Below are 288,358 nucleotides of genomic sequence, written 5' to 3'. Positions count from 1 at the left end.
TGTCAAATTTCTGCCCTGTTAGACCTGCCCTGGTCAACTGTAAGTGCTGTTATTGTGAAGTGGAATTGTCTAGGAGAAACAACGACTCCGCGAAGTAGTAGGCCACACAAGCTCACAGATCGGGACAACCGAGTGCTGAAGCGCGTAGCGCATAAAAATTGTCTGTCCTCGGTTGCAACATTAACTATCGAGTTCTAAACTGCTTCTGGAAGCAACGTCAGCATAAGAACTGTTCGTCGGGAGCTTCATGAAATGGGTTTCCATGTCCGAGCAGCCGCACAGAAGCCTAAGATCACCATGCGCAATACCAAGCGTCTGCTGGAGTGGTGTAAAGCTCGCCGCCATTGGACTCAGGAGCAGTGGAAACGCACTGCCTTGAGTGATGAATCAGACTTTACCATCTGTCAGTCCGACGAACTAATCTAGGTTTGGAGGATGCCAGGAGAATGCTACCTGTTAGCACAAAGCCCTGACCTCAACCCCATCAAACACCTTTGGGATGAATTGGAATGCAGACTGCGAGCCAGCCCTCATCGCTCAACATCTGTGCCCGACCTCGCTAATGCTCGTGGCTGAATGTATGCAAGTCCCCACAGCAATGTTACAACATCTAGCGGAAAGCCTTCCCAGAAGAGTGGAGGCTGTTATAGGGGGACCAACTCCATATTAATGCTCATGATTTTGTAATAAGATGTTTGATGAGCATCGTTCGTTAAATGACTGCTTACTAACAGGTTCAAATCTAAACCCTGACCTGTTGAGTATCCTAATTAACTTCAGGCAGAACAGAGTAGTGCTAATGGCAGACACCACGAAAGCATTTCTGTAAATCTCACAAAACGAAATGGACAGATACGTATTGAGATTCTTATGGACAAGTGAAATCCCCATGTTAAATGAAGAAATCAAGATGTACACTCTTGACGAGAGTTCCATTTAGAGCACCTGCAAGCCCATTGCTTTTAGCAGCCACAATCTGAACAAGTATGAGGGGGTCTATACAGACATGGTAACTTTACTGATGGAATGTGTGCATGTTGACGACCTCATCTGCAGAACAGAGGACAAAGAAACAGCCTCTGATATAACCACGAAGGCTAAAGAGAGCATGGACAGCACAAGCTTGAAACTATGCAAATGCAAAACAAATTCACACAAGATGCAAACTGAACAGACAAAAGGAGAAAGTAATGGGAAAAAATGTAAGCGAAAATTCAAACTCCTTCGAAAGTACTAGGATTAACATGGAGAACAGGCACTGACAAATTAGTGTTTGAAATGAAAGATTTGATTGAATTCCTGAAAGACAAGAAAAAAGCAAAACGAGGAGTACTTCTGCTGAACAAATATTTGATCCTATCAGATTTGCATTGGGATCAAGTGTCTATTCCAAGAAATGTGGCAACAGGGCCTGTCATGGGACGAAGAGCTTCCACAAAAATTGCTTACATGCATGTAAAGAATGTGCGGCGCTCAGATTAAGGAAAGAAGAGGAGGGAGTATCAACCTACGTGAGTCGAGGTGTAACCCAAAAATGTAATCAGCATTGCAAAGGAAAAGGCGCAACGGTTCGCTCACCATTGAAAAATCTTTGTTTTATTCAAGCAAGGTTAAAAGATCAATGTTTTGGCCTACAGTGGCCTTCATCAGAATAACACTCAGATGAATACAGTCATGACACAAAGATGTTTGTTGTCGGCTTATTCACAGAAAGTACAGCTTCTGAGCAGAAGACTAATTGAATCCTACAGACGAAGAACCATAAATGTGACATTTAAAAAAAAAAGAGATATACATGAAAAATCATTATTGGACACCCTTTTTCTATTGTGAACCGGTTTCACAAGCTTTCCACGCGCTAATTAACAATCATTTTAAATTTAAAGATAGAATAACCGTTTATGTGCACCACTCAGAATGGACGGACAAGTTTCGGACAACTTTTCTGTTGCTGATGAAAATCGCCGAAATGTGGGAAAGAAACGTAAAACAAAACTAAAAGAATGGAAAGACAGGCAAAGGAAGATCTTACAGGATGCGGGAAAACACTATATAAATCATAAGGGTCAAGAAAAAACCAAAAGAGGTATGTGGAAGAACCGTTTATCAAACAATCAAGCTAGCTAGCTATAGAGTACAGTAACTAACATGTATGTTCTGAGTTGTCTAATTTGTAACTATAGAGAAAACATATTAGCTAAAGTTCGTTGGCTACTAACTTATACTTTATCGTTACAAATGTTATTGCTAGATTATAGAAGAAGCATAGCTAGCTACTTTTTCTCCATCCACCGGATGATTCGACGTGGCTACAGTAGCTAGCTAGTTAGCTAGCTAGTTATATGTAACGTTACACTGTATCCTGCAGGGAAGAGCGTGATTCTCTCCGGCTTAGAACAGGTTAGAACAGGTTAGAAATAAGACAAAACGGCTATTATTATAATAGCTATATTGAACACTTGCATAGTTTAACTTTGACAGTAATGATACGTACATTAACGTTAACTCTAAAAGTGCAGTGTTACACAATGGTGCAATACAAACTCATTCTGTGTATAGGTTGGGAGTGTGTGAAATATGGGGGTCCTGATCTAGCAATACCCTGAATGCACTACAGTATATTCAATTCTGAATTTATCATTGTCAATTTTTATTGCAGCATGAGGTGAAACTGAGACGTAAACCTGAGGATACAAAGGAGAACAAACGACGGAAACAAACCTTCAAATACCATGTACAGCAAGCAGGCCAGAGATTGAATGTGTGCAAGGTCACAAGTTACTTATTTACTGCTGCCACCTCAGTACAGAAGGACATTTCTTGCCTTTAGCATGGGTTTAACGCAATTCAAAACTGAATTGCTGATCATAGTGTCAAACGCAAAGAGAATGGTTTTCTGAACGTTTTGTAATATTGACCTTCGGGACCTGCATAATGGACATGCATATTGGCACATCACATTGATCCATATTTGATATGTACAAGTTGTGCTTGTTTTGATTGAATTCATTGAATTGTATTCTATTTTTGTAGTTATTCTATGGTATGTTCACACTGAGGGCTTCATTTTAAAATGAGACTAAGATTTCAATACTCAACTTTTAAGAAAAGTCATCAGTGCTAAAGTTGATAGACCACCTTTAAATGAATCTCCATACAAATGAATTAACTACATATTGCATTTAAGTTATTTACATGAAGGGCATCGGTACTTGAAAGTACTTAAAACATCATATCAGGTGTTAAAAAAGGACATCTTACAAGAGTCATGCAAAATGTCACATATACTGTTCTTCCACAAACTGAAATCATCACTGGAGATATACTGTTCTTCCACATTTTAAAAATTAAAACGGCAATAAAAAAAAGTATTTTTTGAAATAACAAAAAAATCTAAATTGTTGTTGGAAGATATGGGTATGGTGAATTATTTGTCAACCATAAAACACCTAATGTGGTACAGACAATTAATAATGTAAAAATAACTGACTATCTTAAAATTGAAAAATTGTCACATATGGTTCTTCGTCTGTAGGATTCAATGATGGAAACAGGGACAACAACCTATTACATATCTTATTAAAAAGTTATGCAAATGTTTACACTGTCAAATGGCCAAAATATGGTGAGTGAATGCTATATTATGGCTAAGTCTAAACGTCATGAAAAAACTGAATTCAAGTAAGGATAGTTATATTGTCATACCGTCCTTCTCTCATCCCGGGATTTGTGGTATTATGGTATTACTGGCATAGGACACAAGGGGGTGACAAAAAAACATTGGCAAATGATAACAAAAGTAGCACAAGTAATAGTGGATTTCCATGGAGGCTGCTAGCTAAATATGCTCACGAGCGCAAACAAAAATAAACTAATTGCAAAGACAGGCTATCCAGCTCATACACATATAGTATCGGTCAAAAGTTTGGACACATCTACTCATTCAAGGGTTTATCTTTATTTGTACTATTTTATGCATTGTAGAATAATAGTGAAGACATCAACACTATGAAATAACACATGTGGAATCATGTAGTAACCAAAAAAGTACAGTACAGATGCTGCAGCCTACATACAGACTTGAAATCATTGGCCACTTTAATAAATGGAACAAGAGACACTTTAAAATGTCACTTTAATAATGTTTACATAACTTGCATTACTCATCTCATATGTATATACTGAAACTATACTATCTACTGTCTCATAGTCTATGCCGTTCTGACTTTGCTCGTCCATATATTTATATTTTCTTAATTCCATTCCTTTACTTAAATTTGTGTATATTAGGTATTTACTGTGAAATTGTTAGATATTACTTGTTAGATATTGCTGCATTGTCGGAACTAGAAGCACAAGCATTTCGCTACACCCGTAAATAACATCTGCTAAACAAATAAAACTAGATTTGATTAGCAGGCAGTGTTAATTGTCCAATCACATTTTGGAACAATGAGTGCATTCTGACATCACGTGCAGAAAGCAACTCACGCTGGGGCGACCGTTAGATATTTTTGGAACTCATGTGTGAAAAAGCTAACCTCGCATTTTATCTGAGAAAAGTAGGCTGGCTATACCGAGGAAAGGACAAAACACAGACCTAAAATGCTTCTTACTGTAATTTTTGCTCAGCATCAAACAAATGTTGTGCTTCAGGTTCCCTTCTCCAGAAAAATGCAAGATTAACTTTAAGCAAAACATTAGGAAATGTAGCTGGTTACATTCTCTCTATGATAAACATTAGAGATATGATGGTGATGCATCGTTTTTGCAAAAAAACAGAATGTTTCACTAATGTATTTTCTGTGAAGGGAAACTATAGTTGCATGTCCCTCATTACTCTATTGAAGCAAAATAAAAAAACACTTTCAGTATAAAATGCAACCCCTGGCTGGACACTGCTGGACTCACCTGCTCTCACTTTCTCCCGTTGTGCTATTTACAAACAAACACGTTACTGGCTACACTGTTCTGGGGAACTACGATTAGCTTCATAATGTAAAATAATGTGACAGGCGAAAATGAAGATCTCTCCTCCACTTTCAGCCAGGAGAGTTTGACATGCATATTATTAATATTAGCTCTTTGTGTACATCCAAGGGCCAGCCGTGCTGCCCTGTTCTGAGCAAATTACAATTTTCCTAAGTCCTTATTTGTGGCACCTGACCACATGACTGAACAGTAGTCAAGGTGAGACAAAACTAGGGCCTGTAGGACCTGCCTTGTTGATAGTGTTGTTAAGAAGGCAGAGCATCGCTTTATTATAGACAGACTTCTCCCCATCTTAGCTACTACTGTATCAATATGTTTTGACCATGACAGTTTACAATCTAGGGTTACTCAAAGCAGTTTAGTCATCTCAAGTTGCTCAATTTCCACATGATTTATTTAAAGATTTAGTTGAGGTTTAGGGTTTAGTGAGCGTTTTGTTCCAAATACAATACTTTTAGAAATATTTAGGGCTAACTTATTCCTTGCCACCCACTCTGAAACTAACTGCAGCTCTTTGTTGAGTGTTGCAGTCAATTCAGTCGCTGTAGTAGCTGACGTGTATAGTGTTGAGTCATCCGCATACATAGACACTGGCTTTACTCAAAGTTAGTGGCATGTCGTTAGTAAAAAATTTAAAAAGCTGTAAAAATCTGTGAAGAGACTGAAAGTAGTGATATGCTGCTGGCAAGTAAATTAAGCAGCACTGCAGTTAGCCTACAGCTAGAGCAGTGTTGCATAACAGAGGGCCCCTGATCCCCTTATGCATCTAGTTTGTTTCAGGAAAAAGTGCACAGTCATTATCTGCAGAAAGAAGGAAAAATGGAAAGAAGGAAAGCATGAATGCAAGGTAAGGTAGAAGCAGCATCTGTCTGAGAACCAATCAGACAGACAAAACCTTGACTAGGCAGGTATAGCCTAGGCCCAGTGCATTTTAAAGTGTTGCGTAACCCTGACTATTGGAGATTAAGTGCAGTCAATTCATTAGCTGCATTAGCTGAAAGAAGGAAGGAAAGCATGAATGGAGGGTAAAGAAGCAGCTAAGAACGTAAGATGAAGAAGTATGACCCAGTCAAGACAGTTTACGAAAGTGAACCTCTTCAATTAGTGGCATTATCAAGTGGTATAACGGCTGGTAGAGCTTTAACTTTTTAAAATGTTGAGCTGTATGGCACAATGCCCTGTAAGGAAGAAGTATGAAAAGGTTCAACAGCTTGTGAATGTGAAACTTTTAATCAGTGGGGGATTATCAAGTGGCATAACCGCAGTGTGAGTTACAGCCATAACCTTTCACAATGTTCAGTCGTATTGCACCCTGATTAAAAGTTGTCAGATTGGCACGAACATAACTACATATTAAAACGTCTACATATCTGAATGCATCCCAGTGCAAAGCATTAAGTACATTGGTGTTACAATGTATTCATAATCTTTGACTGATTCCACATTTTGTTGTGTTACAGCCTGAATTAAAATGGATTAAAAAACAATGTTTTATTACCCATCTTCACACAATACCATAACGACAAAGTGAAAAGCAGAAATACCTTATTTACATAAGTATTCAGACCCTTTTGCTATGATACTGGAAATTGAGCTCAGGTGCATGCTGTATCCATTGTTCATCAAGGCAAAGGGTGGCTATTTGAAGAATCTCAAACATAAAATATATTTTGATTGGTTTAACACTTGTTTGGTTACTACATAATTCAATGTGTGTTTTTTCATAGTTTTGATGTCTTCATTATTATTCTATAATGTAGAAAATAGTAAAAAAAATAAAGAAAAACCCTTGAATGAGTAGGTGCTCTAAAACTTTTGACCGGTAGTGTATATTGCGAAGGAGAGGTGAGGCATTGAGTGCAGCAATCAAGGAACGTGTACTTGACACTTTAACAACCGGCTCAAGATGACATCCACCTCATGTTCAAACATGATAAACAGCTTGGAAATAACCAGTCAGCTAAACAGTCAGTCAACAGACAAACTGGCTAATCCTCAAAGGCTTGTGGTTATTTGGCCGGCAGGCATGATATCCCCCAGGATAAAGAGAAACAGCATGCTCTCTCTTTGACAGTTGAGTGATTTTTTTGGTTTTCACTGAGTGTTCACACATAACCATGGGACACACCGTGCTCCAGGCTCGAGGGAACGGGCATTCCAATGTGTGTGTGTCACTGTACTAGTACACTCGGTGTGTGTGTGTGTGTCATTAGGCCTACGCGAAGACCAATCTGTTTTTAATTTGTACAGTGGACTAGTATTAGGGACAATTTTCAACAGTGACACAACTATTTCCTTAAAGGGCCACTTTGTGATATTTCCATCCTTGTAAAGTGTCTAACCCCATCATAAGCCAAAACATAAGATTGTTTTATACTCTAATTTGAAATAAGGGGTAAACTATCAATAAATGATCAAGTACTCCAGTCATTTAGATGATGTGCACACGTCCATGTTATTCAATAGTACACTGGGGTTTCGATAATGCTTGTACAGCTGCAACATTGTAATAACATGGAATAGCTAACTGTATCCCACTGTGAGCCATATTTAACATTTTTATCTGAGTGATAACAGGTCTATCCAGCTGTTAATCGGAACAGCAACAACAGTAAGAGAACAGAACAGAGAATAGAGAACAGAACATTGCTTTGGACACTAGGAAGTCATATTGGACCAAAACCAAGTGAGTGGTTGTCGTAGTGAGCTGCTAACCCTTTATATGCTATTGTGTTCTTTCAACTTTTAAAAACGGTAAACATTTATTTTTTGAAAGACCAATTAAATACAATTGTGTTATTTGAAATGCTCAAATAATAATCCAAATTTATGTTAGGCAATACTGAACGGCATGAGTGTGTTATTAAAATCTGTTGAAAATATTAACACGGTTATAAAGAATAGACTCCTCCAATCCCCCCTCAACATTTATATGAAACACAAACTATAGTGCACACAGTGTAGCATACAATCGCGTAACGTTACTTAAAACGCAACTAAACCCTATTCAGGGCAATAGTCGCATAGCCCATAACCCAGTGAATGATCAGATATGAGCGAGAAGTAGGACAACAGATGTTCACATACGGAGGCATTCGATCCGTTATGATGACGATTCAGTACAATGCCTCCAATGTTTGAGAAGCCTAGCCCATAAACTATGCTGAGTAGAAGAAAGGGAAAACAAAAAAGTCGTCAAGTTACCATATCGTTCCGGCTGTTGAGGTATTTTTCGACTTGTGATAAACGTCTCACTGCTGCGCTGGGCATAATCACCGTGTTCGTCTCGCGGTCCGTTTTAGGAACTATGATCGGTCTAGTGTTCCGTTCTCAATGTTTCATCATCTGTACTCTCCCACCATGTCGACCAACCCTTCACACGTTGATCTGACCACTCTCGTTTCTCCTTTCCAAGACCTAAAATACAAGAAAACAACGTGCACTCCGACACCGCCCACTTTAAGGTCTGCGGAACACGAGGGTGATGAGTTCAACTCTAGTCCACCTAGTCCTAGCCTCTGCAGAGTGGTCTCAACTAGTTACCACCCTTTTTTTTCAATTTCTGCCTAAAATGACATACCCAAATCTAACTGCCTGTAGCTCAGTACCTGATGCAAGGATATGCATATTCTTGATACCATTTGAAAGGAAACACTTCGAAGTTTGTGGAAACTTGAAATGGATGTAGGAGAATATAACACATTAGATCAAAAACATGCATTTTCAAAAATGCAGCATCTTTGAAATGCAAGAGAAAAGGCCATAGTTATAGTTTTAGGTGTCTTTTGGCTGTTGGCCACCAGATGGCAGCAGTGTGTGTGCAAAGTTTCAGACTGATCCAGTGAAGCATGACTAAATAACTATATAGAACATACAAAAATGCTATAGTGATAAAAAAAATGGAAGTCCACACACTCCCGGGAATGTCATACATGATGGATAATTAACCTCCCTACAGAAAATACACTAACCTTTGCACATCTAGATGGCCGGGAGGGGTGGGTGTTTAGGGCCTGAGACAGCAGGTGTTCAAACTGTAGAACCCAGTTACTACATTTGAATCTAAAAGGGGATTTTATAAAACAAAACTATGCTACCGACCTTTTATCTCTGGGACCCTCAGGATCACAAATCAGAGCAAGATTACTGAATGCAAGTACATTATTTACCTTCAGAGGTGAATGTATCAAACCAGTTGCAGTGATAAGTGTTTTGTTGTTGTGCACTCTCCTCAAACAATAGCATGTTATTTTTTCACAGTAGTGACTACTGTAAATTGGATAGTGCAGTTAGATTAACAATAATTTAAGCTTTCTGCTCATATAAGACATGTCTATGTCCTGGAAAGTTGGCTGTTACTTACGACATTCTAGTCACATTAGCGCACATTAGCAACAACCGTCCTGGTTTAGGGACACCAATCCCGTAGGATGTCATATTATTTAGTAGATTCAATGGTTGTAAAGATGGGGAGAAGTTTGTTTGTAATAAAGATACGCTTAGTTATTTTGACCCCACACTCCACGAAGCAAGTCCTGCAGGCTCTAGTTTGACCTTATCTCGATCATTGTCATATGGTCAAGCGTTGCAAAGACTTGGATTAGCTGCAGTTGGCCTGGAACTGAGCGGCACATCTTGCTCTTCATTGTAATCAGAGGGCTAATACTAATGCTATGCATCCCAGTCTCTCTTGGCTAAGAGTTGAGGAGAGACTGACGGCGTCACTTCTCGTTTTTGTAAAAAAAAACGTGTTGTTTGAAAAGTCAATTTACACTCAGCACAGACACACACACTTACCCGATCAGACATGCCACCAGGGGTGTTTTCACAGTCCCCAGGTCCAGAATAAATTCAAAGAAACGTACAGTATAATACAAAACCATGAGTGCATGGAACTCCATTCCATCTCATAAAGTGCAAGTGATCAGCAAAGCTGGTTGAATTTTTTTGGTTGAATTTTTTTATTTTTAAAGCACCACCTTTCAGCACAACGCCTCTCCCCCATGTGATCTACTTGTGTGTATGTACTGAGATGTATGTGTAACTGATAGATGCACACACACGCACACTACACGTTCATGTTTTTCAATGTATGTCAATTGTAAAGTCTTTTTTGCCTGTAATGTATTTTCTGTTACCTGTCGGACCACGGTAAGAATAGCTATGGCCATTGGTGTCGGCTAATGAGGATATTACTAAATCAAATCAAACGCGAAGGACATAGAATATGCTGGGACGGATCCTGCAACACAGTCAGCTTGCCTCAGCCGTGGGGAACCTGAATAATATATTTTCAGGTGTGTTTTAACTCCACCAGTTACATGCCACTTGATTGGAAACTATTATGGTTGTCTTGCATTGCATTTGATGTGATACTGTACAGCTACAATGTATTTGTGTATTAATACTTCTCATCCCTTCCTGTGCAGTGCCTGAGTTAGCGGCAGAGCTAATGTAGGGCCACCGCAAGCTCATGAACCCAGAGGGCTCATGGAATGACCTCATGTACGATCAGCACTGCATGGGCATCAAGAACACGCACAACATGAACCTCATTCGAAACTTTAGCAAAGTGCAGGGCCTGTCGGACGACCTGGCCAAGCAATTGTGTATAGTGCTGCAGCGCACCATGGGCAAGGCTGGAGGCCACAGTGAGCAGGGAAGTTGGTGCATTGCTTCCCAACAGGTTCTTGACAGGTTCTTCACGCTCTACCACAACACTGTGTCCATCAGGGTGCAGGAACTGGCTGCAGAGGACCTGGCAGCCAACACGATCGTGTCACTCCTCACCTGGTCCTCAATTAATACTTACAAAAGTAAGTCTGTACTGCCCTCTGTGACTCATGTAGCATCAGAGATATCTACACACCAGTCCAATCATTCCTTGCTATGCTAATGTTGCTGACAGTGGCTTGTACTAACTGCGTAATAACACAAATTGGACTGATGCCCAGATATCGCCTGCAGGAACTCTTTTGGAGGACTCTGATGATGAGAACTTCCCTGGTTTTGAGTAGCATGAACCTCGCCTGCCAAAGCCTGCATTGTCTCGGTTTCTACAGGCTTGGTTTTTTAATGCGGGGGAGGAGTGTGGCGAAATCCTGCACAGAGCCTTCACCGTGCGTTGCCACTAAGTGTGCACCCGCTGTCAGGAAGGCAGAAGTAATACAGCTATCCTACCTGTGTGTGAGCTCTCTGAAAACTGCTGCGCTGACAATGTCTATGCAACTCAGTATTGGCGTATTTAGATTATAAAAGGTAGTTCGCCTGTGTTATCGCTCTACTCTCGACGTGTTTGGAACCTGTTGCGGTCGTTCAATCATTTCATCTCATGGAATACGAGCAGCATTAATGTGAAGCCTAGAGAGAAAAAGCGAGAGCGCAAGAACAGTTCTGAATATTGTCAGACTGCATCTGTGAGACTCTTGAGCAGTTTACAAACATTAACAAGTGTCTGACAAATGGCTCAGCCTATCACTACTCCAACCGTAACAAATGTGCAACAACAGAAAGGGATGACACCAAATTTATGAACATCTGAAAGGACAAAAGCAAACTGACACTCAATCTCTATCTCTCGCTCGCTCGCATACACAAAAACACATACATACACACACACGTACACATTTCACACTCACTTATCCACTCATTATCTAAACCTCCACACCCATAGCCTATTCCCCCCGAAGCCAGTCTCAACCAAACACCAAACAGAGCCCTCAAAGCAATTAAGGATTAAGGATTTATCAGGACATTGGCTTGAGTGTTAACTCTTTGCTCAGAGACCCACCCTACCAGGACCAGAGTCCATGGGATTGGGAAAAGGCCAGCCATTCCAGACTAGTTTATCTTGCATCATAAATTGCTTAACTTTGTTCCTTTTCTTTACAAACAATTGTTACTGTTCTTAGAATTGAAGGTGTTTGAAGGCTTACTACCTGAATAGGATACCTTATCTGGAGTTCAAACAGACATGCTGTTGTTACGACGTCTCCTGTTCTGTTGGCGAGGCTTGGGTTGTGTCTGAAATGCAAAACTTCTTATGAGTGAGTGGTCACCAGTATGGACACAGAAAGAGAACAGGGCCCGTACTGACAAAGAGTCGGAGTGCTGATATAGGATCAGTTAAGTATGCAACAGGTCAAACACGTATGACAAGTGTGAGACACAGTAAGCAGAAATAGACACATTCAAATTCCACTACAATCATAATGAATATGATTGATTATATGGACAGAGAGGACGTGATCTTACTCGGAGATGCTTCGTGCCCAGTGCAGTAAAATAATAGTTCCAATGCCAAAAGGGGCAAAAGGGAAGTTGATTGATAATAGGGATATCCTTGTCACACCAATGTGCCGGTAGGGATATCCTTGTCTCATCACGCACCAGCGACTCCTGTGGCGGGCCGGGCGCGGTGCGCGCTAACCAAGGTTGCCAGGTGCACGGTGTTTCCTCCGACACATTGGTGTGGCTGGCTTCCGGGTTGGATGCGCGCTGTGTTAAGAAGCAGTTTCGGCTTGGTTGGGTTGTGTATCGGAGGACGCATGACTTTCAACCTTCGTCTCTCCCGAGCCCGTACGGGAGGTGTAGCGAAGAGACAAGATAGTAGCTACTAACAATTGGATACCACGAAATTGGGGAGAAAAAGGGGGTAAAATGTATTTTAAAAATTTAATTAAATAAATAAATAAAATATTATATGATCGGGCCGTGCAGAAGCGGTAGGATCAGATATGAGGATATTAGATCCCTGGTTACGTGACAATGGAATCTAAAAACAGAAGCCAGCAATGTATTCACTAGGTCATCAAGTTTTAATGAGAGTTCCATTTTTAGGAGACATTCACCAGGTGACAACAGCAAAACAGGGCTGACATATGTCTGTGCTTGTGTCACTACTACCCCATTTGCATCAGCCTGATAAAATATTGATCAACCAATAGGACTAACTTCCACTTTAAGACATTTGACTCGGATAACACAAAGCTGTTAGGACCTCAATATACAGATTTAGCAAAATTGACATGTAAAGACATGTAAATCATCTAGGCCTATGTGAATAACATTTACTGCTGCTCATTATGGTACCAACATAATAATGCTGAGTTTAGACAGGCAGACCAACTCTTTTTTTTCTCAAATAATAATTGGTATTTTGTCCAATCACAATAGATCTTTCACATCAGATCCTTTTCAGAGCTGATCTGATTGGTCAACAGATTTCATTCGTGAAAGAAAATGACGGTCTGCCTGTGTGAACACAGACCAAGAGCTGTAACGTAATCTGGATCTGGGGAGACTTGCCTATTTTTATCAAATTGGTCACCATTTATCACCTCTTTGCAAAAACAATAATAGATATTCATACCTCTGGCATAGTCCGCTGCAAGAACAACGTCACAACAGGATAAGCCGCATAGTCATAAGAAGGTCAAGATTATCTACACACAGTATAATAAGCAATTATACTATAGATTCTTATTGTTTTGAATGGTAAGCAATGCAATCTGAACAGAAAACCCCCCAGAAAAGTCAGTCAATATTATTGGGAAATATGGTAATCCAGGTCAGAAATAGCCTCTTGGACCCTGGGAAGGTGACTGCATTGTGGGTAGATAACTGCCCCTTTTCTGATACTCACAGAGAAACCTTTATGATGCAGATTGTTGACCTTCTCAATTTATTGAAACAGTGGGTACGCAACATCAGTCCAGCAGCATGATCCATAGAAATGGCAATTTCTCATTCTGCATTCTGTGTCTCACCTACTCAAACCGTATTGAATGACAAATTATTTTTGTGATATTCAGCAATATCAATTCTCTCAAATTCTGCAGCAAATCACATGCGTATAGCTTTTTAGCTATACTCTTATAGCCTATATACGCCTAAAGCTGCTTATATACATTCTTAGCTAAAGCCTCTCATAATAGAGCATGTGGTTAACTCCAATTCACCTCATGTAGAGATCAATATCAGCAACAATTAAAGTACACTTGACTCCAGGGACTCCATTAAGACATTACATACTATACCCTTTTGAATATGAATAAAAGCTTGGGGTCACCATCAATAAATCCTACATGCAGGTTCTCTCAACACAGACTTAAGCATAGTCCTGGATTTTTAGTCCAGGCTTAATCTGGACTAGATTTCATCTGTGTTTGGGAAACCAGCTCCATATGTAAAGCAATTTAACTCTGGAATCTCCCCATTCCTCTGCCTCATTTTCTACAGATTTACATTGAATTGACCTGGAATTACTGCAATTCATTCATTTAAATTAGCCTGTACAGACCAGGGGCCAATTTTTCAAAAATGATCTGCTAGGATTTCTCCAATCGGATAGGATTAAATGTTAGAATTGGGTTTTCAAAACTGAAAAATGTGATTCTGATCATCTGGATAGGGATAAGGATTGGGTCATCCAATCTCACCTTTAAATCAGGATTAAATGTTGTTTTTACATTTTTCAAAGCTCTAAGGTAGTGATTAGGATAAAATGCATATTGAGAAAGACACCAGTGATAATGCCTATGAAAGGGCAGAAAAGCAGACTTGTTGGCTGAAGATCAAGTTGTCATGCTCCAACAAAGAGACAAATCTGTGCATTCGCTTACTCCAAGCACACTTGAAAGATGCCCAAGTTGTGTTTTCAGATGATAATATGTATTTAGAATGAGGTGGTGATTTTTCAAAGCAGTGAAAATCCAGATTGTAGGATGTTGATAGTGACATCTGGATCAGAATGATCCACAAGAGGTTGGTGGCACCTTAATTGGGGAGGATGGGCTCCTGGTAATGGCTGGAGCAGAATCAGTGAAATGGTATCAAACATGGTTTCAAGGGGTGCTGCAGCATCCTCTGCACCCTTACTTCCCTCAGCTACAGTGGGGCAAAAAAGTATTTAGTCAGCCACCAATTGTGCAAGTTCTCCCGCTTAAAAAGATGAGAGAGCCCTGTCATTTTCATCATAGGTACACTTCAACTATGACAGACAAAATGAGAAAAAAAATCCAGAAAATCACATTGTAGGATTTTGAATGAATTTATTTGCAAATTATGGTGGAAAATAAGTATCTGGTCACCTACAAACAAGCAAGATTTCTGGCTCTCACAGACCTGTAACTTCTTCTTTAAGAGGCTCCTCTGTCCACCACTCGTTACCTGTATTAATGGCACCTGTTTGAACTTGTTATCAGTATAAAAGACACCTGTCCACAACCTCAAACAGTCACACTCAAATGTCTACTATGGCCAAGATCAAAGAGCTGTCAAAGGACACCAGAAACAAAATTGTAGACCTGCACCAGGCTGGGAAGACTGAATCTGCAAATCTGTTTGAAGAAATCAACTGTGGGAGCAATTATTAGGAAATGGAAGACATACAAGACCACTGATAATCTCCCTCGATCTGGGGCTCCACGCAAGATCTCACCCCGTGGGGTCAAAATGATCACAAGAACAGTGAGCAAAAATCCCAGACCACACGGGGGGACCTAGTGGATGACCTGCAGAGAGCTGGGACCAAAGTAACAAAGCCTACCATCAGTAACACACTACGCCGCCAGGGACTCAAATCCTGCAGTGCCAGTACATGTCCAGGCCCGTCTGAAGTTTGCTAGAGAGCATTTGGATGATCCAGAAGAAGATTGGGAGAATGTCATATGGTCAGATGAAAACAAAATATAACTTTTTGGTAAAAACTCAACTCGTCGTGTTTGGAGGACAAAGAATGCGGAGTTGCATCCAAAGAACACCATACCTACTGTAAAGCATGGGGGTGGAAACATCATGCTTTGTATGATGCCGTGTAAAGGAAAGAATAAATGGGGCCATGTATCGTGAGATTTTGAGTGAAAACCTCCTTCCATGAAGGATGAAACGTGGCTGGGTCTTTCAGCATGACAATGATCCCAAACACACCGCCCAGTGGCCTAGCCAGTCTCCAGATCTCAACCCCATAGACAATATTTGCAGGGAGTTGAAAGTCTGTGTTGCCCAGCAACAGCCCCAAAACATCAATGCTCTAGAGGAGATCTGCATGGAGCAATGGGCCAAAATACCAGCAACAGTGTGTGAAAACCTTGTGAAGACTTACAGAAAACGTTTGACCTCTGTCATTGCCAACAAAGGGTATATAACAAAGTATTGAGATAAAATGTTGTTATTGACCAAATACTTATTTTCCACCATAATTTGCAAATAAATTCATTAAAAATCCTACAATGTGATTTTCTGGATTGTTTTTCTCATTTTGTCTGTCATAGTTGAAGTGTACCTATGATGAAAATTACAGGCCCCTCTCATCTTTCTAAGTGGGAGAACTTGCACAATTGGTGGCTGACTAAATACTTTTTTGCCCCACTGTATGTGTGTCATAGGATGCTGCTGAGGGTAGGATGGCTCATAATAAATGGCTAAAATGGAATGGAAACCATGTGTTTGATGAGTATGCTACCATTCCATTTATTCTGTTCCAGACATTACTATGAGCCCGTTCTCCCCAATTAAGGTGCCACCGGCCTCCTGTGATGAGTGCGCAACTTCTGCAAGCGCTTATGCTCTACTGCTCTGTGCCACTACGCAAAAGTAATGATAATGCATGCAATGCTTTATTATTCAGTATGGAGACAAAGTGGAGTCGCAATTCAATGACTCAGACACGAGATGTATGTAGCAGGGATTCCAGACAATCATGGATTATAAAGCAAAAACAAGCCACGCCGTGGACACTGACATCATGTTCCCGGACAAGCTAAACACCTTCTTCACCTGCTTCAAGGGAAACATAGTGCCACCACCGCCGACGTAAGACATTTAAGCGTGTTAATCCTCGCAAGGCTGCCGGCCCTGATGGCATCCCTAGCCGCGTCCTAGACCAGCTGGCTGGAGTGTTTACGGACATATTCAATCTTTCCCTATCCCAGTCTGTTGTCCCCACTTGCTTCAAGATGTCCACCATTGTCCCTGTAACCAAGAAAGCGAGAGGTAACTGAACTAAATGACTATCGCCCGTAGGACTCACTTCTGCCATCATGAAGTGCTTTGAGAGACTAGTCAAGGATCATGTCACCTCCACCTTACCCAACATCCTAAACCCACTGCAATTTACATACCGCCCAAATAGATCCACGGATGACGCAATTCGCCATTGCACTGCACACTGCCATCTGGACCTACACTACCATTCAAAAGTTTGGGGTCACTTAGAAATGTCCTTGTTTTTGAAAGAAAAGCAATTTTTTTTGCAGATAAAAATGACATCAAATTGATCAGAAATACAGTGTAAACATTGTTAACGTTGTAAATGACTATTGTAGCTGGAAACAGCAGATTTTTATGGAATATCTACATAGGCCCATTATCCGTAGCCATCACTCCTGTGTTCTAATGGCACGTAGTGTTAGCTAATCCAAGTTTATAATTTTAAAAGGCTAATTGATCATTAGTAAACCCCTTTGCAATTATGTTAGCACAGCTGAAAACTGTTGTCCTGATTAAAGAAGAAATAAAACTGGCCTTCTTTAGACTAGTTGAGTATCTGGAGCATCAGCATTTGTGGGTTCGATTACAGGCTCAAAATGTCCAGAAACAAATAACTTTGTTCTGAAACTCGTCAGTCCATTCTTGTTCTGAGAAATTAAGGCTATTCCATGCGAGAAATTGCCAAGAAACTGAAGATACAACGCTGTGTACTACTCCCTTCACAGAATAGCGCAAACTGGCCCAAAACAGAATAGAAAGAGGAGTGGGAGGCCCCGGTGCACAACTGAGCAAGAGGACAAGTGAATTAGTGTCTAGTTTGAGAAAGACGCCTCACACGTCCTCAACTGGCACATTCATTAAATAGTACCCACAAGACACCAGTCTCAATGTCAACAGTTAAGAGGAGACTCTGGGATGCTGGCATTCTAGGCAGAGTTCCTCTGTCCAGTGTCTGTGTTCTTTTGCCCATCTTAAGCTTTTATTTTTATTGGCCAGTCTAAGATACGGCTTTTTCATTGCAACTGTGCCTAGAAGGCCAGCATCCCGGAGTCGCCTCTTCATTGTTGACGTTGAGACTGGTGTTTTGCGAGTACTATTTAATGAAGCTGCCATTGGAGCGCTTGTGAGGCGTCTGGTGGAGTGCTCAAGAGATGGTTGCTCTTCTGGAAGGTTCTTTCATCTCCACAGAGGAACTCTGGAGCTCTGTCCGAGTGACCATCAGGTTCTTGGTCATTTCCATGACCAAGGCCCTTCACCCCAGATTGCTCAGTTTGGCTGGATGGCCAACTCTAGGAAAAGTCTTGGTTGTTCCGAACTTCATCCATTTAAGAATGATGGAGGCCACTGTGTTCTTGGGGACCTTCAACGCTGAATACATTTTTTGGTACCCTTCCCCAGGTCTGTCCCTCAACATAATCCTGTCTCGGAGATCTACGGACAATTCCTTCGACCTCATGGCTTGGTTTTTGTTCTGACATGCACTGTCAACTGTGGGGCCTTTTTATATGGACAGATGTGTGCCTTTCCAAATCATTTCCAATCAATTGAATTGACCACAGGTGGACTCCAATCAAGTTGTAGAAACATCAATGATAAGCAATGGAAACAGGATGCACCTGAGCTCTGAAAAACTTATGTAAATAAGATATTTCCATTTTTTATACATTTGCAAAAATTACAAATAAACTGATTTCACTTAGTCAATATGGGGTATTGTGTGAAGATGAGGAAAATGATTTAATCAATTTTAAAATAAGCTGTAACGTAACAAAATGTGAAAAAAAGAAGTGGTCTGATTACATTCCGAATGCTCTGTACAGTCGTGGCGAAAGGTTTTCAGAATGACACATATTCATTTTTAAAGTCTGCTGCCTCAGTTTGTATGATGGCAATTTGCATATACTCCAGAATGTTATGGAGAGTGATCAGATGAATTGCAATTAATTGCAAAGTCCCTCTTTTCCATGCAAATGAACTGAATCCCCCCAAAAACATTCCCGCTGTATTTCAGCCCTGCCACAAAAGGACCAGCTGACAACATGTCAGTGATTCTCTCGTTAACACAGGTGTGAGTGTTGATGAGGACAAGGCTGGAGATCTCTCTGTCATGCTGATTGAGTTCGAATAACTAGCTTCAAAAGGAAGGTGGTGCTTGGAATCATTGTTCTTCCTCTGTCAACCATGATTACCTGCAAGGAAACATGCGCCGTCATCATTGCTTTGCACAAAAAGGGCTTCACAGGCAAGGATATTGCTGCCAGTAAGAATGCACCTAAATCAACCATTTATCGGATCATCAAAAACTTCAAGGAGAGCGGTTCAATTGTTGTGAAGAAGGCTTCAGGGCGCCCAAGAAAGTCCAGCAAGCGCCAGGACCGTCTCCTAAAGTTGATTCAGCTGCGGGATTGGGGCACCACCATTACAGAGCTTGCTCAGGAATGGCAGCAGGCAGATGTGAGTGCATCTGCACGCACAGTGTGGCAAAGACTTTTGGGGGATGGCCTGGTGTCAAGAAGGGCAGCAAAGCCGCCACTTCTCTCCAGGAAAAAACATCAGGGACAGACTGATATTCTGCAAAAGGTACAGGGATTGGACTGCTGAGGACTGAGGTAAAGTCATTTTCTCTGATGAATCCCCTTTCTGATTGTTTGGAGGATCCAGAAAAAAAGCTTGTCCGGAGAAGACAAGGTGAGCGCTACCATCAGTCCTGTGTCATGCCAACAGTAAAGCATCCGGAGACCATTCATGTGCAGGGTTGCTTCTCAGCCAAGGGAGTGGGCTCACTCACAATTTTGCCTAAGAACACAGCCACGAATGAAGAATGGTACCATCACATCCTCCGAGAGCAACTTCTCCCAACCATCCAGGAACAGTTTGGTGACGAACAATGCCTTTTCCAGCATGATGGAGCACCTTGCCATAAGGCAAAAGTGATAACTAAGTGGCTCGGGGAAAAAAACATAGATATTTTGGGTCCACGGCCAGGAACTCCCCAGACCTTAATCCCATTGAGAACTTGTGGTCAATCCTCAAGAAGCGTGTGGACAAACAAAAACCCACAAATTCTGACAAAATCCAAGCATTGATTATGCAAGAATGGGCTGCCATCAGTCAGAATGTGGCTGAGGTCCTTGATGATCTTCTTGGCCTTGCTGTGACACCGGGTGCTATAGATGTCCCGGAGGGCAGGCAGTGTACCCCAGGTGATGCTTTGGGCAGGCCGCACCACCCTCTGGAGAGCCCTGCGGTTGCAGATGGTGCAGTTGCCGTACCAAGCGGTGATACAGCCGAACAGGACTCTCTCAATGGAGCATCTGTAAAAGTTTGTGAGGGTCTTACGGGCCAAGCTGAATTTCTTCAGTCTCCTGAAGTCGCTGTTGCGCCTTCTTCACCACACTGTCTATATGGGTGGACCATTTTAGATTGTCAAATTGTGTACGCCAAGGAACTTTAAGCTTTTCACCTTCTCCGCTGATGTGTGATGCTCCCCATCAGGCCTTTATGGTATGATGGAAGGCCAGATGGAAGGCACATGACAGCCCACTTGGAGTTTGCCAAAAGGCACCTAAAGGACTCTCAGATCATGAGAAACAAGATTCTCTGGTCTGATGAAACCAAGATTGAACTCTTTGGCCTGAATGCCAAGCGTCACATCTGGAAAAAACCTAGCACCATCCCTACGGTGAAGCATGGTGGTGGCAGCATCATGCTGTGGGGATGTTTTTCAGCGACAGGGAGACTAGTCAGAATCGAGGCAAAGATGAACGGCGCAAAGTACAGAGAGATCCTTTATGAAATCCTGCTCCAGAGCACTCTGGGCCTCAGACTGGGGCGAAGGTTCACCTTCCAACAGGAAGACCACCCTAAGCACACAGCCAAGACAATGCAGGAGTGGCTTCAGGAGTCCTTGAGTTGCCCAACCAGAGCACAATCAAACATCTCTGGAGAGACCTGAAAATAGCTGTGCAGCGAAGTTACCCATCAAACCTGACAGAGCTTGAGAGGATCTGCAGAGAAGAATGGGAGAAACTCACCAAATACAGGTGTGCCAAGCTTGTAGCGTCATACTCAAAAAGACTAGGAGGCTGTAATCACTGCCAAAAGTGCTTCAAGTACTGAGTAAAGGGTCTGAATACTTATGTAAATGTGAATAGTTTATTTTTAATAGAGTAGCAACAATTTTTGTTTAACCTGTTTTTGCTTTGTCATTATGGGGTATTGTGTAGATTGATGAATGATTTTAAAAAAAATCAATTTTAGAATAAGGTTGTATCGTAACAAAATGTGGAAAAAAATTGCCACACTTTGCCTTGATGACAACTTTGCATACTCTTGGCATTCTCTCAACCAGCTTCACTTGGAATGCTTTTCCAATAGTCTTGAAGGAGTTCCCACATATGCTGAGCACTTGTTGGCTGCTTTCCTTCACTCTGCGGTCCAACTCATCCCAAACCATCTCAATTGGGTTGAGGTTGGGTGATTGTGGAGGCCAGGTCATCTGATGCAGCAATCCATCACTCTCCTTGGTCAAATAGCCCTTACACAGCCTAGAGGTGTGTTGGGTCATTGTCCTGTTAAAAAACAAATTATAGTCCCACTAAGCGCAAACCAGATGGGGTGGTGTATCTCTGCAGAATGCTGTGGTAGCCATGCTGGTTAAGTGTGCCTTGAGTTCTGAATAAATCACTGACAGTGTCACCAGCAAAGCACTCCCACACAATTACACCTCCTCCATGCTTCATGGTGGGAACCACAATGCGGAGATCATCCGTTGAACTACTCTGCATCTCACAAAGACACAGCGGTTGGAACCAAAAATCTCAAATCTGGACTCATCAGACCAAAAATGACAGATTTCTACCGGTCTAATGTCCATCGCTCGTGTTTCTTGGCCCAAGCAAGTCTCTTCTTCTTATTGGTGTCCTTTAGTAGTGGTTTCTTTGCAGCAATTCGACCATGAAGGCCCGATTCACGCAGCCCGATTCACACAGTTGATCTTAAGATATGTCTGTTACTTGAACTCTGTGAAGCATTTATTTGGGCTGCAATTTCTGAGGCTGGTAACTCTAATGAACTTATCCTCTGCAGCAGGATAAGTGGAATGTGGTAACTCTGGGTCTTCCTTCTTGTGGCGGTCCTCATGAGATCCAGTTTCATTACAGTGCTTGATGGTTGTTGCTACTGCACTTGAAGAAACTTTCAAAGTTCTTGAAATTTTCCGCATTGACTGACCTTCGTGTCTTAAAGTAATGGACTGTTGTTTCTCTTTGCTTAGTTGAGCTGTTAAGACATAATATGGACTTGGTCTTTTACCAAATAGGGCCATCTTCTGTATACCACCCCTATCTTGTCACAACACAACTGATTGGCTCAAACGCATTAAGAAATTCCACAAATTAACTTTTAAAAAGGCACACCTGTTAATTGAAATGCATTCCAGGTGACTACCTCATGAAGCTGGTTGAGTGAATGCCTAGAGTGTGCGAAGCTGTCAAAGGCAAAGAGTGGCTACTTCGAAGAATCTCTAATTCACATTTTTTATTTGTTTAACACTTTGGTTTCTACATGATTCCATAGGTGTTATTTAATAGTTTTGATGTCTTCACTATTATTCTACATGTAGAAAATAGTACAAATAAAAACCCTTGAAAGAGAAGGTGTCCAAACTTTTGACTATATAATTAATTTATACTCCAGACATTGCTCTACCTAATATTTATTCATTCCATTATTCTACTTTTTATATGTGTATTGTTAAGTATTACTGCACTGTTGGAACTAGGAACACAAGCATTATGCTACACTCGCAATAACGTCTGTGCCGAATACATTTGTATATTTTTTCATGCATTCACAGCCCCCCCCCCCCCCCCCCCCTATCACGCTCACTTTTTGTTCTGGCACCTCACGATTTACAAATGAAGTACTGCCCTGGGCACATGTAGGGTACATTCAACACCAAGGCACATACGCTGACTTCTCACAAATGCACACATTCAGGTTACAGACTAGGTCTAAGATCGCTAGACAAAGCAAGTGCAACAATATTAGCAGGCTAGTTATTGGTTTCGTAACAATAGCTTAAATGGATCTGGAACCAGGCTACAACTGAAGTGGTCATCAAAAAAGTTCACCTCATCATTGAAAAGTATGAATAATTCTATAATACATTTGATTGACCATTGAAAATGTCATTTTATTTTTGAAATGACTTGACAATTGTTTTAGCAACTACATTTACATGTCAAAAAGCTGAAAATTCTTGTAATAAGCATCTTTTGTCCATGATAGCTTTTTCTCCACATTTTTCTATATACATATTTACACATACATACATGATGCTTTGAGTTCCAAGTTAGACAAGAGTTGACTCATGATACAAGCCTTTTCCTTCGGATTAGCAAACAAATACCATAAAGGTTATAACCTTAACTGATCACATCATAGCAAACCAACATTGACAAAAAAAGTTTCTCCAATTTTGGGGGGGAAAATAATACAAGTGCATGTTGAAACCAGATGAGGCGGGCACTCTGAAAAAGTAAAACAGCTCCTCTGTCCGTTCATCAAAATACAAACGAGATCAGAAGCACAAAATGAAGGGATATAAAGAACACAGATGAAGGATCTTAATTTGAGCCAGTTTGCAACAGCAGGAAAATAATCCGGCTGAAACAGGAAATGTGAATAATGTGGACAAAATAAATCTGTAGGGGTTGATTAAAAAAACAATGCTGTCAAGGCAAATCAAGTCGGACATTTTAAAGCGGAAAGTACAAACTTCAGAAGCCTTTTTAAACCCTGAATACACAAGTTTGCATTTCCTGTTGTGCAGGAAAATTCTCAGCAACAACATTTATCCTACATATGTAAATGTACTGTACATTACTAAAGAGCACAATTTACGAAGCTTGATTGACTCACTCAAAGTTCATTTGTTGAAACTGAGGATAACATTAGGCGTGGCGGCTGTATGTGTGTGTGTGTGTGTGTGTGTGTGTGTGTGTGACTACATAGTCTTCCTTCTTGAGCTATAATCAGGTTGTCAAAGAAAATGATTGTTTCAGCATTGAAGGTCATCTGATTCCATTGAGAAAACCTTCAGATTCTGTTTAGGGAGGTGGACACACAGCAATGCAGCCAACCTGGGTTGTGTTCAGTAGGTACGAAACGGAAAGAAAAAATGTCCAAAATGGAGCGGAAAAAAAAAGAAAACATGGAGGCACGATCTGAACTTCCCACAGATGTTTTTTTTTTGCTAATGGTGTGCCCTAATGAACACGACCCTGCATTTTTACCTTGGAAGCTCGCCTACAGCCCTACAGTTGGCCTGCAGGTGAAGTTGCCATGGTGACCAGGAGACGCTTCTAGGCTGCTGTGGCGACCAGGTCGGAGTGGGTCAGGTCAAAAGGTCAGACTCCAGTGGCCACCTGGCTGTTGTAGTCGGTGGACTCCATCTTGAGGATGTACGGGATGATGCTGTCTATCTGCACGTTGCCGATGAGGCCAGCGAAGAACAGCTCCTCTGTCACCGCTGCACTCATCAGCCGCAGGGCCGGGAGACGCAGCAGCAGCTTGGATAACCTGACAGGTAGAGACATTTTATAATGTTATGGATCTTTGCTTTGGCAATAATATTCATGTGAATGTCATGCCAATAAATCATTTATAATTGAAGGCAGGAAAGCATTCAAATTTGACAATTTAATTGAGGGAGGCAAAAACAGTGGTCGAGAAACAGAATTGGAAGATGAATGATCGAGGAAATTATGTTACAGTTGTATTTAGTGAGTTAGCGAGTTACTGACCGATAGGAGTCTTCTGGGTAGGTCCTGGTAACATAGTCCTGTAGCTCCATGTAAGCCTTCTCCTGGAACCGCTCGATCTGTAAGGTGTTGTCAATGCCTGGGTGGTCTATAGCATGTGCACACACACAGAGAACAAGTTAATTAAACAAAAGGAACGGTACCGCATCAGACAATCACCATGGTACCAAACAACCTTCACTGACTATCTACATGTTTCTATTTCACTGCTGTCTTTTATACACTGAACAAAAATATAAAAAAACGCATGTAAAGTGTTGGTCCTATGTTTCTTGAACTCAAATAAATTATCCCAGAAATTCTTTATACGCACAAAAAAAATATTTCTCTCAAATGGTGTGCACAAATTTGTTTACCTCCCCCCTTTGCCAAGACAACCCATCCACCTGACAGCTGTGGTATATCGGGAAGCTGATTAAACAGCACGATCATTACACAGGTGCACCTTGTGCTGGGGGAAAATAAACGGCCAATCTAAAAAATGTGCATTTGTCACAACACAATTCTACAGATGTCTCAAGCTTTGAGGGAGCATGCAATTGGCATGCTGACTGCAAGAATGTCCACCAGAGCTGTTGCCATATAATTGAATGTTCATTTCTCTACCATAAGCCGCCTCCAACGTCGTTTTAGAGAATTTGGCAGTACGTCCAACCGGCCTCAACTGCAGACCACGTGTATTGCGTCATGTGGGTGAGCGTTTTGCTGATGTCAACATAGTGGCATTGGGGTTGTGGTATAAGCAGGCATAAACTACAGACAATGAACACAATTGCATTTTAAAATCGATGGCAATTTGAATGCACAGAAATACCGTGATGAGATCCTAAAGCCCAATGTAAGGCACATTTATTTTAAGGTATAGGTAACGGGATGCAAATCTTTATTCCCAGTCATGTGAAATCCATAGATAAGGGCCTAATTCATTATTTAAATTGACTGATTTCCACATATGAACTCTGTAAAATCATTGAAATGGTTGCGTTTATATTTTTGTTCAGTATAGTTCTTGGCAAAGACGCAGAACAAGTAGATTAAGCAAAAGGAAAGGGTGCAACTCCGCATTTATAATAACTCTCCCTTTCATGTACACAGCAAATCCATGGGGAGTCATGGTCCAGTGTACTTTCTTTTGTTTAAATAGTTTGCTGAGGATCTGGGAACTGTTGTCTGAAGGGCAGCACCTAACTACACTAAGGGGCGAGGGACAATTCGCCGTGTTACTGCATGGGACAGACTCACCATTGAACAAGCTTAATAGTAAAAAATAATATATGTATAAAAATATTCTGTTTAAATTCAAAATAAATATATAGGCATAATCTGTGTCCAGGAGGTTGGCCCAATGAACGTAATCGTGTGACAACATTTTTCACGGAAGTGAGTTGAGTCATGCAACAGTTTCTCATTTACGCTACATTGCCAAAAGTATGTAGACTCCTGCTCGTCGAACATCTCATTCCAAAATTCTGGGCATTAATTTGGAGTTGGTTCCCCTTTTTGCTGCTATAACAGCCTCCATCCACTCTTCTGGGAAGGCTATCCAATAGATGTTGGAACATTGCTGAGGGGACTTGCTTCCATTCAGCGACAAGAGCATTAGTGAGGTTGGGCGATTAGGCCTGGCTTGCAGTCGGCATTCCAATTCATCCCAAAGGTGTTAGATGGAGGTTGAGGTCAGGGCTCTGTGCAGGCCAGTCAAGTTTTTCTTGACGCTTTGAGCACAGGGGCATTGTCATGTCGATATAGGAAGCACAGAATCGTCTAGAATGTCATTGTATAATGTAGCGTTAAGATCTCTCTTCACTGGAACAAAGGGGCCTAGCTCGAACTATAAAACAGCCCAGGCCATTATTCCTCCTCCACCAAACCTTAGTTGGCACTATGCAGTCGGGCAGGTAGGATTCTCCTGGCATCTGCCAGACTCAGATTTGTTCGTCGGACTGCCAAATAGTGAAGCAAGATTCATCACTCCAGAGAATGCGTCTCCACTGCTCTAGAGTCCAATGGCAGCAAGCTTTACGTCACTCCAGCAGACGCTTGGTATTGCGCATGGTGATCTTGGGCTTGGGCGGCTGCTTGGCCATGTAAACCCATTTCATGAAGCTCCTGACTAACAGTTCTTGTGCTGACGCTGCATCCAGAGGCAGTATGGAACTCGGCAGTGAGTGATTTTTACGTGCTATGCGCTTCAGCACTCAGTGTTCCCATTCTGTGAGCTTGTGTGGCCTATCACTTCTCGGCTGAGCCGTGGTTGCTCCTAGACATTTCCACTTCACAATAACAGGACATACATTTGACCGGGTGAGCTGTAGCAGGCCAGAAATTTAACGAACTGACTTGTTGGAAAGGTTGCATCCTATAACGATACATCTGTCAGCAATGGGTGTGGCGGAAATGGCCAAATCCACTCATTTGAAAGGGGTATCGATATACTTTTGGCCATATAGTGTATCAGAACTAATTTCAAAACTAACACATAAAACGCTAAAGCTCCTATCTTTTCCCACTCTCTCCATGGATGCTTTGCACTGTCTGGAATGTGACCAATTACTCTTTGCAACACCGAGTTACATTATGCATCAGCCCCTCTTTATCACTCTCTCCAGCCACCACTCACCAGGGCTAAAGAGGACGATGGCTTTGAGGTAGGCGTATTCATACGAGTCAGGGGACAGTTTGGCCATGCTGTTACAGAACTCCTGCATCCTCCAGATGTGTTCCATCACCAGCTTCACTCGCTCTGGGGACAGCTTCTCTATAGGGGGGGAAACAGGGGAGCGTAAATCATTTAAAATACTATAAAACGCCCCCATGTTCTCCCACAACAAAAAGCCTACTGTGGCTCTGACTCAGCAGATGCTTCTCTGCAGGGGAGGGGGGGGGGGGGGGGGGGAACAAGAGGAAGACTGGAGAAGGACACTGGGGCTCTTTGTCCTAAATCCTTCCTCTCCTTCATATCCACCGATCTTTCAAAAAAAAAAATGACCAGGTGAAAGCTAGCCTAATGATGAGCTTATCTTCCACCATATTGTTTTTCCCAGTCAAGTCTTTTCGAATCAGTCCAGATTATGATAAAGAGGAGACAACGAGGAGGACAGATTTGTATCAATTGAGATAGAGCCTGGAAATATGTTTGCTGCATAAATCACACTCTCCATACTGGAAGGCGCTTTGGATAAAAATCTGCTGGCAATTATTGTAAACACTGATAAATATGTATTAATTTGTACAATCCACCTCCTGTACCTTCTTGTAGGCTGGTTTGCAGGTGGTTGATGATGGCAGCCAGGATGGTGGCGACATTCATAACGTTGGCGCACTGAGCCAGGCCCAGAGCAAACAGCTCGTTCCAACAAGCCTTCATCAGGTTAATGTCATTATCGAGACCACTATGGAGAAAAGACAACATTCGAAATGTTGGCGCATCGAGCCAGGCACAGGGCAAACGGTTTGTTCCAACAGGACTTCACCAGGTTAGTGTCAATATCACTGGGAAATACAGGATGCATTTAATTTATTAAAATGCATGCATGGAGAATATATTAATATACACTGCATTTAAAATCATAGAGGATGACACACAAATACTTCCATTTTGGTGCTCTGGCCAGTAAGCAGAAAAAGGCTGACTGATACACACGGCAGTTTGCATATACAGTGCCGTCGGAAAGTATTCAGACCCCTTGACTTTTTCCACATTTTGTTACGTCACAGCCTTATTCTAAAATTGATTAACTTGCCTGTTGACGCAGTGATTACAGCCTCGAGTCTTCTTGGGTATGACGCTACGAGCTTGGCACACCTGTATTTGGGGAGTTTCTCCCATTCTTCTCTGCAAATCCTCTCAAGCTCTGTCAGGTTGGATGGGGAGCATTGTTGCACAGCTATTTTCAGGTCTCTCCAGAGATGTTTGATTGGGTTCAAGTCCAGGATCTGGCTGGGGAACTCCAGGACATTAAGAGACTCGTCTCAAAGCCACTTCTGCGTTGACTTGGCTATGTGGTTAGGGTCATTGTCCTGTTGAGGCCCTGAGCAGGTTTTCATCAAGGATTTCTCTGTACTTTGCTCTGTTCATCTTTGCCTCGATCCTGACTAGTCTCCCAGTCCTTCCTGCTGAAAAAAATCCTCACAGCATGATGCTGCCACCACCATGCTTCACCGTAGGGATGGTGCCAGGCTTCCTCCAGACGTGACACTTGGCATTCAGGCCAAAGAGTTCAATCTTGGTTTCATCAGACCAGAGAATCTTGTTTCTCATGGTCTGAGAGTCCTTTAGATGCCTTTTGGCAAACTCCAAATGGGCTGTCATGTGGCTTCCATCTGGCCCCTCTACCATAAAGACCTGATTGGCGGAGTGCTGCAGAGATGGTTGTCTTTCTGGAAGGTGCTCCCATCTCCACTGAGGAACTCCAGAGCGTGACCATCATGAACACCTGACCATCAGGTTCTTGGTTAACTCCCTGACCAAGGCCCTTCTCCCCCAATTGCTCAGTTCGGCCAGGCGGATAGCTCTAGGAAGAGTCTTGGTGGTTCCAAACATCTTCCATTTAAGAATTAGAATTATGGAGGCCACTGTGTTATTGGTGACCTTCAATGCTACAGAAATGTTTTGGTACCCTTATCCAAATCTGTGCCTCGACACAATCCTGTCTCGGAGATCTACGGACAACTCCTTCGACCTCACGGCTTGCTTTTTGCTCTGGCATGCACTGTCAACTGTGGGACCTTATATAGACAGGTGTGGGGCTTTCCAAATCATGTCCAATCAATTGAATTTACATCAGATGGACTCCAATCAAATTGTAGAAACATTAAGGATGATCAATGGAAACAGGATGCACCCTGAGCTCAATTTCAAGTTTCATATCAAATGGTCTGAATACTTATGTAAATAAGGTATTTAGTTTTGTTTTGCAAAGACTTCTAAAAACCTGTTTACGCTTCGTCATTATGGGGTATTGTGTGCAGATTGTTGAGGTAAAACATTTATTTAATCCATTTTAGAATAAGGCTGTAATGTAACAAAATGTGAAAAGGGTAAAGGGGTCTGAATACTTACATCTTCCATTTACTTACATCTTCCAGTTCAGTGGAAGAGAATTAGAGAGACAGAATGAGAGCAGTAGGTAGGTAGGGACTCACCCCAAGGCTTGAAAGGCAGGTATGGAGCGCGCCCAGTGCATGGACAGGAAGAGGAGCCTTGAGGCCGACTCACAGATGTAGTTCACGTTTAGGTACTCAGGCATGGGCAAAGGCATCATCAACTAAAGAGCGTGAGCAAGAGAGACATCATGATTGAGAAAGAATGGGCCTAGACATTAGACTTTTAATGTTTTAAAAAAGTTATTGATGAATTATATTTATTAATCCCTGCAGGGAAATGAAGTTGCCATAGCAAGTGAGTTCAGGGCCTCTTGATTCTTTAAGCACTCTATGACGTACTGAGAATACATTTCCATTTTAAGATAACACCTGATTTAAAAATAGATTAAAGTTATGGTCAGCCCCTGGGCCTTTGAGTGGGGTAGCATCCCAAGTGGCACCCTTTTCCCTTTATAGTGGACTACTTTTGAGCATGGCCCCTGGGCCTCACCTTGAAGGGGACGTGGCTGTCTGAGAGAAGGGGCCCCTCCAGCTCCACCACAGGGCCGGACTGGTCCCCTGACATCAACTGCAACGTGGCCTCCAGAGTGTCTCCCGCTGAGCCATCACCAGGATTCAAGGCCTTGGCCAGGGTGTCAAACGCTCTGGGGAGGTGGGAGAGCGAGACAACAAAACAAGTCAATCAACAAATTAGTGCTCGATTCACACTATAGTGCCGACTTAAACCCGAACTCTTCTGGCTCTGATGTTTTATTTTCTCATTGTCCTTTCCAGCACGGTTCCATCAATTATGGTGGATGCGTAATCAGGCCAGCTCAGTACATCTGTTTTGGCTCTGTAGTGTAGAAGCCCTTTACCCACACACACAAACACAAGTCAGTTCAAACTAGTACACTTAGTTCCTTCAGAAATTACTCAAACCGCATGACTTATTCCACATTTTGTTGTGTTACAGCCGGAATTCAAAATTGATTAAAATAGATGTTCTATATCAAGCTCTCTACACACAATACCTCAACGACAAAGTGTAAACATGTTTAAACATATTTACACATTTAGTAAAAATTCAATACATAAATCTAATTTACATAAAGTATTTCAGCGTAAATCAGAGCTTTCAACACCTGGATTATGCAACATTTGCCCATTATTCTTCCAAAAAATGATTTAAGCTCTGTCGAATTGGTTGTTGATCATTACTAGACAACCATTTTCAGGTCTTGCCATAGTTTTGACCTAAATCTACCTCGGCTACTCAGGAACATTCACTGTCTTCTTGGTAAGCAACTCCAGTGCAGATTTGGCCTTGTGTTTTAGGTTATTGTCCTGCTGAAAGGTGAATTAATCATCCAGTGTCTGGGTAAGCAGACAACCAGATTTTCCACTAGGATTATGCCTGTGCTTAGCTCCATTTCGTTTATTTTTTATCCTGAAAAACTCCCCAGTCCTTAGTGATTACAAGCATAGCCATAACATGATGCAGACACCACTATGCTTGAAACTATGGAGAGTGGTACTCAGTAATGTGTTGTATTTGCCCCAAACATTACACTGTATTCAGGACAAAAAGTTAATTGCTTTGCCACATTTTTTGCAGTATTACTTTAGTAATACTTTATTTATATTTACTTTATTGCAATCAGAATGCATGTTTTGGAAACAAAATTATTCTGTACAGGCTTCCTTATTTTCACTCTGTCAATTAAGTTTGTAGTTACTATGTTGATTAATCCTCAGTTGTTTTTTTCTACCACAGTCATTAAATCCTAATTGTTTTACCATTGGCCTCATGGTGGAATACCTGAGCAGTTTCCTTCCTCTCTGGCAACTGAGTTAGAAAGGACACCTGTATCTTTGTGGTGACTGGGTTTATTGAGACACCATCCAAAGTGTAATTTACCCATCTACCAATAGATGCCCTTCTTTGCAAGGCATTGGAAAATGTCCTTGGTCTTTGTGGTTGAATCTATTTGAAATTAACTGTTTGACTGAGGCATCCTACAGATATTGTATGTGTGGGGTATAGAGATGAGGTAGTCCTTCAAAAATCATGTTAAACACTATTATTGCACACAAAATGAGTCCATGCATCTTACTATGCGACTTGTTAAAGCACAGTTTTACTCCTGAATTTATTTAAGCTTGCCATAAGAAAGGGCCTGAATACGTATTTATTGTCTCATGACATTTCAGCTTTTCATTTTTTATTCATTTGTTTAAAAAAATTCAAACATAATTCCACTTTGACATTATGGGGTATTGTGTGTAGGCAAGTGACCAATAAATCTCAATGTAATCCATTTTAAAATTGAGGCTTTAACAACATAATGTAGAAAAAAATCAAGGGGTGTGAATACTTTCTGAAGGCACTGTATTCATCTCTAAAAGTACTTATATTGTCTTTACTTAGAAGTAAAAATGTCTATTAGTGTTGAGGTTCAGAAAGTGAAACAGAAATAGACTGCAGAAAGGAAAACAAGCTTCAAGCTTGACAGATCTTGGGATAGGAAATATCTAACCAGCACGAAACCTAATTAACCGAGGCAGGAACACAGGAACCACATGGCCCTTGACTGGAAAAAATTCAATTTGAGCCCCATGATATACAGAAAACACAACCCCTAAGTTCCTTCTGATACACTCAGAACATTTATCAGCTCTAAAATCAGCACTGCTGATAGTCAATCCAAGCAGATTACATTTTACCTATTAAAATTCTTTAAAGATGTTGGGAGAGGGGGGATGCTAAGCTGACATATGGAATTGTTTTAAGATGGTCATAATACGGATCATTTAGCTATTTGATTTGGAATTTTAGGTAGATTTTGGCCTTTACTACTGAAGCCCATAGAAACACATTGAATAACACATTCATAAATGGCAAAAGGACAGTCAAAATAAATAAGAAACAAGGTTTAAATGTTCGTCTTAAATGAAGGAGATGTAAAAACAAAATAAAATTTAAAAAACAGGAAATATTTGGTATAATTTTTTTAATATTATACATATTGAACCCCTTTTTTGAGTAAGAACAAAACTACCTTCATACTTCCATTCGTTTTTTTTTTAAACGGTACCTTCAGACGAGTCCAGTAACACTTGTGGTGGTCCTTGAGCAAAACAGAGCACCATTGTGTTTGTGAGAATCTCCCCTTTCCACAGTGGGGTCCCATTAGTTTATAGCCCAAACGGTTCAGACAGTACCAAACAGAAGTCGGCACATTAACGGTACCGACTTCGGACGGGTCTCCTCGTAGAGAAAAACAGAGAACACCATCGTGAGTCTCCCCCGTAGGTCAAACCATACGGACACTGTAGACATTTACATAAGAAGGCCGATTTTAGGGATGTATCGTGGTCTGACAAACACCACTCGAGCTCTGCCACCTCTCACCGCAGATGCGGAAGTGCGACACTGGCGGATGCGATAGATTTGAGATGCAGCCAATTTAAAAAAAACATTAATTTAAACTGACAGATTTTTATGTTTTTTGTTGTTGTTATGTAACTTCGATTTAAGCGACTCCAGGGGGTTAAAAATATATACAATCTGGGATCTGAGAATAAAACAAAATTCCAGAAAGTAGCTTTAAAATCCTGTATAAGAAATCTCCTCACCGCGTAATGTCACTGGCGGTCTGTTCGTCTCCTTGGAGATCCGTCATTGAGCTGTCTCCGTTGCTAAGGGTGTCGTCCACACCCATTAGGTCATTGCCGTCTGTAATGTCGCTCATCTCCCGGGCCTTGTTCAGGTGAGCCAGTGATGTCACCACGTTGGCCAGGGTGCTCAGGTCACCCTGACATGGGTCATTCTATGGAGAGGCACAAGGGAGAATCAGCACCACTATTAATAATGGAGTCCCAATCGTTTCCCATTTTAAATATTTGTGAATTATTTCCTTCCTTAGATAAAAACCATTGCCTGAAACTTTAACAGGATGCTCAAATCGGTTCAATCAGACCTCATCACAGACTAACATCCCAGTTGCTTTAACCGTTAGAATATCTATTGTCAAAATTAATCTATTGCCACAACTGAATTTCCATTCTGGCTATCGGGAACAAATCCATAGTGCGGTTTCAATAAAACTGCAGTTTCCCCTGATAAAATTAACAATTACATAGAGGGAAAGATATAGGAAGACTACCCATACCGAACTTTAAAATAGTATTTCTATGCACCCGCAATTTGTCCAATCGTAAATTGGTTTGGACATGATTCTTCCGGCCCGCGGCTGAGTATAAATATAAATACGGTGTCTCCTATTGCCCTGGAAGAGATGGTCTTCACTTATAGTGTGCCCCCAGAAAGTATTCATACCCCTTGACTTATTCCACATTTTTGTTGTGTTACAGCCTCTACTCAAAATGCATTATATATATTTTTTTTTCTACACACAATACCCCATAATAACAAAGTGAAAACATGTTTTTAAACAGCTTTGCAAATTTATTGAAAATGAAATACAGAAATATCTGAAATCTATTTTATCCATTTAGAATGTAAGCTGTAACCCAACAAAATGTGGAATAAGTCAAGGGGTATGAATCATTTCTGAAGTCAATGGGAGGGTGTTTATTTATTTTTTTATTTTTTTTACATACTACATTTAACTTTTTGGCTCTGTGGTATGTATGATTTGTATGTGTACTTAAAAAGTACACATTTTAAAACTCAAAAAGATGAGTTTAAGTCTACGGGTGGATGCGAGCTAACTATGAAATTAAATTAATTTGTATATTGTGCATGTATACATGTGCTGCAGTTACTAACCGATTCAGGGGATGTCGGGAGCAGGATGGTGTTCTCCAGCTTGGGGAATGGCTGCTGGATGTTGAGGAGCATGCTCGACTCCAGCAAACTGGTTGATCTGCAAACACAAACACTTCAATTCTACCATCTAATCCCACAGAGATCTCGAAGGATGCGTTTACACAGGCAGCCTAATTCTGATATTTTGCCCAATTAATAGCAAAAGAGCTGATCGGTCAAAAGACCAGTTAGTGGAAAAATATCAGAATTGGGCTGCCTGTATAAATGCAGCCAAATGGCTATACAGTCATTCCGTTTACCCTAACCATCCTCTTCATTTACACTAATCTGGAAAAAAGGTTGAAAGCTAGCCTATTTTGGATGCGTTTAGACAGGCACCCCAAGTCTTTTGACCAATCACATCAGATCTGTTCACATCAGATCTTTTTCAGAGCTGATCTGATTAGTCAAAATACCAATTAGTGAAAAAATATCAGAACTGGGCTGCCTGTCTAAACTCAGCCAATGTTGAGCTTCCACCCTATTGTTTTCACCTGTGAAGTACTTTCCAATCGGTGCAGATGAATTGGAGGTCCAATTAGGAACGATTGAGACTGTGAAACAGTGGTTAGTCTTCTCAGATACTCAAGTGGCCACTCTAACAACAAAAATAAATGTATTTTAAAAAAAAAATGGAGGGTAGTCGGAGGGCAGATACACGTGAACAGGAACAACTTCGATATAAAGTGTGTTTTTTTGTCGAAGTTGCCGGGTTGTCCGTTTCCTACTTATATCCGTGCAATCTAAGCATTACGGAACTTCTATTTGATCAAATAAGCCACACGTAGCAAATAAGCAATTATATTTTTTTGTTAACCAAATTCAACCCTCTTACTAACCTTCATACAAAAACTCCTTGCTCGGTGAGTGGAAAAAAATATTTTTAAAAGCCACCTGCTGGAGAAGACAGATTTTGGGACCAGTTATCCCTCTTGACTTCACCTCTTTCTCTCTGAGTGGACTCTATGGACTGATTTCTACATGGGAACACAGGTGTGTCCACTCCAGCTAATCAGTAACATCAACTAATTAATTAGGGCTCACACACACTGGTAACGCATCCCACACAGAGCTTACGGTGGAGTATGTACCCTGTGCCTTTTGAGGCTGTGTTTGGTGTGACCTCATATTCCACCACTCCAAACCAACTTCCCGAATGAAATACATAAGAGTTGGTTTTATAATTGTATGCTGCGTTGCTCAATGTGATGGGGCCCTTAAGCCAGCTGCAGTACCTGGCTGTCTCCTTGTAGTACCTGGCGGTTTCCTTGTCGGTGACGAAGGTGGGCGTGGCAGCCAGAGGACTACACAGGTTCTTCCTGATGTAGATCTTCTCCGTAGATGCAGCACAATTGATAGACTTCTCTCTGGATACCTCCACCGGCTTCCTCTCACACTGAACGGCTGAGAGAGAGGAAGAGAACAGTTAACTTTAATCCGCCATGCTTATGTGCATTTTGTGATCGACTACACAGAACCAGTGATTTACAAGTCACCTTCCATCCCAAATAACTACTAATTATGGCTGTGTTTACACGGGCAGCTAAATTCAGATCTTCCGCCAATTCATTTGCATATTTGATATTTTCTTAATCAAGCAAACAATTAATTAAGCAAACAAACAAAAAAACACATGGAATCTGAGTAATCTGTGTAAAAATAGTCTAAAGCTTTGTTCACACTGCAGGCCATAATGCTCAAATAAGTTTTGTTTTACAAATCCATTTTTGAATACTGACTATCCAAACAGCAAGTTATAAGGTGTGGGTGTGTTCAGACAGCAGTCATTTGCTGACACGTCTACGCTAGTTGTCATAGCAACAATGGATGTGTGCGCAGTGGTGTAGGCTGATTGGTGGTGGTGCTCGTGCTTCCTATCACTCAGAAGTTATCAAGCTAAGGTGACAACAATGCCAGCCATGGACATTTCCCAGTTGCTTTGAATGTTAATCGTAAGAACGCTTTTAAAGTTTCAAAGGATAAGATGATCCAACTTTTTGGCTAGCCACAGCAGTCAACTAGATAGCTAGGTAGGCCTAGCTGTTTAGCACAATCACTCATTTGTTTGTAAACAATTAACTAGGATGTTAACTACCACCCGTTTTTGTCAAAACTGTCAACAGCATAGCTAGGAAGCAACAAGATATGCCAAATAACAGTCAAATAAATCAGAGTTGACTGTTCAGACAAGTCGCGTGGCCAGGAATCTGATTTGTATCCGATTTAAACCACCTACAAATGTGGCTTGAAATATCTAATTCCATGTGCTTTTTGGCTGTTCAGACCGCAGAAAAAAGAACAGATTTTAAATCAGATATGGAAAATAAATGTTTTGAGTCACGTCAAACTGCCAATGTGAACAAGGCTTTAGTAGATCTAAATCCTGATACAAAACCATTCCTCCATATGCGACCTTTGCCTTGAACGCTCAGATCGAAAAATAATTGCTCGGAAGTGTCTTTTTTGCACATGACATGCCTTTATCATGAAAACCATCCCAAAATGTAAAAGTGGCAGGAATTTAGCATTGCAACTGTGTGCTACTATGTGGACAGTCAGAAAGAAATATTGGAATATATAAATGAAATCAGATGATTTGGGTTCTTAGAGTGGGTGTGTAAAACAGCCTTTATGTGATCAATACCTCCACTTTGCTCAAACTGATCCCCTCAAACATACGGACTAGTAACAACACAGGGTATTGTGGAACATCGCAGATGTTGACAAACTGACACCATTTCTTAAATGACATGTTAGAGAAGCATGTTTGTTTAACATTATATACCTATGTGAACGTCAGTAAGTGATTGGGGCAGGTACTCACAGTCCTGTTTCATGCCCAGGACCATGCAGCGCTGAAGTCTGCAGTACTGGCAGCGGTTCCTGTGGTGCTTGTTGATGACACACTCTCCGGACCCCCTGCATGTATAAACCAGGTTCTTCCTGATGCTGCGCTTGAAGAAACCCTTACAGCCCTCACAGCTCACTGCCCCATAGTGACGACCTGGGCAAGGAGAAGGGAGGGGGGAGGGCGACAGGATCAGTCACACAACGAGAAGAGAGGGTTCAAGAAGGGTCAGACCAGTTCAAGTGCATTTCATTCCTACCTGAGGCCTTGTCTCCACACACCACACAGTACTCCACCACAGGCTTGGAAAGGGCCTGGTCTGACCCTTCCGTGACAAACTGGAAATACAACGCACACAAAAAGCAAAAGAGGCATTCATATCAGATGTCAAAGATACTTCTAGGGGCCTGTTTCCCTCACAGATTAAGCATTGTACTGGACTAAATGGACTGTCAATCCTTGCATATAGAGTGCTGTCTAATATGAATTTGAGAGGGGTTACATTTCCCTAACCCCATCCCTCAGCTGTATACCAAAACAAATGGCGGGCGGTTGTTTGACTGAAAAACTCATCAGAGATCGTAGCTTTAATCTATGCTAGGGGAACCAGAATTTTGTGGATAGCAATATTCTGAATAGAAGGTAGTAAGAGACTAGAATATTGGTGGTGCAGGCCGAGGCCTCTACCTGGATCTGCTGGCCAGCCAGGTCAGGGGAGGCAAACAGCAGCTGATTTACCCCTGAACCGTCTGGGGCCGCCAGGATCACCTTGCCCGGGGACGAGGCCTCTTGTTTGGCTAGGATTACCTTGCCTGCCGTGGAGTAGTCTGCGTTAGCCAGGATGAACTGCTGCTTCCCACCAGAACCCTGCTCCAATGCAGTGACGATCTGGATCTTCTGGCCCGTGGACTGGTCTGTCACAATCTGGAAGGAAAGGAGAATATTCAATATATATGAGAATAACAGAAATACTTCAGCCAAATTATGTTGGGTTAGTATACTGTCTGGAATCTAACCCTGATGCTGTACGTTCTGCTATTGTTTAACCTTGAAGTCATATGAAGGTACTAGTCATGCGGATGTTGACTAATAATAGCCTTGACCAATAGTTTAGGGGTAAGGGATAACCTGAGACGTGGAGGTCACAGCCATGTCTCAGGGCAGGAAATGACCTGTCCGTTACACTACCTGGATACGGTGTCCCATCATGCCACCATCAGCTGACACCAGCTGAATCCTCTGAGTCTGTCTGTCCATGACGCTGATTCTGTTTCCTTCTGCTGCTGCTCACATCAAAGCCCCAGGAGGCACATCAAACTGTGTAGGAAGGAAGGAATGTTTCAGTTACTGGGTATGCATTGAAAATCGATGATAAACATATTTGCATCAGAACAAGTTCTCAGAGAGTGAGATGTGTAGCAAATGGGCTTATTAATATCATAGCAAAACACAAAATAGACACAATATAGTTAGTACTAGGCCATACGGATGGGCCAGTAACAGGTCTATACAATGAGAGGACAAACATAGGCCTACATTCTTACATACCATAATTATGGACGTCAAATGTTCAGGCTGCTGCACAGACACTATGGCTCTAGTGTAGAGCGCCCGGTAAAACGTTGTTTGAGAGCATTTTTAAACTCTCTAAATGGTTAAATTAGTGAGAAAACCACGTCATTGTTGCAATGGTTTGTGATTGGGCAACATATACTATCATCTTAATTGACATGTTGAATTATTTTGCCATATAAACGTATTTTGGATTGCGCTAATTTCCCTAATGTGGACCGTTTGTGTTAATACCTTACACAAACTTGGATTTTCACCCCATAAAATGTTGTGGAATGACATCCTATTTTGCTTCAGATTGGTGATGTTAGAATAAAAGTTTAGTCATCACGATAACATAAGATCGATTACTTAAAAAAAATATATCAATATCTTTGGTGTTGTACCGTTGATTTTGTCACATGCTTGGGGTGCGCAGGACTTGCATGCTGACCGAACCGGCCACGTAGCGTACACGAATGTTGCAGAATAAATGTTATTCAATCATTTCATCCAAACTGCTCGCGCGCGTAGGACTATGACGGTCATGAAATTGTCAGCCTGTGATTGTCAAGCTAATAGTAACTGCTGGTCTCACAGTAAATTTACCTTTAATTAACAAACATGTTTAGCAGCTCTTGGCTTCCACACAAAAGCTACAAGCCGCTGATGCAGACCTTTGGAACATCTACATTTTAAAAAGTCTAATAAATACATGTAATATAGCCTACACCATTACAATAAATGTATTATTTATTTTAGACAGGTCTGAAGAAACACGCTATGAAGAAAATGCAGTCTATTTCAGAAGAACAGAATAGCATACTGTGAGTTGCGCTTATGTTAGGCCCTGATCTGGCTATAACATGTGGCTGTGGGCTACAGTAGATACAAATCCCCTTGTTGCCGTAATGCCCCCTAAAAAAAAAAACATTTTTAATGCCTTTTGCAGCGAAAGTGGCTGTTGTGCCCTTGGGCTGAATATAATAATTATAAACCCCTTCTCCCGGCTGCCAATCACCGTGCTCCGATGCACCGCTCAGATATCTCAATTTTGATTAGCCAATACCCGTCACGTGATCGGTTCCTTCTCACAGGCATATCAACTCCGAAGTAGGCTACAAGTGAAGACAGACACATTAGGGACGCAACTGCGTGCGTCCTTCTTATCGAATTCCGAGGTGCATATTGAAGATGTTAGAACTGTCCACATTTACTTTGTCAGCTAACAAGATGTGTAGGCCTAACGAACAGCAAAAACACTAGCCTATGGGGTGGCAGGTAGCCTTGTGGTTAGAGCGTTGGACTTGTAACCAAAAGGTTGCGAGATCGAATCCCCGAGCTGACAAAGGTAAATATCTGTCATTCTGCCTTTGAACAAGGCACTGTTCCTAGGCCATCATTGAAAATAAGAAGTTGTTCTATACTGACTTGCCTAGTTAAAAAAAAATAAAAAAAAATCTGCTGTCCCCCATAGTACAAAAGTTGACCTATTCTATTGGTCAACTTGTGCAAGAAATAAATACTCCAAACATACTCTGGGACAGTTGTGGGATGTGATAGATTCCAAATGAAGGCAATGAGGCTAATAAACAGATCAGAACATTTAGCTTAATGTTGATAAACTACTGGGCCATTTCTTCACATTATAAGAGCAGCAATGTGCACACAAGCGTGAACGTTCCAAGAAGCAATTAGCAGGAAAACACTTTTCTTAAAAGTGACCGCAAATGCGATTATGCATCTAATGCTTTATTATAAAGGTGAACGTGGTAAAAATTATCTTCCCTAAATTGCATACCAGTTAGGCTCTACACCGGCTATAAAGCAAATTAAATGTGCTTAAGTTATTTGACCACTTTAGTTGTGATACAAACCGTATCAGCATATAGGTCTATGGGCTAGGCTACATGAGCGACTATGATTTGGAAAAGTTGTAAAAAATAAAAAAGGCATACACTGTTTCTTGCCTTACTGCACACGCTGGGAATCATTCACAACTGATAGGCTAATAGTCACCCATCAGACTATTCTTAACTTCAAAACAAACTTTATTTGTATTGAAAATGAATACAACAACTGTAGACTTTACTGTGAAAAGTGCTTACTTTACAAGCCCTTAACCAACAGTGCAGTTCAAAAAGAGTATTCATTTAATATTCAAGAAAAACATTTACCAAGCAGACTACAATAAAAAAATGTATAACAATAACGAGGCTATATACAGGGGGCACCGGTACCGAGTCAGTGTGCTGGGATACTCAATGTAAATTGTCCGGTGGTGATTTTATTTATTGTTCAGCAGTCTTGTGGCTCGGGGGTAGAAGCTGTTGAGGAGCCTTTTGGTCATAGACGTGGCGCTCCGGTACCACTTGCTGTGTGGTAGCAGAGAAAACAGTCTATAACTTGGGTGACTGGACTCTGACAATTTTATGGGCTTTCTTTTGACACCTTGTATAGGTCCTAGATGGCAGGGAGGTTGGCCCCAGTTATGTGCTGGGCCGTTCTCACTACTCTCTGTAGCGCCTTATGGTCAGATGCCGCGCAGTTGCCATACCAGGCGATGATGCAACTGGTCAGGATGCTCTCGATGGTGCAGCTGTAGAACCTTTTGAGGATCTGAGGACCCATGCCAAATATTTTCAGTCTCCTGAGGGGGAAAAGGTTTTGTCGTGTCCTCCTCACGGCTGTTTTGTGATGTTTGGACCATAATAGTTTGGAACTTTAAACTCTTTAAACTCTGGATTTTTGGGGGCCTGTTCGGCTCGCCTTTTCCTGTAGTCTACGATCAGCTCCTTTGTCTAGATCACACTGAGGAAGAGGTTGTTGTCCTGGCACCACACTGCCAGTTCTCTGACCTCCTCCCTACAAGTCGTCTCATCGTTGTCGGTGATCAGGCCTACCACTTTTGTGTCATCAGCAAACTTAATGATGGTGTTGGAGTCGTGTTTGGGCACACAGTCGTGGGTGAACAGGGAATACAGGAGGGGACTAAGTACATACCCCTGTGGGGCCCCAGTGTTAAGGATCAGTGTGGCAGATGTGTTGTTACCGACTCTTAGGAAGTCCAAGTTGCAGAGGGAGGTGTTTTGTCCCAGAGTTCTTAGCTTAGTGATGAGCTTCGTGGGCACTATGGTGTTGAACGCTGAGCTGTAGTCAATGAACAGCATTCTCACATAGGTGTTCCTTTTGTCCAGATGAGACAGGGCAGTGTGGAGTGCGATTGAGATTGCGTCATCTGTGGATCTGCTGGGGCGGTATGCGAATTGGAGTGGGTCTAGGGTGTCCAGGAGGGTGGTGTTGATGTGAGCCATGACCAGCCTTTCAAAGCACTTCATGGCTACCAACGTGAGTGCCACGGGGCAGTAATCATTTAGACAGGTTACCTTCGCTTCCTTGGGCACAGCGACTATGGTGGTCTGAAACATGTCGGTATTACAGACTTGGTCAGGGAGAGGTTGAAAATGTCAGCGAAAACACTTGCCAGTTGGTCCACGCATGCTTTGAGTACATGTCAAGGTAATCTGTATGGACAGCAGGTGCTCTCGTGCATGCTTCAGTGTTGCTTGCCTCGAAGCGAGCATAAAAGGCATTTAGCTCATCTGGTAGGCTCACGTCACTGGGCAGCTTGCGTCTGGGTTTCCCTTTGTAGTCCGTAATAGTTTCAAGCTCTGCCAGATCCAGCGAGCGTCAGAGCTTGCCTTTACATATTTGTGAAATTAGTTTCAATTTAGAATGGACCATTTTGTCTCGGAACAGCAGAAAGAGAAGGGGATAACTAGTCAGTTGTACCTGTTGTAAAGCAAAGGAATGTGCTTAATATTAGGAAAGTTGAGAAATAAATAAAGTAGGTCTAGCCTATAGAAAGTTGATGGGATCCTCTTTTTAATAGAGGCCATCAAAACTTTGTTCTCATTCTATTGCATAGCCTATAGAATGTTGCACAACATGAGCTCATGGGCTCTCATGAAGTGTTTGATTTGATTTTAGAAAACATTTGCATTGCAGTGAGAGTGATTAGCGGGACAATAGAGTGCTGAGTACCAGACAGTTAGCAAGTTTGGTAGGCTGCTAATGAGCATCAAAGCTTGAGCATGTGGAATTTGACTGCAGTCATGACTCTTGACCGTTGGTGTGGCGGTAATAGGGTCACTGTAACAGCCCTACACATGCGTCAACAGTCACTTGAGAACTTGGTTCTATTTTAGACGCTTGGTGTGCTGCAAGTCCTGCCTCTCCCATCGACTCATTGGTTTTACAAGCATCACGTTGGTGATTAAACAGCACTATCATTACACAGGTGCACCTTGTGCTGGGGACAATAAAAGGCCACTCTAAAATGTGTTGTTTTGTCACAACACAATGCCACAGATGTCTCAAGTTGAGGGAGCGTGTAAGTGGCATGCTGACTACAGGAATGTCCATCAAGAGCTGTTGCCAGAGAATTTAATATGCATTCCTTTACCATAAGCTGCCTCCAACTTCGTTTTAGAGAATTTGGCAGTATGTCCAACCGGCCTCACAACCGCAGAACATGTGTATGGCATTGTGTGGGAGAGCAGTTTACTGATGCCAACATTGTGAACAGAATGCCCCTTGGTGGGGGTATGGGCAGGCATAAGCTACAGACAACAAACACAATTGCATTTTATGGATGACAATTTGAATGAACAGAGATCCTGTGACGAGATCCTGAGGCCCATTTTTGTGCAATTCATCCGCCTCCATCACCTCATGCTTCAGTATGATAATGTCGCAAGGATCTGTACACAATTCCTAGAAGCTGAAAATGTCCCAGTTCTTCCATGGCCTGCATACCATTGAGCCTGTTTGGGATGCTCTGGATAGACGTGTACACCAGTGTGTTCCAGTTCCCACCAATATCCAGCAACTTCGTACAGCCATTGAAGAGGAGTGGGACAACATTCCACAGGCCACAATCAACAGTCTGATCAACTCTAAGGGAAGAAGACGGGTCGTGCTGCATGAGGCAAATGGTGGTCAGACAGATATTGACTGGTTTTCTGATCCACACCCCTACCTATTTTTTAAAGGTATCTCTGACCAACAGATGCATATCTGTATTCCCAGTCATGTGAAATCCATAGATGAGGGCCTAACGAATTTATTTCAATTGACTGATTTCCTTATATGAACTATAACTCAGTAAAATCTTTGAAATTGTTGCAGTAAAATTTTTGTTCAGTATAGATAAGCCCCCTAAAGGTCTCCTCTAAACAACCAAGTAGATGTTATTCCAAGTTTCATTGTGGCCTTTGAATAGTGTTAGTTTAAAAAGTGCTACACCCCAAAAGTTTGCCTCCTGTCCTATTGATTTCAACCTCACATCGATGGATTAACAAGTGTTGCGTTACACTTAGCCTACCGCGTTGGAGACCCACTTGAATTTAAAAAACGAAATTACATGATGACTGTGTTCTGAAGGTTGTCCTCTAACCAGTTGATGTATAAAAAAAAAACATCTCCTGTTTCCGTATGTTTTTTTGAGCACATTTCTGAGTGATTTATTGCCACTTGTCAAAACTGGGTTTTCGGTGTGTGTGCAGTTTATAAGGTCTTCATTTTTAAACAAAAAAAATACAAGTAATATTGTTATTATTGTGGCACATGTGTAGATTGATATTCTGAAACCTAAACATGAAATCTGTTTCTGCATATTGGTCATAGATTTGGACACAAACTGCGGTTTGACATTAGGATATTTATCAAAATATCTTGTAAACTTACATTTTAGATATAGACATTGAACATTCATTTCCAATGGCATTCTACTTAATCCGGTAAAACGAGTCCAAAAACGAGCTGTGATTTATTTGGATCATAACAGACATCACCAAATCGGGTTTGCCCTGCCAACAACAATAACGAACGTTACATGTTAGTGAATATGGGTCCGTTTTACTAGCTAGCAAGCAACATGTTTTTGAAATGCCTGCCCATATCCTATGCAGGAAGCTAGCTAGGTCGTTCGTTGCTACTAATGTGAGAAAACAGGAGGGTTAGTCAATCTAGTACAGACTATTTTTGTTTTGACTTAACTTCGTGAGAGTAACGACGTTAGGGGTTGATCAACTCGGAATGTGCATGCTAGCCGACTAGCTAACTATGGGACACACCGTTGCACGGCCTAGCATGCTTGGTATCTGCATTTGTGGCCGTCTTCACCAAGCTGAGAAATATCACACAACATGTAGTTCGTTAACTAGCCTTACATTAATATCGATGGTTGTAAGTACAACAAACACGCTCTGGTCTAGTAGCTAACTATTTAAAATCGATACGGAAGATAAAGGTATTTCTTTTCCTGTAGGTGAAAGGTCAACATTGAAGGGTTAAAGCACGCTAGGGTTCAAGGCCCATACCAAAACGCAGCCAGCGAGTGGCGGGACTTCGCGGTTAACAACAAGGAATAAGAACGCACAAATGTAACGGTAGCTAGGAATTGAAAATCATTTTGGAACCGTTTCAAATTGTTGTTGGTCCAATACAAACGAACATTTAGCTAGGTGTTCATATTTGAACATCAGCTTCGGAAATCGAACCAATTTCTTCGCGCTAGGTAATTTTAGTTAGCATTCTCGTACAGGATTCACAGCTAGCCCGCTTGCTAGCATACACGTTTTAGCTAATAACTGGCACGCGAATATCGATTTGTTTGAGTTAGCTAACTACACTGTCGTTTAGTGCCAAATAACACCGAGTATCCGTATGGTTTTGATATCTCATTACTTGCCGGTTTTGGTGCACTCTTGGTCCGGAATCAATAGCAAAGTCTACGAACTAGCTACGTTAGCTAATGGCAGCTTCCCCTCGGGCTGCTGGCTTGGCAAATGTATTCTTCATTATGTGATGCATGACGTGTTTTTTCATGGCAGCTTTCGCGCACAATTCAGTTGTCTTACCTGCGCTGCTTGTTGTACGCTGTTTGTATAGGTAATACATTAATGTTATTTTTCTGTCTTTTGCTCCTGCTTCAGGCAGGGTCAGAGTTCGTGACCTTTTTCCTCAAAACACGTTGTGATGCTTCTGCGCATTAGCTCAAACACCCGGGCATCGCGAGTCGGAAGGCTTGCAAAATGTAGCGTATTCTGTTGAATATCACAACTGAAGGCTTTTAAACCAAAGTTGTGGCCTTTCCGTGATCCGCAGGACTTTTTGTTTTGAGTCCTGGTGTATCCTCAGTTCAACCATGTCATTCGAGTTTTGCAATTAATGCCGTAGTGTGTCACCTGCTGTTACACAATTTCTTATATTATTTCATCCCCTGCTGTTGGTCAACTGTGTTTACAGTAACTGTCCAGTGTTTCCAGATGTATGGCCTATAATTAACTACAATATGACTTAAATAGTTTTCCTGGAATTAAGTATGTTTAATAAAAAATAAAGCTTTTCTATGTTGGAATGGTGTGGGAGTATACCCGTCTTTAAAACGTTCATGCAAGTAGACCGCAGATTGGCCAGCTCCTCCTCTGGAGGAAATGCAAGTGATTTGTTTGAGGTGGGGTTTTGTAAAAAAAAAAAAAAAAAAAAACGTTTCTCTAATTTATTCTTTGGCCACCAATACGAGTATAGGATGAGTCAACACCATTATTTGGATATGAATATGAACTTTTAAACTTCATTTACATTTTTAATTGAACCTTTAACCAGGCAAGTCAGTTAAGAACAACTCTCCCGAGCCCGTACGGGAGTACGGGAGTTGTAGCGATGAGACAAGATAGTAGCTACTACAACAATTGGATACCACGAAATTGGGGAGAAAAAGGGGTAAAAATTCAAAAAAATAATTATAATATTTTTGCCAAAATAATCTGAGATACCAGAAATATTTCCCGTCCACACTTGCTTGGAATAGCTCAAATAGAGTTATTACTGTGGGTTTGAATTAGACCAATTGCCTTTGTGACACTTTCACTCTCCATCTATCTTTCCCACTACAGTATCTCTCGTCTCTCCAATGAAACACACCAATTTGTTTAATCCTTTAAATATATATATATATTTTTTTAAGTGTATGGGTCCCTTTACCTAGAAGAAGAAAAAAATGACAAAAAGAGCAAGAAAAACCTCTCACTATGTCACCTTAGAGCTTTTTATGTCTCAATTTTGGTTTGGTCAGGGTGTGATTTGGGTGGACATTCTATGTTCCTTTTGTGTATGGTCCTCAATCAGGGACAGCTGTCTATCGTTGTCTCTGATTGGGAACCATACTTTCCCCACATGGTTTTTGTGGGTAGTTAATTTCTGTTTAGTGTTTTGCACCTTTCAGGACTGTTTCGGTTATTCTCTTTGTTATTTTGTTATCGTGTTCAGTTTTAATAAAGAAAGCATGAACACTTACCACGCTGTGCTTTGGTCCGATGATTCCTCTTCTTCAGAAGACGAATACCGTTACACACTATGCTTCCGCTGTTGATGTTCAGTGTGTTTCTCCAGGGGATGGTACGGCTCCCGTTCCTCGTATATATTATCATAATACAGGTGTTTGTGCCAGTCCGACTGGTCCGGAGGTGTACCCACCGGCCCCCCACTCCCAGGTCCCAGAGGTAGGATGACATACTCTGGCATCTCCTCGTAATACCACACATTCTCATGCTCCATCTCCGGAGCCTGTGCCGCTCCGAGGTAACGTAACTTATCCACGCTCTGCTCCACCCCCACCTCAATCACCCCAAGCTGGGGACAGGAGAACTTGCGTGAGCCCGACATCCCCAAGTGATCTTGAAAATGTATATCTTGGCCGCTACCATTGACATACTGCTCAGCCTCTGCGTCAGCTGCAGTGCAGTCTAAAGACTGGCCTGCCTTGGCTAGCAGCTTGGGCAGCGTCTTGACAGAGAGCTTCAGCTCCAGGGGCCTCCGGAAGAAATTAAGTTTCTGTCCATCGGAGCAAAAGTTGGCAGAGGAGAAGGACTTGGTTCTCCCTTTCCCCAGGGTGGAGCGAGGTGGCTTGGACAGCATCAGTGTTTCACCAATGCTGTTCTTACTGGAGATAGGTGATACCAGCATCTGCAGGATGCTCCTTCCTGGTCACTCCCCTGGGGTTGCAGCTAGCGCTCTCATAGCTTTCATATTTAGAGCCCTGCCATCTTGACTGCCCTTAGCGAGTACACGTCCATCATCATCACTGTCTGAGGTCTTTCCTTTCTCCCCTTTTCCCTCTTCTGACAGTTCCTTCTTCAGTACCAATGCTGACAGGGAGCTGTGTCCCTGTGGTTTCTTGGGGACAACGGCCATCTTGCTGGTTGCCACGGTGTTTTTTGCCACGGTTTCTTTCTTGAAGGGGCTGCAGGTGGAGGGCAGGGTGTACTGGAAGATGGAAGACCCTCCCAGCTTTCACTGGTCCTGGCAGGAATGTTGTGTGCGTGACAAGCAGGTGTGCGTTGGCAGACAGAGACGGGGTGTTCTTCCTCTCCAGTGACACCTTCACCTTTCTGACCATTGTTTCCCTCCACTCCCTCCCCTCCGTCTGACCCCTCCCCTCCTCTGGGTCTTCCTGTCTAACCAGGGCAGACTTCCTGGGTTTCCGTGGTACAGAGAGGGGGAGAGGCTTCCTAGGTACAGCTGGGTTTTGATTGGGCTTGCCAGTGTCTCTACCAGTAGAACAAGAGGAGGGGATGGTGTCACCACCACCATTGGCGCCTTTGCTCTGGGTGCTCTCCTGAGGAAGAGGGCACTATGTCAGGGTGTGCTGACGTCACAATGTCTGATTTGACGTTCTGATTTGTGTTTAAGAGGTGGTTATTAGTGGACAGCAACACAGCTTGTACACAAACATCTGGTAAAGTGTTGTTTACTGCTTGGCTCTTGTTGTTGTCGTCTCCTTTGTTCTCTCGAGATCGAGATTTGGGAACAAGCTCTATTCTGGATTCCTCCATTTTGCTATTGTTATGCAACGTTTTCAAGTCTTTTTCAATCTCTACATCCGGTGTGTTACCGTTCCCCACACACAGACAGTTCTTCTGGCTACACTGACAAATTGGAATAATATAATCACAATCTGGTTTCTTGTTCTCTTGATGCTGTATTCCATTTCTGCAGTTCAGAAGACCTATACTTCTGGACATTTCCGATGGTCTCTGACCATCGTTCACTGTGGTCTGATTGTGACTTACAGTCTTTGATGAGAGTGGTTTGGACTCCAATGCTGTGGTGAGGCATGGTTTGGGGAAGCATGGTGGTTTGGGGGCTACAGCCGAGGATGGAGAGGGCCCTGGCTTCTGGGGCTGAGTGATCTTTGGTTTGGGGGCCACCGGTGGCTTCTGCATGCCTAGAGAGAGAGAGAGAGAGAGAACAGGCATTAAAATCATAGGAAAAGTGACACCATCACCCTCATACATGTCAAACAGTCCTAACTGAAAGTAAAAGTTAGAATTCTAAAGATGACATTTTTATTGATCATTCTAGTATAAGAAAATCCTGGAACTCTAGAATACAAATGACAGTTAAATGCTCTGTAAAAGCTAACAGATGCTGGGCTAACAAGGAGAAAGGTGTGTGTGTGTGTGCGTGTGTGTGTGTGCCTCCACTCAGAGGGTTGACATATGGGTAAATCCATTTGAATTCAATCACTTTTTGAGAGGATCCCTTTTAATTTTAAAACAAAACTCTTTATACATTTGGCCGTGAAAGAAGTGTTCAAAAAGTGACTTATTAGACCTGAATGCCAAAACACTCAGGAGATTAAGGTGCTCAAAGTGAACTCATTTTGCATACCCCACCATACCATGAGACATCCATGTCTTCAACACTGGAAAATAGAAACGGTCGACTTTGCTTACAAACGTTGTTTGTAAAATTGTCATTTTTCATCCTTTAAACATCAATTATCTAACAGCACACATACTCCATGTTTTTACATGTTGCAGCCTTAGACCCTGTTTTACATCTTCTGAGTTGTTTGTGTTGTCTGTGTTGCCATCGGTTCAGACACAACATGCTCTTGACTACAGGGTGGGTCTCATTTCAATCATAGAAATATAATTCATAGAATGAACCCATCCCTTCAGACCACTGCAATTTACCTGGTACACCATTGACATATAAATTGAAAATGTTTACGTATAATTACTACCACAAAGATGACCGCTGGTCCACCCACCGTCGAATGTCAACTTCAAAGGTCATGTGTATTCTATTATCTATATTTCAATAGGTTTCTATGGAGGGTTTCTGTGGGGGTACTGAGAAGCTGGCTCCCAAGTGGGTGGGCCTATGTCCTCTAAGGCCCAGTCATGTGAAATCCATAGATTAGGGCCTCATTAATTCCTTATATGAACTGTAGCTCAGTAAAAACGTTTACATTATTGCATTTATATTTTTGTTCAGTATAGATCTGAACTGCTGACAGGAATAGAGATAGGCATACAAAGGGAGAGAGGCAGTGGTTTGGCTTGTCCTTCAGCAAAATCAGCACTGTCTGAAAACCAAACTGCTATTGTGCATTATTTATTCCCACTCAGTTTGGCCTGATCGGTGTGCCACTTTTCTGAACAAAACAATGCAATGTAATACAGTCAACTGAAAGCAAAGAGAACAGTTTCCTTTTCTTTTAATGCAACGCCAAAAACAAAGAGTATGCTGTGATGAATGGACATTATATTAAGAATCTCTTGGTTAATTCATTTTTACTCATCACAGACATTTGGGAGTTAACCCCTAAACTACCTGCTCTGTAGTTGTTTGAATTTAACTTCGTCGTTGTGCCTGCAGTATTGGGACAATCAAAACTAGCCTACACTGTAGTGTAGGCCTATGCACTAGGGCCACCAAATCGCTCCAACAATGTGGTGATTCATATGTTTTACTTAATTAATTAAAAAAAAAACTTTGTAAGTAATCTTGCTATCCACCGGTTAGATTTGGTAACGTTTCTTCTTTTGATCCTGAACAGGCATTGGTTGCGCTGCACTGATCCGCTCCGATGTTATCAACTCTGCCTGTGAAGTCTACGCTGTGAGCACCGATGTATAAAGGAGTTTATTCACAACATATCCACTAGGGGGCTCACAACTCCACAAATCAAATATTCATCTGTAGGGTAGATTGAGTGCAATGATTTGGGGCAAGCTCAAGAACCTCACATACAAACATTGAATTAACATTTTACAAAACGTTACAAGCTACTATTTCAATGAAGAACTATCTATACAGGAACTTCACAGGGACTTTAAGGATGTGCTCTCTCAGGTCGTGGACATTCATTACTGATATGGTCAGAGAGTTGCAGTGGATGCCTTGCATATGTTTTTACATGTATTTTTTAAATGTATTTTAGTTTTATTTGTATGCAATCGCTGTCAGTGTTTAGATTTCCAATAGGATGTCTGTAAAGCCTATTGTGTTTATCAATCCCAGTGTTTATTCATATGTTTAATAAAAAAATGCTTCACAAAAAAATTGCCTGTGCTCAACAATGGTAGTAATAGGCCTACATATTTGTTTGCTGAATATTGTATGTACCATCCCATATTGTGTGCTGAAGTTGAATATAATTCTCCGTCATCAGTGCTAATAACAGCAACTAAGCAATGGAGTTGTGTGGAAAAATGTATACGCTGGAGTACAGTATGCAAGTTAAGAGATTTGTGTCAGGAAGTACGTAAGGAACTAAAGTCTTCATTCATATCTTCAGTATCTTTATCACCGTGAACATTCCACAGAATAGGCTATTCTAAAACCATTATTGCTCTACACACTGACACTACATTGTCACGATATCAGTTAGTGAATCACTCAGTGAGGAAGTAACTCTCTCCATCCCTCTCTCTCTATTCAATTTCAATTTAAGGGCTTTATTGGCATGGGTAACATATGTTTATATTGCCAAAACAAGTGAAATAGATAATAAAGAAAAGTGAAACAAACAAAATGAACAGTGAACATTACATTCACAAACGTTCCAAAAGAATAAAGACATTTCAAATGTCATATATGTCTATATATATACAGTGTCTATATACAGTGTTGTAATGATGTGCAAATAGTTAAAGTACAAAAGGGAAAATAAACATAAAATATAGGATGTATTCACAGAATTGTTTGTTCTTCACTGGTTGCCCTTTTCTTGTGGCAACAGGTCACACTGTGGTATTTTCACCCAATAGATAAGGGAGTTTATCAAAATTGGATTTGTTTTTTCAAATTCTTTGTGGGTCTGTGTAACCTGAGGGAAATATGTGTCTCTAATATGGTCATATATTTGGCAGGAGGTTAGGAAGTGCAGCTCAGTTTCCACCTCATTTTGTGGGCAGTGTGCACATAGCCTGTCTTCTCTTGAGAGCCAGGTCTGCCTTTGGCGGCCTTTCTCAATAGCAAGGCTAAGCTCACTGAGTCTGTACATAGTCGAAGATTTCCTTAATTTTAGGTCAGTCACAGTGGTCAGGAATTCTGCCACTGCATACTTTCTGTTTACAGCCAAATAGCATTCTAGTTTGCTCTGTTTTTTTGTAAATTCTTTCCAATGTGTCAAGTAATTCTCTTTTTGTTTTCCCAAGATTTGGTTGGGTCTAATTTTGTTGCTGTCCTGGCTCTGTGGGGTCGGTTTGTGTTCTTGAACAAAGCCCCAGGACCACCTTGCTTAGGGGGCTCTTCTCCAGGTTCATTTCTCTGTAGGTGGTGGCTTTGTTATGGAAGGTTTGGGAATTGCTTCCTTTTAGGTGGTTGTAGAATTTAACAGCTCTTTTCTGGATTTTTATCATTAGCGGGTATCGGCCTAATTCTACTCTGCGTGCATTATTTGATGTTTTACATTGTACACAGAGGATATTTTTGCAGTCTCAATTAGGTGTTTGTCCCATTTTGTGAATTATTGGTTGGTAAGCGGACGCCAGACCTCACAACCATAAAGGGCAATGGGTTCTATAACTTTCAAGTATTTTTAGCCAGATCCTAATTGGTATGTCGAAATTTATGCTCCTTTTGGTGGCATAGAAGGCCCTTCTTGCAAAGTCTCTCAGGTCATTCACAGCTTTGTGGAAGTTACCTGTGGAGCTGATGTTTAGGCCAAGGTATGTATAGTTTTTTGTGTGCTCTAGGGCAACAGTGTCTATATGGAATTTGTATTCGTGGTCCTGGCAACTGGACATTTTTTGGAACACCATTATTTTAGTCTTACTGAGTTTTACTGTCAGGGCCCAGGTCTGACAGAATCTGTGCAGAAGATCTAGGTGCTGCTGTAGACCCTCCTTGGTTGGAGACAGAAGCACCATATCATCAGCAAACAGTAAACATTTGACTTCAGATTCTAGTAGGGGGAGGCCAGGTGCTGCAGACTGTTCTTGTTCCCTCGCCAATTCGTTGTTATATATGTTGAATAGGGTGAGGCTTAAGCTCCACTTTTAAGTCTCCACTTTTGTGGACTGGGGTGATCAGTCTTGGTTCTAAATATTGGGGAATATGCCAGAGCTGAAGATTATGTTAACGAGTTTAAGTATAGCCAATTTAAATTTGTGGTCTGTATATTTTATAATTTCATTTAGCTATCCCACAAGCCTTTTTGGGTTGGAGGGTTTGTATTTTGTCCTGTAGTTCAGTCAATGTAATTGGAGAATCCAGTGGGTTCTGATAGTCTTTAATAGCTGATACTAAGATTTATATTTAATCATGTATATGTTTTTGCTGTTTGTCCTTTGTTAAAGAGCAAAAAAGATAACTCTTCGTGTTGTTGTTTGTTTGGAGTTTTCCAGTTTTCACAGAAGTGGTTAGATTCTATGGATTCTTCAATTACATTGAGCTGATTTCTGACGTGCTGTTCCGTCTTTTTCTGTAGTGTATTTCTGTATTGTTTTAGCGATTCACCATAGTGAAGGTGCAGGCTCAGGTTTTCTGGGTCTCTATGTTTTTGGTTGGATAGGTTTCTCAAATTATTTCTTTTTTTTTTTAAATTCTTCATCAAACCATTTGTCATTGTTGTTAATTTTCTTAGGTTGTCTGCTTTACATTTTTTAGATTTGATAGGGATGCTGAGAGGTCAAATATACTGTTTAGGTTTCCTCTGCTAAGTTTAAGACTTCACTATTACAGTCAGACATTTTGTCCAGGAAATTGTCTAAAAGGGACTGAATTTGCTGTTGCCTAATTGTTTTTTAGTAAATTTCCACACTACTTTCCTTCCATCTATTGCATTTCTTAATATTAATCAGTTCCTTTGGCTTTGATGCCTCATGAATGGTATAGCACTGTTCAAGTAGATTGTGATTTTGCTGTGATCTGATAGGGGTGTCAGTGGACTGACTGTGAACACTCTAAGAGACTCTGGGTTGAGGTCAGTGATAAAGTAGTCTACAGTACTACTGCCAAGAGATGAGCTACCGTAGGAGTCCCCTCCCAGCCTACCATTGACTATGTACATACCCAGCGTCCAACATAGCTGTATTTTTTATTGGTTATTTTTATTGGTTATGTTGTCGTGGTTGTGCCTAAGGGGGCATATGGGGGAGGAAATGCTGTCACCTCCAGGTAGGTGTTTGTACCCCTGTGTGCTGAGGGTGTCAGGTTATTGTCCAGTTCTGGCATTTAGATTGCCACAGACTGGGCCTGGAAATTGTTGATCTCCCCTATAGTATAGAGAAGCTGTCATCGTTAAAGTATGGGGATTCTATTGGGAGGATATAGGTAGCACACATAAGGACATTTTTCTTTGTTTAGATAATTTCCTTATTAATTTCTAGCCAGATGTCAAATGTTCATGTTTTGACTAATTTAACAGAGTGGGTTAGGTCTGCTCTATTTCAAATGAGCATACACCCTGAGTCTCTTCCCTGTTTCACACCTGGTAGGTTGGTGGATGAGACTACCAGCTCTCTGTAACCTAGAGGGCAACCAGTGGATCCGTCTCCTTTATACCATGTTTCTTGTAGGATGACAATGTCTGTATTTCTAATTTATTTGATGAAGCCTGGGTTCCTGCTCTTTAGGCCAAAGGCAGATGACCTTGTATATTCCAGGAAGAGATAGTAAAAGCTTTGTGTTCCATAGTGTCTAGATTTGTTATGGTGTGGTTTAGGCACGGACCATCACAGTAGGTGTGAGCAGAGCATGTTGAGCATCTGATACATACCTCTTGTCGAAGGATGAGGCTTTGGCGGGTGTAATAGTGGGGGTTGGGCCTGTTGCTCTGCTCACGACCTGGCATATGTCCTGCTGTCATGTTGAGGTCCTTTCCGCACGGGCGGGGGTCATGGGGTGGGCAAAAAGGGCATAGGTCTGATATGGGGGGACCTATATAGGTTGTGGCTGGTGATGCCGTGGTCTGGGCGTAGGTCCTTTTGACGTGGGTTCTCTCTGTGCAGGTCCTTTAGGAGGTGGTCTTGCAGGTCTGGGAGGGTGTCTTGCTGGTCTGGGAGGGGTGTCCATTGCTCTGTTGCTCCTATGTGAGATGCTGGGGCTACAGTTGAGGGTGATGTTCTTCAGGGTCCTGGCAAAAATTGGGATTGCTGCTTTGTAGAGGTGGACCAGGTTGACATTAGGTTTTGAGACACAGTCTCGCGAAATGCTTGCCTACACCCACTGTATGGTGGCAGAGTGAAAGTATTTTCATGGTAGCAGGGTAGAGATAACCACTTGTGCGTTGGGAAAAGTGGAAGAAGCTTTTTCAATCACTCCCTTGACTGCTGTGGCCACCCTTTCCTGCTGGGCCCTCAGGTAATTTGTGCCCATGTGAATTATGATGTGGCTGGGAGACCCTAGTCTGTCCTCTGACAACAGCTCCAGGGCATTCCTAGTGTTTGTGCATCAGAGTTTAGCCACTTTGTGTTTGGGAAAAAGTTTATCCTCTTGAATGTATTTGCCATTTGAGTCAATGAGGAGCACAATCTCTGGCTTTTGTGTGTTCTCAGTGGATGTGGGGGGGTCGTCAGGAGGGGCTATCGGGGGAGCTGACACGGGGGCTGTTAGGAGGGGTGGGGTCTGTTGGGTTGGTGGGTCCTGTGTTGTCTGTCACATTGTGGTGTTGAGGTTGTGGTCTGGGTCTGAGGTGGGCTGTTCTGCTGGTTTGTCTGGGGGAGTGCTCTGCTCTTTGTCACACCTCAGCTTTATAACCTCCTCCTTCAGTGACACGTGTGCCTCTTTAAGTTCTCTCACCTCAGTCCGTAGAGCAGCAATCAGGAAGTGTCTCTCTCAGCTGATGTTTACCTACCATATTTGGTAGTGAGTGGAAACACCAAGCGGATGCTTCACATTAATCCCTCCAGTTAAATATCTGTCTCATTGTTCTATCTGTGATACTATTATCTTTGGAATACACGGATACAGTAAAATAACAAGGAGATTACAGACAGATGATCCCTCTTGGTTCTTTCCCTTTTGAACATTGACGCCGTCTTTATTTGCTAACAGAAATATAGTAACATCCACTGAGTTATGTACATGATGAAGTGCAAAAGTTCAGTAAGAATACATCATTGTGATAAAATAAAAAAAATCACCAGTGGTGACACAACAGTGGTTGGCTTGATCACAGACAACAACGAGACAGCCTATAGGGAGGAGGTCACAGACCTGGCCGTGTGGTGCTAGGACAACAACCTCTCCCTCAACATGATCAAGACAAAGGAGATAATTGTGGACTACAGGAAAAAGAGGACTGAGCATGCCCCCATTCTCATCGACGGGGCTGCATTTGAGCAGGGAGAGAGCTTCAAGTTCCTTGGTGTTCACATCACCCACAAAATTAGCATGGTCCAAGTACACCAAGACAGTCGTGAAGAGGGCACGACAAAACCTATTCCCCCATCAGGACACTGAAAAGATTTGGCATGGGTCCTCAGATCCTCAAAAGGTTCTACAGCTGCACCATCGAGAGCATCCTGACTTGTTGCATCACTGCCTGGTATGGCAACTGTCCAGCCTCCGACCGCAAGGCACTACAGAGGGTAGTGCGTATGGCCCAGTACATCACTGGGGCCAAGCTTCCTGCCATCCAGCATCTCTATACCAGGCGGTGTCAGAGGAAGGACCTATAAATTGTCAAAGACTCCAGCCACCCTAGTCATAGACGACAAGTGGTACCGGAGCGCCAAGTCTAGGTCCAAGAGGCTTCTCAACAGTTTCTACCCCCACGCCATAAGACTCCTGAACAGCTAATCAAATTGCTACCCAGACTACTTGCATTGCCCCATCCCTCACTCCCTATTGTACGCTACTGCTATTCTCTGTTTATTATTTATTCATAGTCACTTTAACTCTACCTACATGTACATATTACCTCAATTACCTCAATTAACCGGTGCCCCCACACATTGACTCTGTACTGGTACCCCCTGTATGTAGCCTCACCATTGTTATTTTACTACTGCTCTATAATTATTATTATTTGTTACTTTTGTTTCTTGTTTTTTTACTCATCTATTTTTTACTTAACACGTATTTTTCTTAAAACTGCATTGTTGGTTAAAGGCTTGAAAGTAAGCATTTCCCTGTAAGGTCTGCATCTGTTGTATTCGGTGCATGTGACAAATAACATTTGATTTGATTTGGTCCTTCTGGTTCATCTTTGGTATTTGAGGCATTCCATTCCACCATGAACGCCAGGCCATCCCTCCTCCTCCTTCTGCTCCTCCTCCTCCCCCTCCTTCTCCTCCTCCTTACTTGTGGCTTGACGTCTCCTTAGGGGCGGAGGATGGGTGGTTTGTTTAGGCCATTCTCTACTTGCTTGGTTGTCTGCAATTTTCTGTATTAAATGAAGTCATAGTTTATGAGAAAGAGCCCCACCTAAACTCAGAGTGAAGTGAGAGGTCACACACATATTGATAAATTGACACACTCAAGTAATTGAAACAGCAACTATGGGAAATATGGATATCTTGTGTTGCAGGCAAAGGTATAGAAATAGATCAAATAGAGTAGAATTGAATATAATAGAATACGAGCCAGTCTGGAATACAATACCTCCTCGCTCCTCTGGTACTGTAGAAGCAAACTCCCCCAACTCGCTCAACAACTGAGGGGCCACATGCTTGTATGCATCCATTGGGATCATGTCATCCAGCCAGTCCAGACTCCTCCCACCACCCATGTTCATTAGTCCGTTAACAGTGGGGAGATATGAGGTTTATCACTTATGAAGGTTTTATTTTGCACTTTGTGTGCATTATCGTTGTTTTTAAAAAACTTTTGATAACTCATCCTTGTCCTCAACACACTCACTGTGCGTGCAAAGGCTATCAATAAATGAAAATAATAGAAAATATAGAAATGCAAAAAAATAACAACAATATTATTAACCACTAAGCAACAACAACAAAAAACACAGACTTAATGCTCTAAATGCGTTACCAATAAAGACCTACTTTGGATAAAGGACATACCTTTGTTTGTTGCCAAAAGTGCACCAGCATTTGCAGTGGTGGAAAAAGTAGGCTTACCCAATTTTCATACTTGGTTAAAAGTAAATAGAAAATGACTCAAGTAAAATTTAAAGTAATCCATTAACTTAATACTACTTGAGTAAAATTCTAAAAGTATTTGGTTTTAAATATAATTAAGTATCAACAGTAAATGTAATTGCTCAAATATTCTTAAGTATCAAAAGTAAAAGAAAAAGTATAAATAATTTCAAATTCCTTATTTTAAGCAAACGAGGCAGCAGGATTTTCTGTTTTTATTTTATTTACAGATAGCCAGGGGCACACTCAAAAACTCAGACATAACTTACAAACAAAGCATTTTCGTTTAGTGAGATGACCAGGGAGTGCATGAATTGGACCTGTCCTGCTCTGCATTCCCCTTACAAAAAAAGATTCCAGTCAGTTAGAGTGCAGTATAGCTGTAGTATGCTGCAAATACTGTGTTCAAAATAACACGTTTTTTTCAACTGCAGTACACTGTAGTTATTCTGTAATTACTGCATCCAAAATATCAAAGTCGACTGCAGGTACTGCACTTTATCTGCAATTTCAAAACTGCAATATTTTTTTGTAAGGGGCAAAATGCAACAAGTACTTTTAGGTGTCAGGGAAAATGTTATGGAGTAGAAAGTACATTATTTTCATTAGGAATGTAGTGGAGTAAAAGTAAAAGTTGTCCTGAATAGAAATACTAAATAAAGTAAAGTACAAAATAAATAACATGTAGCCCTTTTCTACAGTCAAATTACCTCATGGGTGGAATGTTATTCTTATTTTTATTATTTCATAATTAATAAACATTATTTCAAAAACCTGCCAAAAATCCAGTGTTTCTATGCCAAACGGTTTTGCTATATTTCAGTCTTCTATGATGTATATAAAGTGTAATATTGGAACGCAAACTCAAAATTGAATGCATTTCAACTCTTTATCTGACATGGTAAAGGTGACTTATTTTCTTTAAACCCATAACCATGTGTGTGAGGTGTATACTTTTGTTTCACACTAGATTTGTTTAAGACTACCAAGGAACACCCTGATTTACCCCTCTGCAGTAAATGGTTATTAAGTAGTACTTTAAACTAATTTTACTGAACTACTTTACACCACTGTTCATTTGCCAAATCAAAGGAATGGTCCATTCAAGTACATTCTCAAGGCCTCCTGCATCCGTGTCCTGTTCGCAAGAGATGTGTAAAGTTATGATACGCCTAATTATCCCATGTTTCCTCTATATTGCAGAATTATAGAACAATAATAATGTCCATTGGTTACCTCACCTGGTCAAAGAAATACAGTGGTCGGGGTCTTAAATCTGTCATTATTAATGATTCCACTCTATTACAAACTCAACATATTGTCTAGATCTGGTGCCAAATACATACATTTGAACCCAAGTAGAAGAAGAGAAGCGAGTGCAGGTGTCCGTCAGAATAACATTGGACAAACCTCCCTTTTCATCTAGCTATTAGTGTAAATGTAACCTTCATCCTTTTAGTTTGATTTTGCGGAAACGTGTTGCCTGGATACACTGCACAGGGCGGTCTATAAATGTGTTCACGCACCAGAAATTATAAAAATCCTGTAAACAATCTGAAAAAACAACATCGACAATTACAAACCACCGGATCACTCCTCTTCTACAAGTAGAATGTGGCTCGAGCACGTGATAACTTGCAAACACAAGTTATGCGAAACAAAGTGGTCCCTGTCCCCCAGTGCACAGAGAGAGCCCAGCAACTTGAGATGGACGCGCTAGCACATATTTGGATGATAGTTTAGATCAAGGGCTCTCTTTATTATTTATTTGTTATTCATTTAAACGACTAGTGTCATAGTGATAATGTGTATGTACATTTGATCATCTATTTGACTTTGATAATACATCATATTCCATTTCATACTATATCTTGAAATGGGTCAACAAAGTTAATACAGAATCGCAAACTCAGACTCTCCAAACAGCATTTATGCACTAGCCTACACTCCTTTCTTGTCATTAAGATCGGACGTGTTTAGTTTTCTCTTTTGAGGTCAAGAAGTTGCACAAAGTGCCTACTTCTTGACCTCAAAAGAGAAAACTAAACACGTCCTATCTTAGTGACAAGGAAAGAGTGTAGGCTAGTATATAAATGCGGTTTGGGAAGTCTGAATCATTAATGGCTCAGCTGCCTCTACCGGGGCAGGCAGGCAGGCAGGCTATCCCTTGAGCACAGCCAGCCACAGGCTGCAGCTGATGACTGTTTCAGAATATGTCCACTGGAGGCTCCCAGCAGTTCATGCGTCACTTCATTCCTGCCGCTGATCATGGCGGAGCTCGAGACAATGCAGTCTGAACTGGAGGCGCCCGAAGTTCTCAATGGGGACGCCGGCGAGAACGATGAGAAAGAGTACGAGGAGCCCTCGGAATCAGGGAAGAAAAAGAGAAGAAAAAAGAAAAAGAATAAGACTGCTGCTCCAGGTAAGACGCATGACATTGTGGATAAATGCCGTTTTGAAAATAGCCAATTATTGAGGGCTCCCATTTGTGCCATAGCGTAAAAAAGCAGTAAAGTCACAGTTGTCCCGTACCTGTGAGGGAAAACCTGGTCCCTGTCCCGTTATGAGGGCAAACTGGCAGATGCACATCTGGAAACTGGGCAATGCCTCTCTCGAGGCTTGACATGTCTCTTCTTCTATTGGTTTGATGGAGTGTTGTCCAATTCGAATATTGAAGGATGTTGCTTTCAACAGTAATAGGCAGATACCAGATCAATTGTCTGTGCATGACCGTGATATTCCAGGACTTTTCAGCACTTGCCTTGAGCTCCACTAGGGCTAAAAAAAATAAAGCATGCTCTAGCATTACATTAATTGCTGACAAAACTATGTGACAAGCAAAGGCTATCTTATCTTGTCAAAACACATGTGGACTTGATCTTATTTTCTGGAGCACGTTGAACTATTTCTCTATAGACTAGAAGAAGTCCCGTTTCAGAAGGGCTAAATGGCATGGCATAATCCTGCAAGGTACCTACATATGCCCTTGGGATATTGATTCCTAAGGTATAGATTGAAATTATGCATGGCTCCTGCCAAGTTCTGATCACAGTCTATGCACTTTCTCAAAATGACTCAGAACCATGAACAATTTACTCACTGAGTGTGTGTGTGCGCGCACATGTGTGTATGTGTGTATGACTTTGCAGCAGGGACAAATGAGGCTGAGGGGGATGGAGATACCGGAGGAGGTGTTGGTGATGTGACGAAACAGTTGGAGCAGCAAGCTCTGCTGGAGGACAAAGAGAAGGAGGACGATGGAGTGGATGGTAACGACTCTTTGACTTCAACTTCATCATCATCATTCACTATCATCATTCTCATACTCAAACTCAACATGTGACACGGGCTTGGTGTCATTTAGTGTGGTGCATTAACAAACTACATCAACTGCAAGAACTGCACTGGGTATTGTGACTGAACCACTTCTCAAGTCCTCTTTAACGTCATTATCACCATCATCATTGTCGTTATTATTCTCATACGGATCTTGAAGGCCCGATTTGCTCCTTTAATCCTACAAACTCAGAATTTGACGTGACATGAGTTTGCTTCTGCTGTGGTGGTGCATTAATGTAACTTCTTAAGTGTTAACTGCAGGCACTGTGAATTGTGACTGAACACGTCATGTTTGCTAAGAGAATAAGTCATGTGTTTTCAACAGATGGAGAAGATGTTGAGAACTCAGCAGGGAAAAAGAAGAAGAAGAAGAAGAAGAAGAAAGGAGGTGAGTTTGTTCTTGCCATTGACGTTGGCATTTTTTACTCCGCTGCATGGTTTGAGTTCCTTCTGTTACATCAGTGGATACACAGACAACCTTTGATGGCTCACAGATGGCATAAAAAAAACATATTGGCATTTGTTTGACCCGAGGAGGTTTGTTTCTTGAGAAGAGATTGCCTCTAGAACACTGTTTGTACACCTGTAATGTTATACACATGACATTATACGTTAGGTAGCTAGCTACCTTGTAAGCATATACTGTCATACTGCTTGTATAACAGGGATCCCTAATTACATTCAGCCATAGGATGATTTTTCCTTCAGCTGATGGCCAGGGGGCCGGAACATAGTTCTAAATAATTTGTACATTGCAAATTGGCCTCAAGAATCCCAAACAGACATAATATTTGACATAAACAGAATCATTTCAATTCTGCATTACATTGGGATACGATCAGATACAGTTGAAGTCGGAAGTTTACATACACTTAGGTTGGAGTCATTAAAACTTGTTTTTCAACCACTCCACAATTTTTTTGTTAACAAACTACAGTTTTGGCAAGTCGGGTAGGACATCTACTTTGTGCATGACACAAGTAATTTTTCCAACAATTGTTTACAGACAGATTATTTCACTTATAATTCACTGTATCACAATTCCAGTGGGTCAGAAGTTTACATACACTAAGTTGACTGTGCCTCTAAACAGCTTGGAAAATTCCAGAAAATGATGTCATGGCTTTAGAAGCTTTTGATAGGCTAATTGACATCATTTGAGTCAATTGGAGGAGTACCTGTGGATGTATTTCAAGGCCTATCTTCAAACTCAGTGCCTCTTTGCTTGACATCATGGGAAAATCAAAAGAAATCAGCCAAGACCTCAGAAAAAAATTGTAGACCTCCACAAGTCTGGTTCATCCTTGGGAGCAATATCCAAACGCCTGAAGGTACCATGTTCATCAGTACAAACAATAGTACGCAAGTATAAACACCATGGGACCACGCAGCCGTCATACCGCTCAGGAAGGAGATGCATTCTGTCTCCTAGAGATGAACGTACTTTGGTGTGAAAAGTGTAAATCAATCCCAGAACAACAGCAAAGGACCTTGGGAAGATGCTGGAGGAAACAGGTACAAAAGTATCTATAGCCACAGTAAAATGAGTCCTATATCGACATAACCTGAAAGGCTGCTCAGCAAGGAAGAAGCCACTGCTCCAAAACTGCCATAAAAAAGCCAGACTATGGTTTGCAACTGCACATGGGGACAAAGATTGTACTTTTTGGTGAAATGTCTTCTGGTCTGATGAAACAAAAATATAACTGTTTGGCCATAATGACCATCGTTATGTTTGGAGGAAAAAGGGGGAGGCTTGCAAGCTGAAGAACACCATCCCAACCGTGAAGTAAATAATAATTGAGTGTATGTAAACTTCTGACCCACTGGGAATGTGATAAAAGCTGAAATAAATAATTCTCTCTACTATTATTCTGACATTTCACATTCTTAAAATAAAGTGGTGATCCTAACTGACCTAAGACAGGGAATTCTTACTTTTATTAAATGTCAGGAATTGTGAAAAGCTGAGTTTAAATGTATTTGGCTAAGGTGTATGTAAACTTCCGACTTTAACTGTATGCCTCTCTATTTATGCGTTGACATATTGGGGAACAGATTCCCTGAAATTAAAATCACTTTGAGCTCATTTTCTGGTGAGCTCATTTTCTGGTGATTAAACATTATTATTTGTATTTATTCTTTTGCTCAGAAAACTTGGGGGGGGGGGGCAAAGAATCACCTGCGGGCCACTTATTGGGGAACCCTGCTGTAGCATGTGCTGTGACAATATGTTACCATGTGTTGCTAATAGCAACAATGGGTTGGACATCTGCAGAGGCTAACCTCTCTCTACTACTCTTCCCCTGTCCTCCTCTCTTCTCGTCCTCCCCTCCCTCCTTCCCTCTCCTATCTGGGCCACAGTGAAGGGACAGACTGACCCTCCCTCCATCCCTATTTGTGAGCTGTATCCCAGTGGAGACTTCCCAAAAGGAGAGGAGTGTGAATATCCCCCATCTAAAGACGGGTATGTCACCTCTACCAAGTGCATTAGCTTTATGCAGTGCGGTGGTCATAGATCCTATCGAGGCCTCTGTGGTTTACAGTCCATCATACTTCATACTCTGATACCTAATACAAATATTGGATGTGCCTCAATTCTGTCTTTATCCACTTTATTGGTTTGATCAAGGTTAAATATAATAACGAATTAGACACAAACTCATCTATAGCTGCATACACTGCATTAAAATGTACACACACTACCGGTATGTTCATCTATACCTGCATTATAAACTGCAGTGTATGCTGCAACATTTCCTGAACGTTTTGTTTGACATCATAATCCCATTAGAAAACATTTGCATAATGAGATGATAAAGAATGTGCTGTCTGTGGGGTGTGTGTACAGAAAGTGTGTGTGTGTGTGTGTGTGTGTGTGCATTTGTGACTGTACATACATGTCTGTGTGTGTGTATGTCTCCGTGTGACTCCATGTGACACCGGCGTGTGCTCACACACACACGCACACACACACACATACGAAAACACACATGGAGTGTGTGTTCCTCACCACCAGGCGCAGTGCAGCGTGGAGGACCACCCATGAGGAGAAGAGGGTCCTAGACAAGGCTAACGAGGAGATGTGGAATGACTTCCGTCAGGCTGCCGAGGCCCACAGACAGGTCCGAAACTACGTCAATACCTGGATCAAACCTGGGATGACCATGATTGACATCTGGTGAGGTTCATTCACAAATCATATAGGCCTTGGTACTTTACAAACTGTCATGTTATACTACTTGCCTGTTGTTCACTTCAGTCATATTGTTTATTGATGCATTTGAGATTCTTGAGTGATTCTCAGTCCTGCACCTGGAGAGTCGCCGTAACTGTAGGTTTTCTGTCCTAGATCAGCAGTGAAACACCTGATTTCGTTCATCAACGGATCTTTAACACCTTGATTAGCTAAATCAGGTGTTTCACTGCTGAGCTGGTTCTGGAGCGCAACAGGGGCAAAATTGAAGATCATTGAGTGAGACTTTATTAACCTGCATGGTTAACCTGTGTTGCTGTGAAAGTGAAAATATCCTGAATGTGACACCTGTCCATGTCTGCCGTGGTCCCTGTCTGTCAGTGAGCGGTTGGCGGACTGCTCTATAAGTGAGACTTTATTCAATTGTACGGTTAACCTAAAAAAATACAAAATAATGGAAACACTTGAGGAAATGAGGGATACAAATTACATTGAAAGCAGGTGATTCCACACAGGTGTGGTTCCTGAGCTAATTAAGCAATTAACGTTCTACCATGCTTAGGGTCATGTATAAAAATGTAGGGCAGGTCATTATTTTGCCTACCATGGCTATGCCCCCATAGGATAACAATTCTTCCATCCACAGGGCACTAGTGGTCACTTTATTGTTTGATGAGCATGAATACTATGTAAACCATATGCCATGGCCATCTCAGTCACCAGATCGTAACCCAATTGAACACTTATGAGAGATTATGGAGTGGTGCCTGAGACAATTTTCCACCACCATCACCAAAACACGAAATGATGGAATTGCTCGTGGAACAGTGGTGTCGACACTTGTAGAATATATGGCAAAGTGCTTTGAAGTTGTTCTGGCTCGTGGTGGCCTAACACTTTATGTTAGGTGTTTCCTTTGTTGTGGCAGTCACCTGTATGTTGCTGAAGTGAACATATCCTGAATGTTAAACCTGACCTCTTGTGTCAACAGTGAGCGGTTGGAGGGTTGTAGTAGGAGGCTAATCAAGGAGAATGGTCTGAAGGCTGGCCTGGCATTCCCCACTGGCTGCTCCATCAACCACGTTGCTGCCCACTACACACCCAACGCTGGAGACCCCACAGTACTGCAGTATGACGACGTCTGCAAGATAGACTTTGGCACGCACATCAACGGTCAGTTAACACGCTGACACTCAGTTTCTGTTCAGTCTGTAGTTTTGATTTGTGTTACTTCAATCAATCAATCACATTTATTTATATAAATAAACTTTGTCACACACATAAATGGCCAGCACTGAGTTCTGTCAATCTCTCAATAAAATGTTTTTAGAAAGCTTGTTTCAAATCAAATGTTATTTTTCACATGTGCCAAATACAACATTTAGGTGAAATGCTAAGAAAAAAAGAAAAAATAAGTGTAAAAAGTTGAAAATAGAAAATGAAAGTGACAAATAATTAAACTGCAGCAGTAAAACAACAAGCAAGGCTATATACAAGGGGTAACGATACAGAGTCCGTGTGCGGGGGCACCGGTGAGTTGAGGTAAAATTGCATCAGCAGTTGTCACAAAGTGCTTTACAGATACCCGGCCTAATGTATGTATCTGGTTGCACTTGCATTTTAAAGCAATAATAGTCCATCCGCAATACTGCAGGTTTTTGTTCCAGCAATTGAATCCCATCACATCTGATTCAACTAATCAACACCTTGATTAGCTGAATCGGGTGTTCGTTCCACTGCTGAGCTGGTACATAAACCTGGAGTACTGCAGTCTCTCCAAAAGCAGGATTGAGGATCCCTCTTTTACTGTCTACCTTGCCTTACCTGATACACTTGTTTAAGTATAAAATGGTCAAATGGTACTGTAGTTGCATGATAATGAGCTAGTAATTACACTCCTTGAATATCAGAATACCAGCTGAAACAAGCCGTCAGAAAAAGCATTACCTCCTCATGTCCTTTATGTTCATGTTGTTGGTGTTTTAGGTCGAATCATTGACTGTGCCTTTACCGTGACCTTCAACCCAAAGTATGACAGACTACTGGAGGCTGTGAGAGATGCTACCAACACAGGCATCAAGGTAACTCAGCCCATTCATCCATGACTTTGGTTCCAATGGCTCAGTGGGTTAGAGCATGATGCTGGCAACACTATGTGGGTTTGATTCCCACATGGGCCACAAATACTGAATATACTGTATTCTGTCACCGTTAATGTCGACATGTCTGTACGCCGCATGGATAAAAGCTTCTGCTAAATGACCATATCTTGGATACTAGCTAGCATAAGAGGATGTGCGATGTAACTCTCACTCATCACTCGTCTGATAATAAGCTCTGTGGAGATGGTTGATGAATGCTTGTGTACGTGTCAACTCTTGTCCATTTGTGATCCCTGTGGAGAGTGCTCGTTTAAGTTTAAAGCATTTTCCCAGTGTGCAGGGATAGATGTGCGTCTATGTGACGTGGGTGAAACCATCCAGGAGGTCATGGAGTCTTATGAGGTGGAGATAGATGGGAAAACATACCAAGGTATCAGGCTCCTTCTGTTTGTCTGTCTCTCTGTTTGTTGGTTTGTTTATATAGGAAACTCTTTGCCTCTTTTTGTTTGCTGGTTTGATTTGGGAAATTACAATGACAGATATATAAAGATATATTTATATATAAAGATATATACATATGACAACTATAGAAATACTGCAGGTATATTAATACATATATATGATTGCTTTAAAAAAATCTTTCTATATATATTTTTTGCCCTATGTAGTAAAGCCAATCAGGAACCTCAATGGCCACTCCATCGGACAGTACAGGATACACGCAGGCAAGACTGTTCCCATCGTCAAGGGAGGAGAAGCTACCAGGATGGAGGTAACCTTAATCCTCTTATGCTCATTTGTACTGAAGGTTTTTCAGATACTTCAGTACAATTTAATCAAACAGTCTTTTCAGAGGCGTGGGTTCAAATTCCACTACTGCCACCAAATGTAATAGGGACTGGATGTTAAATAGGGACTGGATGTTATTCATTTGAACAGAAGGTTTTTTGAGATGTTACTTCGGGTACAATTTAGTAAAACTTCTTGTTTTTTCCCTGCCATGTTTGCAACAACAAACTCAAGGTACACATCTCCTCTCTTGCAAGTTTGATCAGTTCAGAATGTCTATCTTTTAAAAACGTAGCATATAATTAAAACCCTTGATTAAGTGTTATTGAAAGAACATCTCTAGACTATGTAGAGTTACAACACAGTGGCGAGATGAGCTCGGATTCACATCTCTCTCTCTCTCACACACACACACATACACACACACTCCAACACCTCCTTAGGCACCCTCTTCAGGGCTTTAATTACACCTTTAATCACATTACCAGCCAGAAGCATCAAGTAATGAGTAGCGCCACTTGTTGAAACTCCTTATTGCATCTTGAAGCACATTGCGTTTTCACCACTCAAAGTCAATTAATGACCATTTACCTCACTAAAGGAGAAGATATCGCCTAGATACCTGCATAGATACCTGCCCCAGGAAAGGTACCTTGGTCCCAGACCTGTGTGTGCTGTCTAGTATTCCTGTGGTCATTGTTGGTTGAGGTTCACTAGCCTAAGGTCACAAACCTAGGCTAGTGGACCACCCCACCCCCCACCCCACCCACCCCCGCCAAGACAGCTGCAATGCTTAACTCAGTTTGGACAGAATTGAACCTTTTTAATTGGCAAGCTGCTGAGTGGTGCGTTTTGCTGATGTTTCCAACGGAAGCCAGGGAGAGAGGCAATGAGTTGCTGATGTGGCATGTTTGAGGGTTATATTTTTAGCCGGAGTGAGTGTTGGTGCGTTAGGGCCATTACCCTCTTTGTGTGAGGGTGTGTGTGTGTGTGTGTGGTGTGCTTGCTTACATGGTGGTGTGTGCTTGTCTCTCTATGTGGAGTGTATTGGTGTCAGCGGGGCGTGCCACGGGGCTGCTCTCATTTTGAGTGATTATCTGAGCAGACAGAGAGGGAGGGAGGGTGTCGCAATGTTATCAGCTAATACCACAGGGCCTTGAACAACCACAAAGACCTGATAGAGAGCTGATGAGCTCTGTGTGTTTGAGCGGGGAAGGAGGAGGCAGTGTGTGTGTGTGTGTGTGTGTGTGATAAAGACCTCTTCAATCGATCACACCCAGATTGTGTGTGTGAGAACACTTTAAGAGATGATGGAGTAACTGTAATGACATTGAGAAAAATGTTTGCTCATCTATGATGTTGATTCTTGTAAAAAAAAGGTTATCAATGGTATCTCTCCCTGTTTCCTTGTGGCTGTTCCCAATTGCCAGTAGTGGCTTTCAGTTTGAAGAACTTTGGTCTTATGTAAATTGCAGATGGATTACGGTCAATCAGTTGTTTCTAATCTGCTGAGTTTACTGTGTCCTCTTCTACCCTTATGCTCCACAGGAAGGTGAGGTGTACGCAATCGAGACATTTGGCAGCACAGGAAGGGGAGCGGTTCACGATGACATGGAGTGCTCACATTACATGAAGAACTTCAATGTTGGACACGTGCCAATAAGGTTGGTCGCTCGGTTCGGTCGGTGCTCGCTGAGTGAGAGCCTCACCTGATTTTAATGCTGATTGATGATACGGAACATCAATGCTAAGTGGAATGCTACACTGAGTGTACAAAACATTACGAACACAGGCATAGACTGACCAGGTGAAAGCTATCCCTTATTGATGTCACCTGTTAAATCCACTTCAATCAGTGTAGATGAGGGAGGAGACATGGATTGTGTAATCTTGCCATTCAGAGGGTGAATGGTCAAGACAAAACCTTTGAACGGGTTATGGTAGTAGGTGCCAGGCGCACCAGTTTGAGTATTAAGAACTGCAACGCTGCTGGGTTTTTCGCGCTCAACAGTTTCCCATGTGTATCAAGAATTTTTTAAATGTACCTTTATTTTACTAGGCAAGTCAGTTAAGAACAAATTCCTATTTTCAATGACAGCCTAGGAACAGTGGGTTAACTGCCTGTTCAGGGGCAGAACGACAGATTTGCACTTTGTCAGCTCGGGGGGTTTGAACTTGTAACCTTCCAGGTTACTAGTCCGGAGCTCTAACCACTAGGCTACCCTGCCGCACCGAATGGTCCACCACCCAAAGGACATCCAGCCAACTTGACACAAATGTAGAAAGCATTGGAGTCAACATGGGCCAGCATCCCTGTGGAACGCTTTCAACACATTGTAGAGTCCATGCCCCGATGAATTGAGGCTGTTCTGAGGGCAAAAGGGGGCGCAACTCAATATTAGGAAGGTGTTCCTAATGTTTTGTATACTCTGTAGATTTAATTTGGTCTTGACTCTGTTAAAGACATCAGAGACACTCATGGCACTCAAGGGCATTGACAATGTGCAGAATGACAGCTTTTACAAATGATCTCGCTTCCCAAATAACTACTCATTATTGCGATCAAGATTTGTGAATTATTCTTACACTATGACTACACCGGGCCCTGAGCGTGTGTTGATTTTGTTTATCCCCACCAGACATGATCTTGACACTCAGCTTAAAATACCAAAACCAACTGTGAACCAACTGTATTCACTTGGGGACAGGTCGAAACACACATGAAACATGCATGGACATTTAGGTGGATAGCTGTTGCTAGCAGTTTGTCCTGGCAGATGAACATTGGGTTGTTATTTTACCTGATCATGCACATGTTCCCCTTTTTATCAGGTTCTTTGTAGAATTTTGACCCGGATCATACAAAAATGGTGTGTTTCTCATCAATAAAAAAAGGAACCTAGTTAGTTGTTAGTTGTCTTTGATTAATATCTCCTCGTTCGTCTTTCAAGCAAACAAGTGAGGTTGTATCTTCGTGAAAACCAATAAGGAGATGGGAGAGGCAGGACTTGCAGCGTGTCAAGCGTCTCAAATTAACCTAACGTAGCAGGCAAAATAAGGAATGCCTGAACGGGGTACACATCCAGTTTTCAGGGATAAAGAAAGCTAGGTTGAAGATACTGTATCCCTAAAAGCCAGATGTTTCCGACTTGTATCATTCCCGCTGAGGGTGGTCTCAAATAGAACCAAGTTCTATTTTAGCATTTGTCATAGCATAAGCTCATTGACATGTGCGAGTAGTGTAGATGAAATGATTGACTAACATGTATGTGTACATTCATTTTTGCAACACTCACGCATACAATGTGGCCGATGTAGTCAGGGTGTTAGGACTGTATTGACCTGTTATTTAAAAAAACATACTTATCACTGAAGGGCATTGGTGCACGCCTCACATTTTCTACTGCTTGAGTACCGGAATATTAAATTAAAATGAGTACTATTAAACTAAATTAAAATGAGTACTGGCACCTTTTTCATTCTACTTCAAGCGCTGCTGAAGGGTTACTGTCACTACTTTCCTGTGTGTTCCCTCTCCTCTCTCCCTGTTCTGCGTCAAGACTTCCCAGGGCCAAGCATCTGCTAAACGTGATCAATGAGAACTTCGGGACATTGGCGTTCTGCCGCCGCTGGTTGGACCGGCAGGGAGAGAGCAAGTACTTGATGGCCCTGAAGAACCTGTGTGACCTGGGTATCATAGACCCGTACCCGCCGCTCTGCGACACAAAGGGCTCCTACACCGCTCAGTACGAACACACCATCCTGCTCAGGCCCACTTGTAAGGAAGTGGTGAGCCGCGGGGATGACTACTGAGCATTTTCCGTAGGCCGGCTGACCTCAAACCAGGGAGAACGGGAAGAGAAAGAATGAGATAAGATAAATCAGGGTCCTGTTCATTAGGGCACAGAACTTTTGTAAATGTTTTGCAACAGAAAATGATATTGAGTGTTTCTTATTGGACAAGTCCAGTTAGTCCCTCTGTGTTGTTTTTTCTTCTTCTTCCGTTTGGTGCCTAATGAACACAACCCAGTAAAACACAGACAGGAATCCTCACTAGACATTTATTCAACGTTGTTGTGACGTAATTTTAAGTTGCCTAAATCCAAACCTTCAGTAGCTTCAAGAGTTTTAGCAAGAGCATGAGACTGGTGTCAAGGAAGTAGCTTACTTATGACATGTATTATTTCAAAGGATCAAGCCAATAAATAAGGGCATATAAAAAGCAAGAAATATAATCTTGACATTTTCTTTATCATACTTACTTGATTGCTATATTGCTTATTTAGAATAAAATGAAATATGCAAAATTGCTCCCTCTGTTTTGGGTGGACACCTCAATATATTACTTAATAGTGCAAAGCTTCAATGCCTTGGAAAGAACCTGAGGAAAATATATATACCTGCTATGAAAGTATTTATATTTCTATATTTTGTTTATCTGCTGTATTTTTATTTTGAGGCCATTTTTTTTTTTTATAAATAAATTGTAATTGTTACAAATCTTATATCGGTCTTTGTTTCTATGGTCTTCACATTTGACTGCGTCATCAGACAGCCACTGTATTCAGTGGAAGAGAAGAGTTTCAAATGGTTCACATTGTGTCATAGAAATATTGTATCCTCATTTTGAACCAAAGGAGGGCGATATTCTTACATGTACTCTCCATTCGGGCTCACAGGCGAGAGAACTAACAGAATTTCCCGTTACACAATTGCGCTTCAATGAGACAAGACTTTTTACTCACTATGAAACTTAATGCATATACAGTAGTACGCCAGAAAGTATGTGGAGAAAACTCATGCTATGATAATGGCATTCATAACCATTGGATCCCATTGGGCTACCTGTGCACTGTTAACAGCATGCAAATTCCAGTCAGACCAGGTCAGCAGCTACAGACCTAGCTTACTCCTTCGAGGCAGCAACACAGGACTCCTTATGCCTGTTGTCTGTGTCAAATACTATGGCATTGTATCTATCTAGATCTAATACTATCTAGATCAGACGCACAGTCACGTCAATTCATCCCTTACTTTAAGTGGCTCATTGTTTATTTGGAGATCAATAAGGGGTTGTTGGGTTGTTTACTAATGAGAGAATCACATGGGGGTCAGTTTCTGTAAGTGAACTTAAGTCTCCCACAACAACCTGGTATGGAGTGGAATCGGTGTTGAGAGCTGGAGGGTAAAACTCAGGTAAACTCAGTGCACCGTTCAAATGCTGAGTACATGGTCATCTTCCAACAGTCCTTCTTCTGCAATGAACCATATGATTCGGCCACAATTGCACCCAATAAAATAGTATTATTGAAGTATTGAATTAGGGTTTACCCCTATTTTTAGGCACTGTGTTTACCCACCAGTTATCTACCACTACATCCCTGAAAGAAATAAAGTGGGCCTTATGGAGATAGACCACCATGAAAGTAAGTGTCCCTCGTTATGTCATATTTCGATATTGAACCTGACAAAGATCCATCAGATGCAATGGTTGATAGAGGACATGAGTGGAGTCAGTTCATTTCTAAACTGGGAGCGTGTTTGTAAGTTTGGCGCTCTAGAGTCCAGTCCAGAGGGCAGATTTAGCGCTGGATGTGTGTTCCCTCTGTCAGGCAGACAGGGGACTGGGGGAGCACACACACACAGGCAAGAGGGAGAGCTCAGGGAACTGAAGAGATTAGCCAATTTATCCCTTTAATGTTTTTTCTTATTCTCTCTTCTGTTCTCTCTCTTCTACCTGTTTGGGCCTACTAAGTTCCAGTCGGAACTCGGTTACCGAGATTTTACATTTAAACTCAGTTCCCTCTCTTAGGTCAGTTAGGATCACCACTATATTTTAAGAATGTGAAATGTCAGAATAATAGTAGAGAGAATTATTTATTTCAGCCTTTATTTCTTTCATCACATTCCCAGTGGGTCAGAAGTTTACATACACTCAATTAGTATTTGGTAGCATTGCATTTCAATTGTTTAACTTGGGTCAAACGTTTTGGGTGGCCTTCCACAAGCTTCCCACAATAAGTTGGGTGAACTTTGGCCCATTCCACCTGACAGAGCTGGTGTAACTGAGTCAGGTTTGTAGGCCTCCTTGCTCGCACATGCTTTTTCAGGTCTGCCCACAAATGTTCTATAGCATTGAGATCAGGGCTTTGTAATGGCCACTCCAGTACCTGACTTTGTTGTCCTTATGCCATTTTGCCACAACTTTGGAAGTATGCTTGGGGTCATTGTCCATTTGGAAGACCCATTTGCGACCAAGCTTTGACTTTCTTTACTGATGTCTTGAGATGTTGCTTCAATATATCCACATAATTTTCCTGCCTCATGTTGCCATCTATTTTGTGAAGTGCACCAGTCCCTCCTGCAGCAAAGCACCCCCACAACATGATGCTGCCATCCCCGTGCGTAATGGTTGGGATGGTGTTCCTTGGCTTGCAAGCATCCCCCAAGAATAAACCAGACTTGTGGAGGTCTACCATTTTTTTTAGCTGATTTCTTTTGATTTTCCCATGATGTCAAGCAAAGAGGCACTGAGTTTGCAGGTCGGCCTTGAAATACATCCACAGGTCCACCTCCAATTGACTCAAATTATGTCAATTAGTCTATCAGAAGCTTCTAAAGCCATGACATCATTTTCTAGAATTTTACTAGCTGTTTAAAGGCACAGTCAACTTAGTGTATGTAAACTTCTGGCCCACTGGAATTGTTTGTTAAGAAGAAATGTATGGAGTGGTTGAAAAATGAGTTTGAATGACTCCAACCTAAGTGTATGTAAACTTCCGACTTCAACTGTATACACAGTACCACTCAAAGGTTTGGACACACCTTTTCATTCAAGGGTTTTTCTTTATTTCTAGTATTTTCTACATTGTAGAATGATAGTGAAGACATCAAAACTATGAAATAACACATATGGAATAATGTAATAACCACAAAAGTGTTAGCCTAATCAAAATATATTTGAGATTCTTCAAAGAAGCCACCCTTGGCCTTTATGACAGCTTTGCACACTCTCTCAACCAGCTTCATGAGGTAGTCACCTGGAATACATTTCAATTAACAGGTGTTCCTTGTTAAAAGTTAATTTGTGGAATTTCTTTCCTTAATGCATTTGAGCCAATCAGTTGTGTAGTGACAAGGTAGGGGTAGTATACAGAAGATAGACCTATTTGGTAAAAGACCAAGTCCATATTATGGCAAGAACAGCGCAAATAAGCAAAGAGAAATGACTGTCCATCATTTATTCAAGACATGAAGGTCAGTCAATACGGAAAATTTCAAGAACTTTGAAAGTTTCTTCAATTGTAGTCGCAAAAACCATCAAGTGTTATGATGAAACTGGCTCTCATGAGGACCGCCACAGGAAAGGAAGACACTGAGTTACCTATGCTGCAGAGGATAAGTTCATGAGAGTTACGAGCCTCCGAAATGGTAGCCAAAATAAATGCTTCACAGAGTTCAAGTAAGACACATCTCAACATCAACTGTTGAGAGGAGACTGCGTGAATCAGGCCTTCATGGTCGAATTGCTGGAAAGAAACCACTACTAAAGGACAGCAATAAGAAGAAGAGATTTGTTTGGGCCAAGAAACACGAGCAATGGACATTAGATCGGTGGAAATCTGTCCTTTGGTCTGATGAGTCCAAATTTGAGATTTTTGTTTCCAACCGCCGTGTCTTTGTCAGACACAAAGTAGGTGAACGAATGATCTCCGCATGTGTGTTTCCCACCATGAAGCATGGAGGAGGAGGTGTGATGATATGGGGGTGCTTTGATTGTGACTGTTAGTCATTTATTTAGAATTTAAGGCACACTTAACCAGCATGGCTACCACAGCATTCTGCAGCGATACGCCCTGCTATCTGGTTTGCGCTTAGCGGGACTCATTTGTTTTTCAACAGGACAATGACCCAACACACCTCCAGGCTGTGTAAGGGCTATTTTACCAAGAATGAGAGTGATAGAGTGCTGCATCAGATGACCTGGCCTCCACAATCACCCGACCCAATCAACCCAATTGAGATGGTTTGGGATGAGTTGGACCGCAGAGCGAAGGAAAAGGAGCCAACAAAGCAGAGCAACAAAGCAACAAAGCAGCCAACAAGTGCAGAGCATATCCTTCAAAACTGTTGCATTCTAGTTGAAGCTTGTTGAGAGAATGGCAAGAGTGTGCAGAGCTGTCAAGGCAAAGGGGGGCTACTTCAAAGAATCTAAAATATGTTTTGATTTGTTTAACACTTTTCTGGTTACTACATGATTCCATATGTTATTTCATAGTTTTGACATCTTCAATATTATTCTACAATGTAGAAAATAGTAAAAATAAATAAAAACTCCTGAATGAGTAGGTGTGTCCATATATATAAAAGAAACGTCCCTTTTTCAGGACCCTGTCTCACAAAGATAATCCAAATAACTTCACAGATCTTCATTGTAAAGGGTTTAAACACTGTCTGTTCAATGAGCCATAAACAATTCATGAACATGCACCTGTGGAACGGTCATTAAGACACTAACAGCTTACAGACAGTTATGAAAACTTAGGACACTAAAGAGGTCTTCCTACTGACTCTGAAAATCACCAAAAGAAAGATGCCCAGGGTCCCTGCTCATCTGTGTGAATGTGCCTTAGGCATGCTGCAAGGAGGCATGAGGACTTCAGATGTGGCCAGGGCAATAAATTGCAATGTCCATACTGTGAGACGCCTAAGACAGCGCTACAGGGAGACAGGACGGACAGCTGATCGTCCTTGCAGTGGCAGATTATGTGTAACAACACCTGTACAGGATTGGTACATCTGAACATCACACCTGCGGGACAGGTACAGGATGGCAACCACAACTGCCCGAGTTACACCAGGAACGCACAATCCCTCCATCAGTGCTCAGACAGTCCGCAATAGGCTGAGAGAGGCTGGACTGAGGTCTTGTAGGCATATTGTAAGGCAGGTCCTCACCAGACATCACCTATGGGCACAAACCCACCGTTGCTAGACCAGACAGGCCTGGAAAAAGTGCTCTTCATTGACGAGTCACGGTTTTGTCTCACCAAGGGTGATGGTCGGATTCGCATTTATCGTCGAAGGAATGAGCGTCACACTGAGGCCTGTACTCTGGAGCGGGATCGATTTGGAGGTGGAGGGTCCGTCATGGTCTGGGGCGGTGTGTTACAGCATCATCGGACTGAGCTTGTTGTCATTGCAGGCAATCTCATCACTGTGCGTTACAGGGAAGACATCCTCCTCCCTCATGTGGTACCCTTCCTGCAGGCTCATTCTGACATGACCCTCCAGCATGACAATGCCACCAGCCATACTGCTCGTTCTGTGCGTGATTTCCTGCAAGACAGTGTTCTGCCATGGCCAGCGAAGAGCCCAGATCTCAATCCCATTGAGCACGTCTGGGACCTGCTGGATCGGAGGGTGAGGGCTAGGGACATTCCCCCCAGAAATGTCCGGGAACTTGCAGGTGCCTTGGTGGAAGAGTGAGGTAACATCTCACAGCAAGAACTGGCAATTTTGGTGCAGTGAAGAGGAGATGCACTGCAGTACTTAATGCAGCTGGTGGCCACACCAGATACTGACTGTTACTTTTGATTTTGACCCCCGTCCTCTCACATGTCTGTGGAACTTGTTCAGTTTATGTCTCAGTTGTTGAATCTTGTTATGTTCATACAAATATTTACACATGTTAATTGTGCTGAAAATAAATGCAGTTGACAGTGAGAGAACGTTTCTTTTTTTGCTGAGTTTATATATATATATATATACACACACACATACATACAGTACATACATATACAATACATACACATACACAGAGGCAGTTTCAAACTGCCTCTGGAAGCAACGTCAGCACAATAACTGTTCGTCGGGAGCTTCATGAAATGGGTTTCCATGGCCAAGCAGCCGCACACAATCCTAAGATCATCATGTTCAATGCCAAGCGCCGGCTGGAGTGGTGTAAAAATCACGTCATTTTACTCTGGAGCAATGGAAACACATTCTCTGGAGTGATGAATCACGCTTCACCATCTGGCAGTCCAACAGACGAATCTGGGTTTGGCGGATGCCAGGAGAACACTACCGGCTTGAATGCATGGTGCCAACTGTAAAGTTTGGTGGAGGAGACTGCGTGAATCAGGCCTTCAGTGTCGAATTGCTGCAAAGAAACCACTACTAAAGGATAGGCATAAGAAGAAGAGACTTGCTTGGGCCAAGAAGCACTAGCAATGGACATTAGACCGGTGGAAATATGTCCTTTGGTCAAATGAGATTTTTGGTTCCAACCACCGTGTCTTTGTGAGACGCAGCGTAGATGAACGGATTATGTGTGTTTCCCACCATGAAGCATGGAGGAGGAGGTGTGATGGTGTGGGGGTGCTTTACTGGTGACACTGTCAGTGATTTATTTAGAATTTAAGGCAGACTTGACCATCATGGCTGCCATAGCATTCCAGCATACGCCATCCCATCTGGTTTGCGCTTAGTGGGACTATAATTTGTTTTTCAACAGGACAACACTCCTCCAGGCTGTGTAAGGGCTATTTGACAAAGAAGGAGAGTGATGGAGCGATGCATCAGATGACCTGGCCTCCACAATCACTGAACCTCAACCCAATTGAGATGGTTTGGGAGGAGTTGGACCGCAGAGTGAAGGAAAAGAAGCCAACAAGTACTCAGAATATGTGGGAACTACTTCAAGACTGTTGGAAAAGCATTCCAGGTGAAGCTGGTTGAGAGAATGCCAAGAGTGTGCAAAGCTGTCATCAAGGGAAAGGGTGGCTACTTTGAAGAAACACAAAAATAAAATATATTTTTATTTGTTTAACTCTTTTTTGGTTACTACATGATTCCATATCTGTTATTTAATAGTTTTAATGTCTTCAGTACTATTCTACAATGTAGAAACAAGTCAAAATAAATAAAAACCTTTAGATGAGTAGGTGTGTACAAACTTTTGACTGATACTGTGTGTATATATATAAATTATAGAATGCTCTGGTGAACCAGATTAAGGTTGCGGTGAGTCATCTAATGTAAATAAGTCTAGCGTGCGAGGGCCAAACAAGGCAGGCATGCATCCGGAGTTAATAATGATTGGGTAGGAAGCAGTCAAGGTCCAGTTGCCTGACCAACTACCTGTGCAAAATGCAAGCGTTCACCTGGGTTGAGGGGGCAGATGCACCCATGGTTGGTCCAGGTCTCTGGGAAAAGGGTGATGTGACCTCTCTGGATCCTCGCCTGGCTGCTGTAGTATAGGACCTTCTTTACCTTGACCTCCACCTCAGCATGGGAGCCCTGATCATGGGCCGCCACAATCCTCACCATCAGCACCATGGAGAAGAGATCAACCGATCTCTGTTCAATACTGTTGGTATCAATCCCTTTTAAATTCTGCTGGCACCATCTACTACTGCCTCAAACATGCAGTGTACTAGCATTTCCTTTTCAATTCTGTTGGCATCATTCACTACAGACTGGTCCCAGATCTGTTTGTACTCTATAGCTAACTCCTAGGGTTGTTGTTATGCATACCACCAACCATAAAATAGTAGTTGGCTAACCTCAAACATGCAATGTATTAGATTTCAATTTTAATCTACAGTGTTATCTTTACATATGCATTGTCTGAGATTATTTTAATCTCTTTTTACAGTAAATTCTCAGAGAAAGAGGAGTACAATGCCAGGTGGAGCCACAGGAGACAATGTATGACATCATTCATGGCTAATGCTAAGATTATGTAGTTGTGAAGGCTTTTCCCAGGAACCTTTCCCACTTTTCCCACGCGCATCTTTCTTAATCCCACCTACCATAGTCATACTCCTTGGCACAGAAGAGTTTGGGTTTGCCAATAGTCATCTCCTTACACTCACATTTTTCTGGGAAGAAAGAGAGAATATGTTCATGTCTGTGTGTGTCTGTGTGTCTGCTTGCTTGCGTGTGTATGTAATGACCCATGGGTTAGATAAGATCATACAGTGCCTTGCGAAAGTATTCGGCCCCTTTGAACTTTTCGACCTTTTGCCACATTTCAGGCTTCAAACATAAAGATATAAAACTGTATTTTTTGTGAAGAATCAACAACAAGTGGGACACAATCATGAAGTGGAACGACATTTATTGGATATTTCAAACTTTTTTAACAAATCAAAAACTGAAAAATTGGGCGTGCAAAATTATTCAGCCCCCTTAAGTTAATACTTTGTAGCGCCACCTTTTGCTGCGATTACAGCTGTAAGTCGCTTGGGGTATGTCTCTATCAGTTTTGCACATCGAGAGACTGAAATTTTTTCCCATTCCTCCTTGCAAAACAGCACGAGCTCAGTGAGGTTGGATGGAGAGCATTTGTGAACAGCAGTTTTCAGTTCTTTCCACAGATTCTCGATTGGATTCAGGTCTGGACTTTGACTTGGTCATTCTAACACCTGAATATGTTTATTTTTGAACCATTCCATTGTAGATTTTGCTTTATGTTTTGGATCATTGTCTTGTTGGAAGACAAATCTCCGTCCCAGTCTCAGGTCTTTTGCAGACTCCATCAGGTTTTCTTCCAGAATGGTCCTGTATTTGGCTCCATCCATCTTCCCATCAATTTTAACCATCTTCCCTGTCCCTGCTGAAGAAAAGCAGGCCCAAACCATGATGCTGCCATCACCATGTTTGCCAGTGGGGATGGTGTGTTCAGCTGTGTTGCTTTTACGCCAAACATAACGTTTTGCATTGTTGCCAAAAAGTTCAATTTTGGTTTCATCTGACCAGAGCACCTTCTTCCACATGTTTGGTGTGTCTCCCAGGTGGCTTGTGGCAAACTTTAAACAACACTTTTTATGGATATCTTTAAGAAATGGCTTTCTTCTTGCCACTCTTCCATAAAGGCCAGATTTGTGCAATATACGACTGATTGTTGTCCTATGGACAGAGTCTCCCACCTCAGCTGTAGATCTCTGCAGTTCATCCAGAGTGATCATGGGCCTCTTGGCTGCATCTCTGATCAGTCTTCTCCTTGTATGAGCTGAAAGTTTAGAGGGACGGCCAGGTCTTGGTAGATTTGCAGTGGTCTGATACTCCTTCCATTTCAATATTATCGCTTGCACAGTGCTCCTTGGGATGTTTAAAGCTTGGGAAATCTTTTTGTATCCAAATCTGGCTTTAAACTTCTTCACAACAGTATCTCGGACCTGCCTGGTTTGTTCCTTGTTCTTCATGATGCTCTCTGCGCTTTTAACGGACCTCTGAGACTATCACAGTGCAGGTGCATTTATACGGAGACTTGATTACACACAGGTGGATTGTATTTATCATCATTAGTCATTTAGGTCAATATTGGATCATTCAGAGATCCTCACTGAACTTCTGGAGAGAGTTTGCTGCACTGAAAGTAAAGGGGCTGAATAATTTTGCACGCCCAATTTTTCATTTTTTGATTTGTTAAAAAAGTTAGAAATATCCAATAAATGTCGTTCCACTTCATGATTGTGTCCCACTTGTTGTTGATTCTTCACAAAAAAATACAGTTTTATATCTTTATGTTTGAAGCCTGAAATGTGGCAAAAGGTCGCAAAGTTCAAGGGGGCCGAATACTTTCGCAAGGCACTGTATATATCTTAACATAATGTCAGAGCTGACAATGGGCATAACTAACCTTCTACTACTGAATGTTTTTGTTACAGCTTAGTGACTTCATCACACCTGATTCAACTGATATTCAACACCTCGATGAGCTAAATCAAGTGTTTCATTGCTGAGCTGGAGAAAAAAACGTTCACACAAATAAAACCTACTCAAGACCACGATTGACAATCACTGCTGTTATGTTGACCATGGCAACCCATACCAGGCAATAGTAACAACATAGTAACAAGTCAGACATAAGAGGGAGGGAGACGTGGATACCACCACAACGGACACCATTGTCATCACCATGGAGATAGTTGCCCATGTCAGGCCAAAGGAATAACAAATAAAACAAATAATTCCCTTTCTCTCTTACTTGTGCAAGAGTCAGAGGCTGAGGGTTAGGGTTAAAAAACAAGTAACAAATCATAACAGGGACAGACAGAGGGATAAGTGTGTACTCTTACATGGACAGAGCTGGGTTACAGCATAGTAACAAAGAAAATATAACAGGGACAGAGAGGGATAAGTGTGTACTCTTACATGGACAGAGCTGGGTTACAACATAGTAACAAAGAAAATATAACAGGGACAGAGAGGGAAAAGTGTGTACTCTTACATGGACAGAGCTGGGTTACAGCATAGTAACAAAGAAGATATAACAGGGACAGAGAGGGAAAAGTGTGTACTCTTACATGGACAGAGCTGGGTTACAACATAGTAACAAAGAAGCTATAACAGGGACAGAGAGATGCAGGCAGAAGTACAGTGCTTTCGGAAAGTACTCAGACCCCTTCACTTTTTTCCACATTTTGTTACGTTACAGCCTTATTCTAAAATAGATTAAATAAATGTTTTTCCTCAATCTACACACAATACCCCATAATGACAAGGCGAAAATAGGCTTTTAGAAATGTTTGCACATTTATTAAAAATAAAAAACAGAAATACCTCATTTACATAAGTATTCAGTAAATCATTCTCCCTGTGCAGCGACACTCCCCATCCAACCTGACAGAGGTTGAGAGGATATGCAGAGAAGAATGGTAGAAACTCCCCAAATACAGGTGTGCCAAACTAGTGTCATACCCAAGAAGACTTGAGGCTATAATCGCTGCCAAAGATGCTTCAACAAAGTACTGGGTAAAGGGTCTGAATACTTATGTAACTGTGATATTTCAGTGTTTAATTTTTAATACATTTGCAATAAAAAAAAATCTATCTACACACAGTAACCCACATTATGGGGTATTGTGTGTAGATTGATGAGGGGGGAAAACAATTTAATCAATTTCAGAATAAGGCTGTAACGTAACAAAATGCGGAAAAAGTCAAGGGGTCTGAATACCTTCCAAATGCACTGTATGTTCTCTTGCATGTGCAGCAGTCGGGGGCAGAGCTGGGTCTGTTGGGGTGTCTGTAGAACCCTCTCTTACAGATCTGGCACTGCCTGCCCTCTGTATTGTGGCGGCAGGAGTCACACACATACACACTATGCCATCCTGATGCCAGCCACACACCCTGGTCAAAGTGACAGCTGTCTGCATGTCTGCACACTTACACTCTAAAAAGAAAGAGTAAACACATTTCTGTTTTCCTATAGACCTTATTACTGCGACAATGATCGACGTGAAAATATGTTGATCCGCACAGGAAAAATAACAAGATGTTTGACAGCGTTCTAATCCAGTGTGATTCGGGTTCAATCTGTTTTCTCAAAGGTACAGATAATAGGTTTCACTAATATTTGCATCGATAAATCAATGGCATCCTGACTAACAAAAATAAAATGTACTGTACATATTGAATCATACATTTACTAGTGAAGATGTCTGGCGGTGGCTGTCTATATTGTGCAATGTACGTGGTTTTGCCTGTTGACCTTCCTGGCCCTGTAAGACTCCCTCTTGCATTCATGCGGTGCTCCTATGATACCATTGGCAACTTGCCAAGGCTGTTCGTTGTAGAGGGGAGCACAGCGCTCACAGTGGTCGCCGGCTGTTTTGTGTCTGCACACACACCTCCCGTGGACCTGCCACAAGGGAGGGAGGGAGCAGTGTCTTACATATGTATTACTGGATTACTGTTACAGACAGATACACACAGCTACACGCACACCCCCTGTGGATCTGCCACAGGAGTAAAAGAGGGACTGTGCCCTCACAGTCCCTGGCAAAGTACCTGGGTTAAAAGAAAATAGGTGTATTTTGACCCCAGAGCATAACACATCAAAGCATGAATTAAAACACTTACTTCCAAAGTGGTCCTCGATGGTGCCTGAGGGTCTTCCAGGTCTGTCCGTGGCCCTGGGAACGTTCCAGCAGCATGGCAGAGAGGCGGGGGGAACGGAACACCAGGATCAGGTGGGTGAAGTAGAACTCTGTCTCCAGGTCTAGTTGGAGGGTCTCGGTCTCCACCCTCTCTGCAGACTGCCACCATGTATCTGGGTATTCAAAGGACGAGTCGGTCATGGCAGTGGCTAGGTGGGCCTGGTGGGGGAGGGCTGTGTTGCACTTGCTGCATTTGGGTACTGCTGGGCAGGAAGACTCCTTGTGGGGAGAACTAGAAGTATGTTGGTAGGAGCAGTAGGACTCTGTGGAGTTGGATCCACACACAGACTGGGTGAGTAGTCCTCGAACCCAAGGCTAGGTTCCCCATGCGAGGGTTACAGGCCCTGCCAGCACAGCTCTCCACTGCTGGCTCTCCACTGCTGGCTCTCCACTGCTGGCTCTCCACTGCTGGCTCTCCACTGCTGGCTGGCTCTCCACTGCTGGCTGGCTCTCCACTGCTGGCTCTCCACTGCTGGCTCTCCACTGCTGGCTGGCTCTCCATCCTCCCTCAGCCCTTTTATTAATATGATACAATCTCAAATGGCACCCTATTCCCTGGTGCACTACTTTGACCAGGGTTTGTAGGGCTCTGGTCGAAGTAGTGCATTGAAGGGAATAGGGTGCCATTTGGGACTCAACATGTATCTTGGTCATTCCCAACACTCTACACATGACTGAGTAGATTGTATCAGAAGTAGAAATTAGAGCAGAATATTATCTCATTATGAAAATTCTGAAATTAAAGTAATAAATTATTGATAAGATGTTTGTTTTATTAAATGTGTATAATAATAAGTGTATGACAATACAATAATTCTTTCCCTTGATAAAATACTCCTACAAGTCTTTGATATATTCCTACAAGAAAAAAAAAAAAAAATACAAGTTGTCTGTATGCTAACCTCCGCAAACCATCCACCCAGTAAGTCAGCTGGACTTTTGTTTGAAGGCCAGTGTGTCATTCTGGTGCATTCCTGCTGCATACCACCGCTTATTACCAACTGTCACTTATTATCACACCTACACTGAACAAAAATATGAACGCAATATGTTAATTGTTGGGCCCATGTTTCATGAGCTGAAATAAAGTTCTGAGAAATGTTCCATATGCACAAAAAGCTTATTTATCTAAAGTTTTGTGCACAACTTTGTTTACATCCCTGTTATTGAGCATTTCTCCTTTGCCAAGATGATCCATCCACCTGACAGATGTGGCATATCAAGAAGCTGATTAAACAGCATGACCATTACATAAGTGCACCCTGTGCTGGGGACAATAAAAGGCCCATCTAAAATGTGCAGTTTTGTCACACAACACAGTGTCACAGATGTTTCAAGTTGAGGGAGCGTGCAATTGGCATGCTGACTACAGGAATGTCCACCTGTTGCCAGTGAATTGAACGTTCATTTCTCTTCCATAATCTTCCTCCAACGCTGTTTTAGAGAATTTGTTGTGCCATTCATCTGCCACAATCACCTCATGTTTCAGCATGATAATGCACAGCTCCATGTCGCAAGGATCTGTACACAATTCCTGCAAGCTGAAAATGTCCCAGTTCTTCCATGGCCTGCATACTCACCAGACCAATGTCACCCATTGAGCATGTTTGGGATGATCTGGCTCGACCTGTACGGCAGCGTGTTCCAGTTTCCGCCAATATCCAGCAACTGCACAGCCATTGAAGAGGAGTGGGACAACAGGCCACAATCAACAGCCTGATTAACTATGCGAAGGAGATGTGTCGCGCTGCATGAGGCAAATGGTGGTCACACCAGATAATACACTGGTTTTCTAATCTATACCCCTACCTTTTTTAAGGTATCTGTTACTAACAGATGCATATCTGTATTCCCAGTCATGAACTGTAACTCAGTAAAATCTTAGAAATTGTTGCATGTTGCATTTATATTTTTGTTCAGTATACACACACACACTGAGACACATAAACATCACCTGACAGTTGTCATCCAGACTACCCTGGACCTGGGGTTATCTGACCCTTGACCACAATAATCAGCCATTTGTGAGCCAGTTGTCTAAGTCATGATAATATCACCAGAGTAAAGGGGGAAGAAAGAGAGAAAAAGAGAGCTTTCAACAAGAGGTGATACACTGTATGTGCGTGTTTGGATGTGTGCCGGTGTGTTTGCTTAAGTTCAACTGCATTGTCATGAATAGGTTACCACTTTGATATTTCACAACAGTGCCTTCAGAACATATTCATACCCCTTGACTTATTCCACATTTTGTTGTGTTACAGCCTGAATTCAAAATGGATTAAGTATATGTTTTTCTCACTCATCTACACACAATACCCAAAAATGACAACGTGAAAATATGTTTTTTGATTTTTTGGAAAATGAAATATCACATTTACATACGTATTCACCGCCCCTGAGTCAATACATGTTAGAATCACCTTTGGCAGCGATTACAGCTTTGAGTCTTTCTGGGTAAGTCTCTAAGAGCTTTGCACACCTGGATTGTACAATATTTTCACTTGATTCTTTTTTAAATTCTTCAAGCTCTGTTAAGTTGATTGTTGATCATTTTTATACATTTCTAGACATCTATACCAATTTCAAGTCTTGCCATAGATTTTCAAGCCGATTTAAGTCAAAACTGTAACTAGGCCACTCAGAAACATTCAATGCCGTCTTGGTAAGCAACAGACTGAACCAGGTTTGTCTCTAGGGTTTTTCCTGGGCTTAGCTTTATTCCGTTTCTTTTTATCCCCAAAAAACTCCCTCCTTGCCGATGACAAGCATAGCCACAACATGATGCAGCCACCACCATGCTTAAAAATATGAAGAGTGGTACTCAGTGATGTGTTGTGTTGAATTTGCCACAAACATAACGCTTTCTATTCAGGACAGAAAGATAATTTCTTTGCCACTCTGTCATTTAGGTGAGTATTGTGGAGTAACTACAATGTTGGTGACCAATCCTCACTTCTCCTATTACAGCCATTAAACGTTGTAACTGTTTTAAAGTCACCATTGGCCTCATTGTGACATCCCTGATCAGTTTGGAGAACCTCCCGGATCTTTGTGGTTGAATCTGTGTTTGAAATTCACTGCTCGACTGAGGTACCTTACAGATAATTGTATGTGTGGGATACAGAGATGAGGTAGTCAGAAAAAAATCATTAACCTATTATTGCACACAGAGTGAGTCCATGCAAGTTATTATGTGACTTGTTAAGCACATTTGTGACCGACCGGCTCAATTCTTATGTAGCAAATTTAGAAATTGTGTCTTTTACATTGGATAAAAGTAGAAACCCAGAGCTACAAAATGGCATATAATACACTGAGGAACAATGGGAAAGGAACAATGGGAATTTTTGAGGAACTGTGGGAAAGTAATTCTGCTTTGAAAGTTGATAAACTTGTAAACTCACTTTTGAGAAAATGGCCTTTAAATGTTTTGGTACTTGGTGAAGAGTTCTTCTTTGTCTACACCCATTTAGCACCATTCACACCCTCTTAAGCTTTAGCCCCACCATCTCCGTTCGCTCTTGGAGCGTTCAGAGCGCACACTTGATGCGCTGGCCGATGTTTTGTTTACCTCTGTATAACAGGAAAACAGCCTAACCAGCAACAATTTCATTTAGCTTTTTTGCCAACGTTTACTGACACCGGCCATATTCCACAGGTGCTGTGCGTTTGTAAATTCATCAGTTATTCTGCACTCTGGCATACTCAGACTGAATTTACGAATGCACCCAAAATGGTTTGTTAAGACATGTAGCTAGCTAGGTAAACAATGAACCTAGCTAAGTAAACAGTGTGTAAGACCATACAATGTGTAAGATCATACGTTAGCTAGTGAGCCAGCCAGCTAACTTTAGCTAGTTAAACAACAATGAACATAGTACCAAATCATGTCGTTACTACCCTGCATGAATCTGCTGGGAGTTAACCAACCAGGTTCAAAGAAAATGGCTCTGAGATATGAATAATAACATCATACATGTAACATTAGCTAGTGAGCCAGCCAGCTAGCTAACATAAGGCTCTAACTAGCTAAGCAAACAGCTCTGGGATATGAATAATAACATCATACACATAACGTTAGCTAGGGAGCCAGCCAGCTAGCTTGCTAACAGTACACTTTAGCTTGAAATGAAACCACTTTGTCAAAATTAGAAACATGTAATATCTGAAAATGTAGCTAGCTAGACGATCACGGATGCCATGCCATGGTTGCCCTTAGTTTGAAGATGAAATCCAGAGACAGGTGTTTTCTCCATCTCTTTAGTTATCATACTCTAATTCCACTGATTTCAAAACGCAAACCTACAGAAAGTGGAGATCAACACTTATGCAGTTCCACTACATGATAATTTTTAAAAAAAGTACCAACACAGACTGACCAGTTCAAATAGACAGAAGTCCTCTATATGGCAGAACAATCTGAACTCTTCTCTCGGCATGTCCAGCCCACTCATTATCTCAGCCAATCATGGCTAGTGGGAAGGTTGCTGACTTTGTCTGTGGCTTAACCAACTAGGCTCTAATTTAACAATTTTGTTCATATTTACACATGGCATACAAGTGTGTTATTAAAGCACATGAAAGTTCACATGTTCCAGAAGGCATTTCTGCCAAAAAACACATTTTGATAAATCAAAAAAGTTTATGTTCAAATGGCTCCTGTGAAGTAGTGACCCACTACATACGCCTAGATTCCTGAAACAAGTCACATTTTTACTCCTGAACTTATTTAGGCTTACCCTAACAAAGGAATACTTATTGACTCAAGACATTTCAGCTTTTAATTTAATTAAATGTGTAAAAATGACAAAAAAATGTAATTCCACTTTGACATTATGGGGTACTGTGTTTATGCCCGTGACAAAATCTCAATTTAATCCATTTTAAATTCAGGCTGTAACACAACAAAATGTGGGAAAAGTCAAGGGGTGGGAATACTTTCTGAAGGCACCGTAGATGATTGATGATGAGAGTGAGTCAGAGAGAGTGCGAAAGGACGAGGGACTGATGGGCTAAGATAAATAGGTGAGGGTGTCAGAGTTCAGGTCATGGCTGTAAATACATGAGGTCAGGAGTAATTGCTTCTCACTCTGAACACGACTCGCCACTGTCTCACTGAATCATCCGCACTCTCTACGTTTTCTCACTTTGGCCTGACTCTTTGTCGTGTGTACTTAGTACACAGGGGTCAAACTCATTCCATGGAGGCCCGAGTCTCTGTGTGTTTTCACTCCTCCCTTGTACTTTATTGATGAATTAAGGTCACCAATTAGTAAGGAACTCCCCACGTCTGGTTGTCTAGGGCTTAATTGAAAGGAGAGAAAAAAACCTGCAGACACTAGGGCCTCCATGGAATGAGTTTGACACCCCTGTGTGAGTTCATATAATGTTGGAGGGAGGAGTGTGTGTGTATGTGTGTGAGTGAGTGTATGTGTTCTTGTTCATCCCAATTGTTTGTATTCTGTTGTCCTTCTACTATGCTGAACTTGTGTATGTGTTAATACGACAAAGGAAAACCGAGGAAAAAGGTGAAGGCAGCTTAGTGACGAAACATCTGGTGAATAGACAGACAGACAGACGGAAGGACGGCGGGCAGACAGACACAGGCAGCCTGTTCCTCTACTACTGCCGTGCTCACCTAATGACCCATGCTTACTGAACTGGAGAGACCCTTGGAGGGAATTCGTCTACGTCCCTGTAAAAGTCAGACAATCAACCAGGCATGCTAGACAGCTAGGGTGAAATGTAAAGCCTTGTATAATGCTATATGTGGAATGCTATAGGGCACTTGAAATGACCCCTTCTATATTCTCCTCTGTTAGAATAGGTAAGGTTGAAGCATGTTTCTAATGTAACATGGCTTATGTGGCCCGGCCTATTATGGCACAGTTCATTAGATTCCTGCCTCCGCACCTCAAGACCCACAGTCCATGTCCAGGTTTCAGCCACCTTCTTCCTCCCTAGACAGTGTCTGTAGTGTTTCTCAATGAGGAGAGAAATCATTACTAACATCATAGAAGGAGTACTGCAGGTTAAAGGGCAGTATTGATTGTTAATAAGGGAACTTGATGACAGGGTGGATGACAAAGTGTCACTGTATTAAGAACCAATTACAAGGTGAAAGGGTCACATGATGAGAGACAAGATTGCAGACGGGCTGTGACTGAAAACATCACTAGCCATCAAATCCTTGCTTCCTCCATCCTTGATAATTCCATTCCAACCTCAGACCTCCTCCTCCTCCAAAGTTTAACAGCTAACATTTTCAGACATAGCCAGCGTGTAGAAAAAGCAAAGTGCATGGGCTTTGTTTTCCTTGTGCTTTCAGTAGCGGATATGTGCCCAGCACAACACTGGGTGGATGTTGTCCCTGTTTCTACGGGTCAAGGCCATGCACAGCATGAAGATGTGATGGATACCGCCAACCTTATGACCATGGTGTTAAAAGCATCACAAATTCACGTTACTGAAAGAACCTGATATTATTTATGTAGTGATTGAATATTATTTGCAGCTGTCAGGTAATGGGAAAACAGTAGAATACCAGCAACCAAAAAACAGGTGTTTACTTAGATATTACGTGGTAAAATTATAATTGCACAATAATAACCTATGAGTTTGTTTCTTTGGGGTGGTGGGTGGTATTGAATTGTTTTGTTGAAGTCTGTTGAAGTGACAGATGGATAACTCAAGCTGTTCTGAAGTAACTGTAGCCTGCTGTAGCTAGGTGAGGACATCTGTTTGTTTTATGGATGCTGTCCCCCCCCCCCCCTCTCCCTCCAGAGGGTAATCAGGACCTCTCCTGGACCCTGCAAGGAGCACTGAGGACCAAACAGGAGGATAATCTGGTAATGCCCATGTCTTTCTGTCTGTCTGTCTGTCTGTCTGTCTGTCTGTCTGTCTGTCTGTGGTCATGTGTAGCACTCAGACAAACAACATATTTTATTACATGTTTTGACTGCTAATTACATGCTGGCCTTCTGTCAAGCAGGTCAAAATAAGGTCAATGCTGTATATCTGCATCATTGACACAACCACAATATCTGGTTAGTCAACACCTTCAGTACTGTTATGGAACCAACTAGACAGCCTACTTTTAACACTGTACTTGCTAAGTGTAGGGGTTCTAGGCTTGTAAATCTTGCTCAATGTTCTGTGTGTACCAGGTTGCCTCAGGCAGTGTCATATTCAGATGCTACCAGACTGTGCCAGTAGAGTAGCGTTATCCTAACAGATTGGTCACTCTCCATCAATAACAGGTGCAGATCAGCAAGGGTTTTCATTATGTTGTTGGTTTTCATTATGTTGTTCTAATGGTTCCTTATTACATTTCTCTTTAATGATACAGATCGTTTCTCAGGTTGTCCTTTCCACTGGTAGATGATGAATGTACAATAGGATTACTGACCATGGTAGAAACATGTCCTAACAATAGGGATCAATGCTGCTGAGCGATATCCTGTGTCTGGGTGGGAATTAGACCTTTGAGTACAAAATCTGTGATTTATTAATCTTGCCTGTTGCAACGGGAACCATTAGAACAGTTCATAAAGTACAAACCCTGTCCACCTGTCACTCCAGGCAGGTAAAAAATGACAGGCAGGCTCAGGATCAAGACAGACAGAATGGTCAAAAACCGGGAAAGCTAGAAAACAGGAACTAGAGACGGACAGGAGCACGGGAAAGAACGTTGGTAGGCTTGACGAAACAAAACGAACTGGAAACAGACAAACAGAGAACACAGGTATAAGTACACTGGGGATAATGGGGAAGGTGGGCGACACCTGGAGGGGGGTGGAGACAAACCCAAAGACAGGTGAAACAATTCAGGGTGTGTTGACCAGGGTGCCGGCGTTGGAGTGAGTCAGTGATGAAGCCTGGGTCCAGGATGTCCCTGATGGGGACCCAGCACCACTCCTCCGGGCCATAACCCTCCCAGTCAACCAGGTACTGGAATCCCCTGCCCCTCGGTCGAACCTTCAGGAGGCGCCTCAATGTGTACACAGGTTGGCTGTCAATGAGACGGGGGAAGAGAGGTGGGCCTAGAAACAGGAGACAAAGGGCTGTGAGACATAGGTTTAATCCTAGACACATGAAAAGTGGGATGTATACGGAGGGTACGGGGCAACAGAAGACGAACAGCAGAGGGACTAATAATCTTGGAGATGGGGAAAGGTCCGATGAAGCGGGGGGAAAGTTTGCGGGACTCCACCCAAGGAAGGGCAGGTCTCAAGTGGATAGCCATACCCTCTGCCCGAGACAATACCGGGAGCTGGGGTCCGGTGGTCTGCTTGTCATCGATACTTGAAGGTGGTCTTGAGAAGAGCCGACCGGGCTCTCTTCCAGGTACGGCGACAGAGGCAGACAAACATCTGTGCCGAGGGTATGCCAACCTCTTCCTCTTGCCCCGGGAAGAGTGGGGGCTGATAACTCAGGGAACACTCAAAAAACAAGAGCCCAGTGGTGAGCAGGGCAGGGTGTTGTGGGTGTATTCAACCCACATGAATTGCTGGCTCCAGGTGGTGGGGTTGGCAGAGACAAGGCAGAGAAGAGTTGTCGCCAGGTCTTGATTGGCTCACTCCGACTGGTCGTTGAACTGAGGGTGGAACCTGGAGGACAGGCTGGCCGTTGACCCAATGAGCATGCAGGACGCCTTCCAGAACCAGGATGAGAACTGAGGACTCTGGTCGGAGACCATGTCCACCGGGAGTCGATGGATCCGGAAGATGTGCTGCACCATGAGCTGGGCAGTCTCTTTGGCAGAGGGTAGCTTGGGGAGAGGAATGAAGTGGGCGGCTTTTGAAAACCACTACTGTCAGGATGGCGGTGTTGCCTTCTGACGGGGGAAGATCTGTGACGAAGTCCAGGGATATGTGAGACCACGGACGGTGAGGGACAGGTTGAAGGGGACTAGCCAGAGCTTGCCGAAGAGTCTTGTTCTGCACACAGACCGTGTAGGCGGCGCACTCCAGGACCAAGGAGCAGACCACGTCAGGAACAAACATCAAGTTATCTTGCCCCCCGGGGTTCGGCTCGGAACGCTGCTCCTCACGAACCTATTCCCCAACTGAGTGCCATCGCCAGGCACAATGTGGGAAGGATGGTCTCAGGTTCCTGGGTTGTAGCCGGGGAGCTATAGCGGCGTGACAGCATATCTGGTTTGACATTTCTCACCGACTGGTCATGCCTTCCTCCTGGCTACTCCTACCACGGCCAACAGCTCCGCCCACCCCGCAGCTACTCGTCCAAGCCTCCCCAGCTTCTCCTTTACCCAAATCCAGATAGCAGATGTTCTGAAAGAGCTGCAAACCCTGGACCCGTACAAATCAGCTGATCTTGACAATCTGGACCCTCTATTTCTGAAACTATCCACCGCCATTGTCGCAACCCCTATTACCAGCCTGTTCAACCTCTCTTTCATATCGTCTGAGATCCCCAAGGATTGGAAAGCTGCCGCAGTCATCCCCCTCTTCAAAGGGGGAGACACCCTGGACTGCTACAGACCTATATCCATCCTGCCCTGCCTATCTAAGGTCTTCGAAAGCCTAGTCAACAAACAGATCACTGACCATCTCGAATCCCATCGTACCTTCTCCGCTGTGCAATCTGGTTTCCGAGCCGGTCACGGGTGCGCCTCAGCCACGCTCAAGGTACAAAACGATATCATAACTGCCATCGATAAAAGATAGTACTGTGCAGCCGTCTTCATCGACCTGGCCAAGGCTTTCGACTCTGTCAATCACCATATTCTTATCGGCAGACTCAGTAGCCTCGGTTTTTCTAATGACTGCCTTGCCTGGTTCACCAACTACTTTGCAGACAGAGTTCAGTGTGTCAAATCGGAGGGCATGTTGTCCGGTCCTCTGGCAGTCTCTATGGGGGTGCCACAGGGTTCAATTCTCGGGCCGACTCTTTTCTCTGTATATATCAATGATGTTGCTCTTGCTGCGGGCGATTCCCTGATCCACCTCTACGCAGACGACACCATTCTGTATACTTCTGGCATTCTGGAACTCACCAGCATTACCAGCATTACGAACCAGGAATACGATTTTCCGAAATGGATGCTTTGTTCCCAGGGCAATTGAACTGATTCCAGAGGCTGATCCAAAACACCACCGGCAGAGAAGAGGTACTCAGTGTGGACTCCTAGTCCGACTCAGGAGGCGCGCACACCACCCACCACTTCCGAGATTATAACTTGCTAGTGTTTAGTCTCTGGATAATAAAGTTGACGAGCTCAGGGCGAGGATTTCCTTCCAGAGAGACATCAGGGATTGTAACATACTCTGTTTCACAGAAACATGGGCCTCTCGGGTTATACTGTCTGAGTTCATACAGCCAGTTGGGTTCTCAGTTCATCGCGGGAATAAAGATCTCTCCGGGAAGAAGAAGAGTATGTTTCATGATGAACTACTTATGGTGTGATTGTGATAACATACAGAAACTCAAGTCCTTTGGTTCACCCGAACTAGAATACCTCACGATCAAATGTCATCCGTATTACCTACCAAGAGAATTCTCTTCGGGTTATAGTCACACCCGTGAATATTCCCCCTTAAGCCGATACCACGACGACCCTCAAAGAACGACACTGGAAACTCCATGCAAACTGGAAACGACATATTCTGAGGCCGCATTTATTGAAGACAGGAATTTTAACAAAGCTAATCTGAGGAAAACGCTGCCAAAGTTCTACCAACACATTGACTGTAGCACTCGCTCTGAGAAAACATTGGACCACTGTTACACAGCTTTTCGAAATGCCTACAAGACCATCCCCCGCCCTCCCTTTGGCAAATCTGATCATGACTCCATTTTGCTCCTCCCTTCCCATAGGTGGAAACTCAAACAGGAAGTACCTGTGCTACGAACTATTTAACGCTGGTCTGACCATTCGGAATCCATATTTCAAGATTGTTTTGAGCACGCGGACTGGGATAAGTTTTCCGGGTATTCTATGACAATAACATCGACGAATACATGGATACGGTGACTGAGTTTATCAGGAAATGTATAGGAGATGTTGTACCCACTGTGACTATTAAAACCTACCCAAACCGGGATAGATGGCAGCATTTGCGCAAAACTGAAAGCACGAACCACAGCATTTAATCATGGAAAGGTGACTGGGAATATGGCCAAATACAAACAGTGTAGTTATTCCCTCCGTAAGTCAATCAAACAGGCAAAACATCAGTACAGAGACAAAGTGGAGTTGCAATTCAATGGCTCAGAAACAAGACCTATGTGGCAGGGTCTACAGGCAATCAAAGACTACAAAGGGAAAACCAGCCACGTCGCTGACACCGACGTCTTGTTTCCGGATAAGCTAAACACCTTCTTCGCCCGTTTTGAGGATAACACAGTGCCCCCAACACGGCCAGCTACCAAGGACTGTGGGCTCTCCTTCTCTGTTGCTCACGTGAGTAAGACATTTAAGCGTGTTAACCCTCGCAAGGCTGCCGGAACAGACGGCATCCCTAGCTGCGTCTTCAGAGCATGCGTCTCCCTATCCTAGTCTGCTGTCCCCACATGCTTCAACATGTCCACCATTGTTCCTGTAGCTAAGAAAGCAAAGGTAACTGAACTAAATGACTAGCACTCACTTCTGAAGAAAGTGACTGAAGACACCTAAAACCCTCACACACTTTTAGAGATGCACAATTTAGAGCATCCTGTCGGGCTGTATCACTGCCTGGTACGGCAACTGCATTGCCCGCAATCGCAGGGCTCTCCAGACGGTGGTGTGGTATGCACAACGCATCTCCGGTGGCAAACTACCTGCTCTCCAGGACACCTACAACACCCGATGTCACAGGAAGGCCAAAAAGATAATTGAGGACAACCACCACCCGAGCCACTGCCTGTTCACCCCGCTATCTTCCAGAAGGCGAGGTCAGTACAGGTGCGTCAAAGCTGGGACCAAGAGACTGAAAAACAGCTTCTATCTCAAGGCCATCAGACTGTTAAATAGCCATCACTGGCACCTTAGAGGCTGCTGCCCTAAATACATAGACTTGAAATCACTGGCCACTAGTCACTTTAATAATGTTTACATATTTTGCACCAATCATCTCATATATATACTGTATTATATTCTATTCTACTGTATTTTATTCTATGCTGCTACGACATTGCTCGCCCAAATATTTCTACATTTGTATGTGACCAATACAATTTGATTTGATTTGAATAGTAGATATTTGCCAGAAAAGAGGGATTGGCCAATGAGTGATATATGTTTCAGTTAGGTTGGCTTCTTAGTGTTCATAGAAATGGTTATCAATTGTACCGCAGAGATGGAACGTAAGTCACAGAAAATAGATGTTGTGGTGGCAGCTGCAGAAAAGTACTTTGATGGTACGAGAAAAGTTACAGGGTGTATTGAGTGGTAGTGTCCCGTCCTCTCAGATCGTTGGCCTAGGGTTGGATCAGATGAAGAAGAAGAAGAATGTACACTCCAGTCCAGTTGGTGGCAGTAGTGCACCTTTTGGTTGCCAACCGCCATTTTTTTAAACATAAGAGTTCACCATTACTTCCTGCAACCAACAACAGCGTGTAGTTTTCGTTGGAGCTCATACAAAATCAAAATGGTAAATATAGACTATACTATGAGGTGTTGGATGAGTATTGATAATATGTAGTGAAGGGCCAGGCTATCATAAATTGAATTTGAGTAGCTATCATAAATTCGCATTGTGCCCTTTTGTTGGGATTATTCATATAGCTAGCAGCTAAGTTAGCTAACTTGTTAGCCGCTTTTGCTTTGCACTGTATGTGAAAGGCTAGTTTGACTAGCTATGAATATAAGTAGAAAGCTGTGAGATGGAGCTAATGTGATCAAATGTAAACTAATGCTAGCTAGTCTCAACAACACGTGTGAATGATATCATTTCAGAGTTTACCGCTGAATCCCAAACCGTTTCTGAATGGTCTTACTGGTAAGCCCGTGATGGTGAAGCTGAAGTGGGGTATGGAATACAAGGGATACCTGGTGTCCGTGGACAGCTACATGAACATGCAGGTACGTGGACCAGACGATGTCTAAAATGTGTGAACATTATCATCCTCAAATGGTAAAATGCACCATTGTACAGCAAGTTCTGGAATGATTACCCAATGCACACAATTACATCCAGAGCCATACAAATGTACATGTCTGGTTTTGTATTGCCATCTGTAACATATCTACAATAATAGTCAATATCTATAGTCTAGCTATAAAATCTATTGTCTCTGATTATAGTTGGCCAACACTGAAGAGTATGTAGATGGAGCGTTGGCTGGACACCTAGGAGAGGTGCTTGTCAGGTAAGCTCAGTGGAATGCTCATTGGTTTACTTGCACTTCACATAGCTTATGATTACACACACATTAGCCTGGTCCCAGATCTGTTTGTGCTGCCTTGTTAACTCCTATTATGGTCATCATAGTTTGGTGTGACAATGACCATAGGAGTTTCATGACAACACAAACAGACCTGGGTCCAGGCTACATCCATAACTCCTCTGATTGTAGAATTAGCCCTTCTCTCTGTCATAGAACCAGCCTGCACTGAGCTAACAGTTTCCATGTGTTTCCCCTCCACACAGATGCAACAATGTCTTGTTCATAAGAGGAGTAGAAGAGGAAGAAGAAGATGGGGAAATGAAAGATGCTTGAAAGCTGAATGCTTCAGCAGGCTTCTTCTACTTTCTTTAGTTTATATTTTTTTTCATCCGGTCGCTAATCTTGTTCACTGGATTAGTTCTCATTTTTTAATGAAAAACATCTTGTTGTGAAAACAGTTATGTATTTTTTTTTATATGATGATGAACCAAGCTGTTGTGCCCCTCATGGCACAAGGATAATAAAATTGTGCATATTGCACTTTTCAAGAACATCTTTATGATATTTTGTGGTGAGGCAAGAATATTAAACAATTGAGCTATTTTATAATCAAGGTATACAGGACATTTAATTATAGATCTAACTGAAATAACAGACAATGACACATTTATGAGTAGCGCATTTTTGTAAATCCTACTTTGGCTTAAGCTAGCTAAAATATAGACCTAACATAAAAGCTCATTTATAATCAGTAAATGTCTTCAGACGCCAACCTTATGGCAATTCGATCTGAACTGAAATTAAGAGCGGTCTGTCATGATCATTCAGAGTGTATGTCACTGTTTCTCATTTTTCACACAGGGTGGCTTTCCTTAGCCTGGTGGGCTGTTTGGGAAACGTTAGGTACAATTAAAACTATACTTCAGGCACCACTATACCACTGAATACTCTCCCAGGTATTCAAATACTAATGTCCGTTCAGATATTCAAATAACTGTGCCCATCCTTATGTCAGCCCTGTACTCTCCAAAGGAGAAGATCCTGAACTTATGCTCCAATTCAGAGGTCTTTTCCTCCTCCCTCTGAATGGTGTTTTTCACAATGTCTATCTGCTGCACCAGTATGCGGGTCTCACTCTTCCTGTATGTTACACAAGTAGATGGACAGTGTTAGCAGTTACGCTGAGTGCCAGTCTGCTTTCATATGCCTACTCCAAATGTAGTTAGTTGTATTATGTATTCAAAATAAACTATCACATTTACATAAGTATTCAGACCCTTTACTCAGTATTTTGTTGAAGCACCCTTGGCAATGATTACAGCCCCGAGTCTTCTTGGGTATGACGCTACAAGCTTTGCACACCTGTATTTGGTGGCTTCCATCTGTCCACTCTACCATAAAGGCCTGATTGGTGGAGTGCTGCAGGGATGGTTATCCTTCTGGAAGGTTCTCCCATCCTTAGAGGAACCCTGGAGCTGAGTGCCAGCTCTAGGAAGAGTTGGTGGTTCCTAACTTCTTCCATTTAAGAATGATGGAGGCCACTGTGTTCTTGGGCACCTTCAATGCTCCAGATCTTTACCCCGACAGAATCCTGACTCGGATCTCTACGGCCAATTCCTTCGACCTCATAGCTTGGTTTTTGCTCTGACATGCACTGTCAACTGTGGGACCTTATATAGACGGGTGTGTGCCTTTCCAAATCATGTTCAATCAATTTAATTTACCACAGGTGGACTCCAAACATCTCAAGGATGATCAATGAAAACAGGATGCACCTGATCTCAATTTCGAGTCTCATAGCAAATGGTCTGAATACTTATGTAAATAAGGTAATTCTGTTTATTTTTAATACATTTGCAGACATTTATAAAAACCTGTTTTCGCTTTCTCATTATGTGTATATTAATGATAGTTTAAAAAATAAATGTAATCCCTTTTAGAATAAGGCTTTAATGTAACACATTATGGAAAAAGTCAAAGGGTTTGAATACTTTCCCATGCACTGAACATCTTGGATCAGGCTAGTTAGCAGTCACATATGCAAAGGATAAGGCCTTGGTCGTGTTCATTAGGCATGAAACGGAAGAAAGGGACTGCTTGGATTTGTCCAATACGAATTGTATGCCCAACTGCCCTTCCTTACATTTTCTCCTGTGTCAGCTGGACGGTTTTGTGGATCTCGTCCGTGGCCGCCTTCTGGAAGTTCGGGATGTAGGACAGGTTCTGCTCATCCAGGTCAGTCAGTACGTTCAGCTTGTCCCTGGGGTTTACTTTGAGTAACACAACTCTGGCTGCATGGAGGAGAGGAGACCGCAGAGAAAACAAAATGGAAGAGGTTATGATAACACAAATATTAGTCTGGTCCCAGATCTGGGGCCTGTTGCACAAAACTAGGATAAGGGATTAAGCCAGGATATCTTGGTGATCCTGGCTCAATTGATCCGTAATCCGGTTGCACTAAAGATGGATAGGGGGCAGGAGGATATGTTATGGTATAAATTACCATGGAGATTTATTCTGTGGAGCTAGCCTGCTCCAGACCAGGCTAAATTCCAGGATCTATTTAATCTCATCCCTAATGTCAGTCAGCAGTCACCACAAATGGAAACCAATAGTTATTTCACTGCTCACTATACATTGTTATCACATATAACTAGACCCACTGTTATTTAAACGTTTGTGATCATTAATTTCAATGATTTTGGATAAAAAATGATTTTTAGATGATGTTGCTATCATTAGATAATTTACAGTTTCCCATAGACTATAAGGCTATATATAAAATGCTAGAATATTAGGGCCACAGAGGGGAAAAAAACACAAGTCATAATATTGTAACCAGTTGTTTTAAAGGAGGACAGTTGTTAAAATGACAGATGTGGGGCATTTCGTGAAATTGTACTTCAGTATGGTTTCATAAACAAAGACATGCTGATGTGCCAGAATATTAAGTATCACATTGTCATAAGTATCAAAACTGTAAAAACAATATGTAGCTTTTCTGCAGAAAGAACCAGCCTCATAAATTTATGACTTTATCCTTTTTCTTCAGTGTGGCCCTAGTACTCTGTCATATAAACAAATACACATTCCATATGAATATAAAAACACAATGTGTAACATTATGTTCCTTTATTGAATAAGGACAAAACAAAGCAGGTAAACCATCAGCTCCTTTCAAAACTGAAGTCACAGTGACTCTACAAGATGGAAAGCACAGAATCTAAGCATATTATACAAAATGATACATATACAGACCTTTGAATGTGTATAACACACCCTGCATGTCTGCACACTAAAATAAATGCAGGACAAATCCATACACATCAACTGAACAGACAAATGAATGGATGCAGTAGCCTCCCTGCAGCCTTGTATTACACACAGTATACCGCACAAACATCATAAGAGGCCAAATTCGTCAAAAAACGAACCCCAAAAAACCCAAATTCCTCTGCCACCGCAGGACATATTTAACCAAAATTGAAAGCACACATACAAACTAAAATAATTCAACACATATTGGTCCCTCAGCAGCCGACCACTGTCGTCATCAGGGAAGATTGCCGGATTGTCCCAGTCCATGGCTGGTGGCACTCTGGGGGCCCTCTCCTTCCTCAGGCAGGCCACATTGTGAAGGACAGCACAAGCCACAGTAATATCACATGCCCTAACAGGGCTGACCCTTAATTTGTGAAGGCAGTGAAAGCGTGCCTTCAGGAGGCCAAAGGTCATTTCAACTCTGGCCCTGGTCCTGGCATGGGCATGGTTGTAGGCCTGCTGTGCTTCCTGGGGGTCTGTGAAAGGTGTCAGGAGAAAAGGCTGGCAGCCATACCCCCTGTCTCCCAGCAACACACCAGAGAATTCACCTGTCAACACAAAATCTCATCATTACTACCTCATAAACACAGTGATATTCTTGACACAGCCATGATGGTTATAAATAGGGGTTGTGTGGCTTACCTTGTGATAGGCACTGATAGATTTCAGAGGCCCGAAAGATTCTGGAGTCATGGACTGAGCCAGGCCATTTTGCCACAACATTGCTGATCACACAGTCAGCATTGCAGACCATCTGAAATCATAAGATGAGGAATATTACACCAATCAATGCACATCACTGGCAATGCAGAGTGTTCGTCAATGGACAATATCAAAAAGTTATGTTCACCTGAACATTAATGCTGTGAAAGGATTTCCTATTCACAAAATCGGCCTCATGGGCACCTGAGGGGGCTTTTATCCTTATGTGTGTGCAGTCCACTGCACCAATGACATTGGGGAAACCTGTCAAACAAAGTAATGAGTATCCTACTATGTGTTAACAGTTGTCCTGTAATTTGTAGATCCTCTTACCTGCAATCCTATAGAACTCCTCTTTGATGTCACAGAGTCTTCTGTGGCCAGGGAAGGAGATGAAGACATCTGCTAATGCTTTGATAGCCAGACACACACTCCTTATTGTGCGGCAAATTGTGGCCTTGTTCAGCTGTTCTGCATCCCCCACTGAGTACAGGAAGGCTCCACTAGCAAAAAAGCGCAAGGCCACACAAACCATTTGCTCCACACTCAGTGCATGGCTCCGTGCAGTGCGGTGCTTAATCCTGGGACCCAGTAGTCTGCATAGATACCTGATGCCATCTGCAGAAAACCTGTATCTTTCATATAGATGGTCATCAGGGAAGGCCAGTGGGTCCAACCGGTCCCTGAAGACCCTTTCTCACCTGAAGGCTCTCCTCAGCACAAGTGCTTCTTCATCCACCACATCTCGCACGAATGGGCATGCCATTGTCAGAGCAGAAAGGAACACACAATTTTGGGCCTTCATATAGGCTAGTGGCCACACCTGGTGCTGGGGGGGGTGGGCAAAAGAGGGCGATGCCTTATAACGATGACTTGGTTGTACTGATTGCTGGGAAAATAAAAAAAACCTTAGAAAGATGCCACCGTCCTGTGTGCTCACAATAAGAGCTCATATGTCATGGCTCACTTGACTTTACGAGAATATACCTAATTTTTATTTTGAGCTGTGTCATCTTCTTGGAGCTGGGGGAGGAAAGAAAAATAATGATTAATACATTTGTGTTACAGTTAGCATACAGTGTACATTGAAGGCATATCTCACCTCCCTCTCAAGTTTTTTTATTTCAAGGTCCAGTTTCCTAATTGTCCTCTTTTTTATTTCGAACTCCAGTGCAAGATTTTCCATCTTTTTCTTCTTGTACTGAATGTCTATGTCTGCCAGTTCTATTTGGCACCGGAGGTGGTTGCCATACAACTTTCTGATAGCTTGTGAGCTCTGTGAACACAATACAATTAGCGCAGCTGGAATTTGGCAGGATGTGGTGTCCTTTTATTAATACGCACTATGTTGCCAGGCTGGTTTTCCCACTGTATAGCATCTGGGTCCTGTAAAAGAAATTAGATTTTTTGATTTTGATGAGGACTCCTCACCATTGTAGAGTAAATAGTACTTTCACAGTCTTAACATGATACCTCATGCCTTCTGGAATCCAGAGAGATGGTCTCCTCCTCATCATCGTCTCCATCATGTGCTGTTGCTGCTGCACTGGGGCCTTCACCCTATCACATTTAATCGGATTCATATTGAAGCTAGTGGACAAGACATGCCAGGCCTACAGTATGCCTTTGATGGAGTACTCACTGGATCAGCATCGTCTGGTGCTTGTGCTGGTGGCTCTAACAGGAACACAGTGCTGCCAGACACTGCAAGGCAATAGGTAAACCAAAGTCAGACAGTCCAAATTGATTCAATATGAATGTGGTTGTATCCCATGTAGAGATGGAAGGACATACCTTGAATGAAGCGGGTGGCATCTTGGGAGGAACCTATGCTCGTCTCTTTCCCCCCAGGGATCCCCTCTAAGACGGGCCTGCCTTTATTTAGCTCCAAGGCCATGTCCTCTGCTGGGGTAAGGTCAGCCTTTGGTGACCCACCACCCGTGCCTTGTCTGTGGGTATTCTTTTTCACTGCTAAAACAGTACAGACAATGTGTGAGCAGGCACCTTCTGGGTACAATATATGCTTGTGCTTTGTTAAATATTAGTCAGGGACCATACCATTCTGCAGAATGTTCTTGTATTTGATTTTGACCTGCTGCCATGTCCGTTTTGGCCAGTTCATGTTTAATCTACACACACACACACACACACACACACACACACACACACACACACACACACACACACTTAATGGAGTCACACTGCAAAAAATTACTTGGTATTTTTGTCTTGTTTTCAGTAAAAATATAAAAAAAATTATCATAGCTTTATACAGTGTGATGGAGTTACTTTACACAATTTCACTCATATCTGCAGTGCATTTCAATAAAAAAAATTAACCGTTTCATAATTACAGTACAACTGCATTTTTGGAGATGTGAATTAAATATTTGAATTGTAATTGTGATGTTTCAGCGGAGCGGTGAGTGTGTAATTGTGCACTACTTACGCATTCAGGCGGTCTGCAATACTTTGCCACGCTTTTTCTCTTTGCTTTATCACTGTGGCGGTGTTGCCTTTCTTCTTAATTATATCTTTTACCTCCTCGTATGCCTCCATGAGGATTTGTGCTTCCGACGGGGAAAAGTACGCGGCTCTAGTTGCCATGGTAAATCAGTTAATCTGTGATCTGTGGCGGGGTCTATTTGAGTGAGCCGTGAGCGCGCACCTATCCAGGATTGGTTTCACCTGGCTTAATGAATCCGTGTCTGCTCATCCTGGCTTGGTCTTTGTGCAACCAATTAAGCCTGGACGCACATGTTTTGGCTTCATTGAGCTCAGCTGAGTCATTTATCCCGGATGTCTTAATTCTACTTTTGTGCAACAGGCCCCTGTTTGTGCTGTCTTGTCAATTCCTATGGTCATGTAGTGGAAGGTAAACCCAGTTTCAGTCTTATTTTGAGAATAGGGCTATGAATTTATTATGGTAGATATGTTCATTATTACTTTTTTTTGCATTAAGGGGTTTACTCAAATTTACCTCAGGTTCATCCACCTTTTTTAACCACTACCCTGGTTACATATGTCAACAAACACCAATACAAAAAAAATGGTTTATCAATAAAAACAGGAAACTTACATCCAAACCTCGTCACTGAGGCCTCTGCTTTCTCTGGCACATCAGGGATGACGGACGCTTGTCTCCTGGTGGAGGATGATGCTTGCTTTTGCACTGAAGGAGTCCAATTAAATACACACAGTAGCACTGAACTATTTGCAATTTTACAACTAATATATTGATCTTATATATATAATCAAATTGACCTGTAAAAAAAACATGATCCCCATCCTCTTTCCTTCCAATCTGACGTCTCAGCTGTGAAATTTTTGTGACTCTTGAATTGCGTCGGGCATAGGATGGACATTTTTTGTTATCCACTTGCTCGATAACAGCAGCAATGTCTCAAGTTCCCCTAATAGCATAGCAGAAACCTCCACAAGGCGGGGGGCCCACGAGATCTGGAGGCCCATGATCTGTCATCATACCTATGTTAAAATGTTTGTTTTTTGTTATAAATACCTTTGAAAGCAATCACCCTTTTTAATTTCCACATGTAGCAACCGTAGTGTTTGTGTTGTCCAATCTACATGGATAGTAGGTGAGTCAGACAGACAATATAAACTCAGCAAAAAAAAAGAAACGTCCCTTTTTCAGGACCCTGTCTTTCAAAGATAATTCGTAAAAATTCAAATATCTTCATGGATCTTCATTGTAAAGGGTTTAAACACTGTTTCCCATGCTTGTTCAAGGAACCATAAACTATTTATGAACATGCACCTGTGGAACGGTCATTAAGACACTAACAGCTTACAGACGGTAGGCAATTAAGGTCACAGTTATGAAAACTTAGGACACTAAAGAGGCCTTTCTACTGACTTTGAAAAACACCAAAAGAAAGATGCCCAGTGTCCCTGCTCATCTGTGTGAACGTGCCTTAGGCATGCTGCAAGGAGGCATGAGGACTGCAGACGTGGCCAGGGCAATAAATTGGACGGACAGCTGATCATCCTCGCAGTGGCAGACCACGTGTAACAACACCTGCACAGGTTCGGTACATCCGAACATCACACCTGTGGGACAGGTACAGGATGGCAACAACAACTGCCCGAGTTACACCAGGAACGCACAATCCCTCCGTCAGTGCTCAGACTGTCCGCAATAGGCTGAGAGAGGCTGGACTGAGGGCTTTTAGGCCTGTTGTATAAGGCAGGTCCTCACCGGCAACAACATCGCCTATGGGCACAAACTCACCGTTGCTGGACCAGACAGGACTGGCAAAAAGTTGTCTTCACTGTAGCGGTTTTGTCTCAGCAGGGGTGATGATTGGATTTGCGTTTATCGTCGAAGGAATGAGGCCTGTACTCTGGAGTAGAATCGATTTGGAGGTGGAGGGTCCTTCATGACTGAGCTTGTTGTCATTGCAGGCAATCTCAGCGCTGTGCGTTACAGGGAAGACATCCTCCTCCCTCATGTTGGACCCTTCCTGCAGGCTCATCCTGACATAACCCTCCAGCATGACAATGCCACCAGCTACACTGCTCGTTCTGTGCGTAATTTCCTGCAAGAGGAATGTCAGTGTTCTGCCATGGCCAGCGAAGAGCCTGGATCTCAATCCCATTGAGCATGTCTGGGACCCGTTGGAGTCGGAGGGTGAGGGCTAGGGCCATCCCCCCCCAAAATGTCCGGGAACTTTGCAGGTTCCTTGGTGGAAGAGTGGGGTAACATCTCACAGCAAGAACTGGAAAATCTGGTGCAATCCATGAGGAGAAGATGCACTGCAGTACTTAATGCAGCTGGTGGCCACACAAGATACTGACTGTTACTTTTGATTTTGACCCCCCCCCCCCCCCCACCCCCCTTTGTTCAGGGACACATAATTCAATTTCTGTTAGTCACAAGTCTGTGAAACTTGTTCAGTTTATGTCTCAGTTGTTGAATCTTGTTATGTTCATACAAATATTTACACGTTATGTTTGCTGAAAATAAATGCAGTTGACAATGAGAGGACATTTCTTTTTTTTGCTGAGTTTACATTATATATACAAAAGTATGTGGACACCCCTTCAAATTTGCTGACAGGTGTATAAAATCGAGCACACAGCCATGTAATTTCCATAGACAAACATTGGCAGTAGAATGGCCTTTCCAACAAGTCAGTTCATCACATTTCTGCCCTGCTAGAGCTGCCCCGGTCGACTGTAAGTGCTGTTACTGTGAAGTGGAAACATCTAGGAGCAACAACGGCTAATCCGCGAAGTGGAAGCTCACAAGCTCACAGAAAGGGACCGCCGAGTGCTGACGCGCGTAGTCCGTAAAAATCATCTATCCTCAGTTGCAACACACTGAGTTCCAAACTGCCTCTGGAAGCAACATCAGCACAAGAACAATTCTTCGGGAGCTTCTTGAAATGGGTTTCCATGGCCAAGCAGCCACACAGCCTAAGATCACCATGCGCAATGCCAAGCGTTAGCTGGAGTGGTGTAAAGCTTGCCGCCATTGGACACTGGAGCAATGGAAACACGTTCCCTTCAACATCTGGCAGTCCGACGGACAAATCTGGGTTTGGCGGATGCCAGGTAACGCTATCGACCCGAATGCATAGTGCCAACTGTAAAGTTTGGTGGAGGAGGAATAATGGCTGTTTTTCATGTAGTTCCAGTGACGGGAAATCTTAAAACTACAGCATAGAATGACATTCTAGACGATTCTGTGCTTCGAACTTTGTGGCAACAGTTTGCCCCTTTCCTGTTTCAACATGACAATGCCCCTATGCACAAAGAGAGGTCCATACACAATGGTTTGTCGAGATCAGTGTGGAAGAACTGCATTGGCTTGCACAGAGCCCTGACCTCAACTTCATCGAACAACTTTGGGATGAATTGGAACGCCAACTTGAGCCAGGCCTAATCGTCCAACATCATTGCCCGACCTCACTAATGATCTTGTGGCTGAATGGAAGCAAGTCCCCTCAGCAATGTTCCAACATCGAGTGGAAAGCCTTCCCAGAAGAGTGGAGGCTGTTATAGCAGTAAAGGGGGACCAACTCCATATTAATGCCCATGATTTTGGAATGAGATGTTCGACGAGCAGGGTTCCACATACTTCTGGTCATGTAGCGTAGTTGCATCTAATTAGCCTGTCTCAGAGCTGTCGGCGGCAGCCCGCCTAGGCCTTCTCACCGATTTTGGCCATCGAGTTCAAACAAGTTAAGTGAATCAGGTGGAGAGTGGGTGTGTTGTTCAAGATGGATTAAGGCAAGACCAAGTGGTGCACATAAACACCACAAAAAAAGCTTTATCTGATTACCGAAGAACCACATCAGCAAAGCTACTATCTTGTCCTCGACTGACGAAACACCATTGCAGGTGGAATCTAGTAGGCCTACTTATGCAGCAGCTAGCACTAGCACCCCCCTAGTCCCGACAGAGACCTCACTGCCCGGGCCGGCCATTGACAGTGGCCTTTACTCCTCGTCTTCCGGACTATTCCCCTTGAGAATAGTGACAGTTACTCTAATGAGAGTGCCGGCCCAGAAAACCAAGTTAATGACTGCCAGCGACCGAGCTGCGACCCCTTCCTGTGAACACTGTAAAGCCTATGAGGGATGAGACGGATAGCCCCGACAGCATGGAGTCCAAGTTACAATGTGTATTATAAACCGATGGTTCGAGCCCTGAATGCTGATTGGCTGAAAGCCATGGTGTATCAGACCGTATATCATGGGAATAAATAAAGAAATACTATTTACTGGTCCAATTACGTTCGCAACCAGTTTATAATAGCAATAAGGCACCTTGAGGGTTTGTGGTCAATATACCACAAGTAAGGGCTCTATCCAGGCACCCTGCGTTGCGTCGTGCAAAAGAACAGCCCTTAGCCATGCTATATTGGCCATATGCCACACCTCCTCGGGCCTTATTGCTTAAATATACACTGAGTGTACAAAACATTAGGAACGACTGCTCTTTCCATGACATAGACTGACCAGTTAAATCCAGGTGAAAGCTATGATCCGTTATTGATGTCACTTGTTAAATCCACTTCAATCAGTGTAGATGAAGGGGGTGACAGGTTAAATAAGGATCGAGACATGGACTGTGTATGTGTGCCATTCAGAGGGTGAATAGGTATGTGCCAGGCGAAATGGTTTGAGTGTATGAAGAACTGCAATGCTGCTGGGCTTTTCATGCTCAACAGTTTTCCGTGTGTATCAAGAATGTTCCACCACCCAAAGGACATCCAGCCAACTTGACACAACTGTGGGAGGCAGCGGAGTCAACATGGGCCAGCATCCCTGTGGAACGCTTTCGTTCCAATGAACTGAGGCTGTTCTGAGGGCAAAAAAGGGGTGCAACTCAATATTAGGAAGGTGTTCTTAATGTTTTGTACACTGTGTAAATAGGCTACCAGCTAAATACTGTATATAGTTAGAGATAAGCTAGACTGCATTGTCTGCAAAGTACGAGAGTGCTGAACATAAATACATTGTGATTTAGTTTCGGTATCAGACTAACTTATGATTTTGTTTGAAGAGCATAAAGACAGGGTGGCGGTAAGCAGCCAATGTGCACACGGGATAATTGGATGAGGTGTACAGCAAATCCCTGTGTGTGGTTTCTTCCATAAGGCGCACATACCAAGAAGCAAGCGGCATCTACATAGGGTTTGAGTTTAAATAAAGCCTAATAATTGAGTAAATCTAGCCTGCTGTACTTATTTCAAGATATAGATCTAATGCCAGCGCCCTGTGTAAATTAAAAAAAATATTAGTTAGATTGTCCACTATAACAACAAGTTAAAGTGTAACCAGAGAAACTTGCTTGGAAGATACAACTACTTTAAACGTGCACTTTACCCGCTGGCCCTGTTGTTTGAGTAGTGACTTAAACTAAACTAGCATTGGCTGCCATCTATTGTCAAGGAATGGTAACTACACTGTTGTTGGTAGACTCAAAGAAGACTAATAACATTAGCAGATGCTTTTATCCAAAGCGAACTGGGTACATGGTAGTGGAAACAGATCAGAGAAAGAGGATTACAATGCCGAGTAAGTTACAGGGTTATTACATTGTTTTTACAAGTTCCAATGTAACAAGAAGAGGATTAACAGGAAAGGCTGTGAAAGGCTGTGGGTGCAATCTTTACCTTGTGCACAAGCTCAATAGACACTACAACAGTAGCTTACCTAAAAGGAGCAAAGAGCAATTGCTACATACATTTTTGTAGTTATAAATTAATTAAATGTACCCATTGACTCTTGAAGAATATGACTTATAAATGTCCCATGAGCTTAGTTCAACTGTAGTACCCCATCAGAATCCAAAATATAAGCTTGTTTTACTCCAACGTTTGTAAAAAATAAAATAAAAACATTTAAACAAACACAATATAGCCCCAAAACATGGTTAAAACTATAACTTTGATATCATGGGTGGCCAGTCCTTCCACTGATTGCTTTGTCTATGAATTTGAGAGTGGTTAAATTTCTCCAGCCCCATCCCTGAGCTTTTTACCGAATCAGGGGCATGGAGAACACTTTGTTATTGTTTCTACTGCTGATTGCCGCTTTAAGAAATGAAGTTGCAGATTAAATACACACCAAAATATGTTACAGATACTATAAAAATGCCACATCACTCAGACAGTTAATACACAGCATGCAACACAGCAAGCAATCAATAAATCAAATGTATTTTACAAAGCCCTTTTTACATCAAAATAATAACAATCACAATGGTTATAGAGGGTGCAACAGTTCAACACCTCAGGAGCAAATGTCAGCTGGCTTTTCATAGCCGAGCATTCAGAGGTCGAGACAGCAGGTCCGGGAGAGAGAGTCGAGACGGCAGGTCCGGGAGAGAGAGTCGAGACGGCAGGTCCGGGAGAGAGAGTCGAGACGGCAGGTCCGGGAGAGAGAGTCGAGACGGCAGGTCTGGGAGAGAGAGATGAGACGGCAGGTCTGGGAGAGAGAGTCGAGACGGCAGGTCCGGGAGAGAGAGTCGAGACGGCAGGTCCGGGAGAGAGAGTCGAGACGGCAGGTCTGGGAGAGAGAGATGAGACGGCAGGTCTGGGAGAGAGAGTCGAGACGGCAGGTCCGGGAGAGAGAGTCGAGACGGCAGGTCCGGGAGAGAGAGTCGAGACGGCAGGTCCGGGAGAGAGAGTCGAGACGGCAGGTCCGGGAGAGAGAGTCGAGACGGCAGGTCCGGGAGAGAGAGTCGAGACGGCAGGTCCGGGAGAGAGAGTCGAGACGGCAGGTCCGGGACAGAGAGTCGAAACAGCAGGTCCGAGAGAGAGAGTCGAAACAGCAGGTCCGGGACAGAGAGTCGAAACAGCAGGTTCGAGACAAGGAAGCACATCCGTTTAACAGGTCAAAGGAATCTGTGGAAAAGCCATTCCACTCCGATTCCCTCTATGGATGGGTGTATCTTTGAATTCGCTGTTGAATGGCCTGCTCCTTCTCCATTTTCGGAACACCAGTCCGCTTTCCCAAGTTGACCGCCACTCTCTCTCTTTGGGCACTCAGGGGAGTCCGCTGGGATGGTCCTAGATATAAGTTACACAAATCATTTTAGGTCATTTCCTCTCAGCCAGCAGAGGAACTACCATCCAGAACTGACTTAGCCATCTGTACTGTTGACCACAAGGCCATGTGCATAAACTTCTTTCACCCCATATTGTCAACTATTTTTATGTCTACATCTGACATGATATAGCACACTTACCATTGGCACAGCGGTCAACGATGCAGTCTAGAAGCTCAGACCTGAAACACCATGTCTTCTCCCCCTTGATGGGTTTCACCACAAACGCCCTGGCAGCCTTGGAGAACTCTAGCTTGAAACGGAGCACTCCCTCATGTGTTGTAGCCTGATGTCTGTCCACCGAATGATTGTGGTCTACGGCAGCCACTTGGAGTCTTGCTACATCACTGGAAGGCCGAACGTGTTCCTCCTGGGCACGTATTTAGTGAACAGGGCATACACTCTCTTGTTCACCTGTCTGAACACACTTCGTCACCTACCAAAGAAAATGAATGTAACTAGAGATTAATAAGTAGGCTACTACAATTATACTACAATGAATTGGTTGTAGTTATTCACATAGGAATGCACAAATAACTAAAACAAGGTTTTTATTAATTTACAAAAGATGTTGCAATATATGTCCAGAAGTAGTTTATAGTTTATTTACTTTCGAGATCCTTCAACAATCTTGGGTTAAAGATGTGTTCCTTCTACAGGTGTGAAGGGTGGGGGTGCTCACAGCAGTTGAGTGTATCTCCAGTGACCTACTGGTTCTCATTTGTAATGGGGCGAACTGTGGTGATCCACTTTTCTTTCAGCACCTGGACACTCCCACCAGCAGTGGCATCAAAGTGTTTTTCTCAAAGTTGCCTGGATGTTACGTGTCCTACTTACTTCAGTACACTCATAACAACTTAAGCATTACAAACTTATATTCGATCAAATAAACCTTGATCAAATAAACCATAAAGCAAATAAACTATCAATTTTTTATTGACCAAATTCGACAATCTTTCATTGACCATACAAAACTCCTTGCTGGTGGGCAAAACAACAAGAAAACACAACCTGCTGGAGGGAGGCAGATTTTCCACCGAGTTGGGCCTCTCTTCCTCTTCCTCACTTCCTCCTCAAGGATGACAGATTGTGTCTTCAAATGAACAATAGCCTTAGAAACAACATGGATTCGCATGTACCTCCTACACAGGATGAAAACATTTTCAGGGATTAAGATGTCATCTTAAAAACAAACAAACGTTTTGTTAAGACAACTGAAACCAAATATATTATTTGGTATTAACAAGCTACCTATCTTGTATTTAACTAGGCAAGTCAGTTATGAGCAAAATCTGACTTACATTGATGGCCTACCAAGGAACAGTGGGTTAACTGCCTTGTTCAGGAGCAGAACAACAGATTTTTTATCTTGTCATCTCTGGGATACGATCCAGCAATCGCTCAATTACTGGCACAATGCTCTAACCTCTAGGCTACCTGCTGCCCCATGCTATATCAGCACAATACAAGGGTATTTATTTTTTCAGCAAACATTAGCTATGTCAACTTCAGTCTAGCTATCTGAGGTGGAGATCACAAAGCAATGGCAAAAACAAATCTTTCAGCCAAATGTATTAATTGACTATCTGAGGTGGAAGCTAGCTAGCTAGCTATCTAATAACAGGGCTACACTTAGAAACTGTGTTGCCATTTTAGTTGCAGTTGAGATGCTTGCTAGTTGCTGGAGGTGACACACAAAGTGGCGCTGACCACAGCTCAATAAACCCTGTTGATGATCAAAATACTAAATATAGAGATGTTTTCATGTTAATAAATGCACATGTTTGAATACATCTCTTTGCTTAGCTTCACTTCCTAACGTGCTTCCATTCCCCATTTAAAGTTGCTCTGTGGATTGTAAATACTTTACTGTGTGAGAGAGAGAGGGTTCCTTATGAAAAAATATTGCAGTCAGAGTGCAGTATCGCTCCAGTTGAAATGCACTATAACTGCAATATGCTGCAAATGCTGTGTCCAAAATAACGTTTTTTTTACAACAGTAATTTTGCAGTTCAACTGCAGTACACTGCAGTTATTCTGCAATTACTGGGTTCAAAAAACCACAGTCGACTGCAGTTACTGCACTTTTAATGCAGTTTCAAAACTGCAATCTTTTTTTGTAATGAGTGTCTTTATTTAGTATGGCCAGGGCGTGAGTTGGGGTGGGCATTCTATGTTTGTGTTTCTATGTTTTTTCTAGTTCTGTGTTTGGCCTGATATGGTTCTCAATCAGAGGCAGCTGTTTATCGTTGTCCCTGATTGAGAACCATATTTAGGTAGCCTGGGTTTCACTGTTGGCGGGTGGGTGTTTGTTTCCGTGTCTGTCACCACACGGTAGTGTTTCGGTTTTCGTTCATGTTCACATGTATTGTTTTGTATTTCTTAGTATTCAGTTTATGTTTTATAATAAACGATATGGACACTTACCACGCTGCGTATTGGTCCGATCCCTGCTACACCTCCTCAGAAGAGGAGGAAGAATGCTGTTACACACCCGGACAACTGATGAAACTGTGGGTTTGCACAACCTAAGAATTTCTGCACAAACTGTTAGAAACCATCTTAGGGAAGCTCATCTGCGTGCTCTTCGTCCTCACCAGAGTCTTGACCTGACTACAGTTTGGCGTCGTAACCAACTTCAGTGGACAAATGCTCACCTTCGATGGCCACTGGCACGCTGGAGAAGTGTGCTCTTCACAAATTAATCCCGGTTTCAACTGTACGTGGCAGATAGCAGAAAGCATGTATGGAATCGTGTGGGCGAGCAGTTTGCTGATGTCAACGTTGTGAACAGAGTGCCCCATGGTAGCAGTAGGGTTATGGTATGGGCAGGCATAACCTACGGACAACGAACACAATTGCATTTTAGCGATGGCAATTTGAATGCACAAAGTATCCGTATCTGGTGTGAGAAGATCCTGAGGCTCATTGAAATCCGCCGGCACCTCATGTTTCAGCATGATAATGCACAGCCCCATGTCGCAAGGATCTGTACACAATTCCTGGAAGCTGAAAATGTCCCAGTTCTTCCATGGCCTCACCAGACCATGTCACCCATTGATCACGTTTGGGATGATCTGGAACGACGTACGACAGCGTGTTCCAGTTCCCGCCAATATCCAGCAACTTCGCACAGCCATTGAGGAGAGGGATGTCATTCCACAGGCCACAATCAACAGCCTGATTAACTCTAAGCCACATATGTCAGAGTCAAGGCCCGCGGGCCACATCCGGCCCGCAAGAAGGTTTTTTACGGCCCCTGGGATGATCTTGATTTATTATTAGAACCGGCCCGCAGCAAGCCGGCAGCCCGCAGATCTTTTACACGCACCAATACTACATTTCCCACAATGCAAAGGTGACGCACCGAGCAGTAGGCTGCTTCATTTCAATATTTATTGGCACAGCAGTCGTCAGCATCACAGTAAAATTAACTTTCAGATACCCATCAAAAATGGCAAAACGGAAGGTGGATACTGAGAACCGGGGGTTTCAAACAAGGTGGGAGTCGGAGTATATGTTCACGAAGGTAGCTGGAAAACCTGTGTGTCTTCTGTGTGGAGAAAGTGTGGCGGTACTGAAAGAGTATAATCTGAGACGACATTATGAAACGAAACACGCGGACAAAAACAAGAATATGGACATGGAACAAAGGCTACAAAAGGCAGAGGAATTAAAACGAGGCCTCAAATCTCGACAGGCTCTGTTCAAAAAAGCCAAATCACAAGGCCAGGCTGCTGTCAAGGCCAGTTTTATTTTGGCAGAAGAGATCGCTAAATCAGCCCGGCCATTTACGGAGGGGGATTTCATCAAAAACTGCATGATTAAAGTTTGTGACGAAGTTTGCCCAGAAAATTTTCATCCGCGGAGTGGACTCCAACCTAAGCGTGACAGAGGAGTTTTTGGCTTTACGTCCTATGCATGGCACAACTACGGGGCATGATTTGTATGAAGAGGTGTCAAGATGTGTAAATGAGATGGAGCTGCCTTGGGAAAAACTCGTGGGTTTGACAACCGACGGAGCACCTGCGATGTGTGGACACAGGAGCGGACTGGTGGCGAAGATACGGGAAAAGATGCAAGAGGAAAACGCGACAGGTGAGCTGACAGCTTATCATTGTATCATACACCAGGAAGCGTTGTGCGGTAAAGCCTTGAAAATGGAGCATGTAATGAGCATCATCACGCGCACAGTTAACTTTATCAGAGCCAAAGGTTTGAATCACCGCCAGTTCAAGGCATTTCTGACGGAGTTAGAAACGGAGCATGGTGATTTGCCTTATCACACAGAGGTGCGATGGCTAAGCCAGGGAAAGGTGCTTCAAAGATGTTTCGAGCTTCGTGAGGAGATTTGTCTGTTCTTGGACAGCAAAGGGAAAGACACAACACAACTCCGAGACGAAATGTTTCTGTGTGAAATGGCTTTTCTGTGTGACATTACGAGTCATCTGAATGCAATAAACTTGCAGCTGCAGGGTCGGGATCGTGTCATCTCTGATATGTACAGTACAGTGAAGGCATTTAAAACCAAACTGACTCTGTGGGAGACGCAGATGCGGAAAGAAAATTTGAGCCACTTTCCCAGCTGCCAGACCATGAAAGAGAAGCTCTCTACCAGTGCGTTCCCGAGCACACAGTTGGCTGATAAAATAGGTATGCTTGCCGCTGACTTTCGACGCCGATTTGCTGACTTTGAAGCACAAAAAAGCAGGTTGGAACTGCTCGGTAACCCATTTGCTGTTGACGTGGAAAGCTCACCACCAAACCTCCAAATGGAGTTGATTGACCTCCAATGCAATGATGCACTGAGGGCAAAATATGTGGCAGTGGGTGCTGCGGAGTTTGCCCGTTTCCTCCCCGGCACAATGCCCCAGCTGCGCATCCAGGCTGCTCAAACGTTGTCTATGTTTGGCAGCACATACCTGTGTGAACAACTGTTTTCTTTGATGAACCTGAACAAAACATCACACAGAAGTCGACTTACTGCTGAACACCTCCACTCAATTCTGAGGATTTCTTCAGCTCAGAGCCTTACCCCGAACATTGATGAACTTGTGGAAAAGATGGGACACCACCAAGTATCACCCTCAACCTCAAACAAGTGAACATTACTGTGCAATCACATATTTAGAGTTTTTACTCAGTTCAAGTTTAAAAGTTAAAATTTAATATTTGTTTTCACTGCATGTTACTTCTCCTTAAACAAAGTGTTGTTTTTGATTAATAGATTTTTGCACTTTATTTTTTTGTATTTCAATCCAATTATATTTTAAAAATATTTCAGTTGAGTGGATGATAGAAAATTGCTATTATTGTTTTTTCTTTGAAGTAAATTTAGCCCACTTTTGCTAAAATAGAAAATATAGTCTACTGATGGTGCCTTGAATACCGGTTTCTTTCATTTAATGTTCATGTTATGGGGATATTTATATAAAGGAAATTTGTCTTTTGTGTCTGTTGAAAATTAAAGATTACTGACAGAGCCATAAGAAAATATTGCTTTATTTATCTGATCATATTGTAATATATTTGTTAGGTTTTCAGTAGGTTCAATTAGGTTCACTAGACTATATGCGTCATTTAAAAATTTTTCAATGAACATTCGAACAGTCCGGCCCTCGTCTTGTAGCTGATTTTTTTATTTGGCCCTCCGTCCATTTGACTTTGACACCCCTGCTCTAAGCAAAGGAGATGTGTCGCGCTACATAAGACAAATGGTGGTCACACCAGATACTGATTTTTGTTCAGTATAGTTTCGGTGACGAATAAGATTACAAATCTACTGTCAAGCCTCAATCAATGCAGGAGTTATCCGACAACTCCTTATTCAAAACTAATATAGAATAAATTAGTATTGCAGTGGCTGGGGTTGCGGAAGGAAGAAAACATTTATCTGAAATGCAGAGAGACAATACATTTAGACAAAGATGATATTGATATGAATGATATTAACGATGATTTCACTCGAGTCAGACTCATTTCCATGGTGATGAGAAGGCAGTAGGAACTCCATCTTATACTTAAGCAATAAGGCCCGAGGGGGTGTGGTAAAGGGCCAATATACCACTGCTAATGGCTGTTCTTAAGCACAACACAACGCGGAGTGCTAGGATACAGCCCTTAGCCGTGGTATATTGTCCATATATCACAAACCCCTGAGATGCCTTATTGCTATTATAAACTGGTTACCAACATAATTAGAGCAGTAAAAATAAATGTATACCACGGCTTTCAGGCAATTAGCATTCAGGGCTCAAACCACTCAGTTTATACTGTAACTCTCAATGTATGGCTGTGCCACGTTCCACACCTAGAAAATTACATCAAATACACAAACCTAGTTAAAAGCGTTCTTCTAAATGACCGTCTTTATATTTATTGAATAAATATAGGCTCAGAGTGACATCTATAATGACCACACACTTGCCTTCTGGTCTAGAAGAAAATGATGGACAGCATCAATGTCTGGTGACATGAATCTATCCTTAATCCAGGGCCTGAGAAGAGGGGAGAGACAGAGAGGGTGAGGAGACGGTGTGGGAGACAGAGGGTGGAGTAGAAGAGATGGAGAAGAGGGAGGATAATTGATGGGAGGAGAAGAGGCAGAGGGTGTAGGAGAAGAGGGGGACGCAGAAAGGGGGAGTAGGAGGCAGAGAATGATGAGAAGAGGGGTCACAGGAAGAAGAGGGACATTGGATAAATATTAACCAATGTGCTCAATCATTTCAGGGGACTGAGATGTGTGTTACAGTGTGTACACACTGGCCCGATCTGTTGGACTTACTTTGGTTACACTGCGTACAAGGTCATAGACCTTCTCCAATGGTGTTGTGGTAAGCAGGGGGTGGAAGAACTCGATGCCCTGGCAGGAAGCTAGCAGCTCCATAGCAAGAACTGTAGGGTGAGGTAGAGGGACAGTTTAGGGACCATTCATCACAGAATAACACATCATTCACATTAAGACTTTTTTCCTGACTGGATGAGTATCATCCGGAAGGGTATTGAACCAGTTATTATACAGGATAAAATGTAATACAATTCCTATTTCATTTCGTATTAATGGTCAACGCACAGAAATATACCAAAATAGAGAACAAAAAAAAGTATTTTAACCCCGTGATTGTTTCTGTTTGTATGAACTCCGCTACTGCTGTTGTCAGAGTCACTGTAAAGTTACATACTGAGAATAGCCACTGTCAGTAGAAGTCAGCCTAGGACATTTTCAAAGTAACTGGATCAATGTTTCCCAATTCAGACTAAGCTGAGCAACCCTTCAACTACGTAAACATCAGTATGAGCCTCATTAGCTTCCAGTTGTTTGCTGCTCACTATAACGTTTTGGTTTTGAATGGGTGATCAATTTGTTACACACAGCTCGTGGCGGGAAAACTATTCAACAATTAATTGAAACCTTGTGCAGACATGCCCCAGCCCAGACTAGAACCAATTCAAATATGTCCTTATTTTTGCTGCTTGTATATGGCACACCCTGATTTGTTTCACCTGTCTTTGTGCTTGTCTCCACCCCCTCCAGGTGTCGCCCATCTTCCCCGTGTATTTATACCTGTGTTCTCTGTTTGTCTGTTGCCAGTTTGTTTTGTTCGTCGAGCCTACCAGCAGTTTTCCCCTTGCGCAGGTCTGTTTCAAGTTACTGTTTTCCCGGTTTTGAGCATTCTGTCTTCCCTGAGCCTGCCTCCTGTTCCTGTACCTTGTCACATCACACTGGATAATTGACCTCTGCCTACTCTGACCCTGAGACTGCCTGCCATTCTCTACCGTTTGGACCCTGATCTGGATTACCAACAACTGCCTGCCCTTGACCTGTTCTAGTAGTAAACATTTGTTACTGGGTCTTCCCTAAAACGTGATAGTATAATTTCAAATCAAAAGTGCTGGAGTACAGAGCCAAAACAACAAAACATGTGTCACTGTCCTAATACATTTGGAGCTAACTGTATTAATCTTAACTTTGGCAGCTGTGTGGTTAAAAAGAAAGGCATATACTACATTTGAAGTCGGAAGTTTACATACACCTTAGCCAAATACATTTAAACTCAGTTTTTCACAATTCCTGAAATTTAATCCTTGTAAAAATTCCCTGTCTTAGGTCAATTAGGATCACCACTTTGTTAATAATGTGAAATGTCAGAATAATAGTAGAGAGAATTATTTATTACAGCTTTTATTTCTTTCATCACATTCCCAGTGGGTCAGAAGTTTACATACACTCAATTAGTATTTGGTAGCATTGCCTTTAAATTGTTTAACTTGGGTCAAAAGTTTTGGGTAGTCTTCCACAAGCTTCCCACAATAAGTTGGGTGAAATTTGGCCCATTCCTCCTGACAGAGCTGGTGTAACTGAGTAAGGTTTGTAGGCCTCCTTGCTCTCACATGCTTTTTCAGTGCTTCAATATATCCACATAATTTTCCCGCCTCATGATGCCATCTATTTTGTGAAGTGCACCAGTCCCTCCTGCAGCAAAGCACCCACACAACATGATGCTGCCACCCCCGTGCTTCATGGTTGGGATAGTGTTCTTCGGCTTGCAAGCTTCCCCCTTCCCACAACATAACAATGGTCATTATGGCCAAACAGTCCTACTTTTGTTTCATTAGACCAGAGGACAATTCTCCAAAATGTACAATCTTAGTTTGTAGTCTGGCTATTTTTATGGCGGTTTTGGAGCAGTGGCTTCCTTTCTGAGTGGCCTTTCAGGTTATGTCGATATAGGACTCATTTTACTGTGGATATAGACACTTTTGTACCTGTTTCGTCCAGCATCTTCCCAAGGTCCTTTGCTGTTGTTCTAGGATTGATTTGCACTTTTCGCACCAAAGTACGTTCATCTCTAGGAGACAGAACGAACGCATCTCCTTCCTGAGCGGTATGATGGCTGCGTGGTCCCATGGTGTTTATACTTGCATACTATTGTTTGTACAGATGAACAGGGTACCTTCAGGCATTTGGAAATTGCTCCCAAGGATGAACCAGACTTGTGGAGGTCTACAATTTGTTTTCTGAGGTCTTGGCTGATTTCTTTTGATTTTCCCATGATGTCATGCAAAGAGGCACTGAGTTTGAAGGTAGGCCTTGAAAACATCCACAGGTACACCTCCAATTGACTCAAATTATGTCAATTCGCCTATCAGAAGCTTCTAAAGCCATGACATCATTTTCTGGAATTTTCTAAGCTGTTTAAAGGCACAGACTTAGTGTATGTAATCTTCTGACCCACCGGAATTGTGATACAGTGAATTATAAGTTAAATAATCTGTCTGTAAACCATTGTTAGAAAAATTACTTGTGTCATGCACAAAGTAGATGTCCTAACCGACTTGCCAAAACTATAGTTTGTTAACAAGAAATTTGTGGAGTGGTTGAAAAACGAGTTTTAATGACTCCAACCTAAGTGTATGTAAACTTCCGACTTCAACTGTATGTCCTCTATCGTCTCACTTAGTTTTAAAACGCAGAAAAACTCAGAACTAGGTCCACCAGAATCCTTTGATGCCTTTACTGGGTAAAGGAAGGAAGTTCCCTCCAGAGATGGTCTCCCCTCTCTCTGCAAACACTATTTGATTCAGACATTAGGGTTAAAACTAGCACTGAAGGTAAGAATTGTCAAATTTGGTTTGGGGAATAGTTGGTGAATAGCTCACACACACAGCGAAGGGCACAGGGTTGGCAGAGGCACTGTTGATCTCTATTGATAATTTTCTGGGCAAAGTCTATTGTGTTGTTGACAATATCGTGGACCTGGGATGCAAGAAGAGAATACAGACAAAGTTGAGTGAGAATGGTTGAACCATTTAAATAAAATGGGATATGTCCATTCTAGTCATTCTATTTCTATTGGTTGAACTCTGACCCCATGTTAAGACACCTGAGGAGTATAGTGTAGGCATCCTGGACTCCAGAACCGATGGCTCTCTGCATAGAGAAAGACGAAGAAAAATATGACTTTATTGTCCAATGATTACTTTATCCCAACTCCTCTAAAAGACACACACATGGACGCACAAACACAAACACACACAGATTGGAGAAGTTGGAGCAGAGGGTCTGCTTTAGTACAGCACCCTAATCCATTCACTCACCTTCGATCTCTGAGGGGTGGTGGTCTGAGTCCAGTAGGGTGTGGAACCTCCTGGCCATTTCTATCTGTCCTGGATGGCGCCACAGGGCGTGGATATCTGGAATGATGGAGGACTGAGTTAGCATAGCATAAGCATAGCATAAGAAAATCAGTCTCTATCGTGATGTTTTAGATCGGCTGTTGTGGTTGGCAGTTGCTAATAGCGTTAGAAATGCCCAAGTTATGGGTTTATGTCCTGCAGTGATTACTTACACACACTAAGGGCTAGATTCTATAGATCCATGCTAACCGACAACCACATAGCGGATGTTTTGGCGGTGTCTGAGGTGGAACTGCACTAGAGCTGTCAAATCCACAATCCTTGCATTACCTTATCGCGGACACTGCTATTAGATGCAATGAAACAACACCCAACATTATATCCAACAAATCCCATGCAGCCACGTCAGAATTTAATGCAGCCGCATTAAAAGTTCCAAAATGTGTGATGTTCTATTGTCTACACCTCGATTAGACTGATATATAAATCCTCCCATTAAAATGAACATGGAAACATATGCATTATTTAATCAATACCTCTAACGAGGTAGGGATAATAAGGAAGAGAGTGGTGACACACAAGAGCAGACTCTCAACGATTTCACAGCTCATACCACAGTGAAACATACGCTATACGGATGTAGACCAATGTTGGTTCTGATTGATTCGTGGTCTAAAAATGTATGCACTAGGTTTGAATGGTGGAAACCCCATTACTGATATTTACCAAGATTTACCACCTAAAATCACACCCTTTTCCCAGGGTAACTGTGAGAAACCAGTCAATTATAATACATTATTTATATCAACAGCATGACATGAACGTGAGATCTTGCATGGAGCCCCAGACCGAGGGTGATTGACCGTCATCTTGAACTCTTCCATTTTCTAATAATTGCTCCAACAGTTGTTGCCTTCTCACCAAGCTGCTTGCCTATTGTCCTGTAGCCCATCCCAGACTTGTGCAGGTCTACAATTTTATCCCTGATGTCCTTACACAGCTCTCTAGTCTTGGCCATTGTGGAGAGGTTGGAGCCTGTTTGATTGAGTGTGTGGACAGGTGTCTTTTATACTGGTAACGAGTTCAAACAGGTGCAGTTAATACAGGTAATGAGTGGAGAACAGGAGGGCTTCTTGCAGAAAAACGAACAGGTCTGTGAGAGCCGGAATTCTTACTGGTTGGTAGGTGATCAAATACTTATGTCATGCAATAAAATGCAAATGAATTACTTAAAAATCATACAATGTGATTTTCTGGATTTTTGTTTTAGATTCCGTCTCTCACAGTTGAAGTGTACCTATGATAAAAATTACAGACCTCTACATGCTTTGTAAGTAGGGAAACCTGCAAAATCGGCAGTGTTTCAAATACTTGTTCTCCCCACTGTATGTATGTCCTAGCCTACCTCTTTCAGGTAATACATTCAATGCAGTATTAGCCTTATAATTAGCTAATGAATGATGGGTTACGCATAATAAGCTTCTAACTTACAGTCTCTGTCTCTTGCGCAATACGCACGCACCTGTGATCTGCTGGCCTCTCTCTTTAAAAAAAAACGCTCCTTAGCTCTTGGAGTCCCATTCAGGAAAAGCTAGACTAGAATAGCTTGCTGGACCTTCTTTTTTTTAGCATTTCTTATACCAATAGATTATTTGAAAAGGGACACAAGCTCTTGTTTTCTGAATGTTAAAGACAGCAGCCAACAGAACTTAAGGTAGTTTGAAAGAAGAGTGAACGTGCGATGGCGGTAGGCTATAGCAGTTATTTATTCAGACCCATTCAATCTTCGTGAAGAGAAGTGAAAGCAGTCTGCATCTCATTCTAGTCATATTTTATTTACGCATGTCATTAGAATGATCAAGATAAGGACAACAAAACGTATTTAATTTAACTGTTGAAAGCGAGGAAGGAATTGAGCAACTATAGAGAAAGGAGGCAGGCTAATAACATTAATTATACAAATAGGCCCTATTTCAAATTCAAATGTAATTTGCTAGCCTAAACTTGTAGCTTTGTAGGCCGCATGTGCTGCACCAGAATCACATGTTCTCTCAGCTTTATCATGGTTTGTACAAGGTGCATAATTCCAGTTCATATAATACAGTATAATGCAATACATTACAGTAATACAGTTCACACTCAAAAAGATTAGCTTACTGGAGCTAGTTTCATTTATTTACCCAAGGGAGCATAGAGCTAGCTAAATCTATGGGCTTTTATGTTTTTCTATCGTGGGTAATGTGCAGTAGCCTATAAGGCTAGTATATAACACACAGTATGTATTTGATAAAGGCACAGTCACAGTTTGTGCTTTTGTGGGCTTGTGCTCATAAAATGTATTTAATGCATCAGGCTCAGGTAGCATCAGGCTTGAATGTCCGATCAAAGCTCTAATCAAATCCAGACATAGGTCTATTTATATGCTTTGGAATGACATTTCTGGTTTTGGTAGGAAATTCTGGGTTACCCAGGAGAAGAGTGATCTATTCTCGGGATGGAACATTTGTAAAATACATGGAAAATATTAAACCGTAGTATTCACTCACTGTACTCACTGGTCCGATTTAGCATCTCAGCAGGGCTAACTGTAACCATAACTCTAGATTTAACCCTAACCCTCCCTGCTCACCGCTGTCGAAGGCCTTAGAGGTCCCTTGAGCACTTCCAGGGTGATAGCAGCGATGATGTCCGCCTGCCTGGCGATGGCCTGCAAGTCTTGTGTTTCTTTGATTCCTCTTGTGCCACTGCCCCTGTTCTGTAATGCCAAATGTGACAACTGTAATATACATTGTTTGTCATGTAATTTCTAATGTCTGTTGTGACTATAATGGATTTTTTTGTGGACCCCTAGTGGTCATAAGCCATCAGCTAATGGCGATCCAAAGAATAAAGAGGGATAGAGAGGAGTGGAGCCATAAGAAAGGAGCAGTGAGTGGACCACATAGCTCAATACAGAGTAACATGGGAGTAACATACAGAGTAACATGTTGTAAAACATGGGAATGTTGTACAGAGTGACATGGGAATGTTGTAAAACATGGGAATGTTGTACAGAGTAACATGGGAATGGGTAGAGTTGACTTGAAGAGAGTACACTGATCCAACACAAGACACACTTGTGTACTATTGACAAGTCAAACATTGGTGTATTATCCCATCAACCAACCAAACCGGAGTTGGAGACCCATGTTTGGGAGCATCAAAGACAGAGAGGGCTGGTGGGAGGAGCTATTGGAGGACGGGCTCATTGTAATGACTGGAGTGGAATAAATGGAACAGAGCCAAACAGAGACCGAAAAACAGCTTCTATCTCCGGGCCATCAGACTGTTAAATAGCCATCACTAGCACATTAGAGGCTGCTGCCTTTGTACATAGTCTTGAAATCACTGGCCACTTTAATAAATGGAGCAAATCAAATTGTATTTGTCACATGCTTACTTACAAGCCACTAACCAACAATGCAGTTTTAAGAAAATACAAAAAAAGTAAGAGATAAGAATAGCAAATAATTAAAGAGCAGCAGTAAATAACAATAGCGGGGCTATTTAAACTAATTAAAAAGGCAGACTAACTAAACGGAGCACAGAGATATATACACACAAAATATTTCCCTGAGCCACAAGGGGTACCGGTACAGAGTCAATGTCAATGTGCCGGTGCCGAGGTAATTGAGGTAATATGTACATGTAGGTAGAGTTATTAAAGTGACTATGCGTGCTTCCTGCTTAATTTTTTTTCTTGAAAGCAGGAATCAGGAGGATAGAATTATGGTCAGATTTGCCAAATGGAGGGCGAGGGAGAGCTTTTTATGCGTCTCTGTTTGTGGAGTAAAGGTGGTCTAGAGTTTCTTTCCCTCTGGTTGCACATTTAACATGCTGATAGAAATTTGGCAAAACTGATTTAAGTTTCCCTGCATTAAAGTCCCCGGCTACTAGGAGCGACGCATCTGGGTGAGCGTTTTCTTGTTTGCTTATGGCGGAATACAGCTCATTCATTGCTGTCTTGGTGCCAGCTTCTGACTGTGGTGGTATGTAACACAGCTACAAAGAATACAGATTAAAACTTTCTCGGTAGGTAGTGTGGTCTACAGCTTATCATGAGATACTCTACCTCAGGCGAGCAATAGCTCAAGACTTCCTTAGATATCGTTCACCAGCTGTTATTTACAAAAATACATAGTCCGCAGCCCCTTGTCTTACCAGACGCCGCTGTTCTATCCAGTCGGTACATTGTATAACCAGCCAGCTGTATGTTGATATTGAGAGGCTGCTGCCAACACACTGACTCAACTCCAGCCACTTTAATAATGGGAATTGATGGGAAATGATGTAAAATATATCACTAGCCACTTTAAAAAATGCTACCTAATATAATGTTACATACCCTACATTATTCATCTCATATGTATATGTATATACTGTACTCTATATCATCTACTGCATCTTTATGTAATACATGTATCACTAGCCACTTTAACTATGCCACTTTGTTTACATACTCATCTCATATGTATATACAGTGCCTTGCGAAAGTATTCGGCCCCCTTGAACTTTGCGACCTTTTGCCACATTTCAGGCTTCAAACATACCGATATAAAACTGTATTTTTTTGTGAAGAATCAAACACAAGTGGGACACAATCATGAAGTGGAACAACATTTATTGGATATTTCAAACTTTTTTAACAAATCAAAAACTGAAAAATTGGGCGTGCAAAATTATTCAGCCCCCTTAAGTTAATACTTTGTAGCGCCACCTTTTGCTGCGATTACAGCTGTAAGTCGCTTGGGGTATGTCTCTATCAGTTTTGCACATCGAGAGACTGACATTTTTTCCCATTCCTCCTTGCAAAACAGCACGAGCTCAGTGAGGTTGGATGGAGAGCATTTGTGAACAGCAGTTTTCAGTTCTTTCCACAGATTCTCGATTGGATTCAGGTCTGGACTTTGACTTGGCCATTCTAACACCTGGATATGTTTATTTTTGAACCATTCCATTGTAGATTTTGCTTTATGTTTTGGATCATTGTCTTGTTGGAAGACAAATCTCCGTCCCAGTCTCAGGTCTTTTGCAGACTCCATCAAGTTTTCTTCCAGAATGGTCCTGTATTTGGCTCCATCCATCTTCCCATCAATTTTAACCATCTTCTCTGTCCCTGCTGAAGAAAAGCAGGCCCAAACCATGATGCTGCCACCACCATGTTAGACAGGTGTTGGTGTGTTCAGGGTGATGAGCTGTGTTGCTTTTACGCCAAACATAACGTTTTGCATTGTTGCCAAAAAGTTCAATTTTGGTTTCATCTGACCAGAGCACCTTCTTCCACATGTTTGGTGTGTCTCCCAGGTGGCTTGTGGCAAACTTTAAATGACACTTTTTATGGATATCTTTAAGAAATGGCTTTCTTCTTGCCACTCTTCCATAAAGGCCAGATTTGTGCAATATACGACTGATTGTTGTCCTATGGACAGAGTCTCCCACCTCAGCTGTAGATCTCTGCAGTTCATCCAGAGTGATCATGGGCCTCTTGGCTGCATCTCTGATCAGTCTTCTCCTTGTATGAGCTGAAAGTTTAGAGGGATGGCCAGGTCTTGGTAGATTTGCAGTGGTCTGATACTCCTTCCATTTCAATATTATCGCTTGCACAGTGCTCCTTGGGATGTTTAAAGCTTGGGAAATCTTTTTGTATCCAAATCCGGCTTTAAACTTCTTCACAACAGTATCTCGGACCTGCCTGGTGTGTTCCTTGTTCTTCATGATGCTCTCTGTGCTTTTGACGGACCTCTGAGACTATCACAGTGCAGGTGCATTTATACGGAGACTTGATTACACACAGGTGGATTGTATTTATCATCATTAGTCATTTAGGTCAACATTGGATCATTCAGAGATCCTCACTGAACTTCTGGAGAGAGTTTGCTGCACTGAAAGTAAAGGGGCTGAATAATTTTGCACGCCCAATTTTTCAGTTTTTGATTTGTTAAAAAAGTTTGAAATATCCAATAAATGTCGTTCCACTTCATGATTGTGTCCCACTTGTTGTTGATTCTTCACAAAAAAATACAGTTTATGTTTGAAGCCTGAAATGTGGCAAAAGGTTGCAAAGTTCAAGGGGGCCGAATACTTTCGCAAGGCACTGTACTGCACTCAATACCATCTACTGTATCTTGCCTATGCAGCTCTGTACCATCACTCATTCATATATCTTTATGTACATATTCTTTATCCCCTTACACTTGTGTCTATAAGGTAGTAGTTTTGGAATTGTTAGCTAGATTACTTGTTGGTTATTACTGCATTGTCGGAACTAGAAGCACAAGCATTTCGCTACACTCGCGTTAACATCTGCTAACCATGTGTATGTGTGTGTATGTGACAAATATATTTTGATTTGATTTGATTGTCGTCGTTCAGCCAAGACTCTGTGAAGCATAAGATGTTACAGTTTTTAATGTCCCGTGGGTAGTTTAATCTTCCGCGTAACTTGACGATTTTATTCTCCAAGGATTGCACGTTTGCTAGCAGAATGGAGGGAAGTAAGGGTTTATTCGATCGCCTACAAATTCTCAGAAGGCAGCCAGCCCTTCGGCCCCTCTTTCTCTGCCTCCTTTTCACGCAGATAACGGGGATCTGGGCCTGTTCCCAAGGAAGCAGTATATGCTTTGCATCGGGCTCGTCAGAGTCATGAAAGGGGAAAAAAGGATTTTGCTAGTCCTTTGTGAGTAATTGCAGTCCTGATGTCTAGAAGTTATTTTCGGTCACAAGAGACGGTAGCGGCAATATTATGTACAAATTAAGTTAAAAAAAACAAGTTACAAACAACGCAAATAAACTAGAAAAACCCACACAATCGGCTGGGGGCATGTGAAAGTCTGCCTTCTTCTTCGGCGCCATCTTACAGTGATGTGGCTTACGTATTTGGCGTTGGCTCATCTACACTTGGGTGACCATATCTTGCCTTCTCCCAGAGTCAAATGAGAGAGAGGGGGCAGATCTCCACTGGCACCAACTGTCCCTTTCTCAGGGACGAAGGACAGGCAGGACACTATGAGGACAAACAATCAGAGATGTTAGAGACAGACCCCACTCAACAAAGTTTGTTTTATTCAATGGCATAATCTACAAAGATCCTTCTCTGACCCATTTAATGGAAGAAATGGAACCAAAATAACTAACGGAACCAGCGGAACCAAAATAACTAATAATAATAACCAATAGAATCAATGGAACCAATGGAAGCAAAATAATTAATGAAACAATTAGAACCAATGGAACCCAAATAACTAATGAAACAAACAGTACCAATAGAAACAATGGAAGTAATGGAACCAAAATAACTAATGGAACCAACAGAACCAATAAAACCAATGGAACCAATGAAATGTAGGCTACCCCTGAGGTCAGACTGAGGTGAAAGTCAGGGTTAAGGAGTTTACCATTGAAGGCCTGGATCATTCTATGCAGGGTTTCCAGGGAGATTCCACTGTATCCTTTAACAAGGAAATTAATCCTCAGAGCCAACAACATCCTGGTCCTCTCTGGGTTAAGTGGGTTGCCACACATAAACACCAGAGTGGAATGGGGAAGTTTAAAATCACTGATGTTCTGTCCATGGTATAGACCAGACCAATGAAAATAAAAGTGAATATATAAGAATGGATATGTGCATAGGGAATATACAAGAATTACAAAACTACATAATTTGCATGATTTGAAATCAGGTTTTTGAGGTATGTGTTTTCTTAGTGGAAAACTTGGGCCAGTTAGATATTAATACATGTACTGTAGCTATGTTATATATTAGGTCACTAACCTGCAGAGTGTGATCGCACCAGATTCTTCTATAGCTCCCAATGGGAATACAACACATGGCCACATAGTAAGCAAACAATGCACCAATATCATCAGAAAATATTCTGTGAAAAAGGAGAGAGTACTGTACTTGAGCTTGTGTACAGGAATGACAGTCCGAGTTAATATGCCAAACCCTTTAGTGGTTCCATAGACAATCAGAGAGACAGAAAGATGGTTGCATATAGGTTCATTCTCTGATGACAGTGGAATTTGTTGCATTCTATACCCAGGATAGCTTTAATCTTGTGAGGACAGACGCCGGGAGACAAGAAGCAAGTGCAGGGAGTGGATATTTAATGAATAACCGACAAGAAACAAACAAGGACAGCGTCTGGACAGGGGAAACATAGCGACACTAATGCTGACACGGGGATCAAACCGAGGAACAGATATATATAGGAGGGGCAATTAACAAAGTAATGGGGTCCAGGTGAGTCCAAAGATGCGCTGGTGCGTGTAATGATGGGGACAGACGTGCGTAATGATAGGCAGCCTGGCGCACTCGAGCGCCAGCGAGGGGGAGCGGGAAAAGGCGTGGCAAATCTGGTGTTTACCATCAGTGTATTGAATATGCTAAAGTATGTTAAAATAAGTGCAAGGTTCATTATATACTGGATGTAAATAAGGTATTTCTGTTTTAAATATGTATAAATTAGCAAAAAAAATTTAAAAAAAAATGTTTTCGCTTTGTCCTTATGGGGTATTGCTGTAGATTGCTGAGGATTTCTTACATTTTTTATTTATTTTTAGAATTAAGCTGTAATATAAAGTCAAGAGGTCTGTATACTTTCCCGAATGCACTGTATCTAATATCAACCCAAAATGACTATTTACATCAGCAGTTGATCAAGCACAATAAGGATACAGGTGTGAAACTCCAGGCTGGTATGGAACAAAGTCTGGAGACGTCATCCCTTTCGATGGCTACAAATAGATTGTATAAATTGTATTATAACAATATGAACTGCACAACAGATAATATCAGTCATAGACAATAGTCAAAAGAAACACACCCTGTTGGCTGGCTTAATTGGCTCTATCCCCTACACTTTTCTATATCGCATTCATTTTATTAGTACACGTGGAACAGGGTCATGTTTTCGTTTCCCCCAGGGATATGTACAGTAGTTGTTATATTCCATGTTTATACCTTCTTTAGTAATTTTCCCAACTACTGTAATTGATACGCAACAAATTATTTGATAAGGGTTTTTAGTTTATTTACCAATTTTGATAAAGTCATTGTATTAGAGGACATCTTTGATGGATGGTGTCATCGCCGTCCAACAGCCCCTGGCCTTGCACCTCCTCGCGAGGAAGCGAATGTCTTTCACCGCCTTCATGCCCCCGTTGCACTGCATGTTCTTGGTGTAGCGTTTGAGCGCCTCATACCCCAGCCATTGGATAGTGTAGGTCGGGTCCCAGACAGGGAATCGCCAGCCATTCGTCCCGAATGTGAACTGCATAGCGAGGCGCGTCACTTACGATTCCGTTACTGTAGTAAAATGATTCCCGAGCGTCGCTATCCAAGGTACCAGGTTCAGGTTCAGGGAGCAAAAGGCAACAGCAAATCACGCCTCATTGTTTACCTTTCTCCATGGTGCGGTGGAATTTACTGGATTCAAAGAAACGTTTTGGTGTGCTGTATATTTTCCATAGCTCCGTGGTAGCCTACTGCCAATGGCTGAAGCTTACATGTAATAACAAAAAGAACACCATGGTCATTTTATCAACAGGTCTGTTGAAATTGTAGGCATTGCAGCCATTTTTCTCGTTTTGTAGGTGTCTAATTGACACCTATTTATTTGTCAGTTATCTTCTGGTATTCCTATTCCATTTATCTGCACATAGGTTCTGTTTGTGAGAAGAAGAAAAACAGGCGTACAGGGAATATGTTAGGCGTTTGACTCCAAACCCCATTAACCATGATTTCTTCAAATGTTGGCTATGGTTTTCAATAGGCTTGCTGTCACGTATTAAATCGATGTTTGTCACAGAGGATGACTAGACATTTGCCCTATGCGCCCACTCTGGTCTAAGCTAGTTCCAAAATCAATGTATCTGCCCTGACAATTATGCACCATTACGCACACAACCTGGAGCAGCGGACATCGTGTTAACGTGTTACTTTTAAATCAGTGCCAATAGTAAAGAATAAAGCCTAACTAAACAATCTATTCACTACAGACTATCCCATTTTACCTCAATAACTTTCTCTCTCACACACTCATATGCGTTAGAATTAGCCATGACGTCACATCAAATGTAGAGTAGTTGGAGAGTTACAATATTGCCATGGCCATCGGCGAGTAGATAGATGGAGAGAGAGAGAGAGAGAGAGAGAGAGAGAGAGAGCGAGAGAGAGAGAGAGAGAGAGAGAGAGAGAGAGAGAGAGCCAAGAGAGAGAGACAGAGAGAGAGAGACAGAGAGAGAGAAAAGAGGGGAGTAAAGCGTATTTACACAGACGGTGAACCGCCTGGGGAATCGTAGGGGAGAGGAAGTCGGCCGGCTCTCTGTCTGCCTGCTCCAACTTCCTGCAAAAAAAAAAAAAAAGCCAGGATCTTATTTCAGTCCAGCAGAGCTGTGTAGCCTAGCTAGACGACAGTCAGCATGGAAAAACAAGGGATCATACCAATTTAATCATAAAAGTTTTGCAAGGAGGGGAAGGAAAGGCAAACAAGGTATCGCAGGTAATGTGAAAACAAGGGATTAGCGTTTATTATTAGGTTATTATGTTTTTTTTATGGATGGCTTTGATAGAGAAAAGGGGACATACATTTGAATGTGAGTGGTTGAATTAGGTATTAGGTCTGTTATTGTAGATGATAGTCTATATTTGGTGTGAGCAGGAGAATGACATAGTTTGTTTGTAGCCTAACCAAAGTTCGACGGACATAAACTTGTACGTAATTCTTGCTGTTTATTCACATTGCTGTGTATTCCTATTTATTCAACTGTAAACTCAATATGCCAGAGGAAAAGTTTCTGGTTTGTCTGGTATGGAGTACACCACATTTCTAAGAGCTTCCGGTTTGAATCTGTCTGGTAGTGAACATCTTGAAAATTAATCAGTAAGGCCGAAAAAGAAATAGGCCGTCTTGGAGAGTCTGCTTATTTCTATTCCGTATAATCCTATCTCCCTTGTGAAATATATTTTAATAGTCTATTCTAAAGGAAGAGAACGAGACAGACAGACAGACATAAATAGATCATTTAAAAAATGAGGTACAACAGCGCTACCTAGATTCAACTGAACATACAGCAGCTTGTGCTTCACCTTCTGAAGCCATGCAAAGACTACGGCGCTTGCTCGCGATGTCTGGTTGGATATTCCAGCGACGGACTGTGAATGTGAACAGGAAGAGAGCAGATTTAGTCATGGCTAAGTAATGTCTGCACACAGCACCTAATCACATTAGGAGTTTCCGTTCCCCAAACACTGGATGGCTTTGTACGGCGGCGCACCAGCAGTGTGACTTTTCAATCGTAGGCGACACTCTGAGCATCTGCAAAAGAGGCAAAGGATATTCACAACTCACAGCTTTGTGTGGGGGGGCTAGGGTGAAGGGACAGGGGCTCGCTGTCGCAATTGTCGCATCAGAGACGGGGAGAGAGAGAGACAGGAGGGAGATAGAGAAAGAAAGGGAGGTGCGACAGGGACGTTTTAGAACATGCCATTAATGTCAAAGTTAAATAAAAGAGATTAATTTAGTACACAAGAACTCTGACTAACCAGCAAGAGCATGATTCTTATTACAAAGATGTCAGATGTGTTGTAATGAGTGCTGAGGTGATGTGGATAGTACAACTCAAATAACCTTGAACATAGAACACTCTACCAAACAGTAATGTGTTGTCCCAGTACATGTCCCAGGGGTGGTGTGGGAGGACAGTTTGACTTGATCTCATGACCCAGGCAGAGTCGGAAGTGGAAGAGGATTGGGGAAATGTGCCTCATAGTGCGGGATCCCCCCCTCCCTACCATACATATGCCCTTGAAAGTAGAATAGGAGGAAGTCCTGACTTTGACAGTTTTGTGTGTGTCACATGGCAGATAGAAAACACTAGGGATCGATTGTGCCAGAAACATGTTGAATCAGCTTTGACAGTGTGTGTGGGGGACGGTTTCAACCTGGTCTCAGAGCATTTCATATTACTCTGTATGTAAATCTGAGAAATGCCATTTAGTATGATATGTTGTGTTTCGTATGGTATGGTATGTATTAATTTGTGGATGTCCATCACCCATTTCGTATGATATGTTACGAATTACGATTCGTATTATGTTGCAAATTTGCAAAATGCACAATATGTTACGAATTTGCGAAACATAAGATATGTTACGATTTTGCAAAACGTATGATATTTTACAAATTGTAGCTAGGTGGTAACTTTAGCTAGACTAGGGGTTAGGATTTTGAGTTTGGGTTAATGTTAGGGTTTAGTTTAAGCGTTAAGTTAAAGGGTTAAGGTTAGGGGAATGGTTAGCTAAAAGGGTTAAGGTTAGGGTTAGGTGAAGGGTTAGCTAAAATTGTTAGGGTTTGGGGAAACATGCTAAGTAGTTGCAAAGTAGCTAAAAATTAGTAAGTAATTAAAAAGTTGCTCATTAGCTAAAATGCAAAAGTTGTCCGTGGTGAGATTTGAACTCACTAGACATTCGCATATGCCCATCTATCCACCCCAACCTTTTTTTTTGCCTTAAGTAACCACCTTTTTTTGTCTTATGTAACCATACAAAACGTAACATATTTACTAAATTGGAGTGTCTCAGATTTACGTACAGAATAATACGAAAATGCTTTGAGACCAGGTTGGGGTGTGTGTGTGTGTGTGTGTGTGTGTGTGTGTGTGTGTGTGTGTGTGTGTGTGTGTGTGTGTGTGTGTGTGTGTGTGTGTGTGTGTGTGTGTGTGTGTACAGTGTCTTCAAAATGCATTCAAAACCCTTGATCTTTTCCACATTTTGTTGTGTTACAGCCTGAATTCAAATTGAATGAAACTGGCCAACACACAATACCCTATCATGTCAAAGTGGAATATTGTTCTTCTACATTTTTACAAATTAATTCAAAATGAAAATCTGAACTGTCTTGAGTCAATTAGTATTCAAACCCTTTGTATGGCAAACCTAAATATGTTCAGGAGTAAAAATGTGGTTAACAAGACACATAATCATTTGTATGGACTCACTCTGTGTGCAATAATAGTGTTTAACATGATTTTTGAATAACTGCCTCATCTCTGAACAACACAGGTACAATTATCTGTAAGGTCCCTCAGTCAAGCAGTGAATTTCAAACAGATTCAACCAAGGTATTCCAATGCCCTGCAAAGAAGGGCACCTATTGGTAGATGGGTAAAAAAAAAAAAAAAAAGCAGACACTGAATATCCCTTTGAGCATAGTGAAGTTGTTTATTATACTTTGAATGGTGTATTGATACACCCAGTCACTACAAAGATAGAGACGTCCTTCCTAACACAGTTGTCGGAGTGGAAGGAAACCACTAAGGAGTTTCACCATGATGCCAATGTTGACTTTAAAAAAGTTACAGAGTTTAATGGCAGTGATAGAAGAAAACTGAGGATCGATCAACAATATTGTAGTTACTCCACAATACTAACCTAATTGACAGAGTGAAAAGAAGGAAACTTGTACCTAATAAAAATATTCTCAAACATGATCCTGTAAAGTAATACTGCAAAACATGTGGCAAAGCAATTCACTTTTTGTCCTGAATACAAAGTGTTATGTTTGGGGTCAAATCCAATACAACACATTACTGAGTGTCACTCTCCATATTTTCAAGAACAGTGGTGGCTGCATCATGTTATGCGTATGCTTGAAATCGTTAAGGACTGGGGAGTTTTTCAGGATAAAAAAGAAACGGAATGGAGCTAAGCACAGGAAAAATCCTAGAGGATAACCTGGTTCAGTCTGCTTTCCACCAGACACTGGGAGATCAATTCTCCTTTCAGCAGGACAAAAACCTAAAACACGAAGCCAAATCGACACTGGAGTTGCTTACCAAGAAGACAGCGAAGGTTCCTGAGTGGCCGAGTTACAGATTTGACTTAAATCTGCTTGTAAATCTATGGCAAGACCTGAAAACGGTTGCCTAGCAATGATCAACAACCAATTTGACAGAGCTTGAAGAATTTTGGAAATAATAATGGCCAAATGTTGCACAGTCCAGGTGTGGAAAGCTCTTAGAAATGTACCCAGAAAGGCTCACAGCTGTAATCGCTGCCAAAGGTGCTTCTACAAAGTATTGACTCAGGGGAGTGGGGAGTGAATACTTATGAAATTTTCATACATTTTCAAACATTTATAAAAACATGTTTTCACTTTGACATTATGGGGCATTGTGTGTAGACGGGTGACAAAAAAAATCAAATTAATCCATTTTGAATTTAGGCTGTAACACCACAAAATGTTGAATAAGTAAAGGGTATGAATACTTTCTGAAGGCACTGTATGTACTATGAACGTGTGTGTACGTATGTGTGTGTGAGTAAGTGTGTGTGTACTATGTTCATGTGTAAGTACGTTTGTTTGTACGTACATGTGTCTGGGTGTGTATGTGTACGTGTGTGGTGTACAGTATGTGTGTGTTTAGTTGATAAGGCATTCATTGATCAGGGTCACTGACATTTCACTTTTCTCATCACAACAACAGTCATTGAGCTTGCCTGTCTCAGATGTTGAAAGAGAGACAGACGAGACCAATTTCCCAGGTAATATCCAAAATGGCACCCAATTCCCTATGAAGTGCACTACTTCTGATCAGACTAGTCTGTGTGCTAGTCTCGGTTCTCCCAGGCAGACAGGAGCTCATAGGGATACACATTCCTTTACTGAACGACAAACCCACCCTGGTCTCTCTCTCTCTTTCTCTCTCTCTGGGCCCGTCATACTTCCTGTAGCCTCAGCCAGGTTGGACCGCACATACTTCTGGTTTGAGCTGTTGTTCCTGCTTTTCTTTTTCTTTTTTTCTCTCTCATCTGCTAGCCTGTTACTTTACACTCCACGCTAATCAGTACAGGCTACTACAATGTAATACCACAGATAGAACAATGAGAGAGATATTTCACCGGAGGTATAAATGTGAAGCGTCCGTTTGGCTTTTGCACTCACTACCAAATATGGTAGTGAGAGGAAGCCCAGTGCCCCGGCAGTGGGAGAAGATGGAACGAGATGGATGTTGGCCGACATTCTGCAAATTTTCTCATCGATGAAACATTTGATCTCAAATCTCATTTGATCTGTTCCCAAAACTAAAATCTGTAATGAACAGAATGGATTAAGTTTTGTAGACTTTACCCTTTGCAAAGAATCGCATTGTTTAGAAGGAGTGCAAAGGCGAATTGAGTTATTGCACAATCGGACTTCACAGAGGAGGTGTTCCCTAACGGAAATATACAGACGCATGTTATAATGCGCCAATAGGATCTCGCCAGCTCATGCTTGGCTCTGCCTACTGTTCCCATTGGAAACAACAGGTTATGGTCTATCTTGTTTTAGTTGTAAATAAATATTTGGTAATACTTTAGGTGTACAATACAGTAAATGTTTATTGATCCATTATAGAAACAACAGAAAATTGTATGTTATACATAGACACCGTCCCTCTCCATAGGCCGTCCCTCTCCAGTGGCTAGCCGGCTTACCGCCGCCCATGAACAGTACCATAACCCTGGTCCCATGTTGATGATGTCAGTTGTGTTTGAGAAAGGTCCCCACTGGCAGATAGTTCATGTCCCTCTAGGTATGACCAGTGCCATCACGTTGTGGCAGTTCTTGAACTTGCCAACAATTGTTGATGTTGGTGATTTAAAAATGACGGCCTTGGAACAGTGGGTTAACTGCCTTGTTCAGGGGCAGAACAACAGATTTGTACCTTGTCAGCTCGGGGATTTGAACTTGCAACCTCCCGGTTACTAGTCCAACGCTCTAACCACTAGGCTTCCCTGCCGTGATGTTGATGTTGTCGCAGTCCCATTATAGAGGATGTCGGGCGTGTCCTTCTAACCATAGCCCTTATAACCCTTGCTGTAGGTATGGACAGCGCCATCACGTTGTGGCAGTTCCTGCTGCAACTTCTCCTGGACCAGAGCCACAAGCACCTGATCTGCTGGACATCCACTGACGGGGAGTTCAAACTGCTCAAGTCAGAGGAGGTGGCCAAGCTGTGGGGGCTCCGCAAGAACAAGACTAATATGAACTACGACAAGCTGAGCAGAGCACTGAGATACTACTATGACAAGGTGCAATACACTCTCTCTGGAGTTACGCCTACACACACATAACAACACCACCCAGACACTACACTAACTGTACCACGCATACATAACAAGGCCGACATGAACTATGAGAAACTAAGCAAGAGCGCTCGTATACTACTATGGCAAGGTGGATTACAATCATGTCACAATACATTCTTATTAAAAAAAAAGGATTCTCAAAAGGTTCTTTGGAGAGGTTCTTTCATCCAGATGATTTTTTGGTTCTAAGTAGCATATTTCTTTCAGACATTGTTCTCAAGCACACACAAGTATCTAAAACGTTTTTATTTAAATTTTTTATTTTTTACATTTGGGTCGATGTGACCTTTCTCAAAACATTGCTTGAGTGAGCCCATTCACACCAGTGTTAAACACTCTCACATGGGGGACAATCTCACTTAGTAGTTCTTCTTTTTCAACCCAAAGATCCACACTGGGAGATAGTTCCACTTCCTCTTCTCACCTTACCAACAACACAGCCATATACAGTGATGCATCTCTCAAACACATGTAAGGGCCATTTTGCAATCCTTTTGGGTGGCTTTGCTAGAATATTTCTATGACAGAAATGTGGTGAAATCAAAATGGCCCCATCAACACGGAACATTCAGGGTTCTGTTATTCATTGACAAGAGAAGTTCAAATGTATATTGTTGTTATCAGCTTATAAATGTGTAATAGAGCTTTTGATTATTAACGAAGGAATAGGATGTATGAAGAAAATACTAGGTAAATCAGGGGGTCATTTTAAGGTTCAACCTGCACACTAATCCCACCCTCCTCTCTGTTCCAGAACATCATCAAGAAAGTGATCGGCCAGAAATTTGTCTACAAGTTTGTCTCGTTCCCGGAGATCCTGAAGATGGACCCTGCGGCGGTAGAGATGGGCTTGACGTCCGGCATGGTGACCCTCCATGAGGATGACGTCCAGGACATAGACGTAGAGGAGGAAGAGGAGGAGGCACAGCAGCAGAGAAGAGCCGTGGGGGCAGCGTTGGGGGCGGCTGCTGCGGCTCAGCAGGCTGCGTGTCGTAACGACTACCTCCGCTCTGGTCTCTACTCCTCCTTCAGCGTCAGCTCCCTCCATCATCCTCCAGAGGAGCTGCTCAGAGCCTTGAGGGAGAGGCAGGAGAGACAGCAGGATGAAGCCCGGTCCGGAGTCATCCGCTTCGGGGCTGGTACCACAGAGAGAACTCCACCCTCACCCTCCCACATCAAGCCTTCATCACAATCCTTCAGCATCCACAGTCCATCTAAACCCTCCCCCCTCCACCACCATCACCACCGGCGCTCCCCGTCCTCCTCCCCACCCAGCCCTAACCCCCAGCCGGGACCAGGGCGAGGAGGCCGGAGCCCAGAGGCTGAAGAGGAGGAGGGGGAGGACTCTGACCAGGGGGCCCAGCCCTTGAATCTCTCCTCTGGGCACAGAGAGAGAGAGAGGGCTCTGCAGCCTCCGGAGAAGAGGACCAGTGGTGGTAGTAGGGGTAGTGGTAGTAGTCATGGATACAGGGAACATGGACTCCCACCCAAAACAAAGAAGCCCAAAGCCCTAGAGATTCCTGCCCCCTCCCTGCTCCTGACAGGAAGTGACATTGGCTCCATAGCCCTTAACAGTCCCGCCCTGCCATCCGGGTCCCTCACCCCGGCCTTCTTCACTGCACAGGTGAATGCTACTGCTATATAGCATGTTATAGGCTACTTGGCAGAAGCTTTTATCTAAAGCGTATAGTGTTGCAGTGATTTTCTGTTTCCATCTCATCTGTACTGTTGCCTGCCTGGTCATGGGGGGGATGGGCTATATATTTTCTCAATTGTCAAAAAATAACTGAATAAACTGACCAGGTAGAAGCCAACAGCTTAGGTTCTAGGGATCACCTTTTGTTCTAATAATGACTTCCCAATATGATTGTTTTCAGTCTTTTCCAATCAGTGTAGATTAAGGAAAGGAGATGAGGAGAGGACAGATTTTTAGACAGAGGAGAAAGAGCCATGGATCCTATCCAGACCTGAGGTCATCAAGTCTCCCCAAAGCCCAGCTAAAGTAGCAAGGCTCTGCCACTGGTTACAGTCTGGCTCTGGTAACACTTATAGATGATATGGGCCATGGAAGATCATGGACCACTCTTCAGTACAATTTTATTGAGCATACTCTCTGTTAAAAAGTTGCTTTCCAACTCAAGCAGCAGTGAAAATCCACATCACAATAATTTATTTTTTACTATGTATTTTTTTTAGTTAAAAAGATATCATTATCCCTGCTAGACCACATTTGCATCATCATTACACCAGAACAGAAAACTTCAGCACACAGTGAGATACAGCCTATACTGCAGGGATCATCAACTAGATTCAGCCGCGGGACGATTTTCTCATGAGCGGATGGAGGGTGGGCCAGAACAATTACAAATCATCTGTAGACTGCAAATTGAAGCTCAAACAGATATAATGTAATAATTTCAAACCTTGCTAAAATGTGTATACAATCGCGTGTCTCTTTATTATGTGGGGAATTCTTGGTAACCCATTTCTTAAAATAATGTCACTTGGAGATTATTTCCTGGTGTTCTTACAGTTGTTTTTGTCCAACAATGATTATTTATTTATTTTAATTAAAAAATGAAGAATTGGGGGGGGCAAATAAAAAACGCCCACGGGCCAAATTCAGCCCGCGTGCCGCCAGTTGGGGAACCCTGCTATACAGCAACAACAGAGCTGAACAACACCAACAGTTTATTGGGGTGCAGATCAGTGAGATCAGAGGAAAAACCCGAGATTTATACAAATCCTGTCCTCATTAGAGAGAGAGGGAGCGAGAAAGAGAGGAAAAAAATGAGAAAGACAGAGAAAGAGGGGAAGAGGCCCTAATTGATGCCATATGCTCCAATCATTCCATTAATAGTGAAGGAAAAGGCAGGCAGACCAGGCAGGGTCCCTCTGCTCTGCTCCCCCAACAAAACAGGCTTATTTCTCTCTCTGGAGGTGAATTGATTTGAACATATGGTGCTCTCTAGCCTCTACAAGCGTTCCAAGGAAGGGCTGTGATGCCTAAGGAGTGAAACCCTAATCCACAACATCACCCCTCTCCCCACTACCTCACCCCTGTATCAAAAGGAGAAACCACATACATTTGTTTTTGCTGTTCATAATAACACCAAGCTGAGAGAAATTACCATGTTAAGTTTCAGGATGTTTTCACATTGAGTCACCTTATAAAAAAGTGAATAATACTTTCAAAATATATTAAACCTCAAGTGAAGTGGTTTTATTTCAAACAGTCATCACTGCAGTTATTATCACTGATCCAAATCTCACATACTCTTTACTATCTCTGCACCCCCCTCCCCGTCTTCCTTCTCCCTCCCTAGACTCCGTCTGGCCTGCTGCTGGCTCACAGCCCTCTGTTATCAGGCATCCACTTCTGGAGCAGTCTTAGTCCCATAGCCCCTCTGAGCCCTGCACGGCTCCAAGGACACGGATCTCTGTTCCAGGTAAGCAAGAGAAGGGAAAGAGGGGAGGGAGGGAGAGGGAAAGAGGGAGAGAGATAAAGGAAGGGAGAGAGCAGTCTGTGTCCCCGTAGCCACTCTGGAGCCCAGCCCGGCTGCAAGGGCATTGATCACTTGTTCCAGGTAAGCAAGAGAAGGAGCGAGGGAGGGAGACATTAGGGGAAAGAATAGAGAAGTGCTGAGTGGACTGTTCGTTTGTTCGCCGAAGCTTGTTTGTTTACTCCCAAAGACTTGTTCCTCTATCTGTTGACATTCTCCATCCAACAGCATAATGTATGCAAATGTGTGTCAGGTAGAATAAATGTTGGCTTTTCTCCCCATGTCTCCCTTTCTCAAGACCCTTGACCTGCCCTGGTAATGTTGCCACGACACGATTTCCACGTCCCTCTTTATCCATTTGATCTTAAGTACACTTACCTGTTACTCTACATTCCAGGTCATTTTTCAGATGTTCTATTATGGGGTACTTAGTGTGTGCATAAAGTAGACAACAAGATGAGGCGACATGAGCGGTCTTTGTTACTGACTGAGTTTGACTGCAATAACAGAGTCTGACCTGGCGAGGTTTGTTACATTAGGATAAGTTTTCTCGTCTCTCAAGTCAGTATACCTCAGTCCAGCGGTTCCGGAGGTGTCCCGTTTCAGGACCCTGCAAATGCAGAGAGGGAGAGGATATCCTGTGAATACTTCCTGTTTGAGCCCAAGGGAGCCGAGGCAGACTGAACAGTGTGGACAGGTTTCTGAGGGGGCGGATCCTGGACTGCATCCAAAATGGAACTCTATCCTCTGTATAGTATGCTACTTTTGAACAAAAGTAGTGCATTATGTAGGGAAGTGTGCCGTTTGGGACGTAGGCCTGCTCCTCATTTGTGCATCTAGGCTGCTAGCTAGCCCCCTCTGCTCCCATCAACACACGCACGCACACAAGCCTAAGTGGCCTCTTTATGTACAATGCACTCACTTCTCCCTCCATACAGCCTGTTGTGGTAGAAACTATCAGAAAGGACTGAGAAGGGAGGGAAGGAAGGAAGAGGCACATAAGAACAACAGGAAAGCGGGAAACTGGGCCAGTGACAACACTACAGTTCCTCTCGTGATAGGAGCATTGGCAGAGAGACCTGGCAAAGGCTTCTGCGAAGTGAAAAAAATTGTGAATTTGTTGGAAGGGATAAAGCACTCGAGGGCAGCATTAAATACAGTGTACACGCCTCTTTTTTCTTCATCCACACTTCTGTTTGCCAAGCACTAGTTTTAGAAAGTTTGGGATGTACAGCATACTGACCCCCCCCCCCCCGGCTCTCTCTCTCCACAGTTTCCCAGTCTAATGAATGGACACCTCCCTGTCCCCCTGCCAAACCTGGATGGGTCCCCCTCCCCCCTGCTCCTGTCCCCTGCCAATCACAAGTCCTGATTCAGACTCTCAAAACCCAAACCAGCCTGTTGGTTCTACTTTGACCATCTTCATCAAGCATCTCTTCTCAAGGCCTATAAAATCCTCATTAGTCGTCTGTTTATTTTACAGGCAAACTTGCTTTTGATTTGGGGTCTCAAAAACTCCACATCACCCACCTCTATAAGTAGTAGTATTATCATCATCTTCATCATTAGCCTTCAGTTTCTGCAAAATTATTTGACGGTGTAAATACTCATGATTGACTCCACATTTACATGGCATGTTGACCTCACTTTTTATTGCACTTAAGTTGGTTAAAATTCCAGTTGCGTTGTTGAAAGCACTCGGTTAAAGCCATACACCATGAGGTCTGTGAGACCTCTGGTGTGTTATAATTAAGTGCATTTCCACAGCAGGACCCTGTCCAAGTGGACAGTAGTTGGGGTTAGCCCGTCTCTAGGTCTGTTTGTTCCGTCTTGACAAATGGTGTGACAATGAAGAAGACGGCAAGACAGCACAAACAGGTCTAGGACCAGGCTAGTTAAGCATAGCTTAGCGATGTTTAACAACATGTAAGACAGGATCCACGTGTCAGCTACCAACTTCCCTCTCCAAGCACAGGGCTTGGTTGTTTTAATCTTGTAAAAAAATTATATTTCTTGTCGTCTTTTTTAAAGATTTTCATAACAGAATGTGAAACATTGTTTCCATTGAATTGAATTGTATTATATGCAGTGTGCTTTTCAAATAGTACCGGCTGTGCCTTTTCAAAATGTTCGATTTTTCCTTCTTAAAAAAAAAAAACAACAACAAAAAAAGTTCTATAAAGAGGAGATTCCAAATCAATGCAAAAGATCTGTAACACTTTGTAATGTTTTTTTGTTATGCAGTATATATTCTGTATCATTTTATATTGGTGAAAAGTCTTGTTGTTTTGAATAAACCTGAAGCATTGAATGCTGCAACTCTGCCTTCTGGTCTTCATATTATACGATGTACAGCATGTATGCATGTGTGTATGTACAGTGGGGCAAAAAAGTATTTAGTCAGCCACCAATTGTGCAAGTTCTCCCACTTAAAAAAGATGAGAGAGGCCTGTAATTTGCATCATAGGTACACGTCAACTATGACAAAATGAGAAAAAAAAATCCAGAAAATCACATTGTAGGATTTTTAATGAATTTATTTGCAAATTATGGTGGAAAATAAGTATTTGGTCAATAACAAAAGTTAATCTCAATACTTTGTTATATACCCTTTGTTGGCAATGACAGAGGTCAAACGTTTTCTGTAAGTCTTCACAAGGTTTTCACACACTGTTGCTGGTATTTTGGCCCATTCCTCCATGCAGATCTCCTCTAGAGCAGTGATGTTTTGGGGCTGTTCCTGGGCAACACAGACTTTCAACTCCTTCCAAAGATTTTCTATGGGGTTGAGATCTGGAGACTGGCTAGGCCACTCCAGGACCTTGAAATGCTTCTTTACGAAGCCACTCCTTCGTTGCCCGGGCGGTGTGTTTGGGATCATTGTCATGCTGAAAGACCCAGCCACGTTTCATCTTCAATGCCCTTGCTGATGGAAGGTTTTCACTCAAAATCTCACGATACATGGCCCCATTCATTCTTTCCTTTACAGTCGTCCTGGTCGTACAGTCGTCCTGGTCCCTTTGCAGAAAAACAGCCCCAAAGCTTGATGTTTCCACCCCCATGCTTCACAGTAGGTATGGTGTTCTTTGGATGCAACTCAGCATTCTTTGTCCTCCAAACACGACGAGTTGAGTTTTTACCAAAAAGTTATATTTTGGTTTCATCTGACCATATGACATTCTCCCAATCTTCTTCTGGATCATCCAAATGCTCTCTAGCAAACTTCAGACGGGCCTGGACATGTACTGGCTTAAGCAGGGGGACACGTCTGGCACTGCAGGATTTGAGTCCCTGGCGGCGTAGTGTGTTACTGATGGTAGGCTTTGTTACTTTGGTCCCAGCTCTCTGCTCTCTGCAGGTCATTCACTAGGTCCCCCCGTGTGGTTCTGGGATTTTTGCTCACCGTTCTTGTGATCATTTTGACCCCATGGGGTGAGATCTTGCGTGGAGCCCCAGATCGAGGGAGATCATCAGTGGTCTTGTATGTCTTCCATTTCCTAATAATTGCTCCCACAGTTGATTTCTTCAAACCAAGCTGCTTAACTATTGCAGATTCAGTCTTCCCAGCCTGGTGCAGGTCTACAATTTGGTTTCTGGTGTCCTTTGACAGCTCTTTGGTCTTGGCCATAGTGGAGTTTGGAGTGTGACTGTTTGAGGTTGTGGACAGGTGTCTTTTATACTGATAACAAGTTCAAACAGGTGCCATTAATACAGGTAACGAGTGGAGGACAGAGGAACCTCTTAAAGAAGAAGTTACAGGTCTGTGAGAGCCAGAAATCTTGCTTGTTTGTAGGTGACCAAATACTTACTTTCCATCATAATTTGCAAATAAATTCATTAAAAATCCTACAATGTGATTTTATGGATTTTCCCTTCTCATTTTGTCTGTCATAGTTGAAGTGTACCTATGATGAAAATTACAGGCCTCTCTCATCTTTTTAAGTGGGAGAACTTGCACAATTGGTGGCTGACTAAATACTTTTTGCCCCCCACTGTATGCGTCTGTCTGTCTGTCTGGGATAGAGGCTAACTAGAGGAACAGATGGAGCAGAAGTAACACATCAGAAGAGGAAGTGTTTTTCATCTTCAGTTTAATTGTATTTTCTCAGATTTTTTTTATTTTATCAAGCTCAAATATAAGGAGGGCATCCCAACAATATGCCACACCAACAATAACAATGATCCACAAATAAACCTAAACGGAATAGTATCATAAAAGGTAACAGGTAACACTGTTAAGTAGACCGTACGCAAACTCAGTACTGTATTCACTAGGAAAACTGGGCCTGTATTCATAAAGCGTCTCCGAGCAGGAGTGCTGATCTAGGATCAGGTCCTCCCTGTCCATGAAATGTTACTCACAGTCTCTTCTCCGAGCCGCTGAAGCGCACAGAGCCGAGTACCCAGAGTCTTATTCATTACGATCATAAATGGTATAACTGATCCTAGATCAGCACTCCTACTCTGAGAGGCTTCATAAATATGGGCCGTGGACGAGTACTAAGAGCACCCTGAATATAATTGGAAGGTTCCATCCGAAATAGCACCCTATACTCTACTACCTTTTACTAGAAGCCCATAGGCTCCGGTCAAAAGAAGTGCACTATATAAGGAGTAGGATGCTATTTCGGAAGCATCCGAGAAGTTCAGTGACTGTATGTGTGCTTCTTTTCCCATACAGAGCATGCGTGCAACACAATTATGATGAATGCAATTCAAAATAAGGAACCATTTTACAGATGGTTGAAGGAGGGTTCGGGAATGGATGGATGGATGGATGGATGGATGACAGTGGCTGGACAGTGCAGTGGGATTTCAGCTCCGCTCACACACCCTTCATGACAGACACAGGAAGTTTGGTGCAGTAAGAGAGAAGAGTTGTCATCATGCGTTCCAGGTCGCCCACGGTATACTGTAGTCACGTTGTGCAGGGTATTAGATTGTCAGGTCATATTGATATATTTACTGAAATTGAAATAATGCAGTACAGTGGAAGCTCCAGTTCTAACAACTATGTGAACCTGTTTTCACCAAAGCCAATCACTGTTCCCATATCTTCTTTCAAAATGGAGGTACAGTATCTCAGGTTGACAGCAGGTGGATATGGTCAGGGCTGAACTGGCCTCAACAGTATCTTGTGAAATGAAAGGTCCAGAAATATGGATGACGTTTGAATACATCCCCGTTGCACGTCAACAGGTGAGAGAAAATCCAAAACGTCAGACTGTAACAGCGAAGATGTCGGTCGGGTCAGGGTCCGTCGGGGTCCGTCTGTCTGTCTTACACTCACACACAGAGTTTTGAGGTGGAAATAATAGAGATGAATGATGACAAAATCACAAAAAGAATAAAACTTCACTTCAAAATAATGAAAAATCTATACACATTGCATGTTTTTGTTTTTTTAAAGTGACTGAGCCAGTTAGAATCTTCTAGACAGTAGTTGGATTTTTAGCAGCAAATTCTCTCTTCCCCAATAAATATAAATGTATAAACGTCTCTTATATGGGGCCAGTTTCACTGGGCCAGAACCCCAGGGGCCAAACTGTAGTGTAGATAGGGGACCCTGGCAGGTGGAGGGGGGGAGGCACACAGAGGGAGGAGGGGGGTATCCTACCCCCCTGGCCCTAGTAGACATCCATCTCTGGGACTGAACTATCTCTGTCTGTATGACTATACAGTTAGCTGTTGAACAGGAACCTAGAAGAGCAGGCTCTGCCTTCTGTTCTTGCCGTTGCCTGAGAGATAAAACAAAAGCAAAGCACAAATTAATCATTTTAAGGGACTGGTTTTATCATTAACCACTAGGTTAATGAAGACTATTAGGTGATAATAAATAAACACCCTTTTCAGGGTATTAATGTGTATTGAAATATTTTTAATTGTTTTTCCTTTTTTGAAAAAATGGAAACATAATAGGTATTAATATTGATCCCTGGTGGACTCCACTCACCTGACTCGGGATAGTTAGAGTTCCTATAGCCAGGATCTCTCTGCAATTGGACCTCCTTCAGCGTAAATAGGGATATGCCTGTCACGCACACACACACAAAAAGAGAGAAAAGGAAAAAAGATAAGGAACCCACACCCCGCAGAACAGCATTACCATAGCCAGAACAATTAGATTTCCATATTTAGAACACTCCGGGCTTTGTTACACAGTTGCAGCTGACTACTTGAGTGTGCAGACTGCAGACTAATATCACTAGAACAGTAAGCAGAGCCTGCCAAGTCTCCAGCCCTGCTTCCATCTCATCACTCACTCTCTGGCAGTGTGTATGCTTGCGTCCCCAGGCTCCTGAAGTAGGGCTGTCTCATTGACTCGTCTGCAGACATCCGCTTCTTGGACTCGTACTGGAAAAGCAACGACAGAGAAACATTACAGTGCGTGTGTGTGTGTGTGTGTGTGCCCCTCTATTGGAGAACTTGTGACAGACAAACATCACCACTCTGCAAATCAACTACTGCCTACAGGAAGCTAAATATTAAGTAATATGAATTAAATCATGTGCTGTACACATCTGCCTTCGGGTGAAGTTAGGATAGACCCTATGTTCACTAAGTTTTCCCTTACAATTCTATCAGTTTTGTGCAAGTACATTGTCCCAATGTAACAACAGCATGTTGCTGTTTTTCAGATACGAATGTTGGAACAGTGGTGCAACGCTTCAGACAATTGTTGTTGTTATCCGTCCCTAATCAACTACAGTGGAACTCACTTTTAGAAATGAAAGCAGCAGGTCAATGCCGTCAGTGTCCAACCTGAGAACAGAGATTCACAGAGAGAGAGAGAGTTAGAGAGAGAGAGAGTTAGAGAGAGAGAGGCAGAGAGAAACAGGGAGAGAGAGCGAGAGAGAGAGAGGCAGAGAGAAACAGGGAGAGAGAGAGCGAGAGAGAGAGAGAGAGGCAGAGAGAAACGGGGAGAGAGAGAGAGAAATACAGACAGGGAAGAGACAAGGGAGAGAACAGAGGGATAGGAGAGAGAGAAACAGAGGGAGAGAAAGACAGTGGAAGGGAAAGAGAGGCAGAGGCAGAGAGACACAGAGAGAGTGGGGGGGGGGGGGGTAGAGAACTGAGGGAGGGGTGTTAGATCAGTGGGAGTGACTCATGGTGGTGTAGTAAACTATAGGAAGGAAGTAGAGTTGACTATTCCACAGGATTTACTTCACAGGAAGTGAAGCACAAACACACAAGAAAGCAGCACAGCACAACAGCACAGCACACACACACTTGTAGAAAACGTTTCTCTTTACAAAGTCTTTTTTTGAAAGCAGAACGGCCAAGGTACTTCACTAAAAAAGAAACCTGGATTTTACACATAAGCCATTTACTTTGGGAGCTGTCAAGAGACGTGGTGTAGCTACTTGTTTGTGGGAATCTGTGGAAATCGCGTTGGAAAAGGCGTCTGATAAGGGGTAAAATCCTAACTTACATTCAAGTCAAATGTTCACTTAGTCATACATTGATGACAATTTGAGATGTTGTTAGGACCATATTTATTCATATTAACCCCCTTAGCTCCAACCCCAGGCAGGCAGCCCTACATACCTGGGTGCATGGTTGATAAGGGGCTGTGTCTTGTACTTTGGGAACTTGTAGGACTTGAACTCGTCCATGGAAGAGATCCCAGGCCAGCTGTCCTCTGTAGGTGTGCCTGGTTCAGGGGGGTGGGGGAGAAGATTTTCAGACATGCAGAAGAGCTTAAAGACCCAGTGCAGTCAAAAACATGATTCTCCTGTGCTTTATATCCATTCCAACACTATGAGGTTGGAATAATACTGTGAAATTGTGAGAATTATGATAATGCCCTTTTAGTGTAAGAGCCGCTTGAAAAGACAGCCAGAAATTTCAGCCTGTTTGGGTGGGATGGAGTTTGGAGTTCCAAACCTCTGCCAATAACAGCAAATGTTCTGTTTTCCTCTCCTCACTCAGACCAGTCCAAGACAGTGCTAGCTAAATTAAACAATCACAGTACGGTACTTAATTGTTACCCACAAATGATTTGATATTGAGATAAAACAAACGGCTGCATTGGAGCTTTAATCATAAAAGATGACTGCCTCGGTTAAAAATAGACTTAGATAAACTACTTTTCCAAAGACAATTGTACGTGTGGTGCTGTGACATATACAAGCAAACTAAAATGATTAACAACACACAACAGTGCACAACATTCAATTACATATGCAAGAGAGAGCAGAGAGCAAACTGATTCAATCGTTGCATGTCATGTGGTATTTGTGTTCCCGCCACCAGGTGGCAGCACTCACCCAGCAGTCTAAAGATGAGATGCAGTTCGTCCTCCACAGTCGAACCAGGGAACAGAGGCCTCCCGGCAGACATCTCATAGAATATACACCCCACACCCCTGGGGTCAGATGGATTAGGTTAGGGTTCAAATAGATGTAAAACAAGTCAATGCATGTCTTTATTAGGGGAGTCTATACACCCCCTTTCACTTAACTATCCCTGCCCTTCACTGTAAATTAGGTGCATGGCTATTCTCATTATTCAGGGCGTAACATAAGGACCGCCAAAAGTGTGATAGATATAGGAGTCAAGATGGCTTTCAGTTTTGCATTATATATATCATTCAGATTAGATTAAAAAATCAATGGCTCATTATCGCCCTCAAGCAACGCTCATGGTTCCTATGTTGGTTCTCTCATGGTTCTAGATCACCTCAGCCCACTCACCACATGTCTATCGGTGTGGAGTACTCTGAGGAGCCCAGTAGAACGTCAGGAGGCCGGTACCAGAGCGTCACCACCTCGTTGGAGTACGTCTTAGTAGGGACTGACTTGGCCCGGGCCAGACCTGGAACAAAATAACAACGAGGGACATTTCAGTCAGACTTTACTGAATAGACAGGCTCAGTGTCAGCAATCATGCCAAGCTGACCTGGACTGCGCTGGCCTGGTTCCGCCTCCACCATAGTTGCTGGAACCAGACCAATGTGAAAAGAAAAACATCCGAGCCAGCTCAGTACGGCTCAGGTTAGCACGATAGTGTGAAAAGCGTACTTGAGGAACAACCAGCGTTTTCAACCCCTAGAACCCAGGGTAGAATGAGAACAGATCTCTCACCGAAGTCTGCCAGTTTGAGCTCTCCTCGGTCGTTGATGAGCAGGTTCTGAGGCTTCAGATCTCTGTGAAGAACCTTCCGTTTGTGACAGTACGCCAGCCCTCGCAAGATCTGGAACAAGAATATCTGAGCCAAAACAACAAAGATGTCAGCTCTCTCAAGGCAGCCAGATACTCGCAACTGTGTAAACACCAGCAAAATAATTGTTTTCTATCTTAAGCTATGTGAGTGGAGGAAAAGAGTCTAGTAGTTTCCCAAAAATCTCCATTGGATAAGAATGACTATTTTTACAGAGAGAACTTCCATTTGAGGTGTGACACATTTCAATTCTTCGAGTTGACGTTGCACTAGTCACCAGCAGAGAGAGGATGTTTTCTACTACAGAAGGAGCCTGGTCTCTGTGGAAACAGGGAGGCCTTGGCAGGCAAGCCTGTAGTGTCCTGTAGACACTCACCTTGACGTTCTGCATGCTCAGGATGTTCCCACAGTCGTCCATGTACTGCTTCAGGTCCTTGTCCTGCAGGAGAGAAGACAAGATGAGTCACTGAACGAAGCAGCAACTCAGAAACACCACAACCCTCCACATCTACTCGGTACAGGTATCCTGTGAGTACAACCAAGTTTTCGTTTACTCATTGTGTATTTATTCCTCGTATTTCTATTATTTTTTCTGTTTTTCTCTCAGCATTGTCGGGAAGGGCCCATAAGAAAGCATTTCCCTGTTAGTCGACACCTGTTGTTGACAAAGCATGTGAGAAAAAACACATTTGATTTGATTGATTGGACCAGGCTGTACTGTCCCTGAAACTATCATGTGCTGTCACATCATATTCTATCGTCAGTGATATGAGGCGTCAGAAAGAGGATGTTGTTCTCACCAGGTACTCGAAGACTAGCGTCAGGGACTTGTCGGTGTGGATGATGTCGTGCAGGGTCACTATGTTGGCGTGTTTCAGGTCCTTCAGTAAGGACACCTCTCTGATAGCAGTGCAAGGTGCTCCCTCCTCATGCTCCAGTCTGATCTCCTTCAGAGCCACCAGGTTGTCTGTCAGTTTACTCCTTCCTTTAAACACGGTAGCATACGTGCCCTGGGGGGAGAGAGGGGAGAGAGAGGGATGAGAGAGGTTGTCTATCAGTTTACCCCCTCCCCCCCCCCCTTAAACACCGTTAGCATGCATACATCCCCTGGAGGGAGAGAGGGATGAGAGAGAGATGGGTGAGAGACTTTAAAGCGAGACCTCACTTACTTAGGGGTCAAGATCATTTGAGATTTCTGTGCTTTGCTCAAACGGATCCCCTCACACACTGATTATCAGCTAAGAGTAGAGGTCAAGGTCTCTATTAATTCAATGACCAGGTGAAGGGGCAATGACTGAGTGTCTAAGTCTAATTAATGACCATGGGAAACTATCAGGTGTGGCCTTTAAGAAACACACACACACACACACACACACACACACACACACACACGGACACAGACACACACACACAGATAGACACAGACACACCTCTCCTAATTTGTCCAGTTTGATGTAGGTCTCCAGCTTGCCGAATCCAATTTCTGACTAAGAGAGAAAAAGAAAGGAGTAAACAACATTATTAAATGAGGCTTATGTCCTCGTTAGCAGTGACGGGTTCACACACACACACACACACAGGCATGCGCACACTTCACAAATCCTTCTAACGGCCTCACGTGTGCGTGTGTGTCAGAGAGAGAGCGTGAGTGAGTGCGTGCGTACACATGTATGTGCGTGCTCTATATGTTTCCATCCCATCCTCCACAGACTGGGGCTAATTCCATCTAACACTGGACGGACCATTAGCCTTTATGGCACGAGAGGGAGCAGAGGAGAGGCAGTTTGGTGCATGTGAGTGGAAGCATGTGATTCTCTCAACAGAACAGAGAACCGTACTGTTCCTCTCTTCTCATCCTGACAGAGGCAAAAGCATTAACACATACACTCACTCACACACACAGAACACAATTATGCAGTGTGCTCGCTGACAGATGCCCGAAGCATAAACACTAACATGGAGCACAATTATGCAGTGTGCTCGCTGACAGATGCCCGAAGCATAAACACTAACATGGAGCACAATTATGCAGCGGTGCTGACGCAGGTCACTCTGAGGCTAGATGTAAACAGATGACAACAGGCAGAGTAGAAGAGACAGTCCAGCTGTGAGCCCTCTCTCATTTTCAGTCTCTCTTGGTCTTTCTTTCGCTCTCCCCAAAAGTCTCTCTCAATCTGTTTTTCTCCTGACTGACTTACTCCTGACTATTTCTCGCTCTCTTTCGCTCGGTTTCTCTCCTAGAGGCGGCGTTTCAGGGGCTGGTCGAAGGAGGGGCTTATATATATATATATATATATATATATATATATGTGTGTCTCTCCTTTCCCTCCATCTCCCCCATCCTTCACATCTCCCCAGTGTGTGTGTCTCTCACCAGTGATGCTCTTCGGGAGCGGCGGCTGAGGGGCTGGTCAAAGGAGGGGCTCGTCAGCTGTAGTTTCTCCAGGTAACCGTCTGGGATACGGATGTCAGCAGGCAGGGACAGACGCTTGTTCAGATCCTACACACACAAAGAGAGAGACAGAGAGAGAGAGAGAGGGAAAGAGAGAGAGAGGGGGAGGGAAAGAGAGAGAGGGGGAGGGCAAGAGAGAGAGAGAGAGAGGGGGAAAGAGAGCGAGAGAGAGGGAAAGAGAGCGAGAGAGTGAAAGAGAGAGAGAGAGAGAGAAGAGAGAGAGAAAGAGAGAGAGAGAGGGAGAGGGAAAGAGAGAGAGAGAAGGAGAGGGAAAGAGAGAGAGAGAAGGAGAGGGAAAGAGAGAGAGAGAGGGAGAGGGGAAGAGAGAGAGTGAAAGAGAGCACGAGAGCGAGGGAAAGAGAGCGAGAGAGAGAGAGAGAGAGAGACAGAAAAAACAACAGACAGCCAGAGAGAAAGAGATGGTGAAAACAGTGAGTAAACATGCTAGTGTAAATCTTGAACACACAGTGTTAAACCTTAGATAAACAGAGCAAGCTCCAAACAAATACTGTGGACCCTAAACTAAATGGTGGACGAGACCCTTGGACCAACACAGCCGCTGCTAGCCTCATGAACAACCTACTTTAGACTCCATTAGCCCAGGGCTTCCCAAACTCGGTCCTGGGCCCCCCTCTGGGTACACGTTTTAGTTTTTGCCCCAGCACTGCACAGCTGATTCAAATCATCAAAGCTTGATGATGAGTTGGTTATTTGAATCAGCTGTGCAGTGCTACAGCAAAAAAACAAAACGTGCACCCAGAGGGGGGCCCAGGACCGAGTTTGGTAAAATCTGGTTTGTTTGTGTGTGTGTGTGTGTGTGTGTGTGTGTGTGTGTGTGTGTGTGTGTGTGTGTGTGTGTGTGTGTGTGTGTGTAATGAAGGGTGGCCCCTGAGGCTGTGTAACAGACATGGGATCATGTTATCCCCAGAGGAGCCTTGTCCCAAAACACGAGCCTGATGACGTGTTATATAAAAACTACTAAAACACACACACCCATCCACCCTGGATAACTTCCTGTAATGCCTATTGGTCTAATTTGATCCCTCCAATGCCAGGATTGGCGATATTGGGGGAAGGGGGTGTTGACCTCTGAACCCCCCCCCCCCCCCCTCCAGTCGTCCAATCAGCCGGTCCTAATCCTGTACAACGGTGCCCATCTGGAACGTATTACAGTCTGTAATCCCAGGCAGTGATGTAATCCCAAAACAGCCATGCTTCCTCCCTAGTCTAGCACTACAGGAGTAGGGTAAGAAATCGCGCTCAGCGCTCAAAGTCCTTTCCAACTGCTCTGCTAAAAACCGTTCCACAGTCACCGGGGAAAAAAACTGCTGCTCCAAATTCACTCCATTCATTAAAATCACAATTTAACCAACACCCATCCATTTTTGTGACCACCTCGACCTACCATTTGGTTTTGAAGTACTGAAACCAAACCATATGATTTGAAAGAAAAGTACTTGAACAAACATGAAAAGGTGAATGTAAGAAGAGCTCATCATTTCAAATAGGCCACATGTCATATTAAACAGCATATAAACACTCTAAATAGGTCAGGAGCCAGACATGGGAGACTAAGAAGGAACGAAGATGAATTATTTAGGCTACATTATCTCAATTATTTCAAGGCTTTAGCCTACAAAGAAATACATTGTGAAGCATTTACGAGTAAGCTGATAGGAAGTCAGGGGTATTAAGCGCAACATTTTATTTTATTAAATCATTATAGTCTATAAATTGTGCATATAGGCTGTGACTTACTTAGAATGAAATACAAATTAAACAAACAGTGCCTTTGAATTCACTTAGATTCAAAAACAACTTTTGCCAGAGTCTGTGGTTTCAGGCTCATGCGATGGAGATCAGGCCAGCAGCGGAGAATATCCTCTCCACACTTGCAGAGCCACTGGGGATGCTAAACACCCTTTATGCCACTCTTGCCAGGCTGGTCAGGAATGCAGAGTTCTTTTTTTATATATACTGTATGTAGCCATTTTAGGCAAAATAACCCAATCAACACATAAAACTCCATGAAAGTTGGAATATGCCAGGCCTATTGGGCCAAAATCAATTATGGCCTTTTGTATAGATAATAGAACAAAAATGAAGGAAACTTTTAAGAGATCAGATTTTGTTTTGTTTATAATGAGACAGTGAATTATCTCCCCACCTCGTTCCTGTCTTTTAGCATGCACTGTAGTAAGTCCACCGTCGTGCTTTCGGGATATGTGTCTTTTCAGATTTCACAATCATTCTTTAGGTCTGGACATTACATCACAAGAAATGGCTCTTGGTTCTCATCTTTGTAGGTATCCTTTGTTTTGTACATGTGTGTGTTATCAGTTTCTTTATGAAAATATTTAGCGAAAGCAAGGGGCTATTGGCAGCACACAAGTAGCCTACAAATGCATGCTGGGGCAGGCATACCCTGAGCTTGTGAAGTGAGCACTACTGGGGTGCTATTGGAGCGAAATTGGAGCGGCCGAGAAGGCCAACGTTCCAGCCTTTGGGAATCTCGCTCCGTGCTCCAGTCAAATTGGGCACGCTCCTCGCTCTGCTCCAGCTCCACTCACAGACTCTGCCACAGACACAGCGGAGGCTCAGTCACGGAGAACAGGGAATCCCCTCCTATTTGGTGGCTACGTGTTCTAAGTGTGTATGATGTATATGATCAGCAAAACAGTTTCTGGATTTCAGGCTAGTGTATGATGTTTTATACATTCTGTATGGTGGACAATATATTCTATTCTTCTCCTCTGGGCCTTACAGGCAACGTCACCCCGGCGTGCTGGTAGGAGCTGTGTGATAGGCCCCAGGGAGCACGGCAGTGTGTACTGTAAGGATCTGCTATTGATGGAGCAGTGGGACAGAAAGGCTCCTAGTGTGTATGGCTCCTTCCTCTCTCCCTAATGACACTTGCGCCACTCACCAGGCATGTGATGTGTTGTGGCTGAAGCTGTGCTGCCTGAAGGGAGCCAATCGGAACGGCTCAAACACACAAAAAGCAGGACTCTGTGAGTATATTCAAACAGCAGCTAGTTAATCTATTGTGGATCACCTACAGGAGGCAGAAAGGCGAGAAAGGTGGTAGAGCCTGTGGTGTTTCACGTTACAGTGTAGCCCCGCTGAAATAAGCTGCTTAACATTTTTGGAGGGTTTGGTCGTTTTTAATATGGCCTGAACACTTGGCCTGCATCCCAAACGGCACCCTAATCCCTTATGTTGTGCAGCACTTTTGACCAGGGCCATATAGCAGACTTTTTAGGGAATAGGGTGCCATTTGGAATTCGGTGACAGGAGCCCCTGACAAATCTCCAGAGGTCCTGTGGTCAAAACAACCAATAAACACAGCTGGAGTGGACCTCAAATCAGACGCTCCCCCTCGGACCTCTCCCTGGTGATGGCCCAGCAATTCGTAAAGAACATACGGTGGGTTTCCCTGTCTCAGAGTTTAACCAGTGCACCGCACAACCAGACTCAAACCAGTCATATAGTACATTGACAGAATATAATCTCTCTCTCTCTCTCTCTGTACTGTCATACTACACTATTTTGATATAAAATCAAATAAATACATCTTATCAAAGTTTTCTAGTCGCTCACACAGATTTGCAGAAATCAGAAATGCTTGTGTTTCTCGTTCCAACAGTGCCGTAATACCTAGCAATAGAAAATAAATAAAACAATACACACAATACAGAAAAATAACAAAATAAGTTATATAGGATGAGCCATGATGAGAATACAGTATATACACATATAAAGTGGGTGAAACAGTATGTAAACATTATTTAAGTGATCAGTGTTCTATGACTATGTACATAGGCCAGCAGTCTCTACAGTGCAGGGTAGAGTACCGGGTGGTAGAACAGTGACAAGGTTCAGGGCAGGGTATTGGGCAGAGGCCGGCTAGTGGTGACTGTTTAACAGTCTGATGCGCCTTCTTCATCTCACTGTCTGTGTGAAGGGACCATTTCAGGTTGTCACTGATGTGCACGCCAAGCAACTTGAAGCTTTTGACCCTCTCCACTGCGGCCCCGTCCATGTGAATGGGGGCGTGCTCTATCTGCGGTCTTCTGTAGTCTACGATCAGCACCTTTGTTGACGTTGAGGGAGAGGTTATTTTCCTGGCACTACTCTGCCAGGGTTCTCACCTCCTCCATGTAGGCGGTCTCATCGTTGTTGGTATTCAGGCCTACCACCAATCAGGCCTCTGTCGTCAGCAAACATGATGATCGAGTTGGAGACGTGCTTGGCCACAAACAGGGAGTACAGGAGGGGGCTGAGCATGCACACCTGTAGGGGCCGCCATGTTGAGGATCAGCATGGCGGAGGTGTTGTTGCCTACCTTCACCACTTGGGGTCGGCCCGTCAGGAAGTCCAAGACCCATTTGCCCTGGGTTCAGACCCAGGGCCCTGATCTTAGTGATGAGCTTGGAGGGTACTACTGTGTTGAAGGCTGAGCTGTAGTCGATGAACAGCATTCATAGGTCTTTTCTCTTATCCAGGTGGGATAGGGAAGTGTGTAGTGCAATGTTGATTGCATTGTCCGTGGATCTGTTGGGGCAATATGTGAATTGTAGTCGGTCTAGGGTGCCGGGTAAGGTGGAGATGATATGGTACTACACCAACCTCTAGTTAAGGTGAGTGCTAGTCATTTAGTTCAGTTACATTCGCTTTTCTGGGTATATGAACAATGGTGGACATCTTGAAGCTTGTGGGGACAACAGACTGGGATATGGAGATTGAATATGTCCGTAAACACTCCAGCCAGCTGGTCTGCACATGTTCTGAGGACGCGGCTTGGAATAACGTCTGGGCCGAAAGTCTTGCATACTTAAAAACACACTTCAATGACTTACTCACGTTGGCCAAGGATGTTGTTTTCCTCGAAGCAGGCGAAGAAGGTGTTTAGCTCATCCGATTAATTAGGGCCGATTTCAAGTTTTCTTAACAATCGGTAATCGGTCGATTACATTGCATTCAACGAGTAAACTACGTGGCAGGCTGACCACCTGTTACGCCAGTGCAGCAATGAGCAGTAAGTTGCTAGCCAGCATTAAACTTATCTTATAAAAAACAATAAATCTTTACATAATTGCTCGTTAACTACACATGGTTGATGATATTACTAGGCTAACTAGCTTGTCCTGCGTTCCATATAATCAATGCGGTGCCTGTTAATTTATCATCGAATCACAGCCTACTTCGCCAAACGGGTGATGTTAACAAAAGTGCATTCGCGAAAGAAGCACAATCGTTGCACGACTGTACCTAACCATAAACATCAATGCCTTTCTCAAAATCAATACACAGAAGTATATTTTTTTAAACCCGCATATTTAGCTAAAAGAAAATTGTTAGCAGGCAATATTAAACTAGGGAAATGTTGTCACTTCTCTTGCGTTCATTGCATGCAGAGTCAGGGTATATGCAACAGTTTGGGCCGCCTGTATCGTTGCGAACTAATTTGCCAGAATTGTACATAATTATGACATAACATTGAAGGTTGTACAATGTAACAAGAACATTTAGACTTAGGGATGCCACTCGTTAGATAAAATACGGAACAGTTCCGTATTTCACTGAAAGAATAAACGTTTTGTTTTCGAAATGATAGTTTCCGGATTTTACCATATTAATCACCAAAGGCTCATATTTCTGTGTTTATTATATTATAATTAAGTCTATGATTTGATATTTGATAGAGCAGTCTGACTGAGCGGTGGTAGGCAGCAGCAGGCTCGTAAACATTCAAACTTTACTGCGTTTGACAGCAGTTCTTAGCAATGCTTGAATCACAGCGCTGTTTATGACATCAAGCCTATCAACTCCTGAGATTAGGCTGGCAATACTAAAGTGCCTATTAGAACATCCAATAGTCAAAGGTATATGAAATACAAATGGTATAGAGAGAAATAGTCGACACGTCATAATTCCTATAATAACTACAACCTAAAACTTCTTAACTGGGAATATTGAACCAACAGCTTTCATATGTTCTGAGCAAGGAAATTGAAACGTTAGCTTTTTTACATGGCACATATTGCACTTTTACTATGTTTTTGCATTATTTAAACCAAATTGAGCATGTTTCATTATTTATTTATGTATTATACTAAGTTAAAATAAGTGTTCATTCAGTATTGTTGTAATTGTCACCATTACAAAAATATATATATATATATTAAAAAAGAATTGAAAAATTATCGTTATCGGCTTTTTTTGGTCCTCCAATAATCGGTATTGAAAAATCATAATGAGTAGACCTCTAATATGCACACCTCTCCCCTTCCACACACACACACACACACATAATCATCCGACCACAAGCTCAGTTGTTAATCAGTTGTTCCATCACCGAGCCCAGTTTAATAATAAGACTTGCTGTGTGAATGTGTGTACCGCTGTAGCTGTTCATGAGGAGTGCCAAATTGAGCAGGGATGGGAAGATTTGATTACCCAATGTCTAGTCCTGGCTCAAACCTCTTTGTATGCATACAGTACATCAATAGAGAATAGATGTGCTCTCTGTCAATATGCTACAGTATGAAAGCCAATACATCATGTGTTGACGTCATGAGAATAATCACCCGAGGCTTTTGATGTTGTGTGAATGCCCACTGATTTTTCTTTTCAGTTTTTGTTTGTTCCTAAGGCAGGTCTTGTTGCTATGTACTTGGCTGGAAAATCACCACTCTCTTTTCCTAGTGGATATCCCTCAGCATACGCACTTTATAGTCTAATGTTTTTCAAAGCCAAACATCCACATGCAATAGAAAGACTTGAAACCACCCCATGTTAAGCTGAGGTGAGAACATCTGGATAGTTGGATGATAAACAACAGTAATAGTCGGGTCTGTCACACGGATGGCTTCATGAGGCATATGAGGACCTGCGTGTGGTGTCCCAGCAAACCATAATTGGTTTTGTAAAAGTTCCCAGAACATTCGTTAGGTCACGCCAAATGTTCTCAAAACACAAAGAATGTCCAGTCGTAATAATGATTTATAAAATGTTTGTATAAAAACACTCACCTGATGTTGCAAGAACGTTCCTAGAACACATTAATTAAATGTGTTCTTTAAAGGTATACAAACATTGTCTAATCATCAGCGTGACTGGACAGTTTTTGTGTTATGAGACCATTATTCTGCAACCGAACAAATGTTCTGAGAACTTTCACAGAACAAATTTTGGTTTGCTGGGAAAACATTACTGGTACATTGTGTTATTATTTCCAAACTGCCATAAAGATCATCAAGGGCAACAACCACCCGAGCCACTGCCTGTTCACCCCACTATCATCCAGAAGGCGAGGTCAGTACAGGTGCATCAAAGCAGGGGCCGAGAGACTGAAAAACAGCTTCTATCTCAAGGCCATCAGACTGTTAAACAGCCACCACTAACATTGAGTGGCTGCTGCCAACATACTGACTCAACTCCATGTGATGTAATAAATGTATCACTAGTCACTTTAAACAATGCCACTTAATATAATGTTTACATACCCTACATTACTCATCTCATATGTATATACTGTACCCTATACCATCTACTGCATCTTGCCTATGCCGTTCTCTACCATCACTCATTCATATATTTTTATGTACATATTATTCATTCCTTTACACTTGTGTGTACAAGGTAGTTGTTGTGAAATTGTTAGGTTAGATTACTCGTTGGATATTACTGCATGGCCGGAACTAGAAGCACAAGCATTTCGCTACACTCGCATTAACATCTGCTAACCATGTGTATGTGACAAATAAAATTTGATTTGATTTGTTACATTACCTGGTAACCTAATGAGAACATTTGGGGAATGTTCTGTGATGGTTGTTAATGTCAATGTTGAAAAAATGTTTTCATCCTACTGATAGATAAAACAAACCCTAACTAAAGAAATGCTACTGTTAAAAATATTTGAAATGATTCAAAACCTGTCCTCCGAGAGAGTATGAGTCGCTCCCAAACAACACTTCCTTTCCTCCGTATGAGTTGGTGAAGCAGTGATGGAGGGATGAAGGGGGTGTCAGACTCACCTCTGCGGAAATGCGTCGGTTGCCCCTGTTCCTTAGACACACCCCTATGGGAGACTGCACCTCGTCTGAGCTCGTCCCTGACGCCTGGTCACTATCTCCATCAGAACTCATCTTCATGTTCTCATGGACAATGTCTGAGAGAGGGGGAGAGAAGGGGAGGCGGGGCAGAGACAGAGAGACACAGATTTTTTTTATACATGAAGTCCTGGATAACTGTTCAATCAGTGGTTGATAAGACCAGGGGGCCCATAAACGTATGAGTGAGGTTATTATTTCCATCAACTCAACTTGATGTCATCTACAGCTGCTGCTGCTGGGAACTATAGCAGCCACTCCCTGGTTAGTTTCCACTGTCCTGCCCTCTCCCCTGACTCAAATGACACTGTGTGTGTTTCTGTGTCCATGCCCGTGTGTGTGTGTGTGTCTCACCGAGGCGGCTGCCGTTGCGGGGCATGGCCGTGAGAGACCCTAGCCCTCCTCCTCCTATGACACTCTGAGGTCTCCGTAGCGGGGGCTTCTTAAAGGGACCAGTGTACTGGTGCAGGAAGGAGTTAACACTGTGGGCTGAGGGGGGGAGACCATGACCGTTCCTCACCATGGGCTCTGTGGAGGGGGGAGTTAGAGATCTATGTGACAACCAGTTCAGTTCAGTCCAGTACATACAATACAGACACCTTGGCTTGGGGCACCATCTATCATACTGTAGTTAGGGTCTGGAGGCTACACCCTGTTTTAGTCAGGTCATATGGTCAGCCTGAAAAACAGCTTCTATCTTAAGGCCATCAGAATGTTAAACAGCCATCACGAACATAGAGAGGCTGCTGCCAACATACAGACTCCACTCACTAGTCACTTTAAATAATACCACTTTAATAATGTTTACATATCCTACATTACTCATCTCATATGTATATACTGTACTTTATACCATCTATTGCATCTGTGTACATATATTTATATGTACATATTCTTATTCCATCCCCTTACATTGTGTGAATAAGGTATAAGGTCGTCGTGAATTTGTTAGATTACTTGTTAGATATTACTGCACTGTCGGAACTAGAAGCACAAGCATTTCGCTACACTCGCATAAACCATGTGTATGGGACCAAAAATGTTTGATTTGACCTGTCAGGGGGGTGATGGTTTTGGCGAAGGAGAAATGCTCCCTAACAGCAACGTAAACAAATTTGTGCCCAAAATGTGTTTTTGTGCGTATGGAATATTTCTGGGATCTTTTATTTTAGCTCATGAAACATGGGACCAACACTTTACATGTTGTGTTTATATTCTTGTTCAGTGTATATTGTTTCTCAACAGGGAATCCATGTTTACTTGACAGAACACAATCTTTTTTCTTCGGTTTAGACACAATAAACTCAACTGAAAGAGTAGACTAGACAAATGTGCTTCTTACTAGATTACTAATACGCCGCCTTTCCTCAAAGTCCCACCCACAGAGATTGATTGACAGGTCTGAAACTGTACCAACTCTGTGACTCACACACATTCTGCCACCACACCTGACAATCCCACCCACAGTGATTGATTGACATAACTGTTAAAGGGATAGTTCACTCAAATGCCAAAATTACCCTAAGCGAACATAGTAGCTCAGCCGATAAAATACATAATTTGAAGAACAAACATCTTTGTGGCAATTCATATCTTAGAACTAAAACTGTAAACATCACCTCAATCTATAGTTCTGATCATATAGGACAATGACAATAGGTTAAAGATCGAGGAAGAACATTACATTAGAGAGGAAACAAACAATGTCCATCAACACAACAGATGACCACAAACAAACTCCCTCCCAGAGTTACTAGATAACACATATACAGGCACACACAGGCGCACACATTACATCTCGTATCCCACTACTACTGCTGTGTGCCCCTGTTATGTTGTGTTACACAATCAGATCAAGGCTAAGCCATTAGGATTCATCCCAATGATTGACACCATGGTGGGTTCATCTGATCTCATCTGGCCACTCCATTATGTCTCCTCTCTCTCTTGAGACTTGTACTGTCCAACACACTGCAGACAGCCCAACGCAATCCCTCTCCGCACAGAATACACAGGTGCGTACACCATGCTCATGGGCAAACACAATCGCACACACACAAGAAGAGAACACACACAAAACAACATCCTCTGTAGGACAAAAGGAGAGGGGAGCCGGGGAAAAGGAGAGGGAAGCTGAAGTTGTTGAAGAATTTAAGGAGAGGGGATCTGGGGAAGAGGAGAGGGAAGCTGAAGCTGTTGAAGAATTTAAGGAGAGGGGATCTGGGGAAAACCTGAAGAAAGCCAGGAGAGGAATAACGAGATAAAACGGAGGAGGAGGACGCCCAGCTGCTCTCACAGTCCTCCAAGTCGCCATGGCAATGTCATGGAAACCCTTGAACGTTCCAGACCCTGAACAGGCAGCACCATAGCAACGTCATGGCAGCCACCGTCAACAGCAGGCGCTAGACCATCCCAAGCTTAGAGATAACTAACCAGCTATGTCACCTTATCTTTTGTTTTGACGCCTCGCCGGCTACAGCCTTCACTGGACTCGAACATGAAGAAGTAACATCGATGATGATGTGTGTGTGTGTTTTCCCGGATGTTAAAGAGAAGAAAAAAGTATCTGCTGTGTGCAGTGAAACGACACGCAAGCCAGACGTAGGCTTATCCATCGACTAACGGGGTACATTTGCAAAAAGTATTCAGACCCCTCTACTTCTTCCACACTGTTACGTCACAGCCTTATTCTAAAATGGATTCATATTATTCATATTTATCTCCTCCCTCTACACACAATACCCCATAATGACAAAGCAAAAACAGGTTTTTAGACAACAACAAAAAACAGAAATAACTTATTTTATAACTAATTTGCGATGAGACTCTAAATGGATTGATTGGACTTGATTTGGAAAGGCACAAACATGTCTATATAAAGGTCCCTTAGTTGACACTGCATGTCAGAGCAAAAACCAAGCCATGAGGTCGAAGGAATTATCAGTAGAACTCTGAGACAGGATTGTGTCGAAGCACAGATTTGAGGAAGGGTACCAAAACATTTCTGCAGCATTGAAGGTCCCCAAGAACAAAGTGTCCTCCATCATTCTTAAATGGAACAAGATTGGAACCATCAACACTCTTCCTAGAGCTGGCCACCGGGCCAAACTGAGCAATCGGGGGAGAAGGGCCTTGGTCAGGGAGGTGACCAAGAACCCGATTGGAGCTCTGTCAGAGTGGCGGAGTTCCTCTGTGGAGATGGGAGAACCTTCCAGAAGGACAAGCATCTCTGCAGCACTCCACCAAATCAGGCCTTTATGGTAGAGTGGCCAGACGGAAGCCACTCCTCAGTAAATGGCACATGAAGGCCACTTGGAGTTTACCAAACAGCACCTAAAGAACTCTGACCATGAGAAACAAGATTCTCTGGTCTGATGAAACCAATATTGAACTCTTTGGCCTGAATGCCAAGCATCACATCTGGAGGAAACCAGGCACAGCTCATCACCTGGTCAATACCATCCCTACAGTGAAGCATGGTGGTGGCAGCATCATACTGTGGCAATGTTTTTCAGCGACAAGGACTGGGAGACTAGTCAGGATGAAGGAAAAGATGAACAGAGCAAAATACTTGATGAAGAGCTGCTCCCCATCCAACCTGAAAGAGCTTGAGAGGATGTGCGGAGAAGAATAAGAGAAACTCCCCAAATACAGGTGTGCCAAGCTCATAGTGTCATACCCAAGAAGACACGTGGCTGTAATCACTGCCAAAGGTGCGAGTAAATGTCTGAATATGTGCAAAAATGTCTAAAAACCTGTTTTTGCTTTGTCATTATGGGGTATTGTGTGTAGGCACAGCCAGAAGATGACTGGCCACCCCTCATAGCCTGGTTCCTCTCTTGGTTTCTTCCTAGGTTCTGGCCTTTCTAGGGAGTTTTTCCTAGCCACCGTGCTTCTACACCTGCATTGCTTGCTGTTTGGGGTATTATGGGTTTCTGTGTCTCTGTACAGCACTTTGAGACATCAGCGGATGTGAGAAGGGATTTATAAATACATTTGATTGATTGATTGATTGATAAGGAGAAAAAACTATTTTAGAATAAGGCTGTGACGTAACAAAATGTGGAAAAAGTGAAGGCGTCTGAATACTTTCCAAATGCACTGTACATTACATCCACATAACCACACATTCACTCTCCCTCACACAACCCCCCCCCCCCCCCCCCCACCCACCCACCCACACACACACCCTTACCGCTGTCTTTGATGCCGTTCTCCTCTATAGTAATCTGTTCAGCCAGTTCAGACAGAGACTCGTCGATGGTCTGACTCCCTCTCAGAGTCTGGGACAGCCTCCTCCTAAACCGCTTCATCTTCTCCATGGAGCTCTCTGGAAGGGGAGGCCTAGGGATGGAGAGAAGAGGGGACAGTCAGTTACACACACACACACACACACACACACCAGGCCTGGGGAGAAAAAGATACCCCACACACCGTTACTGTTAAATGGCCCCACTGTTTATTCTGTTGCCTGTAATGTTAACGCAGAGAGAGGAGTCGGACACAGAGCGGCAGTGAAGAAAAGCTACGGAGGACACACACACTCTCTCAAAAAAAGAAAAGAGGGACGATAAAGTATTAGAATACATATGGCTGGGAGTTCTTCTTGATCAGCCCTGGAACATGATATAAGGCCTTCAAAAGCGAACCAGAGGATAAACAGCGGGTCTTTCTTGGACAATGACTGCCAGTATTCCTTGTGCTTGAGGAAGCTTGACAAATAGTGTATCTTGTCATACAAGTGTGCGTGTCAAAAGGTGTGCTTCTTTTGAAAAGCACTCCCTGTGTGAGTGAGGTCTGAGCAGGCCCCAGCATGTTCCTGGGCAGGTCCCCTAATAAATATTGCTTTTAAAGATTTCACAGAGAATATAGCCATCAATCACACCTCAAGCTATACACACTAATTCCACATCTACAGTAAAATGAGTTTATGAAAAATAATAACCATCAAACACCAAACTACCGCAAGATAAATATCCTAGTAATCGCACATCTATAGTTAAATGAAGACAAAAAGAAGACAAGATTTATAGCTACTGACTGGAGCGAACACAAGAACCTATCAACACTCAAGGGAAACAGGCCTAATTTAGGAGTCAGTAATATAGAGCCTAATGAATTTCCCACACTGGAAAAACCAATGTATTGGGAGAGATAATTATTCATGTAGCTCCGGGACGGAACTAATCTAGTGTGAAGAAGAACCTAGAGATCAAAACATACACACATAATTTAGACCAGTTGTACGCCGAGTGTACAAAACATTAGGAACACCTGCTCTTTCCATGACATAGAGTGAATCCAGGTGAACGTTATGATCCCTTATTGATGTCACCTTCAATCAGTGTAGATGAAGGGGAGGAGACATGGTTAAAGGAGGATTTTTAAGCCTGGATACAATTGAGACATGTATTGTGTATGTGTGCCATTCAGAGGGTGCCTTTGCACGGGGGTATGGTAGTAGGTGTCTGGCGCACCGGTTTGAGTGTGTCAAGAACTGCAACGCACCAAAGGACATACAACCAACTTGACACAACTGTGGGAAGCATTGGAGTCAACATGGGCCAGCATCCCCGTGGAACGCTATCGACAACTTGTGGAGTCCATTGCCCTGGCGAATTGAGGCAAAAGGAGGTGCAACTCAATATTAGGACGGTGTTCCTAGTGTTTTGTACACTCAGTGTTTAACAGTCCTCGTAACTTATTTCCAACAGTGGGTAAAACATGATGTTTTGGGAGAGATGTTTTATTCATAGGGGATGGAATTAATGTGAACTGGAGTGAAACAAGAACGAACCTATCAACATTCAGGGAAAAATAGATCATTTTGACATTAGTTAAATAGGCTAATGAATTTCCCACACTGGAAAAAAAACGTGATGTATTTGAAGAGATTGATGGAGTGATGGCGCAGCCCATGAACTGTGTTAGCAGATGGTAAAACAGGGGATTCGTGAGAGAATGGCAGAACAGGACTAGCATAGGCTGCATCCAGTTCATGTCACATTGCATCACCATTCAGTGTGAGAGAGAGGGAGAGAGAGAGAGAGAGAGAGAGAGAGAGAGAGAGAGAGAGATAGAGAGCGAGCAGAAAGATTTCAAGTGTATTTGTGTGAGAGAAAGTGAAAGCAAAAGAGGTGGAGAGAACAATTGACAGAGAAGGGAGTGAAAATAAAAGGACATGCTGGTGCAAGAGAGGTGAGAGAGAGAAGTGAATGAGGGAGGTTGCTTTTCAACCTGCTGATTCAGACACCTCCCTCCCTGCCAATGTTCTCTGACCTTAGTGAGTTGGATATTACAACACTACTACACTTTAACAGATATGGACATGTGTCCGTTTGTACTGTACTGGGGATGAGTAAGAAGAGACATGAGGCCACATGAGTTAGGCCCCGAAGGTCTGTCTGTCTGACTAATACTCTCCATTACAAGCCTTTGTCTTCCCAAACATCACTCAGGAGCTGGAGAGAGATGTCAAATACAACACGAAGTAAGGCAGGGGGGGGAAACGTTGTTTTGAAGGAAAGAGCAGAGCTACTAAACTAAGCTACCATCTATTCACTGTCTGACACATAGCTCCCTATTCATTCCACTGATCAGGGATAGTCGGTGACGATTCCTGCCCTTCTTTCGCATTCTATTATTGCTCCTTGATTTAGCTCTGACAACTCTTCCAGAATGTTACAGCCTGCTCCTCCGGTCATAACAAAAGGCCATTTCAGGACAGCGGAGATGAGGGAGTCAGTCGGATTCTGGAGTCATCACTGCCAACGGAACAGCTCATAGCCATCTTCTCATTTCTCACAGTTGAGGGTACAGCTCAGCCTCGGAGCACACTGTGTTCCATGGAGAATGAATGGATGGATGGATGGATGGATGAATTTCACCAGAGTAAATTAATGAATTTGACTAGAGTTTTGATGGCAGTTTCTAACCCATCTCGTCCTTGTTCGCATCCCCTCATCCCATTCTGTCCCCTTTCCATGGCTTGGCTCTGTGATCTAGTCTGGAGCCCTGGAGAGTTGGATGTGATCCCTGCTCCCATGAGTAAGTAGGCTGTGCAGAGGACTGGGTTCCAGGTCCACTGGGTTAAGGTCAAAGAATTAGTCCCATTCAAGCACTGATTCGGATTTGTTGCCGAGGCAACATTCTCTACCCAATGTCTAAATGTAAAGTCCCTGCAGGAGACTAGGATGATATTCTGTCTCTCGGTCTCTTTTCATCAAACCACCTGGCTTACGGTACGCACGCACGCACGCACACGCACACGCACACGCACACACACATAGTTAACCATGATTTCTCCAGATGGACAAACTGATAGTTCCAGCTGTATGTAAAATTGCATTTCACACATACGTTTGACTGGCATGGACAGTGGGGATAGGAGGGGGTAGGGGAAAGACTAAGAGAAGCAGGGGAAAGACTAAGAGAAGCAGGGGAAAGACTAAGAGAAGCAGGGGAAAGACTAAGAGAAGCAGGGGAAAGACTAAGAGAAGCAGGGGAAAGACTAAGAGAAGCAGGGGAAAGACTAAGAGAAGCAGGGGAAAGACTAAGAGAAGCAGGGGAAAGACTAAGAGAAGCAGGGGAAAGACTAAGAGAAGCAGGGGAAAGACTAAGAGAAGCAGGGTAAAGACTAAGAGAAGCAGGGGAAAGACTAAGAGAAGCAGGGGAAAGGAGGGAGAGGAGGAAGAAGAGGATGTAAGCAGAGAGTAGAAGTAGGTTAAGCAGCTCAATAAGACCGGGCCTTATGCGACAAATATGTGGTACGTAAACTTGCCACCAGGCACACAACTATTATTTGACTGTGTCCCGTTCAGGAAATGTGTCTTGCATCTCAAACATAACAGCATCACCACATGGAGTGCATGTCGGGCAATTCCAAGGTGACGGTGACGAGGAGACTCACTTTAAAATGTATGACAAGCAAAAACCATTGACTGCAAAGTTTACTTTTAACAATTCCCACTGGACATTTTACTAAAACATTAACTTGACGAACAATGCAGATACAAAGTTTAGTAACGGAATGACAGTAAAATCATTTTTTATATGACCACGTTTTTTCCAAAAACACTTAACACTCTACTCCGAGTTAAAACTAAAAGACTGCAGAAAGAATGGTGTGTCAGCTATATGACATGACCCTTTGAGTTGGAAATAAATATATATTTCTGTTATTAAACTACAGTTAGTGAAGTGGATTAACACCCGGTAACAGAATGACATCATCTGTACAATATCCCTGATCTGTACAATACAGAAATGCATAATTATGAACGTCAGTCTCTTCATGGTGATGTATCCTGAATAGATACACAAAACTAGACATATGTAATATCTTCCTTTGCATACTGGGGTATTATTCTACACACGGGCTATTATTCTAATGAGCTCAACCCCAAACAAGACCAAATTTGGTTGGTCCAGACCAGAACAAATCTGTACCAATCCTAGATGTCCAAACTTGTGAAACATAGACATCACAATACAGTACAGTAGAGAAAAGTATAGTACAGTTCAGTACAGTAGACTACAAAAAAGAAAATAGTATATTTCCATACAGAAGAATACAGTACAGAAAAGTATAGTTCAGTACAGAAAAGTCCCGTAGAGTACTATTATATTGTACTTCACTCATGTGTACTCTACGCTACTGAACTATACACTACTTTTCTGTTCTCTACTCTACTGTGCTCTACTGCAACAGTGGTTTGTGACTCCTCGATGTGGCCAATTCACTTGAAGTCATTCTGTTACTGATTTTTTTGGTAACTCTGTTACCGTTGTGGTAGCAGAGCGACGCGTTTTAATCACTTAATAATTCATAATGTAACCCAGGTCAAGAAATGGGGTAAAATCATGTGAAACGTGAGAGAAACGACCAACTAGAATGTCAGCCAATCAAAAGTGCACAAATCCTTTGACAGTTCAATCGTTGCAATCTCGAGCAAGCAGTCTAGAGGAAGCGGCATTTATTTATTTATTTATTTTGTTTTTTACCCCTTTTTCTCCCCAATTTCGTAGTATCCAATTGTTGTAGTAGCTACTATCTTGTCTCATCGCTACAACTCCCGTACGGGCTCGGGAGAGACGAAGGTTGAAAGTGCGTCCTCCGATACACAACCAACCAAGCCGCTGCTTCTTTTACACAGCGCACATCCAACCCGGAAGCCAGCCGCACCAATGCGCCGGAGGAAACACCGTGCACCTGGCCACCTTGGCTAGCGTACACTGCGCCCAGCCCGCCACAGGAGTCGCTGGTGCGCAATGAGACAAGGACACCCCTACCGACCAAGCCCTCCCTAACCCGGGCGACGCTAGGCCAATTGTGCGTCGCCCCACAGACCTCCCGGTCGCGGCCGGTTACGACAGAGCCTGGGCGCGAACCCAGGACTCTGATGGCACAGCTGGCGCTGCAGTACAGCGCCCTTAACCACTGAGCCACCCGGGAGGCCCGGAAGCGGCATTTTTATGACAAACTTTCTCCTGGTTGTGAAGTCAGAAAACTGCGCTAAAGTTAGAAATAAAACCTAGACATATCTTCAGAGAAACACTGACAATTGATGATCCATTCATCGCATCGTCTTGAGAAGAGGTTGAATGGGTTGATGGACCAATTACTTGGTGAGTTTTATTTTGCATGAATGAAGCCACTGTATTAGCGCTGCGTTAGCAGGCCTAATTGCTAAGCAAACTTTTGTAGAAGTAAAAATACTTTTTCCATGTGAACAATATTGTAACACTACAGATGCATTTCAAATCAAATCAAAGTTTATTTGTCACGTGCGCCGAATACAACCTTACAGTGAAGTGCTTACTTACAGGCTCTAACCAATAGTGCAGAAAAGGTATTATGTGAGTAAGTAAAGAAATAAAAACAACAGTAAAAAGATGACAGTGAAAAATAACAGTAGCGAGGCTATATACAGTAGAGAGGCTATATACAGTAGAGAGGCTATATACAGTAGAGGCTATATACAGTAGAGAGGCTATATACAGTAGAGAGGCTATATACAGTAGCGAGGCTATATACAGTAGAGAAGCTGCATACAGGCACCAGTTAGTCGGGCTGATAGTATGTACATGTAGATATGGTTAAAGTGACAATGCATATATGATGAACAGAGAGTAGCAGTAGTGTAAAAGAGGGGTTGGTGGGTGGCGGGACACAATGCAGATAGCCCGGTTAGCCAACGCCAATTGAGGTAGTACGTACATGAAATGTATAGTTAAAGTGACTATGCATATATGATAAACAGAGAGTTGCCATGCGGTAGTAGAGAGAACAGTCTATGACTGGGGTGGCTGGGGTCTTTGACAATTTTTAGGGCCTTCCTCTGACACCACCTGGTGTAGAGGTCCTGGATGGCAGGCAGCTTAGCCCCAGCGATGTACTGGGCCGTACCCACTACCCTCTGTAGTGCCTTGCAGTTGGAGGCTGAGCAATTGCCAAGCAGTGATTCAACCAGTCAGGATGCTCTCGATGTTGCAGCTGTAGAACCTTTTGATGATCTGAGGACCCATGCCAAATCTTTTTAGTTTCCTGAGGGGGAATAGGCTTTGTCATGCCCTCTTCACAACTGTCTTGGTGTGTTTTGACCATGATAGTTTGTTGGTGATGTGGACACCAAGGAACTTGAAACTCTCAACCTGCTCCACTACAGCCCTGTCAATGTGAATGGAGGCGTGCTCGGTCCTCCTTTTCCTGTAGTCCACAATCATCTCCTTAGTCTTGGTTTTGTTGAGGGATAGGCTGTTATTCTGGCACCACCCGGCCAAGTCTCTGACCTCCTCCCTATAGGCTGTCTCATCGTTGATCAGGCCTACCACTGTTGTGTCGTCTGCAAACTTAATGGTGTTGGAGTCGTGCCTAGTCGTGCAGTCGTGGGTGAACAGGGAGTACAGGAGGGGACTGAGCACGCACCCCTGTGGGGCTCTGTGTTGAGGATCAGCTTGGCAGATGTGTTGCTACCTACCCTCACCACCTGGGGGTGGCCCGTCAGGAAGTCCAGGATCCAGTTGCAGAGGGAGGTGTTTAGTCCCAGGATCCTTAGCTTAGTGATGAGCTTTGAGGGTAATATGGTGTTGAACGCTGAGCTGTAGTCAATGAATAGCATTCTCACATAGGTGTTCCTTTTGTCCAGGTGGGAAAGGGCAGTGTGGAGTGCAATAAAGATTGCATCATCTGTAGATCTGTTTGGGCGGTATGCAAATTGGAGTGGGTTTAGGGTTTCTGGGATAATGGTGTTGATGTGAGCCATGGCCAGCCTTTCAAAGCACTTCATGGCTACGGATGTGAGTGCTACGGGTCTGTAGTCATTTAGGCAGGTTGCCTTCGTGTTCTTGGGCACAGGGACTATGGTGGTCTGCTTGAAACATGTTGGAATTACAGACTCAATCAGGGACATGTTGAAAATGTCAGTGAATGCACCTGCCAGTTGGTCAGCACATGCCCGGAGCACACGTCCTGGTAATCCGTCTTGCCCCGCAGCCTTGTGAATGTTGACCTGTTTAAAGGTCGTACTCACGTCGGCTACAGAGAGCGTGATCACACAGTCGTCCGGAACAGCTGATGCTCTCATGCATGTTTCAGTGTTGCTTGCCTCGAAGCGAGCATAGAAGTGATTTAGCTCGTCTGGTAGGCTCGTGTCACTGAGCAGCTCGCGGGTGTGCTTCCCTTTGTAGTCTGTAATAGTTTACAAGCCCTGCCACATAAGACGGGCGTCGGAGCCGGTGTAGTATGATTCAATCTTAGCCCTGTATTGACGCTTTTCCTGTTTGAGGTTCGTCGCAGGGCATTGCAGGATTTCTTATAAGCTTCCGGGTTAGAGTCCTTGAAAGCGGCGGTTCTATCCTTTAAATCAGTGCAAATATTGCCTGTAATCCATGGCTTCTGGTTGGGGTATGTACGCACAGTCACTGTGGGGACGGTTCAAATCCGGGCTCTGGCTTGGCCACTCAAGAACAATGAGAGACTTGTCCCGAAGCCACTCCTGCGTTGTCTTGGCTGTGTGCTTAGGGTCATTGTCCTGTTGGAAGGTGATCCGTCGCCCTAATTGGAAGTTATGAGCACTCTGGAGCAGGTTTTCATCAAGGATCCGTCTGTACTTTGCGCCGCTCATCTTTCCCTCAATCCTGACTAATCTCCCAGTCCCATGCCTCTGAAAAACATCTCCACAGCAGGATGCTGCCACCACCATGCTTCACCAAAGGGATGGTGCCAGGTTTCCTCTAGACATGACACTTGGCATTCAGACCAAAGAATTCAATCTTGGTTTCATCAGACCAAATAATCTTGTCTTTAGGTGCCTTTTGGCAAACTCCAAGCGGCTGTCATGTGCCTTTTACCTTATATTGGCAGGTGTGTGCCTTTCCAAATCAGGTCCAATCAATTGAAATTTTTCACAGGTGGACTCCAATCAAGTTGTCGAAAATCTCAAGGATGATCAATGGAAACAGGACGCAGCTTAGCTCAATTTCGAGTCTCATGGCAAAAGGTCTGAATACAGTTTTTTTAATCCATTTGCAAAAATGTCTAAAACCCTGTTTTTACTTTGTCATTATGGGGTATTGTATGTAGATTGATGAGGAAAAATAAATATTTAATCAATTTTAGAATAAGGCTGTAAGGTAACAAAATGTGGAAAAAGGGAAGGGTTCTGAACTTTCCGAATGCACTCTAATGTATAAGTTTATTATTTCAGATATCTATTATATGAAAAAACCATAGACAATGGTGTCCAACAAATGTGCAATTTTTATGTTCTTACCTTTCGCTATTGGATAAGTGTTGGCCTGCTTATTCAACATCCAGGGCAGGTTTTTGATGGAGTTTGAGTATTCTTGGAAGGCGAGCGAGAGATCAAGATTTTCTATTGCATGCAGAAGAAAGAAGACATCTGAAGACATGGGTAAACCAAAAGGTCGCTGGTTCAAATCCCCAAGCAAGCTCTGTGCAGGCCAGTCAAGTTCTTCCACATCAAGCTCGACCAACCATTTCTGTACGGACCTCACTTTGTGCACAGGGGCATTGTCATGCTGAAACGGGAAAGGGCCTTCCCCCAAACTGTTGCCACAAAGTTGGAAGCTCAGAATTGTCTAGAATGTATACTGTAATGTTAAGATTTACCTTCACTTGAACTAAGGGGTCTAGCCTGAACCATACTCCCCCACCAAACTTTACAGTTTGCATTGGGGCGGGTAGCGTTCTCCTGGCATCCACCAAACCCAGACTCATCTGTCGGACTTCCAGATGGTGAAGCGTAATTCATCATTCCAGAGAACGTGTTTCCACTGCTGCAGAGTTCAATGGCCGCGAGCTTTACACCACTCCAGCCAACGCTTGGCATTGCGCATGGTGACATTAGGCTTGTGTGCAGCTGCTCGGCCATGGAAACCCATTTCATGAAGCTCCCGACGAACAGTTCTTGTGCTGACATTGCTTCCGGAGGCTTTTTGGAACTTGGTAATGAGTGTTGCAACCGAGGACAGACAATTTTTATGCGCTACGCGCTTTAAGGAGAGAGAGCATGAGAGAGGGGGAGCGAGAGAGAGGGAAGAAGCGACAAAGCACGAGAGAGAGGGGGAGTGACAGAGCTGAGAGAGAGCAACAGAGCTAAGAGAGAGCAACAGAGCTAAGAGACAGGTTATCATGGAGCTTGACTGGAGTTGAACAACAACCTCTGTTTGTACTGCTACAGTGTCCCAATACTGAATGAGTTTCAGGGGACAATAAATACTATGCTAATTGTACTTGATCTCTTGTTAGCGCTTTTCTGTTTCGTCTGTTGAGTCTTTCCCCTCTATTCTACTCTTCTCCTCCCCTCCCCACCGCTCCTCTCTGGCTCGATCGTCACCTGTGTCAGAGGATCTGAATGGAGCTGGCACTAAGAGTGCTGATGTTTTGGCAAAAATTGGAATACAGTAGACAGAGCACCCACGCGTGTGTGGCCAGCAGGACAGATGATGACAGACAGGGTTCTATACGATCATCAAACACAATAAGACTCAACGTTGATTTAACACCGCTGCAATGACAATGACAATGACGACTTTGATTGACAGCTAGGGTCGCCTGTCTGGACACAGACTGCTCTCTCTCTCTTCCTCGCTCTCAAGCCATCTTTTGTGACCTAGTAACACCATCGGTCAGCGGGTCTTCAACCAGACCTCTACTATCAGAGAAGATAGACACAGCTCCAGCAGTGGGCCAATAGCCATGGCCATGACAACACTGTCTGTAACCACCATAGCTGTCTTTGGATACCTCATAGGCAGGTCCAAGACATGCAAAGACATCCTGAATCTGTATAAAGATATTTCCTTTATACTGTGTTCTTCCCACCAATTGACATCCCCGCACAAAACCGCATCCCCCCCCCCCCCCCCCAAAATAAAAAATGTTCACGATACAATCGTATATATCAACGCTGTTTGAACAGGACAATGGGATGATGTCATTCCAGAAATCGCCCAACCCAAGTCGGCATGGTTCTAGTCTCTACATTAATTTTCCCATTACATTCACCCCTGATGAAGTAAGCCTACATTGTATCAAGATCAATACATGTGCTCATACTGTTACTAACACAGTAGCTAGATAATATAACTCCTCTCTGGTTGCTGGCACGGTTCTAGGTTCTACATTCTGATCCATTATTACACAGAACCTGATGAGTCACTCTGAGAAGGGGATTCCAGTTTCCACTAATAAACAAAGCACACTGACTTTGTCTAGGTATTATGTTATTACTAAGTACTTAGGCTTAATATCAAGTAATTACACCAAAGCATCCTAATATGACCAGCTATGCAGACTAATGCTTTGGACTTTACAGAGGTAGATGACTGGCTTAACGATAAAATATACAGTTGAAGTTGGAAGTTTACATGCACCTTAGACAAATACATTTAAACTCAGTTTTTCACAATTCCTGACATTTAATCCTAGTAAAAATTCCCTGTCTTAAGTCAGTTAGGTCACCACTTTATTTTAAGAATGTGAAATGTCAGAATAATAGTAGAGAAAATTATTTATTTCAGCTTTTATTTCTTTCATCACATTTCCAGTGGGTCAGAAGTTTACATCCGCTAAATTAGTATTTGGTTGCATTGCCTTTAAATTGTTTAACTGGGGTCAAATGTTTTGGGTAGCCTTCCAGAAGCTTCCCACAATAGTTGGGTGAATTTTTTTCCACCTGACAGAGCTGGTGTAACTGAGTCAGGTTTGTAGGCCTCCTTGCTCTCACACACTTTTTCAGTTCTGCCCACAAATTTCTATAGGATTGAGGTCAGGGCTTTGTGATGGCCACTCCAATATAGAGGTCGACCGACTATGATTTTTCAACGGCGATAACGATTATTGGTGGTCCAAAAAAAGCCGATACCGATAAAAATCGGCCGATTTTTATATATATATATATATATATATATATATATATATATACACAGTGCCTTGCGAAAGTATTCTGCCCCCTTGAACTTTGCGACCTTTTACCACATTTCAGGCTTCAAACATAAAGATATAAAACTGTATTTTTTTGTGAAGAATCAACAACAAGTGGGACACAATCATGAAGTGGAACGACATTTATTGGATATTTCAAACTTTTTTAACAAATCAAAAACTGAAAAATTGGGCGTGCAAAATTATTCAGCCCCCTTAAGTTAATACTTTGTAGCGCCACCTTTTGCTGCAATTACAGCTGTAAGTCGCTTGGGGTATGTCTCTATCAGTTTTGCACATCGAGAGACTGACATTTTTTCCCATTCCTCCTTGCAAAACAGCTCAAGCTCAGTGAGGTTGGATGGAGAGCATTTGTGAACAGCAGTTTTCAGTTCTTTCCACAGATTCTCGATTGGATTCAGGTCTGGACTTTGACTTGGCCATTCTAACACCTGGATATGTTTATTTTTGAACCATTCCATTGTAGATTTTGCTTTATGTTTTGGATCATTGTCTTGTTGGAAGACAAATCTCCGTCCCAGTCTCAGGTCTTTTGCAGACTCCATCAGGTTCTTCCAGAATGGTCTTGTATTTGGCTCCATCCATCTTCCCATCAATTTTAACCATCTTCCCTGTCCCTGCTGAAGAAAAGCAGGCCCAAACCATGATGCTGCCACCACCATGTTTGACAGTGGGGATGGTGTGTTCAGCTGTGTTGCTTTTACGCCAAACATAACGTTTTGCATTGTTGCCAAAAAGTTCAATTTTGGTTTCATCTGACCAGAGCACCTTCTTCCACATGTTTGGTGTGTCTCCCAGGTGGCTTGTGGCAAACTTTAAACGACACTTTTTATGGATATCTTTAAGAAATGGCTTTCTTCTTGCCACTCTTCCATAAAGGTCAGATTTGTGCAATATACGACTGATTGTTGTCCTATGGACAGAGTCTCCCACCTCAGCTGTAGATCTCTGCAGTTCATCCAGAGTGATCATGGGCCTCTTGGCTGCATCTCTGATCAGTCTTCTCCTTGTATGAGCTGAAAGTTTAGAGGGACGGCCAGGTCTTGGTAGATTTGCAGTGGTCTGATACTCCTTCCATTTCAATATTATCGCATGCACAGTGCTCCTTGGGATGTTTAAAGCTTGGGAAATCTTTTTGTATCCAAATCCGGCTTTAAACTTCTTCACAACAGTATCTCGGACCTGCCTGGTGTGTTCCTTGTTCTTCATGATGCTCTCTGCGCTTTTAACGGACCTCTGAGACTATCACAGTGCAGGTGCATTTATATGGAGACTTGATTACACACAGGTGGATTGTATTTATCATCATTAGTCATTTAGGTCAAGAACTGAAAACTGCTGTTCACAAATGCTCTCCATCCAACTTCACTGAGCTCGTGCTGTTTTGCAAAGAGTGGGAAAAAATGTCAGTCTCTCGATGTGCAAAACTGATAGAGACATACCCCAAGCGACTTACAGCTGTAATCGCAGCAAAAGGTGGCGCTACAAAGTATTAACTTAAGGGGGCTGAATAATTTTGCACGCCCAATTTTTCAGTTTTTGATTTGTTAAAAAAGTTTGAAATATCCAATAAATGTTGTTCCACAAATTGAAAATTGGCCCTAATTAAATCAGTCGACCTCTACTCCAATACCTTGACTTGGTTGTCCTTAAGCCATTTTGCCACAACTTTGGAAGTATGCTTGGGGTCATTGTCCATTTGGAAGACCCATTTGCGACCAAGCATCAACTTCCTGACTGATGTCTTGAGATGTCGCTTCAATATATCCACATAATTTCCCCCGCCTCATGATGCCATCTATTTTGTGAAGTGCACCAGTCCCTCCTGCAGCAAAGAACCCCCACAACATGATGCTGCCACCCCCATGCTTCACGGTTGGGATGGTGTTCTTCTGCTTGCAAGCATCCCCCTTTTTCCTCCAAACATAACGATGGTCATTATGGCCAAACAGTTCTATTTTTGTTTCATCAGACCAGAGGACATTTCTCCAAAAAGTACAATCTTTGTCCCCATGTGCAGTTGCAAACCGTAGTCTGGCTTTTTTATGGTGGGTTTTTGAGCAGTGGCTTCTTCCTTGTTGAACGGCTTTTCAGATTGTGTCGATATAGTACTCGTTTTACTGTGGATATACAGTGGGGAGAACAAGTATTTGATACACTGCTGATTTTACAGGTTTTCCCCCTCACAAAGCATGTAGGTCTGTAATTTTTATCATAGGTACACTTCAACCGTGAGAGACGTAATCTTAAACAAAAATCCCGAAAATCACATTTTATGATTTTTAAGTAATTAATTTGCATTTTATTACATGACATAAGTATTTGATCACCTACCAACCAGTAAGAATTCCGGCTCTCACAGACCTGTTAGTTTTTCTTTAATTAAGAAGCCTTCCTGTTCTCCACTCATTACCTGTATTAACTGCACCTGTTTGAACTCGTTACCTGTATAAAAGACACCTGTCCACACACTCAATCCAACACACGCCAACCTCTCCTCAATGGCCAAGACCAGAGAGCTGTGTAAGGACATCAGGGTTAAATTGTAGACCTGCACAAGGCTGGGATGGGCTGCATGACAATTGGCAAGCAGCTTGGTGAGAAGGCAACAACTGTTGGCGCAATTATTAGAGGTCAATCACCCTCGTGGGGCTTCAATGATCATGAGGAAGGTTGAGGGATCAGCCCAGAACTACACGGCAGGACCTGGTCAATGACCTGAAGAGAGCCTTGACCACAGTCTCAAAGAAAACCATTAGTAACACACTACGCCGTCATAGATTAAAATCCTGCATGCTATTTATACTTGCGTACTATTGTTTGTACAGATGAACGTGGTACCTTCAGGCGTTTGAAAATTGCTCCCAAGGATGAACCAGACTTGTGGAGGTCTACAATTTATTTTATTTGAAAAATGAGTGTTAATGACTCCTAAGTGTATGTAAACTTCCGACTTCACCTGTATATTGTGTGTATGTATGTATATATATATATATATATATATATATATATATATATATATATATATATATATATATATAAAAAGTCATACATCGCATGATCACTTAGTCTGTGTCCAAAATTGCACCCTATTCTCTATCTACATGTAGTGCACTACTTTTGACCAGGGCCCATAGGGATGTGGTAAAAGGTAATGCACTATATAGGGTGCCATTTGGGATGCATACTTAATTAATGCTTGTGCTAAAACAGTGGAAAGGCTAACACTGCACTCTTGTACCTGTGTAGTAACACTATTTACAATAGTGTAAACAATATTATATTAACCATAGACAATATCTATATTATTAACATGTAATAATACCTTAGAATAATTGAGTGTAATGTCTACATTCATCCATCTAACCTCCCTAACCAAATAGGGTCTTAACCAGCTGACACTCGGTGTAGGGTGTAGTTATCCTTAAACGCTGATCTTGGGTCGGTTTTCCATTTCCCCCACTAATGCTTCAGGTGAGAATTGGCAGAGGGAATGCTAATCTTAGATCTGTCCTTAAGGGGACACTTCACCCCGAAGCCTAACCCTCTGACTGCTGGGTAGTTACTGTATGCTGAGTGAGACTTCCACTTTCAGCCTGACTGTAAAGTTATTTTTTTTTTAAAGAGTTCGGTGAGAGTTCGGGAGGCCACTATTAGGCCAGGGAACAAAATTTGCTTACACTAGCATGTGTTGTCTATAGCAACTGCATTTCAGGAGGGGCCGCTTTCGGAGCCCGAGTGCCAGAATTCCGATGTTAATACTGTAGAGAAAGAGGAAGAGTTTGTATGAATGGCTATGTATAGACCAGAGTTACGGGACGAGGGAGTGTGGTGTGGATTCTGTGTGTGTGTGCTTCATGGCACCTGCTCAGTGAGGACTAGGGAGAGGCGGACACTAACCTTCAGCCAGCTGTCCTTGGCCTGGTCCCTTAAACATGAGCCCTGTCTACCACACACACCCCCACATTTATGCTCATACACAAACACGTATTTATGCTCATACACAAACACGTATTTATGCTCATACACAAACACGTATTTATGCTCACACACACACACACACACACACACACACACACACACACAGGAAGGCACTCAAACATGCATTCACAGAATGCATATATGCACTTACTGCTGGCATTTCAAACACACACACACAATCTCACAATCATACAATCACACACTTCCCTAAAATAAAATTAGGCACCGAGCAAATTCCAGGTCTGCTGAGTGCAAACTTGAACATTGTGTGTTTACTGTGAACACTGAGGATGTACTCACTTTAAGTTACAGTTTAACCGTGGCCAAATGGCTTCTGTGGCTATTTGATCATAATGTAGGCCTCCTAGAGTGGCCTACCATAAAATAATCTGGAGAAAATGCATCCCATAACATTTTAACATGGAAATAGCTGTTATGTCTAGAAATGTACAGGTTTTGTGCTCTTGTAAGAAGCTATCTTTCCCCTAATGCTAAGTACAAATGATCTATAACTGGACTAATAACTCACTAACTAGCAAAGGATATGAACAAAATGTGCACACGTGGCTACATGCAGCTCTCGCTTTGATCTCAAAACAAGCACATTCATTCTGTAAACACAGTCCAGTTCAAAGTAAATGGCACAGGTCCATATATGGCAATGGTCTATTTGCATTCAGTGCATTCGGAAAGTATTCAGACCCCTTGACTTATTCCACATTTTGTTACGTTACAGCCTTATTCTAAAATTGATTCAATATTTTTTTCTCTCATGAATCTACACACAATAGCCTATAACGATAAAGCAAAAACAGGTTCTTAGAAATGTTTGCTAATTTATATATTTTTTTAAACCAGAAATACCTTATTACATAAGAATTTAGACTCTTTACTATTAAATTTGAAATTGAGCTCAGGTGCATCCTGTTTCCATTGTTCATCCTTGAGACGTTTCTACAATTTGATTGGAGTCCACCTGTGATAAATTCAATTGATTGGACATGAATTGGAAAGGTACACACCTATCTATATTAAGGTCCCACAGAGCTTGCCTCCTGGCCAAACTGAACAATTGGGGGGGGGGGGGGGGGGGGGGGCCTTGGTCATTCTCAAAACCCCGTTATTTACAAGAGGCTGCCCCGTTTACTCACATCGGCTGCTGTGAGAGTGATCAGTGAACAGTCTTCCGGTACAGCTGGTGCTCTCATGCATGTTTCAGTGTTATTTGCCTCAAAGCGAGCATATAAGTAGTTTAGCTCGTCTGGTAGGCTCGTGTCACTGGGCAGCTCTCGGCTGTGCTTCCCTTTGTAGCCTAATGGTTTGCAAGCCCTGCCACATTCGACGAGCGTCAGAGCTGGTGTAGTATGATTCGATCTTAGTCCTGTATTGACACTTTGCCTGTTTGATTGTTTGTTTGAGGGCATAGCAGGATTTCTTATAAGCTTCCGGGTTGGAGTCCTGCTCCTTGAAAGCGGAAGCTCTGGCCTTTAGCTCAGTGCGGATGCTGCCTGTAATCCATGGCTTCTGGTTGGGGTATGTACGTACGGTCACTGTGGGGACGATGTCGTCGATGCAGTTATTGATAAAGCCATTGACTGATGTGGTGTGCTCCTCAATGCCATAGGAGGAATCCCGGAACATATTCCAGTCTGTGCTAGCAAAACAGTCTTGTAGCTTAGCATCTGCTTCATCTGACCACTTTTTTATTGATCTAGTCACTGGTGCTTCCTGCTTTAATTTCTGCTTGAAAGCTGGAATCAGGAGGATAAAATTATGGTCAGATTTGCCAAATGGAGGGCGAGGGAGAGCTTTGTATGCTTCTCTGTGTGTGGAGTATAGGTGGTCCAGAAATATTTTCTGTCTAAATGCACATTTAACATGCTGATAGAAATTTGGTAAAACTGATTTAAGTTTCCTTGCATTAAAGTCCCCAGCAACTAGGAGCACCGCCTCTCCGTGAGCGTTTTCTTGTTTGCTTATAGAGCAATACAGCTCATTCAATGCTATCTTAGTGCCAACCTCTGACTGAGGTGATATGTAAACAGCTTCGAAGAATACAGATGAGAACTCTCTCGGTAGGTAGTGTGGTTTACAGCTTATCATAATATACACAACCTCAGGTGCGAAATAGCTCTAGACTTACTTGGATATAGTGCACCAGCTGTTATTTACAAAAATACATAGTCTGCCGCCCCTTGTCTTACCAGACGCCGCTGTTCTATCCTGCCGGTACATCGTATAACAAGCCAGCTGTATGTTGATATTGTTTAATCTTGTTTAATCTTCCCCGTAACTCGTCAATTTCATTGTCCAAAGATTGCATGTTTGCTTGCAGAATTGAGGGAAGTGGGGGTTTATGCGATCGCCTACGAATTCTCAAAAGGCCGCCTGCTCTCCGGCCTCTCTTTATCAGCCTCCTCTTCACGCAGATCACGGGAGTCGAGGCCTGTTCCCGAGGGATCCGTATCGCCTCTGCCTCGTCAGAGTCGTGAAAGAAGAAAAAGGATTCTGCCCGTCCATGGTAAATAATCGCAGTCCTGGCGTCTAGAAGTTATTTTCGGTCATCTAAGAGACGGTAGCGGCAACATTATGTACAAAATGAGTAAAAAAAATAAAGTTACACACAGCGCAGATGAACAAACAAAAAAAATACAATCGGTTGGGGGCACATAAAACGTCTGCCTTCTGCTCCGGCGTCATTTTAAGTCCATCTTAAATCCTACTCCTATGCGTTCTGCCTACAACATCTCTTGCATAGTTTGTTTTGTTTCGGTATGTTGCATTGAAAGTGCCTAATATTGCACTGATTCGATCACAATTACCGAAGTAAAGGAAACGTTGATAGTGTTAATAGGGAAAACTCAAACAGTTGTCACCAACCTTTTCTGAGTCAACATCACTTTGAGTCAAAATGCAAGCCGAGATCTAGCGCTCAGATTTGGATTTTTACATTACTTAAAAAACGTAAGCCTATGCAACATTAACCAATTAAAAACCGTACTGTAGCAATGACGTTTGTGCAGTAAGCTATAGGCCCAATACATGATCACCGCATATTGGCTTTGCTTGAATTGCCCTGCTAATGCATGGTTGTTCGGGCCATTTTTTAAAATTATATTTCAAAATTTGAGGTAGGCTATTATGATCACACTGGTAATAGATCTGTTGTTGTATTACTTGTGGGCCACAGCTGAGTGAGCATACATTTAAATAATTCGATTTTTATTTACTGGGCTGATGGTGCCTGCATCTGATGGTCAGTCTCAGCAGATGGAGAGAACAGCAGACTGAGGGTCCGCTTCTCAACATCCCTCCACTCTCTCTTTCCTCCACTGACACTGACCAAAAATGGTCTTCCAGCTGATTGCGTAACTCAAGTTGCACCACATTATTTGTGCCTCATTCACAAATTCATGTTGTTACTCCTATGAACAGAGAAGGTGAAATATTCCTTGATATTAAAAAAGACCCAAGCCACTAATAATAACAACAACGCAACCTTATAGATACATTTTCCTCCTCATTCATTACGGCTGCAGTGCTTGTTGTAGCGCTGAGTGGAAATAGGAAGAATGTGCATTTTATGGATTATAAAAGTGTTGAATACAAAGTGTTGACAGTGCTGAGTAAGAACTTAAACCTGAACTCACTCATTAAAACAGCAGCTCTTTGCTGTATCCGTTGACAGTCTCGCTCCTAGTCATGGTTTTAAACGTTTTAGAAATCTCACAGTTACAACTTTGCTGTAGCTTTCTTTTATGCCTGCTACATTACTGCAGACACGGTCCTCTGAGACAACCGAGTGGCCAGCGGAAGGCCTATAGTGCACTTGATTTGCTCTCCGGGCCCGCCGGGAAGGTAGAGTGTGTACCTTCAGACACATGAAATGGTTCAAATGGCAACAGTTCGCCTACCCGGCGAGCAGGGCAACTAATCGGGAGCACCTACCAATACAAGGCTTTATCACTGGGTTTTGTACAGAAATGTTTGGCAATCGTGTAGGAATGCCTTGGAGATCAACAAGTTGGTGACCACTGCTCTAGAAAGTTGTAGGGAAGTTCAATCTCGCACTTCTCTCAGTGGGCTAATATTTCTTCTGCACTGCAGTCCCGGGGGAGTGGCGGAGACAGTCTCGGGCAACTGCGCACCCACGCACATGTGCAGCTACACACCTTCACAAGCCATCCGCATACACACCCAACCACACACACCCCCTCAGAGAGCACAATCTGATATATCCTACCCTACCCTGTGGGGATCAGTGCTGCGTGGCTACAGCTGTTTCACAGAAGGTCACGCTACCCTGCCTTACAATTCCACCACCATCTCAAAGGTCTTCACCAAGGTAATACAACAACGTCAAACACACACACACACACACACACACAGGAAAGACTCAACTCCACCTTGGTGGCAACCATCTCCTTACAACCTCAGTGGGGCACCATGTAACACACAGGGGTATTTACACACAAAACCTTGACATTACTGAACCAAAAAGAAGAAAGAGCCCATCAATCTGATCTAAACATGAGTTAACGTTTGAATCACAGGCTGACACGAGAGAAACTACAACCAACCACTGAGAAGGACTACAACTATATACACATTAGTTATTACAACTCTACAATGCCGGTAATCAATAACACTATAATGATCAGCTCCAGACTAAACTAAACTTGGAGCTAGTGGCTGCTCTGGGTCAGCAGTCTGTTCGTGTGTGTACTGTTCCTCAGGGTGAGTGAGCTTGCATTCAGAACAATGACGTCTTCCTTCAGGACATCCTGCCAACCCCCCCCCCCCACACACACACACACACACAGAGGGTCGTATAACGAACGGGTGAAGCCCAGTCAAACAGTAACCATTAAAGGAAGAGGAATCCCACCAAAAGGAAGGAATGCCATGAAAACAACTGACTACCACTTGCGTCACCCTTGAACCCACAGACACGTTCCTGCAGTCTACTGTAAACGTGCTCTACAAGGTTCTGTCTGCCACATGGCAAGGCTCCATCATGCCAACAATGTATTGCCCATGTATCTATCACCACACAAATATAATTCAAAGGTTTTCAAGTGTAATGAATCCCCACTATTTCAAAAACGTATTTACAGGCCATTCCCAACAATAAATATAAAAATAATAACACAAGGAATAAATACATGGATACTTGTTGCAATCCATTGAATACCACTGCGATAGCTTCCTGTGATATTTTAACTAGTAAATCCTATGGGTCAAATGTAATACTATTTCATTCAAAAATCCCCCCCATTATGTAACTTAAAAATATTCCAAGCCTGGTTTACAGCAGAGATTACTTTGTTCTATAAATGTTTTGGAAAACACAAACATGTAGATGGATTTGAAATGTAGGTCAGTAAATTAATTTGGGGTATCACTTTACAATAGGGAATACAAGCCATCATACCTGTCATGCCTGCATACTGTAGCGTACAATCACTAGTAGGGACAACGTGGTGTTTTTGGTGGTTGTTTTTGCCAAAAATATTATTTTCAATTAATAATTTTGTTTAGTTCCTCTTAAGCCCTGTGCTTTCCTCATTAAACGACAACATACAGTATTTCTGCGAATTCAGCACTTCCAAATAGCGCACGCTTACCTATCCCATATATTTTTTAAACATGACAGCAGTGGCTTAGCTCCTGTCTGTGTACCTTTTAAATGTTTAATTATTTTGTGTGAAGAGTATCCAGTTTACCTTCCACAGCCTAATAGGCAGGACGGGACAACGCCAATTTGAATAGAAACAGCCTGTCCACCACAATAGAAAGCTATTCACACACATATACACACACACACACACACACACACACATACATACATACATACATACACATAGGGGAGCGCTGTGAAATAAACATTGTTACATTGTTACCCCATTTTGTGACAACGCTGGGTGGAATGTGTCTTGTTGTGGCCGCAACAACTCGTTGCTATCATCAAACCACTTGCACAGTAGGCATTTGCTGCAATATCGTAAGGACCCATCAGACAAATGTTACCATAGCGCTCACCAGAAACGATTTGCGTTGTTCCGACCGGTGTCCCCGTCCCCGGAGCTTCTTTTCATGCCGGATGCCGTCTTTCCACCCGATGTAAAAAGAGGAATGCTTTGTTGTCTCGGTGTAGTAGTTTCTTATCTCCAATAATGTCACCTAAATCCGCGAGGATGTTGCTCACGCCATGGCTATCGAGGACTCGAAGTTAGAACCTTTGTGGCGGGGGAGGAGGGGGGGGGGGCAGTAGCGAGTGAACTGTTCCCTTTTCGGTTGGAGAACATACCAGCGTGAGAAACCGACGACGACGATGGATCGGTGTTGAGGGGTGCGAGCTCAGCTGTGTGCGCCTGCCTGACTACTGCTTGCTGACGGTGCCACCGCCGCCGTGTCATCGAACGTATTTTTTCAGACAGAATAATTTCAACCCCGATCACCAGGGGAAATAGCGCCACCCACTTCGCTATGATCGCCAGTTCATTGTTAGAAACTTCATTAAATGACCGAACTGTTTAAAAAAAAAAGTATAGTTTGAGAAACAGACGCCTCACAAATCCTCAACTGGCAGCTTCATTAAATAGTACCCACAAAACACCAGTCTCAACGTCAACAGTGAAGAGGAGACTCCAGGATGCTGGCCTTCTAGGCAGAGTTCCTCTGTCCAGTGTCTGTGTTCTTTTGCCCATGTTAATCTTTTCTTTTTATTGGCCTGTCTGAGATATGGCTTTTTTTTTTGCAACTCTGCCTAGAAGGCCAGCATCCCGAAGTCGCCTCTTAACTGTTGACGTTGAGACTGTTTTGCGGGTACTATTTATTAAAGCTGCCAGTTGAGGACATGTGAGTCGTCTGTTATTCAAACTAGACACTCTAATGTACTTGTCCTCTTGCTCAGTTGTGCACCGGGCCTCCCACTCCTCTTTCTATTCTGGGTAGAGCCAATTCGTACTGTTCTGTGAAGGGAGTAGTACAAAGTGTTGTACGAGCTCTTCATTTTCTTGGCAATTTGTTACATGGAATAGCTTTCATTTCTCAGAACAAGAATAGACTGACGAGTTTCAGAACAAAGTTCTTTGTTTCTGGCCATTTTGAGCCTGTTATCGAACCCACAAATGCTGATGCTCCAGAGACTCAACTAGTCTAAAGAAGGCCAGTTTTATTGCTTCTTTAATCAGAACAACTGTTTTCAGCTGTGCTAACATAATTGCAAAAGGCTTTTCTAATGATCAATTAGCCTTTTAAAATGATAAACTTGGATTAGCTAACACAGCGTGTCATCAGAACACAGGAGTGATGGTTGCTGATAATGAGCCTCTGTACGCCTTTGTAGATATTCCATTAAAAATCTGCTGTTTCCAGCTGCAATAATAATTTACAACATTAACAATGTCTACACTGTATTTCTGATCAATTTGATGGTATTTTCATGCTTTTCTTTCAAAAACAAGGACATTTCTAAGTGAGCCCAAACTTTTGAACGGTAATGTACGTCTCAAGAGAACATTCCTGGCCATCCCCTGTGGAATGTCCATGTTGATCCTCTTGGTTATCTTGGTCCTCTTGATCCATCGACCTGTCTTCATTGTTAGTCAGGCCTGACCCCTTCATCCCGTAGTTTTTTCCTGTAATCTAATTTAATATGACTGAAGATGTAGAATTTTCTGCCAGGCCCCTTCTAATAGGGTATAACAGACTTGTTAGCACCTTGACCACATGCCCTCTAGACAGACTACATGCCCTTTATAAAAAAAACTGCATTTTTTTCCCTTAAAACAAAGGTTGTAAAAGTATGCTAGACATTTATAGAATAAATCATATATAGTTTGATGATCCTGTGACAAACGGACAAAAGTATTTGATTTTTACATTTTTAAATGGCTTTTGGCGAACGTTTGTTGAACGTCTGTTAAATGTCCGAATGGGTGAATATAAAACCAACTTTACCTCGGTAGAAAGCCATCGGGGGAGTTGAAAATGCGATGGAAACACATTGAACTTTAGATGACGTCACCTGGGTTTTAAAATGCAGTCGTGGGTTTTCATTGGAAGCGTCTTTGTATTATTTACTTGTTGGTAACAATTTGTATTTTTGGTCAACTTCATTCTGAAGTGAAATTATTTGCGGTAACAGTCAGAGGAGGTCTTCTGTGAATAAAAGTGACGTTGAAGAGCAAAGAAGCATCTAACGACCAGTGGTGGAAAAAGTACCCAATTGTTATGCTTGAGTAAAAGTAAAGATACCTTAATAGAAAATTACTCTTGTAAAAGTCACCCAGTAATTTTACTACTTGAGTAAAAGTCTACAAGTATTTGGTTTTAAATGTACTCAAGTATCAAAAGTAAATGTAATTGCTCAAATATACTTAAGTCTCAAAAGTAAAAATCGCTTCACATTCTTTATGTTAAGCAAACCAGACGGCACCATTTTCATTGTTTACATTTTTTTTTGTCTGTCAGATCAGAGGCAGTAGGGATGACCAGGAATGTTCTCTTGAGACGTAACAGTGGAGATAAGGAAAACTAAGAGTGAACCTTAACATACCTATATACTGTATATATATATATATATTAGCATGGGAATGAAAAGATACCAGAGGGTGGATAACAAAAAAAATAACTAAAATAAGAAGTAGACGGTACATGTTTGGTTTTTGGGCTGAATGTATACAGTCGTGGCCAAAAGTTTTGAGAATGACACAAATATTAATTTATATATCATTTATATATTAAGATATATATAAACTGTCCCAAATCAGCTCTACATAATTCAGCAGGGAGGTGTGCAACTACTACACATTATACCCATTATAACAGTGTAGAAACTGAGTCGTAGTGGGAAGACCACACACCGTATCATCTCGTGACAAGTTAACTTCGATAAAATGGTTATTGTTTTGTAGCGAATGCAGGGGATAGCCCCGACCGGGACTCAAACCCAGGTCCAGCGACTGTCAAACCAACACCTTCATCGTTATGCCAAGAAGTCCAAATCTTTTGACGAGGTCACTAGGTGTTGGGTTAAGGTCGCAACAATATCAATATTTGCGCATAAAGGAGTTTCCACCGCCATAATTCATTTTATAGACACAAAAAGATTCCACCAACAAATGATATGTAGGCATTTATAAAATGTGTCCCAAACTTCCTATTTCCATCACAGCTGTGGTGTTTTTTTTAATATGGTATGACTACATAAAAACTGTGGATGGAAACAGGGTTATAAAGGCGGTAGCTTATTATCTCTCTAGGTCTACGAGTTGATGCTAATCCGTCGTCAGTATTGTGGAGTAATGTTAAAGTGAGATTTGAATGTTGAAAGTTGATCCGAGAGCAGCGTTGCTTTTCTTTCCAGCATATAGGTATCGACACTGACAGGGCCAGTGACAAACACATAAAAAAAACAATATATATATTATTATTTTTTGGGGGGGGGAATCTCAGTAGGGATCTCAATTTGGGGTCAATTGGGGTTAAACGCCCCCTTCCTGTAATTCTCACAGAAACCCTTTATGTCGAAAGCTTTATGTGGGGCTCCCGAGAAGCACAGCGGTCTAAGGCACTGCATCTCAATGCAAGAGATGTCACTACAGTCCCTGGTTGTATCACATCTGGCTGTGATTGGGAGTCCCATAGGGCGGTGCACAATTGGCCCAGAGTCGTCCAGGGTAGGCCGGACGACTTTGACTTACCTAGTTAAATAACTTCTTTTTTTATGATGCCAAGAGTGTCCAAAGCTGTCAAATCAAATAAATACTATGCATGCCAGTCTCTCTTGGCTCAGAGTTGAGGAGAGACTGACTTTATCACTTCTTCTCTTATAAGAAACATTCATTTGTTGAAAATTCCAAATGGTTTACGAAGTAAATTCACACACAGCTCTGACACACACACTTACCCCACCAGCCATGCCACCAGACTTTTCACAGTCCCCAAATCCATAAGAAATTTAAGAAAGTGTAAAGTATTATATAGAGCCATTATTTCATGGAACTCCCTTCCAGCTGATATTGCTCAAGTGAACAGCAGGCCTGTTTGCATAAAACAGATAAAGCTACATCTCATGGCACAACGCCTCTCCCCTATTTGACCTAGATATGTTGTTTGTATGTATTGATATGTAAGCTAATTATGCTGTTTTTTATGTTTTTATTTCTGTAGTTCTGTACTTGAGCTGTTCTTGTTTATTAACTTTCTGTATTATGTCAAGTTTTATGTTTTGTGTGGACCCCAGGAAGAGTAGCTCCTGCTTTCGCCCCAGCTAATGGGTTCCTAATAAAATGTCAAATACCAAATGACAGTTGTCTGACTGAAAACATTACCAGGATGAGGACTTGCCAATGTCAAAGTCTTCCGAAAGCTAAATGACATATTGTTTGTTTAGCTAGCTTCATGCCATATTCCAAATGGATAGGCTACTGTCGCTTATCTAAAATGTATTAAATAAAACATTTTCCTCATCAATCCACACACAATACCCCATAATGACAATGTGAAAACAGGTTTAACATTTTTTGCAAATGTATTAAAAATAAAAAACAGAAATACCTTAATTAACATTCAGACTTAACATCAGACTCAAAATTGAGCTTGGGTGCATCCTGTTTCCATTGATCATCCTTGAGATGTTTCTACAACTTGATTGGAGATGATTTGGAAAGGCACACACCTGTCTATATAAGGTCCCACAGTTGAGAGTGCATGTCAGAGCAAAAACCAAGCAATGGAGTTGAAGGAATTGCTCGAATTCTCCGAGACAGGATTGTGCCGAAGCACAGATCTGGTGAAGGGTACCAAAACATTTCTGCAGCATTGAAGGTCCCCAAGAACACAATGGCCTCCATCATTCTTTAATGGAAGAAGTTTGAAACCAATAAGACTCTTCCTAGAGCTGGCTTCCCGGCCAAACTGAGCAATCGGGGGAGAAGGGCCTTGGTCAGAGAGGTGACCAAGAACCCTCTTACAGAGCTCCAGATTTCCTCTGTGGAGATGGGAGAACCTTCTAGAAGGGCAACCATCTCTGCAGCACTCCACCAATCAGGCCTTTATGGTAGAGCGGCCAGACGGAAGCAACTCCTCAGTAAAAGGCACATGACAGCCTGCTTGGAGTTTGCCAAACAGCACTTAAAGGATTCTCAGACCATGATAAACAAGATTCTCTGGTCTGAAGAAACCAAGATGGAACTCGTTGGCCTGAATGCCAAGTGTCACGTCAGGAGGAAACCTGGCACCATCCCTACGGTGAAGCATGGCGGTGGCAGCATCATTAGTCCATAAAAATGCCATTTGTCCATAGAAATGCAATGAATAACAGATTCATACATGGAAAATCAGATTGTAAAAAATAAATACAAAATAAGTTTGCTTTGAAGTGTCTGTCCTATATCTGAGAGATCTAAGAAAGATCAGAAAATTATTTATATATTTTTTCTACACATATTTAACCGCTCTTTTAAGGCACTAAACTACTTCCATACAGTATATTCTGTACTTTCATTTTTTTTAACAGGTACCAGACTACCTTCAGACCAGTCTTGTGTGGCTTGTGGGCTTCCTAGAGCCAAACAACCGACATGTACAGTACGTGTTCTTAGAGAGTAGTCCAAACTGTACGGACGCTACTGACAGAAGTTGGCAGCTCGGTGGTACCGACATCGACGGATTCAGACACAGCCCATGAAAAAAAATCCAGATATCCCTAGTTTAAACAGACAGATTTATATGAAGATTTTTGGAGTACGCTAACTTGACTTCCACGGAGGCGCAGACATTGATTCTGGTTGGTTTATTAACACATTAAATCAGGTGTGCTAGCTCTGGAACGGCCGAAGGTCACCTGAGGAGAGAATTAAAAACCAACGACTGATTTAGTCGAACATTCTCAAATGACTCGAGGCCATATGAGTCTTTCACAATACACTGTCACTGGCCATAGTCATATGTAACATGTAACAGCATAACACAACAGATTAGATCAACTGGGATGACTCTCTGACTCACAGTTGCAACAAAAAAAAGAGCTGTGCGTAAAACACGCCCCTGAATATGCCCATGAGCCACTGCCCTTACATTTTAATTATCACTAGAAGAGGAAAGAACCCTTTTTTGAACTGCAAAGAGCCGTTGAAGTGCTCAAATGGTTCTTTGGGTCAATATGGTTCGCACATAGAAGCATCACCCTTCTCAAAGAACCCTTGAGGAACCCTCATTCTTTTGTGTGCATACAGATGATATGGAGTTGTGTTTACTCAGCTAATGTGATATAATCCTAGCATCTTTCTAACATAATACCCACTAGTTTGATTTACTGGTGTCTCATCTCTATCTATTTGGCACAACATCTATTTGTGTCTTTCTTGATAAGCTTTACAGTATAAGCCGAGTATCGGGCACATGCTTTTCCTTATAAATCCCAACTTTGTAGGAAAATAGCAGTCCATCTGTGTGTGAGATAGAGCACAAAAAAACATCCCTCTCTATGTCGATGTACAGTAAGTCTGTACACCAGAATCTCCTTACCACTAGGTTGCTGTTCATTCTCACCACAGAAAATACTTGTTCTTGTTCCCTACCTTGTCAGGACATTTAGGTGAATTGTTAAGACACTGGAGTCCTGATAAGGTAGGACAACAACTACACACACACACACACACACACACACACACACACACACACACACACACACACACACACACACACACACACACACACACACACACACACACACACACACACACACACACACACACACACACACACACACACACACTATATCCTTCCTCCCTTTACTCCAATTTACTTTGGACCCCTGGGAGATAATCCATAAAGTCCCTCCACCCTGGATAGCCTAGCATACTTCTCTCTCTCAACAATTTACACATTCACTCCGACCTGTGTCGAGCCAGCTATTCAGTTGGGGAAAAAGTCAAGCAAACAAAAGTCTGCATACTTTCCTGATGGAGTTTCTGCTGAGCAGAGAGGGTAGCCTTGTTAAAGGGGCCAGCTCAGTTCCATCTGGATGGAGAGATCTGGCAGTGTGTGTGTGTGTGTGTGTGTCAAATATTTTTTTTTGTCAAATGCTTCATAACCAACAGGTGTAGACTAACAGTGAAATTCTTTTTTACGGGCCCTTTCAAACAATGCAGAGAGAAAAAATGGGAAAAAAAGAATAGAAAGATAATAACACAAGGAATAAATACACAATGAGTAACGATAACTTGGTTATGTACACAGGATACCAGTACCAAGTCGATGTGCAGAGGTACGAGGTAATTGAGGTAGATATACACTGCTCAAAAAAATAAAGGGAACACTAAAATAACACATCCTAGATCTGAATGTATGAAATATTCTTATTGAAAACTTTTTTCTTTACATAGTTGAATGTGCTGACAACAAAATCACACAAAAATTATCAATGGAAATCAAATGTATCAACCCATGGAGGTCTGGATTTGGAGTCACACTCAAAATTAAAGTGGAAAACCACACTACAGGCTGATCCAACTTTGATGTAATTCCCTTAAAACAAGTCAAAATGAGGCTCAGTAGTGCGTGTGGCCTCCACGTGCCTGTATGACCTCCCTACAATGCCTGGGAATGCTCCTGATGAGGTGGCGGATGGTCTCCTGAGGGATCTCCTCCCAGACCTGGACTGAAGCATCCGCCAACTCCTGGACAGTCTGTGGTGCAACATGGCATTGGTGGATGGAGCGAGACATGATGTCCCAGATATGCTCAATTGGATTCAGGTCTGGGGAACGGGCGGGCCAGTCCATAGCATCAATGCCTTCCTCTTGCAGGAACTGCTGACACACTCCAGCCACATGAGGTCTAGCATTGTCTTGCATTAGGAGGAACCCAGGGCCAACCGCACCAACATATGGTCTCACAAGGGGTCTGAGGGTCTCATCTCGGTACCTAATGGCAGTCAGGCTACCTCTGGCGAGCACATGGAGAGCTGTATGGCCCCCCAAAGAAATGCCACCCCACACCATGACTGACCCACCGCCAAACCGGTCATGCTGGAGGATGTTGCAGGCAGCAGAACGTTCTCCACGGCGTCTCCAGACTCTGTCAAGTCTGTCACATGTGCTCAGTGTGAACCTGCTTTCATCTGTGAATAGCACAGGGCGCCAATGGTGAATTTGCCAATCTTGGTGTTCTCTGGCAAATGCCAAACGTCCTGCACGGTGTTGGGCTGTAAGCACAACCCCCACCTGTGGACGTCGGGCCCTCATACCACCCTCATGGAGTCTGTTTCTGACCGTTTAAGCAGACACATGCACATTTGTGGCCTGCTGGAGGTCATTTTGCAGGGCTCTGGCAGTGCTCCTCCTGCTCCTCCTTGCACAAAGGCGGAGGTAGCGGTCCTGCTGCTGGGTTGTTGCCCTCCTACGGCCTCCTCCACGTTGCCTGATGTACTGGCCTGTCTCCTGGTAGTGCCTCCATGCTCTGGGCACTACGCTGACAGACACAGTAAACCTTCTTGCCACAGCTCGCATTGATGTGCCATCCTGGATGACCTGCACTACCTGAGCCACTTGTGTGGGTTGTAGACTCCTTCTCATGCTACCACTAGAGTGAAAGCACCGGCAGCATTCAAAAGTGACCAAAACATCAGCCAGGAAGCATAGGAACTGAGAAGTGGTCTGTGGTCACCAGCTGCAGAACCACTCCTTTATTGGGGGTGTCTTGCTAATTGCCTATAATTTCCACCTGTTGTCTATTCCATTTGCACAACAGCATGTGAAATGTATTGTCAATCAGTGTTTCTTCCTAAGTGGACAGTTTGATTTCACAGAAGTGTGATTGACTTGGAGTTACATTGTGTTGTTTAAGTGTTCCCTTTATTTTTTTGAGCAGTGTATATTGTACATATGGTTCTGCCTGGATGGAGAGATTTGGCGGGAGGCAACACAGGCAAGTCGGTGCCCTCAAAATCAGTTTTGTCATTGCTTTCCAGGACTGTGAATTGCAGTGTTGTAGTAGTTGCAAGTCATCCATTGCTTTCCTGTCTGATAGGTGTAAACATAAAAAATATACTGTACATGTCAGTAAGTCTCTGGTGTACAGCTGTATCCTGGAGTCCTGCCCAGCAACGAGCCTCCACACATGGCAGTTATGACAAAATAACACATTTGTCAACGTCAAACCCAATCAAAGCTTCATACAGCTCTCCCTTAAATATGTTATGGAGCATTATGTTGAGTGGAAAGATGTACAGCACAAACTCGGGTAAGACTTTGCTGCAGGTATACATTATGAAGCTGTAATTAATATTGCAACGTAATACTTGTGGCATGAATGATCTCTCATTGAGTCCTTCCCATTTGAAATCTCTAAATGATGTCACAGGCAACTAAAAGGAGCTCCCAGAGCATGTGCTCATGAGCCTGTGCCACCTGAGACAAGGTGAAAGGTCATCTGGACAGTTTATCATATATTGTGTAAGTTCAGCTCCAAAGATTAAGCGTCGGGGATATATTACTTTTGAGGGTTTTCAGATCAAACTGTTTAATTACTTGAAAAACTGAAATGATTTGGCTTATGTGAGGAAACCTTGATGTTTTTGTGGCGCTGCTTCCATGGATCCTCTCTTCCCCTCCCTGACCAACAGTTTGTCAAAGCCTCTGAAATTCCATCCAGCTGATCTTCTCCCAGGCCCCCGGTCCCCCCCTTCCAGGGTGCCATCTGCTCTCTTTTAACCTCTCTTTCTCCCTCTCTCTCATTCTCACCTCCTTCCTCTCTTACACGCCTCCTTCCTCCCGCCCGCCCTCCCTCTCTCTCTCTCTCACCTCTCTCCTATCCCTCAACGGCTCAGACACAGCTCTCAAGATGTCCTGGTCGCATGCAACCTTCCTTGTCGCTGTGCTCCTGTCACTGTCCTGTGAGTGAATCTGCCTGCAGGGGGACTGTATTGTCAGGGAATAATATATACTTATGAGATGTGAATGAATACTTGAGGAGGATGGTGCATGTCATATTGTCTGTGATATCGCTAGAGAAACCTAGAGAAACCTAGAGTGCAGTCTGAGGGCAGAGTGACTCTGTTACTAGTGATTGTGGTATGGGAACATTGTGATAGAGAGCTCATCTGATGATTGTCCTATGATCATGTACCTCTGAACCCCTGCAGTATCTCAGGAGGTAGACAATGCAGCTGTTCCCGATGATAAGGGCACTACCAAGGCAACCGACCCGAGAGGTAAGCAGCGCGACCTTCACTGAACCCTCTTCGTCTTCTGCAGCACATACAACCTAATTTCTTGGTGTGGGCTGAGACTTCAAACCTTACTGAACTCCCTCTTTTTTTGCCTGCTGTTAAATCTACCCTCCTCTCATCTCTTATGCGATTGTAACAGAATGGAAATGTTTTGTTGTCTTTGTTTTCCCTGATCTGGGAGCGAACTCACCACCCTCTGCATACCAACACAACGGCTCTCAACTCAGTCTTTTCTTTATCCTTTCTTCTCAGGTCCACTGAGGGAGATCTTCATGCCCGAGGCCGACGCAGCAAACTTCTTCAGACACCGCAGCAGAAGAGCTGCCAAGTCTCAGGACGAAATTGACGGTGATTGAAGCTTTCTCTGTTTGGATCTCTTTCATGTTGCTTGGATGTTTTTGGGGTTGTTTTTCCACCAACGGTCAGTGGTGAACTGGCAATGGAGGGTGTGGTGTTGCGTGCCTCTGTCTGTGGATGCCTGAATGAAGCATAGCTTGTGTGTGTAGGCATAGATGGATGGTTTGGTCCCACATCTTCTAGATCGATCAATACTTTTTAAGGTCAGCTGAACGTTTTGGTTGCAGAGGTAGCCTACTACTCCACTACGCCAGAGTTTATATTACTGGATGGAGTTTATATTGCTGCAGTTGAATACAGCAATGGCTGAAGTCCCAGTGTTTTATCCGTCTTTGCAATGATTCGGTCCCGTGTGGCTCAGCTGGTAGAGCAACACCAGGGTTGTGGGTTTGATTCCCATGTGGGACCAGTAGGTACAAATAGGAACATGTATGCACTAGATGCTCTGGATAAGAGCGCCTGCCTAATGGCAAGAATGTAAAAGGATTCAGCCGAATAGGTCATGTTATGACACTGAGTGAATACCGTTATGGCTGGACTGAGCTGGAGAATAGTCCTTTTATCCTACTCAGCTAAAACCGAGGAGTAGACAAAAATCTCCACTTTCACAAGTACATGTATAATGCAGGGAAAGGTGATACTTACTGTAGTCAGTTGCAAAACTGAATGCATTTTCCACAACCCCTCTGAATCAGAGAGGTGCGGGAAACTGCCTTAATTGACATCATCAAGGTCGGGGGAGAAGTTGTTGTGGGGTTAACTGCCTCGTTCAAGGGCAGAACGGCAGATTTTTCCCACTTTAGGGATTTGAACAAGCAACCTTTCAGTTACTGTCCCAACGCTCTAACCGCTAGGACACGAGAGGAGACCTTGTGAAAGTTCCCATGAGGGAGATGTTTGATTGTTCTCTTTAACTACTCAGTTGACGGCCAGGTGAGAGTTTAGCTGGAGAAAGAGAGCCGTTGAGAGGCGAGTTACTTAATGCAGAAACCCAAGACAAATTGAAGTGTTAGCTGAAAAAAGTTAGAGCAAGAGAAGAAAAAGAGAGAAAGAGAGCGAGGTGGAGTGATGTTTGTATCCAGTCTGGGTATGGAGAGAGCAGTTAGAAGTTGAGTGTGGAATGTGCCAACACACAGGCACAGTGGAGGGAGGGGGGTCAGAGAGATGGACAGAGTGAGAGAAAAATATGTTTACTTTTTGAAAGCCCCTTTGGCAGCCAGATGTTGACACTACTAAACCACAGTAAGTCATATGAGAAAATGTGGATAAACCTATAGTGTGAGACGGTCTGTACATCAACATTGCTTGCTGTTTGGGGTTTTAGGCTTGTGTTTCTGTATAAGCACATCTTTATACATGTATTTGATTGATTGTGTGTGTGTGTTTTTGGTTTTACTATCCTTGTGGGGATCAGAATTCCCCACTAGAATAGTAAAACATGGAAAATGTAGTCAAGAGGGGACGTTTCACCGGTCCCCACAAGGAAAAAGGCTTTTTTAAGCTTCGGGGTTAGGGTTAGAGGTTAGGAGTTAAGGTCAGGGAAATTAGGATTCTGAATGGGAATCAATTGTTTGGTCCCCACAAGGATAGTATAACAAATGTGTGTGTTAGTTTGTGTTATCTGTGTGACCACTGAGTGGTTACAGTGAGGTTCAGCTCTGTTGCCAGGTAGGTATAATCAACATCAATGTGGCTTTCACCTGTATTCAAATGGGTGAACCTGTTTGACTTTGGGCTTTTATGTGGCGAGGTTATGCCAGGTAGAAGTGAGTGGGTGGGTCAGATACTTTGACAGGAGTTAGGAGCATATCACTCATGGGCCCTGTCACATTATCCTCTCGATGTGTAAACAAGTGACGTGCATACAGTGCATTATCCCAATTGATTGACATAACCCTTGGTTGACGATATTGGTGGTCACCTTTTTGAGTTTTATTTACACTGGGTCATTAGTTCACAGCTCCCTGACCACCGACCTGCGAAGGAACGCTGCAAGCTTTACCATTTCAACTGTTCATCTGATTGCTTTTCCATTTAGTTGTTATTTACAACTACCTGACCGACCTGAATTCCCAAAATCAAATTCCAAAGGGAGTCGTTATGCAGGCAAAGACCTGTCCCATGGAACAACAATGAAGAAAAGGTCAGAGGTTAGGTGTCAGGACTAGGAGAGGATTCCATGGCCCAAACCCAGCGTCTGCCTGTACTCTGCAGAGATCCAATCCTACGTAACGTTGTCGGTGCAGTTTGACCGCAAGTGATACAATTGAATTGACTTCCTTTTTCTCCTCCCCTATAGCTGAACAAAGGCAGGTGCTGGCTGCAGATAAGCGGAAGAGAGAGAACCATGAGGAACAGAGGAATGAGTTTGAGAACTACGCTGAGGAGGAGCATGACGGTATAAAAATACACAGTGTACAAAACATTAGGAAGCCCTGCTCTTCCCATAATAATAATTTATTCAATTTCTGTAGCGCTTTTCAAAATCTCAAAGCGCTTCATACAAAAACAAGCAATGCATCACCATGAGTAGCTTTAACTATAGTTAGGTCGACCAATAGGGGCCAGGTCTTTTGAGTTCATGCATCCTCCAAAGATAGAGAGAGGCAGTTCATCATGGCTTGAGAAGAGGGATGTGTTCAGGGAGATGGTTGATGAAGAAAGAGTCTAGTGGCGATCTTATAGAGGGTTGCTCTGGGAACCAGCCTGATTCATGTAGCGACCGGACTTCTCCTCCTTCATAATGCATGTCACCCACTTGAGTGATGCCTCGGCAGCCAGAAAGCTCACCACACACCGTTCAGTAGTAGCCAGTTGTCCTCACTATGAGCCCTCTGCCTCAGCACTGGATTCCTCTACTGCATCTCCCATTCCTCTCACGCTTCAGGTGACTCTTCAATTGATGCTTTCAAAAGATCAGGAACCAGCAACCAAGTGACACAAAAAGCTGATAGTGTCCAGATGCATCATTCGAACCATTAGCCAGCTAGTTAGCTAGCTAAGCCAAAAAGAGTTGACCTGCCAGTCCATCTGCAAATCTGTGGATCAAAACCACCACAAACATGCAATAAATATGCAATAAAAATCAATGTTTTCAAAAACAAAACAGCTGATAAAAAAACAGTACATATTTACAGGAACTCTTTGCTTAGAGGCTGCTACTAGGGCACCATGGCAACTACCATGACATAGACTGACCAGGTGAAAGCTATGATCCCTTATTGTTGGATCCACTTTAATCAGTGTAGATGAAGGGGGGGGGGGGGCAGTTTAAAGAAGGATTTTTAAGCCTTGAGACATGGATTGTGTATGTGTGCCATTCAGAGGGTGAATGGGCAAGACAAAAGATTTAAGTGCCTTTGAACGGGATATGGTAGTAGGTGCCAGGAGCACTGGTTTGACTATGTCAAGAACTGCAGCGCTGCTGGGTTTTTCCACGCTCAACAGTTTCCTATGTGTATCAAGAATGGTCCACTACCCAAAAGACATCCAGCCAACTTGACACAACTGTGGGAAGCATTGGAGTCAACATCCTTGTGGAATGCTTGACACCTTGTAGAGTCCATGCCCCGACGAATCGAGGCTGTTCTGAGGGCAAAAGGGGGTGCAACTCAATATTAGGAAGATGTTCCTAATGTTTTGTACACAGTGTATAATACCCTAACAAGTTATTTTGTATTCTACTCCTGTAACAGTTTCTCTTTTATTGTTGGTGTATAATCAGTATAATCATGTCAGTAGCCTATGTGTATCAGTGAATTGATCCAGTAACACTTCATCCAGTAGCGTGATCTGTCTACCCTCGTCATTCCCTCCCATAACTTACCTCTGGCCTTAGAGCAAGACGAGAGGACACGGGAGAGCACCGAGCAGTGGCGAGAGTTCCACTATGACGGCCTGCATCCCCCCCAGGAGTACAACCGCCAGTCTACCTGAGACATCACCGCCCTACTGGAGAACAGTGGTATTACAGCAGGCAGGACACAGAGGGCTACGCCCCCTACTATAATAGTAAATGTAACTTTTTATAATGTCATGTACGCTTCCATAAATACTTTGGAAAGACTTTAGGTAGGTGTTCTCTTTTAGATATGCCTTATAAATAATATTTTTAAAGAAGCAAATTAATGTTGTTCTTCTGTACTGGTTTGAATGTTTGCATGTGTGTTGCATTTCCGCATGCTGTGTGACGATGCAATGATGTACATTTGAACATGTTAATACTTATATACAGCTTTAGTCGAAAGTTTACATACACTTTGGTTGGAGTCATTAAAACTCATTTTTCAACCACTCCACAAATTTCTTGTTAACAAACTATAGTTTTGGTAAGTCGTTTAGGATATCTACTTTGTGCATGACACAAGTAATTTTTCCAACAATTGTTTACAGACAGATTATTTCACTTATAATTCCTCGTATCACAATTCCAGTGGGTCAGAAGTTCACATACACTAAGTTGACTGTGACTTTAAACAGCTTGGAAAATTCCAGAAAATGATGTCATGGCTTCAGAAGCTTCTGATTGACTCAAAAGATTTCAAGGCCTATTTCAAGGCCTACCTTCAAACCCAGTGCCTCTTTGCTTGACATCATAGGAAATTCTAAAGAAATCAGCCAAGACCTCATAAAAAAAATTGTAGACCTCCAGAAGTCTGGTTCATCCTTGGGAGCAATTTCCAAACGCCTGAAGGTACCACATTCATCTGTACAAACAATAGTATGCAAGTATAAACACCATGGCACCACGCAGCCGTCACACCTCTCAAGAAGGAGATGCATTCTGTCTCCTAGAGATGAAGGTGCTTTGGTGCAAAAAGTGCAAATCGATCCCAGAAAAACAGCTAATGACCTTGTGAAGATGCTGGAGGAATCAGGTACAATAGTATCTATATCCACAGTAAAATGAGTCCGATATCGACATAACCTGAAAGGCCGCTCAGCAAGGAAGAAGCCACTGCTCTAAAATCACCATAAAAGAGGCAGACTTCGGTTTGCAACTGCACATGGGGACAAAGATCGTACTTTTTTTGAGAAATGTCCTCTGGTCTGATGAAAGAAAAATATAACTGTTTGGCCATAATGACCATCGTTATGTTTGGAGGAAAAAGGGGGAGGCTTGCAAGCCAAAGAATACCATCCCAACCGTGAAGCACGGGGGTGGCAGCATCATGTTGTGGAGGTGCTTTGCTGCAGGAGGGACTGGTGCACTTCACAAAATAGATGGCATCATGAAGAAGGGAAATTATGTGGATATATTGAAGCAACATCTCAAGACATCAGTCAGGAAATTAAAGCTTGGTCGCAAATGGGTTTTCCAAATGGACAATGACCCCAAGCATACTTCCAAAGTTGTGGAAAAATGGCTTAAGGACAACAAAGTCAAGGTATTGGAGTGGCCATCACAAAGCCCTGACTTCAATCCTATAGAAAATGTGTGGGCAGAACTGAAAAAGCGTGTGCAAGCAAGGAGGCCTACAAACCTGACTCAGTTACACCAGCTCTGTCAGGAGGAATGGGCCGAAATTCACCCAATTTATTGTGAGTAGCTTGTGGAAGGCTACCTGAAACGTTTGACCCAAGTTAAACAATTTAAAGGCAATGCTACCAAATACTAATTGAGTGTATGTAAACTTCTGACCCACTGGGAATGTGATGAAAGAAATACAAACTGAAATAAATAATTCTCTCAACTATTATTCTGACATGTCACATTCTTAAAATAAAGTGGTGATCCTAACTGACCTAAAACAGATAATTTTTACTAGGATTAAATGTCAGGAATTGTGAAAAACTGAGTTTAAATGTATTTGGCTAAGGTGCATGTAAACTTCCGACTTGTGTGTGTGTGTGTATATATATATATATATATATATATATATATATATATATATATATATATATATATGCTCAAAAAAATAAAGGGAACACTAAAATAACATCCTAGATCTGAATGACTGAAATATTCTTATTAAATACTTTTTTCTTTACATAGTTGAATGTGCTGACAACAAAATCACACAAAAATGATCAATGGAAATCAAATTGATCAACCCATGGAGGTCTGGATTCGGAGTCACACTCAAAATTAAAGTGGAAAACCACACTACAGGCTGATCCAACTTTGATGTAATGTCCTTAAAACAAGTCAAATGAGGCTCAGTAGTGTGTGTGGCCTCCACGTGCCTGTATGACCTCCCTTCAAAGCCTGGGCATGCTCCTGATGAGGTGGCGGATGGTCTCCTGAGGGATCTCCTCCCAGACCTGGACTAAAGCATCCGCTACCTCCTGGACAGTCTGTGGTGGATGGAGCGAGACATGATGTCCCAGATGTGCTCAATTGGATTCAGGTCTGGGGAACGGGCGGGCCAGTCCATAGTGTCAATGCCTTCCTCTTGCAGGAACTGCTGACACACTCCAGCCACATGAGGTCTAGCATTGTCTTGCATTAGAAGGAACCCAGGGCCAACCGCACCAGCATATGGTCTCACAAGGGGTCTGAGGATCTCATCTCGGTACCTAATGGCAGTCAGGCTACCTCTGGCAAGCACATGGAGGGCTGTGCAGCCCCCCAAAGAAATGCCACCCCACACCATGACTGACCCACCACCAAACCGGTCATGCTGGATGTTGCAGGCAGCAGAACGTTCTCCATGGCGTCTCCAGACTCTGTCACATCTGTCACATGTGCTCAGTGTGAACCTGCTTTCATCTGTGAAGAGCACAGGGCGCCAGTGGCGAATTTGCCAATCTTGGTGTTCTCTGGCAAATGCCAAATGCCATACCCCCCTCATGAAGTCTGTTTCTGACCGTTTGAGCAGACACATGCACATTTGTGGCCTGCTGGAGGTCATTTTGCAGGGCTCTGGCAGTGCTCCTCCTTGCACAAAGGCGGAGGTAGCGGTCCTGCTGCTGGGTTGTTGCCCTCCTACGGCCTCCTCCACGTCTCCTGATGTACTGGCCTGTCTCCTGGTAGCGCCTCCATGCTCTGGACACTACGCTGACAGACACAGCAAACCTTTTTGCCACAGCTCGCATTGATGTGCCATCCTGGATGAGCTGCACTACCTGAGCCACTTGTGTGGGTTGTAGACTCCGTCTCATGCTACCACTAGAGTGAAAGCACCGCCAGCATTCAAAAGTGTCCAAAACATCAGCCAGGAAGCATAGGAACTGAGAAGTGGTCTGTGGTCACCAGCTGCAGAACCACTCCTTTATTGGGGGTGTCTTGCTAATTGCATATAATTTCCACCTGTTGTCTATTCCATTTGCACAACAGCATGTGAAATGTATTGTCAATCAGTGTTGCTTCCTAAGTGGACAGTTTGATTTCACAGAAGTGTGATTGACTTGGAGTTACATTGTGTTGTTTAAGTGTTCCCTTTATTTTTTTGAGCAGTGTATATATATACACACACACAATTACACACACAGTTGAAGCCGGATAACCTTCCATTTATAAATATATGAGCATATATATATATATAGTATGTCATGCAATAAAATGCAAATGAATTACTTAAAAATCATACAATGTGATTTTCTGGATTTTTGTTTTAGATTCCGTCTCTCACAGTTGAAGTGTACCAATAACAAAAATGACAGACCTCTACATGCTTTGTAAGTGGGGAAACCTGCAAAATCGGCAGTGTATCAAATACTTGTTCTCCCCACTGTATATATACACACCTACTCATTCCAGGGTTTCTCTTTATTTTTACTATTTTCTACATTGTAGAATAATAGTGAAGGCATCAAAACTATGAAATAACACATATGGAATCATGTAGTAAACAAAATAAAGTGTTAAACAAGTCAAAATATATTTTATAATTGAGATTCATCAAAGTAGCCACCCTTTGCCTTGACAGCATTGCATGCTCTTGGCATTCTCTCAACCAGCATCATGAGGTAGTCACCTGGAATTAATTTCTTTTCTTGAGTTTGAGCCCATCAGTTGTGTTGTAACAAGGTATACAGAAGATAGCCCTTTTTGGTAAAAGACCAAGACCATATTATAGCAAGAACAGCTCAAATAAGCAAAGAGGAAGGACAGTCCATCATTACTTTAAGATATGAAGGTCAGTCAACACGAAACATTTCAAGAACTTTGAAAGTTTCTTCGAGTGCAGTTGCAAAAACCATCAAGCACTATGATGAAACTGGCTCTCATGAGGACTGCCACAGGAAAGGAAGACCTGGAGTTACCTCTGCTTCAGAGGATAAGTCCATTAGAGTTACCACCCTCAGAAATCGGCAATTAACTGCTTCTCAGATTGCAACCCAAATATATTCTTCACAGAGTTCAAATAACAGACATCACAACATCAACTGTTCAGAGGAGACTGAGTGAATCAGGCCTTCATGATTGAATTGCTGCAAAGAAACCATTACTGAAGGATGCCAAAAAAAACACGAGCAATGGAAATTAGAGAGGTGGAAATCTGTCCTTTGGTCTGATGAGTCCAAATTGGAGATTTTTGGTTCCAACCGCTGTGTCTTTGTGAGACGCAGAGTAGAACATTTTTTAACGGGACAATGACCCAAAACACACCTCCAGGTTGTGTAAGGGCTATTTGACCAAGGAGAGTGATGGAGTGCTGCATCAGATGACCTGGCCTCAAGAATCACCCGACCTCAATCAGAATGAGATGGTTTGGGATGAGTTGGACTGCAGAGTGAAGGAAAAGCAGCCAACAAGTGCTCAGCATATGTGGGAACTCCTTCTAGACGGTTGGGAAGCATTCCAGGTGACTACCTCATGAACCTGGTTGAGAGAATGCAAAGAGCGTGCAAAGCTGTCATCAAGGTAAAGGGTGGCTACTTTGAAGAATCTCAAATATATTTTGATTTGTATAACACTTTTTTAGTTACTACATGATTCCATATGTGATTCATAGTTTTGATGTCTAGAAAATAGTAAAAAATAAAGAAAGACCCAAACTTTGGACTGGTACTGTATGTGTGTATACATACATACACACACACACACACACACACACACACACACACACACACACACACACACACACACACACACACACACACGGTCAAAAGTTTTAGAACACCTACTCATTCAAGTTTTGTTTTTTTTTGACTATTTTCTACATTGTAGAATAATAGTGAAGACATCGCTATGAAATTATGTAGTAACCTAAAAAAAAGTGTTAAACAAATCAAAATATATTTGAGATTTAACTTTTTTTTGTTGGCTACTACATGATTATTTCATAGTTTATGTCTTCACTATTATTCTACAATGTAGAAAATAGTCCCCCCAAAAAACCCTTGAATGAGTAGGTGTTCTAAAACCGTTGACCGGTCGTGTACACACGGTGTAATATTTATGTTTTATTAGACACTGCTTTGCAATAGCACCCCACAGTAAGCCCCCTGGAGTTAAGTATATTCTTACTTTTTATTTGATTGTATTCAATAGTTAGTCATCTTGTAGTCCAATTTATCACAACCTGTATACACAGTATCTCTCAAACAAAGTGCTTTTCATGCATGCTTTGTAAAAGCTTTATATTTCGTGCTTTGTATCATGCTGTTTTTGAAGAGAACATACAGTATTTGTAACGTAGAAAATCAATAAACACCGCAATCCAAGCAAATATGGTTACTGGGATGTATATCTACAAAAGGACAAGAGGATCTACATCTTCATGAACATATATCTATACTCATAGTTTACTGCCCCTGAGAAGTAGTTTTTCAAGTCCTTTTACATCAACATTGCACATTGAGATCTACAATTGTGCTCAACATCGAAACATACTAATTTCAAGCTTTTAAGTTGCATCCAGGGTTGGGGGTCAATACCATTTGAAATAAAGTCAATTCAGAAAGTAAACTGAATGAAATGAAATCAACCCTGGTTCCATCCATGTCGAACAGTGAAATATTAAGCAGTGGTATATCACAGGTAAAAACGCTTGCTAGACAGATGTCCCTCCTCCTTGCAGCGTGAAGACCGTTCGTTTTGGGAGAGAGGAGCGAAGACAGAGAGTGAGGACAGTGAGAGAGACAGCAACTGGCTGCTAAATTCAAAGGACGGGTATGAAAGTACACTGACCAAACAGTGTGTGAGCACTTCTGGGAACAGCCAGCGCCTGGGGGGGAAGAAGCAAAGCAGCAAAAGGTAACTAAAGTTGGCTATACTACACAGGCTCCTACAAAATTATTCTGCAATGGCGCACTGACTATCAAATGACTTCAATCTTTATTTCTTAGTTTGTCATATGTGTTTAAATTGAACTCTATTGCAGTGGTCATTGTTATAATACGCATCATTTCAGTCTCATCCCATTTGTTTGATTTTTAAACAATGCCCCCAAAATGGGATATATCAAACTGTCCATTCCACGTAAGGTTCATCCCCACCAATTTTTTTTTTAATTATGAGCTGAACTGTCCTGACGGGACACGTAAGAATATGCAAAGCTTGCTTTAGTTAATACATGCATCATCATCATAAACGTCAACCTCAGCATCAGAACTGGGATTTCATTTCATCAAATTGTCAAAGTATCTCCCTGAGAACAGGTCACAAAGCTATGCTATCCTTATGCTAAGGATGGCGTCACAGTTACATCGCAATTATTCACAAGTAACAACTATACATTTGAACCTACTACTGACAACATATCTGACATATTGTGACACATTTACAATTTTTTTCCCCTGTAAGTAAAGTTCTTACAAGAGTCAGAATAAGAAAATAAATAATTCAATACCTTTCAATCAGGAAAAGTGTACGATGAATGCATAACTGTCACAACCGTCATTACCGTCACAAGCGACCGTCATTACCGTCACAACCGGCCGTCAAAACTGCTCTTGCCAGTTGTCTCACACCAGTAAAGCACTTCATTCACAGGTGTGTGCATGATTCTGCAGATATATGTGTTTTACTGACATTATATATCCAGAAAACATAAAGCAAATATATATAACCACTATGCCCTACAGTTGGGAATAATGAACCAGTGATTTTACTCAACCTTAACTGCAGCTAAAAATGAAAACTAGAAATTAGGATAAGAAGTCATCACTATTTTAGTCTTGAATGCTGTTTCAGTTTCATAAAAGTAACTCCTCACAATGGTTTCAGGGTGCAATTTTGAACACAAGGCATAGAGGGCGTGATGCCCCTGACACTCACAGTCTCAGAATTACAGCAGTCTCAATAACAAAGACTAATAAAAACATGGTGAGTTCCCATAAGGAGAAGAAAACGGAATAATTCCATGCGGCAGCATTTGAAAAGAAATACATTCATTGGACCAGCGCTGTTTCTGATTTTACAGGAGAGAAGCATTGAAAACGTGACCAGCAGTTGGGAAATCAAGTAGTAAAGTGTCTGTAGCTCATTTGAAAAAAAAAACATTTAAACGAATAGAATGACAGTAAAACAGTTAAGTTATTTGTTGGCTGAGTAGTTAACAGATATTCTCTACGATTGTGTTAATTTTCCACTTTGATGGCAAACTTTCTGTACTGCTAACATTCACTTCCAGTCATTTTCGCTCCAGCGCTGGTCCAATGAATTTGTTTATATTCGAACGCATCTTGCACGGAATTATTACGTTGTCTTAACCTTCTCCATCTTCAACCTAGCATAGTGTGGCCTCATAACACCACCAATGTCCCATACAAAACAGGTCTTCTTGTCTTCTGGAGGACAGTCGTACAACACGGCAGTGCTTGAAGTGGAATGACAAAGATGCCGGTATTCATTTCAGGAGCCATTTTCATTTTACAGTACAATATTTTCAATGTCCGTGTTCATATTTTAGAGTGAACATTCTATAAGAGGTGGACATTTTGTGTTGCAATTACTCCGTACCGAGTGCACCAACCCAATGTAAACACTGGGAAACTAAACCCTCTGGTCAGTAGACAGAGAGAGACAGTGGTCTTCCTCATCTCTTCACCACCAGACCTGTGGTCCGTTAGGAAGTAGAATGTTCAAATAGGCATATATCATGTAGAACAGATGTGATTGTCTGTTTGATAGAATAGGAAATCCTGTGAGCGCTCTTCATTTTATTTCACATCTCTGAATACACTTACTGTGGTTGGGTACAGACAGAGTGCTGCCCTGAGGACGCAGTAAGTGCTGAGCCATGGTCCTCAAGTTCTCAATCCCAACAGCTGATAATGGGCGGGGTGGGCAGACTAGGAGAGAAATTCTGGAATTCTGAGGGGTTGAATTAAGAATACCAACTCAAAGCTCTGTGGTCTCCCAACTGACCTCCCGCGGAACCTGACGTCATTTAGTCCCCATGTGGATTGTGGTGACTGTGGAGGGGCGTGGCCGGGGTGGCTCCACCACTGCAGCTGTAGCCACCACCTGTGGTTCTGCCTGTGGTTCCCCTCTGATGCTGGCAGGGGCACTGCAAGCTGCAGTGGAGAGAGGCAGAGTGGGCAGAGGTTGTGGAGGACCTGAGGGGAGAAGATCACTAGAATCACTCAAAAGTTACAGATCCAAAATACCAGACTAAACCGGTAAAGTAACATAAAGGCGTCATTCAGTCACCATCTTTGCGTGAGAGGGTGGCACAGTCTACAGACATGCTCTTGGCCAGCATAGAGTTCGGTCCCTGTTGGTCAAAGCTCATACTGCTGCCAAAGCTGCTGTTCAGACTACTGCCCAGCTGCAAGCGCCTCATATGACGAATCACTGCCGTGGCGTTAAACGCTTGCTGTGGAGGAAACAGAGAGAGAGAAGGAGGGAGAGGAGGCAGGTGAGGAGAGATGGCGAGAACAGGCATGCAAAATAGGAAGGATAACTATGTTTATGTTCACATTGTGCACATTGTAAATTGGTACTTTTTGCATGCTTGGGTGCTTAATATGAATGTGTTATTTAATACATTTCATGTGGGATGGGCCACAGGGGGTGACAGAACCCCCCCTCCCCCAAAAAAGAGAGAAGAGTAAATTGTGTACCCACCCTCCATTTGCTTTTGGCAAAATTTTTCCTCATCTGCCGACTGACTGATTCATGGATGTTCTTGCAGAGAGCCGTGTCCCCAGCAATCCTGTAATACAATGTCTGTTTATTGGTTAAAAAGTATTGATAAAGAACATGCAGTGTGCAGATGTTTTCCTTTTAACATGGTAAAAACAAATCCTGGCCTGGGTACCTAGCACCAGCTCCAAGCTGGTGATAGGATGTGTACTGACCCGTCTCACGTTATATAATACCCACCTGTTACAACCACCCTTTGTGAGTCTATATAAACTCTATCAAGCCACCTGCCCAAGTCACAATAGGCCCAAGACGCAATGGCTCAAATGGCGCAATGGACAGGCATCATTTATCCTGCAGGATCCCGCTGGATTTCTTAAAATGCTACTAACATGAGATTACGTGCACCTGCGGGCTAAACTAAGCTTGATTGCAACAAAAAAAAAACACTAAGGATAAACCAGCAGATCAGTTGATCTCTCGTTGTTACCGTATGAAGTGGTTAGGATTACCAGACAGCTAGTCGAGGTGCTCTGTTTCAAATATCGACCTATCAGGAGCATTGGAAAACGTAAGGCTGATGAATGTGTGAAAATACTTGTAGTGGTCCTATATTTCATTCAAACATTTCACCTTAAATATTGCAAAACAATATAATATATGCCAATCGAATTAACTTTAGACGACATTTTCCTTTGATAAAAAAAAAATAACATGTTCAATTTACTTGATTTAGTTACACATTTCAAATAAGGACTGTCCAGGGATATTTTACCCCCAATCTTGATAAGAATTTACCATATCAGACTATTTTATTTTAAAGACAGTTGTATTTAATGGACTATATAAATTGGAAACGAATAAAAGAATGAGTAGGCTACACGTCAACATTAGTATTCCGTTTCATACACAGTGTCGGGTAAACTGCCATAGTAGACTTGCCGTGGTAAAGGAGGAAATGCTTTATCTCAGTTGTACGGAATGATTGTCAAATATAGAAATCGTCCTTAGTCTGCTCATAAAGTAGGACTAAGTTGTTCCAATGATAATTACCAACCAGAGGGCAAAATTGTCTTGGCAATGTAATCATGACTAAAAGACAACCTCGACATCCCTGTTAGGGAGAGGTAAATCGCTGGCCAATGTTGGTTGCAGTTGAGACCAGCTGTGTGCGTGATTTTAGCACGTATTGATGGTTTAATGAGACATCAGCTGGTAATAACCTGGTGGCTTTTGATGGTTGCGATTTTGCATAATTTGCATCTGTGGGTCTCTGTCTTCCCCACCCCAGTCTGTTTCCCCCCCCAGTCTCAGACCAGGAGAGGAGAGAGTTTAGGAGGCGGGGAGGGAGTCATGGTGACGGATGACAGTGGGAGGACACGCATGGCACTGCTCTACGTAACACCTGCATCATCCAGGCATCCTCTATCTGCGTCAGCTTTCACCACGGTGCATTGTTCCCTTTGATTGTTTGGTCCCAATTCACTTACCACCCCTTCCCATTGTTCCTAACACTTTGATGTTTACAGATCGGTAAGGTGGAAGAGATATGAGGAGGCTTTAACGGGCTCTACCTACCCAGACCCTTCAGATCTGCAAACATCAATGGGTTAGGGCAAAGAGAAAGGGGTATGGAGTAAATTGGGACCAGCAGCTGTATGACGGTGCTCAGTCAGTCTGGTGGCAATCAGACACTCACCAGGGGTGGGCTAGAGCCTGGTCACAGGTGAATCTCTTCTGTGGATCCTTCTCCATCAGAGAGCTGATGAACTCTTTGGCTGTATGTGGAAGATACACACAATCTCACTCATGGGACTGTATACCATGTGCCATTAATTCAAGATGGCAATTACACACAAACAATTGTATACGTGCACACACATTCATATACAAGCCCAGCTATGTCTTACTATACTCGTGTGGACTTTTTGGGGACCAACAATTGATTCCCCATTCAAAATCTTATTTTCCCTAACCCCTTTCCCTCACCCCTAGTCCTTACCCTGACCCCTAAACCTAACCGTAAAATCTCAATTTTACAAGTGAGGACCGGAGAAATGTCCTCACTTCACTGAATTTCAGTTGGTTTACTATTCTTATGAAGACATCGGGTACTGGATCCCGTGTGGCTCAGTTGGTAGAGCATGGTCCTTGCAATGCCAATGTGGTGGGTTCAATTCGCACAGGGGACTAGTTTGAAAAAAAGTATGAAAATGTATACACTCACTTCTTTAAGTAGCTCTGGGTAAGAGCGTCGGCAAAATGACTAGAATAGCAAATGTGCACGCGTACAGATGCAAACACACACGGCTCACCTGAATCCGATATATCATCCCAATAGGGTGCATCAAACTCATAGTCTGCCTTGAGTATCTGCTCAAACAACTTAGAGTCATTCTCGTCATAGAATGGAGGGTAACCACACAACCTTGGGGACAGATAACATATCAATATACATTGCCTACAGAAAGTATTCACACCCTTGACTTATTCCACATTGTGTTTTGTTACAGCCTGAATTCAAAATGTAGCTATTATTTCTTTCTTTACATTTACATAAATATTCACACCTTGTAGCCCATACATGTTAGAATCACCTTTGGCAGCGAATACAACTGTGACTCTTTCTGGGTGAGTCTCTAAGAGCTTTGAACACCTGGATTGAACAATATTTGCACATTATTCTTAAAAAATATATAAACAAGCTGGTTGTTGATCCTTGCTAGACAGCCAATTTGAAGTCTTGCCATATATTTTCAAGACGATTTAGGTCAAAACTGTAACTAAGCCACTCAAGAACATTCAATGTCATCTTGGTAAGCAACTCCTGTGTAGACTTGGCCTTGTATTTTTAGGTTACTGTCATGCTGAAAGGTGACGTTGACTCCCAGTGTCTGTTGAAGAGTGGTAACTCAGTGATGTGTTTTGTTGGATTCACCCCAAACATAACGCTTTGTATTCAGGATATGAAGTTAATTTCTTTGCTGCAGTTTTACTTTAATGCTTTATTGCAAACAGGATGCATGTTTTGGAATATTTGCTATTCTGTACAGGCTTCCTTCTTTTACTCTGTCATTTAGGTTAGTATTGTGGAGTAACTTCAATGTTGTTGAGCCGTTCTCTACTATCATAGCCATTCAACTCCGTAATTGTTTTACCTCTCTGGTCTTTGTGGTTGAACCAGTGTCTGAAATTCACTGCACGACCTTACAGATAAATGTATGTGTGTCGTACAGAGATGAATTAGTATTTTTTATTATTATTGCACACAGAGTGAATCCATGCAACTTATTATGTGACGTTTTAAACACATTTTTACTCCTGAATTTATTTAGGCTTGCCTTAACAAAGGGGTTGAATACATATCGACAAGACATTTCAGCTTTTCATTCATTTGTAAAAAAAATTATCTAAACACATCATTTCACTTTGACATAATGGGGTATTGTGCCTAGGCCAGTGACACACACACAAAAAAAAAACGTTGTTATGAGGTACTTACAGAATGTAGGCGATGACTCCGATAGACCAGCAGTCCACTGCCTTGCTGTAGGGCTTCTGAGCCAGAACCTCTGGGGCTGTGGGGAACATCATAAGGTTCAGAGGGAGATTTAGAACATTGAGGCCTTGCATAACAATCCCTGCGTCGAGCTTAAACTGACACTAGCAAAGTATGTTCCAAACATACTGGTGTGGATAGGAAATAAGGCTTCTTCCACATTAACCCCTAAGTAAACAAGGACACAATTGAAGTAAGGGAGAACCAAAGCTCTGCTGCCATATGTTCTTATGGAGTGTTGTTCAGAAACCACCCACTACTTCACCACTGTATCTACCAAACTCCTATTCATTTTGTTTGGGTGAGGTTTCCTCCGGTCCAATTAGGTGAATTATGTTTAGGTTAACCCAGAAGTAGAGATATGTTTAGATTATGTCACTACTGCAGACTTCCTTATGTCATGTCTTCCTTCCGTTTTACCTAATGAAACCCAGAGCAGGTTGCACTGACACACGTTACGCTATCTCTCAACTAACCTGTTAAAGGGCGATAAACTGCAACCAGGCTCAAGATTCAAGGCCTGGTTATTTCATGTTCACGAATGTTGCATTTTACCTAATGAAGCCCATAGCGGGTGGTAACTGTAACAAAAGGTCTACCCGTTAAAGAGATTACGTGCTACCCCAGGAAACCCATTGTGAGTGGTAACCGTAACAAAAAAAAAAAGGCCTATACTTTACTCCAGCATACCCATTACAGGCGGTAACTATAGAAACAAGGTTGCTATATTCACGTCAGGGGAATTTAGTGAAGTGTCATCCTAATCGCAACGCACCTGCTTGTTATTGCATTTCCATTTCCTTTTGAGCGTGTTGCACTTGCATTCAGTAGCGTGTATGAATCACATGATAATGAAGGCATAACTGAAAGCATGCATACTTTTTTTCATTGCATTTATGTCGTTTTGTCTTTGTGATGTACTTGTCTATTCACATTCTGTATTAGGTCATGTTTCATGTTCGGTGTGGACCCCAGGAAGAGTAGCTGCTGCTTTAGCAGTAGCTAATATGGATCCTAACAGCCCAGAGGGTAGAGAGAACAGCCTCACCCACATATCCTGGCGTCCCACAGGCAGTGGCCATCACGTCTCCTGTCCCCTCCATCTTAGACAGACCAAAGTCACTGATCATGATCTTGGCCTCGTCATGGGGGTTGTAGTAAAGCAGGTTCTCTGGCTGAGAAAAGAAACAATCAATATTGGGAAATACGCGATTTGAGCTCTGTGTATATGTGTCTCACTCAGTACCTTGAGGTCTCTGTGTACGATGCCCATGTCGTGGAGGTAGTTGACAGCGTCAAGCACCTGTTTAATGAGTCTGCTGGCGTCCATCTCTGTGTAGAAACCCTTCTCTACGATGCGGTCAAACAACTCACCACCAGACACCCTGAGACAGAGACAGAGGTTGAGTCAATCTAACCCAACCGTAACCCTAGCATCATGTCTATATCCGGGGTTCAATTTCAACCCTAACCATAACCCTGGCTTCATGTTCAGTTCCTGGTTCAACCCTAGCCTCAACCCCAACCCTTTACGATGCAGTCAAACAGCTTCCGTTCAGATACTCTGAGGAGATTGAGGACTGAATGAACCTAACCCTCAATTAGGGCTGGTTCCCCAGATACTTAAAACACATGTCACCCTAACGAAGCTTTGTGTCGAAATGTTGGTGAATAAATGATTGCATCGGAGCTAGTGTGCAGCTTTTATCTTTTCTTTCAAACTTTTCAGACACTTAATCTTAGTCCTGAATGAAAAGGCTATTTCAATAGAGATTCTCCATTGATCATGCCTTTCTTAAAATCAGTCAAGGCTAAATCCATGTCTGGGAAACTGACCCTAGAGACTCTTTTTAAATTAGTATTTTGCCAGACTGTGTTTGCTACAGTGTTACAACCATGACACAAAAGAAACATAGAAGCAACTCTTTGGGAATGCTTACATCCACACAGGTTTGCTTTTGTATTGCCAAGGCCAAATGCACCTCGATAGCCCCTGAACGCTTACTGCAGCAAAACATAATACGTTATCACAGTGATTTGATTTGGACCAGTGCTCACACGGACACAGAGTACCGGCACATCTTATTTTCATTACAGACACCTCTTATAGAAATATGAACACCGGTCCTGCATTATCAGAAAGACAGACAGACATATACAAGATGCAGACAGACAAAATGGTGGTTGAGGTACTGTACTCACAACTGCATGATGAGGTATAGGTGGTTGGAGCTCTCATAGATGTCCTCCAAAGCCACAATGTTCTCATGTTTTATCCTGAAGAGGGGAAACGTATTTAATTGGCTTACTGTTCTACTAACCTCTGATCATTTCAATGCACAGCACAATAAAGCACAATTTCCTCACCAAATAGTTTTATTCATTGCATTCATCACAACAAAGCAATGTCAGTCCCAAACAGCACCATATTCCCTATAGTGCACTACTTTTGACCAGAGTCCATTTGAAACGCAGCGATTTTCATGTTAAATTGCTTTGAATCATCAAGTGTTTTCAATTTTCTTTCTGTTCTCAATAGGCCATAGAACAAATCTGTGTGGGCGAAAAGTGTGTGTGTGTGTGTGTGTGTGTGTGTGTGTGTGTGTGTGTGTGTGTGTGTGTGTGTGTGTGTGTGGGTGGGTGGTTGTGTGTCTGGTGACAAGGCAGACAATGAACTTGTTGAAACCTCTACTTCAGTGTTTCACCAGCAGCAAGGAGAAATGTCTTAATCCCAAATTGCACCCTATTCCCCATATTGTGCCCTACTTTTGACCAAAGTCCATTGAGCTACATAGGGAATAGGGTGCTATTTGAAACACACAGAAAGAAAGTCCCTCTGCTCAGAGTTCTAACTAATCATAGGGTGTCCACCCACTCTGCCCATAGTGGGTAAAAAATGGTGATGAAATTTCACTTCCTTACGTTATAAAACACACTTTACCAAGACAAATATGATAATTCATGTTCTGAATCGTTCAGAGGGGTCTTTCTCGAACATTTCATAAACATATCTAAAAAAAAGTCAGATTTCGTAACCTGATACATCCCATAATAAGCAACGAGCTCTGTTGATAGCAGTGCAGGTTTCTCGGAACAACTTCAGTCGATTTCATATTTTGTGGTTGTTGTCTTTAAATTTCTGTGGGTCGCAAAATCTGTGTGACACGAGCTGAAGTCAATGTAAAAGGCTTTGAAAATAGAAAGCTTAGTATGCGCTCAGAAATGTTAGAAAAACAGGAATTTTAAATTAATCTGAAAAGTGCATATAGTACTAAAATATGAAAACACTACATGTCATGTCTCAAAATCAATATCCATCTTACCTCTAAATTGTTTAATGTCCTACAGATTCAAGAAGATATATGACAAGTTTATTTAAAATCACTCAAAATCATGGCAAAGCATATTCTGTAGGAGGTGTTAATATGAATTTCTAATAATTTCACAAGATTTATATGAATCGGGTCATGAACATTTAGTTGCTCCCTGCTTATAGACAGAAACTCAAACAGGAGGTACCCGTGCTAAGACTATGCAACGCTGGTCTGACCAATCGGAATCCACTCTTCAAGATAGTTTTGATCACGCGGACTGGGATATGTTGCAGGTAGCCTCCGAGAACAACATTGATGAATACATTGATATGGTGACTGAGTTAATCAGAAAGTGTATAGGAGATGTTGTACCCACTGTGACTATTAAAACCTACCCTAACCAAAAACGTGGATATATGGCAGCATTCGCGAAAAACAAAGCGCGAACCACCGCATTTAACCATGGCAAGATGACTAGGAATATGGCCGAATACAAAACAGTGTAGTTATTCCCTCTGTAAGGCAATCAAACAGGCAAAATGTCAGTATAGAGACAAAGTAGATTCGCAATTCAACGGCTCAGATACGAGACGTATATGGCAGGGTCTACAGATAGTAACGAAAAACAAAAAGAAAATTAGCCACGTCACGGACACCGACGTCTTGCTTCCAGACAAGTTAAACACCTTCTTCGCCCGCTGTGAGGATAACACAGTGCCACAGACGCGGACTGCTACCAAAGACTGTGGGCTCTCCTCCTCCAAGGCTGATGTGAGCAAGACATTTAAGCGTGTTAACCCTCGCAAGGCTGCCGGCCCAGACGGCATCCCTAGTCGCTTACTCAGAGCATGCGCAGACCAGCTGGCTCAATCTCTCCCTATCCCAGTCTGCTGTCCCCACATGCTTCAAGATGGTCACCATTATTTCTGTACCCAAGAAAGCAAAGGTAACTGAACTAAATGACTATTGTCCCATAGCACTCACTTCTTTCATCATGAAGTGCTTTGAGAGACTAGTCAAGGACCATATCACCTCTACCTTACCTGACACCGTAGACCCATTTCAATTTGCTTACCACCCCAATAGATCCACAGATGATGCAATCACCATCACACTGCACAGTGCCCTATCCCATCTGTACAAGAGGAATACCTGTACAGTAGGAATGCTGTTCATTGACAATAGCTCAGCATTCAACACCATAGTACCCTCCAAGCTCATCATTTAGCTCGAGGCCCTGGGTCTGAACCCCACCCTGTGCAACTGGGTCCTGGACTTCCTGACGGGCCACCCCCAGGATGTGAAAGTAGGAAACAAACCTCCCCTTCGCTGATTCTCAGCACTGGGGCCCCACAAGGGTGCGTGCTCAGCCCCCTCCTGTACTCCTTGTTCACCCATGACGGCGCGGCCACGCAAGCCTTCAACTCAATCATCAAGTTTGCGGACGACAACAATAGGCCTGATTACCAACAATGACGAGACAGGCTACAGGGAGGAGGTGAGGGTCCTGGGAGTGTGGTGCCAGGAAAATAACCTTTCACTCAACGTCACCAAAACAAAGGAGCTGATCGTGGACTTCAGGAAACAGCAGAGGGAACACCCCCCTATTGTCATCGACCGGACCGCAGTGGAGAAGGTGGAAAGCTTCAGCGGCGTACACATCACTGACACACTGAAATGGTCCACTCACACAGACAGTGTAGTGAAGAAGGCACAACAGCGCCTCTTCCACCTCAGGAGGCTGAAGAAATTTGGCATAGCACCTAAAACCCTCATAGATGTACAATTGAGAGCATCCTGTAGGGCTTTATCACCTCCTGGTAAGGCAACTGCACTGCCCGCAACTGCAGTGCTCTCCAGACACATCACAGAGGGAAAACTATCTGCCCTCCAGGACACCTACAGCACCCGATGTCACAGGAAGGGCAAAAAGATCATTAAGGACAACAACCACCCGAGCCACTGCCTGTTCACCCCGCTATCATCCAGAAAGCGAGGTCAGTACAGGTTGGGACCAAGAGACTGAAAGCTGGGGCCGAGAGACTGAAAAACAGCTTCTCTCTCAAGGCCATCAGACTGTTAAACAGCCATCACTAGCACAGAGGCTGCTGCCCTATATCCATAGACTTGAAATCACTGGCCACTTTAATAATGGAACACTAGTCACTTTAACAATGTTTACATATTTTGCATTACTCATCTCATTTGTATATACTGTATCTTTGTCTATGCCGCTCTGACATTGCTTGTCCAAATATTTATACATTCTTAATTCCATTCCTTTAGATTTGTGTGTATTGCTGTGAAATTGTTAGATATTACTGCACTGTTGGAGCTAGAAACACAAGAATTTCGCTACACCCGCAATAACATCTGTTAAACACGTGTATGTGACCAATACAATTTGATTTGGATTTGATTTATAGGATATTCCCTCCATCGTGACACTGCTGCCCAGTTGAAGAGCTTGTGATCTCCATGCAGCACCACAGCACCATTCGCCTTCAGAAAAGCACCCCTCAGCCTCAGAAGATCCCCTTCTGGAGGCATGCAGCCATAGTCATTATACCCCCATGTAGGCCTATTTACCTACTAGTCAAATAAAGTGCAGAACATGCATGATGCGCGCAACTCGCCAATCCAACCTATTTGAACATCTAATTAATCCTTCATTCAGTTCAGTCAGTCAGTATGTAATTTGTTTGAGTTGCAGTAGGAACTAAAATCAAAAGAGATTAGAACAGTCTCACCAGTTTGTTAATTGAAAAACATGTGTATTCAAATGTGTCTAAGTTCTTTAGCCCGCCACTTTAATAATTCAATGTTTAATTTAGGCATATCCCCCAAAAAATAATAATTGGCCTTCAACTTGTAGGCATTGCAATTTAGGCTATCATGTTGGGTACTGGTGTCTTGCAGATTAATTTTAGAACTCTGTGTTTTATAACTGTTTTTATTATATTGCACGTGTTAAAAAGAGACCCTAGCTCACAGGTTTATAAATATATCCTCTAAATGTTAAACAAAATTGTTGAAGAAGCACTGTCACGACTTCTACCGAAGTCGAAGCCTCTCCTTGTTCAGGCGGTGCTCGGCGGTTGACGTCACCGATCTTCTAGCCATCATTGATCCATTTTTAATTTTCCATTGGTTTTGACTTGTCTTCCTACACACCTGGTTTCAATCCCATTCATTACCTGTTGTGTATTTAACACTCTGTTCCCCCTCATGTCTTTGTCAGAGATTGTTTGTTATTCAGTGTTTTGTATTGGTGCTCGTCGGGTCCTCGTACCCACTTTGTTTATTGTTACATTTAGTGTTTGGAGTATGTTTCGTTTATTGTTATTAAATAACTCCATTACACTCAGTTTGATTCTCCTGCGCCTGACTTCCCTGCCACCTAAACACACGACTCTGACAAGTACATGCAGTGGCTGATCGGGAAAACAGATCTCGCATTAAGAATAGGCTATAGATGGTCTTGACCATTTGGGACCCCTTGGCTATTTCGCTCAGGACAGGTTACAGCCTAGACTTAATCAATATTTTGTTTTGTCTCATTTATTGAAATGGATATATAGCCTCTGTGCGACGGGGTTGTGCAACGAAAATGGCTATAACAAACCTACATACAGAGTGGAATTCATTAATAAAACAATCAAAACGCCTAATACAAGGCCTAGAGTCCGTTCTCCCAAATACAGGAAAAAGTACGATTCATTAGGTCACATGATCACCATAATAGCTACGTTCAGTTCATGTCCTTTGCAGATGGCACATTACTGAATAAAGTTTGTCTGCACAAAAAAGATCTGTCACCGAGTAAAGGGAGACGTGAAGTAAGAATTGATTGTGTAAATATTCATTAATAGTTGTAACATAGGGTTTTGTACGTTTACAGATCTATTTTAAAAGTTTACGTTTTATGTTTCTTGCATGGCTTTTCTCACGATCCTAACAATTTACGTATAGATATTCTTACGATCCTAATGATATGTACGTTCAACCTTTCGACAGGTATTTGGCTCCATACCTACAGCTGAAGTCTGAAGTTTACATACACCTTAGCCAAATACATTTAAAAACTCAGTTTTTCACAATTCCTGACATTTAATCCTAGTAAAAATTATCTGTCTTAGGCCAGTTAGGATCATCACTTTATTTTAAGAATGTGACATGTCAGAATAATAGTTGAGAGAATGATTTTTCATCTTTTATTTCTTTCATCACATTCCCAGTGGGTCAGAAGTTTACATACACTCAATTAGTATTTGGTAGCATTGCCTTTAAATTGTTTAACTTGGGTCAAACATTTCGGGAAGCCTTCCACAAGCTTCCCACAATAAGTTGGGTGAATTTCGGCCCATTCCTCCTGACAGAGCTGGTGTAACTGAGTCAGGTTTGTAGGCCTCCTTGCTCAGCACACACTTTTTCAGTTCTGCCAACACATTTTCTGTAGAATTGAGGTCAGGGCTTTGGTGATGGCCACTCCAATACCTTGACTTTGTTGTCCTTAAGCCATGTCGCCACATTTTTGGAAGTATGCTTGGGGTCATTGTCCATTTAGAAGACCCATTTGCGACCAAGCATCAACTTCCTGACTGATGTCTTGAGATGTTGCGTCAATATATCCACATAATTTCCCTTCTTCATGATGCCATCTATTTTGTGAAGTGCACCAGTCCCTCCTGCAGCAAAGCACCCCCACAACATGATGATGCCACCACCGTGCTTCACGGTTGGGATGGTGTTCTTCGGCTTGCAAGCCTCCCCCTTTTCCCTCCAAACATAACGATGGTCATTATGGCCAAACAGTTCTATTTTTCTTTCATCAGACCAGAGGACAATTCTCCAAAAGGTACGATCTTTGTCTCCATGTGCAGTTGCAAACCGTAGTCTGGCGTGGCTTCTTCCTTGCTGAGCTGCCTTCAGGTTCTGTCGATATAGGACTCGTTTTACTGTGGATATAGATACTTTTGTACCTGTTTCCTCCAGCATCTTCACAAGGTCCTTTGCTGTTGTTCTGGGATCGATTTGCACTTTTCGCACCAAAGCACGTTCATCTCTAGGAGACAGAAGGAGTCTCCTTCCTGAGCAGTATGACGGCTGCGTGGTCCCATGGTGTTTATACTTGCGTACTATTGTTTGTACAGGTGAATGTGGTACCTTCAGGCATTTGGAAATTGCTCCAAGGATGAAATAAATAAAAAAAGTAAAATTACTTGTGTCATGCACAAAGTAGATGTCCTAACCAACTTATAAAAACTATAGTTTGATAACAAGAAATGTGTGTAGTGGTTGAAAAACAAGTTTTAATGACTCCAACCAAAGTGTATGTAAACTTTCGACTTCAACTGTATACTATGTACCTGGTTTAGAGTAGTTAGCGAGGTAACTTTGGTCAACTCTGGATAACCGAGTGGGAAAAAAGGTGCTTATGCATTGATAAACACACTAAAGGTGGCATCAACAATAAGTAACACCATAGCCTGCTGAATTAGTAAGATAACTTTTTTCTCATTTTGATGTCGGCACAAATGATAATGTGGCACCCAGGGATAGGTGTTTCAGTATTGTCTCAATGAAGAGTCAGGCGTTCGACATGCACACGCAGTTACAAGCCTGCGAGAGTTAGTGGCAGGCGGACGAGCAATATCCACGGTCGTAATATGGATGAAGCCTGAGCTAGAATGTGAAGCTAACTGAATCTGGCTTGCTTAAGAAAACCCTGAGTAAATCTAGCTTGCATTGTAGTATACCACTCTGGTGTCCAAGCAACAAGGTGTGGGTGATCAAAACACAAACACCATGGAAAAGAGAAAATTACGAGCCTCGTTTAGAGAAACAGGTGGGTGAATGAGGGGCAGGCGGAGCGTATGTGTGCTGGGTCATTAGATAAAGGAGCAAGAGAAACAAGCACTGGCGAGTGTAATATTTGTGTTGTGGAGAAATGACCAGGCAGGACACGGGAGTACCGTTAGTTTTCGTTTAGTCAAAAAACCCTCGTGCTCTACAGTTCCCGGCATTCCAGTGCGCATGTGCATTTCCTATTAGGTGTAGTAACGTAACACTGCCGTAATGCATTACTGCTTAGTAACAGCACAGTAACTAATATAAACAGATGTAGATCCCAGATACTACAGCGAGAAGGAAGAGAGAAAGAGAGGATGGCAGGGTGGAAGGATGGCAACCGTAACCAAGCAACTACCTCCCCCCTTTGATCCCCCTCAGGACGCCCGGTACCTACTTCCTAAGCACGGCGATTTCATTCTCAATGCTGGTCTCTTTTCCCTTCAGTGCTTTCTTAGGGATGCACTTCACTGCAACCATCTTCCCTGTGGCCTTCTCCCTGGCCATGATCACCTCAGAGAACGCACCACTGTGGAAACAGAGGGAAAGGGAGATAGAGATAGAGGGGAGGGGGAGAGGGAGAGGGGTACTGTTAAAATGGCGGCAGAAGAAATGGCAGCAGTTTTACGGGCGCCCAACCAATTGTGCTATTATGTGGGGTTTTTTCACGTTATTTGTAACTTATTTTGTACATAATGTTTCTGCAACCATATCTTATGGCAAAAAAGAGCTTCTGGATATCAGGACAGCGATCACTCACCTCGGATTAGATGAAGATTTTTTCTTCAACAAGCAGGAAGCACAGGACATTCTCCAAACACCTGACAGTGCCAACATTCCCGTTATTTGCAATAGGAGGAGACGCAGGTATAGAGGACACAGAGCGGGATGCCTCGTGAGGTCCCACAGGAGGCGAGTGGGAAATTGCCGTTACTGTCAATATTACTCGCCAACGTGCAATCATTGGACAATAGACTAGACGAGGTACGATCACGAATATCCTACCAACGGGACATCAAAAACTGTAATATCCTGTGTTTCACAGAATTGTGGCTGAATGACGACATGGATATTCAGCTAGCGGGATATACGCTGCACCGGCAAGATAGAACAGCACACTCTGGTAAGACGAGGGGGAGGTCTGTGAATATTTGTAAACAACAGCTGGTGCACGAAGGAAGTCTCTAGATTTTGCTCGCCTGAAGTAGAGTATATTGTGATAAATTGCAGGCCACACTACCTGCCTAGAGAGTTTTCAGCTATACTTTTCATGACAGTTTATTTACCACCACAGACAGATGCCGGCACTAAGACCACACTCTGTCAGCATGTACTCTGTATAAGGAAATAAGCAAACAGGAAACCACTCACCCAGAGGCGGCACTCCTAGTGGCCAGAGACTTTAATGCAGGGAAACAAATCAGTTCTACCAAATTTCTATCAACATGTTAAATGTGCAACCAGTGGGGGAAGAAAATTCTAGATCACCTGTACTCCACACACAGAGACACATACAAAGCTCTCCCTCTCCCTCCATTTGGTAAATCCGACCACAACTCTATCCTCCTGATTCTTGCTTACAAGCAAAAATTAAAATCAGGAAGCACCAGTGACTCGTTCCATAAAAAAGTGTTCAGATGAAGCAGATGCTAAACTACAGGACTGTTTTGCTATCACGGACTGGAACATGTTCCGGGATTCTTTCGATGGCATTGAGGAGTACACCACATCAGTCACTGGCTTTATCAATAAGTGCATCGAGGACGTCGTCCCCACAGTGACTGTACGTACATACCCCAACCAGAAGCCATGGATTACAGGCAACATTCGCACTGAGCTAAAGGGTAGAGCTGCCGCTTTCAAGGTGCGGGACTCTAACCCGGAAGCTTAGAAGAAATCCTGCTATGCCCTGCGTCGATCCAAACAGGAAAAGCATCAATACAGGGCTAAGATTGAATCATACTACACCAGCTCCGACGCTCATCTTATGTGGCAGGGCTTGTAAAATATTACAGACAACAAAGGGAAGCACAGCCGCGAGCTGCCCAGTGACACGAGCCTACCAGATGAGCTAAATCACTTCTATGCTCACTTCAAGGCAAGCAACACTGAGGCATGCATGAGAGCTGTTCCGGACGACTGTGTGATCACGCTCTCCGTAGCCGACGTGATTAAGACCTTTAAACAGGGCAACATTCACAAGGCTGCGGGGCCAGACTGATTACCAGGTGACCAACTGGCAGGTGTCTTCACTGACAATTTCAACCTGTCCCTTATTGAGTCTGTAATACCAACATGTTTCAAGCAGACCACCATAGTCCCTGTGCCCAAAAACACAAAGGCAACCTGCCTAAATGACTACAGACCCGTAGCACTCACGTCCGTAGCCATGAAGTGCTTTGAAAGGCTGGTCATGGCTCACATCAACACCATTATCCCAGAAACTCTAGACCCACTCCAATTTGCATACCGCCCAAACAGATCCACAGATGATGCAATCTCTATTGCCCTACCCACCTGGACAAAAGGAACACCTAAGTGAGAATGCTAATCATTGACTACAGCTCAGCATTCAACACTATAGTGCTCTCAAAGCTCATCACTAAGCTAAGGATCCTGGGACTAAACACCTCCCTCTGCAACTGGATCCTGGACTTCCTGACGGGCCGCCCCCTGGTGGTGAAGTTAGGTAGCAACACATCTGCCACGCTGATCCTCAACACTGGAACCCCCCAAGGGGTGCGTGCTCAGTCCCATCCTGTACTCCCTGTTCACCCACGACTGCATGGCCAGGCACGACTCCAACACCATCATTAAGTTTGCAGATTACATAACAGTGGTAGGCCTGATCACCGACAATGATGAGACAGCCTATAGGGAGGAGGTCAGAGACCTGGCCGGGTGGTGCCAGAATAACAACCTATCCCTCAACGTAAGCAAGACTACGGAGATGATTGTGGACTACAGGAAAAAGGAGGACCGAGCACACCCCCATTCTCATCGATGGGTCTGTAGTGGAGCAGGTTGAGAGCTTCAAGTTCCTTGGCGGCCACATCACCAACAAATTAGAATGGTTCAAACACACCAACACGGTCGTGAAGAGGGCCTCGACAGAGCCTATTCCCCCTCAGGAAACTAAAAAGATTTGGCATGGGTCCTCAGATCCTCAAAAGGTTCTACAGCTGCATCATCGAGAGCATCCTGACTGGTTGCATCACTGCCTGGTATGGCAACTGTCCAGCCTCCGACCACAAGGCACTACAGAGGGTAGTGGGTATGGCCCAGTACATCACTGGGGCCAAGCTTCCTGCCATCCAGGACCTCTACACCAGGCGGTGTCAGAGGAAGGCCCTAAAAATTGTCAAAGACCCCAGCCACAGACTGTTCTCTCTACTACCGCATGGCAAGCGGTACCGGAGTGCCAAGTCTAGGAGAAAAAGGCTTCTCAATAGTTTATACCCCCAAGCCATAAGACTCCTGAACAGGTAATCAAATGGCTACCCGGACTATTTGCAAATTGTGCCCCCCCAACCCCTTTTTTACACTGCTGATACTCTGTTTATCATACATGCATCGTCACTTTAATTATACATTCATGTACATACTACCTCAATTGGGCCGACCAACCAGTGTTCCCGCACATTGTCTAACAGGGCTGTCTGCATTGTGTCCCACCACCCACCAACCCCTCTTTTACGCTACTGCTACTCTTTGTCCATCATATATGCATAGTCATTTAACCATATCTACATGTACATACTACCTCAATCAGCCTGACTAACCGGTGTCTGTATGTAGCCTTGCTACTTTTATAGCCTCGCTACTGTTATTTTTCACTGTTGTTTTTATTTCTTTACTTACCTATTGTTCACCTAATACATTTTTTGCACTATTTGTTAGAGCCTGTAAGTAAGCATTTCAGTGTAAGGAAACCTGTTGTATTCGGCGCATGTGACAAATAAACTTTGATTTGAGAGAGACAGAGGCGGCAGAGAGAGGAAATGAAAGAGAGAGTACCTAGATCCTCTTTGGACTGTTCCGAAGGATCATGCCATTGCCCCGACTCCCTAATTACCCTCTGGACATCCCACATCTCCTGCCAAGTCACCACACCTTAACTCCCTCTGATAATCACCATTCCTCTGGTATAAAGTAGCCTGTGTTTCCATAGTGTTTGTTCAGTGTGTGGTGGCATGGGGCAGCCCAAGTTCTTTGTTGTGCGTCCCTCACTCTTAAGCAAGTGCCCTTTATGTGTACGGAGAATTGTACAATGCCAACTTTCTAGCCTGTATGTGTATCGCCAATCAGACCGCTTATGATGCTATACTTTCCTTAGAATACTTCCTATGTTGTCTTGCATACCCTGTTCCATAGATATTGCGAAATGCCCTATGATTGGTTAGCGTGCAGCCTCGTATCATAATTTGTATCGCAAACCTACCTACCAGCCCTACCAGCCCTACCAGCCATGTCCTTGTGCTGTGCCGTTTAAAGTTAGTTAATAAAAACCCTGCATTGATCGTGTAGCCAGCTTCCTCCATTATGTTTCCTCTCCTTCCCTCTCTGGCTTGCCCTTTCTCCCCGCCTATACTCACGCTTACTTTTCTATATTCCCTTTACTTTTGTGTCATTTTCTTCTGTGTTCCCTGCTCTTTAACCGCACAACAGAAATAAGTGCCTGAATGTTAGTCATTATCATACCCCTATACACACCATCCCTTCACACACACACACGAACACAAGCGCACACACACGCGCACACGCACACACACGCACACACACGCACACACACATACACACAGAGCAACCTCCGTGGCACTGCTGTTTTTAAAGCCTTGGCTCCTGTCGAGGGTCTATTATAGGGATGGATCACTGGCTGTAGGCCAGCGGGTCATTCCAACCCCACTGCCAAAACGACGGGGTCTCAACTTATTATTGAGAGTAGAATACACCAGGAGCAATTTCGAAATGTGGTTGTGCATCAGCAGTTTATTTTATGTCAGTCACTGAGTCACTCAATTAGCCCATGTCAGCATTTTTAACCTTTTATTATTTGGTTAGTCTAGCCAGCTACCTAAACCTGTAGTCATGGTCGAATTACCAATCGTGGGGCTCCCATTGATTTTGTTACTCACTAAGATACCATATTTAAAAACTACAAGCGTTCCTGTGTGAAGAATTGCAGGAAATTCGTTACAAAAACAGCTACTTTTTTCTCCGACTCATGGCAAAATGAGTATAATTGCATCAAACCTGCTTTAAAACTGCAACATTTTCTCTATGCCCCATGGCAAAATATGTAGAATTGCAGGAAAGTAAGAAAACTTTAGCTGTCAAGAGGAGAGCTACTAAAATGTTTTGATCGCAAGGTGTGGGGGGGGCACCCAAAAGGCTAACGCTGACTCTGACTTCATGTGTGGGTATGAATGTGTGTATGCAGACCTGCGAGCCACTGTGTGTGTGTGTGTGTGTGTGTGTGTGTGTGTGTGTGTGTGTGTGTGTGTGTGTGTGTAAATCGGCTCCTTTCAGCAGGCTCTAAACTCAGCTGTAGTCAGCCTGCTAAACCTCCCCTGGTCATCAAATCCATGCTAATCCTGCTCTCCTCTACACACTCCATAGATCATAGATACAGTAACACACACAGTCACACACCCTCCAGATACACATGCACGCACACACACACAAACTGCACAGCAACAGGCTGGCCTCTACAACCATCCAATAACCCTCCTATAACCCTCTACCATCTTCTCTCTGCTGCAGCATTGAGACTTTAGTGAGAAAGAAAATCTGACTCATACGCAGCTGCGTGAATGTAATGTGTGTGTGTGTGTGTGTATATGTGTGTGTGAGAAAGGTGTTCCGTGCATGTCTTTACCAGAGCATCGTATAGCTTGCGCTATGCTGCAGTCAGAGTGAAAGGAACACAATGATTAAAACCACAGGAAGCTTGGAGGGGATTGTTTCAACGCAAAGAAGCAAGCGTTCACCACACACACGGTTAGAAGACGGTTGCTGCAGTGCAATTCTACCTTCACCTCGCACAGGGTGAGCCAGCATCATTTCCTGCTGGTAACTAAGAACGCCGCAGAGACTTTTGTCTCACTGCCACTACATGACACACACACGGTACATGATACACAATAGGGGCTCCCACAATATAGGCAACTCTTTACGGGTGGAAGTAAGGACGCATATTTTCTTGAGGTTAAAATAAAACATTTGGGCGTACACACAGTCAGACGAGAGAGCGACTACGTGTTTTACTTGACACCTTATGTGACTGACTCTACCCTGTTTGACTATAATCCAAGGTGTGAGCTGGAACGTAAGCGCAGCATTAATTGAGGAGAAAAGCTTTTCTAAATTTGGCTCTTGAGTAAAACTCCTTTCAATCCATTACTGGATTTAAAAATGACAGCGTGGCTCTACGAAACGGCTTTGAATAAGTGTCACAATCTAGTAGTGCTATCAGTGTGTCTATGTCATAGACTAGTTGGCTTTGACCTTGAGCGCTTTACTGCCATGAATACGATGGCTCTCTTTTGCTCTGCTTTCGTGGAATAAGTAGCTGATTAGCTCCTAGTCGGTTACCTCAACAGGTCCTTCCAGAGTGAGCTACACTTGCAGGATAAGAAATCTTGTCCGAGACCTGAAGACTTACGTTGGCTTCCCGGGCTAATGCCTCGGGCTTTAGCAGAGTGGCCTAACCCAGTCTTGTGACACACCAGATCCAGTTTCAAACCACAGTGGGTCACACCTGCATGGTTGTGTACGACTTGAGACCAGGCTACGATGCTAGCTGAGCTGACGAATGGATATTCCTCCTCTGTGAAACCCATTTGACAGCTTCTGTAGGCAATAAGCCTGTAACAAGACACCTAACTCATCCAGTACTCTCAGGCTCAGGGCACTCAAACATGAAAAGCACTTGCACATCCTAAGATTCCTTTAGCGAGTCTGCTTAGGAAATGTTTCAAATGTAACTTTAGAGAAAGAAATAACCTGAGACGGGTGCAGTGGGACGGTTTTTCATTTTCTCTAAAGAGCACGGGGCACTCGCATAATAAACCATTGGCAATTATGCGAATATAGAGTGAGTTTAAGTAAATGTTAAAAAGTGTGGAGTGGTTTTGGGGGTCACGGGGGCCGAGCTAGGCTAGAGTTGGTGTGTGTGTGTGTGTGTCTGTGTGTGTGTGTCTGCGTGCATGCCCTAGTCATGGCCTGTGCTGCTGCGGTAGCTGCTGAGTCAGAGTAAATCACAGAGAATCATGTTGTGTAAGACGCATTAATGCTCCGCTTATGTCATCTATTGGATGGAAAGTCATTGCCAGCCAGGCTAGATAATCCAGATGGGGTAGAGCATGTACTGGTCTAATGGAATTACAATTCCCTTTTAGGGGTCGAGTTCATGGTCATCGTTCGGCTGCAGAACAGTCCACGGACCACAACCTTGCTCGAGTACGGTCACTGGCGTCCTTGTCCCGTCAGGACTATTCAGTTACCCAATACACAGTGTTGTATGCCGACAGTCACCAAGACGAGCAACGGCTCAGGCGTATGACACGTCATGTCTCTCCAGTAGGACATTTACAAAGCGGCTGTGATTTAGTCAGGATCACAATGAGATGGTAATGTTGTTATAAGCGGACACGCATGCTTATGACAGGTCTTACAGTGTATTGTAACTGAATCATAATAGCTGCAGGCTAAAGTGTTGCCAAAATTCCCTCAAAGTGATGATTACATCAATACTAGTGGGATGTCAAAGTTTGGAATCCATTGCGGTGAAACTGCCATGTCCGTTTGCGATATTACATCAACAGACATTATTTCAAGCAACGGACACTGTGGGGCTGCAGGGTAGCCTAGTGGTTAGAGTGTTGGACTAGTAACCGGAAGGTTGCAAGTTCAAATTCCCGAGTTGACAAGGTACAAATCTGTCGTTGTGCCCCTGAACAGGCAGTTAACCCACTGTTTCTAGGCTGTCATTGAAAATAAGAATTTGTTCTTAACTGACTTGCCTAGTTAAATAAAGGTTAAACAATATATATATAATTCCCTTGGACAGTACTGCACGTGCGTCACAAGAGCAGAGAATGTATTATGATTTGAACGTTTGTTTTTACTACGTTGCTAGATACTCATCTCCTTTTCAAAAATATGTTTTTTTAAATGCGCCTGGGGCAACCAGTGGCACCTACATGTTGCTGTTATGAGCTCCCATGAATTGAAATAGAATTGAAGCCAACACTATAGACAGTGTTATGCCAACATTCACCAAGACAAGCAAAAGGCACCATCTCATCTTAAGACTGGCAATGTGGCATAGGCTTTCATAAGCGTGTCAATATACGACGTGAATCAGATTATGATCACTTTAAAACAGGCATTATACATACTGTACAGCAAATTCTGTTTTGGAAAATGTTGCCTCTATTATTCCTGAGAATAATATAACATTCTCTCATACTGATGATTACTAACAACTTCTGTCCAGTGTCTGCTACTGCATCAACACGGAACGTTAGGCCTACATGTTGTTGTTATGAGCACTGGCTAGGGCCTGGGGTTGCTTTCCTGGAATGTAAGCTCTGTGCTCGGCTCGCCAGACTCTTGATTAAATGGTAGAAATAATCATTCTAATCTTTGTTTCCTGGAGGTTAGTTCGGCTGAGGCGAGAGAGAGAGAGAGAGAGAGAGAGGGCGGGCGGTCGGTCGGGCGAGATGGAGTGAGGGCGGGCGAGAGAGAGGGAGGGTGGGCGAGAGAGAGAGAGAGGGAGGGCGGGCAAGAGAGAGAGAGGGAGGGTGGGCGAGCAGGCGAGAGAGGGCAGGCGAGAGAGAGGGAGGGTGGGCGAGCAGGCGAGAGAGGGCAGGCGAGAGAGAGGGAGGGTGAGAGAAAGGGACGGAGGGCGGGAGAGAGAAAGGGAGGGTGGGCGAGAGAGAGAGGGTGGGCGAGAGAGAGAGGGAGGGCGGGAGAGAGGGAGGGCGAGAGAGAGGGAGAGAGAGAGGGAGGGAGGGAGGGAGAGAGAGAGGGAGGGCGAGAGAGAGGGCGAGAGAGAGGGAGAGAGGGAAGGCGAGAGACAGAGGGGAGAGCAAGAGAGAGGGGGGGCGACAGAGAGGGGGGTGAGAGAGAGGGGGGCGACAGAGAGGGGGGTGAGAGAGAGGGAGCGAGAGAGCGGAAAAGAAAGAGACTGTAACTCGCCAAAATCTATTCTAAAGATTGCAGCTAAGCCTGAAATTCCATGTAAGTGTCCGACTGTTACTGTTTTGAAAATACAATTATTAAATTACGAACCTTGTTGGATTAGCCACGGGAAAAAAGACAGCTAGCCATGATTGGCTGAGATAATGAGTGGGCTGGACATGCCAAGAGATTCATTCGGATCGGTCTGCCATGTAGCATGCTTCTGTCTGTAATGAGCTGGTCAGTATGTGTATGTAATCCTTTATATAGCTTTTTTATATTATTTGTATCTCAGGTTCATTTGCATTGCTGGTTATAGCCTAATGTTAACTAGCTTACATTGAACCTGGTTGGTTAGCTACCTGCAGATTCATGCAGGGTAGTAACGAGTTGGGATGATGCTTCATTGTTTAGCTAGCTAGCTACATGTCTTAACAAAAGACTCTACTATACAAGTAACTATTTCAATAGAATGTTTATGTTGTCACTGCGACAATTGTTGCTAGACGTAGCTGGTAAATTCACTTTGGTTATCTATTCCGATTTCAGAGCACTCGTCTGAGTGTGCCAGAGAGCAGAATAACTGACAAATTTACAAACGCTCAACACCCGTTGAATATGGCCGGTGTCAGTAAACGTTGGCAAAAATGCGTAATCAAATTTGCCAGCAGCACAGTTGCAGTCAGCAACGCTTTGGTTAACATAAAAACAGCCTAACCAGCTCTGCTAGGGCGAGTAAAATGGTCAGATTGAGCCGTTCTCTCATTGTGTCTGGAAGAAGCTAGCAAGCTAGCCAACGTTAGCCAGTTAGCTTGACTGCTGCTGTTAGGTCAGAACGCTCAGATCAACGCTACTCCTCGGCCAGAGCGTCAAGTGTGCTCTATGAACGCTCTGAGAGCGAAACACTCGGAATTTACGAAAGACAAATCTGACAAACGCTCTGAGTTTACGAACACCCAGAACACACTCTGGCACTCCAGATTAAATTTACGAACACACCCGTAGTATATACCAGACTTTAGGTCTCGAAATCTTTGGTTGCTTAGTACATATGTGAATCCTTAAAGAGATTGGTGGGGTTAAAGCGTAAGAGGGTGTGAATGATGCTGAATGGGTGTAGACAAAGAAGAACTCTCCAGTAGGTGTACCAAAACACTCAAGGGCCATTTTCTCAAAAGTGAGGTTACAGGTTTATCAACTTTCAAAGCAGAATTACTTTTTTCTAGCTGAGTCTTTACTTTTATCCATTGTAAAAAACATTGGATATTTTGCCTCAAGACTGAATCGAGACGGTCGGTCACAAATGTGGAAAAAGTCAAGGGGTATGAATACTTTCCGAATGTACTGTAAATTATGTGTATGTATTATGCAGGTACCTGATCTGAGCCATAAGGGAGACTAAGCATCTACAATATCAGATGGGGGGGCTGCAATGTAGCCTATTTGAAAATCACCATCATGTTTAGAAATCACCATCACCCACTAAAAAACCGTATCATTTTTGCAAGATTAAGTGTATGAGCTAGTCATGTATCAATGTTTATGAATTAGGTATGACATAGCCAATGAATATGTAGCACAAGTTTGGATTTCACCCCTCTCAAAATGAAATGGTTTTGACCGTTTGAAGATGCACATTGGCCATGCAGTGCGCATCATAAAAGTGATTCCACATGATAAATGTATCAAATTTACCCTGTATATCTAAAAATAACAATATTGACTGATTGTTTAAAGCAAAACTACCAAAACTGATGGTGAATCTTAACAATCGAAATAAAATCAAATTGTAAACACTGTTCAGCAAGTATAGCCAAATGAGAGTTGTTTCTGGTAGCTTACTTTTATTCCGGTAAAACAATTTTCAACATCTCATAGATATGAATAACCTAGCAAATTACATACAGTGCCTTCAGAAAGTATTCATACCCCTTGACTTATTCCATATAATATTGTTGTGTTACAGCGTGAATTCAAAATGGATTAAATATATATTTTTCCCTGCCTATCTACACACAATATCCCATAATGACAAAGTAAAAACATATTTTTAGAAATGTTTGCAAATTTAATTTAATGAAATACAGAAATCTAATTTACGTAAGTATTCACACCTCTGAGTCAATATGTGTTAGAATCCCCCTTGGCAGGGTTTACAGCTGTGTGTAACTTGGCCACTCAGGAACATTAAATGTTGTACTGTGTACAGTATATTTGCTGTTGTATTTTAGATTATTGTCCTGCTGAAAGGTGAATTTGTCTTCCAGTGTCTGTTGGAAAGCAGACTGATGACCCAGGTTTTTCCTCTGGGGCTTTGCCTGTGCTCAGCTCTTTTCCATTTATTTTCATCTTTAAAAAACGAGTCCTTGCCGATGACAAGCATAGCCATAACATGATGCAGCCACTCTGTCATTTAGGTTAGTATTGTGGAGTAACTACAATTTTGTTGATCCACCCTCAGTTGTTTTCTGCCATCACAGCCATTAAACTTTAAGTGTTTTAAAGTCCCCATTGACCTCGTGGTGAAATCCCTGAGGGTGTATTTGTAACGGATGTGAAACGGCTAGCTTAGTTAGCGTGGGCGCTAAATAGCGTTTCAATCAGTGACGCCACTTGCTCTGAGACCTTGAAGTAGTAGTTCCCCTTGCTCTGCAAGGGCCGCGGCTTTTGTGGAGCGATGGGTAACGATGCTTCGTGGGTGTCAGTTGTTGATGTGTGCAGAAGGTCCCTGGTTGATACACCATCCATAGTGTAATTATAAATTCATCATGCTCAAAGGGATATTAAATGTCTGCTTTTTTTTGTCTTTACCCATCTACCAATAGGTGCTCTTTTTTTTGTCTTTACCCATCTACCAATAGGTGCTCTTTTTTTTGCGAGGCATTGAAAAACCTCCCGTGTCTTTGTAGTTGAATCAGTGTCTGAAATCCCCTGCTCAACTGAAGGACCTTACAGATAATTGTACCTGTGGGGTATATAGGTAGTCATTCAAAAATCATGTTAAACACTATTATGTTATTATGCATGCAACATATGTGACTTAAGCAAATGTTTCATGCTGAACTTATTTAGGCTTGCCATAACAAAAGGGATTGAATAACTGGACTCAAGACATTCCAGCTTTTTATTTTTAATAATGGGGTGTGAATACTTTCTGAAGGCACTTTAGGTTGTGAACTAATGCTGCCTAATATCACACAAACTATTTTTGCATTTGAATGCTGAACGTGTTGCTCAGATGAGCAAGATCAGGAACAGGCCACCTACCAGACATTGGTCTGCATGCGAAGCTGGCACAGTGCGCAGTTTGACTAGGTTACTGATATTCCCTAGGTTGTTGGGCATGACTGTCAAGACAGTTACATTCTTAGTTTGACCATGAACGAGAGAACACATCAGTTGTACAAAAAAATGATATTTTTTGGAAGGTAGAAACAAAGAAATAGGAGCAAAACATTTGTGAATCTGTGTATCGTAACTTTTGAATACATTTTCTGACCGATGCATGCTACATTTGGATCGGTTCGGGGTCCGCGGACCTGAATCGTTAAATCCCTACTATTAACTTGACCCGTGTTTCCAGACCCAAACCAGCTCCCCTTACTATATCCTGTACTACTATCACGTCTGGGTGTCGTTATAAAGCGTCTTAGAACAGGAGTGCTGATCTAGGATCAGGTGAAGAAGTCCTATGAATACAGGACCAGATTCAAGTAATCAGGGATTCAACGAATGCATATGAGGAGGCAGAGACACTTCTGCACCCACATACGGACACACATACACTTACAACAGCCACAGCCACATCTAAAGGGTCCCCATCATCATACCAATTTCCTAGCTGCAGCTCAACTCAATCCCCTCTCCCCCAAGAGCCAGCCACTCGTTTGAGGACCGACTGTGTGTACACACACACACACACTTTACTCCACAATCCCTCAGTGCCTGCCTGAAAAGAGACTAGCTACACTACAGCACTTTCCCTGAAAATAGGACTGGGTAAAGGAAGGTAATAAGAGAAAACCCTTTAAAGTGGTCTTAACGCTACAGAGCAGTCCAGTTACAGTGAATATGGTTATGGTGGTCTAATTGTCCTGCACAGATGTGATAAGTAAAAGCGGGAGGCACTGTAGAAGTATTTGTTTGTTTCTGGTACTAAATGCATCTCTGACATCATCATTGAGAGCACCATCATTGAGTGCGAGCGAGAGCGAGATGCCGGCCAAGCAGCAGTGGATCTGACTGACTGATGTCGACAGGATCCGTGCGTGGGAAGAAAATCCCTGGGGAAGCCAAGCCAGAACAAAAGCCTTATTACAACCTGTGTGTTCTATAACAACCTATGTGTTCTTATTACAACCTATGTGTTCTATAACAACCTGTGTGTTCTATTATTACAACCTATGTGTTCTTATTACAACCTATGTGTTCTTATAACAACCTATGTGTTCTTATAACAACCTATGTGTTCTTATAACAACCTATGTGTTCTATTATTACAACCTATGTGTTAATTTGTTCTATAAATAATTAATATACATTGCCACTGTGATATATATGCCTAAGGTTAGAGACAATAAGACATATAAATAAATTCAACCACACCTTTGTTCCACCATAAAACCGTCCACAAAGCATATTGCATGTAACAAGTAGACTGAAAAGATTTTGGCATGGGTCCTCAGATCCTCAAAAGTTTCTACAGCTGCACCATCGAGAGCATCCTGACTGGTTGCATCACCGCCTGGTATGGCAACTGCTTGGCCTCCGACCGCAAGGCACTACAGAGGGTAGTGCGTAAGGCCCAGAACATCACTGGGGCGAAGGACCTCTGTATCAGACAGCGTCAGAGGAAGGCCCTAAAACTCCAGCCACCCTAGTCATAGACTGTTCTCTCTGCTATCACATGGCACGCGGTACCGGAGCACCAAGTCGAGGTCCAAAAAGCTTCTTAACAGCTTCAACCCCCGAGCCATAATACTCCTGAACAGTCAATCAAAGGGCTACCCTCTTTTACACTGCTGCTACTCTGTTTATAATCTATGCAGTCACTTTAACTCTACCTACATGTACATATTACCTTAATTACCTCAACTAACCGGTTCCCTCGCACATATACTCTGTACCGGTACCCCCTGTACATAGCCTTGCTTGTTATTTTACTGCTGCTGTTAAATTATTTTTCACATAACTTTTCTTAACTTCTTAAAGCATGGTTGGTTCAGGGCTAAGTATTTGGCGCATGTGACAAATACAATTTGGAATACCTGGAATTCTATCCATGAGCACACTTCCCAGAATGCCAGTGACCATCAAAGGTGAGCATTTGCCCACTGAAGTCGGTTACTGCAGTCAGGTTAAGACCCTGGTGACGATGACGAGCAAACCCACAGTTTCATCAGCTGTCCGGGTGGCTGGTCTCAGACGATCCTGCAGGTGAAGAAGGCAGATGTGGAGGTCCTGGGCTGGCGTGGTTACACGTGGTCTGCGTTTGTGAGGCCGGTTGGACGTACTGACAAATTCTCTAAAACGACGTTGGAGGCAGCTTATGGTGGAGAAATAAACATTCAATTATCTGGCAACAGCTCTGGTGGGCATTCCTGTAGTCAGCATGCCAATTCAACACTCCACCAAAATTAAAACATCTGTAGTATTGTGTTGTGTGACAAAACTGCACATTTATGGGGTGGCCTTTTGTTCCCAGCACAAGGTGCACATGTGTAATGATCATGCCATTTAATCAGCTTCTTGATATTCTACACCTGTCAGGAGGACTAATTATATTGGCAAAGTAGAAATTCTCACTGACGGGGATGTAAACAAATTCGTACACAACATTTGAGAAGCTTTTTGTGCATTGGAACATTTCTGGGATCTTTAATTTCAGCTCATGAAACATGGGACCAACACTTTACATGTTGCACTTATTTTTGTTCAGTGTGATATATATATTTCTCATTCAAAGAGCACACATCAGATGTTTGTTTAACACAACTTTTATTCTATTGTAATCAAAAATCTAAGCTTATCTATCCTTCTGTTTGTATTGGGAAACAAAATGGATTACACCTGCCTGCCAAACATTCAATTGAGCTGTAGTAAAGGAACAATATTAGAAAGTGTGATGTCAGGGTCCGTGGATCAATAGCAGATTCTCCCTCTCATAGCTATGCATTGCTGAAGGGTAACAAGGAAAAGACTATGGCCTCATCCAGAAGCAGCCCTATTAACCATAAGGACTTCACCTCGATTCTTAAAGGATTGAATAGGTATGTGCAATATGGTGGTAGTGCCACATTTCCCTCTGGTAGGCTAGTTGGAATTTCTGGAGAAGCCTGAAATGAAGGAGGGGAAGGAAGAATCTGAGAATCTGGGTCTCTTCCTGTCCCGCACTCCTTTGATAAGTCTATTCTTAATTCCCAAGCAAAGGGTCTAGGCTGAATGAGGGATTGGGAAGAGGAGGAGAGAGGACCGTGCTGTGTGTGTGGGTGCTATAGCTGGAAGGGCTGACTCACCCTGAGTGACCCGACCACCACACCAGCTCAGCAGGCAGCTAGCTGACTGAATACACCACACCTGCTGTCTCTGCTTATACACAACACAGCAGGAGCCCCAACCAGGGCCTCTGCTGTGTTGGCATGGGACTGTGTGTGCGTGTGTGTGTGCGTGTGTGTGTGGGTGTGGAAGAAAGTTTTACAGAACAAAACTGAGCACGACCGAGCTACAGCAGATGTAGGTGGGCAGACAGGCAGAGGCATGGTGAGCTGTTATGTAGAGATGACTGGTTTTCAACCTATCGACTGTTCAGACAGTGACTCATTATGACGACATTCACAGGTAACAATAAAAAGAACAGACGAGGGCATCGTAACCTTCTGCCGTTACGATCACCCACTCCGTGAATACTGTACGACAGGTTCCACTGCACCAATTGTGCAAGTTCTCCCACATAAAAAGATGAGAGGCCTGTAATTTTCATCATAGGTACACTTCAACTATGACAGACAAAATGAGGGAAAAAAATTCCAGAAAATCACATTGTAGGATTTTTAAGGAATTTATTTGCAAATTATGGTGGAAAATAAGTATTTGGTCAACAACAAAAGTTTTTCAATACTTTGTTATATACCCTTTGTTGGCAATGACAGAGGTCAAACGTTTTCTGTAAGTCTTCACAAGGTTTTCACACACTGTTGCTGGTATTTTGGCCCATTCCTCCATGCAGATCTCCTCTAGAGCAGTGATGTTTTGGGGCTGTTGCTGGGCAACACAGACTTTCAACTCCCTCCAAAGATTTTCTATGGGGTTGAGCTCTGGAGACTGGCTAGGCCACTCCAGGACCTTGAAATGCTTCTTACGAAGCCACTCCTTCGTTGCCCGAGCGGTGTGTTTGGGATCATTGTCTATCTCAAGGCCATCAGACTGTTAAACAGCCACCACTAACATTGAGTGGCTGCTGCCAACACACTGACTCAACTCCAGCCACTTTAATAATGGGAATTGATGTAAAATATATCACTATCCACTTTAAAACAATGCTACTTAATATAATGTTTACATACCCTACATTATTCATCTCATATGTCTACGTATATACTGTACTCTATATCATCTACTGCATCTTTATGTAATACATGTATCACTAGCCACTTTAACTATGCCACTTTGTTTACATACTCATCTCATATGTATATACTATACTCGATACCATCTACTGCATCTTGCCTATGCCGTTCTGTACCATCACTCATTCACATATCTTTATGTACATATTATTTATCCCTTTACACTTGTGTGTATAAGGTAGTACTTTTGGAATTGTTAGTTAGATTACTTGTTGGTTATTACTGCATTGTCGGAACTAGAAGCACAAGCATTTCGCTACACTCGCATTAACATCTGCTAACCATGTGTATGTGACAAATAAAATTTGATTTGGTTGTCATGCTGAAAGACCCAGCCACGTTTCATCTTCAATGCCCTTGCTGATGGTAGGCTTTGTTAATTTGGTCCCAGCTCTCTGCAGGTCATTCACTAGGTCCCCACGTGTGGTTCTGGGATTTTTGCTCACCGTTCTTGTGATCATTTTGACCCCACGGGGTGAGATCTTGCGTGGAGCCCCAGATCGAGGGAGATTATCAGTGGTCTTGTATGTCTTCCATTTCCTAATAATTGCTCCCACAGTTGATTTCTTCAAACCAAGCTGCTTACCTATTGCAGATTCAGTCTTCCCAGCCTGGTGCAGGTCTACAATTTGGTTTCTGGTGTCCTTTGACAGCTCTTTGGTCTTGGCCATAGTGGAGTTTGGAGTGTGACTGTTTGAGGTTGTGGACAGGTGTCTTTTATACTGATAACAAGTTCAAACAGGTGCCATTAATACGAGTGGAGGACAGAGGAGCCTCTTAAAGAAGAAGTTAAAGGTCTGTGAGAGCCAGAAATCTTGCTTGTTTGTAGGTGACCAAATACTTATTTTCCACCATAATTTGCAAATGAATTCATAAAAAATCTTACAATGTGATTCTTTTGGATTTTTTTTTCTCATTTTGTCTGTCATAATTGAAGTGTACCTATGAAAATTACAGGCCTCTCATCTTTTTAAGTGGGAGAACTTGCACAATTGGTGGCTGACTAAATACTTTTTTGCCCCACTGTATATGACTGTGACACATATTACTTCTTAACTGTATACTAAATTGTGTGTCTTACGTGCCCCCGGAAGCACAATGAATTTCCCCGCCAGGACAATATAGTTGGATGGAACGGAATGAATTACGTAAGGTCTCTTGGCGTGACCCAAATCAATGTGACTGAGCATTGATGTTTTCAATGGTGACCAATTTGGCCGTTCCTTTCTTTTTCCCAAGCTTGCTTCCCATCTCATCGCTATGCATTGTTGAAGGGCAACGGGTGGAGATTATGGCCTCATCCAGAAACAGCCTTTCACCTAAATCTTAAAATATTGAACAGGTATGAGCAATACTGTTTCAATTTAAGTAGGCAAGTCAGTTAAAAATGTGTTCTTGTGCTAATATAGTGCTAGTTCCACATTTACCTCTGATAGGCTAGTTGGAATTTCTGCCATATTGCTTATACCTAATAAACAATCCAATCCTTTCTGATGTAAATGTGTCTATGGGCTAGTGGGTAAATTTGAGGGTCGGGGGAAGGGGTTGAAGGTTATTCAGTCAGGGAGACCTAAAGTGAATGAGTGAGAAGGGATGATCCCTATTGGACACTGATGGGAAAGTCCGAAGTAGAGGAAGGGAAGGAAGAGGAGGAGAAGAGATAATCTACATCTCTCTGTCCCTGTCACCTCCTTCCTATATCAGTCTATTCTTAATCCCCAAGCAAAGTGTTGAGGCTGAGCGCTGAATAAGGGGTCGGGAGGAGAAAAGACAGCGCTGTGTGTATGTGTGTGCTAAACCTGCCAGGGTTGGCTCACCCTGAGTGAACCGCCTGCTGTCAGCCTGTGACAGCAGCTCAGCAGGCAGCAAGCTCACTGAATACAACACACTACACACACCTGCTGTCTCTGCTTATACACAACACAGCAGGAGCCCCAACCAGAGCCTCTGCTGTGCTGACATGGGACAGTGTGTGTGTGTTAGAAAAAAAGGTTTACAACAGAACAAAACTGAGCACGACCGAGCTACTGAAGACATTGGTGGGCAGACAGGCAGAGGCATTTTTAATTCATTTCTTTTGTTTTCATTTTAACCTTTAAGTAGGCACTTTCGGTTACTGGCCCAACACTCTAACCACTAGGCTACCTGCCGCCCCCAGGCATGGTGGGCTGTTATGTAGAGATGACTGGTTTTCAACCTACAGACTGTTTAGACAGTGACTCATTTTTTTATTTTTTCACCTTTATTTAACCAGGTAGGCCAGTTGAGAACACGTTCTCATTCACAACTGCGACCTGGCCAAGATAAAGCAACGCAATGCGACAAAAACAGAGTTACACAAACAAAAACGTACAGTCAATAACAAAATAAAAATATTAAAATCTATGTACAGTGTGTGCAAATGTAGAAGAGTAGGGAGGTAAATGCAATAAATAGGCCATAGAGGCAAAATAATTACAATTTAGCATTAATACTGGAGTGATAGATGTGCAGATGATGATGTACAAGTAGAGATACTGGGGGGCAAAAGAGCAAGAGGGTAAGTAATATTATGGGGATGAGGTAGTTGGGTGTGCTACTTACAGATTGACTGTGTACAGGTACAGCGATCGGTAAGCTGCTCTGACAGCTGATGCTTAATGTTAGAGGGAGATTTAAGACTCCAGCTTCAGAGATTTTTGCAATTCGTTCCAGTCATTGGCAGCAGAACAAAATGGAAGGAAAGGCGGCCAAAGGAAGTGTTGGCTTTGGGGATGACCAGTGAAATATACCTGCTGGAGAGCATGCTACAGGTGGGTGTTGCTATGGTGACCAGTGAGCTGAGATAAGGCGGGGCTTTACCTAGCAAAGATTTATAGATGACTTGGAGCCAGTGGGTTTGGCGACGAATATGTAGCGAGGGCCAGCCAACGAGACCATACAGGTCGCAGTGGTGGGTAGTATATGAGGCTTTGGTGATAAAACGGATGGCACTGTGACAGCAAATTGGATGTAGTCTGAGTAGAGTGTTGGGGGCTATTTTGTAAATGACATCGCCGAAGTCAAGGATCGGTAGGATAGTCAGTTTTACAAGGGTATGTTTGCAGCATGAGTGAAGGAGGCTTTGGTGTGAAATAGGAAGCCTATTCTAGATTTAATTTTGGATTGGAGATGCTTAATGTGAGTCTGGAAGGAGAGTTTACAGTCTAACCAGACACCTAGGTATTTGTAGTTGTCCACATATTCTAAGTCAGAACCGTCCAGAGTAGTGATGCTAATCAAGCGGGCGGGCGGGTAAAAAGTGTGGCTAGATTATCAATCTGTGCTTTGGCTCCAACAACAAGTAACACCTACAGTATGCATGTAACACCCAGGCCATTGATGACAATCTTGAAGAGGGAGGGAATCTTTTTGAAGAACTGTCTTCCAGTCTTCCATTTGGGGAAAATGACCTTCAAAGTGAGCACTAACATGCTCCCTGTGTGCATCATAATAACGCAGCCACAGCAGAGCGGGCTTAAGTCGAGCGGCACTAACTGTAGGGCAGAAATAAACTCTGCTAGAATGTGTCTGCACTGAAAAAAAAGTGTAGTAGTTCAAGCATGAGAGAATACGTTGCGAGAATAACAGAACTGTGAGCTGGACTTTTGTCCCAAGTACAACAAACAGTACTAACGGGATGAAACCCTTCCCCATATCTGTGTGTCTGTTTCGTTTCCCAGTTCAATGGTCAATCTAGCTTTAATAAAAGCATCTCTTGGAGTGCCCCAGTAGCTATACATTCGAGATGTCCACGATGAGTATGATGTGTCTCCTCTAATGCCCAGGAAGCTCCGATTCAAACTACCATTAGACAGCTCTGCAAGCATGTCAAAACATGTTTGTTGCTCAAATATGGAGTTTCGCTGAGCAACTATCTTAATTTACTCCGGTTATGGCCAACGCTTATATCCAAAAGAGGTCTAAATAAAACTGTTTACAAGCAACCAAATAAAAGCCCTTTCAGCACCTCTAATGTTTTGAGCTGTTGTAAACCTCTGACCTGTGAGACCGTAATGAGTGATTTACAGGAGCAAAAGGAGCAAAATAGGCATTTGTTTTTGAGTTGCTTGCACATTTTTATTTAGACATTTTTTTAGAAGTATATAACGGACGTAAATGAAGATTGTTGCTCAGCAAAACTTCATAATTAGTGAGTAATAAGTTTTTTGACATAACGCTTGCAAAAGCTGTCCAATGGGAGTTTGAAATCGGAGCTTCCTGGGCGTTAGACAGGAGACACATCATACTCATCTTCGACATCCTGAACACACAGATTCTGGGGAACTGAACACCATAGATCTGAAGTGATAATGAAAATGGTACATATGCCCAGAGTGATCTTAAAATCGCCAGGTAACTTAGACGATAGATGAAGTGATAGCAGTGCTTTCATGACTGCTGATGAAGAGGATAACATTACATGCATTGATTGACATGAATGGTTGACTTATTGCCTGGGGAAAGTGAGCAGTCTCACAAGTTGTGCCTGTTCTAAAGTTGCCCTATGTGGGGCAGGTAATATTTTTTTTTACTGACAAACAAAATGCAAATAATTCCAGTAGTCTGCTCCAGACCTGGCACCAGGATGAAGTGACTAAGGGGGCAGTGGAAAGGGGACAAACATTTTCACAGTGCTTACATTCAAATGACATTGGATTCTGCTTATATCAAGCTATACCACAATAAACATAAAAGTCCAAATGCCGAGACTCAGAGATCAGAGTGCTTTTGAAGTGACAGGTTGGCGTGAAATCTGTAGCCCATATCCACTGCGCTGTATCAGCATAAAACAGGGTCCTTTAAGCAGTCGTAAGAAGAAAGATTCAGCAGGAGGCAGATGTGCAAATGAGTGTTGGATTTATTTACACAGAGCTGGTGTTTAAATATCATCATCATATTTGAAAGTATGTTTTATACCCCTTCAAATTAGTGGATTTGGCCATTTCAGCCACACCCGTTACTGACAGGGGTATAAAATCGAGCACAAAGCAATGCAATCTCCACAGACAAACATTGGCAGTAGAATGGCCTTATTGAAAAGCTCAGTGACTTTCAAGGTGGCACAGTCATAGGATGCCACCTTTCCAACAAGTCAGTTCCTCCATATTTCTGCCCTGCTCCAGTTGCCCCAGTCAACTGTAAGAGCTGTTATTGTGAAAGAGAAACATCTAGGAGCAACAACGGCTCAGCTGTGAAGTGGTAGGCCACAGAACAGGACAGCTGAAGCACGTAGTGACCTGTGCACAAAGCGAGGTCTATATAGAAATGAATGGTTTGTCGAGATTGGTGTGGAAGAACTTCACTGGCCTGCACAGAGCACTGACCTCAACCCCATTGAACACCTTTGGGATTAATTGGCACGCCGACTGCGAGCCAGGCCTAATCTCCCAACATCATTGCCCGACCTCACTAGTGATCTTGTGGCTGAATGGAAGCAAGTCCATGCAGCAATGTTCCAACATCTAGTGGAAAGCCTTCCCAGAAGAGTGGAGGCTGTTATGGCAGCAAGGAGGTGGGGGACCAACTCCATATTAATGCTCATGATTTTGGAATGAGATGTTCAACGAGCATGACTTTTGGTCATGTAGTGTGCATACATACACACACACACACACACACACACACACAAGGGTCTGACTTAAGAATGTCAGCATTCAAAAGAGAAAGCCTTTCATTAGGCAAAACCTGTCTTAACCAATAAGCTACAGATACAACCTCCCTTTGAGTTACCCAAAAGGTGAACTAACTAGAACATCCCCAAACTCTTAAATACATTTGGCAACACCTAGTCTTGGCACGCAGGCCAGGTATATGTATGCATGCTACAGTGCGTGCAGTCACACAACATTAAACATGGAGAAACCAAACACACGCTCTCCAAACAAAGACTACGAAGAAATTGACAATAAACTGGTAAAAGCAATTAAATTAACCAAAAGTTCTACATAATTGTTGTGCGGTTTCCACTTGGAGAATGAAAATGGTAGGAATGTATTATATTTAATGAACGATCAAAACGACCATAATCCAACAATTGACACAAGTAAACAAATAGTGCGCACGAATTGGAGTGAGTTGGAAAAGTGGAGAGAGAGACGTGCCTATAGCGCATCTTCGCCACACAACCATACCCTTATTCTGATCAACATTTTAAACTGTTTGAGACAACTTCCTCACACATAAGCAGTAACCTCATACATTGTCAGGACGTATCAGTGGTCATTTTCCCTTCAACTGAAATCATTATGGTTCAGTATTTCTAACCACCCCATTAAAAACTCACACTACCCAAACATGTGACAGCAAGGCAGAATGACACATTCCAAATGAGCACTGGGTACATCATACATATTGACTAGAGGTCGGCCGATTAATCGGAATGGCTGATTAATTAGGGCCGATTTCAAGTTTTCATAACAATCGGAAATCGGGATATGTTTGGGCGCCGATTTTGACGTTTTTAAAAAAAACAACCTTTATTTAACTAGGTGAGTCAGTTAAGAACACATTCTTATTTTAAATGACGGCCTAGGAACGGTGGGTTAACTGCCTTGTTCAGGGGCAGGACGACAGATTTTTACCTTGTCAGCTCTGGGATTCAATCTTGCAAGTTAACTTGTCCAACGCTAACCACCTGTCTCTCATTGCACTCCACGAGGAGAGTGCCTGTTACGCGAATGCAGTAGAAGCCAAGGTAAGTTGCTAGCTAGCATTAAACTTATCTTATAAAAAACAATCAATCATAATCACTAATTAACTAGTGTGTCCTGCGTTGCATATAATTGATGCAACGCTGGGGGATGATTTAACAAAAGCGCATTTGCGGAAAAAAGCACAATCGTAAACAATGACTTTCTTAAAATCAATACACAGAAGTATATATTTTTAAACCTGCATATTTAGCTAAAATAAATCCAGGTTAGCAGGCAATGTTAACCAGGTGAAATTGTGTCACTTCTCTTGCGTTCATTGCACACTGAGTCAGGGTATATGCAACAGTTTGGGCAGCCTGGCTCATTGCGAACTAATTTGCCAGAATTTTACATAATTATGACATAACATTGAAGGTTGTGCAATGTAACAAGACTATTTAAACTTAGGGATGCCACCCGTTAGATAAAATACCGAACGGTTCCGTATTTCACTGAAAGAATAAAAGTCTTGTTTTTTAAATGATCGTTTCTGGATTCGACCATATTAATGACCAAAGGCTCGTATTTCTGTGTGTTACGTTATAATTAAGTCTATGATTTGATATTTGATAGAGCAGTCTGACTGAGCGATGGTAGGCAGCAGCAGGCTCGTAAGCATTCATTCAAACAGCACTTTTGTGAGTTTTGCCAGCAGCTCTTCGCAAGCACAGCGATGTTTATGACTTCAAGCCTATCAGCCTAATGGCTGGTGTAACCGATGTGAAATGGCTAGCTAGTTAGCGGGGTGCGCGCTAATAGCGTTTCAAACGTCACTCGCTCAGACTTGGAATAGTTATTCCCCTTGCTCTGCAAGGGCCGCGGCTTTTGTGGAGCGATGGGTAACACTGCTTCGAGTGTGGCTGTTGTCGATGTGTTCCTGGTTCGAGCCCAGGTAGGGGTGAGGAGAGGGACGGAAGCTACACTGTTACACTGGCAATACTAAAGTGCCTATAAGAACATCCAATAGTCAAAGGTATATGAAATACAAATGGTAGAGAGAGAAATAGTCCTATAAATACTATATTAACTACAACCTCTTACCTTGGAATATTGAAGTCTCATGTTAAAAGGAACCACCAACTTTCATGTTCTAAGCAAGGAAGTCAAACGTTAGCTTTTTTACATGGCACATATTGCTCCAACACTTTGTTTTTGCATTATTTAAACCAAATTGAACATTTTATTTTTGAACATTTATTTGAGGCTAAATTGATTTTTATTGATGTATTATATTAAGTTAAAATAAGTTTTCAATCAGTATTGTTGTAATTGTCATAATTACAAATAAATTGAAATTGTCCGATTAATCGGTATCGGCTCTTTTTAAATTTATCCTCCAATAATCGGTATCGGCGTTGAAAAATCATAATCGGCCAACCTCAAATATTGACCAACATGGTATGTTAATTTGGTGAATATAGATTAGTGGAGCAAATAAAGTAACATCATAGCAGTTTCCCCAAGGCAGGTGAAGACTTTGCCCAGGCCCTAAACACTGTCCACTAACCTTTTGGCGATGCGGGGGTATAAACTTCCCTGCATGGGCCTTTGTTGAAGCAGGTAAGGGAGCATTCTCTGCATAAATGACGCACAGTGGACACGGGTTGTCTCCAGACCCCCCACCCCCCAGTGACAACTTCCATGCAACACCCATTTTGCGGTACAGTTATTTTCTCTCCAAGCCCGGGGAAAGGGTCACAGCACACCGCTCGGGCATAATCAATTCAGTATCCGTCAGTAACCAGGCTTCCATCCAATTGGCCACAGATATTCATGCGAATATTCAAATCTCCATAAATCAGTGTGATGACGTAGTGCACAAAATGCACTTTTTTCTTAACTTTTTATTTGGTACGTAAAAACGTAAGTATTTCCATCAGACTTTCAACTCCACTGATAGTTGGTCACAAAAACTGTTGCGTTAAAATACTGACCAGCTCAATTCAGTCTTATGTAGCAAAAAAAAAAATTGTATTTATTTTTTACATTGGATAAAAGTATAGCATACACTACAGTTGAGGAACAATGGGAAAGTAATTCTTTAAAAGTTGATACAGATAGATTTTTTTTCAAGCCAACCTGTCAATCATGTGACCTTTTATTATATAGGGACAAACTAAAACTGAGGGGGCACAGGTTTGAACTGAGGGTGCTGAGCCCCCTTTCAGCCCCCTCTTGAAGCCGGGTACAGTCTGTGTAGGTGAATTTATCCACTTAAAATTTTCGGGACAAGTGATCATAATCTTCTGGCAACCAAAAAACTAACCCTGACTTTCCCAATGGGCAAGTGCCTTTTCGTGCACAGGAGGTTGCCGAGGGAAGAATGGCTCATAATAATTGCCGGAACTGGCCCAATGGAATGGCATCAAACACCTGGAGACCATGTGTGTGATGTATTTGATACAATTCCACTCATCAAGCCCGTTCTCCCCAATTAAGGTCACACTAACCTCCTGTGCTTTTGTGTTATCATAAATGAAATACGGCATAGACATGATCATAAATCAGCACCAGGACAAGATTAGAATCTTCTGCATATATTCAATGTTATTAACGTTGTTTCTGCGTATAGACTCAATTTGATGTACATGAATAAAGAAAACCTCAAGACAATCTATTCTGTAATCCAGGTGCATTGAGCTGAGGAAACACCTTGGGCAAGCGCCATAACCTACCAGAACTAATCTCGGACCAAAATAACCTTCTATTCTATGAGAGATAAATGTAGATGTCGTATTATATACGGTCGTGTCCGATTATCCGTCAAACACCTGCCACCATAGAATATACCAATCATTTACCGCACGTGCGTCGAATAGTTGCATCCAGAAAGTAACTTTCGATTTCATAAACATTTGTAGGAAATCATAATTAAGATTTGTAAAAAAAAAATAATCGCAGGTAGGCTGGCTATTGGTTATCACAAGCCATATTGTCTATACATCGTTGACAACAGTGGAAATCCGACTGGTTCATCTAATGTGCAACAGAACACGAGGACAATTGCATTTCCGCTACAGTTACATTGTATCACTCACTGCCTTGTCTGTCAAGTAAACTGAGTCGACGACAAAAGTTAAGTGTAACACCCTGGGGTTCTAGAACTGAGTAGGATAAACCACGTGACTCACGTTCCAAGGACTTCTTTGAACTCGAATACATGCTTGATATCGTCGACATTCTTCTTCCAAGATCCATCCCCGCCCGACTCTCCGTTCTCCCTCGCCATGTCGCCGCCAGGGAAGACCGAAGTGATTAGATTAGAGACACCGTTTTTCACCTCCTTGTGCTGACTCAGTGAGGAAATACGGTCCCCCCGTCTAGTGCCGACTGAAGTCGGACTGATATCACAGAGTTTCTTCCTGAGTGTCACCCAATTCTACCTGGCATCGCTCAGCCAATCCGTACAACCCGCTGCGCCGCCAATGCAAAAGGTCTCCTACAGTAGCCCTACCACCAATCACGCATAGCAGCCTACCTGCAGGTTATCAGAATAGTCTAATATCTTTGACGTAATTGAACGGGAGCTTCCTCGTTATCCCGTCTCTTTTTGGTTTATAACAATTAATTCTACCTCTTCAGATTATGTTTAGGCTATGCTACTTGATCGAAAGATGACTGCGGTTGGTGTGTGTGTGTCTGAACTGAACCGCTATTCTAGTGAGTCACGCTGCCTGCTGGCCGCCTCCTTTGTTGTTACCAATAACGGGGAGTGGGAGGCTGCTCTCCTCTATTGTCCATGTAGCCGGCAGAGTGCGTGGGGATGAGGAGGGGTAGTCTACGAGTGAACGATTGGTGTTCTCATTGCACCAAATCCATCACCCACTGACTTGGCAAGTTAAATAAAATATTAAATAAAACAAACAAAATTGTAGTACGTAATGGCTATAGTTGACATGCAAGTGGGCTTTTCCATGAATACAACTATGGTGACAGTAAACTAACTCCTAACAACAACATGATTGCTCTGATCCCCCAGCATTGCCTTATGATGCCCTTATAGGCCTGTTCCAACCTACATGGCCTCAGCCAAGCCAAAAGGTGTGTAGCAGTTTTCTGCATGTACAGTATATGCATGTGCCTGGTCTATGTTATCACATTCAGTAGTCATCCTTCTCTACTATACCATTATGAGACAGATACTTTTTATTTCCCCAAAGCAAAAGGGACATCGCCATTGCGGTTAGCCGAGATGGTTACATAGAAAACCAATTAAATCTGTTAATTAAAGTGTCAGAGATTCTGAAGGAAGTGCAATTGGTCTTCTTGTCATTACAATGTGTTAATGAGATGGTGGAGCCTCAACAGTCTGGTTAATCTCGGAGCGGAGCACTGAAGATCACAAATCAATCCTAATGTAGCATCCTTAAGCTTTAGGCCTGACACACCATCCTGACCACTGCACACAGTTTAATAGCCAAACAGAGAGATCAGGATGGCCGAACAAGGCTACCTTGTCCCTGTCCAAAACACGACCTCTAGCCCCTAAACCAGGGTTTTGCATATGCACAAAAAGCTTATTTCTCTCAAAATGTGTGCACAAATGTATTTACATCCCTGTTCGTGAGCATTTCTCCTTTGCTAAGATAATCCATTCACCTTACATTTGTGGCATATCAAGAAGCTGATTAAACAGCATGATCAGGTGTACCTTGTGCTGGGGACAAAGGCCAAGCTAAAATGTGCAGTTTTGTCATCACACAATGCCACTTAAGTTGAGGGAGTGTGCAATTGACATGCTGACTGCAGGAATGTCCAGCAGAGCTGTTGCCAGAAAATGTAATGTTAATTTCTAGGGATGCACAATATAACGGAATAGGCTGATATTAGCTAAAAAAATGGCAACATCGGCTCTATGTGTAGTTTAACGCCGACGTGCAAAACCGATGTCAAGGCTGACGTGCTGTATAACGTAGGTAGATGACGTACTGACGGCACGGAAAAAAACAGCGCTGCACGTGCAAAACACAGCATTCCTAACCTTGCCCACAATGTCTGCTGTGTGGATATATTTAAGTTTCAAAAGGAAGATAACAAAAAGGCAATATGCAAAGTTATTCTGCTATTATTTCCCGAGGGGAGAAAGTGAAATCTTTCAATACCACAAATCTAATTACTAATTTGAAAGTGCATCACCCCCAGACGTTCAGCAACTACTTAGAACAAAAGCAGAAGAAAACTAAGCGCTCACGTCCAACAACTAAACAAGTTAAAGTCGAGCAGTCACTTGAAAGAAAAAGAAAAATTCAGCGAGACACCTCAAAGGCGAAATCCATTAATGTCAAGATAATGGAAATCATTGCCTTTGACAATCAACTGTTCTCTGTCGTGGATGATGTTGGCTTTCGCTGACTAGTCGAGTATCTCAAGCCCCGGGAACACACTACCAAGTAGGCTCTATTTTTCAGATGTTACCCTACAGGAGTTACACAGTATAGTTGAAACGCACATCCTTGAGCTACTTGCTATGGGAGTCACTGCTATAAGCTTCACGACTGACATTTGGACCAGCGATGTCAGCCCCATGAGCATGCAGAGTCTGACAGCACATTTCGTACTGAGGAACGCTGTATTGCATGCTCAAGAATGTGCTGGTTCTCATACCGATGCTGCCATTTCAATGGCATTTGAGAACATGTTTGAAACTAGGAAAATCTCCAAGAACAAAGTACACACGGGCTACGTGATAATGCACGTAACATGACAAAAGCTTTGGAAGAATGCGGAGTCGCCAATATGCCATGCATGGCAAATGAAGGTGTTTTGGCTCAACGCAGCATATCTGACACAGTGGCAACAGGAAGGAAGATAGTGGGTCATTTTAAACACTCACCGCTAGCTTACAGGAACAGATTGGAATGAAAAAGAAAAGGCATTTCCACCAGGTGGAACAGTACTTTTAACATGATGGAGAGCCTGCTGGAACAAAAATGAGTGCTTGGCGTGTACTCAGCCGCTTAGGAGTTACAGGCAACAATCAGTACAAACCAGTGGACTCTCATTGAAAAACAAACACACATCCCTAGCTCCAACTGACTCAGAAATAACCTCATCAACATCTGCAGCAGATGTGATACCCTCTGTCAAGACATTGAAACGCCTGCTCAACAAAACTGCTGACACAGACCGTGGGGTTAAAACTTGCAAAAGAAGTCCACTAGAGGATGTGAACAAGCGATTCGTTGGCAGTCTCTCTGAGCCTCTTGACAGGGTCGCCACCATGCTCGATGCTAGGTACAAGGACCACTACTTCGATGCAGACAAGAAACGGGGTTTACATGAAATGTTAGACACACTGACAGTGCACAATGAGGAAGAAAGGCCACAGACAGAGAGCTGAAACTTCACTGCTTGACATGTATGATGAAATCCTGGTTGAGAAAGAACAACGAAACAGCACAGCAAGTAAGTGAAATAAATAGGTTGATTATGTTTTACTGGTAATGGGGACATGCATAAATGCCAACAAAATAACTTTTTGGTCAGTGTATGTAAAGTCAGAAGTTTACATACACTTAGGTTGGAGTCATTAAAACTCGTTTTTCAACCACTCCACAAATTTCTTGTTAACAAACCATAGTTTTGGCAAGTCGGATAGGACATCTACTTTGTGCATGACAAGTCATTTTTCCAACAATTGTTTACAGACAGATTTCACTTGCATACTGTTAGGTTCTAAATATCAGAGTAAGAAATTGACAGACACTATGTAAGCTCCAACCAAGTTTATTCACCCATTGGGTCAATACAGCTGCATAAGACAAAAACAATTTCCACCAGTGGTAATAAAACTCAGCAAAAAAAGAAACGTCCCTTTTTTAGGACCCTGTCTTTCAAAGAGAATTAGTAAAAATCCAAATAACTTCACAGATCTTCATTGTAAAGGGTTTACACACTGTTTCCCATGCTTTTTCAAGAACCACAAACAATTAAGCTTACAGACGGTAGGCAATTAAGATCAGTTATGAAAACTTAGGACACTAAAAGAGGCCTTTCTACTGACTCTGAAAAACACCCCAAAAAAAGATGCCCAGGGTCCCTGCTCATCTGCGTGAATGTGCCTTAGGCATGCAGCAAGGAGGCATGAGGACTGCAGATGTGGCCAAGGCAATAAATTGCAATGTCCGTACTGTGAGACGACTAAAACAGCGCTACAGGGAGACAGGACGGACAGCTGATCGTCCTCACATTGGCAGACCACATGTAACACCTGCACAGGATCGATACATCCGAACATCACATCTGCGGGACAGGTACAGGATGGCAACAACTGCCGGAGTTACACCAGGAACGCACAATCCCTCCACCAGTGCTTGTAGGCCTCCTGTAAGGCAGGTCCTCAGACATCACCAGCAACAACGTCACCTATGGGCACAAACCCACTGTCGCTGGACCAGACAAGACTGGCAAAAAGTGCTCTTCACTGACGAGTCGCGGTTGTCTCAGCAGGGGTGATGGTCGGATTTGCGTTTATCGTCAAAGGAATGAGCGGTACACCGAAGCCTGTACTCTGGAGCAGGATCGATTTGGAGGTGGAGGGTCCGTCATGGTCTAGGGCGGTGTGTCACAGCATCATCGGACTGAGCCTGTTGTCATTGCAGGCAATAGCAACTCTGAGTTACAGGGAAGACATCCTCCTCCCTTATGTGGTACCCTTCCTGCAGGCTCATACTGACATAACCCTTCACCATGACAATGCCACCAGCCATACTACTCATTCTGTGTGTGATTTCCTGCAAGACAGGAATGTCAGTGTTCTGCAATGGCAAGCGAAGAGCTTGGATCTCCCATTGAGCACGTCTGGGACGTGCCTTGGTGGAAGAGTGGGGTAACATCTCACAGCAAGAACTGGCAAATCTGGTGCAGTCCATGAGGAGGAAATGCACTGCAGTACTTAAAGCTGGGGGCCACAACAGATACTGACTGTTACTTTTGATTTTGACCCCCCCCCCCCCCCTTTGTTCAGGGACACATTATTCAATTTATGTTAGTCACATGTCTGTGGAACTTGTTCAGTTTGTGTTTCAGTTCTTGAATCTTATGTTCATACAAATACTTACACATTAAGTTTGCTGAAAATAAACACATTTGACAGTGAGTTAACTTGTTGCTGAGTTTATGTATCTCCTCCTCTCTAAACATGACATCTTTATTGCTAGGCAGGAAGTTAAGTGATACGGGCAATAAACGGTTCCTTCTTCCTTAATGTGACCTGACCTCGACCCCCGTTTCCTCACTAATCCACAGCTCTCCACCCTTATCGTGTGTGCCTGCCAACATGTGATCGTCTTCCCTGAACTCAGTACATTCCAAGCTTAATTGCTTCTACCATTTAAAATCCTCCTACAGATACCCATTAACTTCTGGTGTATAAACCAGACTATGGCACTCCTCATGTCTCTAGTATAAAGATTAACAATATTTAAAGTTTAGAAATCCAAACCCATCAATACTCACCAGACATGTCATCAATTGAGCATGTTCGGGATGCTCTGGGTTGACATCATGTTCCAGTTCCCGCCAATATCCAGAAACTTCCAAAAGCCATTGAAGAGGAGTGGGACAACATTCCACAGGTCACAATCAACAGCCTGATCAACTTTATGCAAAGGAGATGCATGAGGCAAATACTGCATGAGGCAAATATTGGTCACACCAAATACTGACTGGTTTTCTGATCCACACCCTACTATTTTTTTCTTTTTACAGTTACCTGTGACCCAGTCATGTGAAATCCATAGCTTTGGGCCCAATTAATTTATTTAAATTGACTGATTTCCTTATAAGAACTGTAACTCAGTAAAATCTTTGAAATTGTTGCGTTTATATTTTTGTTCAGTTTATATGAAAAGGAGAGGCGCTATGCAGGTGTGAATGGCTTATTTATTTGAGAAGATTGAGTGTTGCCATTTCATTATACTGTTGTACAGTGCATTCAGAAAGTATTCAAACCCCTTGACTTCCCACATTTTGCTACGTTATAGCCTAATTCTAATGATGGATGAAAAAATATTACCCTCATCAATCTAGACACAATGCCATAATGACAAAACAAAAACAAGTTGACATTTTTGCAAATGTATAAAAAAACAAAAAAACAACTGATGACATAAGTATTCATACCCTTTACTCAGTACTTTGGCAGCGATTACAGCCTCGAGCCTTCTTGGGTATGACGCTACAAGCATAGCAAACCTGAATTTGGGGAGATTCTCCCATTCTTCTATGCGGATCCTCTCAAGCTTTGTCAGGTTGGATGGGAACTATTTTCAGGTCTCTCCAGAGATGTTCGATCAGGTTTAAGTCCGGGCTCTGGCTGGGCCACTCAAGGACATTCAGAGTCTTTTCACGAAGCCACTCCTGCATTGTCTTGGCTGTGTTTGGTCACATAGACATGGTTAGCAGATGTTATTGCGAGTGTAGCAAAATGCTTGTGCTTCTAGTTCCGACGGTGCAGGAATATCTAACATGTAATCGAAACAATTCCAAAAAACTACCTAATACATACAAATCTAAGTAAAGTAATGGGATAAGAATATATACATAAATATATGGATGAGCAATGACAGAGTGGCATAGGCAAGATGCAATAGATGGTATAAAATACAGAATATACATATGAGATGAGTAATGCAAGATATGGTGAACCTTCGTCCTGAGTGCTCTGGAGCAGGTTCTTATCAAGGATCTCTGTACTTTGCTCCCTGCTGCTGAAAAATATCCCTGCAGCATGATGCTGCCACCACTACTCTTCACCGTAGGGATAGTGCCAGGTTTCCTCCAGAAGTGACACTTGGCATTCAGGCCAAAGATTTCAATCTTGGTTTCATTAGACCAGATAATCTTGTTTCCTATGGTCTGAGTGTCCTTTCGGTGCCTTTTGGCAAACTCCAAGTGGGCTGTCATGTGCCTTTTACTGATCAGTGGCTTCCGTATGGCCACGCTACCATAAAGGCCTGATTGGTGGAGTGCTGCAGAGATGGTTGTCCTTCTGACTTCTTCTGACCATCGGGTTCTTTGTTACCTCCCTCCCCCCTGAATGCCCAGTTTGGCCAGGCAGACAGCTCTAGGAAGAGTCTTGGTGATTCCAAACTTCCACTTAAGAATGATGGAGGCCACTGTGCTCTTGGGACCTTCAATACTGCAGATATTTTTTGGTACAATTCCTTCGACCTCATGGCTTGGTTTTTGCTCTGACATGCACGATCAACTGTGGGACCTTATATAGACAGCTGTGTGCCTTTCCAAATCATGTCCAATCAATTGAATTTACCACAGGTGGACTCCAATCAAGTTGTAGAAACATGTCAAGGATGATCATGGAAACAGGATGCACCTGAGCTCAATTTCAAGTCTCATAGCAAAGGGTCTGAATACTTATGTAAATACTTATGCAGATTAATGAGGCATTAAAAAAAAAAAAAAATAGAATAAGGCTGTAACTTAACAAAATGTGGAAAATGTCAAAGGGGTCTAAATATTTTCCGAAAGGTAGCCCTTTTCTTGAACCACAATATGAGCATACAGAGCAATGGCATTGGTTTCTTACCACTTTAAATAGTAAGTTAGAACTCAAATCCAGTGGTAGTCAACTTTTGCATTTTTTTGAAATCGTACCTGCAGCAGTAAAGACAGAATTCACAACAAACGCAACCTTTTGAAATGAAAACAGAAATGTTAAGACCGAACCAATATAACTACCAAGTTACCTTGTAGAGAAATGATAACCCTTACTTTTCTGCAGAAATATGAACTAGTTATGGTGCTAATTTGTGCAGTTGTTGTTCAGAAATATTAGTGTTGTTTTTCTTTCAAAATCTAAAACAAAATTAGAAGCTTTGAATTTCTACACAAACAAAAATAACCAAAATAATATTTCCAACAATATTTGGACTGATGTTGATTTTAACAGTAAAAACTAATAACACCTCATGAAGAGAACACTAAAGAATTCCTCAGCCCCTAACCTGAGCCAATCTTCTACTTTGAAGATAAACTAGATGATAGGTCACAGAAATTAAATCATAATACTGTATGGCTACATATGAGCAACTAAAAGTGCCTTCATAATATGATAAATGTTGTAAACTCAAGTGTCTAAGGCAGGGGTGTCAAACTCATTTTGTGCCATGGTCCAAAATTTGGTCCTCAACGAGGTCTTGAGTGCCGCGCTGAAAATGTATTACATTCAGCGATGTAGTGGTAACAACAAAAAAAGTTGGTGGGTAAACTCTGTTCGCCAGTCAAGGTGAAGAAAGTAAGGCTCCCAACACTTTCAATGCATTTTTCCTCAAAAAGGTGGGTATGCCGATAATCATTTCTACAGTTTTGATTTGGTTTTAGTCATTTGAAAGAATATTGAGTTTGTCTTCGTCCCCTCCCCCCAAAAAAAATGTTATATGATTTAGTAATTGTTTAACTCAAACCACCCCGCGGGCTGTATGTTTGACACCCCTGGCCTTGATTTAAACTTAGAACCATATTTTGGTTGCGCTCTCTCTCAGTACGGCCCCATATCTACACTGAACAAAAATAGAAACGCAACATGTAAAGTATTGGTCCCATTTTTCATGAGCTGAAATAAAAGACCCCCGAAATTTTCCATACGCACAAAAAACGTATTTCTCTCAAATTTTGTGCACAAATATGTTTACATCCCTGTAGTGAGTGTTTCTCCTTTGACAAGATATTCCACACCTGTCAGAGGGCTGGATTAGCAAGATGCTGATTAAACAGCATGTTTATTACACAGATGCACCTTACACAGATGCACAGATGCACCTGGGGACAATAAAAAGGCCACAAATGTGCAGTTTTGTCACACAAGGCCACAGACGTATCAAGTTGAGGGAGCGTGCAATTGGTATGCAATCTGCAGGAATGTCCATCAGCGCTGTTGCCAGAATTGAGTGTTAATTTCTCTACCATAACCCTACGTCGTTTTGGAGAATTTGGCATTACATCCAACCTGCCTCACAGCCACTTGTATGGTGTCGTGTGGGAGAGCGGTTTGCTGATGTGAACAAAGTGCCCCATGGTGGCTGTGGTGTTTTGGTATGGGCAGGCATAAGCTACGGACAAACACAATTGCATTTTATCGATGGCAGTTCGAATGCAGATATGGTGAAGAGTTCCTGAGGCCCATTGTTGTGCCATTCATCTGCCGCCATCACCTCATGTTTCAGCATGATAATGCACAGCCTCATGTGTACAGATCCGTGCTTGCGTCAATTCCTGGAATTCCTGAAAATGTCCCAGTTCTTCTATGACCTGCATACTCACCAGGCATGTCAGCCATTGAGCATGTTTGGGATGCTCTAGATGGACGTGTACACCGGTGTGTTCCAGTTCCCGCCAATATCTAGCAACTTCGCACAGCCATTGAAGATGAGTGGGACAACATTCAACAGGCCACAATCAACAGCCTGATTAACTCTATGTGAAGGAGATGTCACGCTGCATGAGGCACATGGAGGTGACAACAGATAATGAATGACTGGTTGTTCCATGCCCCTACATTTTATTTTTAAGGTATTTGTGAGCAACGGCTGTATATCATATTCCCAGTCATGTGAGATCCATAGATTAGGGCCTAATGAATTTATTTCAATTGACTGATTTCCTTATATGAACTGTAACTCTGTAAAATCTTTGAAATTCTTGTATGTTGCGTTTCTATTTTTGTTTCAGTATAGTAAATTGAATGCAATCATATTGCATGTGAAACTAACTCTTGCATAAAGTTAAAAACATTAAGAATTAAAAATTAAATTTTACAATAAAAATTAACACTCAGGGCAATATTGAGTTGCTTTACGATGCAATCTCAGACCATTTACATCACATTGTTTTTAGACAGCTACAGCTCCATTTCATAATGCGCGATAAAACAGCCCTTCCAAACCATCAAACAGTCTTGTTCCACTCAGTACCTGAAGCCCCCTCCACATTGAAGAAGCAACCTTTAGCACTTTTTTGAGAACATTTAAACATACAGGAAGAAAAGAGATCCTGGACTCACTATTGTTTCATCTCACCAATTCATAGAATGTTGAGTGAAACAAATGTGAAACAGAGATAAATTCAGCCTGGAGGTCCAGGCTAGAGAAGAGATGTAAATGTGGTTTTACTGGAAGAGGGAGGGTGCATCCATTCTGGGGCCCACGGGAGCAGCCATCTTGGGGCCCGGTGGCTAAAGAGGAGAAGGTGGCAGTGAGGATGGCCTCGTTCTGCTGGTGGTGGAGCGTTCCGATGCCCACAGCCGGGGCGGGCAGAGTAGGCCGACTCACCGACCGGAGCTGGAGGAAGAGTAGAGGGAGAAAGAAGGTGGGCAAATGAAAATGGTCGGTTAATATTTAATTTTTTTTAAATCAAACCCAGTCAAATATACACAGTTTACAAAACATTGGGAACACCTTCCAAATATTGAGTTGCACCCCCTTTGGCCTCAGAACAGCCTCAATTCGTCAGAGAATGGACTCTACATGGTGTCGAAAGCTATCCACAGGGATGCTGGCCCATTTTGACTCCCATGCTTCCCACAGTTGGGTCAAGTTGGCTGGATGTCCTTTGGGTGGTGGATCATTCTTGATACAGACGGAAAACTGTTGAGCGTGGAAAACCCAGCTGCGTTGCAGTTGTTAACACACTCAAACAGGTGCGCCTGGCACCTACTACTATACCCCATTCAAAGGCACTTGCCCATTCACCCTCAATGGCACACATACACAAATCATGTGTCAATTGTTAAAAATCCTTCTTTAACCGGTCTCTTCCCCTTCATCTACACGGATTGAAGTGGATTTAAGTTGACATCAATAAGCACTCATAGCTTTCACCTGGATTCACCTAGTCAGTCTGTCATGGAAAGAGCATGTTTTGCACACTTAGTTTATTGTGCATGTTTGATATCCACTACATTGCAGTCGGAATTTACAGAATCACTGATCTACAAATCATCTTGCATCCCAAATAACAACTCATTATCTGATCAAATTGAACAATTCTGAGCCTCCCCTTCCTTGCTCAAACTGATCCCCTCAAACACAAACAGTTTTTCTCTGATCATTCAGTCAGGGGCAGGACTCACCTTGCAGGCCAGCTGCTTCTCAAACCTAGGGGCCACGAAGGACCAGGGGCCCATGTTCTGGGGCTCCTCCTGGCTCCAGACGAACTCTGTATGGGACACAAACACATGAAGAAGATTACATTAAAAAATTATCTTGAAGATGGCAAAATACTATGGATGGGGACAGTTAAATCAAATATCTTAAATAATATCATTACATTTTTCAAATTGTAAAATCATTTCAAATGCCCACCCCTACCAAATACAGTTCACAAAATTATGAATTGATCCGATGCTGCTGCACAATCTCTGGTAAGCAGTGTTGAACAGTAAAAGCCTAATCCTGGAATAAAAAAGCATGCTAAATGGAGAATCTCCATTTTTAAACCAGGGTTAATGTGTGTCTGGGAAACAGGCTTATAGTGTCTGTGGTAAGAAGTGAAGACCAGTGCAGGCCAGGGGTCACTTAAATACATTTGTTGTTGGTATACTTGGATAAAAGCGACTGCAAAGTGGCATTTTAGATATTAGATGTTTGAGGAAAATAGTGACCAGGTCAGGTATAGCCTACCTTTGGCATTGGTGTACTTGGTGAGCTCCTGCTGCAGGGCTTCCAGAGGGAAGGGACACAGCTCCTCCAGTCTGATCAGTGCTGTGGTCTGAGTGGCTGCGGATGCCTCCCTCTGCTTCAAAAGGGCATAGTAGTGCTTCCCTGAACACAGCACCACCCGCTGGACACTACAGGTATAGCAGGAAAGGACAGTTTTTAAAGCAGTTGGGTACATACTGTAATGGGTTGGGTCGATTGCTTTTGAGTTCAGCCAACCCTGGAAGGTGCAGTATGTACAGATGTAGCTACACTTTACTATTTGATCTCGTAAATAAAGTGACACCATAACACAAATGACAACATTTTTAAATGGAGATACACTTAACAGGAAGCAGAAGAGAGGGTGTAATGTCGTGGATACTTCTTTACCTGGCTGGTGTGACTGAGGTGTCACCAATCACAGGTTTGAAAGAGGTTCCAGGAGCCATGTCAGCCAGACTGGATGTTGCTCCCTACAGGTAGAGACAGGAACTCATCAACTCAGTCACCAAATATCACCATAAACATGTTCACAGTAGCCCTGTTTGAATACCTTCAAATGAACCCTTCCTTTTTTCTTTCCTTGAGGAAATCATTGCTATGACATGGTAAGATTGGGGGCAGCAATACAGTGGAAACCATGCCTTCACCTAACCACTCACTCACCTACCGATCAGTGATTACCCGAAGGGGGAGAGGAAGGATGCATTTTAAAGGTATTCAAAACAGGCCCATTTAACTCTAATGGCTTGTATTAGATGTGTTATTGAGTAGCTTACAGAGAATCGGAGCAGAGTCTTGGGCCCAGCAACGATGAGCGGCTTGCGGAAGTTGCGTATCATCTGTCGTCTCAGCAGGTGGAAGTACTGTGCTGGAGTCGTAGGGTTGACCACGCCCATGTTGACATTGTCACCATCCACCCCCTCCTCCTTACTGTCACACAGCTGGGAGAAAAAGAAAGACGAGGAGATTTAGACACAGATACAATACATTTTACAAGAGACAGCAAGAGAGTAGACAGCGGTATACAGTAGCTATAACAGAGGTAATTGTATCTGGTATTTGTTTCCAAAGAGTAGCCCTGGGCTCTTAAGTCGGTTCTCCTCATTTCCCATTGCCACAAAATGCAGAAGAAGATCAGAGGTTCCCCCGCTCCCTTAAAATTGTTTCCATGCGATTTGTGTTCCCCTCTTCACCTGTAGGAACCTCTCCATGCGGCAGGAGGAGTGTTCAGGTCCTGCTCCGTCGTAACCATGGGGAAGCAGGATCACCATCCCACACTGCAGCAGCCACTTCGCCTCGCCTGGAAGAGAGACATTTCAAATCAACACCGAGTGGAGCCAGAATGTAGAGTCTAACGTTTATGAAGGCTTTATGAATGCTCTATAAAGCTTTTATATTGAAGTGTAGAACATGATTTACTGATCATGTTGACCAAATACCCAGTTTAATCTTAAATGTATACTAAACAAAGTGTTGGCTCCATTCCATGTAGCCCCTTTCCCCTAGCCCTTGTTAATCTGTGTTCACAGAACTGAAAGGACTTGATAGGTGTTCGCCAGGGGCTAGAAGGAAACTGGTTTATGATATTCAATTATCTGCAACCTCAAAGGAGGTGACCTAAAAATAGCCTTTGGCTGACTTCAGAAAGTTATTGACCAAAGTATCAGCATTCATTACCTCCAGAGAGAAAGGTGTCGAATATGATTTGAGCTCCGTTGAAGAAGTCTCCAAACTGAGCCTCCCAGATAGGCAGTAGTTTAGGCTGAGCGATGGCCATGCCATACTCAAAGCCCAGCACGGCCTCCTCAGACAGGGCACTGTTGCACACCTAGAACACACACACACACACGCAGAAGAGTGCACGCCGTATTACAGGTGGGTGTCCATGACACTCTTATACAACTTAGAAGTAAAGCAAGTAAACAAGTCATGAGGTCCAAGTCTCAAGTGAGTAAAAAGGGTAGAATCTCAAGTCCCAAGTCGTGCATTGTAAGTGCAAGTTGAGTCCCAAGTTATTTTGTATCAAGTCTCATTGTTTTTTGTCTCTCGTTGCAATAACTCATTATTTACCTCCATGAATCCTTTCTGTTCAGGGTCTATGTGATTGAGGGGGATGTACATGTCATCTGTGTCTTGACAAACTATCATGGCATGTCTCTGACTGAAGGTGCCCCTACCAACATCCTGTCCACTGATACGAATGTTGAACCCTGCAAAACAAATGGAAAACAAAACACATTCTTACAGCCAGAGACATGAGAATTACATATACAAATGTATAGTCATTTGTCATTTATAAGTATTGACATAGTATGGTAATAACAGGCCTGGAAAACACAAATCTATCTAACAAGCAATTTCTGTAAAAATGGTTATCTATGAAGATCAATCCTTTTACACATTACCATGCAAACCCTTACCAAACCCTTACCAAACTAAAGTGGATGCGGAACCAGGCCAGCTCAGTACAGCTTGGTTTGGCTCAGTAGTGTAAAAAGCCGTTGACTGACCTTGGCAGAGCAGAGAGCCAAACGCCATGGCCTCAGCAGTGGACCAATCCAGATTAGTTCCATTCTCCACCTTCGCGCGGCGACCCTGAGAGAACACAACAGATCTGTTTATTTGAGCTTCAGAGAGTCTTTAAAACAAGGGGGAAAACAACGGAGCCCTTTATCCCTTTCCCCCCCCCCAGAGTCAGATGAACTTGTGGATACCATTGTCTCTGAAATCCCAAACTATCCCTTTAACTCAACACCTAGCAAACTTGTAAAGAGGTTGAGATCTGTTGGCTTAATGGCTAAGGTGTTGGGTTGACAGTCGGTGGACCTGGGTTCGAGTCCCGGGCAGGACCCCCCAACCCGAATTAGCTACAATATACAGTGCCTTGCGAAAGTATTCGGCCCCCTTGAACTTTGCGACCTTTTGCTACATTTCAGGCTTCAAACATAAAGATATAAAACTGTATTTTTTTGTGAAGAATCAACAACAAGTGGGACACAATCATGAAGTGGAACGACATTTATTGGATATTTCAAACTTTTTTAACAAATCAAAAACTGAAAAATTGGGCGTGCAAAATTATTCAGCCCCTTTACTTTCAGTGAGGATCTCTGAATGATCCAATGTTGACCTAAATGACTAATGAGGATAAATACAATCCACCTGTGTGTAATCAAGTCTCCGTATAAATGCACCTGCACTGTGATAGTCTCAGAGGTCTGTTAAAAGCGCAGAGAGCATCATGAAGAACAAGGAACACACCAGGCAGGTCCGAGATACTGTTGTGAAGAAGTTTAAAGCCGGATTTGGATACAAAAAGATTTCCCAAGCTTTAAACATCCCAAGGAGCACTGTGCAAGCGATAATGTTGAAATGGAAGGAGTATCAGACCACTGCAAATCTACCAAGACCTGGCCATCCCTCTAAACTTTCAGCTCATACAAGGAGAAGACTGATCAGAGATGCAGCCAAGAGGCCCATGATCACTCTGGATGAACTGCAGAGATCTACAGCTGAGGTGGGAGACTCTGTCCATAGGACAACAATCAGTCGTATATTGCACAAATCTGGCCTTTATGGAAGAGTGGCAAGAAGAAAGCCATTTCTTAAAGATATCCATAAAAAGTGTCGTTTAAAGTTTGCCACAAGCCACCTGGGAGACACACCAAACATGTGGAAGAAGGTGCTCTGGTCAGATGAAACCAAAATTGAACTTTTTGGCAACAATGCAAAACGTTATGTTTGGCGTAAAAGCAACACAGCTGAACACACCATCCCCACTGTCAAACATGGTGGTGGCAGCATCATGGTTTGTGCCTGCTTTTCTTCAGCAGGGACAGGGAAGATGGTTAAAATTGATGGAAAGATGGATGGAGCCAAATACAGGACCATTCTGGAAGAAAACCTGATGGAGTCTGCAAAAGACCTGAGACTGGGATGGAGATTTGTCTTCCAACAAGACAATGATCCAAAACATAAAGCAAAATCTACAATGGAATGGTTCAAAAATAAACATATCCAGGTGTTAGAATGGCCAAGTCAAAGTCCAGACCTGAATCCAATCGAGAATCTGTGGAAAGAACTGAAAACTGCTGTTCACAAATGCTCTCCATCCAACCTCACTGAGCTCGTGCTGTTTTGCAAGGAGGAATGGGAAAAAATGTCAGTCTCTCAATGTGCAAAACTGATAGAGACATACCCCAAGCGACTTACAGCTGTAATCGCAGCAAAAGGTGGCGCTACAAAGTATTAACTTAAGGGGGCTGAATAATTTTGCACCCCCAATTTTTCAGTTTTTGATTTGTTAAAAAGTTTGAAATATCCAATAAATGTCGTTCCACTTCATGATTGTGTCCCACTTGTTGTTGATTCTTCACAAAAAAATACAGTTTTATATCTTTATGTTTGAAGCCTGAAATGTGGCAAAAGGTCGCAAAGTTCAAGGGGGCCGAATACTTTCGCAAGGCACTGTATATATCCTGTAATTGTTATTACCGCCACATGCATCTTCCCAAGGTGGCTGTGTAGCTGGACCTCTTCGGGTATCTCCACAGACTTAGCCCCTACATACTGTAGCAGGGGGACAGGCACCCCCGTGTCCCAGTGGGTGACTCTGGCCTGGGGCTCCTCCAGACCTCCCCAGCGACCCTGTAACAACAACAAAAACTTTATAAGTTACAGCAAAGAATGGAATTTGGTCTCCTGTTCGTTTCTCAACACTCCAAAAAGCACTCCTCACCAGACCTGGGAACAAACATTTTGAGCGTTCGCTTGTAGTGCCAGATGGGTGGGGTTTGCACTTTTGCAACACAATGATTCCATTGTGCCAGGTAAACTCAATCAATATACAGCTTATACAGCTAAAGTATGTGAAATGAGTGCACATCACAGACCTGCAGGTTGGTGGGTGGTGGGCTGTATAAGGTCATGTTGGCCAGCTTGTCGTTCAGCATGCCGTAGTGGGCTGTCCTGATGGCACCACACTCCTCCTCTGTCATCAGGCCCTCTGAGATCAGCTGGTCAGCGTAGGAATCTGGGATGCTCTTCCTGGAGCTGGGGGGGGGGGGGGGGGGGGGGGGGTGAGAAGAGGGTAGGATGTCATGTTTAGTTATTTGTTGTTATTTCGGCATTGTTCTGTAATGAAGGGAATATCAACGGCAAATAATGTAAAGCAAATATGCAATTGTAGGTAAACAATATATGCTTTTGTTTATGGTTGTGGGGTGGTCCCCGTTCAATACAATGAGGTAGTTTCTGGACAATATTTCTGTCCATTTAGTAGACCCCTTTTGGCTCAAGATCAGCCAGAGAGGGAAAAGTATAGCAAATAAACTGAACTCACCGGATAATCTTGTACATGGCAGGGTTAGTGAAACCAGGTTCGTCTAGCTCGTTGTGTCCCCACCGCCTGTAGCAGAGCAGGTCCAGGATGACATCCTTCCTGAAGCGTCTCTGATACTCTACCGCCAAACGTGTGGCACGCACCACCTCCTCCGTATCATCACCATTCACATGGACCACAGCACAGCCCACCATCTTACCTGGAGGGGAGAACACACACAGTGAGATATAGTATTGACATTCCCATTAAAAAAATGGATTTGTGATTATAATTCCCATAAAGATCTATTATAGATAAAGCGATAGATTTCACATACCAACATCACTGCAGTATAAAGACGATCTCCCTCTCGCAGATGGAGTTGTATAACCCACTTGGTTGTTTACAATGAGGTGGATGCTCCCACCGACTCTGAAGTGGGGGAGTAGTGAAATGGTGAATGTCTCTGGAACAATCCCTTGACCCGAGAATGAGGCATCCCCATGGACCTGAGAAAAGTAAGCAGTTTCCACAATGATCACCAGGCTTGAAATTCTGAAAATATCTTAACAATGGATATGTCCCTATAAACTGTACTTCAGCGTAATAATCCCTTCCTACTATTCCTCTCTTTTACATATTGTACTACACGTGCAAGAGAAATTCACGAGAAGGCAATTAAGTATACTATTCTATAGCAGTGTTACTCAGTGAATGCGTTTCTAGTTCAGGGGTGTCAAACAAATTGGCATATAAAATATTATATAAAATATATATATATATACACACACACACACACACACAATACCTGGAGACATACGACTTTATTCCCAGGCTGTGCGTTCTCGTCTGGTGAGTAGTCTCCCTCCTTTTTGAGCTGCTGCCGGGCCCTGGTCTTCCCCTGGGTGACTGGGTTGATGGCCTCCAGGTGGGAGGGGTTGGGCAGCATGGTCACTTTGAGGAGGTGGGCAGCACCGAAATCCAGCTCTACAGAGGAGGTAAGGTGGGAGAGGACGTCACCGATGGAGGGAGAGTCCGCTGGGAACTCACTGAGGCCACACATCTTACGGAACATCAGCTGGGGGTGGAGGGAGAGAGGCTCATGAAATAAATAAATGTTATACTGGAGTTCCATATTTAACCTCTCTCAACCTGTTCACCTCTGTAAGAAAAACAACAAAATTCAAGGTCATCATCCACAGAAACTTTTTACGGTCACTTTCTGATAAGGTAACACTGTATTCTCTCATCTTCACACTGCATACGGCATTTCAGCTGACAATTACATGGAGTTTATTGGTAATCCCCAGTAAGTGTGGTTAATTCAGGTAAACATTACAGCCATGAATTTGACCTGAAAGTGATCAATAGTGTCTGAACCCTAACCTCTGGTGGGAACTGCAGCAGCCCCGTGAGGAGGTTGAGTCGCCCGCGATGAGGCATCCCCATGACGATGTCCGTCACCCCACTGTGGGACAACAGGCGGAACATCTCATAGAACACCCCCATCATGCTCTCTGCTCCCTCACCACCGTAACGCTTCACCGTGGAAAACTTGTTTGCCAGGAAATTATCAAACTCCTGAGGTAACAAGATGAAGCAGGTAATTTCAGGTTATTGTAAAAAGAGAATGTGTTCTCAATGACTTATCTGGTTAAATAAAAGCAAAATACATAAATAAGTCAACAAGATCAGTCGTTCTTGGAAATAGGATTTTTTTTTAAATTAACATTGATAAAACCAGTACCATCACATTCCCGCTGATAAGATCATGACTTTATTCCCACCGAAAAATGTTAAACAAGATGCCAATTAGTCAGTTAGATAAGATACACATTTTCATTAATTAGGCTATGAAAAGGTAATTCGGCTGTAATATTGTGTGCCGACGTCGACCTTTGACCCATCTACCTGTGACTTCAGCAGGAGCTTAGCCAACGGTCTCCTCTCCTCTGTGGAGGTCTCTTTCTCTACCCACTTTTACTTCCCCCCTCGCTCTCTTCATCCCCATCCATCCACCCATCTACCTGCGACTCCAGCATGAGTTTGGCCAACTTTTTCCTTTCCTCCGCCGTAAATGTCTCCTTCTTCAACTCCTCGAAGCGGTCGGCGAGCCACTCCCTTTCCTCCAGACTGGTCAACTGACTGGTCTCTATGGAAATGCGGCCACAGTAGGCCTCCTCCAGGTAGGCAAGCACCTCCTCCACTGAGGCCTCAGCCTTACCAAAGTGACGCAGTCCTGGAGAAGAAAGGAATTTATGTAGGAGACAGTGAATTTCAGGTCAGTTGGAAAATAGCACGTTTTTTTTTAGGAGGACCTGGTTGGTTGCAAATGCGTTGCAGTATGGGACATGCTAGTCTGCCTGCTTGACAAAGAAACATGTGTGCATAATTCTTTATCTCCATGAACACAGACTAAAGACCAAGAGCTCTGATAGTCTGACAGGATGAGGCGTGTGTGTGTGGGACATAATTCCTTATCTCCATGAATGGGTATCATAGGAACCCTCAATCAATCAAGTGTATTTTTCACATCAGCAGTCACAAAGCGATTTTACCATCTAAATCATATCCACCAAGTCACATGCACTTTCATTTGATTGATCTACTAATTTGTGAGTGATGACAGTATCTCATACCGCAGTCATTACGGTCATTGAAAATGCCTCATCCCTGGAGACACCATCCACTCAAACCGAGTGCCTGTGTTAAACACATGTGCTGTGAGTGAGTCACCACACAAATTAGCAGTTTGGGGCATTTAAAGGCAATGATTTAGTTCAAATTGTTATTGGTGCCATACCATTGCAATGGGTGGTTTAGCAATTCAAATGTTGGGTGATGGGTTTTACATTGACTTAAAAGGGTAGGAAACATGAGTTTTTACTCACCAAAGTAACAACACAGTGGTCAAAGACTTAGTAATTTGTAGTCACATTCTGGTTACCTATAACTAAAAAAAAATAGTTATGTTTTGGGGTTTATACATATTTATTAACTTATTTATGGATATCTTCTACCCATAATGCACTATTTCTTAACGTCATATGGAGAATCTACTCTGCGTTAGCTATCTTGAGCTGGCTAACGTTAGCCACTAGCCATGCAAACAGAGTGCTGGCAGTGGTGAGCTAAAACAATTGTCCACCACACGGTTCAGTTGTCTATTGAGTATTGAGCACTAAATGCATCTGGGCATTGCATGCATATACAGGGCCTTCAGAAAGTATTCATACCCTTTGACTTATTGCTAATTTTGTTGTGTTACAGCCTGAACTCATTATTTTCCTCACCCATCTAAACACAACACCCCATAATGACAAAGTGAAAACTTAAGATATTTTTGCTAAATTATTGAAAATGAAACAGAAATAACTTATTTCACCTTTATTTAACCAGATAGGCTAGTTGAGAATAAGTTCTAATTTACAACTGCGACCTGGCCAAGATAAATTAAAGAGTTTGACACATACAACAACAGAGTTACACATGGAATAAACAAACATACAGTGCCTTGCGAAAGTATTCGGCCCCCTTGAACTTTGCGACCTTTTGCCACATTTCAGGCTTCAAACATAAAGATATAAAACTGTATTTTTTTGTGAAGAATCAACAACAAGTGGGACACAATCATGAAGTGGAACAACATTTATTGGATATTTCAAACTTTTTTAACAAATCAAAAACTGAAAAATTGGGCGTGGCACTGCAAGGCACTGTAAAGTCAATAATACAGTAGAAAAAGTCTATATACAGTGTGTGCAAATTAGGTAGGATAAGGGAGGTAAGACAATAAATAGGCCATGGTGGCAAAGTAATTACAATATAGCAATTAAACACTGGAATGGTAGATGTGCAGAAGATGAATGTGCAAGTAGAGATACTGGAGTGCAAAGGAGCAAGATAAATAAATACAGTATGGGGATGAGGTAGTTGGATGGGCTATTTACAGATGGGCTATGTACAGGTGCAGTGATCTGTGAGATGCTCTGACAGCTGGTGCTTAAAGCTAGTGAGGAAGATAAGTGTTTCCAGCTTCAGTGATTTTTGCAGTTTGTTCCCGTCATTGGCAGCAGAGAACTGGAAGGAAAGGCGGCCAAAGGAAGAATTAGGTTTGGGGGTGACCAGTGAGATATACCTGCTGGAGAGCGTGCTGCTATGGTGACCAGTGAGCTGAGATGAGGCAGAGCTTTACCTAGCAGAGACTTGTAGATGACCTGGAGCCAGTGGTCACCCACCGAATATTAAGCGAGGGCCAGCCAAAGAGAGCATACAGGTCACAGTGGTGGGTAGTATATGGGGCTTTGGTGACAAAACGGGTGGCACCGTGATAGACTGCATTCAATTGAGTAGAGTGTTGGAGGCTATTTTGTAAATGACATCGCCAAAGTTTAGGATCGGTAGTATGGTCAGTTTTACGAGGGTATGTTGGCAGCATGAGTGAAGGATGCTTTGTTGCGAAATAGGAAGCCAATTCTAGATTTAACTTTGGATTGGAGATGCTTAATGTGAGTCTGGAAGGAGAGTTTACAGTCTAACCAGACACCAAGGTATTTGTAGTTGTCCCATATTCTAAGTCAGAACCGTCCAGAGTAGTGATGCTGGACGGGCGAGCAGGTGCGAGCAGCGATTGGTTGAAGAGCATGCATTTAGTTTTACTAGCGTTTAAGAGCAGTTGGAGGCCATGGAAGAAGAGTTGCATGGCATTGAAGCTAGTCTGGAGGTTTGTTAACACAGTGTCAAAAGAAGGGCCAGAGGTATACAGAATGATGTCATCTGCATAGAGGTGGACCAGAGAATCACCAGCAGCAAGAGCAACATCATTGATGTATACAGAGAAAAGAGTCGGCCCGAGAATTGAACTCTGTGTCACCCCCATAGAGACTGCAAGAGGTCCGGACAACACGCCCTACGATTTGACACACTGAACTCTATCAGAGAAGTAGTTGGTGAACCAGGCACGGCAGTCATTTGAGAAACCAAGGCTGTTGAGTCGCAACCCTTGGCCAGGTCGATGAAGACGGCTGCACAGTAATGTCTGTTATCGATGGCGGTTATGATACCGTTTAGGACCTTGAGCGTGGATGAGGTGCACCCATGACCAGCTCTGAGACCAGATTGCATAGCGGAGAAGATACGGTGGTATTCGAAATGGTCGGTAATCTGTTAACTTGGCTTTCGAAGACCTTAGAAAGGCACAGTAGGATAGATATAGGCCTCTAGCAGTTTGGGTCTAGAGTTTCTCCCTCTTTGAAGAGGGGGATGACCATGGCAGCTTTCCAATCTTTGGGAATCTCAGACGATATGAAAGAGAGGTTGAACAGTCTAGTAATAGGGGTTGCAACAATTTCGGGCAGATCATTTTAGAAAGAGAGGGTCCAGATTGTCTTGCCCAGCTGATTTGTAGGGGTACAGATTTTGCAGCTCTTTCAGAACGTCAGCTGTCTGGATTTGGGTGAAGGAGTAATGGGGAGGCTTAGGCAAGTTGCTGTGGGGGGTGAAGGGCTGTTGACCGGGGTAGGGGTAGCCAGGTGGAAAGCATGGCCAGCCGTAGAAAAATGCTTATTGGAATTCTCAATTATAGAGGATTTATCGGTGTTTCCTAGCCTCAGTGCAGTGGGCAGCTGGGAGGAGGTGCTCTTATTCTCCATGGACTTTAGTGTCCCAGAACTTTGACTACGCTACAGGATGCTAATTTCTGTTAGGAAAGCTAAGGCTAGCTTTTTAAAACTGCCTGTGTATATTTGTTCCTAACTTCCCTGAAAAGTTGTATATCACGGGGACTATTCAATGCAGAACGCCACAGGATGTTTTTGTGCTTGTCAAGGGCAGTCAGGTCTGGAGAGAACCAAAAGATACTTGTGTTCCTGGTTCTACATTTTTTGAATGGGGCATGCTTATTTAAGATAGTGAGGAAAGCACTTTTAAAGAATAACCAGGCATTTTTTACTGACAGGATGAGGTCAATATCTTTCCAGGATACCCAAGCCAGGTCGATTAGAAAGGCCTGATGGCTGAAGTGTTTTAGGAAGAGTTTGACAGTGATGAGGTGTGGTCGTTTGACCGCAGACCCATTACGGATGCAGGCAAAGAGGCAGTGATTGCTAAGATCTTGGTTGAAAACAGCAGAGGTGTATTTGGTGGGCAAATTGGTTAAGATGATATCTATGAGGGTGCCCGTGTTTACAGATTTGGGGTTGTACCTGGTGGGTTCATTGATAATTTGTGTGAGATTGAGGGCATCAAGCTTAGATTGTAGGATGGCCGGGGTGTTAACCTCTTGAAGCTAGGGGGCACTATTTTTATGTTTGGAAAAATAACATTCCCAAAGTAAACGGCCTATTTCTCAGGACCAGATGCTAGAATATGCATACAGATTAGGATAGAAAACACTCTAAAGTTTCCAAAACTGTCAAAATATTGTATTTGAGTATAACAGAACTGATATTGCAGGTGAAACCCTGAGAAAAACCAAACCAGGCTTCTATTTTGAAAACTCCATGTTCCATAGCCTCCCATTGCTCCATTTAAAGGGATATCAACCAGATTCCTTTTCCTATTGCTTCCCCAAGGTGTCAACAAGTCTTCGGACATAGTTTCAGGCTTTTATTTTGAAAAATGAGCCAGAACGATAACATCGCGTCAAGTGGTCACATGAGTTTTGCTTGCGCAACAGAATTTGGAAGGCTAATTTTTTTCCCTCTCCTACTGTGAAAGACATTTGCGGTTGATAAATTATCGATTATATATTTTAAAAACAACCAGAGGATTGATTATAAAATGTTTTGACATGTTTCTGTGGACATTATGGATATTATTTGGAATTTCCGTCTGTGTTGTTGTGACCGCTCTTTCCTGTGGATTTCTGAACATAACGCGACAAACAAACGGAGGTATTTGGACATAAAAATAATCTTTATGGAACAAAAGGAACATTTGTTGTGTAACTGGGAGTCTCGTGAGTGAAAACATCCAAAGATCAAAGGTAAACGATGAATTTGATTGCTTTTCTGATTTTCGTGACCTAGCTACTTAATGCTTAGTGTACATAATGTTTTGTTATGCTATCATTAACTTAAACGCTTGGATTGCTTTTGCTGTAAAGCATAATTTCAAAATCTGAGACGACAGGTGGATTAACAAAAGGCTAAACTGTGTTTTGCAATATTGCACTTGTGATTTCATGAATATGAATATTTTTTTGTAATATTATTTGACTGTGGCGCTATGCTATTCAGCGGTTGATGATGACAATTATCCCGCTTAAGGGATGGGTAGCGTCAAGAAGGGATGGGTAGCGTCAAGAAGTTTGCATGTCCCAGTTTAAGTCACCTAGCAGCACGAGCTCTGAAGATAGATGGGCAATCAATTCACATATGGTGTCCAGGGCACAGCTGGGGGCAGAGGGTGGTCTATAGCAAGTAGCAACAGTGAGAGACTTGTTTCTGGAAAGGTGGATTTTTAAAAGTAGAAGCTCGGATTGTTTGGGTACAGACCTGGATAGTAAGAGAACTCTGCAGGCTCTCTCTGCAGTAGATTGCAACACCGCCCCCTTTGTCCGTTCTATCTTGTCAGAACATTTTTATGTTAGGGATGGAAATGTCAAGATTTTTGGTGGCCTTCCTAAACCAGGATTCAGACACGGCTAGGACATCCGGATTGGCGGAGTGTGCTAATGCAGTGAATAAAACAAACTTAGGGAGGAGGCTTCTAACATTAACATGCATGAAACCACAGAGGTCAACAATAAAAGCACCTGGGGAACAATGAAAGCATGGGGAATAGGAGTGGAGCTTGGCACTGCAGGGCCTGGATTAATCTCTACATCACCAGAGAAACAAATGAGGAGTAGGATAAGGGTATGGCTAAAGGCTATAAGAAGGAGCATGTTTCTGGGCGCAATAGAAGGTTTCTGAACAAAGGAGGAGTAGGATAAGGGTGGGGCTAAAGGCTATAAGGAGCAGGTTTCTGGGCGCAATAGAATAGATTCAAGGCATAATGTACTACAATGATAGGATGTGAGTACACATCGATCCTAGTCCAGTATTGACGTCTTTACTGTTTGATGGCTCGTCTGAGGTCGTAGCAGGGTTTCTTATAAGCGTCCGGGTTAGTGTCCTGCTCCTTCAAACTGGCAGCTCTAGCCTTTAGGTCAGTGCGGATGTTGCCTGTAATCCATGGCATCTGGTTTGGATATGTACAGTACAGGTCACCGTGGAGATGACATAGTCAATGCACTTACTGTATTAATGAAGCCGGTGATTGATGTGGTAAACTCCTCAATCGGATTAATCCCAGAACATATTCCAGTCTGTGCTAGCAAAACAGTCCTGTACCTTAGCATCCGCTTCACCGGACCACTTCCACAGGTACTTTGTGTTTGAGTTTTTGCTTGTAAGCAGGAATCAGGAGGATAGGGTTATGATCAGATTTGCCAAATGGAGGGCAAGTGAGAGCTTTGTATGTGTCTCTGTGTGTGGAGTAAAGGTGATCTAAAGTTGTCACCTCTAGTTGCACAGGTGACATGGTGGTAAAAATGAGGTAAGATGGATTTCAGTTTCCCTGCATTAAAATCACCGGCCGCGTCCGGATGTGCATTCCCTTGCAAGGATCGTTGAGTGTGGTCTCAGTGCCAGCATCGGTTTGTGGTGGTAAATATACAGCTATGAAAAATATAGATAAACTAAACTGAACAAAAATATAAAAATGCAACGTGCAACAATTTCAAAGATTTTACTGAGTTACAGTTCATATAAGGAATTCAGTCAATTTAAATTAATTAATTAGGCCCTAATCTATGGATTTCACATGACTGGGAATACAGATATGCATCTGTTGGTCAAAGATATCTTCAAAAAAAAGTAGGGGCGTGGATCAGAAAACTAGTCAGTATCTGGTGTGACCGCCATTTGCCCCATGCAGCACAACACATTTCCCTTGCATAGAGTTGATCAGGCTGTTGATTGTGGCCTGTGAAATACTGTCCCACTCCTCTTCAATGTCCGTGCAAAGTTGCTGGATATTGGAACACGCTGTCGTACCCGTCGATCCAGAGCATCCCAAACATGCTCAATGGCTGACATACCTGGTGAGTATGCAGAAATGGGACATTTTCAGCTTCCAGGAATTGTGTACACATCCTTACGACATGGGGCTGTGCATTCTCATGCTGAAACATGAGGATCTCGTCACAGTATCTCTGTGCATTCAAATTGCCATCGATAAAATGCAATTGTGTTAACTAAGCTTTTTGTGCGAATGGAAAATTTGGGACCAACACTTGACATGTTGCGTTCAAATTTCTGTTCAGTATAGTCCACAGCTTATCATAAAGTAGTCTAACAGAGAATGCACTCCAGCTGTTGTTACCAAAGAGACAAACACCTACCCCCTTAACCTTACCCAGCTAGATGTACAGTACCAGTCAAAAGTTTGGACACCTACTCATTCAAGGGTTTCTCTTTATTTTTACTATTTACATTGTAAAAAAATTATGAAGACATCAAAATTATGAAATAACTGATATGGAATCATGAAGTAACCAAACTTTTTAAATGTTAAAGAAATCAAAATATATATTATATTTTACGCTCTTGGCATTCTCTCAACCAGCTTCATGAGGTAGTCACCTGGAACAGGTCTGCCTTAAAAGTTAATTTGTGGAATTTCTTTCCTTCTTAATGCGTTTGAGCCAATCAGTACAGTACAGGTAGTATACATAAGATAGCCCTATTTGGTAAAAGACCAAGTACATATTATGGCAAGAACAGCTCAAATAAGCAAAGAGAAACGACAGTCCATCATTACCTTAAAACTTGTTAGGGATAGGGTGCAGTTTTCGGAAGTTAGGGATAGGGTGCAGTTTTCGGAGGTTTGAATGACTGAGGTTCCCAAAGTAAACTACCCGCTACTCAGGCCCAGAAGCTAGGATATGCATATGTATGGTAGTATTGGATAGAAAACACTAAAGTTTCTAAAACTGTTACATTTATGTCTGAGTATAACAGAACTGATTTGGCAGGCGAAAACCCGAGGACACTTTTTTTCTGTTGACCTGCCAGCCAATTCAAAGGTTAAGCTATTGAAAACAAAGACTTCCGCCTCCCAAATTGTAATTCCTATGGCTTCCACTAGATGTCAGTCTTTATACATGATTTCAGGCTTGTTTTTAGAAAAACCAACGAGGAATAGTTGTTTGTCCTCAGGGAGCGCTTTGGCAAAGCTAGTCTCATTGCGCACGTGACCGAGGGAGTGCGCTGCGTTCTTTTCCTTTCCTATTGAAAATAGTTCACTCTGTATGAAATATTATCGTTTATTTAGATATTAGAGTACCAAATAATGAATTAGAAACATTGTTTGATTTGTTTGGACAAAATTTACTGGTAACTTTTGGAACTCCTATGTCTGCATTCTGAACGGGTGGATTACTGAACTCAATGACACCTACTAAACGGACTATTTGGGATATAAAGAAGGAATTTATCGAACAAATTGACCATTCATTGTGTTCCTGGTGCTCTTGTGATTTTGATCAGAGGAAGATTTGATATAGTGTTCGTTTACCAGAGATGGTAATGTGCACCAAAATCAAATTAGGATAGAAACGCTAGGACAACGAGTGTCCAAGTCCTAAAATTCTCTGGTAGAATGCCCCACTTTTATTTAATCACACTCACAACCATAAGCTATTGTCTGTAATTTTCTCACCATTAACTTTGCCAACTAACGTAACGTGTCTTTAGTATTATGCCCATTAAAAAAATGATTGTGCACAGGAGGTTCCGCGCTCCCTGTAAAAATGTTTTTTTTTTTTTTAATTGTTCAGCTGTGCGCTTCTTCATTGACAAATTTGTTATATGCAACATTTTTGGAACACGTTCTAAAGAACATTATTGAGAGTAATACCATCCTCATATGAATCTCCCAATAGACCGCATAGCCTACCAGATGTGTTGAGGGGTCCTTGTACAGCCCCAGTCAACATGTTGATCTCTGGCACAGTGTCCTCCACAGGGTCCTCTGGCAGTAGAGGGTTAATTTTAGCAGCCTTGTGTCCATGTGCTCGGTATGCCTCCACCAGGCGCATGAGACCATGATCTGTGTAAACTGAACAGCCTTTTTAAATGTCAAATTGATGTGAAAACTGATGTATTTAAATTAATTTATCTATTATTATTGTAAAATGTGTGGAAAAAGTCAATAAAGATTAAAAAAAATAACATTAAAAAAGACATGGGGTAGGAGGATATACCTCTAGGCTATGACAAATGTTAGTCTACAGTTAAATGCAAATTAAAGCAAGAAGTAAGTGTATGATATGCAGTGACAATAAGGAATATAAGAACAACTCAACACTTAATCTCTTCTGCAATTACAACAGGTGAATTGGATCAGTTATAAATGTAGAATTCACTTTGTGCAAAGGATGCTTAGTTGTTTTCCCATTGAAAAAGACAATGATTTGAGTTTAATGTTCATTATCTACAAAACATGAGCTGTGTTCGAATACCCATACTAATATACTGTTTTTTCATTTTAGTATACTGTAAACAAACAGTACTGTTTCAGTTGAGCGTACTAGAGCTTCGCCTGTCTACTGGAAGTTGTTGTTGCTAACTTGATTGCATAACAAATGACTAGGTAAAAATTGTACGATTTCGTGTGTGTTCATCAATTCAATCTGGAGTGCCAGAGTGCGCTCTGGGCGTTCGCATATCCAGAGCATGGTCAGATTGTCTGCTCGTAAATTCAGAGCGTGAGTAGAGTTGATCCGAGCATTCAACGGCAGTCAAGCACCCAAACTAACTCGCTAATGTTTTGCTAGCTACTTCCAGAAACAAATGAGAGAATGTCATAATTAGTAAAACTAATTAATTTGTATTCGCTCGTCGAACTTCGGCCGAAATTTTCTTCCAATGTGAAAAGCTATGAAGCCACGCCCATTTTCCGAAGAACAAATTATACGGAACCCAAACCAGCTGCGCGCATGCGCCATCGTGCATGAATGTATTTTGTCCCCATACACCAAATGCGATCACGACACGCAGGTTCAAATATAAAAAAACTCTGAACCAATTACATTAATTTGGGGACAGGTCGAAAAGCATTCAACATTTATGGCAATTTAGCTAGCTAGCTTTCACTTGCTAGCTAATTTGTCCTGGGATATAAACATTAAGTTGTTATTTTACCTGAAATGCACACGGTCCTCTACTCCGACAATCAACCCACACACACAGTCAATCGAATTGTTTCTAGTCATCTCTCCTCCTTCTAGGCCTTTTCTTCTCTTGACTTAATATTTCGATTGGCAACTTTCATAAATTAGGTGCATTATCGCCACTGACCTAGTTCGTCTTTCAGTCACCCACGTGGGTATAACCAATGAGGAGATAGCACGTGGGTATATGCTTCTATAAACCAATGAGGAGATGGGAGAGGCAGGACTTGCAGCGGTATTTTAGACCTTGGCAACGCAGACTCTCGTTGGCACATGAGCAGTGTGGGTGCAATAATTTCTAAATTTATTTTGCAATGCTCACGTCGCGAAGTCAGCCTGTTATGGGTCCTAAATGCATGGAAACAGCATCCAGTGCATGTATTTTTTATTAAACAATAACATGCAAAACACAAAAAAACATGACATCCAGAGGAATTACAAAGAAATAAGATACAGACAATACAGACATGTAGCGAATAAATGTTTGACATTTTGCTTTGTAAACGTTTTAAGGATTCTAAATAGTTTTCCCAAATCAGATAAACATTTTTACAAAGGGGTCTTTTTCTTCATAAATTGATTTGTGTATGAAAAATGTTCCTAATAAAGAGATTTATGACAAATTGACAGTCAATTGTAGAATCAGTGTAGTAAAATAACATGTAACACTTGGATATTTCAATAGTTGTATGTAATTTTGTTGCCAAGATATAGTTTTACATCAGTCCACTGCATGAATACTTCGTATTTTGGTGAATTTAGTACGATATCAGGGAACTTTTGGCATACTAACTATACCATACTATGACCAATTAGCATGCGATATACTCAATTCACGTCACAAATAGTACGGTTAGTCTGAGTATTTGAACAGAGCTCTAACTGACCTTGATTGAGTGTAGCGATATGGTCGCTCTGCAACTTCGGGTCCCCCTCGATTTTTTTGGGTCGGTAACCGTAGACTCCTTTTTCGGTGTGATATAGACAACCGACGACCGGGCGCGTGACACTCAGAGGAACTTTGTTAACGCAGTGCAAGTTTTTCAAGAATAATAGCACTGACATGATTTAAAATGAATAAAATAGGTCAACACGAGTTAGAAGCTTACACACACTACAGAACGTCAGCCATACTGTTTGACAAAGATGGGAGGTGACACCCCACTGCAAGCTGATTGGTTGAGCCGTCGGAGTACTTCGCCGAAGACGATACAATATGTTCTGTGATTTGGCCAAAGCGTAGAATGGTCAAAGACAGACAAATATTCTAAAATAAGTTAATATTTTCTAGAAATAAGCATGGAATAATTGATGAGAGAACTCATTTTCAAGAATAGTCCCGCGTTACCAGTTAGCAAGTCGGACATTTCAATGGGCACGTCACCGGGCTCAAATCGAGCATTTGTCAACAAAACAGTGTGATGAATCTTTCAGAAACCCAAAGCATGTATTTTCTATAAGCTATAATATATTATGTTACAATGTTTCAAAGTAGTTTTCATTGGGAAGGCAGGTAAATCGAAAGGCTATATGCGTTTTTATAATAATTTTAAAAAGCAAACACTTTTACACGTGAAAACACTTACATCCTAAATTCATTAGGCTACTCCACGTGCTTGACACTTGTTTTCTGCCATTTATGCAACATTCACGTGCTATTCGGAACTTGTGAACTCTGCCATTTTCAACTAGCATGAACACGACATTCACCGTCGACTTTGACTGGGGTTGCTACCCAAACGAGTGTTGCATACTCACTTAAAAGACCTTCGCTTGAAAAACGAAAAAAAAAGCGGCAATTTGACAAGCTAAACTAAGATAACTCAGAAATCGGTCAATGATTTGTAACGTTTTTGCGGAGGAGATATTAGTGACGCAATTTTAAATCTAAGATGTTTGGTGCAGTAGCTTTCTCAATAAAAAAATTTGCATGAAAACGAGTCCTCTCGTTTAATGACAACAAATACGTTATTTAAGAATCCCTACTGTTGACCAATCACCGAAGAAAGGGCGTAGACTTCGGCTACTTCTGCTTGCCTCGAGAAAAAAAATGCATTGGTTGCGGGTTTTTAGGCTATTTCTAATTTGCACTGCGTTCGCCATGGCATTTATATTAAAATATATATATTTCACTGTGACCTGCTGCTAACTGTCAGCCAGTGAGGAAAGATGTTGAGGAGTGAGAAGAAAAATATAACTTTTTACCAGTTGTAGGAAGGTTATTTAGATTGACATTAAGGAGACGCCTATTTCCAAACTTTTTTCATAAAACATATTAATACACAGGAACTGGTGCACATCAAAAAAACAAACAATGGAAAACAACTATGTGCGCACTAGAGCGTACCCAATTGTCATACTTAAGTAAAAGTAAAGACACCTTAATAGAAAATGTTTAAATTAAAAGTGAAAGTCACCCAGTAAAATATTACTTAAGTAAATGTATTTGGTTTTAAATATACTTAACTAACTTAAGTACTTTTGGGTGCCAGGGAAAATGTATGGAGTAAAAAGTGCATTATTTTCTATAGGAATGTAGTAAAGGTTGTCGAAAAAATAAATAGTAAAGTAAGGTACAGATACCCAAAAAAACTACTTAAGTAGTACTTTGAAGTATTTTTACTTAAATACTTTACGCCACTGTATATATATATATATATATTATTATTTAATTCAGTGATTGAAATTATAACCCCATCCTCAGTAGCCTATTCCAGCAGGCTATTGGGAAACAGAAGCACTTCTTAAATTAGTCTGTTAATTTGAACTAAGCAAGCTGCTAAATCGTTCAGTTTACATCTTGCCGACATATTTTCTAGGCTACTGTAGACTATCTGAAATGAGATGAAAGCCTATTCAGGGCTATAGGCTACCTGTCTTTATATAAGCATGCTATGCCAAAATTTTATTTGAATCATAAACCCAGATTTGAGTTTGTAGCCTATGCTTATTGAAATGATAAATCAATCTCGCAAACGGGCCATTTATAACGGTTTGTAGTCTTAACATCTGGCACATAATAACAGCACAATTGCCAGAAAATATACGTTTTTTTATGTTCATCCAAGTGTTTCTTGCTCAGAGATTTCGAGATCCATCACTCAAACTCTCCTGTCAGATGTATCTATAGTTATGAATATGCGCACAGGGGATTTATTTACAATCAAACCTGGTTCGAGCCCTGAATGCTGATTGGTTGAAATCCGTGGTAAATCAAACCTTATATACTACAGGTATGACAAAACATGACTTTTTGCTGTTCTAATTACATTGGTAACCTGTTTATAATAGCAATAAGGCACCCAGGGGGTTTGTGGTATATGGCCAACATACCGTGACTAACGGCTGTATCCAGGCACTCCACGTTGCGTCGAGCTTAAGAACAGCCTTTTTCCGTGGTATATTGTGCCTTATTGCTTAATCATAGTTAAATTGACATCCATTGATGGAAAATGATCTGGTGAGTTTAATAAGGGCGAATAATCTTTTCTCTTGGCACATATTCAAATTATTTTATTACACCATGTCATAGCTTGCAATAATTATTATTTTGAGGAAACCCAAATTTAGCTTCTAACTTCATTACAAGTTACTATGATATCCCTTATTACTTGGCTTGCTAAGGTTATGGAAAGGGGTTTATTGTATAGATATGACCAGTGGAAATTTTAGCATGTAAATCTTGGTGGTGGGGGGGAAATAAAAAAGTGGGATGCATGCCAGCAAAGCCACAACGCAACACTAAACAATACATGAATTGCACTATAACTGTGACAAACGGTGCCCACAAGCTGTTACGGCCTACTTAAAGCTGTCCCAACAGCAGTCCCAACATCTTGCCACTGCTACACCTGGCTATCAGCGGAGCCTTGTCTGGCAGCGAAACAGTTCATTCAGCTTTAAAAAACATAGCTAATATGGCTAACTTGCTTAAACAAATGTGATTTCTAATGACAATTGAGATGTAAAAACTATGGCATAAGGGGATGACAAGTGGATAAGAGGCAATCCGTAATTTTGATTAAGACATTAATGAGCGAGCTAGGACGGACGTAGTCAATATAACTACTTGTTTAGCACTTTTGAAATGTACATCGACAGAATTCAGAACATGGGCCGCTCTGACAGTGTTCTCCCTGTATACCAAGTCAGAACCGTAGGATAAATAAAGGGGGCATATAAGCAGACAATGAAAGCTCTTACAATATTAGATGATTACATTTCTCTAAAAGAGGTTGTAGGCTACATGTGCACCACCAAGTCAGACTTGTAGGCAAAGTTAAGAGGGGTAATTAGACCAAATGATTAGGGTGAGGCACATAGGCTACTAACATCTTACTACACAACATACACTTAGTATTACTTTCTTAGCTACAGTATACTGTACATACAGTGGGGCAAAAAAGTATTTAGTCAGCCACCAATTGTGCAAGTTCTCCCACTTAAAAAGATGAGAGAGGCCTGTAAATTTCATCATAGGTACACTTCAACTATGACAGACAAGATGGAAAAAAAAATCCAGAAAATCACATTGTAGGATTTTTAATGAATTTATTTGCAAATGATGGTGAATAATAGGTATTTGGTCAATAACAAAAGTTTATCTCAATACTTTGTTATATACCCTTTGTTGGCAATGACAGAGGTCAAACGTTTTCTGTAAGTCTTCACAATGTTTTCACACACTGTTGCTGGTATTTTGGCCCATTCCTCCATGCAGATCTCCTCTAGAGCAGTGATGTTTTGGGGCTGTTGCTGGGCAACATGGACTTTCAACTCCCTCCAAAGATTTTCTATGGGGTTGAGATCTGGAGACTGGCTAGGCCACTCCAGGACCTTGAAATGCTTCTTACAAAGCCACTCCTTCGTTGCCCGGGCGGTGTGTTTGGGGTCATTGTCATGCTGAAAGACCCAGCCACGTTTCATCTTCAATGCCCTTGCTGATGGAATGCGGTTTTCACTCAAAATCTCATGATTTTTCCACCCCCATGCTTCCCAGTACGTATGGTGTTCTTTGGATGCAACTCAGCATTCTTTGTCCTCCAAACACGACAAGTTGAGTTTTTACCAAAAAGTTATATTTTGGTTTCATCTGACCATATGACATTCTCCCAATCTTCTTCTGGATCATCCAAATGCTCTCTAGCAAACTTCAGACGGGCCTGGACATGTACTTGCTTAAGCAGGGGGACACGTCTGGCACTGCAGGATTTGAGTCCCTGGCGGCGTAGTGTGTTACTGATGGTAGGCTTTGTTACTTTGGTCCCAGCTCTCTGCAGGTCATTCACTAGGTCCCCCCGTGTGGTTCTGGGATTTTTGCTCACCGTTCTTGTGATCATTTTGACCCCACGGGGTGAGATCTTGCGTGGAGCCCCAGATCGATGGAGATTATCAGTGGTCTTGTATGTCTTCCATTTCCTAATAATTGCTCCCACAGTTGATTTCTTCAAACCAAGCTGCTTACCTATTGCAGATTCAGTCTTCCCAACCTGGTACAGGTCTACAATTTTGTTTCTGGTGTCCTTTGACAGCTCTTTGGTCTTGGCCATAGTGGAGTTTGGAGTGTGACTGTTTGAGGTTTAGGACAGGTGTCTTTTATACTGATAACAAGTTCAAACAGGTGCCATTAATACAGGTAACGAGTGGAGGACAGAGGAGCCTTTTAAAGAAGAAGTTACAGGTCTGTGAGAGCCAGAAATCTTGCTTGTTTGTAGGTGACCAAATACTTATTTTCCACCATAATTTGCAAATAAATTCGTTAAAAATCCTACAATGTGATTTTCTGGATTTTTTTTCTCATTTTGTCTGTCATAGTTGAAGTGTACCTATGATGAAAATTACAGGCCTCTCTCATCTTTTTAAGTGGGAGAACTTGCACAATTGGTGGCTGACTAAATACTTTTTTTGCCCCACTGTATCTCCCTGGCATATTACATAATTTATGCAGCAGTATACAATACATTTTTGGACTCACCTTGTTCTGCTCTGCTCACTTGAACAGGAAGGTGGCGCTGCAGTCCTTCATGGGCAAATTTTGTCATCAAAGTCTGGCATTCAATGGATTTATGGTGCTTCAAAACAAATGGGAACTCTGAAAAAACAAGATTGAATCATGATGATGTCATTGATCTTCAGGTCGTAACTCTAGAAAGAGGCCGGATTTACAATTCTGAGTTGGAGTATTTTCACAGTCAGAGCTCATTTATTCCCAGTTGTCTTGAACTCACTGAAGTCAAGTTTTCACCGGTTTCGAGTTAACAGTTGTTTTGAGCACAGCACAAATCATGCTTCATTGGCAGCTTGGTCAATGTTGAATGTTTAGAATTTAAAATTTGAAAAAGAACCACTTAATCCAAGATTTGGGACCACACAGCTACTCCACTGAATAGCAGGCTAGTGAATGCTTTGCAATGCTTGCAGTTAGCCGCTGTCGCTGATTCCTTCCAAACCACTCATTGTTGAATTTGTGATTTCCAACTTGTTGTGTAATGTTTATGTCCAATGGCTGATGAGCACTGATACGTTTCATCTATAATTTCTCTTCATTATTTCTCTTCATATGACAAGGATAAGAAAGGATTTGCCAGTAGATTGTCGACTTGGTTCATGATGATTACTTCTAGCTAAAATTTTGAAAGTATGATGTTGACATGATCAGTCCAATCAAAGCTACTGTACATATAACGTGATTTGATGTAATTTTATTTGTGGCCAATGACCTTGAGCCTTCCTGGATGGGTACTTCTAATGTAACTCTATGGCAGCACCCAAGGGGATATAATTTTCTAGCTCTACCCTTAGACTTGGTTTGTGATGTAGGGTCCCCATGAGTGACAGAACACTGAGCCAATCACAGCACAACACTCTGCATTTTCTGCTTGCTTGCACCACCACCACAGAAAGCACTGAGCTAGGCTGAAACACCTGCATTTTGGAAAAAGAGACCATGTTTGTATGCAACTTTATTAACTCAATGATATATATATATTTTACATTGTTTGCAAACATGTATTAATGCCAGAATAGCATGCAAAACATGTGAGTCTCAAAACAGTGGCGACCCGTCACCCCCCTGAATGACGGGTCACCACTGAATATGACAACTCTCTTGCTGTGAAATAAAAATTGGGTTTGTTTTCAGGCCTTTTATGTGGGTTTTGAGTGGTCATTGGGCTATAATTTTTCTTGACCTGGCAATCCTGTATACCCAGCTAATTTCCCCAGATTTAGGGTGACCACATGGCCCGGATTGTGCGGGACAGTAAAGCATTTTGGCGCTTTGTCCCTCAACCTAACAATTATGTCCCACATTTTATCAATAAATTAAAACACAACTCATTTGGAAAAAAGGTTGATTTGTTCAGTACTTTAGTCAGACTTCCTATTCATTTGATGAGAATTGACATTCCAACCTATATTTTGCAGTCACGTTACATTTATGACAATATAGTATATAAGGATGTGACGCTGGTGATGTTAATCATTTCTCCAATCATTGTTGAGATCTCATATTCGGCACAGCTCAAGAAACGTAGGCCAATGTCATACCAATCACATTTGTCAAATCCTTTTAGGCTCAATTCCAGCTAAACTTGAAGAGGACAGTTAACTACCAGTAATTTCAAAATGTGTACGTCTAATGAAGAGCTCTCCATAACATTCTCTAGAACAACCAGAAATGTTTCATGGGCCACATATTCCCAGATTTTCATAAAACAGTCACACAAGTGGTCTCTCGTTTCTAGCCCAAATTTTGCGGGAGGCATAAAAAGAGTAGGTTACGTGTGCTTCAATATTCATGTGTTGGCTACACTATACTTCGAATGTCCCTCAAAATCTTTCCGTTGTCCAGTGGTGTAAAGTACTTAAGTAGTACTTTAAAGTATATTATTTAAGTAGTTTTTGGGGGTATCTGTACTTCACTATATATATTTTTGTTAACTTTTACTTTACTACATTCCTCAAGAAAATAATGTACATCTTAATCCATACATTTTCGCTGACATCCAAAAGCACTCATTACATTTTGCCTGGAAAATTGTCCAATTCCCTACGGCCTCTGATCTGGCACTCATTAAACACAAACACTTTGTTTGTAAATTATGTCAGTGTTGGAGCACGCCCCTGGCTATCCGTCAATAAAAACAAACAAGAAAATGTTGCCGTCTGGTTTGCTTAATATAAGGAATTATCTAAATCTACCAATTATATGCATATCCTAGCTTCTGGGCCTGAGTGACAGGTAGTTTACTTTGGGCACGCTTTTCATCCGGACGTGAAAATACTGCCCCCTATCCCATAGAAGTTAATATAAGGAATTTTAAATGATTTATACTTTTACGTTTACTTTTGATACTTAAGTATACTTAAAACCAAATACTTTTAGAGTTTTATTCAAGTAGTATTTTACTTGGTGACTTTCACTTGAGTAATTTTCAGTTTAAAACTTCTTATTGCTGCAGGGGCAGTATTGAGTAGCTTGGATGAAAGGTACCCAGAGGTGCCGAGAGTCAACGGCCTGCTCCTCAGTCCCAGTTGCTAATATATGCATATTATTATTAGTATTGGATAGAAAACACTCTGAAGTTTCTAAAACTATTTGAATGATGTCTGAGTATAACAGAACTCATATGGCAGGCAAAAACCTGAGAAGAAATCCAAACAGGAAGTGAGAAATCTGAGGTTGGTCGATTTTCAACCCAGCCCCTATTGAATTCACAGTGGGATATGGATGAAGTTGCACCTCCTAGGGCTTCCACTAGATGTCAACCATCTTTAGAAACTTGAATGAGGCTTCTACTGTATTGTGGGGCTGAATGGGAACTGAATGTGTCTGGCAGAGAGCCAAGGGCTGGTCACACGCAATTCACATGATAGCGATCTGCGTTCCATGGCTTCTCTACACACAAAGGAATTCTCCGGTTGGAACTTTATTGAAGATTTATGATAACAACACCCTAAAGATTGATTATATACTTAGTTTGACAAGTTTCTTCGACCTGTAATATAACTTTTAGAAGTTTTCGTCCGACGTTCGGATGGACCTGCACGAGCATTTGGAGCTGTGTACTAAACGCGCTAACAAAAGTAGCTACTTGGACATAAATAATGGACATTATCGAACAAATCAAGCATTTATTGTGGAACTAGTATTCCTGGGAGTGAATTCCAATGAAGATCATCAAAGGTATAATTTATAATGTGATTTCTGATTTGTGTTGACTCCAACATGGCGGATAATTGTATTTATTTTCTGAGCGCCGTCTCAGATTATTGCATGGTTTGCTTTTTCCGTAAAGTTTTTGGGAAATCTGACACAGCGGTTGCATTAAGGACAGGTATATCTATAATTCCATGTGTATAACTTGTATTTTCATCTACATTTATGATGAGAATTTCTGTTGAATTGATGTGGCTATGCAAAATCACTGGATGTTTTTGGAACTAGTGAACGTACGCACCAATATAAACTCAGATTTTTTTTATATAAATATGAACTTTATCAAACAAAACATACATGTATTGTGTAACATGAAGTCCTATGAGTGTCATCTGATGAAGATCATCAAAGGTTAGTGATTAATTTGATCTCTATTTGTGCTTTTTGTGACTCTTCTCTTTGGCTGGAAAAATGGCTGGGTTTTTCTGTGAGTTGGTGGTCACCTATCATAATCGTTTGTGGTGCTTTCGCTGTAAAGCCTATTTGAAATTGGACACTGTGGTGGGATTAACAACAAGATTACCTTTAAAACGGTATAAAATACATGTATGTTTGAGGAATTTTAATTATGAGATTTCTGTTGTTTTGAATTTGGCGCCCTGCACTTTCACTGGCTGTTGTCATATCATCCCGTTAATGGGATCAAGTATGACAATTGAGGGCTTTTTACACTACTGCAGTTGTCCTGCATTTGGGTATTTTAAATGTGGTTACCCTACCCGGAGGCTGCCGTTTCAAAACGAATGCAATCAACGCTAACCAGGTTCACCCGGGGTATAGGCCCATGGCATTAATCGAATCCCACATGTGACTCTATAGCTTCATGTTGAATATATCATGGGGCATTTGTATTCTGTAGAGTGTAGTGTATAACTTTCACGTTCGTGCTGATCACTTATGATTTACCTCCTAGATTATGCGTAACACGTGTCTTCTCCGTCATGCACGTCTTCTAAACCCTCCCATTTTGCCCAAAGGCCACTTTCACAAGCAGTCACTGACATGCGCTTAGAAGCAAGCACATATTGCAGTAATAGGACCACGGTAGAAACACAGATATTTGGCCAGTAATTCCCTTTTTATGATTGAAATGTATGTTTTGCATGTGATGCTGTTCTAAAAGCCTGACGATAATTATAGGCCTACCCCCTCAAAAATGCACTAAAAACGCATTGATACGTCAAGTAATTAGAAACGCTACTTTTTATAATTATGAAAAACAATGAGTGTCTGGGTTTTCTACGTGATAACAGATCAACTGTCCCTCTTATTCA

At 42.6% G+C, this 288,358-nt stretch overlaps 10 protein-coding genes and 2 pseudogenes across 22 annotated transcripts in view; 4 read left to right on the top strand and 8 right to left on the bottom strand.

The window, feature by feature from the left end:
* LOC139408766 (transmembrane and coiled-coil domain protein 3-like) overlaps nt 1–8,484 on the bottom strand; it is a 47,582-nt gene extending 39,098 nt beyond the window's left edge. The window contains exon 1 of the mRNA XM_071153068.1: nt 8,197–8,484. Within this exon, the coding sequence (XP_071009169.1) occupies nt 8,197–8,262 (66 nt within the window). The 5' untranslated portion in view covers nt 8,263–8,484. The remainder of the gene's footprint in view (nt 1–8,196) is intronic.
* Nucleotides 8,485–23,158: 14,674 nt separating this feature from the next.
* Nucleotides 23,159–46,267, bottom strand: LOC139408728 (nuclear receptor subfamily 2 group C member 1-A-like). 10 transcript variants are annotated; one of them, XM_071152977.1, is made up of 14 exons: nt 46,051–46,267; nt 38,765–38,893; nt 38,264–38,500; nt 37,836–37,914; nt 37,553–37,732; nt 35,964–36,132; nt 34,690–34,786; nt 33,534–33,727; nt 30,406–30,559; nt 29,955–30,076; nt 28,059–28,201; nt 27,430–27,567; nt 24,792–24,897; nt 23,159–24,567 (listed from the first exon to the last, which is right to left on the bottom strand). In XM_071152977.1, exons 2-14 carry the CDS (start codon nt 38,831–38,833, stop codon nt 24,396–24,398), a joined length of 1,860 nt encoding a protein of 619 aa, XP_071009078.1. In that variant the 5' UTR covers nt 38,834–38,893; nt 46,051–46,267; the 3' UTR covers nt 23,159–24,395. The 10 variants fall into 10 exon arrangements, with proteins under 10 accessions (XP_071009078.1, XP_071009105.1, XP_071009125.1 ...); XM_071153004.1 differs by having other exon boundaries at nt 35,985–36,132; XM_071153024.1 differs by having other exon boundaries at nt 38,384–38,500.
* A 1,272-nt stretch (nt 46,268–47,539) lies between these two features.
* Nucleotides 47,540–58,163, bottom strand: LOC139406636 (FYVE, RhoGEF and PH domain-containing protein 6-like; annotated as a pseudogene).
* Nucleotides 58,164–60,467: 2,304 nt separating this feature from the next.
* LOC139408720 (methionine aminopeptidase 2-like) lies at nt 60,468–72,464 on the top strand. Its single transcript, XM_071152964.1, has 11 exons — nt 60,468–60,955; nt 61,683–61,802; nt 62,198–62,260; nt 64,237–64,339; nt 64,892–65,053; nt 66,060–66,241; nt 67,055–67,149; nt 67,504–67,600; nt 67,839–67,942; nt 69,508–69,623; nt 71,520–72,464. The coding sequence occupies exons 1-11, from the start codon at nt 60,802–60,804 to the stop codon at nt 71,770–71,772; spliced, it is 1,449 nt and encodes a 482-aa protein (XP_071009065.1). The 5' UTR covers nt 60,468–60,801; the 3' UTR covers nt 71,773–72,464.
* A 6,610-nt stretch (nt 72,465–79,074) lies between these two features.
* LOC139406587 (netrin-4-like) lies at nt 79,075–84,411 on the bottom strand (annotated as a pseudogene).
* A 12,021-nt stretch (nt 84,412–96,432) lies between these two features.
* LOC139416559 (small nuclear ribonucleoprotein F-like) lies at nt 96,433–99,114 on the top strand. The gene is made up of 4 exons (XM_071165325.1): nt 96,433–96,505; nt 96,811–96,936; nt 97,159–97,223; nt 97,505–99,114. The coding sequence occupies exons 1-4, from the start codon at nt 96,503–96,505 to the stop codon at nt 97,572–97,574; spliced, it is 264 nt and encodes an 87-aa protein (XP_071021426.1). The 5' UTR covers nt 96,433–96,502; the 3' UTR covers nt 97,575–99,114.
* A 10,120-nt stretch (nt 99,115–109,234) lies between these two features.
* On the bottom strand, nt 109,235–131,142 carry LOC139408702 (histidine ammonia-lyase-like). 3 transcript variants are annotated; one of them, XM_071152944.1, is made up of 12 exons: nt 131,037–131,142; nt 130,060–130,688; nt 128,417–129,758; nt 127,895–128,025; nt 123,613–123,738; nt 120,945–121,040; nt 120,731–120,777; nt 120,513–120,603; nt 117,631–117,740; nt 111,457–117,343; nt 110,988–111,282; nt 109,235–110,808 (listed from the first exon to the last, which is right to left on the bottom strand). In XM_071152944.1, exons 4-10 carry the CDS (start codon nt 127,911–127,913, stop codon nt 117,332–117,334), a joined length of 501 nt encoding a protein of 166 aa, XP_071009045.1. In that variant the 5' UTR covers nt 127,914–128,025; nt 128,417–129,758; nt 130,060–130,688; nt 131,037–131,142; the 3' UTR covers nt 109,235–110,808; nt 110,988–111,282; nt 111,457–117,331. The 3 variants fall into 3 exon arrangements, with proteins under 3 accessions (XP_071009045.1, XP_071009036.1, XP_071009053.1); XM_071152935.1 differs by lacking the exons at nt 109,235–110,808; nt 110,988–111,282 and having other exon boundaries at nt 116,529–117,156; nt 117,274–117,343; nt 120,507–120,603; XM_071152952.1 differs by lacking the exons at nt 109,235–110,808; nt 110,988–111,282; nt 111,457–117,343 and having other exon boundaries at nt 117,630–117,740; nt 120,511–120,603.
* Nucleotides 131,143–131,178: 36 nt separating this feature from the next.
* On the top strand, nt 131,179–142,981 carry LOC139408698 (ETS domain-containing protein Elk-3-like). Its single transcript, XM_071152920.1, has 5 exons — nt 131,179–131,524; nt 136,889–137,097; nt 137,909–138,778; nt 140,481–140,603; nt 141,931–142,981. Exons 2-5 carry the CDS (start codon nt 136,891–136,893, stop codon nt 142,027–142,029), a joined length of 1,299 nt encoding a protein of 432 aa, XP_071009021.1. The 5' UTR covers nt 131,179–131,524; nt 136,889–136,890; the 3' UTR covers nt 142,030–142,981.
* A 1,752-nt stretch (nt 142,982–144,733) lies between these two features.
* On the bottom strand, nt 144,734–186,528 carry LOC139408690 (cyclin-dependent kinase 17-like). Its single transcript, XM_071152908.1, has 16 exons — nt 185,881–186,528; nt 164,584–164,732; nt 160,743–160,916; nt 160,314–160,447; nt 152,194–152,319; nt 151,250–151,306; nt 150,620–150,829; nt 150,196–150,258; nt 149,744–149,867; nt 149,354–149,474; nt 148,928–149,025; nt 148,206–148,311; nt 147,377–147,419; nt 146,921–147,011; nt 146,611–146,688; nt 144,734–146,395 (listed from the first exon to the last, which is right to left on the bottom strand). The coding sequence occupies exons 1-16, from the start codon at nt 185,934–185,936 to the stop codon at nt 146,358–146,360; spliced, it is 1,668 nt and encodes a 555-aa protein (XP_071009009.1). The 5' UTR covers nt 185,937–186,528; the 3' UTR covers nt 144,734–146,357.
* Nucleotides 186,529–195,693: 9,165 nt separating this feature from the next.
* On the top strand, nt 195,694–200,374 carry LOC139416553 (unique cartilage matrix-associated protein-like). The gene is made up of 5 exons (XM_071165312.1): nt 195,694–195,745; nt 195,995–196,063; nt 196,334–196,429; nt 198,738–198,836; nt 200,277–200,374. The coding sequence occupies exons 1-5, from the start codon at nt 195,694–195,696 to the stop codon at nt 200,372–200,374; spliced, it is 414 nt and encodes a 137-aa protein (XP_071021413.1).
* A 5,468-nt stretch (nt 200,375–205,842) lies between these two features.
* Nucleotides 205,843–249,167, bottom strand: LOC139408682 (calcium/calmodulin-dependent protein kinase type 1D-like). 2 transcript variants are annotated; one of them, XM_071152884.1, is made up of 11 exons: nt 248,796–249,167; nt 222,538–222,669; nt 215,179–215,253; nt 214,223–214,361; nt 214,025–214,151; nt 212,920–212,995; nt 211,733–211,845; nt 211,117–211,195; nt 209,400–209,487; nt 208,983–209,148; nt 205,843–208,888 (listed from the first exon to the last, which is right to left on the bottom strand). In XM_071152884.1, exons 1-11 carry the CDS (start codon nt 248,891–248,893, stop codon nt 208,716–208,718), a joined length of 1,266 nt encoding a protein of 421 aa, XP_071008985.1. In that variant the 5' UTR covers nt 248,894–249,167; the 3' UTR covers nt 205,843–208,715. The 2 variants fall into 2 exon arrangements, with proteins under 2 accessions (XP_071008985.1, XP_071008996.1); XM_071152895.1 differs by having other exon boundaries at nt 214,025–214,079.
* Nucleotides 249,168–258,182: 9,015 nt separating this feature from the next.
* On the bottom strand, nt 258,183–279,838 carry LOC139408678 (2-oxoadipate dehydrogenase complex component E1-like). Its single transcript, XM_071152869.1, has 18 exons — nt 278,752–279,838; nt 276,589–276,741; nt 267,672–267,883; nt 267,031–267,225; nt 266,453–266,722; nt 265,982–266,153; nt 265,666–265,864; nt 265,217–265,376; nt 264,819–264,971; nt 262,835–262,919; nt 262,395–262,534; nt 262,002–262,152; nt 261,518–261,624; nt 261,101–261,265; nt 260,712–260,794; nt 260,304–260,470; nt 259,754–259,839; nt 258,183–258,962 (listed from the first exon to the last, which is right to left on the bottom strand). Exons 1-18 carry the CDS (start codon nt 278,927–278,929, stop codon nt 258,693–258,695), a joined length of 2,946 nt encoding a protein of 981 aa, XP_071008970.1. The 5' UTR covers nt 278,930–279,838; the 3' UTR covers nt 258,183–258,692.
* Between the last annotated feature and the right edge of the window lie 8,520 nt (nt 279,839–288,358).

The sequence above is a fragment of the Oncorhynchus clarkii genome, chromosome 1, assembly GCF_045791955.1.
Source record: "Oncorhynchus clarkii lewisi isolate Uvic-CL-2024 chromosome 1, UVic_Ocla_1.0, whole genome shotgun sequence".
NCBI lineage: Eukaryota > Metazoa > Chordata > Actinopteri > Salmoniformes > Salmonidae > Oncorhynchus > Oncorhynchus clarkii.
This window is presented reverse-complemented; position numbering and strand designations above follow the sequence as displayed.

Bases quoted from the DNA above. Each gene is read 5' to 3' on its own strand.
- LOC139416559 (XM_071165325.1), top strand. The intron at 96,937-97,158 runs GTACGTGGACCA...CTCTGATTATAG, and splicing joins ACAGCTACATGAACATGCAG to TTGGCCAACACTGAAGAGTA. The intron at 97,224-97,504 runs GTAAGCTCAGTG...CCCTCCACACAG, and splicing joins CTAGGAGAGGTGCTTGTCAG to ATGCAACAATGTCTTGTTCA.
- LOC139416553 (XM_071165312.1), top strand. From the start codon at position 195,694: ATGTCCTGGTCGCATGCAACCTTCCTTGTCGCTGTGCTCCTGTCACTG. The intron at 195,746-195,994 runs GTGAGTGAATCT...GAACCCCTGCAG, and splicing joins TGTGCTCCTGTCACTGTCCT to TATCTCAGGAGGTAGACAAT. The intron at 198,837-200,276 runs GTATAAAAATAC...CTCTGGCCTTAG, and splicing joins CGCTGAGGAGGAGCATGACG to AGCAAGACGAGAGGACACGG.
- LOC139408678 (XM_071152869.1), bottom strand. From the start codon at position 278,929: ATGTCAGTGCTATTATTCTTGAAAAACTTGCACTGCGTTAACAAAGTT. The intron at 267,226-267,671 runs GTAGATGGGTGG...TTGTTACCTCAG, and splicing joins AACTCATGCTGGAGTCGCAG to GAGTTTGATAATTTCCTGGC. The intron at 260,795-261,100 runs GTAAGCTACTCA...CTCTACCTGTAG, and splicing joins AGACTCTGCTCCGATTCTCT to GGAGCAACATCCAGTCTGGC.
- LOC139408728 (XM_071152977.1), bottom strand. From the start codon at position 38,833: ATGGACAGACAGACTCAGAGGATTCAGCTGGTGTCAGCTGATGGTGGC. The intron at 34,787-35,963 runs GTACTGCAGCTG...TTGTGTTTGCAG, and splicing joins TACTACAAGGAGACAGCCAG to ATCAACCAGTTTGCTGGAGT. The intron at 24,568-24,791 runs GTCAGTAACTCG...TCTACCTGTCAG, and splicing joins TACCCAGAAGACTCCTATCG to GTTATCCAAGCTGCTGCTGC.
- LOC139408690 (XM_071152908.1), bottom strand. From the start codon at position 185,936: ATGAAAAGAAGCTCCGGGGACGGGGACACCGGTCGGAACAACGCAAAT. The intron at 160,448-160,742 runs GTGAGACACACA...CCCCTCTCTCAG, and splicing joins CCGCAACGGCAGCCGCCTCG to ACATTGTCCATGAGAACATG. The intron at 146,396-146,610 runs GTGAGTGGAGTC...TTTATCTCTCAG, and splicing joins CTCTAACTATCCCGAGTCAG to GCAACGGCAAGAACAGAAGG.
- LOC139408702 (XM_071152935.1), bottom strand. The intron at 120,778-120,944 runs GTGAGTGAATGG...TTCTCTATGCAG, and splicing joins CCACCCCTCAGAGATCGAAG to AGAGCCATCGGTTCTGGAGT. The intron at 117,741-120,506 runs GTGAGCTATTCA...CTCACCCTACAG, and splicing joins CTGTGCCCTTCGCTGTGTGT to TTCTTGCTATGGAGCTGCTA.
- LOC139408682 (XM_071152884.1), bottom strand. From the start codon at position 248,893: ATGGCGAGGGAGAACGGAGAGTCGGGCGGGGATGGATCTTGGAAGAAG. The intron at 214,152-214,222 runs GTACTGAGTGAG...TTCTTTTCTCAG, and splicing joins TCGTACACAGAGACCTCAAG to CCAGAGAACCTGCTTTACTA. The intron at 212,996-214,024 runs GTGAGGCTGTTC...TGTTCCCCACAG, and splicing joins TGGGACGCCAGGATATGTGG to CCCCAGAGGTTCTGGCTCAG.
- LOC139408720 (XM_071152964.1), top strand. From the start codon at position 60,802: ATGGCGGAGCTCGAGACAATGCAGTCTGAACTGGAGGCGCCCGAAGTT. The intron at 62,261-64,236 runs GTGAGTTTGTTC...TCTGGGCCACAG, and splicing joins GAAGAAGAAGAAGAAAGGAG to TGAAGGGACAGACTGACCCT. The intron at 67,601-67,838 runs GTATCAGGCTCC...TGCCCTATGTAG, and splicing joins AGATGGGAAAACATACCAAG to TAAAGCCAATCAGGAACCTC.
- LOC139408698 (XM_071152920.1), top strand. From the start codon at position 136,891: ATGGACAGCGCCATCACGTTGTGGCAGTTCCTGCTGCAACTTCTCCTG. The intron at 138,779-140,480 runs GTGAATGCTACT...CTCCCTCCCTAG, and splicing joins CGGCCTTCTTCACTGCACAG to ACTCCGTCTGGCCTGCTGCT. The intron at 140,604-141,930 runs GTAAGCAAGAGA...CTCTCTCCACAG, and splicing joins GACACGGATCTCTGTTCCAG to TTTCCCAGTCTAATGAATGG.